At 40.5% G+C, this 285,121-nt stretch overlaps 10 protein-coding genes and 2 long non-coding RNA genes across 30 annotated transcripts; 7 read left to right on the plus strand and 5 right to left on the minus strand.

Annotated features, from left to right (window-relative positions):
* Positions 1–6,302: 6,302 nt before the first annotated feature.
* On the minus strand, positions 6,303–33,696 carry MEMO1 (mediator of cell motility 1). 2 transcript variants are annotated; one of them, XM_040551941.1, is made up of 9 exons: positions 33,514–33,696; positions 21,638–21,719; positions 19,600–19,668; positions 17,563–17,675; positions 16,111–16,222; positions 15,046–15,188; positions 13,800–13,876; positions 8,294–8,398; positions 6,303–6,992 (listed from the first exon to the last, which is right to left on the minus strand). In XM_040551941.1, the coding sequence occupies exons 1-9, from the start codon at positions 33,572–33,574 to the stop codon at positions 6,861–6,863; spliced, it is 894 nt and encodes a 297-aa protein (XP_040407875.1). In that variant the 5' UTR covers positions 33,575–33,696; the 3' UTR covers positions 6,303–6,860. The 2 variants fall into 2 exon arrangements, with proteins under 2 accessions (XP_040407875.1, XP_040407876.1); XM_040551942.1 differs by lacking the exons at positions 15,046–15,188; positions 21,638–21,719; positions 33,514–33,696.
* Positions 33,697–34,451: 755 nt separating this feature from the next.
* On the plus strand, positions 34,452–39,314 carry LOC121067431. Its single transcript, XR_005818286.1, has 2 exons — positions 34,452–37,159; positions 38,019–39,314. It is a non-coding gene; the product is annotated as an uncharacterized LOC121067431 (long non-coding RNA).
* A 1,383-nt stretch (positions 39,315–40,697) lies between these two features.
* DPY30 (dpy-30 histone methyltransferase complex regulatory subunit) lies at positions 40,698–44,748 on the minus strand. 6 transcript variants are annotated; one of them, XM_040551945.1, is made up of 5 exons: positions 44,640–44,748; positions 44,441–44,512; positions 44,311–44,358; positions 43,031–43,173; positions 40,698–40,990 (listed from the first exon to the last, which is right to left on the minus strand). In XM_040551945.1, exons 2-5 carry the CDS (start codon positions 44,474–44,476, stop codon positions 40,918–40,920), a joined length of 300 nt encoding a protein of 99 aa, XP_040407879.1. In that variant the 5' UTR covers positions 44,477–44,512; positions 44,640–44,748; the 3' UTR covers positions 40,698–40,917. The 6 variants fall into 6 exon arrangements, with proteins under 6 accessions (XP_040407879.1, XP_040407885.1, XP_040407884.1 ...); XM_040551951.1 differs by having other exon boundaries at positions 44,672–44,694; XM_040551950.1 differs by lacking the exon at positions 44,311–44,358.
* Positions 44,749–47,914: 3,166 nt separating this feature from the next.
* On the plus strand, positions 47,915–84,354 carry SPAST (spastin). Of its 5 annotated transcripts, none has more exons than XM_040551929.1 (17): positions 47,917–48,451; positions 51,928–52,014; positions 53,257–53,340; positions 58,514–58,609; positions 65,475–65,662; positions 66,455–66,588; positions 66,898–66,991; positions 69,886–69,960; positions 71,240–71,311; positions 71,836–71,911; positions 72,475–72,566; positions 73,240–73,319; positions 74,120–74,162; positions 74,824–74,903; positions 78,304–78,374; positions 79,240–79,280; positions 80,533–84,354. In XM_040551929.1, the coding sequence occupies exons 1-17, from the start codon at positions 48,016–48,018 to the stop codon at positions 80,653–80,655; spliced, it is 1,872 nt and encodes a 623-aa protein (XP_040407863.1). In that variant the 5' UTR covers positions 47,917–48,015; the 3' UTR covers positions 80,656–84,354. The 5 variants fall into 5 exon arrangements, with proteins under 5 accessions (XP_040407865.1, XP_040407866.1, XP_040407867.1 ...); XM_040551930.1 differs by having other exon boundaries at positions 51,931–52,014; XM_040551931.1 differs by lacking the exon at positions 58,514–58,609 and having other exon boundaries at positions 47,915–48,451.
* Positions 84,355–87,197: 2,843 nt separating this feature from the next.
* SLC30A6 (solute carrier family 30 member 6) lies at positions 87,198–102,471 on the plus strand. 3 transcript variants are annotated; one of them, XM_040551934.1, is made up of 14 exons: positions 87,198–87,330; positions 88,394–88,480; positions 90,088–90,172; positions 91,060–91,102; positions 93,541–93,606; positions 94,059–94,139; positions 95,313–95,348; positions 96,431–96,525; positions 97,380–97,428; positions 98,303–98,422; positions 98,719–98,821; positions 99,092–99,139; positions 99,728–99,796; positions 101,260–102,471. In XM_040551934.1, exons 1-14 carry the CDS (start codon positions 87,328–87,330, stop codon positions 101,755–101,757), a joined length of 1,383 nt encoding a protein of 460 aa, XP_040407868.1. In that variant the 5' UTR covers positions 87,198–87,327; the 3' UTR covers positions 101,758–102,471. The 3 variants fall into 3 exon arrangements, with proteins under 3 accessions (XP_040407868.1, XP_040407869.1, XP_040407870.1); XM_040551936.1 differs by lacking the exon at positions 87,198–87,330 and adding an exon at positions 87,580–87,777; XM_040551935.1 differs by lacking the exon at positions 94,059–94,139.
* Positions 102,472–106,130: 3,659 nt separating this feature from the next.
* QPCT (glutaminyl-peptide cyclotransferase) lies at positions 106,131–119,670 on the minus strand. Of its 2 annotated transcripts, none has more exons than XM_040551938.1 (7): positions 119,512–119,670; positions 115,593–115,739; positions 113,099–113,380; positions 110,568–110,744; positions 109,579–109,678; positions 108,981–109,097; positions 106,131–106,870 (listed from the first exon to the last, which is right to left on the minus strand). In XM_040551938.1, exons 1-7 carry the CDS (start codon positions 119,608–119,610, stop codon positions 106,722–106,724), a joined length of 1,071 nt encoding a protein of 356 aa, XP_040407872.1. In that variant the 5' UTR covers positions 119,611–119,670; the 3' UTR covers positions 106,131–106,721. The 2 variants fall into 2 exon arrangements, with proteins under 2 accessions (XP_040407872.1, XP_040407871.1); XM_040551937.1 differs by having other exon boundaries at positions 110,568–110,747; positions 119,512–119,664.
* PRKD3 (protein kinase D3) lies at positions 118,325–165,894 on the plus strand. Of its 5 annotated transcripts, none has more exons than XM_040551927.1 (21): positions 118,325–118,766; positions 120,911–121,016; positions 122,312–125,112; positions 127,813–128,856; positions 136,836–136,974; positions 138,647–138,778; positions 139,466–139,623; positions 141,519–141,708; positions 144,403–144,480; positions 146,269–146,452; positions 148,064–148,187; positions 150,920–150,997; positions 152,663–152,939; positions 155,669–155,721; positions 156,118–156,190; positions 159,099–159,205; positions 159,791–159,952; positions 160,424–160,522; positions 160,653–160,920; positions 161,791–161,876; positions 162,679–165,894. In XM_040551927.1, exons 4-21 carry the CDS (start codon positions 128,566–128,568, stop codon positions 162,850–162,852), a joined length of 2,673 nt encoding a protein of 890 aa, XP_040407861.1. In that variant the 5' UTR covers positions 118,325–118,766; positions 120,911–121,016; positions 122,312–125,112; positions 127,813–128,565; the 3' UTR covers positions 162,853–165,894. The 5 variants fall into 5 exon arrangements, with proteins under 5 accessions (XP_040407861.1, XP_040407860.1, XP_040407862.1 ...); XM_040551926.1 differs by having other exon boundaries at positions 118,419–118,766; positions 122,309–125,112; XM_040551923.1 differs by lacking the exons at positions 118,325–118,766; positions 120,911–121,016; positions 122,312–125,112 and adding exons at positions 125,795–125,897; positions 126,594–126,705.
* A 663-nt stretch (positions 165,895–166,557) lies between these two features.
* On the minus strand, positions 166,558–171,706 carry NDUFAF7 (NADH:ubiquinone oxidoreductase complex assembly factor 7). Its single transcript, XM_040551943.1, has 8 exons — positions 171,664–171,706; positions 171,250–171,360; positions 170,063–170,215; positions 169,497–169,555; positions 168,678–168,791; positions 167,676–167,819; positions 167,213–167,386; positions 166,558–166,846 (listed from the first exon to the last, which is right to left on the minus strand). Exons 3-8 carry the CDS (start codon positions 170,178–170,180, stop codon positions 166,634–166,636), a joined length of 822 nt encoding a protein of 273 aa, XP_040407877.1. The 5' UTR covers positions 170,181–170,215; positions 171,250–171,360; positions 171,664–171,706; the 3' UTR covers positions 166,558–166,633.
* On the plus strand, positions 171,662–187,162 carry CEBPZ (CCAAT enhancer binding protein zeta). Of its 2 annotated transcripts, XM_040551922.1 has the most exons (18): positions 171,662–171,737; positions 171,821–172,317; positions 172,425–173,941; positions 174,973–175,204; positions 175,724–175,898; positions 177,068–177,156; positions 177,683–177,736; positions 178,453–178,555; positions 179,230–179,298; positions 180,992–181,058; positions 182,164–182,264; positions 183,098–183,158; positions 184,205–184,416; positions 185,275–185,358; positions 185,859–185,920; positions 186,007–186,088; positions 186,859–186,959; positions 187,079–187,162. In XM_040551922.1, exons 2-18 carry the CDS (start codon positions 171,850–171,852, stop codon positions 187,082–187,084), a joined length of 3,483 nt encoding a protein of 1,160 aa, XP_040407856.1. In that variant the 5' UTR covers positions 171,662–171,737; positions 171,821–171,849; the 3' UTR covers positions 187,085–187,162. The 2 variants fall into 2 exon arrangements, with proteins under 2 accessions (XP_040407856.1, XP_040407855.1); XM_040551921.1 differs by lacking the exon at positions 187,079–187,162 and having other exon boundaries at positions 186,859–187,068.
* CEBPZOS (CEBPZ opposite strand) lies at positions 186,722–188,979 on the minus strand. The gene is made up of 4 exons (XM_040551944.1): positions 188,628–188,979; positions 187,423–187,467; positions 187,079–187,163; positions 186,722–186,959 (listed from the first exon to the last, which is right to left on the minus strand). The coding sequence occupies exons 1-3, from the start codon at positions 188,962–188,964 to the stop codon at positions 187,081–187,083; spliced, it is 465 nt and encodes a 154-aa protein (XP_040407878.1). The 5' UTR covers positions 188,965–188,979; the 3' UTR covers positions 186,722–186,959; positions 187,079–187,080.
* A 1,154-nt stretch (positions 188,980–190,133) lies between these two features.
* On the plus strand, positions 190,134–198,865 carry SULT6B1 (sulfotransferase family 6B member 1). The gene is made up of 7 exons (XM_040551940.1): positions 190,134–190,343; positions 193,048–193,160; positions 193,410–193,499; positions 194,490–194,616; positions 195,294–195,388; positions 195,675–195,831; positions 196,741–198,865. The coding sequence occupies exons 1-7, from the start codon at positions 190,142–190,144 to the stop codon at positions 196,869–196,871; spliced, it is 915 nt and encodes a 304-aa protein (XP_040407874.1). The 5' UTR covers positions 190,134–190,141; the 3' UTR covers positions 196,872–198,865.
* A 10,221-nt stretch (positions 198,866–209,086) lies between these two features.
* LOC121068158 lies at positions 209,087–241,722 on the plus strand. The gene is made up of 3 exons (XR_005818666.1): positions 209,087–209,131; positions 227,138–227,317; positions 233,794–241,722. It is a non-coding gene; the product is annotated as an uncharacterized LOC121068158 (long non-coding RNA).
* Positions 241,723–285,121: the final 43,399 nt, after the last annotated feature.

The raw sequence follows: 285,121 nt of genomic DNA on the forward strand, positions 1-285,121 counted from the left end.
CTTGCGGTGACAAGATGGCATCCTTAACAACTTACCCACAATGCCTCTTGCACTGGAGCTCACAGGAAGCCTGTGTGTTTCCTCATAAAACTCATAGGGTGAGGGTAGCTCTAACCTTTAGCAAACTCCCACCTAGCCCCTAACTGAAGAACAGTCTTGTTGAAATACCAGACAAACCAAAGCAGTTGTGCATGACTCGCTAAACACACGAGGGGCCATGGCCAGACACCCAGCCAAAGGTGCACCATCACTACACTTTGAACGATTGGTTATGAGCTTTGTCAATTAAAATATTTGTATGTAATTGATGCTGTTTCCATATGTTTATTGTGGTTTGGGACAGAGGTAACTCAGTAGGTAAAGATCTCAAAGGGCATTTTATTCCCCCCCCTTTTTTTTTTTAATACAGTATTGTAAAAGGACAGCTTAAAGATGGGCTTTTAGACGTAGACGTAGCCAGAAAGTTCAGGACAAACTAGAAAATGAAACACTGATATTTTACAAATAATAAACTGCTATTGACTAGCAAGGACAAAAAATATTGCAAACTTCTGTCAGGACATACATTAATTTCTCCACCAAAAGCCTCTACTCTTCCCCAGACACACAGAAGCCCAGGGAAGCACGACACTGACACCTAGTGTTAACCAGGCCTCCCCACCCCCATGTAAAATTTAATGTAATTTAATATTTGTTAACTGTCTTCTAAGAAAGGTACTGGGCACCCAACCTTCCCTTTGTGGTCAGCATCAGTTAGATAACTGAAGTGCTCAAGTGTAGGCCAAGCGCTATTATTTTCTGAGATTTCTCCCACACTATTGCATTAAACAAATAGCAGAAGCAAGGATGTTATTCTGCTGGTCAAAATGGACTGCTTCCTTCCAGCTGGGTCTCTGCAAGGTGATGGTTGGGCAATTTCTTGCATGCACCTGGAACTGCAAATTACTATAACATTCCTCAGAGGCAGGAATGGCAGCACAAGAGTTTCCATACACTGAGCCACCAAAGGCACAGGGCACTGCCCCAGGCACAACCCTCCTGGAGGCACAGAGGCAGGCAGCCCACAGGTCAGAGGGGTGGTGGCAGCCAGGAGAGGCCATAGCAGCACCAACCACCCATGTTCTTCTGCCTAAGGGCTGTGCGGTGTTGGGAACACAGCCCTGGGCCCCATAGGCCTTTAACAGACCCCATAGGCCTTTAACAAGACACTGCCTGCAGAACAGGCTTTGGTTAAGACTCCTGCTGAAGGTCACACAGCTCTATTGCAAGCGAAGGCAGGTTTCTGAAAGACTTGCTGACACCTTCACCTAGCAGAGAAGGCCTGGGCCTGGCCAGTGGATCACCCACCCACTTCCCATGCTCCTGGGCAGCTCCCGCTGCAGGCCTGGGGGAATGGCCTCCACCCCAGCCTTGTCCAGGCCCTCCGCAGGAGGTGAGCATGGTTGGAGTCATGCCTACCCCCAGCAAAATTCCGCTTACATATCTTTTTGATTTACATGTATACATACACACATTCTTTAAGTGAACACAAAAATACCCTTTCAAAAATACCCTTTAATTTTCCATAAAGTACGTTTGTGTCTGCTGCAATCCGTGTTATCCACTTTACTGGAATTCTTTTTCCACACAACCTCAGCGTTTTGGACAGTGGATGGGCTTGGAAATGCATGAGACACACGCAGGTGGTGCATTGTGTTGCTCTGCCTCCACAGTAAGTTTCCTGATGGACAAATGCTAAACACTACCAGCGCTAGGTGCTCATATGCAATAACCAAGATCATTTATTCCAGAACTGGGTGAAAGCAGTACTATCAGCTCTTAGCCCCCAAACTGACAGCATTTTTGCCAGTGCAGAAAGCATCATTTCTCCCTGAATGTATCATGACACCAACTGGCATTTCCCAGCCATCCATTTACAGCAGACATCTTACTGACAGGATTGTCTCCTTCAATCGTGATCATAAAGGGAAAAAAAATAAAGAAAAAATGTAGCATTAAAAAAGACACCGGAACTCAACAGCAATTCACCCCAGCTGAGCTTAGAGGCTTACCGTCCAGACCTTTGTAACAATTTCTGGAGATAAATGGAAAGTAATTGAGTCAGCAGTTGAGCATCAGCCAACACATCCCAGGGCCTGCCCTCACGGATGTGCCCCAGAGATCAGCAGAGAAAAAAAAAAAAGAATGCAATCTGAATTTTTTACCCAAGCAGAGACTTGATGCAAGAGTACTGTTTTGTCATTGCTTTACAATTTGCCACAGAGAAAATCCAAGAAGTTAAGGGTGGGAGAGTTCCTATTTTAATATTAACACTGTTATATTTCTCTTTTCATTTAGGTCTTTGCCATATGCAGAGCAGATACTGTACCAGTGAAGCCTGAAGTTGCACTGCTGGCTTTGCTCACAGATTTGTGGCCCTGGGTCTTTTTTTTTGCAGTGGGATTTAAATACAGGAAGTGAGATAGGGATTTTAATTTGTTTGAACAGAGTAATTATGTAATTTTGCTTTCACAAGCTTTGAAAAGTGTATATGGAATTGTTTGTTGGGAATATATATTTACCACCAATGGCAATGGCCAAAATGGTTATTTTCATCTCTTAGATCTACCATACACAGCCACATCAACTTAGAAACTTGGGTGTTGCGGGGTAACGTCCATCAGTCACCTTTGCACAAAGGCCCATGCACCTTTACTTACCTGTAATTTGAAGGTATCGGTGTAGGATTCTCACCTTTGAGCTTCAATTTGTTGAATCCAATGCTTCTTCTCCTCTTTGAAGCAGCACTGAAGGACTGCCCACCAGGGCAACAGGGTGGGCAATATTGCAGCACGCCTGCTGCTGCACAGGACAGTAAACCAGCTGATATTAAAGACAAACTGCAACCATTTTCTTCCCACCGAAGCCTATTCTCCTCATCTTTCTCTGCTCTCCTCAAAAAGATCAAAGTCTCTAAAAAAAAAAAAGCAAGCAAGCTAGCTGATAATTGCATCTAAATTTAGCAATATCACCACCATATCATTTTCATTCCTGGAGGTGGAACTAACAGGAGAGGGATCTCAAACCTTGCATCAGGGAGCACTCAGACTGAACAGGCACCCAGAAATGACAGGAAGAAGCAAATGCTAAGTTCACAGCTTATGCTGGAATAAGATAACCCCAAATGACACCAGGCATCTGGAAGTTGTCTGCAGTATGCAGAGACAAGTTGTTTCCAGAATTGGATAAAATCAAACTAGAGGAAACAAAAAAGAGACACCAAAACCCCACAACCTTGAAAGAAAAAAGTTCTAAGGAGTTAGAATAGAGGTAATAGATTTTGCATTACATTTTGCAGTACAAAAAGTCTACAGCCAGCTCATCACTACTGTCCAATTCCAAGCCACAGGGTTTTACAACCATCTATTGATTAGACTACCTGGCTGCACTGCACGCCCAAACCCAAAACATCTCACATCTTTGAGGTGCACTGAACTGGATCCCGAAATTCAGTTTTTCATCACAACAGAGATCTTCTCATAGGCTAGATTCAGGCTCAACTTCAGAAAGTTTCTCACAGAGGTAGGAAGGCAAAAGGTCACTAGACAAGCAACTTCAGCTATTTCACCATGAACATACTACTTTGGACAATTTTTTGAGAAAAGATCAGATGCTAGTTAGCACACTGAATTCAACCCGAGAAACTAACAACTGCAAATAATAATGTGATGTCATTGGAAAGCACAGCTTCCCTTCATGCAGGGGAGGATTTTTTTTTTTTTTTTTTAGAGAATAACAGGAGGGAACAAAGCCATTAAATGGGGGGGGGGGGGGGCGGGAACGGGGGAAGACAATCAATCCAGCACCAACCGCTGAAACAAAGTGCTGAAGTACTGTGGGGCTGCATGTGCAAACGTCAAACAAACGAGTCCCTGATGCCTTTACTGCCCATTGTGCCCATGCTGACACTTCCTCATGCTTCTGCTGAGCTAAAACCTAGGCCAGGGAAGCTGAAGAATTGTTTTAAAAACACCTTTTATAAAGACAAAATTAAAAAAAACACTCCAGGAAGCCCTTTTGTAAATAACATGAGAACAGGAAAAAAACATATTTTGATCAACATCTTCACATATTGAACATTTTTCTAAAATGCCAGAATTTGAAAACAATCACTCTCCTGGATGGATTCATCACACCACCAGCAGGGTCAATTCCCAGTAATCCTATGCACAGAAAAAGCCTCCACAGAAGTGAACAGAACTGTGAAGATTCACTGTTGTGTAAGGCAGATACTGTTCATTCCAAAAAGCTACATTCAAATGTGGATTTGAGTGAAAACAAAATCTGTAGTAAAGACAACAGTGGAAACTGGAGTCTTCAGTGGAAACTGGAGTCTTCAGTGAAGATCTTTTCAGAAGCTTGTTATTCTAAGTTGTTTCTCCTTCTGACATTTTAAACTGAGACACCTGGAAACTGAATGCTGAAGTCAACTCCCTCCAACCCCACCAAAGAGTCAAGATCCCCAAAACTGAGTTCTCTGAAACCAGATATATTCTGCTTTCAGAGTTTTTACCAAAAAAAAAATCCTGAAGTTTGAGCAGGTATCACAACACTTCAACTTTCTCGAGTGGGCTTCTGAACTGTCATTGCTGGTATTATTAGTAGGCACAGAAATTCCCATTTTAATTAGAAACTTTATTTTGAAATACGTTACACAGTTTACATGTGAAGTGCTTTCACTGTAAGATATTTCATAACATTGCACTGAGCGAAGTGGCTGACCGTTTTCCTTGAAGCTCTTCCAGTTATGTTTTGTTCTTATTAACAGGCTCTTAGAGAACTAAGATGCACCTTAGATATTCGTATTCAGAAGCTATTACTATGTTTACCTTAGGGAGAAAGCATACATTTAACTCTTCCAATTAACTGTGTGCTTCAGTAATAAAGTTAAGCATTCAGCATTAAGAGTGAAAGAAATCTGAGTCCTAATTAAACTTGTATCCACCAAAGATTAAAAAAAATAACTTTCATCACCAAATCATTGTTAATAAGGCACAGTCAGACGAGTATTAATAAAGACTGGCTACCAACTCAGTTTTACTTGCACAGCCTTCCTGCTGGTCTGTCAAAAACAATCTGAAAGTTGTTTTTCCTGTCTGCTGCTGGGAATTTTCGAGAACAAGACCGAGCAATAAGGCAAGTAAAAGAAAGAACATGCAAGGAAGTTTGGCATTCGTGATAGATTCTGAAGATCTGCCGAGTAGTTCATTCTGTAAGCAGTGTTCACCTCTTGCTATTAAAACGGTGGCCAACTGCGACAGGGAAGACAGAAGTGGTGTAAGCAGGCCCTCTTTGTAACAAAGGCTCTTGAAAGGACTGGTTTGGGGTTTTTTTGTTTTTAAACAGAAGAAAACCAAAATGTTGGGTATGCTTTCAGGTGAAGATGATGTATGCAGCAATTCCCACAGCTTTCAAAGATTATCTAAATTGAATTCTGAAATTCCCCTCTGCTACCCAGAAAAGCTGAATGTAACAGGAGGTTGCTTGACAACAGGTCAAATATCAGGGAATGAAATCTCCATTTAGATAATCAGCCAGTACTGCCATTCTATTCAGCATTTCTTATTACAATGAAAGGACGTTTTGGGAATGATAATAGCTCAGACAACCACACCACTATTTTGGCAGGAAGAAAGTTCAAGAACTCCTAAGATGAGATGATGTTTGAAGAACATGAAACAATTCAACCCCCAGTCAAAGAATTATAAACACAAAAAAGGGTGGGGAGGGGAGATTGGGGTACAGGGACAGGACCCAAGAGAGAAGCCTTACCTTCCCCTCTCAATTAAATCTTTAAGGACTAATTGCTTGAGCATAGCACTGTATGGCCTCTGTGGACTATGGATGCTTCATAGATACTCTTAAGAATCATCATTTCAAGCTGTTTGTTTTCAGTTTTAAGTCACTTCAAACAAAAATACTGCATCCATTCCCCTTCAATAACCAAACTGAGCATAAGAATCATTGAAAGCATTTGATACAAATGTGTATCACACACTAAAAGATATTTTATAGATAATACTGTAAACCAAAATTAAAATATACAAAAGAATTTTAAAAACCTTTTGCACAGCTGAACTCATAGTGCAGGTTTAAGATAAAAAATCTGTAAATGAAGTAGTCATAACAAATGTTGAATATCAAATACATTCTAAAGTATTTTACGGAATGGCTGAATTATCAAGCCTAAGAACTGAGGATAAAGGATGTTAATGACAAGCAGCCACATACAGAACACAAAGCAATAAGTTTAAATCAGACTATTTTGGTTTGTGTAGCCCTTTATTAGCAACTAAAATAGAAGATATCTGTTGTACATCACGGGTAGTAACTGACTATACTGGAGTTTTATTATATTCTAATACAGGATCATTTATAAATGCATTGTTTTCCTTTTTTCTTTTATTAAAAAGCTTCCACCCCTTTTTCCATTTACAACTTGCAAAACTATTCTGAAAGCTGAGTACATGTGCACAGGTCTGCAAAGAGTGCAAATTTAGGATATGGTAAATGCTTTACATGTTGCATTTGTAAGGACTGTCTGCCACCATACCTTCATAGCCATTACCTTTTCTAAAAAAAAAGAAAAAACAAACAACCCACAATGTTTTGATACCAGCCTTCCTTCCATTGTCCTAAACAAGAAAGCATTTTTAAATGAGTTGAAACTAAGGAAGGACTACACCTACTAGAAAAGAAGAAAGTTCTATTAGTTTGAGGTTTCAGTATACCCAAAGACCAGGGACTGTATCTTTGTAAGGGCTAGGCTGGGACCCCGTATACAGAGTGTGTGCAGGTGCCATCCCTGAGCATTCAGAGGTTCAGTGGACCATAAGTGCTCCAGCTGCATAACTCACTGAGCTGTCTTGCCAGTTTCGACACTGGCTTGACTGAGCATAATTCAAAAATGAAAAGCTCATATTCATTCCATTCTTCTGGAGCTCGTTGATAGCCTGAGGAGAGTTAAAAAAAAAAAAGGATCAGTGAAATAATTCATGACATTTTCTAGATCTCAGTCCTCCCACTGGCCCCCTGGGAGTTCTTGCACACTCCCTTAAGAAAACAAGAACCTCTGAGTAACTTGCGGAGCTAAACCATTTCTGTGCTGTTTCATCCACAGATGCTCCCCATACCACATTAGGTATATCTATGCAGCTATATTAAGCAATACTAAACAATTGTTCAAAACAGAACTAAAAGCATGCTTTCCAGAGGATCTATGGGGAATGCACATAGAAACAGATATAACCAGAACAAAATACCACTATTAACACTTCTTAGACAGCATTTTTTTCCATTAAGGAAAAAGAATGTATCAAGTATATTAAGTGTGAAAACTGAAAGAAGTGAACAGTTTAGCTGAGATTAATTGCAAAACTAATCATTATTTGAGGTTAAGAATTGGATATTTATGTAGAGTTAAGCCATAGTACTGAATTTTGCTACATGCATCCCCAATATTGATATTGCTCATATAAACTTTTATAGGCCTCACTTCAAAAGATTCATCTTGCTGTTCTTCACAGATTTCCACTGAACTAAGTTTTCCCCCATAAAAAGGTTAACATGCCTCATGTTTTAGACTTAAATTACATTAAAAATATAGTGGAGATTCACTCAAGCAATATGATAAATCTGCAGCACTCCATCAGTAAAGCAACTGTGACCCAATTTAAATAACTAAGTTAAGCCAGGTTTATGCCTGCACTGCGTCACCAAAGCAGAATACGGTAGCTAGAAAGTACCAGTTAATCTGAACTCTAATTGCCATAAATTTATGGGTTAACAGTGCACTGCACTCATACTTAGAGGCAATTTCTCATCATATTTGCAGAAACTCAAAAATGCTGTCACACATCACAAGGCATTCACGATGGCTAGCTAATAGCAATACTGAAAAAATATATACATGAAGTATGTTTCTAAGTATTGATTCATAGAAGTATGTACTTCTTCATGGAGATGGATTTTGTTTTAAGTGCCAAGAGAAAGTGAATTGACTATTTCACTGAAATTCAAAACAAACACGGTACCTCATCTCCCTCAGGCAACTGAAAACCTTTGCCCTTGTAAGAACATTTGTCTACGTGCAAGACAAGGAAATTAGAAACCAAACTGAGAACACTTGGGAAAAATAAATTAATTCAATACTTGCCACTTCAGGGCTAAGGAATACTCCAGCAATATTATATTTAAAACAAATGCAAACATTTTGCTAGAGGTTGTGCTTTGTAACGGCCCAAAAATTACTTACATTTAATAATACACCAATAGGATGTCTTCCACATATTGTATTATGGTATTTCTTCAAGTAATTGCTAAAAGATACAGGATCTAGTTGCTCTATAATGTTCATACCCTGGAAGAGAATTGATAGCCATGATTACTTCACACATTCCTAAGCAGGTGTTTATGCATCACCTACTTACGACAGAGTACTTGAGAAGTAAAACCCTCTATGTTCTAACAAGGGTATCAAGGGAATCTCAGCATGTGAGAGTCTAGCTTGTGGTCTTCTTGTTGCCACCTCCTAACAAGCAAAAAGTGCAGGAGCTCTTCCAAAGCTGTCAATGATCCAAAGATCTGTGAAGCTATCCTTGTAGATATCAACGAAGCTCATGTTGAAAAAGCTGCTCCCGCAGACTAGATGACCCCCACCTCCAAGGATGCCCTGCTTTCGTAGGATTTTGTACTGCAATAACAAGTTTACTAAAAGAGCAAAGTAGAAAGAAGCTTTCCTCCATCTCTTCTCCCTGTTAACAGCATTCATGACAGAGCACTTGCCTCAGACTTACGGATATCCAAACACCCTAGACAAATCATCAATATACACGTGCAATTCAAGCACATAGCAAGTGCAACGTACCCTAGACACATCAAGCATTCAAGGCAGTTGATCTGTGCACAGGCCAGTCATCTGCTCGGAGCATAAAAAGCAGATGAGGAACATCTCTAAACACAACGGTGCACAACAGAACCCTACGAGCCAGGAGACGATGCCTCCACATTACATGAGGCCATCACATCTAGACATGCTTTTTTTTCCATCTTAGTGAGACCCATGATCCCACACAGAGTTAGTTATACTGTCAAAGCCAACACTTGTATGCAAAATAAAGCTTTCCACGCATACAAACATTTGCATTCTCAAAAGGCAAAAAGAAACCTGCAACTGCAGATACAGACTATCCTTGCTCTATCCCCACCTAGCAAATCAAATACTATTAAAGTAGTTTAAAGCAGGTCTAACTTAATTATTGTCTGGGTTTCATCATGGCTTTGCTATTTTAGCTTTACTAGCCTCCATTCTCTGCTGTTTTTCCTTCCTCTGAAGATGATTAATTCCCTTCACCGGGTAAATGAGCCCCAGACACTTACTAATTCAGTACGACACATAGCTGTGCCTCTTGCATGTAGTTGAAGGAACAGAGGTTTTCCTCTGAGACTGGAAAAAAAACATACTTTGCATGGGAACAATAGGAAGTCTAATATTAGAAAGCAAGATCAGAGGGAATTTCTCCATAGGCTTCTTTCTCTGATTGTCCCAACCCCTTCCCCTGCTTTTAGGAAAGCGTAGGTGATAAAAGGAGAAATCATGATACAGGAAGCAGTCAGTCTGTCTGAAGTCTCCACCTCAGGACTGAAACCTCTCGAATACTCTGCAAGGGTGTCGGCTGATCTGGCAGATACACCAATTATTCAGACTGGATCACAGCTTAGCATGGAGGAGCTAGAGATTCCCGAGAGAGTCTGGGAGGATTAGATAACACCAACCATAACCACCACCTTTGTGTAGTTTTAACTAAAAACAGACATCGATGATTTCATAGAGAGATCGATTTTACGGAAAAAATAAACCAAGCTATGCTGACCAATTGCTGGCAAGAGTTCAGTTCTTCCAGGGTCGCGGAGCGGGTGTTTGGACCCCTGACTGGTAATTACAGCTGTTACTCACTCCAGACCTACAGAACCTGAACGAGTGCCAAAAAATACAGGTAGCTATTCTCTGACTAGCAGTGATTACACAGACATTATTGCCTTTCTAAGACATTTAAGAAGCATGTTTTTGAACCATACTTTTACTTGTAAACAGCACATGTCAATACACAGCTAGAGGAAGCAGAACCAAAATCTTATCTGCATTCTCAAGTGAGAGCAAACATGCATAAGGCACTTCGTCAGATACTGAACAGCTCGTAAGAACATATTTTATCCATTAGTAAACACTCCTGTGACTTTTAAAAAAAAAAAGAATGGTTGCTCAATTGAGGAGCTTATATTATAGCCGTATGTCACCAGAACACACTGTGCATATGCATTTGAGCATTTGCCTCAAGTGAATGGACATGGATTTATCAGAATGCCTTGTAAGCTTATTTCAATGCACAAATCAGCACTGCAAAACATTTAGAGCTACACAGTTCATCCCAGCAAATATCATCCGAACTCCATAGACCACAGATTTGAGAAAAGCCATAGGAAATTGGTATTATCCTGTCAGTATTCAGCTGTAAGGAATTACCATATATTTCCAATTTTAAAATTGTGGCAGAGCAGCAAAGATTCCCAAGGTTGTTTCTCAGTCTAAAATGATTTTGAGAACAAAGGAAATACTTCTGTCAGGTTGTGTTTTGTTTATTCCGGAAAGAAGTATGAAGCTAGTCAGAAATTACCAGCATTCAACGTAACTGTTCTGAATCACGTCCAGCTGTATTAAAATGCATGACAAAAAAAATCACATGATAAAGATGCAAACTATCACACAGTCCTGTAGCTTATCATATGGTTATTACGGCACCCCATAGCAATAGCATATCTCAGTTAACCAGACACTGTAAATGGAATCTGCAATATCCTAGCACACTGCATGTCATATAATTAAAAGCCTTTACAGTCTACAAAATGATCCCTACAGGACCAAGTATCTACCAGTTGACAAAAACTCAAAAGACAGCCCCCGCAGGCTATAAACCAGTCAAAGGATTGTAGAAGTTTAAGTTTGCAACCAGTTACCTCAGGTGCTTCTTCACACTTCAAAAGAAAAGCCAAAATACTAGTAGCACACTTCTGGAACTGGGAACAGACTTGGGTTCAGCACTAGTCAGTCCAACTCTCCTTGCACATATGAATCACTCGGACCAGGAGATAAACAAGCGAAAGGAAGATCACTGGCTGGACACAGTAAAGAATGGAAGGCTTGGCACCCAGTCAGAAAGTCATGGTCTTGTGTGATGCCCAAGCTAAAATTTCCTCCTGGGCTGGAGCACCGTGGAAGGCGCTAACGCACTGGAGTGACACCACAGAAACCTCCAGAGTTCAGCATTTCGTTGGAGCCACCTCAAAAGCCAGCCAGGCTGCGCACTGCTTCTGCACAGCTCTTTGCCTTATCCTCCCCCGTGTCCCTTCCCCTTTCAGTATTCAGGGAAAGAAAAACCTCCCACTGACTCGCGCGAGGTATAAGGTTTCACAACTAGATATAAAACAAGCAATCTGGCAGAGCAGATTGAAGTGCTCAGTCTGCATTTTCTGGCTAGCCATAATCAACGAATAATTACTCCTCAGCGATCTATTAGGGAATACTCCCCAGCTCTTCTTTAAGAAGTTGGCAGGTATCAGGCTGTGATTTACAAAGAGTATTGTGCATCAGCTGCCTCATTGCAGCTCTTCATTTGAGGATTCTTCCCCAAGGTCCCCCTATTAATCAGGGGGACGTGTACCCCTGGCAGCGGTCACACTGCAGGGTGCACTGAGGCACCTCCAGGGCAACAGCGTGGTCGCAGTAAGAGTTGCCATGGAGAAACTGATGTTTCCCCAGCAATATTTACTACTCCGTATATTTTATGCTTGAGTCTAAGGGCTCTAAATAAAATTACAGCAAATGAAATTTCTTACAGTGGTAACAGATTACTAAATCTTCAGTGCCCAGAATGTTTCGTGTTGCTTTAGTGCTGCTTATGCACAAGCTAGGAAAACCACACAAATGCACTTACGGCCTGATCTAACTAAGAGACTGTTGTCCCCTCATAACAGGATTTACATTACTTTCTCTTTGGAGAAGCCTGGTGGTTATAACAATACGAGCCTCTTTAGCATGCCATATCACATTACAAAAATTTAACATTCATCTAAGGAAACAGGAGGTAGCTGAGCAAGGCACATAACATTGAACGAACTCCTCTAAAATGCTGGCAGAACATTACAGGGAGATCTTTGTGGCATTGTGCCTGATGTCCCAATGATCACATAATACTGCTAGAAAGAAATTTCCAAAACCCACCACAAGCCTAGCCCGCTCTGCACGAAGTCCGGATGTGGAATCATATATTCACATATACATGATATTAGCCAACAGGAAAAAAAAGTATATTGCCATGCAGCACATTTAGTTTTCAAATTAAACTCAAGACTGAAAAAAAAAGTACTTTTAGAGTTAGTAAACCACGTACAGTAGGCATCATTTTCAGCAGTGTTACAAAAAGTGTCATTTCCTGTTGGCTGAGTAACTACAAACGGTAAGAATTAACACAAAGCAATGTATTCACCAAGAGTAATTAAATGCCAAAGTCCAGTCCTCCTACAAGCTTTCAGTGCAGAAATTAGCAAGGGGAAACCAATGTTTGCTAATGCACCTTAATCTGCTCTCCTACAAAACAAGCAGAGCTGCACATTCTGGGGCTCTGCAAAAACACTCGTCTTCATAACAAAGAGAAACCTCTCAACTGAGAATGGGAATTATTAAAAATGCCCTAAGTAGAACAAAGGCAAATTATTCTGTTTCCATTCCAGCAATGAGTGGTGAAAACCAAGGATGTTAATATGGATACAGAAAGCAAAAAATTCCAGAGATTTCTCCAACAGATTTATTATTTTATTCCTTCAAGACAAGTGGGGGAAGGGGAGGGGGAGGGCATGAAGAGGAGGAGATAACAAACAAACATGCCCTAAATAACAACAGCTGTCTCTTCCAAGAGATTTACAAAAGTTGCAGAAATTATCTGATATTTTTTAGTTGAATTTTAAAGCCATTTGTTTCCAGGAGAATTGCTTCTCTTCTGTAGCTTAAATATAGTTTTGAAAATTAACTATTGTTTTTTCATTTAAAAAAAAAAAATCCTTGGCTCCTGTGATTGATTGCAAAGAAAATGCAACAAAATTGGCATCATGCTCTTTTGTGTACTTAGCATTCCCTCCAGTCCTTTGCCAAACCTTGAACAAAGTAGAGTCTAGTACTTTTCCCCACCACCTACTACAGAGTAGAAGGGGGTAAGACTACACCCAAGGAAACAGGGACTTCCATTTTCCTAACTAGCACAACCCACTACAGCCCTTCCTCTTCAAAATGAACGATGCTGAAACCATTGACATGACGACGATGCTCTTTCAATATGCAGGTATCATAGCTATCAAGTCTGAACTACCACAATACTCAATTAATAATTTTCATTGCTTCCCATAAACATAAGAAGGTGCATGGACAGGAATTTAGTTACACTAGGGGATTTTAAGTAGGTGAACATGCATTTATTCTCAAGTGATGTTTACTAGATTATACCCACAATAGACTGTGCACACTCAGTAAAACAGAAGATATTGGCTAAAAACAACAGCTAAGTTCTTTTTCTGGTAAGCAAAGGAAAGGTACACATTTGATAAAAATCTCTAATCTGCAATACTTTGTTAGAGAAATTTCTAAAGTGTTCAAAGTAATGTAAAGTACAGGAGAAATTTGTTAGTTAGTTCCACCAAATCTGAAAACTTACCATTTTATCTAGGTGCTCAATGGATCTATAAATTTCTCCTTGGGATTCATCATAGTAACTGTAACGGAACCTCTGACCTTGAAACAAAAATCATGTATAAAATAAAAAAGGGAAAAATTGTAGCTAAAACACTCCCTAGTACTTACAAAGTAATTGAAACTATAACATCTGTAAGTAGTAATCCTCATTTATTTCACACGTCTTAGTTCCACTGAGGAAATTCTAGGGCAATGACCAAAGTAGCAGCCCAGAAGTGAAGTAAAAAAACTACATGGGAAGGGCAGCTGTACTTGAAAAGAAAAACCTACTATGTAGAACTGACACTGCAGTACCACTTATTAATTACCTGTTAATGCCTTGGACTCCAATTCTATAAATTAACAAGTAAAGCAGTATTTTTTTTTTTTACTATCCCTCTTTAGATAGAAGTCAACCCTGGAGTCAAGCTACTTGTGTTTGCACAACAATACCCACTGTAAATAAAGGTTAAAGGAAAAAGTTCATGATAATTCAATTAACAGTTCTGGATGGTTCATTAGCCACAACAGAGCGCAGGTCATTCTTATATAGCTCCAGCTATTCCACAGTTCAAAGATGAGTAAAATATGAACTTAATTACATAAGGTGACCAAAGATGACCATGAAAAAAAGAGAAGAAGGTCTGTTGTGTAATATCAAACATATGTCTCTGAAGAAGTTCCTTTTCCAGTTATTGTCACACTTAAAAGGAAAACAAAGCATTAAAGCAGAAGGACAGAAGTCAAGGCTTCTGGAAGTTCTGCCACCAAGATGAACTGGGATAACTCTGGTGAACTGGCATAAATACTCCATTTGCTATCTTACCCAGCAATAAAACATACAAAACTTATTTCCAGCAAAGGGGGATGTTGCCATGTCCAGTGACTTTTTACCTATTTAGCTTTGCAAATTCCATTGAGATGCTTAAGGGTAAAAAAAAAAAAAAAGGCAAGAAACTTCAGACATTTTATTGCAACAGTGAAGAGATGCTTATAAACCATACACCTTCACCACTTCTTTCCTCCACTATACTGAAAAGATGTTACATTATTTTTTATCTATTGTTCCAAATTTAAAGATATCCTTTTTTTTTTTTTAGCTTTACAAAGGTGCTTAAGTTTCAAAGATACATTTACAAGAAATTAAAATACTTTATACAAAAGACATTCTTTAAAAATAACTACAAAATATTCATCGTACTACTATAATGAAGAGATGTGAAACTTACCCCAATGGCAAAAGTCAGAAGAAACCACAAAGAGGTTACTAGGATCAGCTAGGTATTTACTGAAGAGTTTTCCAAATTCCTGCTCTTTTGTCTCACTCAGTGCTCCGACCAATACAGGAATAATAGTAAACTCATCCTTATGGCTTACAAGCAAAAGAAAAAAAGGTTGTAATTTAACTGGCATCTGAAGGTTTTTTTTAGGGTTTGCTAACAAATGGCAGAATGATTTAAAAGGTCACTACTGAACTAAAAATAGAGTTAATTTGATAAGATCATACTACGAAGTTGTTTTAAAGCCTAAAACTTCTTCAATTTCACAAAACAACTCCCTCCCCAAAACAGCATCTATTTTTGCTGCAAGGTGAAAACACCAGGTCAACAAAAAAAGAAAAGATGCAGTGAAACCAATTAATAAAGCATGAAATTCTCTCTCTGTAAGTGCTGCACAGATGTAGGGTACTTTTCCAGGAGCTATGAAAATGCTCAAGATGGCAGCCAGATATATATATTGATACTCCAGTGGAAATTTAAAATGCCATAGAAGAAAAGTAAAATAAGACAGGAAAAAAAAAGATTGACAAAAACCATTACTTTTAATAATCGTTTTTTTTTTTTTTTTTCCAAAGTACTCATCTGAAATAGCAGTTGTAGACAGACCCCTGATATCAATGTTCCAAACAAATTTAAACTTGCACAGGAAACACCCATTAGTATTTGAATTTTTCAGAAATGCCTTGCAAAAAGGAAAAAAATCAGCTATTCGGAAAGAGTCCTGTAAGAATGTCTAATACTAACTCTAATAAGTCAATATAAACTTATAAACTCTTTAGTAATGGGTGTTCCAATTTCATTATTCAGGAGTTTGTTCCACTCACAGTTTCTATTACTGCAACAAATGTTCACCTCTGAGCCTTCCTCCCCAAATTTTTTACTGGGGAATGAGGGACTGCAGTAAGAAAATCCCTATGAAGGGTATTATTTCTTCCTACTGTACCTTCAATGTTTCAACTGCATTTTAACGCACCTAATGCTCATTCTTGGACAAGTAGTAATTAGCCCTAGTACCTTTCCATGGCTTTAGCAGTATAAGGCAAATGCATTTCAATACTGTGTTCATCTTCATCTGTCTGTAGAGACATACGCTCAAACATTCCAGTCTTCCACAATTCTCCATAAACTGAAATGGATCAAAATAGTTATTTTTACCCCCAGACATAAAAAGCAAAATACAGCGCATCATTATCAAAACCAAGTCCATTAAATCAAATTACCTGCCTCCAAGAGTTGTCAAGATAAAGCACTTTTTTTTTTTAAATCAGTTTCAGATTAAAACTATGTTAAAATCAGAGACACAAACATAGCTTACTCAATTCACAAATAAGTGTGTTAAATCAGTGGCCTTGTTAGTATGCAGGAAGATTTTCAGTTATGATACAAAATCTAAACAACAAAATAAAACATTTGATGATACACATGCATCAGTCTAATCATTGAATTCTTATTTTCCCAAACTACGTCATAGTGTTTCAAGAAGAGTTGACCAGCTGAGTCATTACTGGACATATTGCTATTTAATCAAATTTACCATTAACTGAACTATGAGGTCTAGAGACAGCAAAAATTGACTAAGTAATTCGCACCTATAGGTTATCTTTTCTTCTCTTAAGTGCACTTGGTGAAATGCAAACAGAGTGATCTCTGCATTGGAGAACAGTCTACTTGATGAACAGTTTGATGTAGGGCTCTGCTTTGTTCTCCATTCCATGAAGAAGTTCTACAAAAACTGAAACATTTGTTACCTAAGGTAATTTCTGCAGGCACTGTGCAGAAAGCCTAAACTAGCTTGATTCATCACAGCCATAATGAAATAGCAACACAAATTTGGCTAATTAGCTCTTCTGAAAAAGCTAGTGTATTATTTAAGTATGCCTTGAAATACATGAATATTAAAACATCAAGATCATCTTCATTGCAGTTTTAAGCTTAGTCTGAAAGACTGGTGTTTCATGGACTAACGGTTTTAGTTCTCTAAGTACTCCACTACTTTTTACAAAAAGTCACGTGCAATAGTGCATCCAAATACAGCTACCTTGTTGTTCCATTATTAGAAATAAACTCAAGCCAACTCAAGTGCTATCTTCTTTGCAGACAATATTGTGCAGAATGGTTGAGCAGGTGTGTAGGGGGCTATTACTCAAATGTAACACTTTTTAATTTTGAGATCCCTTTTAAAGATCATTTGCCAACAGGCGCACACTCGTAACGGGAAAGATAAGCAGAGACTGATAGTTCTTTACATGCAGGAGCAAAAGACACATTCAGATTTTAATATAGCAATGCCTGCAACCACCAGGATCTTCCAGAAGTTAGCTTTCATTGGAGTAAAAAGTTTTACATTTGTATGCCACATAAAAGCAACGACGTGCCCAACAATGCGAGGGTCCTCAGCACTGCACTGCCACAGTTAGTACTAAAGCCTCAGCAGTCTACAACACGTAAGCTTTATTAGGCACTTACTCTTTTGGTCAATTCGGAGATCATACAGAGGTGTTCTATAAATGTCCACACTGGAAAGTGCACATCGGGAAAGGGGCACGTGATGGGAAGGCCCAAGAATGAAAATTTTTCGGCTACAACAATTAACAAAAAAGCCCAGAATTTAGACAACAGCAATTGCACGGAGACCTGGTTTAGAGCAAGAAATTTAAGAAAAACCCTGACGTACAAAGTGATAGTTTCGGCAATTACCTGGTGGTTAACGGTAGAGATTTTCTCTATTGTGCATGAAACCACGGATCAATCAATGACCCAGCCTTGCTCAGTATCTGAGAAATGATTTGAGATCAGTTCAATAATGCTTCACGTAGCCTTAAACCTCTTAAACAGGTTACGTATCAGAGGGCACTAATCCACTAGCCATTAAGTAGACTCATTTTAAGGCTGAATTGTAGCCCCTTACAATAGATTTTTGGTTTCTTGCCATGGACCATCTCAACCTCTAGTTATACATCACTGTCAACAACTACAGGCATGTACCCCCAAAATGAGGATTATAGATTTATCATCTTTATAGAGCCTTTCACTTATTTATTTGATTGGCTTAAATTAGAATTTGGTAAAACTTGAAGTAAGGCTATTCCCAAAGGCTGTATTTACCCAGCTGTTGCCTTAACAACAGGGATTTGGACCCACACTTTCATAGCATTAGCTGATACTGGAAGCTTTCACCCATCATCATCATATCATTTCATCAAGTCATCAGTTCACAGCTCTTGATCAGATGTTAGAGTTCTCCTGCCACAAGACTTTAGAAAATCTATAGGAAATGCAACTTCTTCCAAATCAAGATCCTAAGATGTTGTTTCTGTACTCAACTAAGGCGATGGGATACATTCAGAGATTTTTTTCCCCTTGCATGTGGAATGTTATAGCAATCGATATTAAAATACTAAAGCTGTTGACAGTGCTCATACAAACAAAAAATCCAAGTGTTCAAAACTTTGGCTGAAAGATTAATTATACTCTGCCAAATTCTAAACATTCAAAGCAATAAACCAGCAAGCGATCCAGAAAGTTCAGTCAACTCACTGTGTCACTGAACCTGGGGAATGCAACTCAGTCTGAAAGTTTTAGAGAAACCAGTTCTCTGTCACACTGTAAGTTATCTTCACTTTGTTTACAATAGCTTAGAATGTATACAAAACACTGTCTTTGGGGAGTATTACATGTTATCTCATAAACAACTGATAAACACAGCCAGTTTTTATGATAACACTGCCAAATACATACTCCAAGTAAATACTGGAGACATTTTTAAAAAATGTTGCAGTCCAAATATGTAAGAATTTTATTTCTTTCTAGAATAAATGACTTGGTATTTTCAGAGGCAGGCACAGGCTACAGTGGGTTTTTGTTTTGTTTTAATTTGGGGGTTTTATTTTTAAACTGTGGTGCTATTAGTAACAGAAGTCCATTTAAAATTATTACAAGTAACTTTCACCGACTTCAAATATTATATACACACAATGGTCACTTTTTCTCCACAGCAGAAGAGAATCCTGGTAGCATTCAGCCCATAATCCTGCACTGAAAAACCAATGCAGAATTTTGATCAAATATTTTTATACTTAAAAACAAACAAACCTCCCACAAAAAACATACAAACAAACCACAAAATAGAAACAAAGACACCCTGCAACCAGTTAAATAAAAAAGGCTCAGGCTTTTATAAAAGCAATGGAGCATCAAAGTAAATTGTGTGTTATTATTTTGTAAAAGAAGACCTTTAACCCCTCCCTTCCAAAGTAGTTGCCAACAATTCTCAAGAATTTTTGAAAATATCGCTTTACATTTTCTTCTTCAAAAATACTGCAAAATATTCTTCTTTTGTAAGATCTAATCAAACTGAGCATTTACAAGGTGAAAGAGTAATAGATATATAAAAGACTAAAAAGAGTAAAAAAAGAATTTAGTACTTCAAGGTGTAAAAAAAAAACAAAAAGAACTGCATTAAGAATCATCTTAAGCTTTCTAAAGAAAAACTGCAATACTCACGTAATATTAGGATCCACTTGTTTGTAAGCATGGGCTGCACAAGATCCACAATAGGTATATCCTGCATGGCTACAAATCAATATTTAATGTGTTAACATTTTGTACAACATATATAATGTTTAAACTATTATTAAATGTTAACGTCTTTATTCCCAAACAAGAATGATTGAAAAAGCAATTCATGGAAGAGCTGGAAAGCACTGCTGCAGTCCTGTACATGGGATATATTCGTTAAATAACGGGCAGTGATTAGTATGTCAGCTTCCTGATCGAAGTACCTTTCCTTAATTGTAAAGGATACTAGTGGGCAGACTACACAATCACATACTACCAGAAGCTCATAGCAATCCTAAGAGCGCAGCCATAAGACATGGTAACAGCAAGCTGTTGGAGAAAGCTCTCCTAACCACGCTCTGGTGACTGAATAAGGACAGTAGACGGGTCTGGCAAAAACACACTACGTGTTAAAACAAGTAAACGGAGTATAGAAATGTTCTGTCAACGAAGAGCACCTCAGCAACAGAATAAATGGGCACATAGGAAGGAGTCGAATGCAGCACTGCAGTTTTTACTGCAGAGAACAAGACACATGCTCTTATCATTTCCTATCATTCTCACCTAGAGACTTTGCCTCATGTTACTACTCTGTTCCAGAAACACCTGTAATTATTCTGACTACTTGTTTCAAAGACAACATCCAAAACTTAAGATCCATTTTAAGACTGTTAAAACCAGGAAAAAAAAAATCCGGCTGAGCTGCTAAAAGCATTAATTCCAGAGAACATCCACTGTCTGAGGTCCCAGGCCAGGTAGTAGAAAACAGCTCATGATTGCTCAGCAGCACCTTGCAACAGCCCAACTTGAGCTTTCCAGACAATGTTTTTAGAGAATGACACTGAAAATGATGTGTGCCACAAGTCCTGGGACATGTCAGATGTTTGAAGATGCACACTCCCCATTGGCATCACTGGAGGATTTTGTATTTGTATGTATGCGTGCACGTACATACACAGATGATACCTGGAGCAAGTCATCCTCAAAACTACTCCTGGATTTTACTTCAAAACAGTAGTATTGTACACACTAGGTACAAAAACAGCAACTGAGATCTAGTTAATCAGCAAGGCAAATTATTTGACAATGCCAACAGAGCCTTCTGAAAGGCACCCTCTGCTGCAAGCTTTTTAAGTCTTTCACAAAACATTACTAGCTCCATCCCACTTCACAAGAAAGGCATAGGTGAATGAAGCACTGTGGCAAGACCATAGAAAGATATCCAGCAGTTCTGGAAAAAGAACCCAAGTTACCTAACCCACAGCTGAAAGACCTCTTTACAGATATTTCTGCGACAAAGACTAAGGCAGACCTGGGACAATTCCTTCCACCAATTTGATAGTATTATGGAATACTTCTGCCATTATGTTAACACTGTGTTACGACAGGAAAAACAAGAAGTTAATTAAGGTACTTTTTCTAGCATTTCCTTCCTACTCATAATAAACTGGAATAACAAACATACTTTTCTTATACGTCTCAACTATTGTCATTAAATTTAATTCTATCTAAATAATTTAGATCGCCCCTGTTTCTCCTGTGGACCAAAAATAAACAAAAACTTAAAACACCGAAACACAAAAGCAAACCATTTTGGATTGCTGAATAATGTTTCACTACAGCTGATAAGCTTTGCAAAGTTGTCTTCTTTTTGTTGTTTTTTTTTTGTTTATTTTTTTAACATACATAACAGTTCTGTACTACAAGTGCATTGAAAGAGTTGTCATCTTAGGCTGCCATTCCACCTGTCTTAGTGGGCCACTAGGGAAACAGTATGTCTTCTAAGCACCTGTAAGAGGAAATTAATCATATACCAAAACGTGCACAGATGTATGCCACTTCCACTGCAGATTCAAAATATTTAGAAACCACACAACATTCCTTTCAGTTACAGGCAAGTCTTCACCCATTCTCAAAAATCACTCTGAATATGCAACTGTTTAACAACCCATACATATACACCAAAAATAAACTTCAAACTTACGGTGCAATAATGGCTCTAGCAGGTCTCTTTGTGGACTGTACTTGAGAAAGCCAGCCTTCTAGTTGTGCATTCAGCTGGGGTCCTATGAAGAGGCAAGGAAATACTGAAGCCATAAAAAAAAAAACTTCCAAAATTAACAAATACAGTCCAACAGATTTAAAGTCATCCTCAACTTCTAACTCCATATTTCAACCTTAAAAACAAAAAGAAAAGGGTAAAAACCAACACACACATAATGTTTAAGTTCACACTAGAAAAGCTTCAACCTGCTAGGCTTTGAAGATCATTTATTACCCATCCATAACAAACCCTCATTGTTTCTTACTCTCTGGAGAGATGAACGTCATTAGAAAGGGTGCCTACCGATCTCAAAAGGGAGGCTAACATTCCCAAAATTCAGAAGTAAAAAGTCAAGACAACGTTTGCCAAGAGAGGCCAATATGGAAAGATGTCATACTTTACATACTGTAACCTGGAAAACTGTAAATACACAGAAGACAGCTAAAGTGAGAAAATACCATGCTAATACTAATTCCATAACCACTTCTGATCACTCAACATATACTACAAGTACATATATTCCTGGAAACATTAGCTTGGGTAATCAGTCAACGCAGTATTCAACATTTTGTTTCCTAAATCCTGTACCTCAACAAATGGCAAGTGTCACTTGTTAGCTAACTGAATGGAGAATAAAAAGGCCTTCTAGAAATACAACATCAAAAGGCACATTCTTAGTATCTTTCATTACAAAGAAAACTTTTTGACATAAACTACTTCTGAAGAAGCAAGTCTGGTAGGTACAGCACAACTTTCTTTAATATGAAGAATACAAAAATCTCCAAGTAAAAATCATTAACCTGCTATTGTTATAGGTTATTATGAGCAAAGATGAAAAAAAAAGACACTTCTTTCAGTTCACTCTGTGCTTTTGGCAGAACTGTATGTCAGCAGAGTTTGTGTGTAATTCATGACACAGTAAGCTGCTTTTCTTCCACCGTGCACCACATACATCTTCCTTATGCAGGTGTAAGGCCACCAACTGCCAGGAAAAAAAAAATCAAATTAAATTCCTGAAACTATTTCACAGCCGTATTCCAAACTGACCAGATCTCCAGTTGACAGCTGTCTAAATAGCTGCCTATGGCTCCACAGAACTTAGCAAAGATGGCAGCTTCTGCAGAAGTCAGCCAGTCACTCCTCAGTGACGAAACTGAGAAGCTTCCTCTGGAAAGCTGAGAGATGAAGGGGAGAAAGAAATCAAAGCCACCTTTTTTTTTTTGTCTAGCAAATTTAAATTCAACCATTTCATGGGGAAGGGCGGGGCCTTCCTTTGTGGTTGCAAAGAATACACTTGCTTACAGGCAGAAGGTGAACACTTACATGTAGAAGGTGCAACGCTGTTCCCCTGTACCAACAATTGCTTCAAATGCCTCAGATGCTGCCTACAGCTTTAACATGCTGTAGTGGTTTTACCAGCTGGGCAGCCAAGCTCCACCACAACTGCTCTCTCACTCCCCCTCCTCAAAGGGAAACAGGGAGAAAATACAATGAAAAGGACTCAAGGATTGAGATAAGGACAGGGAGATCACTCAACAGTTATCATCATGGGCAACACTGACTCAGCATAGGGAAATTAATGTAGTTTATTACCTATTACTAACAAGCTAGAGCAGTGAGAAACTCTACCTAAAAACACTTTTCCCTCATTCACCCTCTTCTGTATCCTCCCCCTGAGCGGTGGAGGGAAATGGGGGCTGTGGTCAGTCCCTGATGCTTCATCTCTGCCGCTCCTTCATGGTCACTCCCTGCCCCTGCTCCAGGCGGGGTCCCTCCCACGGGATGCCGTCCTTCCCAAACTGAGCCTGCGGGGGCTGCCCACAGGCAGCAGCTCTTCAAGAGCTGCTCCCACACGGCTCCGTACCACGGGGTCCATCCCCCAGGAGCAAACTGCTCCAGCACAGGTCCCCCATGGCCGGCAACTCCCCCCAGACCCCCTGCTCCTGCGTGGGCTCCTCTCCACAGGCTGCAGCGTGGAGATCTGCTCCATGTGGGACCCATGGGCTGCAGGGGGACAGCCTGCTCCACCAGGGGCCTCTCCACAGGCCGCAGGGGAACCGCTGCTGCCTGCCTGGAGCACCTCCTGCCCTCCTGCTGCACTGACCATGGGGTCTGCAGGGCTGGTTTTCATCCTCACTCTCCCTGCTGCTGTTGTGCAGCAGGTTTTTTCCCCCCCTTTCCTAAATCTGCTCTCACAGAGGTGCGAACATCATTTATTGACTCGGCTCTGGCCAGCGGTGGGTCCCTTTTGGAGCTGGCCCCTATCTAACAGGGGGCACCTGCTGGACTCTTCTCACAGAAGCCACACCTACAGCCCTCTGCTACCAAAACTTTACCCTATAAACCCAATACACATGGCAAAAAAACCAGCATGGATTAGCCACTGTCACTGCTGTAATACAGTAACTTTGTGAAACAGTGAAAATGTAAAAAAAAACAACAAACAACACATCAATTTTGTTCTACTGCTCCTGTTGCTTGGGGAAATTACAAGCAGCAGAGACATGCAATGGAGATAAGGATAGTGACAACTTAGAAAATGGAAGCTGTTGGGGAAACTAATGAAAAATAGATCAATCTATTTCCATCTTCTTTCCAAGCTACTAGGGGACTAACAATGCAGTACTCTATTACAGAGTCATCACTATTGTTATACGTTTAACAGGGAAGACACTAATGACTTCGCAAAAAAAAATTTCTAATTCTCCCAAAATACATACAAGTACTTTCTGAAAAAAGCTCTTTAGGAGACAACTTTTCCAAACATCCGTTAACCAGAAACTTAAACTGCCCCATCTTCCCCCTTCTCCCTGAAAAAGGTCCAGTGGCAGCCCAAGAGCAGAAATGCCAGAACCTTTGGGACAGCACCAGACGGACCCGGGACTCTCCCTGAGCCAGGCAGTGTATGTGGCTTCCTCTGCTCCTTCTCGAGCAGCTATTTTTGATTAAGAAGGCAGTTAAGGCGATTTATCTTTAAGACAAATCAGGTAACACTGTGAACAGTTTAAAGACCACGTGCAGAACTTCTGGTAATTTTCTAAAATTCCTTATGTGTGTTCAAAGCAGGCCAAAGCTTGTGATGTTACAGCGTAGTAAGAACACGTAGGAGAGTATGATGCCCGGGCTTGCTTAGTCTGTGAGTACAGACAGACTGACAAACTAACATTTTTTTTCTAGAGGCAATAAAATAGCTAACAAATCTGTATAACCCAAGGGATGAAACTTCTGTCAGGATTTACTTAAAGACCAGGTAACAAATCTGCTTTCAGATTTCTTCCCCTTCACTGCAACTTTACGGTGCCTTTTTAGATCCTTAATGCAAGTTTCCATATGAGCAGATATGCTTTTTTCGTCCAGTGTTGTTAGTTCATTTTTTAGTTAGTAGAAATAAGTAATCAAATCTCTTTCTCCAAAGGACTAACACAGAGGCAGAACAGAGAGTACAAGATATCCATCTGACCTTTTAGCTAAACCCAACCCAACAACCCCCAGCACCCCAACAGACCTCACATTAACAGACAGGACCACAGCCTACCTGCAGCTTCCTGTTCTTACAAATACTTCAAGGGGGATATCCTAACACTGGCATTTTCTCATTACCAAATTACCTAGGGACAAAAAGCAACTGGTAGCATCAACCTGAAGTGTTTGGAGAGTTTTTACTTCTAACTTATCAAACATGACAGTGCTTAAGGCAAAAGTCAAAATATTTGAATTAAATATATACAATATAAACAAACCCACATTATCACAGTAGGTATGCTCTGCCATATGGAATTATATTAAAGGAGATGAATAGCTTCCTCATGAAGAGCACTAAGTTTTATTCACATGCAGGTTTCAGTTGAACTAGAATAAAGCCTTTGCAAATAGTCCCCGAGACAAGTGAAGTAGTTAGCTCCTAAGCTGACAAGCAGGGAGAAGGAAGAGTGCTGCCTACCTAACCTATCGCAGCAGTGGAACACAGGAGAGGTCCCTGCCTCTTTAGCAGTAGGTGGAAAGCCCAGCTTGAGGAAACCAGCAGACTGAGCAACACTTTTTTTTTTTTTTTAAAAGGTTAGTAGGATAGAAAGCCCTAGTGGATACTACTTCCACGTACAGTCAACTTTTAGGCATTGACATTTATACTGTAGCTTTAGCATTAATACTGTAATAGAAGACCTTCCATTGATGTATTTTGTTGCTTCATCTATCGTACAAGCTTCACTGAAACATAATATTATGACCTGATTTCAATCCTATGACATTAGGTATAAATACAGACTTGTAAACTAAAGAATGCTGAGATTATCTGTGGATATTTCGCATCCTGTTTTGTTTAGGAAACTGGCAGAAGTTATGCCAAATCAAGAATTATTGCAAGTACAGACCAAGTCTCCACCAGAGAAATTTATGGAGACAGTAACAGACAGATTTTGTTCAAATTTCCTGCCAAAAAGACATTGTTTTTACAATCAACATTGTCCACTACAGTAAGCAAGAAGGAATCCTTCCATGTTAAATACATGCCAGTGTTATCCAATGAATCAAAGACACCTGGCAGTCACACGCTTCGGTTCATCACCTCAATTTACAGCTGTCACAGTACACGCTTTGTGGGTTAAGCCAAACTAGAACATCTTCCCCACAGCCAAGCTCACCTTGTTGGATGAGACCGAAGCACTCATATGTCACGTGTCAATGCAGTACACTGGAAGCTTGGTAATGGTGGCTGTTGTGGCCAGAGCAATGCAAAACCTACCTGTCCAGCTTGACAGGCCAGATGTGGTGCTTGCTCTGAACCATCATTCTCAGTGAATGCTGCTTTTGTTGGACGAGCATAAAGCTCAACCAAAATTCTGAGCAGCAACCTGGGAAACCTGCTCAAATCTCTCTCAGTTGCATGTACACAGCACTTGCAGCAAGGCAAGCAGTGGTGGAGCACAACGACAGTAATGCTTTTTTTTTTTTTATGTTCTGTGCTTTATTTTCAGAAAATGGCGAATAACCAAAATGCAGACCCTGTCCCCAGCTTATACACTTTCAGCTGATCCTCATCTAATTATCTGCTACTCTACAGGAACCAACAGTTTTTTCTGCACTTTACTCCTTACATCTTTGCATCACCTTTACCCATAGATGAGAAAGTTTACGGCTTAAGTGTACTTTTAATAAATATCACAGCAGATATACTTGTTAAGTCTTTGATATTGTAAGGTGTTAGAAAAATCAAGGTAAGTAATAGCAAAACCTTGCAGGGCTAGCACACATCACTTTCATCACTGGAACTACGGGAACTCTGGTCTCCTCAACTTTGAATGGGAATAAATAACATTTAATTGACTTGGCAGGCAAACTCCAATCTGAAACATAACAGAAAGCTAACAAGTTTATCATCGTAGTTAAAACTGAAGAAAATACAATGGTGGTTTTACGGAACACAGGCCCCACTTGAAAAAAAACTTTTTTTTATAAACTGTTGCAGTTTCTAAACTGCAACGAAGGCCAAATCCTTGAATAAAGAGAGCGCAAGCTTTGTACGTACAATGACTAGGATTTGTCAGGAACAGAAAATGATTTTCAACGATTCATGTTGACGAGCACATTCTCTGCTGCTACCATATAGACTCTTCCAATACTGAATGCTGATGAAACAGCGCTATCAGCCTAAAAGCAAAGCAGAAGTTTACTTATGCAAACTACAGAACTGAAAAAGAAAACATTAAGATACAAATGAAGATTACACTCAGGCTACAGAAACTCCTATTATAAACATTGCAAGAAGAACATAAAACAGCAGGTAATGCTTGAACAAGGGAAAATAAAGCTGAAGCTGTAACAAAACATTGAAATCTGCTTTGGTGGCAGTTCCCACCAGCCTGTCCCAGTTTTCCTGTATTCCACTAGCTCTTCAATTTCCTTTGCTGAAAGTTATTGGGAAATAAATAGTCAAACGCTACCTCCATCCGTTATGAGCACTGGCCAACACGTACCTCCATAGCTTCATGAAATACCTTCCTACCTTCCCAGTTAGGCCATTCGGAGATCCAAACAAATGCCCTTCTGCTTTATAGCTCCATCAAAGTGATTTGGGCTCTGATGAGAAAACGCTTAGGTGCTAAATGTAATCTGAATGTGTGAAAGTATTCACCAGGTGATACTTGCAGGCCTAATTTAACACCACTGGGAGCACACCAAATGTAAAGCTCTTTTTCAATTTCAGTTGCACTGTAAAAATTGAATCCACATTCTTTACTTGGAGTGTCTTGGTTCCAAGTGTATTTAAGTGACTCATCCAGAAACAATAGCCCGGAAATTGTATTTTAATTTATTTTGGTATACTTTTGCAGTATACAATGTTGAATAATACAGTCTGCATATTAATGTTGTGTTCCTTGATCAATTTGTAAAAGATAAAGCAACGACGCACTTTCAACATGATTTCTAAAAAAAACAGAAGGCCAAATGAAGAAGAACATTATGCTTAGTATTTAACCTTGCAAAGCAAATAATTTATACATTTGCAAGACAGTGCAGTTAGTTGTTCACAGACTGCAAGGTAAGAACACTTGTGCTTGGCTGTATTTGAAATGCTCCAGTTAATATCACAACATTACGATTTTGTGATCAATGAATTAATGACCTTGCTCCTGCACAAAACTCCTTTCACTAATTCTCACAACAGGTCGCTACTCCCTCTTATTTCAGTGACCCTCATGTACATTTTGTATTTATTTTCCTGGATCCACTCATTCAAGACCATTCACAAACACCATGGCGATGAATTACTTCTACATTACGTTTATGAATGAGCCTTGATGAGTTATTCCAATTTGTGGGAATATGCCAGGGCTCCTGGCACACCAGAGGTAAGGACTTCCAAAAAACTTGTATGAAATAGCATCCATCTTCCTCAACGCCCTTCCTACATCTGTGTTCATAGTCCAACCCACAAGGCTGCTCACATTCTTTACTTCCAGCCACTTGTACGACTGCGGAGACTCAGATCCAACACGCTACAAAGGAGCGTCTCTGCGCTGAGCTGAGGTACGATGCCACAACTCTGAGGGTCAGCAAAAGACATCCCAGCAGCAGCGTGCACCCTGAAATTGTGGGCAGCATGCCTGGTGAGAAGATAGTGGCTGTACCGGAGCAGAAGGTATTGTATACCTATTGTATATTGCGTATTCTGTCTCCTTTGGGGCTCATCCGCCAGGGCAGCAGCAATGACTACCATGAGGTTTAACCTCTTCAAACTTCTGTGTGGAGACAGAACATCTGCTTGGCTCATCACACCAAATACTCTGGAAAACAGTAAATGCAACGGCCTTTCAAGCCAGCACAGCAATTACTATGACAACTGACGTTTGCATCGATAAGCATATGGAAATTGAGTTCCTCTGAGGTCAAAGGACTTGGCCCAGGCTACCAGAAAGCACACTTCTGACCACTAAGGTTTAGTCATGGAGACCAGAGAAATAAAGCATACCTAACGCAATGACAAACTCGCTTTACAGGGCCAATTTCAGCTCGTGTAGTACTGTTATTCACGCACTCAGTCGGATTTTGCTCGTGTGATTTGGAATTGCTTGCTAAAATCCTCGGTGTTTGCCTGTATCAGCATGCCACTGACGGGGGAAAGGCTGAGACAGGACTTACCCAACACTACTAAGGAGCGCTATAGCACTTGATCAGCGCCTCCAGGAGGCAGGCAAGGCAAGCCAGCTGCCAGAGAACAGAGCACATTAAATGCCGTAACGTGCGATATCTCACTTGCAATGGCATGCTGTGCACAGAGTAAGGAGAAAAGCTAGGTGGATACACACACGCTAATATTTATTCTTATTTCCTCAATGCGTGGACCGCTTCCACACAGAACTGGCTCAATGCTTACAGCGCCTACTCGCAGGAAGGAGTAAATCGTGAGAGAGCATTCACACCCTGTCCTGCAAATAGCCCGTATTCAGGACGGCATGCCATGCCTGTTATACTTTAGCTGCTCCTTTTGTATCTAGGAATGCATCTGTCCTGAATTTGAAGCCATGGAAAATTATACCATTTTTGTTTCATGTTGTCCTTAATCTTCTCCTTCCCCCTGCTGGTCAAAATCAATTTCTCAAGAGGTCTGGATGATAGGTGGTTGAATTAACCCAACAGGATTCTCTTCCAAAAATAAATCAGTGTAATATTTTTCACCACAGAGCAACGATATTTTAAGAAATAATCTACGTGAGATCAGTGCAACAGGTTGATCATTTCCAGGGTATGCCTCTCTCATTTTCGAGAGTGTTTTTAGCAGCTCCCATACACCAGGTTGCCATGCCAGAGAAGCAGTGGCCCGCCACATACCATTTGAAACCTTTTTTTAAAAGCAGACAAATGGCTCAAAGCCTGCAAGTGAGAAAATAGGTTATTTAGACCAGTAGCCTACTATCAGCAACAGTCATAACACTATTTCAGTTTGGAAGCTTACCTGTAGAGCTTCCCATTTTCACTGCTGCTGCTAAGGAGGAGGAGGAACAACGCGTCTAATTGTCTGACCAAGCTGACCTCCGCAGGTCCACATCTGAAGCCCATTAACATGTTACACAGACTGATGGGGAATGAACACGAACTTCCCCACACCAAGAGTTCTTTCTACAAGAGAAGGTCTGAAAAATTCAACCAAGACTACCAACATCCTCAACTGCAGAAACTTACAAAGCAAGTTTTCCTTTACAAGGTGTTATGGATGAAGAACACACGGGAAGCTAAGTGATACCATCACTACAAAGCCCGCCGCAACTTCATCAACAAATGGAAGTCAGTAATGTCTTCTACCTGGGCCGTCACTTTCCCTCGTGTAACAAAGTTGTTTACTTCCAGTAAGTCATGACACGCTAACATGTAGATGTGCCTGGGTGTGCATAATTACGCAGCCAGTCTCACTGGCTCTGAGAAGTTTATTAGCATCATATAATTAGGTGATGTATTCTCACTAGAGCACAGTGCATGTTTATGTTTTCCAATGCAGAACAGCTCAGCAGTGCCTATCCCATAGCTGGCGAAAATAGAAAGGGGAACGAGAGCCTCCTTTCAGCCAAAGCAATTGCTGCCCCACAAAAACGATCAGTCTCTAAAGACAAGGAACAGTATTTCTTGTAAACCCTTCTACAGACATGGCGTACAGCCTCCAAGAAAAGTAGTGGCTCCCTCTTACTCGGTTGTGGCTTCCCCTCTGATACTGCTCCCACTCCTGAAGCACATCCCCTGGAGCCAGGTAACCCAGTTCAACGATACCCTTTGGCCACGAAAGCTGTTTTTCATTTTCAATCTATCCTTCATCCTCCTCTCCCTCAGCTTCCAGGGTCCCCTCCTCAGCTGACTGAAGTCCTTCTTTCCCAGAGTGGACTTCCAGTCAGATCTTACAGATACAGTTGGTTGGGTTTTTGTTTCTTTTGTTTTTATAAGCATGGCAATGGTGCTCTACTTTTGCAGTAAAAACAAACAACAACAAAAAACCACCCCAGGACTCCAAGCATCACCCTGGACGTTTTGTTGAAGTTTCACCCTCGGGTACCAGGCACCTCTGGATGAGCTGCCATTTAACTGAGGTCATCCTCACACAGCCTCTTCAACATGCTTTCAGATGTAATGATTTTGAACACGTGCTTCAGGAGTCATGTTTCTCATTGCCCTTTTGGACAAGCAGAGAATGCTAATACAGTCATCTTAACTATGTAGTAGGATGAGGGTTTCCAGAGCATCTGCTTGTCCTGTGTAAGCAAGCTCAGCTCTATAGAAATAGAACAGTTTTCTGGAAACGGGAAGCTTAAATGCTAACGGGTTTATATATAAAACCCATAAATCACTTCTGGGCCTAGATGATAAGCACAAAGAGAGTAGGTAGGAAGACTTGACAAGATAGTCCCTGGAGAATCACAGGAACGCACCCAAGAACTATTACAGCTCCAACTCGAATCCCTGCCTCAGCTGCATCCTTGAAGCTACGTAGGTTGAAACCACATGGTAAAATTCAGACTTTCCTCAGACAGCAAAGTTGAAGAAACAAGCCCATGTTGGTCTAAAATACAGGATGCTACAGTATGTCTATGGTGAACACATACCCTCTTGGTCCTCATTTGTTCCCTCTTCAGTTTTTATGGACCCTCCCTAAACGTCACTCAAAAACGAGTCCACCAGCAGCAAAGAACGGGCAGTCCCTACCTCGCTGAACGGGGAGGACTCCTGCTCTCACATACCCCGTGTAAATGGCACGTGATAGCTCTACAGGAAGAGACATCATAAAGCTGTTTTCTCATTTAAGGAAAACCCTACACAGGAAAATAACACCTCCCAAAGCTCCAGCCTATGCAGCATTAACCACCCACCCCAACCACACGCACTCCAGCAGTTACCATTTACCTTTTACAAGTACAGTCACCATAACTAGTTACAACATGATTCAGTTTAATACAGTTTTTTTCCTGTTTTCCTGCATTGGAGGTGCCTGGGCAGCCACCCCACACCTCGACGAGCAATAACCAGAAGACAGCCCGAAAGCAACAGAGCAACATGCTTCTGGCTGTCCCATCACAGACAGGTCGTACTGGCCAAACAGGTCACACAGAGTTACCATGGGGCAGTCTCACAGAGCTATGCACTGAATTAGTATAGGGGAGGAAAAAAAAAAAAAAAAGAAAAAAAGCACAGTACCTATGCTTTGTAAACGAATTATGAAGAAACTAAAGATCTTGTTTTATTTGCCGTATCTTGGTACGAAGTCCAGTACCAAACAAACTACAAAAATGTATGTAAGGCCATTTAGCCGTTCCACTCTGCAAGGCAATTTTCTGCCATATTAATAAATGAAAATACAAATAGCACTAAGGAGCTTGAAAGTTCTACCACAAAGCCTTAACATTTTGATGTCCTTGCACACGCTTAAACGTACCTTTGACATGGTTTTGTTCACTCGCTGTAAAGAATATTGCCTACCTTTCTAGACAACTGGAAAAACCGTAATCACAAGCCCCTGGATGCAGATTTGAGACCAGCTGTGTAATGAGCACAACAGCTCTGTTTCGAATATTAAGCTCAGAAGGAAAACAGTCCCCCTCCATTGTTGTCTCAAGCCTGCATAGCCACCATTGGAAGCCCAGCTACTTATCTCGCTGTCTGCATCTTCCTGCAGTACCTTCCCCTGGGTATTCCTTTACTTCCCTTTCCATTTTTTGTTTGTTTTGCTTCATACCCCATTCATTAATTTGGGGAGGAAACAGAAAACTGCAACTGCTGCAGCCAAGCGCATGACTTTTCACATCTAGGTGTCAGTTTAGGATCCTGAAAGTACACATCTTTTTAACCATAGCTCTCTCCATTCTCCGAGCTCAAAGCGTTCTTTATGACAGCCTCTTGCTCACCAAAGTGTTTTGTATCGGTCCCTACTCCACAGGCCAGGGAAACACTGCCCCTCGCACACCGGTTTCACGACAGCTGTGGGAATATGAACGTGCATCCTACAGAGGAGGGTTCTGCCCCCAAAAGCAGCCAGGTTTACTCCCAAACACGCACGCCACGAAGCCATTATCCCCGGTTTCCATTTTCTTCAGGGAGCGCGCGGGGCTCCCCCCTCTAAAGCACCACCTTCCGCTCTTTCGCTGCCAGCATCTCCTCCCTAACCCTTCGGAGCCCGTCGCGCACAGCCGCCTTTACACCTCCTCGCTCCCTGGAAGAGAAAAAAAAAAAAAAAAAGCACGCAACCGACCACCCCCCCCCTCCCTCAGGCCGCCCATCACCCCGGCTCCCCCCGGAGCCTCCCCCCGGCCCGGTGCCGCCGCGCTGACTCACGGCGGTACCTGAGGCTGTGTACCAGCTGCCGGCGTGGCTGGCCTCCCGGCAGAGCACCCGGTTGGACATCTTGCTGCCGGAGCCGCCTATGGTGCTCGGGGGAGGCGCAGGGGGACGGGCCCGGCCGCGGCGGCGGCGGCGGCGGCGGCGCTGCTCCCCGTCCTCCCCCGGCGCGGCCCGGGCCCGGCGGGCGGAGGAGGCGCCCGGGGGCGGCGGCGGGAGGAGGAGGGGAGGGGGGGGGGGGAGGAGGAGGAGGAGGAGGAGGAGGAGGAGGAGGAGGAGGGGGGGGGGGGGGAGGCGGCGCGGGCCGGAGGCGCTGGGCCCGCGGGGGCCCGGGGGGGGCGCGGGGACAAAGCCCGGGGCCGCCGCCGCCGCCGCCAACTCCGCGCCTGGCGGGTGGGGGACGCGCAGCGAGGGAGGCCGCGGCCGCCGCTGGGTTTGGCCCCGCTCGGCTGCCGTGCGCTAGGGGCCGCGCGGGCGCCGCGCCCCCATTGGGCACCAAAGCAAAAGGCTCGCCGCCATTGGCCGCCGGCCCCCGGAGCGCCCGCCCAGCGCCGTGACGGGACCGGGATGGAGCGGCGGCACCGCGCGGGGGAGGGAGGAGGGAGGGGGGGAAGGAGGCGGGGCCCGGAAGGGAGAGCCGCTCTCGGATTGGCCGGCCGCGTTGCCGTGGTTGCCGCTTCTGCCCCGCTGATTGGCCGGGCCGTGTCTCCGTGCTGCAAGGGAAGATTACGGGCGGGGGTCAGATGAGGGGAGGCCGGGCGGGGGCTGAGGGGAAGCCCCGCCCCCTGCTCACCCCCCCCCGCGCTGTGCACGCGCGGCGGCCGTTACCGTTACCGTCGGCGTTACCGTTATAGTCACTGTCACCGTCGCCGTTACAGTCACTGTTGCCGTTACCGTTACCGATGTGCCCAAGCAGGACCCCCTGCCACTGTCCCTCCGTCCCCGCCACTGCCGTATATTGCCCATTACCGCCAGTGAACCCGGCACCGGGAGCGAGGCGGGGCCGGCCCCGGGCTGACCGGCGGGGCGGGCAGCGAGCTGCCGTCGTGCCCCGCGCGCCGCCCCCGGCCGGCCCGGCGGTGCCCGCAGCGCCTTTGTTCCGCGCTCGCCGGCATGCCTGGGCTGCCGGCTGCCCTGCCGGGGTGGCCCCGGCATCGCGGTGTCGCAGAGGTCCTCCTCTCGGGGTTTCCCTGCTGGCTGCCTTCATGGCTTCACCGCCAGGGACAGGCCATCGTTTCCCCAAAGACCGAAAAAATAACGTTTTTCTGGAAAACACTAGGCTGGAGCTCCCCGGTTTTGAGCTAACAGTCCCTTTCCTACCTGTTCTTATCCGTACATTTACATCTCTGCTACTATGGCAAGCAGCGAGGGCTGCGGGAGTACATTTGTGTAGAAGTCTCTGATGATTCTCAGCTTAATCCTTCCCCACCCTGTACATTTTTTATTAGCCCGGTGAATGGACTGCTGCCATGGAGACGTCAAGCTCAGCTCAAAATAGCTAATAAGGCAGAATTAGAAAGGGGAGCATGGCCGGTTCAAAAGGGGGGAAGGGAAAAGGCAATTTTAAGCACCGGCGGATGAGATGCGGCCAGGAGAGAGGGAAGGCACACGGGGAGAGATGAAGGGCTCAGCCACGAAGACGCTGAGACAGAATGATGCTTCCTGAGGGGGGAAATGTGGGGGCCAGCTCAGGCAACGTATCCTCCTTCTCTGCCATCCCATGTGCCATTTCATTTCCTTGAAAAGCCTTCCAACCAAGGTTATAAATGCATGCAAAATACAGAGCTTCTGTTATTTTTTTAAAAAGCAGAACAAAGGAAATGCGGGGACAAAGGCACCGTGTGCAGTACGTCCTGAAGATCAGAAAGGTTCGTGCTGCAGAGAAGTGCTTGATGTCATTTTCGTTAGGGAGGATCCACCCATGACACAGGCCTCCCAGTGCAACTGGGGGGCGATAACAACCGGTCTCCGATGAATAACGTTTGTGGGTTGTCGTGAGGAAATGGGGACTGAATATCCCAGCAAACGTTGAATGGTTTCAGTAGCCTTCACTGCTCTATCTGTCCTTTCATTATTCCGTTGTTATTTTAAAAATAGTGCTTTGAGAAAGGTTAATGTGAATTATAACCGCTGCCTAGACTAGAAGCATTATCCTGCCTGACTGCTTTAACATAAAACTATTTTGGCAGTTAAAATTCTCATTTTTATAAATGGGAGTTATTTCTCAAATCTTTTACACAAACTTCAGTACCGAGAATATTTCCTGACCTGACTACTAAAACCTCAATAAAGTAAACTAAATAATATAGTTTTTACTCTATGGGGGAAAAATAAGAGTTGTGATTATATACCTACAAAAAAGGCCGTGCCAGTGTATAATTCAAGTTTTCGATGCACTGTTGTCCCACAGTCCACCAAGAACAGTTTGAGGAGGCTGCTAGAAGGAATTCTATTTCAGAGGAATTAGAGGTTATTATTTTAATTATCTGGTATTTCTTTCTACCACTTACAGGAAGAGCTTCCATCTCCCTAAGCACTTCCTCTCCATTTAAAGATAAGAATTTCCAAGTGGTAATCTAGAGCACGTAATGAGTAAAAACATTGCTATCAGATTACAGTTTCTGTATAGTAAGAGGCAAGCACCAATGCCACATAATCAAGTGCCTTGTGTATTTCTAGACATTCAAATACACCCACGTGCACTCTTGAGAGACACCGTTAATGTAATCGCAGCAAGCAAATTATTTTCCTTTTCTTTACTGTAGGTCATAGATCATCTATCAGAGCTCTGCTGCCGTTTTCTGTGCCATTTTTACAGTCATATTACAATTTTGATAAGTAAACACCCTTCTCACAGCCTTCTGAGTTTGTTTTGGGTTACAAGCATACTAGTTTCTGTGACTTTTTTTCTGTTTTTACTGCATTTCTTTATGTAGTGTTTTTTGTTGTTGTTTATTTTCTTCTTCAGCTTGCCTTTTAAAATAATTCTTGATTTTACTGTTGTCCATCACCTTGGGATGGATTCCTTTTCTCCTTATGCTTTCTTTTTAAGTTTCCTTCTCCCTTACTTTTCTCATAAACTTTTACTTCCTTCAGTGTAGATGAGGTGTAGACTAGGATAAAATCTTTACATAACATGAACATAGTATCATTGTAGATGCAGAGGAATAAGTGCAGCTCAGTGTTAGCAGGTCAGAGAAAACAAAGGCTTTTTTACTAACACTTTGCTTGTGGCACATGCCACAAATGCTACAGTAGCCTGTTTTCTAGCGAATATTTGTCCTCCAGTACCAACTGGCCCTGTACATTCAAAACCCAGTGAAACTGGAGGATATCCTCCTCAATTTGTACCTTTGCCTGCCAAAGCTTGTCATCCATAGTACTACAGGAGGCATTTCCACTTTCCATTGGCAAGGCTGAAAGGAGGATTTTTTTTGTTCCATCATTCCCTATCACAGCTGGGCATAAGCAGCATTCAGTGGTTAGTGTTCCGATTTGTGGTTTCTTCTTCATGAACTTTTAATGATCACATCCTGATCATGAATTGTTTCTTTGTTTAACAGCTCGTAAAGAGGCAGAAACAGACAAGCAGGCAGCTCTTCAGGTAAAAAAAAAGGCAGCACTTGGCTTCCAGCTGCTCAGGACACAGAGGTACGGAAAATGGTCTAGCCACAGGCTGAGAAACTGGCCTCAGCTTTCAGAGAATGCTGTTGGAGCACGAGTTAGGTTGACAGACACTCCTGCTTTGTCTGCAATTATTTTGAGCGCCATTTGTAGGAGAGGTAACAGAAGCACTTGCCTGTTAGATCACTTTCAATCATTTTTCTCTGATGTGCAGGGAAGAGCTGACACAGTGCACAGGCAGATCCCTCAGGTCAGCATACCCTCTGAGCACAGACAACCGCCTCACATGTATTTCTGTTGGCAGCTTTTTCCTTACCTGGAAGAAAAGCCTGAAGGCAGTTGCTGCAAGAACAACTTGCCATTTAGAGTGCCCTTAGCATGCAGGGTTTCCTGGAGTAGCGTCCTGTGCCCAGCTTGGGTGGCAGGCACAACAGGTCTTCAGCTGGCCCAGCTTTCCATGTCTGTCGCTGTCCTGTTCCTTGCTCTCATTGTCCCGTTGCACATGCTTCATTTTGCATTCTTTCCTGTCATGCTTTTCACAAAGTTTACTTCCTGTCTCCCTTCTCAGGAACCTGTTCACTGTCATTGTTACTCTATTTTTTTTTCCTCTTTCCAAACTGTCATTTCCAGCTGTCATTCTCGAGGAACTCGAGGAACCTGCTGTTCCTAGCAGTCCTTCCTTCTAGTATTAAAAGCAGGCCCCCCAAACTTCATACCCCTTACAAGGGAAACATTACCATTTCCCATATAACACAATAGCATCTCAGCTCATGTAAGAGGGTAATATCCATCTTACAGATGCCTCCATGTACACCAGAGAAAAAGGTAGGCCATACGCTCTCCAGCAGGAACTTCACAACCATCCAATAGACTTTTATCATTTAAGGTTCCTCGCAGAAAACTGGTTTATCACACTCAACTGCAAAGCCAGCTCCAGGAAGAGAGACAAAAGCGCATTGGGAAGACGCGTATGGGACATTCCTGGTCAGTGTCACACTGGTACTGCTGTAAGCTTCCCTCTAGCTACTCACACACCATTTGTATTTTAAGTCCTTACTTAAAACTTTATTTGAATAGTGAACATTAGCAGAAACTGTGTTGATTCTCTTTCCATCACAGTAAAATGCCTCTTGCTGTAACATCTGGCATTCTGTACTTCTGCAATCTAGGCTACGTAGTCACTCTTAAAATGAATTTTGACTACATGAAATTGAACAGGGAACACAAGCTAAGGCTTGGCTAGGAATAATTTGTTACATAATTAGCACAGTGACAAGAGTAAATCAGAACCTGTATTCTATCAAGTATGGTAGGCATAGGGATTGTTCTCATGTTTCTTTTCCAACCTGCTGTTTTCAGTTGCTTGCATCCATCAGAATTTTTTCCAATTTTTCATTTGTTTGAAAGCGGTCCTTTTATTTCTAGAAAGTCTGATGGGGAGAGAGCCTTGGATGTTCTTTTGATCAAACTGTATTCACAATAGCTACAGAACTTCAGAAAATTAAATAGATAGCTCTAAAAGCTGTACTGATTTTGGATATAATAAGTTGGAGATGAAAAAATATTTGGCAAGTCAAACTGCATTTTTAGGTGACAACATGTTTCAGGATTCGAGAATGGAACCCTGCGATCAGTAAATCTTTTAACGTCATTACCTTGTGAGCCTGGCCTTTTCATTCTCTTGAGCTAGCCTAGATGGGAAAACAACAGCAGGTGACACACCAGACAGCAGGTACACCAACAGCAGGTGACAACAGCAGCGTACCCAACAGTGGTGGTGACAGCCAAGCAGCTGGTGCACTGCTGGCAGGAACAGCTCACCTGAAGACTTGGCACTAATGTTTAGAGATTTTAGGTCCATCCAAGAGCTCTACAGAAAGCCAGAGTGTTTTCAAGCTTTTGTACAACTGCCTGGAGGATATTAACGTAAGCTGAGAAATCTGGTTGTGTTCTGAATTCAGACAAGGCTGTATGTTCTAAGCAAATTGCTCTATCTGCGGAAGATTAATGATTGAGCTCCTCCTTTTTGTAAGGCCTTGCATAAATTCTCAACGTAGAAATTTGGGATCAGCATAGATTTTTTTTTTCAGATTTGACAAGTCTTACAGCCTTGAGATGTTGTTACCAACAGATCAAACTCTGGAATGCCACTTCAGCAATAAAAATAGCAGTATCAAGTCTTTATGGTGTCTCCTTGTCTTCACTTAAATGGTAGTATTCATTCCAGTAAGTCAAAACACTGTTAAAATCCTTTCTTTCAGTGTCTTTAAGTGTCAGTGTTTGATGGAGACTGTGTTCACCATAACACGATAGAATTAGTAACCTCGTTCACAGTTTCTATGTTTTCCAAAATAGGAATGGGTTTGGGTTTGCAGTTTTCCTTCCATTTTTTTGTTCCCCAATTTTACTCCTCTTGGACTACACTAATTCTGCAACTAATGCTGCAAATACAGTACACATCTGTAACTTGTCACAGGCCCGATATGAGTACTAAGCCTCTCCTTTGTGAATTTATGTACAGATTACTAAACAGATCATGCAGTCTTTAACCTTACACAGGGAAACCTCTAACTGTTGCAGCAATAATTTAATGTACAAGGTTTTATATACTTGCTACATTAAATCAATTAAGTAAGAAACACCGAATGGAGCTGGAAATGGTAAGATGTCAATGTTGAAGTTTATTTGAATAAAAAAATCAGGATGTTGATTACATAAGCAACTTATGGAAGCCAAATTTACCATTTTGGTGACTGTCAGACAAATTATGGTCATTGTGGTCTATTAAAAACTGGTCTATACTTAATCTGGATTCCAGTACCAAATGCTAATGAACATCAACTATACTCCTTGTTACCTATTTCAGAAAAAAAAAAAAAAAAGGAATTCTGAGGGCTGTGGCTAGTCCCTGCACACACATGCAAATAACCTAGTGAGCCTGTTTGCCAGCTACAACACTCCTATTTTCATAGTTTTGAGGCTATTTTTCCCACATTTTTTACTCTCTTAAGGTCTCAGATCTCCACTTCTATCTCAGAAAATATGTTAAGAATGGGAAACAAACCAAGCCGCAGTAGTAAACCTAAGGAAAAAAACCAACAACCCAGAAGATTCAGTATTTTACTGGGTTATATCAGGATTACGTCTGACAAAGAAAGAATGCACCAACTAGGATTAGCAGTACAGATAATTGAATTACAGAACCGTAAGTCCCTTCAGCCTTTTTTCTATATTTCAGTTAAATCCAGCACACCACACATGGGAGATCCATGACAAATGCTGAACAGCAAACCTCATTAATATAAGCATCTAAAATGATGGACACTGCAAGCGATCTGCAAGTTCTTTCTTCTCTATTTAATCAATCCATCTTCAAAATCACTTCTAAATATTTTTAATTAGTTTGCGTTCCGTTTAGGTACCTTGCATGGTAAGGGTGCTATATAAAACCAAATTAAGTTATAGACATGATCACCAGCATGATTCCCATAACCAATTGTTGCTTTTTGTTTCACGCATTTGGGTGATGTATGCCCCGGGAATTATTCAGCCGTTCATCCAGTAGTGCAGTTTCAGTACTTTATTTTCAAAGTCTTTTACTAGCTAGTTTAAAACAAGTGAACAAATGAAATGTAAAGTGTTCTTTATTAAATAACTCAGAAGTTAAAGCAAATTGCGCGATTAAAAAAGACAGTCACGCTTCTAAAGGATTTTTACAGCAGGAAATAAATTGCGACCAATAAGCATTTCAGTCTAGCAGCCAAAATGTCCTCACTTTAGTGGAGTTAATTTCGGTCCTCAAATTGTGACTTGTTTTTTAAAAGATACGCTGCTAGAAATTCAATAGGATTTGGCGGTCTGTAAAGAAAAGTAAAGAAGTAATTATTTTTTGTTATATGAAACTAGGTAGCTGAAGAACTAATTACCTTCTCTGAAAAGCAACGTAACTCCTCTCAAACACTTGGAAGCACTGACTCAGGGATGGCCCAACTACCTAGACAAACCCACTAAGTTTCCAGTTTACATCTGGTCAGTAAGTTTTTAAGAAGGAACTGCAGGTTCCTTATTAAATACTAGAAGTCCTCAACCTGAAGCAAAAAAGTTACGTAGCTTAATTATGTGATCTGTGAAGAATCACCTCCTTTTGTTCATTTTGGATTTGCTACCTGGTAGCTTAATCTGATTACCGTACAGAAGAGATTACAAAACAGTAATAATCCATTGCAATCCATCGCCTCCACACTATTCATGATTTAACAGATTCCTAACATATTGTCGCTCAGAAATCTCTTTTCCAGGTTACAGCACTGTCTGTCGAGCCACTCTGTATACAGATGGCATTCCATACTTCTCACCACCTTGTCACTCCTTTCTCTTACTTTTTCACACTGTACTAGAATACAGGAGAATTGGAATTACACGTAATATTCAAAATATAAGAAAGCTATATATTTAAATATCAACATGCTTGTTTGTACCCCTTCAAATTCTAAATCCTAGCATTCAGAATTCATTGATTGAGCAATGCACTGAAATTATTAACAGTTTAAAGATATTTTTCACAAGGGTAATGGTCACTTGATAAAGTTCACATGCAATGATTGACAAATTGATCAATTTAGAAATACAACAGAACAGCCTATTCTGTAAAAACTTTGCCAGCATCATTAGTAAATTTTGTCAGCCACTTTTTCAAGTTTTTACAAATGATCCTTTCCATGACTATAGTGCTGAGCTTTGTTCACCATGGAAATTCATCGTTTACTTCTACCCTAGTCTTGTATAGCACAGCGAGTTCCTCAACCATATAAAGGCTTTTCCTCATCCATATAAAGGCTTTTTCATTAATCCCACAACAATCTGCTCTCTTTAAGAGCCTTTCGTGACAGACTGTGTTAGAAGACTTCTGGAAATTTAAGCAGACTCTGTAATTTGGACTCCTGCTTACAAAGCAAAGGTGCCTTTGGCTCCTTCAGTGAACATCAAGAGACTCATAAAAGTCATGTTGATGCCTCCCAAATGGCATTCAGTCTGCAGCACAACTCCCACAGCTGGCAACTGAAGATGGGCATCCTGCCTCCAGGGCACGGTGTACCTTCCTCTTTTGCCTATTTAGCAGCCTGCACGATTAGTTCACAACTAATGCACAACTCCTTCTGAGGTTAAGATGCTGCTCACTGTTCTTCTGGCTATAGGTACAGTGAGGTGATTGTGGTCATCGCATCAGGTTTTGATGGTATTTCAGCAAAATGGAGAAATGGTTCCTATGCAGTGTGACTCACCAATAGTTCAGACAAATTCATTTGGATAAGGTGAACAACTGTTTGTTACTTTTGAAGAATTCACCTCTCCACTGACTGATGAGAGATTTGGGGCACCTTGCAGAAGAGCCTTTACTGAAAAGATTAATCATCAGTTTACTTCTTATTGTGTTACAGACACAGCAGGGTCAGCCTCATCCATTAAAGAGTGTTTTAAATCTTACTAAGATGCACGTCAGGCTTGATTTGTCTTTGTTTCTTTCTTTGAAATGGCAAACAGAACTCTATCATCACACACTATTGAAATCTTGTTCAAAACTAGAACAACTTCTTCCCTTGTTTTTGTAAGGTGAATTACGTGACAAGATTAATGAAAAATATTCTTTTCCCTCCAAAAACTTTGCAGTAGCACACCTCACTGGAAGATAAGAAATTCACTGAATTACTCTTATGTTAAGTGAGAAGCGCATCTTGCTGTGTTCGCTCACAGTATTTATGAACCTATTGTAAATAATCTCTTACAACCATGAAGCTAACAAGACCATGTCTGGTGTGCGAGATCAGAAAAAGTTACATGCTACCCACGCCTGAGACCTACTTTCTTCCTAAGAACAGAAGGAAGATTTCAGAATCTTACCTCTCTTTTGCAAGAACAGCAAGTCCCTGTAGCAAGATAGGTACAACTGTCTGATCCAAGTAGGCACGCGTGGGTAATGACTGGAGATCCACCTTCTGCTTTGATGTTTTTTCTGCGTTTATTTTCTCATTTTCTACTATCCTCTGAAGGAGTAAGAAGTAAATGAACGTTGGTAATAGTGGCAAGATCTACTTTGAAGCGCAAGTGCAAATAATACCCACTTCTCTGCAAGTTCACTTAAAATAATTTCTTTACATCTTTTAAGAAAACTTAAGCGTGCAGTTTTCTTTGGACAAACCTAAACCAGAGGAGCCTTCTGCTTAATTCTTACATTTTGAGAGAACAATGTTAGGAAGTCCTAAGTTTAATATAAGCAGTCCCAGTTGAATGATTCCTGCACGCATGCACTTCCAACGCAAATGCTAAAAGCATCAGAAATTTAGGGGAAGTCTGACAGAAGAGACTCTGCTCTATTGAAGTACAGATGGATACTTTAAGATACACAAAATGCTTCCAAGCCTTTTGGTCAAAAGCCACTGAATCATCTTAAAACTACTAACTGTAGCTAAAAAAAAAAAAAAAAGGATACCCTACCACTACCAGTGAACCAAATATATTCAACACAACAAACAGGGATCCACCAATATGTGACCAATGGATAGGGTTACAATTCGGTAATGGAAACTTAGGTATAAAGGCAAACAGTTTTCAGGGAGATCAGTAAAAAGGACATTTAAAAAGTTTCTGCATGACCTTAGCATACAATATGAGGTTATAACGGAGGAAGACAGAAGGCATTTCTCTAGTGAGCAGGAAACAAACATCACAGAGTAAATAAACATCTAACCCACGCCGTTACCAGGAGCAGCGAGACTGGATTGTTTCTACTCTCAGGATAAGTAATTAAAGCTAGCCTGAACTATTCTGATCCAATGTTCCTATTTACAAGAGTACTAAAGGAACTCCTCCCTTTGATAATTTCTTAGGAATGCCATCAACTCGTCCTATTCCCCTCCCTGTCATAAAAGTCTGTCTGGCTTTTTGTGGCATAACATGTTTATGGAACAGATAACCATCACAGGAGAGCTCCCAAAGAAATCTCATTAAAAGGTTCACGATTTGCCTCAGTAGCATTTACTACAAAGGAATCTGCAATCTCTCGGTGCAGTTTCCACCTCGCTTTCTTAGGAACATTATGCTTTAAGTTTAGCTTCAACATTTTCACTCGTGATCAGGATTATGATTTCTGCTGTACTTTAGAGCAACAAAATCGCCGTTACCTCTACGTTTTCAGTGAGTCCGTACTCAGAATGGGGGTTTTCTGGAACCTGTAACACAACACACGGTCAGCACGGCGCACACGCCGCTTTTACACACACAACAGGACGCACACCCCAAACAACACAATACCTGTGGCTGCCCCTCCATGATCTGCTCCGCCTCCATGACTGGAAACGTGGAAGCCGCTCGATACACGGGCACCTTGGGAGGCAACACAAGACCGGGCAGCGGGATGAGACGGGGACGGGAGCGCCGGCCGAGCGCTAAGGCGCGGCAGCGGAGAGCGGCCGCCTGTGCTCCCCCACCAACGGCCCCGTCCCGCTCTCACCGCCGGGCCCAGCGCCCCCCGCCCCAGCCCCCCGCGACTTGTTTTGGCCTCAGGGAAACGCTCGCTCCGGAGCCGCCGCCGCCCCCGCCACCACGCGCATGCGCAAGGCGCAGCCCTGCCCACCCCCAGCGGGCGCTGCGAGGGGCGTCGCCTTGGGCGGGGTCTTCTCCCCTCTCAGCCCTTCCATTGGTACTAACAAGGCGTATAACTAACAAGGTGGAGGAGGGACCTTCCCCGCGGCTCTCAAAGGAGTACCAGAGGAGTCGGGGAGGCTCCACGTTGTTGTTCACTTGTGCTCTAGTGTAACTGATTCTTAATGGTGATGAATTACAGAATCGTCTAGGTTGGAAGAGACCTCCATGATCACCGAGTCCAAGCTCTGACCTAACACTAACAAGTCCTCCACTAAACCATATCCCTAAGCTCTACCTCTAAACGTCTTTTAAAGACCTCCAGGGACGGTGACTCAACCACTTCCCTGGGCAGCCCATTCCAATGCCTCACAACCCTTTCAGTAAAGAAGTTCTTCCTAATATCCAACCTAAACCTCCCCTGGCACAACTTCAGCCCATTCCCCCTCGTCCTGTCACCAGGCACATGGGAGAGTAGCGCTGCTTGGGGTTGTTGTGCCCCAGGTGCAGGACCCAGCACTTGGCCTTGTTTGAAATGAAGCGCATTTATACCTCCGAGTTTAAAATGGCCAACGGTAACAGGGCTGACTGTTAGCAGAGCGAAAAGCAGGATCAACAAACGGGGTGTAAGTGGTCTCAGGTTTGACACTGCAGGGCTTGGACAGGCTCCAGACCAGCACGCTGTCTGTGTGCCGCTTTGGGAACCTAGTGCTGGCAACCGTACCTCATGTCGAGGAGGCTGGGTGGAAACACAGAAGGCACCATCCTGAGGTTGTTTTTCTGAAACCTAAAACAAAACAGGGATGCTTAAAAAAATTCGTCATGCAGAGGAGTGAGAGAGTAAGGGGTGAAGAGGTTGGAAGTTCTCTTCTATGAATTTTTCAATACGTTTTTTTAGTATGTCAATGCTCAAACTATATGTGGAGTGCCAGAATTTGTTGTAGCAATGGCTACCAAGAAAACCATTTCTTTTACCTCTAATCGCCCCCATTTATACATTCTCTGTTCTGTTAGGTTTTTGCTCTAATAAACGATAGTGAGAACAGGTTTCTAACCTCCTACGCAATGGTTTTCATGTCAGGGTAGCTGCACATTCTCTTTGCTACAACTGTGGTGATTGCTCCAATTCGTACATCTCGTGCTGAGGTACCACAGTCTCTCTCTCCTGTATTTTGTCCTCGCTCTGCAGGCTGAGGCCTCCTCCTTCAGGATGAAGTCATGTCAGATGGAAGAGCTGATCTAAGAGTTGCCCGCTCCCGAAAACAGGTCTCACTTCTTCCCCCACCCTTTTCTGGTGTTCATTAGGAGCTCTGCTAAGGTAGGTCAACTCAGTAAGCCAACAGAAAACCATCCATTGTTCTGATTTGAGTTGGCTTTTTATTGGTTGTTTGTTTAAGGCTTTTTTAAAACTGTATTAATTTTATGCTAGATTAGTAGTGTATTCACTGAAATTGTCCATGAACTTAAAGCCAACTTAAAATAGGAGGGTAGGGTGATCAAACTGACTCACAGATCACTCGAGTATTTAATATTCGTAGTAGCAAATTGGTTTTGTAGGTTCTCACTAAAAGCATTACCATTTGTTTGCAATTCCTGACATGTCTACTTCTTAAACTGTGTTTTGACTTAACAAATTATTCCCCTAACAGGTCCATTGTTTAGTAGTATATAATTCTATTACTATGACAAAGACAGATGCCTTACAAAAGTTACATGCTTTTTTTTTTTTTTTTTAATAACAGTACCTGAATAGATTGAGTAATCAGGGTTGTTTGAGACTTGTCCACAAACTCCTCCTGCCATTCCATCTGTCCTTTGATTTATTGGTAATATATTCCTTCACTTTCTCTTCTGTTATTTTGCACAGAATTGGGTGATAGAGGCTGTAGGTGGATAGTCTGTCACATGGCTTACGGCACTTCATGTTTTTGAATGCTACAGAATAATAACGCTGCTTGAAGTTTCAAGAAGCTTATTGGTATTCCAAAATTTGTTAAAATTTTTAGGAAATTCAGTTTGTTAATGAGTAGTGCAATGAATAAATTCAATTTGATAATCAGTAAAGAAGTGTCCTTTACTGTTTTATTTATTTATTTATTTATTTTGGTTTTTTTTTGAAGGAGAGGTGTACTAGGAGGATATAATAGTTACTGTTTGTGGTTATGGATAGATTGGAGAACACTTGTAACAAAGAGTGGTTGTTTTTTTTTTGATAGAAGCACATCTTTCTTGACAAATACAGAAAATAAAATACTTAGTGAACATTATTGTTTTTTTTTTTCACTGAGGTTTACTTCAAGTGTCATGAATATTTTGTTACATATGTTGTTGCATGTGTTAATTCTATATTTTATACGTTAACAGAACTAATACTGTTTTTTAAATATTAAATTTATTAAAATATTAAATAAAATTTATTTTTGTTTTTAAATATTTTTAATTTATAAATATTTTTATAAAAATAAATATATTTTTAAATAAAATTTAAAACATTAAATAAAAAAATTTAAAAAATAAAATATTAAAAAAATATTTTTAAAATAAAGCTACCCTCCTCATTTGAGAAAAACAATACACATTACCAGGAATATTTGTATGTGGCATCAGCAGACATGAAAGAAACATAGCTTAATAATAATTTAGCAAAAGAAGATTAACACATTTGGGACAGTAGTCGTTTGAATTTGGTGTGTCCCCTTAGTTATACCCTTCCCCTGCCCCTCCAATTCTGTGCTATAACCTGGGGCAGCTGATGCTCTGAACTAATTCCTATCTTTATAAGCCTTGGGGACAGGCTAGATTACTATGTACAGTTCTGGGGTGTGGAAGGACGGCCTTTGGTTACGCGAAGTCCGTGCCTCAGTGCTTTATCTGTGGGACTGCTGGGGCGGGACTGAGGCGCAGAGGGGTTTGTGGTGGCATCGAGTATGGCCGTAGCAAGAACACGAACAAAAATCTTGCTGGGGCGGCCGTGCCCGGGCCGACCCGTCCCAGCCTACAGCTCCCGTCAGGCCGCGCTCCGCTTCGCGCGGCCGCGCGCCGTCCCCGCGCCGCTAGGCATGCCGGGAGCTGTAGGCGCCCCGCGGCGCCATCCCCGCCTCCTATTGTGGCCCGGCCCGCGGCGCGCCGGCAAGGGCGGGGAGGGCGAAGGGGGGGGGTTGGGGCGGTCGTCGGGGCGTCGCCGCCGCCGCTGCCATGGCCGGTTGTTGTCAGTCGCTGGCAGCGGGGCATGGCGACGGCGGTGAATGAATTCCCCGGGCGGCCGAGGGAAGAAGAAGGGCTCAGCCGGCTGCGGCTCCGCGGCCTCCCCCTCCCCGCCGCCCGGGCCGGCTCCCCCCGTGCCGCCGGCGGGGGCGGCGGCGGCGGCGGCTGCGGCAGCAGCGGCGTCCCCGTCCCCGTCCCGGTCCCGGTCGCGGTCGCCGCACAAGCGGAACCTGTACTACTTCTCCTACCCGCTCGTCGCCGCCTTCGCCCTGCTGCGCTTCGTCGCCTGCCAGCTGGGGCTGCTCCTCGCCTGGCTCTGCGAGCGCCTCTCCCGCGGCGCCCTCATGGCCGCCAAGGGCGGCGGGGCCGCGGCCGGCGGGGCCGAGCCCGGCGGGGCGGCCGAGAGGGTGCGGGCCTGCCACAAGCGGGCCTTCGAGTGCATCTCCGTGGCGCTGCGCATCGACGAGGACGAGAGAGGTAAGGCGGGCCTCGGGCCTCCCCGGGGCGGCCTCCGGGCAGCGGCAGCAGCCCCTTCTTCGCCAGCCGCTGTGCTTGTAACCTTCCACGAGCGTCCTCTTACAGCCACCGTCACTGGACCGTGGATGTTCACTCTTAAATTAAATAGGAGTGAAGATGATGTGCCCGTTTTTTTTTTTCTTTTGTCCAAAGCGTTTCAAACCCCCCTAATAACAGTAGCAAACACAAGTGCGTTTACTTTAGCCATTCAGCCTAAATACAGCAGCACAGCATCCAAAAGGTGGCCTTGTGGGGCGTGCTGCGCCGGGTTTTTAAATTCTCTGGAAACATCAATAGGCCTTATTGTGCGCTTTCAGCTCAGCTTTAAGTGCGGTATCCCAGAGGAGGAGGTTAAAGTATTGCAATGGGCTTTCAATAAAAGGGACGTGCTGAACGCACCATAAAAGCGAGGTGTGTGTCTTGCTTTGCCTCGACAGTTTGGGAGTGGCAGTGGTAATCTCTGGGGGGAAAAAGAAAAAAGAGCGTCATGTGCATCGTGGTTAGTTGCCAAGAGATGCACGGTGTCAGAGCGTTGAGGCTTACAGGAGCAAAACGAGAAAAAAGGTGAGGTAGCTTAGTGCCCCAGCGTTGTCCGTAACTACTCTGTGCAAAGTAGCCAGGCATTCAATTGTCAGATACAAGCCACAGCAGCGCAGCAGGTAACATGGTGGTTTTAGGGGTAAACCTTCAGATCTTGATCCTTGTCGTAGATGTGCTTTATGGGTACTTTATATTTGTCACATATGAATTAGCTGTACAGCTCATGTATTTGTAAGAAAAAAAACTTTGCTGCTAGCACAAACAGTTGCAAAGCTGTTTTAATTCTGTAAATGCAATATTCATTTCATTGAGAAGGAGCTCACTTTGTTTTAATGCATAGATTTGTTACTTGCTTATCTGTTTTTATTGGCTGTCCCACCTGAATATGTGTATAGCTTTTAATTTATTTGTTAATTAAATAGATTTTCGTAACTTCCAACAGAAAATAATATATTAGGTATAGTATATGAAATCATTGGGATTTCTGGACTGCTTAATACCCTGTCAGTTACGTGGAGTTGTTGCTGTTCTGGAGGCTGTGTGTCCTTCAGTAGTTACCGCATCAGTTCTGATAACTTACACTCCTGAATTATTGGTAAAATTGTTATTCTTGCTTTGGTATCTTCAAAGTCAAGCTTCATACTCCATTTTCTTCTGGGCAACCATACCGAGGAGGCAGCTGTGCTGGGTTGACCCCAGCCAGCAGCTGAGCACCCGCAGAGCTGCTCACGTATTCCCCTCAGCAGGGTCAGAAGAGAGCAGGGAGAGCAAAAGTGAGAAAACTTGTGCGCTGGCGTGAGGGCAGTTGCACGAGTGAAGGAAAGGGGAGGAGGGAACAAGCGATGGAAAGGCAGTCACTTACCAAGTACCTGCATGCAGACCAATGCCTAGCCAGTTTCTGAGCAATGAAAGTTGGCCCCCCTACACATATACCAGCCCTGTTCTTCCCCTACCTGAGCTTTTATTTCTGAGCATGACATTATATCACACGGAATATCCCTGTGGCCAGTTTGGGTCAGTTATTCTGCTTCTGCGCTCCCAGGGGAGCAGAGTGAGGAAAAGAAATCCTTGAGGCTGCGCAAGTAGCATTCAGCAACAGCCAAAACATTGGAGCGTTGCCAGCGCTGGTTTGGTCACAAATCCAAAACAAAGCCCCGGACAGGCAGCTGTGAAGAAAACTAACTCCTTCCCGGCACATCGGGGACTTCTGAGGAACGCGACTTGTTTCATGTCTTCATCAGTGAGAGCTGGTAGATTGTTCCGTTTGGACTCAGAGCACGGCCTTTACAAGCTGCTCGGCTTGGCGTCTTGCTTTCAAAACTCCGGCTAGAAGGTGGAAGCGGGATTTTAATGATGTCCTGGGCACATTTGCAGCTGCTGTTTGGAACAGCAAAGCAATTCAGGCAATAGCAAAGGTGGCTGGAATCGCCTCCAGTTTGATTTCTAATGGCTTTAAGCAGCACTGAATTTACACTGCAGTTGAAACCGCTTCTGTAGGTGACTGGGGGAAACTTAAAAAAGGCTGCAGGGGTGATCAAAGTCACACAGCCTTTGCTATGTCATTTCAGTAGCGCTCTTTAACAGTCGGGATGTGTAACGCTGGTGGATAGAGGGCAAAAATAAAGCGATTCCCAAGGTGTGTGATGTACGCAGCTATAGGGAGGTGCTGCTGCTTCTGTGGCTTCTGTTAGAAGAGCAAAGTAAGGAATTACCTGCCGAGGGTAACTTGCCAAATGTTACTAAAAGATTTTTGCAGAGGAGGAGGAGAAAAACCTTAAGAGGCTTCTGGAAATGTATTTAAATATTTTCCTGGCACTGCAGTTTCATCAAAAATAGGTTTGGGACTGAAGTTATGAAAAGGTTTGAATGCAGAAGCAACACAATCTTTGGTACTTGGTATTCAGGAATATTTTTGTTATCTCTTCTGAAATGAGGGTAACCAAGACTTCATTCTATTTTTTTTTTTCCCCTAGCACTGGTAGCCTGTTAATGCTAGTCAGGTTTAAGTTGCAGTACCTCATGTGCTATATTCCTTCATGGAAAAGCACGCTTAGTTATGACGTTGCTAACTTAAAAGTGTATGTTTCAGCATGCAGTGAAATATCTCTTGAATACAGAGTATTTATAGAAAGGGAGGGATGTGGAGTACATCTGAGTATCTTTTCAATAGGTCACTTGATCTTAGGGTGCCGGGTGGTGCAGGTTAGGTGTGGGCGTGCTCATTGCTCTATTTGCTGTAATTTCCACGTAGGACACTATTGGTACACTGGCGTACTCTCAGCGCTACGTGTATTTTATTTCCTGGAGAAGCTGACATTCACCTGCAATACAGCAGTTCTGTGATAGGATGAACAAAGAAATATTGCCGTGGCAAATGAGCTGCTGTACAAAATTAACCAGAGGAAAGGTATCTCATTTCACTTGGGGAGTATCTCAGGCTCATTGGTTACCTTCCTGAATTTCCATGCTTCTAGTGTTATTTTGTTACTGAATATCATTGGAAGATTAAAAGTCATGTCTTGATTTGATGTTCCAGAAAGAAAAATAATGTTAATTTCACCGTTTCTGTTGTGAATATGTGTAGGATAGCTTTTTTGCCTCATTTTGTTTTAATTTTTTTTTTTAGGCGAGACGATCTCTTTTAAGGTAGATGGAGAAGGATTCCTAAATCAGGCAAAAGTGATTTGAGGCTGGTGTAATACCTGTTTGTAATAGAAAAGCTTATTTGAAACTACATAGCTACAAAGTTGACAGTGTCCCTTTAAATGTTTCTTTAAATCATAGAATTTTGTTCAAATATATCTTCCCTCACCTTACTTGTTTTACACAGCATTATATGGAACAATTCCTAAGCTTCGGTTCGCTACGCAAAATAATGGGTTCACTTCCTTTTTAAGCAGGACAAAAGGAACAAGCTGTTGAATGGTATAAGAAGGGAATTGAAGAACTGGAAAAAGGAATAGCTGTCTTAGTTGTTGGTCAAGGTAAGCCAGTTTTGGGTTTTGTGGGAAAGATTTGCATTATTGATTAATTCTGGTTTATGGCTTCCTCAAAGAGAGGAACCAATATTGCTAAATACGGTAGGTGCTAGGAACAGTCTGCTGAACGAATTCATACAGGTGTATTTCTTGTTTCAGCTGCAGGTGAACACTGGTCCATTTCTCTGTGCTACCTTAACATTCTGGTCTATAATGTATGGGACTCCTACTCCAAATATTCTTGGGTTGTACAAAGTCATAAGCAGTTTATGAAAATAAGTCTTAAGTAAAATACCTGATTTCTGAATATTTTGGCATTCCCATTATGAGTTTGGATTTGGTTTTCCAAAGCTGACAGTTGTGGATTAGTTCGTGTCTTCACTTATTGTCATTTGGAATGGCCTAATGTTGTATTTCTGGATAGCTTATGTCAAAATACCTGAATGCTTCCAACACAGAAAGAAAGTTTATGTATATGGAAACATTTTAAGCTGTAGTCTAGAAGCAGATATGCACCATGGAGAAATAGCTGTAGTGAAGGACTCAGTAAGAATCTCTGTCCTCAAAATAAGTATATTAAATAAAAAAAAAAAAAAAAGAAAAAAGAAAAGCAAAACAAAATGTAAGATTGCTTTGCCAGACTGCTGTTTTGTTTCTCAGGTATGTTTAGAAATGTTTGTGAACAGTATATGCTGACATTTTTCTTATCCAACAGCACCAGTGGCATTTGATACAACCTAAACTGCAAAATTGGGAGGGCTTGACTTGAACAGACATCACTTTTAAAGTGGTGATATCACTGCCTGTAATTCTATGCCTTTTGAAATGTAAAGGGACACGGTCAACTGATTTAAGTCTCTTAGTTTTGTCAAAATGAATTATTTTGAATTATACTTGCCTCTCAGTCACTTTTCAAGCTGTTTAAAAATCTAATTTATATGACTGCTGTTTAGAAAAATGTAGTGAAAAGGAGCATATATTAGGTCAGCATGAAGTATCAGAGAATAGGTTCCCACCTCTTTACAAGCGGTATTGTAAAAGAGACGGTGACAACTAACTTTAAAACTTTATTTAGTCAAACTAAATTTGATTAAATAAAAAGCTTCATTAGTTTTGCAGTGACGTTCCTTAGTGGAGGGGGTAGCTAAGGGGTGGGAGGAAGAAGAGGGATGGCTGGATGTCAGTATTGTAGCACTTTAAGAAGTTAATTTGCCAAATTGTGTTTTAACGTTGATTTTTCTTTGTAAGGTGATCAGTGTGAACGAGCTCGACGTCTGCAATCTAAAATGATGACAAATTTGGCAATGGCCAAGGATCGCTTGCAGCTTTTAGGTACCAGTTACAATTCATGACTTTGGAAAGTTTCTCATTACTTGCACAAGTTGATTTAATGCTTTCTTCTAAACTATGACTTGTGATTTTTAAAGTGAAGAAGTCATTCTCTGTGTAGGCTCTCTTAAGTTTGTTTTATAGTTAAGTGTAAGTAATATTTTTCAATGCTGTTGAGTTTTGAAATTTCCTTAGAAAATAGGTTTAAAAGTCACTGAGAAGTCTTTTTACCATAGCATGCTTGACTTGTAAACTGGGGGAGTGTTGTAGATGTTGGAGTTAATTTAGGATTTCTGTGTCAGAACTGTAGTAGAACTTGTGATACATTGCTGATCATGAGTGATAAGTGCACCTTCTGTAAGTGTAATGTCTTATTCCTGTTAGTTCTGCTGTCACTTACATAAAAAAAATCCTGATTATTGGTATGTAATATAATAATAATTCTTCAGCATTATGTAGGCCATAAGGTTGTGAAACCCTAATTCTTGTAACCTTTTTCTGGTAGCGTCCTATTTAATGTCTAGCAGGTAAAATTACTTCTTTTCAGAAGCATAATGTTGCATAGTTTAGACTTTATTGAAATTAAGTGGTGGATATAAGCTCTTAATGGCGAGAGTAAAACAGGCAGTGTTGGCAGTAACATCTTACAGTGCATGATAAACAGAGAAAAGCCCTCCCTTCAACCCGCAAATCCACAGCTTTGTGTGATGTATTCTCTACCTTGAGAATTTTGAAGATGCTTCCAGTTAAGTAAGTAGAGTGAAAATAAGGATATATATTGTTCTGTTAGGGAGAACTAAAAAAATACTGTTTAACTTGCACGTTTATAGCTTTGATCTTGCACGGTGGTGTTCTCAGTTCTACTAACGCCCTCTCCTAGCAGCATGTAGAGCTGTCAGGAAAACTAACTTTTTCTCTGCTTATACTTTGTGATTCTGTGCTTGTGAGTGGTGATTGTCGTGGTTGTCATAACATCCCTGCCAAAGCGGATTCTTCTGGTTTCTGTTGAGTTCCTGGTGTCCTTAGCTCTTTTTGTCAAGATACAGAGGGAATGTGGAATAAAGGAGGCTTGTCTGTAGAACCTTAGTATGTGCAGCAAATATACCCTTTTTTTTTTCTTTTTTTTCTTTTAAAGAATAGAGTAGTTAAGTTGGAAGGCACCTACAAAGATCATCATGTCCAACTGCCATTTTGCTTGTTAGGGTTAGGGCTGACTCCTAGAGGGTAACAAACTAAGCAACAAAAAAGTGAAAATGATTGCATACCAGCAGCCTTCAGTAAGGCAGGGCTTGTTGCTGACATCCTAATGGCAAGAAACTGTGATTTCTTTAATTTGCTGTTCTCTGAACCTTGAAGTAATAATGTGTCAAATTTTGTGGGTAGTGCTTCAGCCTGCCTTGAGTCATGGTAGTAGCACTTCTGAAGAAGAAGAGTTGCTCACTTGCTGTGTTCTGATTGAGAGGATAAAATGGGTAAACTTTGCAGATGAACTTGAAGTCAGTTGAGGTCAAGCTGGTATCCTCATCTTTACTACCATAATGTCTGATCACATGCTATTTGTATTCTTCATTCATGTGCAGGTTGAAAGGGAAACAGATAAAATAGGGTTTATTGCATAAGTTGGTGTCCAATATGATTTTTTTTTATTTTTTTACTTTTACATTATTTGAAGCTTAGTACTTTGTTCGGCTTAGGTTCTTGTTCAGTTTGCACAAAGAATCTGCCTCAAGCAACGTACATGAGAGCAAACCTTGGATAGGAAGGAGCAAGTGAAATCATCTGCCCTGTACGAAAGAAAAAGATGTTGTTTGGAGAGATTTTCCAATTAGCTTAAATCCCTACAGGCTTGATTGTTATAGATCTATTCGAGTTATACATGTTTGATTTTACATGTCATTTCACATGGAATTTGTGGAAATTTAAGGTGATCTAGATTTGAATTGCATGTACAATTCTAAACATAGCTCTGAGCTTGCTACTTAGAGTAACAAATTATCTGGAAGCTTTCCAGTGGCACCTAGAGATGCTTGTGTAATGGAGCTAAACCTGAGGCTCTTGAGGCTCTTAGGGTTCAGTGAGGTTATTTGTCCATGAACCCAGTTCTGAAGATCAAGGAGTAAACTTTTTTCTCTTGTTATGGGGAATTTCCCTGTTTCTTAAGGGGGAATGGAATAAGTCTTTTTTTGCATTAGCTAGAAGGATCAGACAGGTTTAAAGTAGACAATCATGTCAAATATATCATCCCGTTTGATAGACAAAGATGTGATTGCAGGTTGCTTAAATGAAATTCCATTCAGTCAAGCTGTGACATTGATAATATATAGGAAGTGAAAATTAAGTTGTATGGGTTATAAATGTCACTGAAAAGCGCTCAGTGTTTGTCTTTCAAAGTGTGTTGGATCATCAGCGTAAGTTTAACTTACATGACACCGCTGATGGTAATGGTGGTCTTGGCTTTCCTAATTTGATCCCTGTTTCATCTTGCTTGTTAATTACTGTCTGGTGTTCTGTTCACTGAAAGCTGAAGGTACTCCAGGAAGGCTTCAGTGAACCTCAGGGTGACTCAGTCACTTTGGCAGTTCAGTGGCAGTGGTGAGTTCTGCTGCCTGTCAGGGGGCTTCCAAATTCTACCGCATGGAATTGGTGGGGGCCCTGGTTTTGGAGAGGGGTTTGGTGCATGGTGTTTTAAGGGATGTTAGCTGTGCAGTAATTAAGATGAGTAGAGAAATCCTGCTCTGATAGCCTTCATAGATCTGATTGCTCCTGGATGGCTGATCACCCGTGTTAGAACTGTTATTTGTTTTCCACAGTCAATACACAAAACTCAGGGTTTTTTTGTTCCTAAAGACAGATAACCACAATGTCCAGCACAACACTACTCAGTTTTAAAGCTGTGTGCGTTTTGTACCATTTATGTTCTCCCATTTCAGAGAGATTTTCTCTGAGGGGACAGATTTTTGTCAGCGCAAGTACATTTCAGTGTATTACGTGTAGCTTCAGGTGTTCTGCTTGAAAGATCTGTGTGGCATGTAACTCCAGTATCTTTCACCAATATCCTGTTTGGTCATAATTCTGCCCAGGTATAGACATGAGCTTTAGTAGATGCCTTTTGGGGCTCTTCCAGCTTTTTGGAGGTGCTGTTTTTGCTTTGGGCTTGTGTTATGTGATAATGTTTTCTTTTACTAGAAACCAGTTACCTTGAACTCATTGCTAAACGTAACGTTGCATGAATAAGATGACAGCTGCAGTGGTGTTTATTTGCTACGATTATGCCAATGTTGTGTCATTAAGGAGAAATAATAAATGAGAGTCTGTAAATGGTTATCCTTTTTTTTCCCCCAATGTCTAGAGGCATAGGAAAAAAAAAGATTGAAATGGAAGGTGATAGTATCCTATTAATTCCCTGGAATAATATTTAATAGATCAATTTATTTATTGCAGAGGGCTCTGCAGCTACACTGCCTCTTAAGAGAAGTGATATAATTGCATTATGTCATTTTATGTGCAATAACAAAATTACGTGCTAATATGTAATGTGATGGGAGGACATTGTGAATTGAAAGAGGACAACTTTTGGATTACTTTGTTGTTGTTGTTGCAGTTTTGGAGTTCCTGACTATGTGCAACTATTTTGGATATAGCAATTGATAAGTGCAGTAAAACCCCAGTCTCAAATTGCATTTGAGATTGCATTGTAAATTGCATTGCAAATCTCAATTTGCATTGAAGCAAAATGGATCTCCTGAATTCCTGCCCAAGCCAATTGATTTTGTTATGTTTACTCACTAGAGCTTTTTTCATACTGTTGAGAAAATAAACCCTGGGTGCCTGTACTAATCTGAAGTTTGGGTTTTCATACTTGCCTGTGGTTGCTAACCTTTCACTCTAAACTACGTGTCATTCATTTTGGATGTTGTTATTTGGATATTATCTTTTGAACTACTGGATGTGAAGGTACGTCTTGGGAAAGCTGCAGTGTGAGTGATCTGCAAACAGGCAAAAGAAGAAAGAAATGAAACAGTCCGGGAAGAGAACTGTAATAGATGAAGAAGCAGATTTAAGGAAGTGGTTTTGCTTACTGGTTCTATGCTCGGCAAGCTCTGAATGGCAGTCCTCCCTCCAGTCAGGGCTTTTATGTTCTTGGGTGTGAACTTTTTCAGTAGAATTCAGCTTCTTCTGCAGTATGTTCTTTGATGTTGCCAGAGGACCTCCCTCCTCTACTTGGCCACCTGTTTTCCTGCACCTCGCTGACAAAGTGTGCCTTGCAACCTTACCAATGGTGTTTTGCTTTTACAAAAAGGGATGGGGTGGGTGCAAAATAAAGGTGGGAGATCTTGTAATGGAGCTCAAAAGTAAGGCCTAGGGTGGGTTGTGTTTTTTTTTTTTTTTTTTTTTCCAACTCTAGTGGTAAAAGCAGGATTGGTGAGCTACACGGAACAAATAGACCTGAGACTTAACTCTTGTTGCAGTGTGGTTTGCAGCCTCGTACCTCTTTGATTTATGCTTTGGCTAGTTTATCGTGAGTTAAGTTCATTTCTTTTTCCTGAATCTTTAGTCTTTTAAATCTTGTATTCAGATGTTTCTGAAGTTAATCCTCTTAGAGAGCACAGCTTGCATGACAATTTTATTGACTTACTTTTTCAATTATATTTCTAAATAGAAATCTTTAAAGACATCTTTATCTCGTCTATATGGTGTTTTTCTTGAACAAATGAGGTTTCTGTAAAATGTAGATTGGCTATTACTACCTCAGTGAAACATTTAATATGTAGAAAAATGACAGCTGCAAGGAGTCTTCAAAAGTAAGACTGTGGGGAGGACTTTGAGAAACAGGTTATCAATACGAATCTTAGTAAATGAAATTGAATTAATCCTGATCACAGCTTTTGGCAAGTAACTACAATCACTAAACTGGAAAGATTGTTTTAATGAACTCAGCCGTAAATGACTAGTTTTTAGGCAGTTTTTGGTCACGTACATGCTGACATAATTTTCTTGCAACTTTGCTAAACATGCAGAATAGGTAGAAATGCTCCTTTTAGCTTTAACCCTATATTGAGTATAACAAAGCGGAAGCTGACATTTGTGTGTTGGACATACATAAGTTTTCTTGGTTCATTTTTGGTTTTTGTTTGTTTATTTTGTCCTTTTTCCTCCCTTCCCCTCTGTTATGTAGAGAAGCTGCAGGCAGATTTGCAAATTTCCAAGCCGCAAATGGAAGTCTATAATGACAGTACTAACCTGGCATGCCGCAATGGACATCTCCAGTCAGGTGGGTTTGGTTTTACCAGCACCTAACTATTAAGGGGATGTTTTTCAGTTTCTGGTATACTACAAGGAAAAATATGCTATGCTGTGTGTTGGCCCCTCAAACTTTAAAAAAAAAAAAAGATGTTTAATATTTCTGTTTTTGTAAAGGCTTTACATAAAATACATCCCATCCTTTCTATGGCTTTGACAACACTGTTTTATTTTGTAGTATGAAGTTCTGTCTTAAAGTGACTGTACTTGTTTCCTATTCATTAAATCAAATATTAGAATCCAAAACTACTTACAAAGACCACGTTTTAGAAAATGATTTCTCATGTTATATACTTAAAGGAATTAAACCTGTTAGAAAGTGTCAAAAATCAATGTAGGACATATAGGCTATATAGTTTGCCTACATAAGCAGTTCTTCCTTTATGATATTGTGAGAGTGAACGTGCATTTGCATTAAGTTTCTTTACATTTCAGGGACTTTTAAGCTGGCAAAGTGATACGCAGTTAAAAACAAAGGGGAAAAATGCTTGTGCTAGAAGAATGTTTTTATCCTTTCCCAGAAGACTATACCAGGAATATTAAAATATCAGAAGTAAATCTCTGTTTGTCTGTGTACAAGGAGTGGAGTTACTGTGAAGTTTCTGAATTGTCTTCAAGGAATATTTTAAGCCAGCAGTAAGCTATTGTCACATCCATGATCTCAACTGATAATTTGTACAGTAGACCATAACATAATGAGATTAAGTACAATAGTGAGCTAAGAAGCAACAGAATTCACAAAGCTTGTCTATTGAGTGAAGAGTAGTATTCAGGTTTTAAAGTAATTAAACTTTAAGTGTTTAAACTTTAAGTGTTTAAAAGTTTAGTGTAAACCACATGCTTTTTTTTTATTATTTTCAGCACCATTCCTAGTTCTCAAGTCATCTCAGTGTTTGCTTTTATTCCTTCTGATGTATGAGGAGTTAAACTAGTGGAACTGTGTATGCAGTAATATAAAGGTGCTTAACAAAACATGGTATTTTTGTCAAAACGGCATTTGTAGAAAAGATGTAGCAAAAATGGTTCTTTGTTGTAAGTTTCTACGTAGACCCTACATAGACTGAACTTGAGAACACTTTAGTTTAAATGATCCGATACAACTCCTTTACTTTTACCAGATTGGCTAAAGATCAAATACATGCATACACACAAACGTTGATAACATGCTCCATCTGATTCAATATAAATAGCTTTTCTTAAAACTCATTCCTTCTGACTTTTTGTACCTTTTTCTCAACATCATCTCAGAACAGGATGCTGCAGAAGAAGGTCAGCCTGAACTTTCTTTCCTCTTAAAACTGTTCCTTCAGTTACTTCAATTTGTCAGGAAAAAGCATTAGTATCTGCTGGAAATGAAGAAACACTTCGCCTGCTGTTGGTTTTGGAAAAGCTACAGGCTGTGTCAGATGGGTGCTGCAGAGTCCCTCTTGTGGGAGTGTAGGCTAACTGAGAGTCCTCCATTTACTCAACTCAGTGGGAACTGAGAGGAGGCAGAATGAGTGAGGAGCAGGCCGTCAGGATTACATAGGTACCAAACATCTTTGATTAATTTCAGCAAGATGTCCACAGGCTTGTTCTGTGTCCATTTGCCATTTACCTTGCAAAAGCTAAACTTTGGTTTCATAACGTGTGGAAGTCCAGGTGTTTACCCAAAGTACTGAACTTTTCCTGCAGTTTTCAAATCCCTGCTAGGGCCGGAAAAGTCAGCCTACTAATTGTCCTGTGAATTCTTTTTAAGAGGTTCTTGCTGCATGCTCTCTCTCTCTGAGTCTTGTTCATGTTGGTGCTGTGCTTCTTGAAGTATTAGTTCTGCTTCAGTCTGTTAATTGTCTTGCCATTGTGCTTCGTTAATACATCTTGTACTAAGGATGGTGTTTTTCACACTGACAGCTGCACTTATTTAAAAGAATGCAAAATACACGATAAATCCTTAGAAAAACAAAAAATAAACTAGCAGGTCACTTGGGATTGGATTACTGAGAAAGCAGAGGTACTAAGACACAAGAGTCAGGTGTAAGCTTCATTTTTCTGTCTCTGTGAAGTATTACCTGTGCTATTGCCTAATAAAGCTGGGCTTTTGAGAAGTCTAGGATTTCATGAAGTATGACGTACAGTCATTTGGTTTTAATGTCAAGAAGGGGCCTTTTTGCAGAAGGATTGAAACATAAGAAATGTTTTCCTTCATTTGCTCTTAAAGCTGGGACTCCTTAAGGCATCTTTTTGCACCTTAATTCTGCCTGGTATTATAAGAATTGTGCACTGTAAATGTAAAAATATATTTCCAGAGTGTTAATGATTTGAGATTCTTGCTTCTTTCAAGATACTACTTCTATCAGCCTTCTAGATAAACATGCTTGATTCTAGCAAATATGACTGACTATCCCTGTCGTCTTCATTCACTGCTTTCTAACTTAACTGAACACTTAGAGATTCTTCTTGAAAATGTATGTTATGGGAGTTTTATAAAGCTACGTTATAGCCCTATCACCTGCCCTTCAGCTGCAGGAGACCATACAGTAGCTTGTCTTAAGAGTGTTAACAAGTAGCCTCAACCCAAAACTTTATCTTGGAATAAGTATTTACTTTTTAATATCCATCATTCTTGTTCTCATAGCTGTCCTGAATCAGATGTAAAACTATTTAGCTGGATCTCGTCAGACATGCTTTTTTTCCTTTGTGTTGTGGTTGTTTGTTTGTTTTTTAGTGTTGTTGTTTTTAAATGAGGTGCAAAACATTATACCAATCTTGCCAAAGGCAATACAAGATTGTTAGTGTTGGAGTAATTCCAGTATACCGCTTTACACTTCACCCATAAATCTCAGCATGATATGCAGTCAGCAAAGGCGTGATATTTCTCTTTCTTATCATAAAGTTCGTTTGGCACAAATAGCGAGTGTTTATCTTAGTTTTCACTTGGTAAGATTTGCTAGTATGTCTCTAATGGTGTGCATATATTGGCAACATTTTTTGAGTTGTTGCAAAAATTCAGCTCTTAATACTTACTTTTTTTAAGGAGTTTCCCAAAATAGGAAAACAAATAGCAATAAAATTGTTTTTAACACCATAACCTGGTAGTAGATGTTTGGCTGACACGGCTCTGTCAGTTCAGAAGGGAAGACAACTGTATCCCTGACTGGTGTAGTTACACTACCGTTCAAAAGATGGAACAGGTTCTTGTTAGCTGCTGAAGTTCTGTGAAGTGTTTTTTATTACTTGAATGTACCTACTTGAAAAATCTGAATGCAATCTTTGAAGAAATTATTATTTTGGGGGCTATTGTAAATGTCAATCCTGAATAATATTGTCTTGGAATTGCTGCATGTATTTTGCTATGCAATATTTGCAGAAAACATGTAGCTATACTTCTTATTTTTTTAATATATATATAACTACGTACATTTCTAGACTTGTTTTTTTCAACTTGGGGTCCACAGACCACAAAGGAAATTTTCCTAGTCACTTTGTATGATATCAATATATCAATGATATCAATAGCCATATGCAGGGAATTCCTGAGGAATCTTCCCTGATGATTTTTAAGGTATCACAGCTAAAGGCTGGAAACTGTTCTGCAGTGTTGGAATTGCTGCTGCTGCTCATTTTTATGTAAACTTTTTTTTTGATGTGATGTTTAAAGACTTATAAAACAGCAGAAACTTCTTTATTAGGGCAGGTGTTAATAGGTTTTAGATGCATAAAAGAAAATATAACTGGGTTGCTTTTAGAAATATAGAGCATGCTGTTATCTCTATCAAATAAATAAGCTACAGCTGCATGTTTCCCTGATTGTTTCTGTGTTTCCAGGTGTGTAGTATAACCAACCTTCTGTTAAAGTTGTTCAAATATATCCTTGCTTTGTCTTTAAAAACAGTTAAATGTAGTAAATGAATTTTAACGTTCCTTTCTGTAAGGGAGCTTGGAATTAGGCATGTATGTCTGCAGCTTATCACTATTTAACCAAAAGAAAACCTCACCAAACATTTTGTTCTTTGCTTGTTTGTGATTTGTGATGTATATATATTTGGATGGTGGATTAAAATTGCAGGGCTGTTTTCAGGATCAGATAGTTATTTCTGTATGATCTAGTGGCATTTGCTAGGAGTCTTAAAGTAAATTACTCTGTCCAATCAAGAATTGGAGAGTAAAAGTAAAATGTTCAAGCTCCGATTCCTCTCCCTTAAATATGTAAAGCAATAGTAGAATTGTTTAATGTTATAAATACACTTGAAATACAATGCTCTCTTTTTGTGATCTCTAGGGCCTTCTTTACAATTTTATATAAAACAGTGAAACATTTGGTGAAAGGCTGCTAGAGATACTACAAAGGTTTTATGGCCTCTTGCAGCATGTTTTTAGCTTTAAGAGTATGTAGCTGAAAAATAAAAAGAAATGTGTTGGTGGGCGGTTGGATTTGTTACAGCAGGAGACATTTTATGTAATGAAGCTGTAGGGGCCATCAGTCTGACAAGTGACATACATATATTATTAAACACTTCACACTTCATAAATCAGTAATCTTAGGTAGCTTTTCATTTTGAAAAATTTGATCACGCTTTTTTATTTACCCCTTCACTGAGAATTTGTTTATAAAGCAGAGTATGCCTACAGAGTCGAAACTGAACGCCTACATTCAAGTCCAGTTCTTCAGCATTTCTTTCTGTGTTCCCCTGTAGGATTGACCACAGAATATATGTGAGCTTAGTGGGTTTGATTCCTGCAGGTACAAGTAGAGTAAATAATCACTTGTTTTTAAACCTTTCACACTTCGCTTTTGGGGGGAAACAAATTATAATTTGCTTTGAAATTTTTCTTTTCCCTATTTTGTTCTTCCTGTGTTTCCAGCTTCCTGAATTACTCTTTATCTGTGCAATTTGTGTGATACTAAAAATGGCAATGTGTGCGTGTATTGTTCTTAATAGGTGGGGAAAGTTCTGGAAAAGGGTGATAATTGAGCAACATGTTAGGGTGAAGGAGTTAAGAGAGAAGTTACTTTAGCTTCTTGAAGCCTTCCCTTGTTGACTTCACACCAGCTGTGCAAATGAAACTTTAAAAAAGTGCCTTATTTTGATTAAATTGGACAAGTCAGAAGTAGCTAGGGTTTTTAATAGATTAATAAGCTGCGTTTTGAACTTGAGTTACTAAGCATGCCCAATTTGAAGAGCTTTTGACTTGGAAATTACTGTGCAGGAACGGCTAAGTGAATTTATCAGCTCCAGATCTGTGTGAGATTTGGTCAGGTAGCTGCTTTTTGGAAGAAGTATCTTACAGGTGTGATGTTAATAGTTAACTGTATTCTTCAAGTTCCCTTGTGTTTTGCGTATTGATGCATCTGCATTGTTGATGATAACCCCTGCAGAGTTTCTTTAACTCTCCAAAGGGGTAGATTTGTGACTGAGGGAATGCTTTAGAAGATTGTTAGCCAAATAATCCATCACATGGACAACTGCAGACTGTAAGGATTTGCTCGTGGTAGTATATGACTTTGTTTAAAGAGGCTGAAAACATGGTAATAATTAATTTGCCTTTCTACGGTAACTCTTTGAAGCATTCTTACTTGAATTTTAAGCAACTGTCAAAGTGGTATGGCTTTCTACCTTAAAGTATTTTTCACTAAACTGCAATTTTGTAAACTAAAAATCCTTCGTAGGTGTTAGTCACCTTAAAAATCAGAGTTCTTTGGCCAGTTGTTTAACAAGACCAATTGAGTTTCAGATTTTTAAAATTGCATGGAAGAAACTTTTACCTAAAGTCAGTCTTGAGCTTCCTTACTTCTGATGCCATATTTCTCTATCTAATCATAAGGTTCCTTAATCCTTTTTAAAGGATATAAAATAAGTCAGTGTTTACGGTTTTCGCTGCAGACAACAGTACTGTACTGTACAGAGTCAGTACTGTGTTCCCAGCACACAAAAAAGCAATCAGATGCTGCACTCAAATCATGAGCAATTAGCCTGACCAGCCAGCGTGCTTGCTTCTTACCTCTCAATGTTCTACACTTGCCGGTTCTGAGCCAATGGACCTTATTTAATCATGTATCCCATGTGGAGAATGTAGAAATCAGGCCATTTCATTTGCTCTAGACCAAAAATGGCCTTCCGTAGCTTGAGTGCCTGTGGCCAGTACACTAAATTACACGTCACCAGATGAAAGACCTTCCAGCTCCATCACAGAGGTTGGAGCAAGTGTGAATGGAACGAGTGATGTTTCAGTTCAGTGGTATAATATCATAAAACTTTATGCGAAGTATAGGAAGGGAAGCCGTCCATTCAAGTTTAGTTCTTGAGATTGCTGAAGTGAAGCAAAATTGTAAACAAAAGCTTTTAGTAGTTGTTTCCAGGTATAGCTATTTTAATTTTCCCAACTTCAAGTTCCACAGTAAAGCTTGTGTGTGTGGAAGGTGTTAGACAGTGTTAGCTAGTGCTTAAAGTAACTAGCCTGCTAACATCACTTAAGGAACAAATACTCTGAATCTCAAACAGCTTGAAATTTTCTGTTTTATTATAATAATTGTTTACAGAAATTCTGGGGAAGAAAAATCTTACGGCTGGTGTTCTAATGACTTCTGTCTTAAGAAATAGATGCTGTTCTTTCCTTGCTACGCAACTTGGGTGTCCCGAGGTTTTGTAAGCTGGATTTTGAGAGCTCCTAAAAACAAAACAAAACTTTAGGAGTAAGCTACAGTTAATATATCCTCGAAAGTACTAAACCTCTTTAATAACTTGTGTTATTCTGGTATGATACTGTACTATCTGTCAACAGCACTATCTTCAAGTTAGGATTGATGATGGAGGTACAAATGCTAAAAATGCTCTAACAACATTTGGTTTTCTTTATAGAAAGTGGAGCAGTTCCAAAAAAGAAGGATCCCTTAACACACACAAGTAATTCCCTTCCACGTTCAAAAACTGTTGCAAAAACTGGATCCACGGGCCTTTCAGGTCACCACAGAACACCTAGCTACAGTGGGATATCAACTGCTTCTGTGTCTAGACCAGCAGCGAACCCTACAACTTCAACTCACAAGGTATGGTGACAATAGATAGAGCGATATATATGGGGGAAGTCGATGTAAAATCAAGAAAAAAACCTGCATTTATTGCCTTTGTGGCAGCATTGTAGTGGTGTGATAGCAACAAGATCTTAAGGAAAAACAAATGACAAAAACCACCACATAAACTAAAACCCTAAATTTTTGGACAAGCCTCTTGAACTGGGCTGCACAGTGGATTTTAGAAATCAGGGGTATTGGGTGGCCAGATGGACAAGTAGAGTTGAGTTGTAATGACAGTAGAAGTGTTAATACTTTGATTTGAAAATTGCATGGGAAGCTGAGGAAAACTGAGCTGGGATAAAAATAAATGTTACTCTCAGTACGTAGAAGATGGAGGGGAGGGAAGAAGGAATCTCTTGGTCCAGAACTATAGATTTTTTCCCCACATGTTCCTTCTCCAAAACATTCATGCCTAGGTTGTACTGCAACCATATAGAAAAGTAAATTTTATTTAAATTATGGTTGAAATTCAGAAGTAAATTCTGTACTAGTAAGAGGAAAATGCTTTAGTTCTTTTGCCCTATTTGTTTCCTTTTCCTCCTTATTTTCCCACCCTGTCCTACCCCTACAGTAACGTAGAACAAAGAGTAGAATGTGCAGACAAGAACATAAATGTGGTTACATGTTATTGTTTCTATAACATGATGGCTTTTAAGTGGCCTGCTGTCAAAGTATTGCAGCAGTAGAAATTCTTGTTTGTAGATATTTAGCATCTGAAACAGTATGCTTAAAAAGTATTGTTTTTTTTATTTTTCGCCCCCCAAGGCTGTTCCTAAAAATAGCAGAGCAAATAAGCCTTCTACTCCTACCACTGCTGCTCGAAAAAAGAAAGATATGAAGATATTCAGAAATGTGGACAGTAATCTTGCCAATCTTATCCTGAATGAAATTGTTGATAGGTAAGTCTGAAGATCAGTAGTCTTTTCAGAGCAGAAAGCCAGTTTTTCATTCAACAAAATCTTGGTGCTCTTGAAATGAAAAATTGTACTTCTTGTTTGTTTTTGTTGATTTTTGTTTTGGTTTGTTACCTTGTAAAATGAATGAAAATTAACATATGAAATGCTTCTTTTTTGAAATGCATAACAGTATAAGTTGTAGATTTCCTCAAAACAGTTCTTTATAAATCGTCAAATACATTAAATTAGTCAGCTGCAGCTGAAAAAGAGTATCTCATTGTTAGACTAATCAGTATTCCATTTCTTTGTTAGTGGGCCAGCTGTCAAATTTGATGATATCGCAGGGCAGGATCTGGCTAAACAAGCCTTGCAAGAAATTGTTATCCTTCCTTCTCTTAGACCTGAGGTAAGCAACTTGGTATTGTTATCACTCTGGCAGAATCAATGAAATTTATTGTTTTAACACACAAAGTGGTGATTCTGTTACACTATCTTTGCTGGTTATGATTGTTATCTATAGTCAGTGTAGGAGAAAGTGACTGAGGCAGCAGCTTCAACACCCACCACTCAAAACAAACAAACAAACAACAACAAACAAAAAAACACCTGAAAATTGGTGAAGCTGACTGTTCCAGATAACTATAGCTGTGTGTGTGGAAATGTAGAGGACGAAGCCCAGAATTGGAAGAGTGAACCATAGGAGATTGCATAGGTAACTTACGTCATGGCATTATCTGATTTGGAAAATATTAATTTTTTTATTGTGGTCACTTCTCTGGATATTCTGAACAGCCTGTTCACAGCAGGAAAGGATGCAAGCAAATATAGCAGTGAACAAGTATATTGAGGTGTATAACATCTGAGGGCAGATTTGCTTTTGCCTTGGCTGAGTGGAAATTAGTTATTTAGGCTTTTGATTAATTTACTGTAGGTGGTACCCCCAATTACTTTGACTACTGGAATTGAGGTCTGGCCTATATTGCATTGGAATTCTGAGCTTTTTTTGTGTGAAGTTAGTCATTTTCTATAGTTGATGCACTTGCTAGAAACTCTTGCAGAGAGTGCATGCAGTGCTTTACTGCAGTGCTGATTATTCAAGTGAAATTGCCATTGTTTCTTTGTTTGTTTCTGGGGACTCTTTTGTGACATTGGCTGGTGACTGGAGTTGCTCTCTGGTCTTCCTGTTTCCTGTAATGCAGTTTCTGGATTTGAAGTGTGGTGGGGAAGAAACGTAAAGCTGGCATTGCATCAGAGGAATACCAGACCTGTGGGAAAAAAGCTTTGGCATTAAATATGCATGCTCAGGTGTTCCCACACAGAAGGCAAATGTCATTATACCGTCTCTGTTATTACAGTGCTTTAGTATGTAAAGTTGGTTGTTCAGTAATGCCAGTACAATGAGCTGGGTGGGAAGGACTTTGAAATGAGAGCCTTGGAATAGTTATGACTTTTTCAATAATAGTTGATGTTTTCAGTAAGATCTTTTACATGATACTGTAGTTAGCAGGGGATCTGATGTTGGTGTAGGTTGAGATATAACAAGGACAGAGAATCCTATGAATTCTTAAACTTTATTCCCTGGAGGAAAAAAGGCTTTTTTTTTTTTTCTTGTAAGTAAATATGGTAAATGTGGCAACTATAGGGGGGTTATTTAATCAATTAAATAGTACTTTAGTTTTAACCTCAACATTCTTGTTGAAACAAACCGATTAACAGTATTTTTGTAGGAGAGCAAAAGTTGAGGTGAATGAAAACACTGGCTAGAGATGTGATGGCAACCATTTCAGCGATAAGATGCCAATAAAACAGTAGCAATTAGTTCAGACCATATTTAATACTAGTCTATTAATAAAAACTTTAAAAGCTTGGTGTGTCTCAGTGATAAATAGCAGTTGTAGCTTAACTGTATAAGATAAAGGTGAGAGAGTTTTAAATTTGGTCTGGAATATCTGAAAAGGGTAGAACTCTGAAAGAACAATTCCTAATAAAAAGAGTGAGGCAGGGGGTGCATGTAGTGGCGTGCAGCATGGAAAGCAGAAGTACGGAGTCATCCAGATGAAAGTGCTCAATAAATTGGTGGTGCAGGCGGTATGTATTAGTTATCCAGCGTGTTCCTACGCCCTGTTTTTAGGGATCAAGCACAACAAGCGATGCTGTTTATAATGAAATAATAGAGAAAATCCACGTTGGTTGGCCATGTTATAGAAACACTACATTGTTAATGGAACCATTTCTGATGTTGAATAATGAGGAAAGGAGTGTCTGTTGCCAGTGGACTTCAGACATGGTGTATATATAAGTGCCTTCGTACTGTCCGTTCTCTTTGTTTATTGGAATTACTGGAAGCTAGAATGGAGGAGTGAGTGTGAGGCCAAAAATGGAACTCTGAAACCCTTGAAAGTGGTAAAACAGGCTACAGAAATAACCAGAAGAGATGCATTGTGTGAGAAAGTGTGTAATTGCTTTCTGTGATGGTAGGTATGATAGGTGCAATTTTGTAGCGTAGGAAAGATTAATCCAGTGCAAAGTGGGAGCGAGGAGATTATCAGTGGAATTTGGAGGGAGTAGGTGGTGGTGAAGTAATATTTTAAATACCTTCAGGTTAAGGCGTTGAGTCTTCAAGTTCTTCATTAAAAACAAAACAAAAAAAGATGAAGTGGTTCTTCTATATGGAGTTAATAGGAACACTGCTTTTACCCTCCTACTACACAACTGCACATGCACACTGCCTCACATTTTTACATGGAATTTGTTGCTTTAACTTGATAGGCTGGTCTTGAGGAATATATTACTGCCTTTTAAGCTCCTTTCACAGTGTGTCCATGCACAGAATGATCATGGTGTAATTTAACTGTTCTGTGAGAAATGATAGGTACCTGCATTAGGGCAAGTTAGTAATAAAATGTAGAAATTATCTAAAAATCCATACAGCTGTAGAACTGTTGCTATTGTTGCCAGTGTAAGCCATTACTTAATCTTTAGTCGCTTTCTTATAAAGGTATATCAGCATTTCTTAGTGTCATCCCCCACCCAAGATTGGATGCAACAATCATTACTGTTGTTAAAGCAGAATTGTGATTCTATGATTTAAGCTAATTGGAGACTGTTAACGTTGGTAATTTAGAATTTCCTTTGGTATTTAATAAAACTCAGTTTTTTTTCACAGTTTTACAAAAAATGTATTAAAAATTATCGTCATGAGTTCTCCATGTAGTGATCCAGCCAAGTGTGTATATATTTATGGTAAATTTCTAGCACTTCAGGTCTTCCAAGGTAATTTATGTTGATGTATTTTTCAAGTTATTTACAGGACTTAGAGCTCCTGCACGTGGATTGTTGCTGTTTGGCCCACCAGGAAATGGGAAGACAATGTTGGTGAGAAAACTACTGCATGCATGAGTTGGTGGGCTTAAAATGTAACCGTGTGGGGTGGCTTTCAGTTTTCCTGCACTTAAGTTTTTCCAAGTAACCTTTATGCTGCATAATTTTGAACTACTCTTAAAGTAGCATCTTTTATGGAAGAAGTTAGATAAATTGTGTTTTAACTGGGAAGCTTGTTGGTGTTACATCTGTACATTGCGCTGTGAATGCTGTTAGAACTTCTAGTGGAGCTCCTCCAACTGTGTGTGCGGAAGAAATGTAACATCTAAATTTCATTTTCAGAGAGAATGAAAGTAACATGGTTAATTGTTTATATAAAGCAGCACTTAAAAATAGCCTGCTCTCCACTAAAACAGTAGAAATGTGAGTATTTTTTGGAACTGGGGAGAGAGCATAGTAGCAAGAAAGGAGTTGTCTGCCTTCCACACCGCTGCGTGAAAAATGCAAGTACTGGAGAACTGCCTGGCTCCTTGTTTTACAGCCTGACGTGCAGGGTTGAGGGAGCTGGAGTGAAATGGCTGTGCAGCAGCCAGGGAACATTGTGTGTCCTGGTGCAGCTGAGCTGGGCGCATCCTTCCACATCACGTGGCGAGCTGCAGCTGCACACTGCCTTTGCTGAAGCTGGATCAGCTCTGAAGCACATGAGCAGGAATGCTGAGCGGCTCACTTAGGCTCTTCTGTTAGGTTTACCTATTGGAACACAATTGTTAATAAGTTCAAAACAAACAAGCAAAACCCACCACCCTCACCCCACCCCTGCCAAAAAATCCCTGTATAACCAGGGAATCATAACTTCTTGAGTATGGTGAAGCTGTCAGGGAAAAAGGTAATGCATTCTGGCTGAACTGATTCTTTTTCCTAGCTTTCCTCTGAAAGCAGTTTCCGTATAGATGGAATGATGAGGGAAAAAAAAAAAGGCGCCTTAATTCAACTGCTACCCTAAATTACCACCCTAAATGAGTTAAAACTGTTTTCAGTGCCTTCTCACGATACACTGAAAGAAGCTGGAGACTGGTATTCTTCAGTAAGCAAGTTGTAGTTGGCTGTGGAGATGTGATTAGAGAAGTGTAAGGGAGCCTGGAAAATTCTATAGTGGTTCAGCTGCTTATCTATTCCTATTTGTAAGTGGCCTGTACAGAAGTTCTGTGAAGCACCTACAACGTATTCCCTCTGAAGGAATAGGGGTTTTCAAACCACTATTAAGAATATCAGTGAGAGCTACAGAGGTATCTTCAATTTGATGTTTTAAAAAGTACTTTTTTTTATGTCCTAGGCCAAAGCTGTTGCTGCAGAATCCAATGCCACTTTCTTCAATATAAGTGCAGCAAGCCTAACTTCAAAATATGTAAGTAACGTCTGTAAATTATATTAATCTGAAAACACGTGCTATAGTTGGGGCTTAAGAAGGCCAGGATTTCTGACAAGTCTTTGATGAACTGGTTGCCTATAGTGAATATAAAGTCTTTAGAGAAATGACTTGTGAAGTAAAAATAGTGGTTTGTGCTTGTGATAACTCAGCATCAAAGGCTTTTTTTTGCAGTTCAGGATAATACTGGCTGTGATATGGAGGAGTGGTTGTTGTTTCTTTCTTCTCTTTTAAGAAAATAAAGGTCCAAGATCTCTCAGGATTTAGGTATGAAAACCGCTTGATGTCCCAATTGGAATCATAAGTGAAGTTGTGATATTTAAGACAAAAAAAAAAAAGTGTATATAACATAACACTCAGCTACTGGTAATCTAGCTGAGCATGTACCAATGGGTTAAGTGTGTTTGTTTTGTCAGCATTTTTTTCTGGAAGCCCTTGTGTTAGGGGTCTTGTAATAAACACTTTCTAAACTCCTTCCAAAAAACAGTTTATTGTTGTTTCAGGTGGGTGAAGGCGAGAAACTGGTGCGTGCCCTATTTGCAGTGGCAAGAGAACTTCAGCCTTCTATAATTTTTATTGGTAAGACCTTAAATGCTGTTGACCTTTGTGTACTTTCTTAAACATTTTGATGACTTAAGTTTGAATTACCAGGTAAACTACTTGGGGTAATTCTGCAGTGTAAAGGAAATGTCTTGGTTATGATCTGCTGGCTAATCAGTTCCAATAGAACATGTTAGATTGCTCCTATTTTAGTGCTGATAGGGAAAAAATAGCATCAAAAACACACAGCCTTTACTACCTTTACAGAACAAGATCATTTTAATGTTAAACTTCGAACACAAAAATAGGCTTTGCTTGTCCTGAGTTACAGTTTATTATCCAGCAGGATTTTTTTATCTGATCTGTGGTTTGTATTGCATATTTAAATGACAACACATAGCAGCGTGGTAAATCTAGTCAGAAAATTAGACAAGCTTTTAATGTCTGCTTATATATTAAAGATAGAAGATGTCTGTCTCCTACAGAAAAAAAGATTTGATCTTTCTTGCTGGAGCCCTATATTAGTAAAAGAACTTAAAGAGCTATGGAGATTTCAGTGTTGTATGCATAACTAAGATGTATTTCTTCTGTTGTTTTTTTAGATGAAGTTGATAGCCTTCTGTGTGAAAGACGAGAAGGTGAACATGATGCCAGTAGGCGTCTAAAAACAGAATTTTTAATAGAATTCGATGGCGTAAGTATCTAGTCCTAGCTATTGCTTGATTTAGCAGAATTGGGTAACGTAGTAGATGCCAGTACAGGTTGCAGATGAAGCACACCCCCTTGGTTGGCAAGTTTTTTTTTTTGCTGTTAATTTTTTGCCTGCGTACTACAATGTTCTGGGAAATTTAGTTTGAGTTGAAAGGTAGTAGACAGTAATCTGGAGCTGAAATAATGGGTTGAACAGAGAAAAGAGAAGAAAGGATAACAAATGGCAATAATAAAGGAGCTTTGAGAGCAAATGATTTTACAGAGCAAGAAGGACACTTGGGAGGGTTAGGCAGAGGTGGATCTTTGTTTGCAATGGCATGTTTCTTTTTGGCAAATAAAAGAGAATTAAATGAGTTTTAACTAGTATCCTTTTCTTTCTTAAGTCTCATACATGTGCACTTTGTTAAGGGGTAAGATGAGACTTAAGGGACAGTGATTTCAGACAGACTAGTTCAGATCATTGGTATACACAATTTTTTAATAAATTTTTACTTTTTAATTAGTATGACCTTAAAATACTCTTTATGTAAAAGCCAAGTTAACTGCCTTTAAAAACAAACAAACAGTAAAATCCCATCAGTGCACTGAATGCATAACAAGTCTCTATAACTATATGATGTGAACTGAAAGCCGTCTTGCCTTTCTACGTTATATAGGTGCAGTCTTCTGGAGAGGACAGAATACTTGTGATGGGAGCAACAAACAGGCCACAGGAGCTTGATGATGCTGTTCTCAGGTATCAAAATGTCTCTTCTCTTCTGTGAATACGATCATATGATGCTTATTTATGAACAGCAGGTTTTGATGTTTAGTGTCCTGGTTGTTTTAAGTTTTGGACTAATTAGGCAAAATTGTTTGGCAAAAGAAAATTATTTACCTTCTCAAAGAGGTGCTTGTCTCTTCTCTTTTGGGATACATCTGCGAAAATATGGCAGTCTTGCTGTTGTCTAACGCAGCAGTGCCTGTTGAGACCAAGTCAGCATTTTCTAACTGTCTTGTATCTTACATACTGCTTCTTTTATTTTTGGAACTTAATGACAGGCTGAAGGAAGAAATTTGATGAATGAAATCTAGTATTTCTTCCGTGCAAATATTGGACTTCTGATGTCACCTGTGGTTGAAGATCTTGCTGTAGATTTGCCTTAGGACTTTATTTTTTTGCTGCAAATTCTCATATTTGCTTCTCTCTTCATTCTTGATTGAGGAAAATAGGCATGGCACCACTGTCTGAACAAATGAATTGTATTTTTAATAATTCAAAAGACCTCCTGTGAGGAGATGCTTCATTTTTTTGCTGGTAGTCAGTGATATATTTACCTTTAGATTGTTTTGTCTTTGGAAGGAGTTTCATGACTTCAAGAAGAGTAAGGTGACACCAGCAGCTCATGCATGTTATTTGTTTGTTTTAATTTGTAGTTCCACTCTCTAGAATTAGATTATGTAAGTGAAATTGACATATCTATCAAACCAAATGCTAGGTCTGTATGCACCACAAAACTATACAAGTGTATGTGTCTTTTGTGTCTTTTTTCCTAGACGATTCACTAAACGGGTATATGTATCTTTACCAAATGAGGAAGTAAGTATTGGTTTCCATGTATTTTCTTCAATTTTAGATCAATTGTATTTGAAAGAAAAACAAAACAAACCCCAAAAAAGCATTTTGTAGATTATCCTTAACTTGCTCTAATGGATGATTGTTTTTTTTTTTTTATTTAGCTTCTGACCCAGCTTGGCCATATACACTGTTTTAATTCCGGCAACTACGTTAATCAGTTGCGTTTTTCTACCCTTGCTATTAGCAAATCTGGTAGTATCCTACTTAGCTAGTGCGGTGTTGCCTTACATACAGGCAGGCATTGACAAGTCTGAAATATGGCATGCAGGAGCAGGTTTGGTTGGCTAGAGAAGAGTGTTTACTGCAAAAGATGAAAGTACCTTTCTTAATATTTTTTAGTTGAACGGCAATTTAGGGCTTTTTGATGAGGATTAAAACATTATTATTATTTAGTGCCTTTTTAGGGCAAGCATGACCCTTGTTCTCATTATTAGCAAATCCCTATCTCTTCCTCTGGAGAGATTATCGTGTACAGTCTAATCCACAAAAGCTCTATAGGCAAGTTCAAACCAGTGAAGTGCAAAAGCTAAGCTGACAAACACATAGTTTTGTGTTGCAATTTTGTGTACCATGAAAATCAGTTTTACATATGATAAATCTATCTTTTTCGTTTTTTCTTCAGACAAGGTTGATTTTGCTAAGAAATCTTCTAAGCAAGCAAGGAAGTCCACTGACCCAAAAAGAGTTGGCACAACTAGCTAGGTAATAATTTTGTAACTATACTAAATGAATACTTATCTACTAAATTCGTTCAGACTGCTTTATTCATTCCAAATGTAACTGATGTTGATCATCCAAAAGTGATAAAACTTACTGTCAATGCATTAGATGTATTTTAGGAAGATTTCAGGCTGTAGGAAATTGTTTTCCACTTACGTACGTGCGTGCTTGTTTTTTCCCTGCACTACCTGGCTAGGCTTCTGTTGTTGAAACATGCTCATCTGTACTTCTCTTTCTGTGGAGATGAGAGGGAGACGCTTCTCTCCACTAATCCCCCAGGCAGTCCAGCTCTCCTCCATGATGGAAAAAGGCAATACCGGTTTTGCATTGCTTATGCATTTCAAAAGCAACTTCTCTTTGGTTGTCTGTTGCTGGGTTTATTAAAGATATTACCAACATAACAGAGCAAGCACTGGATAATTTTAGGTTCTTTTCAATTTCATTTATGGTTGGAAAAATGCAAGTTAAATGCCTTTCCTATGACAAACCTAAGTGTTTTGTTTTGTTTTTCATCATTAAGGTTGACACAGCAGTGCTGTTCTCCATCTTCAGAAGTAAATGTAATGGGTGTGAAGGAAGATAGACTAAAAGTATGTAAAGTGCCTTGAGCAGGAAGGAGTAAAAACTGAGTGTGAGTAGCCAAATATTCAAGTGGATGTACTTCAGTCTCTGTTTCTGTTTGTGGTAATACACAGGAGGCGAGTACACTCTTGGGTGTGGCATTGTCAGCCTCTTAATAATGTTACAGAAACTTGGCGTATAATCCACCTGAATAAGTGCTCTGTAATTCAAGGATGCTAGCTCAGGCCATACTTAGGCTGCAGTGATAACTGGCTGGAGGAAGAAGGCAGTGATTTGTATTCTAACTGCAAACTTACGCACCAAATTACAAATGCAACTTAAGTACACTTCTTTTGGACGTATTTAGACAGAAGACAAAAGTTGAGGGCCTTGTGTGTTCCATATGTCATCTTTTTTTTCCACTTCAGAAGAAACCGGAATTTAACCTCCTTTATGATTCTGTGAACTTCCTTCTCTCCTCTGCAATTCTTTGTAAACTATAACATTTAGTTATCTCCAGAAGACTTCTATGAAGTTTATCATAGAATATCCCAATTTGGAAGAGACCCACGAGGATCATTAAGTCCAACTTCTGACCCCACACAGGACCCCCTAAGAGTTAACCCAAATGTGAGTGCTGTCCAAACACTTCCTGAACTCCAACAGGCTCAGTGCTGTGACCGCTGTCCTGGGGAGCCTGTCCCAGCACCCGACCCCCCTCTGGGTGCAGAACCTTTCCCTAACACCCAGCCTGACCCTCCCCTGTCCCAGCTCCATGCAGTTCCCTCGGGTCCTGTCGCTGTCCCCGGAGAGCAGAGCTCAGTGCCTGCCCCTCCGCTCCCCTCGTGAGGGAGCTGCAGGCCACCATGAGGCCTCCCCTCAGCCTGCTCTGCTCTGGGCTGAGCAAACCAAGGGACCTCACTCATTCCTCAAATATCATGCCCTCCAGACCCTTCACCATCTTTTTTGTGCCCTTTGGGCACGTTCTAATTTCTTTATTTCCACATATTGTGGAGCCCAAAACTGTGCACAGTACTCTAGGTGAGGCCGCACCAGTGCAGAGTATAGTGGGACAATCACTTCTGTTGACTGGCTGGCTATACTGTGCTTATGCCCCAGGATACGGTTGGCCCTTTTGTCTTCCAGGGTACGCTGTTGATTTATATTAAGTTTACCATCAACAAAAAAAACTGGGTCCCTTTCTGCAGGCCTGCACTCCACTTGTCCCCCAGCCTATACATACATCTAGGATTGCATCATCCCAGATGCAGAATCCAGGATTTGCTACATTTTGTTAAAATTGATATGCTCTAATTTATGACGATGTCTCTATAAGGCCTTTCGACCCTCAAGGGAATCAACGGCTCCTCCTAATTTAGTATTGTCTGCAAACTTATTTAGTGCGTGTTCAACTCCTGTGCCCAGGAGTTATTGATTGAATAGTCCAAGTATTTTATTTTAAAAAATAAAAAATAAAAATTGTGAACTGGCCCTGAAATTGAGCCCCAGGGAACCCCACTAGTGACTGGCCGCCAACCTGATGGTACCACGTTTACTATAATTCTTGGAGCCCCACCTGTTGGCCAAGTGTTTGCCCATTGCATCATGTAGTTGTATAGCTGTGTAACAGATGTTTTGTCCAGAAGGATACTGTGAGAGACTATCAAAAACTTGCTTGCTAAAACCCACCCAAACCCTATTTGCTGCCTTTCCTCCCACCCCTAGGTGGGTAACTGTCATAAAAGGATATTAAGTTAAACATGAATTTCCTTTAAGGAACCCATGTTGGTTTTGACCTCTTGTTATAGCCAGTCGCTGCTATAAATTGTGTGTTTTTTCATTTTATTTTTTTTCTTTAGGTAACCCTTATTTCTTTTCACCTATATTAGCAGTATTTGTGGCTTCTCAGTTCAGTGGAGAGCTTTAATCTTTGAAGTATTTAAGGCTTCAACGTGGGAATCAGTTGACGAGTTAGGCTTAAGCTGTGAGAGAGACCTGTTTTCCTCTGTGTACACTGTAGGAGGCAGTTTCGGTTCTCTACTAAGATACAGACTGCCAATTCTGAGAATTGCTTGCCAAGTATATTGAGAATATAGTCTATCTGTTACTGAGTATTCAACAAGTATTCAACAATGGAAAAAGGTCTTCCACCAGAAATAATAATGCTGTTTGTACTGTAGTTTGCTAAGCAACAAGGTGCTGCTTTTAAGACTTGCAGTTACTCTGCTAAATTAATAGAATGTTCTTTTTCTCTGGCATCCACTAGTCAGCTCTTGCTGTTGCTTTCCATAAAAGGCATACTGTGAAATATCACTTTCAAACCCAAACACTGCTTTTACCCTTTGTATGGCTCCAGTGTCAACCGGAAGTTTTATTCAGAAAACCTGATCAAATCATAATAAATGTGTGGTATTGGATTCTCATTGTATTGATTTACAGGACAGTTAATTTTTGGTTTTATACTCATCTGCGGCAAATCACGACAAACTGGTGGTAGGACATTCTCGTACCAGAAGTAGTAACCATACTGGAGGTTAGTTTTCATCTGCACATCGTAGTTGGTTGCTCTTTTTGTTTTCCTTAACATATCATGCAGGACTTGAATATCTGTACCTAAATTTAATCTAGAAAAGACTTTTAAATATAGATCACCTAAGTTAAATGCACTTGTGGTTTATTAATGCGGTTTATTAAACTTGCAAAACCAACATTTAAATAGTATTTTTTTTCTGATTAAGTAACATCTTAACCACGTGTAATTAAAATGTTTAAGCATTTAAAGCATTTTTTTCCTTTCCCCGTACTTTTTGCTTTTACAAAGAATGACAGATGGATACTCTGGAAGTGATTTAACTGCATTAGCAAAGGATGCAGCGCTGGGTCCTATACGAGGTAAGCTGCATGGCTTTATATTTAGGCTTTGCAAAAACTCAGTGCCCTTGAAGACTTGGAAAATGTTTATTTAGAGTGGCTGGGTTAACAATGTGTGCATTAAGGTATGCGGGCTTTACTTTGCTGGCAAATCACTTCACAGGCAAGTCCATTTTGAGAAGAGACTGCATGATGTTTCTTCCACCTGTTCCTGGTTTCCAAATAAAACATTTTTTAAATGTTTTTGATGTCAACCTTGGCAATCCCACTTATGCCTTTTTTTTCTTGTGCCCTCGGAGCAAAAGGTGTGCTGTAATATGTTGATACCATAACAGTATTTCAAGTAGAGAACTGTAGAATGGTGAAGGATGCTAGAATGATTAGAACACCCCCAACCCCTGTACTGCATATGGCAAGATATAATCTCCCCCAACCCCTGTACTGCATATGGCAAGATATAATCTTATGTGCCCTGCCTGATTTTATTTCTATATGCTTGGCTAATGGTAGCTTTCTGTTTCCTGAGAATTATGCATGTTTTGGGGTTGGAGAGGGTTGTAGATTCCAGGAATAAAATGGTGGAGGGCAGCTGTTATATTTGGATGGTGTTCCCTGTACTTTCTGAGGAAGGAAAGTAGTTCTGCCCAACACCCTGTACTATGTCTACAATGAATCAGGGTGGGAGCAGCCTGGGTAGGAGTTGATAAATGGGGAGGAAGGAGAAGAGAAATATCACATACATTTCTGTACAGGAGGTTATGTTGAAACAGGGAGGTATAATTCTTAGCTGTGTTTTTTTTCAGGTTAAACTACTTTTATCACGCTTTACCTCTCAGAAGTGATGAGTTTTCCTATGAAACTCAATAGTCTTTCTTTATTTTTACAGAATTAAAACCAGAACAGGTGAAGAACATGTCTGCCAGTGAGGTATGCTATACTAGCAGTTCTGTTTTCCCTTTTGAATGGAACGTCAGCTCAGCAGGAATTTGTCATGTAGTCAGATACTGATTGAGAAGAAAACTCTGTGCTCAGATATCCGAGGCTCTTTGCATAGTTTTGGTTATCACACTTAGGAGTACCTCTTTCTGATAATAGACCTCTGCTATTCGTAGTTTCAGGTGACTGTCCTATCTTTCCCTCATACTGAATTGCAACTTCATGTTACCTATCAGATGATGTCAGAGGCCTGGCTTTCGTTTTCTTGGTGTTAATCCCCCAAAACCTTCCCGGAAATATTAGGTCAAATTATTATTTTTTTCCATCTTTACATAATACAAGTCATCTTAGGAAGAACCTCTGAACGATTTTAAAACAGATCTGTTTTTATCTATAAACATAAAGAAAAAAGAAGAGATTAGTCCTCTATATAAAATTTTCTTCTCAAAATGTATGTGGAAACCACAGTTATGTAGGGAAAACTATGAAAAACTTTATTTCCATGTTGCTTTCTATGTTTAGCCTTACAGCATGGCTAAGGCTACAAAGAGATGAAAGGATTTATTCCAGGAAGAGGACATCTATAGTCTCTTTTTTGTGAATGCAAGTTTCCCTCCCATAGTTTGGAAACTCCAGTCCCAACAAAACCTGGAGGATCTTCACCAGTTGTAATGTTAATACTCGTTTTTAATGATGAGACTGCTCTTCCATGCACTCCGCTCATCTCCCATCGTGTCTGGGCATAGCTTCATATGGGGCAATGTCTGCTCACAGTCAGTTTCTCAGCAAACTGAAAGGCATGTGTTGAATCAAAGAGGGTGAGATAAGCAGGTTTACTTGGCTGACCATGTACTATGGTCTGAATGCAGTTGTGGTAACGGGGGGAAATCTTCGGTGCTTTACTCTCCTGGTCTGCAGAGCTTTGCCACAAGCACTAAAAAGTCCCACATCCAACTACTCTTCGCTCAGTCCTGTGCCCTAATAGGCACTGGCTTGCACCACCTAGTGGAATAGGGAGTAGTAACACAGCCTCATAGACTTACGTTAACAGTCAGACATGACTACCAAATGTTACAATAAAACATTAAATGCTGATAATCTTAATTTACAAGAGACTCATGCGTCAGATCAGATGAAGCATCCCTAGAACATTCTTTGTTAAAAGTGAATACTGAATTACTTCTTGAATAAACTGAAGGGCATAAACCACTTGTGATCTGGAGGTCTTTCACTTTTCTTTTAGATGAGAAATATCAAATTATCAGATTTCACCGAGTCGTTGAAGAAGATAAAGCGCAGTTTGAGCCCTCAGACCCTGGAAGCATATATTCGCTGGAACAAGGACTTTGGAGATACCACAGTGTGAAACACTACTTGCTGTGAAACAAAGTGCTGCCTGAGGAGCAATTGGTACAGGCTACTGGAAAGCAAACAGTTTACAGGACTTTACAGATATTTAAGTATCTGCATTAAAACTTGAGAGTAAGAAGAAATTATACAATGTGAAATGTGTTCATCAAAGCCTCCTTACCATTTAGTGAGGATTTACACACTGTAAGTAAGAGCACAGTAGGACTTGGGATAAGATTCCTAGCAATCTGATCATAGTTTGAACAATAATTTATGTATTTTGTTTCAGCTAGAGGGCTCTGATGATATTTATCATTGGATGACCTTTTCCTCATGTTCTGTGTGTTATCTTTGTTTTTAATTTTGCCATGACACATTAATGTCTGGCTTTCTTCCTGACAACTACTAATTTATGGGTGGATTTTTGTAAACTTCGGCTGTTTTTGACTTTTTTTTTACCCTTAATGTGCCAAATAAAACAATTTCCCTATGCAAAGAGGAAGAACAGCACTGGGAGATTAAGATTATTAAAATGTAAAATGCAGCTGGTCTGTTATTATTTGTCTTTTTGTTTAGTTGTAATGTGACTGCATTGTTCACAGAACAGTTTTAAAAAAGACCTTTGACAGCAGAACAGCAAAAAAGCGTATAAAACCAGTTCAAACTGTTTTAAAAAAAAAAGACTAAATAAAAAATAGACTAAGACATTCATTTACTGGCAGTATTTTCTCTTAACGCATTTTGTAATGCTTCCATTGGTAGAATGTTAGCTTACGCTTATGGTGTACGACTTGAAGCCCAGCTGATGTCTGAGAGAGTAAGTGATGCTAATTGTCAAGTTTCAGAAACAGTGTGTTTCTACTTTGTATTTTGGTCTGGTCTGGTTATGATAATTGAAAGTAAAATTTCCATTGTGATAATTTTTTTAATCTACACATGTAAGCATTAAAACACAAGGCTACATGTTTAATACACGGCACACATTAATGTTTTTATAGCTTTCATATGTTTTGGATTATGTATTAAAGTATGAAACACTCGACTGATCTGCTTTTTTAAAAGAAACTGCATCTTTGTACAAATACTTGGTTTTTTATTATATAAATGACAAGCTTTTAGGAAAACACAAGTGATAGCCTTTAAATACTGTAATAAAGGAAAACATCCTTGCCTTTACTTCTAAAGGCCTGACATCTTGTTTACAAATTCTGCATCAATTAAACACTGAGATGTTTGTAAGGCAGAATACTAGTTCCTTGTTAGAACAGTTTTAAAATGAAAAAAAAAAAAACAGACAACTCTCCAAACTTAGTGATGTTACAAAGTTGCATATTGTTTACAGTTGTTTTAACTAAATTGATTTATTTATTTTGTTTGCTCTTTGTCTTAACAGGAAATTTTGTTCTTAGCTCTTCCTTATTTTTTTATTGGCAGGAGTAAGTCTTAAATATTTCTGGGACTACTCATCTGAAAAATTGACTATATATAATATATTTTATATATGTGAAAAAGACATAGGTGATGCAGTGCAAATATAGTAATACCAGCAGAGGACTCAGTGCTTACTGCGTGGTATTAGGTACAAAATAGCAGAAGCTGTATAAAACTTCTGAGACACACACATGTAATATGTTTGGGATTCTGTTTTTTGAACCAGAGATGCTTTTAACTTATTTGTTTTTAATATAAGAGAAGATTGTGTTACACTAGTATGCCTTTTGAAATAGTTTAACCAAACCAATTCTAGCCTTCTAAGGGTATGACTCTATAAAATGTATGTCTGGTGTAAATGAAATGTGATTTCTGTTCCCCTGATTCACCTTCCTGGAGAAGTAAGAAATGTTAAAAGATTTCAGTTTCTCAGATCTCATGTCTTGGTTGCTTTGCCTTAGTTCTGCCTTCAGTAGAGTATCTTTGTCTGAGATTCCTGGCTGATTTTATATGTATTTGTCATAGACTTCATAGTGCTAAATACAAATACTATTTTATTACCACCTGCCAAAAAGCTAAGCAAGGCCCCTAGTCTTCCCATTGATATAGTTTGTAAATTTTCATTGAGATCCTTTGCAAATGAGAACTTTTAAAACCAGAAGTGTTACCTTCAGTGTTCTTAAATATTCGTTATCAAACTCAATTTTCCTTCGTTTAATTTTGAGGAATATACTGGTATTGATTTCAAATATGTGTATTGGCATGCGATAGGTACCTGAAGAGTAGGGGGGGAACTTCCCATCTGCTAAAACACTAGCAGCATGCAGCAGGAAGGGTCGTAAGTCTGAGCTGCTACCTCAGAATGAAGAAAGACCGGCCCCCTTTCGCTCGTTTGTATGACCAGATCGGGTCAGGAGTGTCTGTGTGATGTCGTTACTGCTTTTTGGTACCTATCCTGCCCCGATTGTTTCCTGCATAATGACTGAACCTGAAGCTCTATGAATGACTTCTGTAACGCAGTAATAAGAACTTAATCTTGTTCTGCAACATCAGTTTGCCCCATAGCTTGTCCATGGCCAAGTGCCATTTGGTTCATAAATCGCGTTTACACTATTTTCTGAATAGTGTCTTTTAATAATAATTCTGTTCCCCTCAAGGTGTTACATCACATTTTCTGGTTTCTTGTGTTACGTATACTAATTCCCAGCACAGTGATTTTCATCTGCGTGTTAGATTAACCGTGTATAAAGGATCTAAAAACAAAACAAAAAGCAAAAAAATCCACAAATCTATGGTATTTTTATATAGAACTTCACAACCATATTTGCCATAAAATCAGATTATGTTCTAATACAGAATTTTGAATTAGCATAGGATTAGCAGGACAGCAGCTTGGATGTTTTTAACCTTTATAAAGGGTAGGATTGCATTAACTCTCTAAACTGTCTTTATTTTTTTATTTTTCTGAACCTGCCCATTGCTAATGAATGAGTGACTTGACCTACTTCTTTGAGATGATTAGGAAGCAGCTTGTCTGGCCCTCTGTATGTGCTTTACTGAAATTTAACAGTTACTGACTGGAGGGAAGAGGAAAAAAAAAAGTAGAACAAGCCCCTTATTTTTTGACAACCTTGCTTACACCTCTTTGCCTGTTATTAAGCAGGAAATGCCTGTCTTTTCCTTCTGCCTGTTGGTAACAGTGTCTGCTAAGGCAGGAGGTTACTGCTTCTGGTGGCAAAACAGTAGGAGGGGGTGAAAAAATTAAGCACTGTATGTATGCTCTTCCTTAAAATGAGAGTATCTCGTGTTATGATGTCCCATTTATTAATGTTGACTCTTGTGGAGAGTACATGAAACTTGTACTGGTTCTCTTCATGTGGCTAAGAAAATAGTATGGAACATTAAATATAAGCTGAAACCTTAAACTAGGATACTTATGCACATAGTCTCTTCTGTTCTCTTTCTTAGATTTATGGAGTTCAGTACATTAGGAAGAGGTTTCAGGGCAGAATGCCCATCTCTGACTACTTCAGAAAGTCAGTCACTAATATAGTTTTGTTGAATATGGCCCTGCAAATTGCTTTATGTAGATAACAAATGTGATAGCAACACTTGAAAACTGAGAAGAATGGAATCTCTGAACGGAGAAGGAAGTGCTTGTCACTGCACTAATTAGAGGCACTTGCTGATTTCACTGTTAGACTCTCTTGAATGTGATTAAAATGATGGTTTTTATGCATATGACTTCCTGTGACAATTAAACTTACCTTCTGGTGTAGAATAAGTTTTTGTTGTTGTTTGGTTTTTTTTTTTCTATTCTAAACAAGCAGGTTTTAGCACCGGTTGGCACTGCCACAGAGTACATTTTGTGAAATTTAAGTACAAGGCACCACTGGGAATACTGAAGCCAGATAAGTTGCCAAATTTAACTGAAATATCTGTTCTGCAACTGATATGGAAAGTACCATTCTACTTAGGACTTGCTTAATCATCTCTGGTGAAACTTCGTGCCCTAGATTCTTCTACTGCTCTCCTACCCAAGCCAGGGATAATGCGTAGTTGTGCCTAAGATAAGTTTAGCTTTTCTAATGCTTTAGTGATGCTTCTGCATGTGGCAGCTTCGGGAGATGGCAAGCACAGGCACTATTGTAGGTTACAGACCTTCATTCACTCATTCTGTAGCAGTCTTAGGCTCCTATATTTTTAGTATTGGGGTCCTCTACCAGCTATCAGAAATAGAATGAAATGTAGCAGGCAGGTAGTGCGTGCAAGAAGTTATCTTGGTCTTGGTGCTAATTAGAGGCAGTTGCTGATTTCACTGTTAGATTCTCCCAAGCTGCTGTTTGGTGTTGAAGGATGTTGCTTCATCTACTTGAATTTCTATGCTTGGAATAACTGTTGGTCATCCTAAGAGATGACCAGTAGATTTTTTTTTTTTTCCCCTTTGAAGACTGTAACTATCGTTCAACAGGACGTGGAAGTAAACCGTAGCTTCCTGCAAAGACAGGATCATCTAAAGTAAAAGGAAATGTTTATTACGTTCTTACTCCTTTTCTTGTAAATTAACTGTTTTGGTGAAAACTGTGTAATTTGTCAATAACTACCTCCTGAGTTCAGCAATAATTGGCAAGGTAGGCACTCTTCCGGGGTTAAATGTATTGGCTAAACCCTCTGGGTCAAATCAGAATGCTTCAGTTTCTTCTTTTGATTTGCAAATTCTTGACATGATATCTGGTGATCAGTTGTAAGATTTTTTGTCTTCATAAGAAGCACTTTTAAAAGTCCTGTTTCAGAGGAGTGGCTTTGGGAAAAGATCAACATTGTTTGTAGATGGTTAATACAGGTATATTCTTTTAGGATGCTAAAGGTGTAGCCTCTCAGATCTGCAGGATTTTTATTATTTTCTGCCGCTAGAATTGGGAAATACTCTATCTAATACTTGAATACCTATCAAAGGCACCGGGAACACAGAAACTTCTTGCCACGATTCATTTTTTTATTCATGTGAAAGGCTAGTTAGTGTTTTTCAGCAATCTTAATTAATCAGACAAAAACCAAGGTGGAGACAAAACAACTGCCCCCATTAAATACCATTGATGGACTCCAGTTTGGGATGGGGTTGACTCTTGTATTTTGTTGTTTTGAAGGACTTTTGCTTCAGAGAATGTTTTTGGAAATGTTAAACACCATTTTATTAATAAGTGATGTAAAAAAGCATGATGAGCAGTCACATAGCCTTAGCTTAACAATAAAATGTTGCATTTATCCTGTTCTTACTGTTTTCTTGTCTGTTTATCAGATAAATGTCCAAAACTAAGAGCCTTTTCATTAAACCTGAAGCCTGTTAAATTACTGCTGTTTTTTAAAAAATAAGGTGTTGTGTACCAGATGATGGAGCACTAAATACATCAATACGTCACTTAGTTTCTAAAGGATGTAAGTCAATTCTTAAAACTAAATGCAAACAAGTGCTACCTCTTAAATCTGTTGAGACTGAACACATGCTTCTCTTAGTCTTGCTAAATCAGAGTGGAAAACAGGAGCTTTCACATCAAAATTAGTAATTTTGTGTGTATGTTACAGATATTCAGATAGACTTTCCTTCTTTTAGAGAAGATGCTAAAGTAAACGTAGTGAAGAACCGTGAGGCTTAAACCAATATCCCTGTGCTTGCTACATTTGGATCTATGTGGATTATAGACTCGGTAGCATACCCTGATCTGAATGAAGTACGCTAGACTCCTTAGAAGATAAGTCTCTCATTACAGCCAAGCTAGTGTGAGACAGGACTCCATGCCTATCATCGGATGCAGGTATATTTCAGATGGAAATCTCTTTATGCATTTTAACGCCTTAGGGTTGCCAGAAACTGTTTTTCATTTTTCTCCACTCCTGCTATATTTCTGGAAATTTCCAAATAGTTTACAGACTAGTGAAATCCAGCCTCTTTCCTACAAGGGGTGCACATTACTCAGGGACAGGTAAGAGTTACACAACCTCCTCTAAGTCAGTTTTCTTTGTGTAATCGTAACAGAGAAGATCTAATGTGGTGGTGAAGGCAGAAAGATAGAATCTAACTAAAATCCATCTACCGCAGCCTGTGTAAGTGATTTATTGCAGGTGCTGTGGTGGGGCAAGAGGAAAAGAAGTTGAGAATTTCAGAAGGCTGCAAACAGAACGAGCAAAGTGTGTTGTTTTTACCAAATACTTTTTTTTTTCCAAATATATATTGTAATATGAATATGTTTTAATGTAACTTTATTTCCAAACTTCATTTTAGTAGTTTGTAAAAGGCCTTGAGCTTGCCTCATTGTAAGATAGCGTTGAAGGCTGTTAGGCGCAAATTAGTAGTGTCAGCTGTGCTGTAAACTGTGGTGTTTCTTCTGTGTATTATCTAAGTGCACTTCTTGCTTATTCTGGAGATAAATACCCTAACACGTTAATAAAACCGTGTGGTCACGTGTTACTAACGAAGTAACCCCCACCATGCGCTCAGGGAGCGCCCCGTACATCAAACGTGAGTGCCGCTTTTCTTGGTAAGCGTGACCGGGGGCTGCCACCGGGGCTCATCCCCCAGAGGGTGCCGCGCCGCGACCGTTAGCGGCCGTTAATGGCGGTTAGCGCCCGTCGGCCGCCTTGTGCGTCACGGCCGCTTCCGCGCAGGGCTCGGGGCTCGGCTCGTTGCCGGGACGACGGAGGGCCCCCCCCCGCCTCTTCCGGCCTCGCATGGCGCCTCTCTTCCGGCGCGGGGAGGACTATGGTGAGCCGACCCGGCCGGGAGGCGGGGGGCGGCGGGGCGCTGCCGGGCGGGGAGCTCGCCTCGGGGGCACGGAGGGGCTCGGAGCGGCCCGGAGGGGTCCGGAGTCCCCGCCGCCCGTCCCGCCCCCCGCCGGGCCCGCGGTGACGTGGCTGCCGGGGTCCGCCCCGCCGGCCCAGGGGGTTTTGGGGGGCTCTGAGGGCCGCCCCCGGCCCTCCCTGTGCCGCCGGGCTCAGGGGCCGGGGGGTCCCCGCGTGTTCGCAGCCTGCCGGCAGCGGCGGTGCTAGGCGAGGGGCAGGGCGCTGCTGGCACGGTGGTGCCTGCCTGGAAAGGTTTCCGGGGTGCTCCTCGTCCCGCGCGTCCCTGGTGAGGGAGCGGTCGCACCGCAGTGATTTGCTGGGAAGGAGAGCAGGGAGCTGGCCTTGTGTCCCAGGGGAAGCTGAGCTTGGGGTCTGTGGCACTGCTTGTTTAACTCGCAACGCCAGATGTGTGTTCGTCTGTGCGTGTCAAGAGAAGCGTGAAATCAAATTTCTGTCAATATGAGAGGGCACCTTACTGCGAGGGTGACAGAGCACTGGAACAGGTTGCCCAGAGAGGCTGTGGAGTCTCCTTCTCCGGAGATATCCAGAACCCGCCTGGATGCCGTCCTGCACAATGTGCTCTAGGTGACCTTGCTTGCAGGGGGTTGGACCAGGTGATCTTCAGAGGTCCCTGTCAACCTCAGCCATTGTGTGAAATACGGCTGTCTTGACAAGCGTGTGTGTCAGTTGATTGGGCCTGTTTAGGTGACCAGCCTGTTAGTACCTCTTTCTGTCTTGAAGTCCAGTCTGTGTTGAAGTGAAGCTTGATTCTAAGCCTTTCATCATTCTCTCGCAACATGTAAAACGTAAAAATATTCAAAAAGTATTGTTGAATTTCATGTTTAGAGGCTATGTCTAGTTAATTATATCAAAGTATCACAATAAGGTTTCTGTTATGAAAGTGGTTCATAAATGAAGGTTCCCCTTTCGCTACTTTAAACTATGGTTTAAGTAAAAAATTTGATTAAACTTCAATTTCTTTTAAGGGGACAATACATCTGTTCCGCAAATCACAGAGATCGTTGGTTGGAAAGTTAACGCATGAATTTAGGCTTGTTGCAGCAGATAGAAGGGTAAGTATTTTTTTTTTGAAAATGAATAATAAAAAATGTAGCTGTGATAAGTTAAAATACATTATTAACTTAAGTGTAGTTCAAGAAATCTGTTTTAAAAATTTTTAGCTGTACTTAAAAAAAAATGTATTTTTTTCATTTAGTTTGGAATAGGGCTTGTGCACCCAATATTAAGATTGGTAGAGATGTAATCCTGTCTGTTATAAATATGTTTGCAGGCCAAAATATATGGAATTGGCATTGTTATTAGTGCTGTGAATAGCGATGGTACTTTCTACTCTATTTTTAAATTCAGTTGCATTAGTTTTCATTGGATTTGTGGAAAGTTAACTGTTTTTTAACCAATATGGTGTGTGTTGTTATTTGGTTTGTGGTGCTTAATGCTTAATTTCAAATCAAAATGAAGTAATCCACAAATGCTATGGAACAGGTGTAATGTACTTGGCAGGTAAGCGTTTGTTTCATTTGCTGCAGGCAGGCTTGGAATTTACTCTTGTGGGTTTCTGAGACTAATGAATTTCTTGCTGTGATAGATACTGTGATAATAGCTTGCATTTCGTATTTATCAAGTTAGAAATACAGATTCTCCCTGGAATTGTTCAAGGCCAGGCTGGATGGGGCTCTGGGCAACGTGGTCTGGTGGGAGGTGTCCCTGCCCATGGCAGGAAGGTGGAACCAGGTGATCTTTAAGGTCCCTGCCAACCCAAACCGTTCTGTGATTTTGGAAAGCTATGAGAACTGCGTTTTGTTTTGAATGAGAGTGAAGAAGTCATGTGTTTCATTTGCTGTAACAAATTACTTGCCATTGGTGAATTGATGGATAAAATCTGACAAGACTTTTTAGTGTTCATTCATTTTTTTCTGTTATCATTTAAGTTCTGTTATTATTTTTGGAAAATTGACCTCAAGTTTCATATGTACCATTGGGACTTAACTTTTGCAAGAACAAGGCATTGGAAGTAACATGCCTTTCTGCTGGACAAAACCTTAAAATTAACTTTATGGGGTTCCATGTGTGTTTTTTGTGGCATTATATTCCTTGTAGTGAATTTGTAAGTGAAAGATTTTCTTACTATTAGCCTTAATACATCGTGTACTTTCTGTGACATTGGATTTCTGTGGGTTGTCCCTCTTAATTAATTTCCCCCAGAATTGTACTTATGTTTGATGTGTTCAGTAGAACTGTAAGCTGGAGATGCACAGATGTTTTCGGGACCTAAGTTCAAGCATAAAGAATGGAACCCACTTCAGTCTCTCGGCTGTTCCTTCAGGACTAAGGGCAGGAAATAGAAAGCTGTATAATTCTGTCTTCAAAACTCACATAGTGTGTGTGATAAGAAAATGCAAATATTCTATAGGTGTGATTTTTCAGACCAAAAAGCTATTACAAGCATAACACACAATGGTGTTTAAAAATGAGTTTTGGGACAATCTGTAAAATTAAAACAGAATATGAGATTGTTGCACATTCCTGGGAAGGAGGGATGGAGGGAGAAGACTGCTTGCATGTTCAAGTACTACAATATTGTTTTTTAAAACAAGATAGATTAAATTTTTGTTTTGTCCATTTTGGAAGATGTAAAGTATGTTTTTATTCTCATCAACAGTCCTGGAAGATCTTGCTGTTTGGTGCTATAAATTTAATATGTATTGGCTTCCTGCTCATGTGGTGCAGCTCTACGAACAGCATAGGTAGGTGGCTCTCTTGCACTGAAGTTGTGAAAAACTACCACGTTTCTTCACTCATGAAGTTCCAATGTACTGAAAAACTCTGCACATAGTGGAGTTACGTGACTGCACAGCCAGGTTTGGACAGGGCCTCCGTTTGATGTCCCACAGTCAGTTGAGAAGCATTTCTTGCAGACAGGTGTAAGTGGTTGAAAGATCTTCCAAGTGTGCGAGGTTTTCCAGACCTGCTCATATTTTTTTTTTCTATGTGGTGCCTTCTTTAAGATTGCAGGAAGTAGACTTCTAAACTAGTTCTCAAACCTGTTCCTTATATAAGTAGTACTAGTGATGTAGAGAGATCCTCACGTGCAGTTGAATGAAGGCATTTGTAGTGTGGCTAAAGTCTTCTTCAATTTCAGGAGCGTCTCTTTTTAATATTTTCTATTATGTCCTACTTTTGTAGAGGGGCTCCAAGATGCTCCCTATCATCAGTACTGAAAGTAGAATGTCTGATATTTTCACTTTGCGACATAGGTTGGAAAAGCAAAACAAGTAGAAATGCTGTTCAACCTACTTTTTCCTGCAATAATACGCGTAAGAGATTTGCTTTGGGAAGGGTGTGTTACTAGAAGGTCTCCTGACTTTTCTGATTTTAAATTCTTAGTTGCAACTATTTATTCTTGGTAGCTGAATACCTTATGTAGCTGGGCATTATTACATACTTTATTACAAGTAGAATTGCCATAATCAAACTGTTCATGAAGTGAAATATATTGTGTGTTCAGAACATTTATATTTACGTACACATACGAAAGACAGACTTGCAGGTGTAAAGATGCAGTAGAGGGACTTAACAGAAGAATGTAAGTGATTGAAAAATTGTATTAAGTTTTAATACTTGCTTTTTACAGCTTTAACTGCTTACACATACTTGACAATTTTCGATCTTTTCAGGTGAGTTTTTTTCCCATTTAATCTTACAGTTCATTTGTGCCTGTCTTTGTGTATTTCTATACATACCAAATTTATTTACAAACACATTCTGTTTAGAATCATCACTAGCTGGTTTAAATGTAGGTTGTGTGAGTATAAAACTGTACATCACAATAAGCAGATGATGAGAAACACCATAGCTGTATGGACAGTGATTAGTAACTAACCCGTTTGGTTGTGGATTTCTATATGCGGATACCTAACGACATGAATCAGAACCTAGCATCAATCTGTCATCTGGTGTTTCACTCAGAACATCTCCCTAGTGCCACAGTCATTGGTTCTGAAGTATCCCTTGATTTTAACTTCAGGAAACAAAATCTTTCTAGACAAATAGAATGCTATTTCTATTCCAGAATATGGCAAGAGATAGATCCCACGTTCTTCCAATAAGGTTGTTAAAATAAAATCTCTGTATAAGGAATGTCAGCTGCAGTCTGTTTAGACCAGTTTCTAAAGACTAATACTGTGATTTTCCTACCTGCTATTGAATGATACCTATAGCATTTTTTTTTTCTGTTCCCTAACAAAATGGTAAAGCTATTTTAAGTGTGAAAATTCTGGACACTTCTGATAATATTGGTAATAAGAAATTAAATACATTCAGTTCTCATCTCATGCTGGCTGGTAGCAGTGATTGGGAAATAAACTGCAAAAAACGCAGTCATTTTTTTAATGATTAAGCCATGTTATTTTCATTGCTAACTGATAGAAAAATATGGATCAGCTATCCACAGAGACTATTTTTCACACTAAATACCATAGTTTATCTGACTGATGGCGAAATAGTGAAACATTTGTCATTGTACTTCATATTTGTATAGAATACTATTTTTTATTTTTAGGAGAAGACGGTATAGCCCTAGCACTATGATATATTAGGTTAATAGGGAATAGACTAGAAGATTATTCTAACAGTAAACTCTTTCAAGAGTTTTAACTTGCTGTAAGGGTGAACAAAGCTCAGTTATTCTGCTGCAAAAACAGATTTCATGTTCTTTCATTTTTGTCATCTTACTGGAAATTTATGACAGTCTTACTGAGTATATGACTACTGTTTTGTATACGAGCAGTAGTAGTTCCTCTGCTTTTGCTTGTACTCCAAGCAGCTGTGGTTCAGATTGTGAGGGTGTGATTGTTCAGCAGCTATGGGGATGACTTCTTGATTCTGTCTGATTTAACATTGTCGTTAAGAAAGGGCTGCATAAAGTCACAGACTGTGCTGATTCCACATGAGTATCAATAAAAAAAAAATGGAGGGGTCAATAGTGGAAAAATAGGCAGAGGAAACAAGACTCATGCTTGAAGAATTCAGGCTAGTACCATGGGGATAAAAATAATTTGAATTTCAGACATTCAGCATGAGGGAGAAACTTGGAAAGAAAAAAGCAAGAGACCTGTAGCTGTCTGAGAATGGCCATTTAGATTAGCGCTGTGTGGAGACGAGTGCAGCCAAAAAAGTAAATCTGTTCTGGCTACACATGTAGATACATTATACTGTGGAAAAAAAAGGCAGTACTTTGCATAGCGCGAGACTTACTCTTGAGTGCTAAATCTAATTCATGATATATCCTTAAAAGAAGGGTTTAATGGAAAGTTTTCTTCTCTTCTTGAGTAAGTGACACAAATATGGCAGTCCTGTCGTCTTGCGTAACACGTTCCTTCTCGTTTTAATGGCCTTTGTCGGGTTACGTATTTCTAGGCAAGTTCATAAAGTACAAGTTAGTATTTACCGGTTGTGTACTTTGTTAATTTCATAGGCTTGTGCTGTGTACTCTTCATTAACGTGTGGTACCAAACAGTATGAAAAAGATTTTCTCACACCACCTTTCCCTATTAGTCAGATACAGTCCTGGCCTCCTGTTCTCCAGTTTCCTTTCAGAGGAATTCATGGAGTGCACGCAAAAAAAAAACCAAACACTACTTGGGCTGTTGTGTTTCAGGACTTCAGTGGCCTGCATTGCATTTGGGGTTATGGTAAACTTGAGTTAGGCTAAGTGATATTCTATGTGGAAGAAGGTTGGTGGTAGCCTTTGGAAGGCGTGCCGTTAAGTACAGCATTAGGCCATCTCCTGATATCAAGAATTAGAATGACTTACCATTTTGCTAAATTATTTGCTGCCTATTTTATGGGGACAGCTGAGATGTCATTGCAATCCCAGTTTCATTTCCAAACTCCATCATCTCTGGATTCATTGGAACCCGCATTGTGATAGTGGTGGAAGGGTTGAGTTCATCATAAGATGAACTTAAGAAGATTCGTTTATTCATTTCTGGTGGCTGAAGTGTGTTTGTACTAATTTATAGTAGCAAACTATAATCTAAAATATGAACAATTTTATAATTTGTAAAGGTAACAGTCGTTTATCTCAGTCTAATTCTCCCCTGTTTTGTTTCAGTTTGATAACATGTCTAATAAGCTATTGGGTAATGATGAAGAAGCCCAGTCCAGTCTATTCATTTGGGTAAGTACTAATAACAAGATTCAGTATTTGATAATACAGCATTTGATTCATTGTTGATCATCCTTGCCTGTATTCTGTAACAGCCATGACAAACAATAAGTATGTAATGAGCATAAATATTAAAGAGACCCAAGATTGGTTGTGTAAAGAACAGTTACAGAATAGTAAGAGATGAGGGCAGGAACAGCAAGAAGAATTAAGAATCCATAATTTTAAGCTGGAAGTTATGGTCTTTTCTCAGAACAAAGACTTGTTTCTGATAATTGGAATGTTGTTTTAAACGAAATTAAAAAGTTATGCCTACTCCATGACCTTTCAGTTTCTCCTCATCTATCTCCACTTGAAAGAATTAGTTTATAGTAGGTCTGTTCCCCTTGTTCTTGCACAGACCAGAATGCATGCGATGAATTGTTGAGCTTTCACTGTTTCTAAACTTAATTCTTAAATTTCAGGTTTGAGAGGTTTGAAGTTCTAGCTGTATTTGCTTCTACGGTTCTAGCACAACTTGGTGCTCTTTTTATACTGAAAGAAAGGTAGGGATCTGTACCTTTTTCTTGTATGAGAAGAAAGTCCATGTTGAGCAAAAGCAAATGCGTTCTACAAATGCTGTCTGTAGTGACATATTGTAGAAAAAAAAAATCAGATTTTTTTAAATCCTGCTGAACCTTACTGCTAATTTATATTGATTATACTCCATGGAGACCTTAAATAAAATAATAGGATTTGGTAAATGTAATTAAACAACTTCCAAGGCAAAGACTCCGTATTCTTAGGAATTGCTTTTCTTAACACTGTTAGGGACTTGATGTAACTGTTGACTTTTTAAGTTAACTGCTAAAGAAAAGTTTTTTTTCCTTCGGTTATATCATGAAGTAAAGCAATTTCATAATGTATTAGGGATCCAAATGTTTAATCAGCTTCAATAGTTCTCAACATTAGCTAAAGCATTAATTTAACCTACAAACTGTTCAAAATGTAGATGGTATTTCACCTTAAAAACTACTTAATTCTTTAATTTTTTTTGACATCTGGAATTTAAAACTGAGGCAGTTTACCTTCCCTTCTCCTCTTCATATTTTCTTTATAAAGGGATATGCTAACAACTTAGCAGCGTTACAATATAGGTAGATCTGTTGCACCACTGGAATGAATTTAATAATAATGAGCCTCCAGGCTTTCTAACATCAGTTTTAGGGAATTCCCAAAACTTGTGCTAGGTTTTTCTTTGTTATAGCAGCAGGTTATTTCTTATTTTACTAGTGCATAAATAAATAAATAAATAAAACACATTGTATCTCCACTACAGAATCCAACATCTGTTTTATTTGGCCTTGCTTAGCAAGAAGCTCCAAGTCAGGGATTTCAAACTTTCTTTGTTTTGCTTTCCAGGAGTGGCGGTGGCAGTAGCAGTATTTTCTGGCGTGTTCGTTTACAAGCATACTTTTACTGTGTAGGCAATACTTAAGATAGCTAGCACCTATGTGGCATGTATGGAAATGGTTGGAAAATCTAGATTATATATTCCTGCATCTTACCAACAGGTTAAACTAGTGTGCTTTTTTGAGTAATTATTTTTTCCAACACTGTATCCATCAGTTTTATTGATGAATGGCAGCTAATTAGCCATTTCAGAATACAAAAAGTATGCTTCAGGTGTCAAGGTTTTACTGTCTGAATGTAACTTGAATTTTCAATTGCTTTTGTAGTGCAGAACGATTTCTGGAACAGCCTGAGATACACACGTAAGAAATTTTTGACATGTACAATGATAGGCTTTTCAGTGTCCCTTTGTATATCTAATTCTTAATCTAGCATATGTTAATTATGACGAGTACATTCATCACCAAACTGGTTTTGGTACTTTACTATTTGTTTTGAACTATGTGCAAGCTATATTGGAAACAGTTTCTTTTAAGGTACAGTTTAAATGTAATCCATATCTTTTCATAAATAATGATTTAGATACATGTTGCTGCTTTTGATAATTTAATTATTCCTATGTTTTAATGTGGTTTCTTGAGGACATTAGGCATTTGTTATTAGTTTTTGTCTCCCTATAATTTGACATTTTGAAGATAGTAAGTTAATGTGATTTTTTTTTTTAACATTTGGAGGTTGAGTAGAGAAGAGAAAGCCGAGTTACTGCTCACTTTGTAGGAAAAACTGTGTGAGCTCAGCAGTTACCTTTTTACATAGAGTACAGTCTGGCTGACTGCCCTCTGAGCACATTCATAGTTTGGAAAGTGTTGTGGCCTCTGCTGCCTCTTGCTAACTCACAAATTAGGAGGCCTAGTATGTTGGGGGAAGGATACTGGGATCATTAGGGAACTGGACTTACTGCAAAGGTGATGACAACTGCAAAGAACATGGGGAAGGGAAGAGAAGGTGTTGATGTATGGTGAAGTTGTAATTCTCCTAGGAAAGGGTGGAGACATAAGGCATAATTCTATAGGAAACAAGGCTGAGGAGACGGTGTATTTATATCTTCAAAGGACAAATGTGTGTGTATACACCTGTGTGTGTACACAGATATATGCAATTAGGTAAGAACAGTTACTCAACGCTATGAAGATTGTGTTCAGCTTAATGTGGTAACGCAAGTATGATGTACAGTGTTTGGTGATCTCATATATCCCCCTAAAATGCTAATATGCTGCCAGGTATTAGACCTTGTGCTAATTTATCTTACCCTCATTTTCATGCTCAGTGAAAGATACCAAGCAAAGTATTTTGATATTGTTAGTATTAATTATAGTTTGATTTCACATATTGTAATGGTAATGTGAAATTAAGATGTATCTTTTTTTTTCTTTTCCTCCCTTAGGGGGCGACTGCTGGTTGGTACTTTCGTGGCTCTCTTTTTCAACTTATTTACAATGCTTTCCATTAGGAATAAGCCTTTTGCTTATGTCTCTGAAGGTATGTGATAAATTACTCTGTACTGAGAATTATGAAAAGGTTTTAATGTTCCTATTATAATCAACCTAAAACTAGTCTGATAACTTTCTTAACTAGCAGGTATAAATTGCTATAACCTCCATAAATACACCTTAATGCAATTTTGAATTGTTTTTCAAATTTCATCACTGGTTTGCTTACACGACTCAGAGTAGTATTTAATTAGTACTGATAAACCGAGTGATAAATGCTGCAGTACCCCTAATTTTCTGTCTTCTAAATTCAACCAGTGAAGGTCGTCTTTCAGATTTCAGATTTTAATTTAAGAACATTTTATTGATTTATTAATGGATTAAAAATAAATGAATGTAGTAATTCATCTTAATAGCCCTTTTACCTGGAACTTTTCACTGTGAAGTAGACTTGTTATCATTCTCACTAGCTGTTGGGGGATTGCTGAGCATTGTGAAAATGTGAGAGGTTCTCTTTTTTTTCCATGGTGTTCCACGTGTTTTGTCGTACTTAATGCTTCATTTCAGTGAATATAGTTTAGGTTACATTGTTTGTAGATATAATTACTGTATGTGTATTATATTTTACCTAATATAAAGATAGTTGTTGATTATAAACTGCAATTATGTTTGTATTTAATCAGTTCTTAATCAATAATTAATTGTTCAATAATCAGTTATTATATGAAACAGGCATTTTACTTACTGCCTGGAAAAGTCAGACTTTGCTTTATCTCATGCGACAGTGAATCTGTTAAGATAAATTTATTCGTTTATGGAGTCTTAAGTTATTCTCTTAAAATAAAACTTAATTTTGAAATGGATTGCTTTACTTTTAGTCATTTTATGAATTTTCTTTTGCAGCTGCCAGCACAAGTTGGCTTCAAGAGCATGTTGCAGATCTCAGTAGAAGGTAATTCTTTGTAATGTTTTTCAGAATTGTTAGCTTCTGGAAGGCAATGTTGTTTTTAATTGTGTATAATAACAGTTTTAAACACATTCTGAGACATGAACTGTTGTATTTTAGAGTTTTTAAAATAGCTTTGTCTATTGTAGATCTAGTGTATGGACTCCAGTCCAAACATCATCTCTCACATTACCTAGATGTGTCAGTTTAATAGAAATACATCTTTCTACATAACCTTCCTTTTGAATGCATTCAGTGCATTGCATGTAATCCTTGAATAAGGTGACAGAAACTAGCTTTGTTTGGTACAGACTTGAACTGCATTCTCAACATCTGTTATCTGTCTGATCAATATATCTTAGAGTAATTTATTTTTAGTTACTTGATGGGGTTGGCAAGCAACTGGGATAATTGCAGCTTAAATGTGATATGTGAAATAGGCTGCTTGCTGAAACATAGCTATGGAAGTTCCTCACCTGTCTATCAGGAAAGTGGAAAGTCTGTGTCTTCCAGGCACTGAATCAGTGTTTCTCATTCATCACCTGTTAACTCTGAGGCTGGACTGTTATCTGAATGCAAGATAACACCATTTGCAAAATATTTTTGTCAGATAACAGAAGTGTTTACTTTTAGCCAACACGTCCTTTTGAGTATTGATGCTGTCAGTATGAAAATAAGAATGTCAAACCATATTGTATAATGTTAAGTATAAGCAGAATTAGAAGGGCTTTTAGGGTCCTCAGAGCCATCATTTGCTGTGACTGCAAGGTGTATTTAATGTCAAATTCTGAACTAAAGAGTGTAACTCTTATGGGTTTTGAAGTACTGATGAACAACTAGCTGACCACTGCTTGCTTGCTTGTTTTTTTGTTTTTTACAGTATTTGTGGAATCATCCCAGGATTGAGCAGCATCTTTCTGCCGCGAATGAACCCTTTTGTCTTGATTGATATCGCTGGAGCTTTAGCTCTTTGCATTACGTATATGCTCATTGAAATCAAGTATGTATAGTTGTTTGATGAAGTTGCTTTTATATCCTCTCTGTGGGAAACTGCATTTTTTTTATCTGAAAGGAATGATCTCATCAAAAGCTGTACTATGTATGTTTGGGATTGCGACTATTTGAATGTATTTGGCATTTTTCAAAGATATGTAGTTCAGATGAAGGTTAGCGTATGTATTGTTCTCTATGTGTATATAATTTGAAAGAATTAAAAAAAAAAAAAAAAGAAAAATTCCTTATGCCTTTCAGTAACTTAAGTACCTGTTTTTCTGTATTGTTTTTCTTTCTCTCTAGCAATTACTATGCTGTAGACACAGCCTCAGCTATAGCAATTGCTTTGATGACTTTTGGTACCATGTATCCCATGAGTGTCTACAGTGGGAAAGTACTACTCCAGGTAAGGCAGTGTTGCAAAACAGTATTTTTTTGTTTGTTTCATTTTTGTTAAATGTCCTTATCTGTTCTAAGGATATGTATGGGAGATATTCTAAGGAGAATATATGGTAAAGGGCCAAAGGAAGGGCAGTAGAAGTAGGTATCATGAACTTACAAGAATGTTATTGTATGATGCCATTGGTCTTTAGGTAGAGGGGATTTAAAGGATCTCTTACTGAAACAGCACCAATTAATATTTATTGTAACTTTTTTCTTTTTTATTTGTTGAAAGACAACCCCACCTCATGTGTTTGGCCAGTTAGATAAACTTCTTAGAGAGGTAAGTTGGTGTATAATACATGACACAGCATTCACAGCCAATGTTAAATAAGCATTCAGAAATACAAAAAGATTTTGTGAGTGAGTAGTCCAAGAAAATCCATAAGGAATTTTTAATATTTTTTTTTTCTGCATGTAGAAAATGTGGAGCTTGTTATCTAAGATGAATAGTGTCACACAGGTGTCTGGAACACATCCATTAAAGCAGTGCAGGTTTTTGGTTGTGTTTTTTTGTTTTGAGTTTAAGAAGAGGTTTACCAACATGATTTGGGGGAAAAAAAGAAGTAAAGAGCACTTTCCATACAGCATGTGAAGTTGAGAAAATGTTGCAGTTAGACAGCGAGAGTTACCTAAACTTGAGTTACTTAAATCCACTTTTCTGATGGATTTGGATGTTTACAGATAGCACAAGTACAGTAGATAAACATCAGCGGCACCATCAACAGACTTGTTCCATTCTGCAGTCTGGAGGCTTTTGTTTCATTACTGAAAATGCTGTTATTCAGCTACATGAACAAGTATATCGCTAAAACAATTTGAAACATTAGTTCTAACTATTTTAATATTTTGTATATTTGTGGAAAATTAGGTTTCAACCTTGGATGGTGTCTTGGAAGTTCGAAATGAGCATTTCTGGACATTAGGTTTTGGCAATTTGGTAAGTTATGTCTTTATCGTCTTTTAAAAAAAGTGTTGGTTACTGCTTCTAGTTTTTTATTTAAATGAAGTAAGATATTTCTTTTTTATTAAAAAAAAAAAAAAATCCAGTCAATACTTAGTCCTGCCCTGTGACTTATTGCAAAACTTCTCTTCCTCCACCTTGTATTTTTTAAAGCTTTATTATTGGTTCTTACTATTCCTGTGTATTGCAGCTCTGAATCAGAGCATGTATTTTGCAACTTTAGAATTTCTCTTGTATTTTGGCAATGAAGAAAACCCCACACATTAGTGAAGCATTTTTCAAAACATGCACTAGTTTAAATCCTCTCTGAGGGGAGAAGAAAACTGTAAACCTTCAGGTGCAAAAGGTCTGCAATAGAATCATATTTTCAGCATTTCTGGGGAACAGGGGGGAAAAAAAGAAGCCAACTACAGCAGTATATTGATATTCTACTGAAAGAAATGGAGGCTTTTTTGTCATATGGAATGGTAACACAGAACTCGGTCATTCCTGAGTTGATGCAGGTATGTTGTGACAGCCAGAAAATTACGACTGTTAGAATTCTTTCACTACGCTACTTTTTGGGGGTGGGGAAAGAAGAAAAGTGGAGGGACTCTTTTGTCACGCTACTGTGCAAATTGCCTTCAGTTTATTATTTTGTCGCTTGAAATACTGGATCACAGCATTTCTGGGTTGATCAGACCTTTGCATGTATGTTTACCTGTCAGCATCCAGACTGTATTAGCAACTTCCAGAGACTTGGATATGCTGTCAGCTGCCCAGTCTGATGTAAAAATGCCCTATATAGCACAAGCTGTGAACCACATTCTTTATTCGATACAAAATGAAATAGGAAGCAAGGGGTTCGGTTTTGTGCCCTGTTCTATTCTGCAGCAGTAGTTTGAGGTGAAGGAGATGATGTTATTGAGAGGTAGGTAGGGGCAGCCTACCCTACAATTTCCTAGCATTTTCCTCAGGAGAAGCTCTTAGTCTGTTTTGTAAGGGGCAGTGCCTCTGTTCTTGCTAATGGTCCCGATTTGAGTGCATCTCCCATGCATGTTGTCTTCTGTCTGCTCCAGCAGCACAGTGATTACGCGTTCTCCTGAATTTGGAATGTGGAGTTTGTCTGCACTTTTTTCTTCTTTTGGACCTTGTTTTAACCAGTTGTTGCCTTTTGTTTTCCTGCCATTGCATGTTGTATTTTATAGTTTGGTTTCAGGACTCTAACTTTTCATGAATGATGATCTTGATGTGTTTGTAAGAGGTTAACACATTAGCAAAGATAAAAATCTGCCCTGATTTTGGAATTATTTAATATGCATTCCAGTTTAGTCAGTAGTCTCCACTGAGAAAGGTCTTTGCATAGTTCTCTGCAGGACGACTTACCTCTTCTTGAATGCATGTGGAGAAGCTTCGCTGAAGTGACAGTTAACAGCCAACTTATTTTTATCGTTTTCTAGGCTGGATCAGTACATGTCCGAATTCGGAGAGATGCAAATGAACAAATGGTACTTGCCCATGTCACTAACCGATTATACGCGTTGGTCTCTACCTTGACTGTTCAGATTTTCAAAGATGACTGGATCAGACCTACCTTATCATCTGTGCCTATTGCAAACAATATGCTGAACCTTTCAGATCATCATATTATTTCAATGCCATCTTTGAAAGCTGCTGACAACTTGAACCCTATTACATCTACTCCAGCTAAGCCCAGCAGCCCACCACCAGAATTTTCTTTCAATACGCCAGGCAAAAATGTGAATCCAGTTATCCTTTTAAACACTCAGACGAGGCCCTATGGATTGGGCCTTAATCACGGATCCACACCCTACAGCAGTGTACTCAATCAAGGATTTGGAATACCAGGAATGGGAGCACAGCAAGGATTCAGAACTGGTTTTACAAATGTCCCAAGCAGATATGGAACAAACACTCGTGGTCAACCTCGACCATAATAAACACCATTATTTATTGTACTTAAGGGTATTGACTTAATTCTTTTATTACCCAATTTTTATAAACATTTGGAATGTCAGAACATTCTAAATGGCTGGGAACAAGTGCATTGTTCATATTCATGAAATGGTTAAATTGCTTTTTTTTTTTTTCCTTTGCATCAGCAATAGCCTGTGCAATGCCACAAATGTTTTCCAGACTTACAATACTTTACAGGTAGCTTTTATAGTGTGTCTACTTTTATTCAGCTTTTAATTCACTTTCCTTTTTTTCCCCGATAAAGTATTAAGGTATAGCACAGCTCTGTAAGAGAGTAAAATTGTGACCAGGTAATGTTTTTTCTTATGAGAACTGCTTACTGGATGTTGAATGGCTGAGAGAGTAAGAAATTGCAGAAGTGCAGTACTCAGTTTTTAAGGATGTTTTGATTGCTGTATTAAGTCTTCTTTTGGCAAAGTCACAATTACTTTTCCCAGGGCTGCAAAAATCCATCAATATTCATATTGTGACCATTGTGAAGACAATCTGGTACTTCAGATTCTAATTAACTTTATGAGACAATGTTTTTACATTTTTTGTTGATGCCTTTATGGAAATTCCGATGGTTCAGCAACCATTCTAGTTGTAAGTATTCCATATTCATCTCTGATATTTCTTTTTGATCTAATTGCAAAATTACTTAGCAATATAGTGGGAAATAAAGGATTTCAAACTTAAGATTTTACAAGCACCTCTTTTTTACAATTAACCCTACTTAAGATACAGAACAGATAACCTGTTTTGTTTCTGAAGCCAGTATTTCAATTTTCAGTATGGAAAGTATTCTTCAATTTGATTGTGACTTTGTATTTTTCCTCTTTGTATTTTTCCTGTAGTTTCAGGAGAAAAAAATTACCTACTTATATGCCTGGTTTATATCCAGCGTACTGTCAGTGATCACTGACAGTTCTTACTGTCAGTGCTAGAGTGCTTAACCTTTGGGGCACCCTGTGAATAGGACTCCCTAACTTGTCTCTGCCTTTGCATTATTGTTCTACCATGCATCTAGAAGGCCATGTTTCTTCACAGCCTTTCTCAAAGAGCTCTTAGCCCGGGTTGCTTTTTCTTCACTGCTCCGGTGGTAACAGGGAAAGGCCTTTCAGAAATACTTCATGTTTTTTCTGTCCTCCCCTGTAATATGTATCTTTTAATTCCCTAGTCAGTACCTTCTCTGCACTTTCTTCTGCATCTCTTGGCTGTTCAGGAATGGGTTGCCCGTTCCTATTGTTTCACTTGCAACTCAGGGTGCTCTGTATTGGCTTCCACCGTGTTGATGTATATACGAAGTTAGTCTCTCCATTTGTCCAAGGTAGTTAGAGAGCTGCATTATCTCAGGGACTCCAAGTGTATTAATGTTACCTGAAGATAATGGGTTTAATAGTGATTTTTTTTTCTCCTGTAAAGTGAGATGAGAAGAAGGAGCCGTCATTTGAATTTTCAACATCTGTAGCCCCTTCATGTTGGCTGAGAATTTTTTTTTCTTTCTTTCCTCATCCACTGCGTGTGTGTCTCACTCTGACACATGGGGAAGGTTGTCATTCTTGCAAGCAAATCAAGGTGACGTTCTGCGTGATGGTACCTCGCTGGGATTTTGTAGGCTGAGGGTAGTGTCCAGTCTGCCACTGGTATACAGTACATGGAAGTTATAAGTAGGGAATCTAGTTCTGTACTTCATTGGCAGCAACAATAATAGTTTCGCTGCTGTGTTAGAGTATGTAAGACCTGGAAAACTTCCACTGAAAAACGACAGTGATCTGAGGTCAGCGTTCACTCAGTGACCACCTTTGTTTCATTGCTCTGTCTTTATGTGTAGCCTCTTGGATGTGCCATTGCTGTGTGGAAATTCACTGAAGTACAGAACATTTGAACAGTTTCTGTGTATCTCGTGGGTGCTGAACTAGGCTGCACTCTCTGCAACATCTGCAACACCTTAGAGCCAGCAGAATGTTTACAATTACTACTCTCATGTGGCCTCTTTGAGAATTGTTCCTTACTCCAGTTTCATAACCAAACACTTTCCCTTTTTGTGATATTTCAAATATATTGTATTATATTGATTGCATGCCTACTTGTTTTTAATTGAAAATTAAAGCTTCATTTTATTAAAAAAATATAAAAAATGAAGCTGATCTGTGATTTAAAATACGAAGGGAGAATGGAATTCCAGAATTCTGAGTGCAATATGATCACTTTTACAAAATTATTTTTGGAGTGATTGTTTACTATATATATATATATATGTGTGTGTGTGTATCATATATGCAGATGATAAAGGTTCTTTTAGAGATTAGAACAGCTTTTTAGCTGCTTTATTGAAATGAATATATTCAGAATATTTGTTAAATCAGCACAGAGTAAAATGTCTCCTTTTATATGAGGAAAATAAAATCAGTGTCATCCTTGAATGACGAGGAAAAAAGTGGTAATTTGTGTGCAAAATGTTGTAGTTATCTTTTTATATATAGATACGGTTTAAATGATGCTCTCAGGTGATACTTCAATCTCAATGAGCAGCTGTGTGAAACTAAGTGTTTTGCTGGGTCTGCTACCAATGTAGATTGGGTCCTTCAAAAAGCATATTTTGCCTTTTATGATTGTATTTTGCTGCTGGGCGTCACAATCAAAATGTTTATTTGAAACATGGTGAATAAGAATTGCTAATTTATATTGTCTTCATTCCTGGTGATAGGAAAGCTGCCCCAGCTAGAGGAGAAAGAGGACTGGTACTCGCTGTTACTTCTGCCTGCCAGAGGATTCAGCATTGTTACTCCCTTAACCTGTTCCAACTGTGTTTGCGTAGGATCGCTTCACTTGTAGGTAAATGCATCAAGTGTTAGAGAATGAGGGCTGCACACTTCTACTTAAGTTTCTTGTGACAAACTGCGTTGTCTTGATACAAAAGGAGCTAGAGTTTGTACTACAATGTACATAACTAATGTATGGTGTTTTTTTTTTCCAGCTTTACCTACTGAGTAATGGCTCTTGAGTTCATTCTGTTCTGTTCCCTTCCCCCAGGTAATAACCACATGCACCTTTAGGAGGACTGTGACAGGCCAGCGACAGCCTCTTAAGGGCTGGTGAATTGATTTTTTTTCTATTACTTTTTTTTTACTTGACTGAGATGTGACAAATCCTGCTGATTTGCGTAACTTTAAGATTACCTGAAATCCCTCTAGTGATTTCTGTCTCCTGCTGCCACCATCCAACAGGGAAGATGATTTTTAACATAAAGCCTGTCTGAATTCTGAACTGATTATCTGTACTCTGCACGCCCAGATCCTGCAGATGCACTTAGTGATACACACTGTTGAAACTGAAAGTGGAAGAGGTACCAGTCCTATTCTTGTCACTTGTCTTTCCTGGGTATTTTACCAAATGTATGGACTCCTTCCTACCTGCTTTTTCTATTTTGGCTTAGTAGCAGTGAGGACCTGTCTTGTATCATGTCTTTACTGATAATAACTTCAGGTTCTTGTGCATTTGGGGGCTTAGGTTTGTAGTCACATGGGTACTGGGCTGATGTACATTTTACATTCAGCAGTTGTAAATGCAGTTTAAATTTTTGAAATGAATGATCATTTAAATTGCTAAGATGATGACCCTTCCCTCTTCTAAAAATTATAGCTCTGTGTCTCTTTAACGAAACCCTTCCTAGGGCTCAAATGTAGTTGAGAGGGCCCTCTTCCTGTCCAAAAAACCAAAAAGGTAAAAGAAAAATGCCACCTTTTTTTTTTTTTTTTTGAGAACCACCAAATATTACAGCAACCTGTATCTCATTTCTTTGAACTGAGTTAACAACTCAGGAGTATCGCATGCTCAGGCAGTTAGAAGTTTCTGACAAAATTGGCATGCTGGACAGTTGGTTTAAATTACATGGTTCAATTATGGTTTCAACTAACTGTTGAGTTTAAAAATTTAGGCTTTCCCCAGTTACGACAACCCTCTGATCCCATGTTTCATAATGACGCTTATTTTAGGTTAACATTCAAATACTTGAAGAACCAGTGTGGCAGCGCACATTGCACGTGCCTAATGAATTTTGCCAAGTTTGAAGTGCCATAAGAGTTCGTGTCTAAAAAGAAAATTAGCCACACAAACTTGATTAATATTTCTGTATATAGCCATTTTGCTATCTTTTTCTTCATCTACAGGAACTCAGTGACTTACACTGCTCAGAGTATTCAAACTACAGAGATAGTAATTTAGAATGTTATTCTCACAGGCCGAAGTAGAGGAGAATAAGATAGCAAAGCGTTCAAATAGTTTTGATGTAGTTACACAAATGTACAGTAATATTTATCTGAAAAGAAACACATCTGACCAATTTTTAGAATTTGTTTTCTACTTCAGAAGTTTTATGCACAATAGAAACATTTTTCACAAATGGTAAAATGGGAAAACAAAATGCATTTTTGTTTCATCTTGAGCAACAAAAACAAATCAGTTTCATTTTCAGGCTGTCATGTAATATTACAATTTAACAAATTTGTATCGTATTGTTTTAATGTGATTTTTCCCTCTTTTAACAAAGCGTTATAAATTTCTCTTGCTGAAGACTGCAGAAGTTGGTTGCACTTTTTTTTTTTTTAAGTAGCTACACATGTCTGGAGGCATTTCCTACTGGGATCTTAATATGCGACATAAAAACAGTGATAACAATGTGGGAAAATTCTGGGGTTTTGTTTATTCAGAGGTAAGACATGGAAAGATCAAATTCTTTCCAGGCTGAAACTAGTTCTTTTTTAATGCTATCTTTTATTTGTTTATATGGAACATTGAGCCAGGAACAACTGAATCAGTAATCAGTCTAGCAGAAAATATCACCATATTTTCCTTCGCTTTAGTGTTCTCTGATGTAATTAAATGGCAAAAGTGAAGGTGGGCAAACAGCATTTAAAATGGAGCACGATTTGTTGCCAGTGTCTCATTGCAGGTTTAGGTATTCTAGTACAAACACTTGCAGGATTTTGCTGAGATTGTCGATAGTGGTTTTGTCAAGGTTTTCTTCAGTGTCTTCCATGGTATGCCATACTTGAGGAAAAGGAGATGGAATCAGATGGAGGACTGGAACCCCTATGAGGAAAATAGTGATATTTGGAGAAAAAATAGTGCACGAGTTCTGTTAATCAAATTGGTACATCACCAGTTAATGATATTCAGGTAACTACTCAATACGCTTATCTTAGAGAGGAACATGTGTTATGGCAGTTTCCTTTTACAGTCTCTTTTTTGAACCCTGTGACTGACTGCAGCATATCTGTTTGATTGTGTGCTTCCTAAAATCGGTACTACCCTCCTTTCCCTCAAGTACTTTTTCTCCTTTTTTAAGGCACGTGTAGCTAATAGTTTTACTGTTGTGACACCTGCCCTGTTGTTTGATATATTTTTTTAAAAATTCCATGCATTGTAGTTGCTAATACTGTGTTTAGTAGCTAGAGAAGGGCAAAGAAACCATTGCAGCTCCACAAACCCAAACTGATTAGCATGTTCTCATGCCAATGTTAGGTTTGAGCACTTTCTTGAAGCAGTTTTTAGTCTTCTCCCTAAGTGGTAAAATCAGTATTACTGTGTTTTTCTTCTAGAAAGTAGAAGCACTATTATCCTCAGATAAAAGAACTTAAACTTTAAAGGATCTGTAGTACTGTATATACATATAAAAAGTCACTGATACATTGACACGTGATGCAATTTTTCTGTAAAAGGAATTAAATCAGTCTTCTGTTTCCTGATCCTTCTTTGGGGGCAGTGGCGGAGCATTGTTTGTCTCCAGCCTCTTTCCTGTTTTATTGCTTTTCCTCTCTAGTTTTTCAGCCAAATACCACAGAGGAATATTTTATTCACTAGGCATTGTTTATGTTATTAGAAAAGGTTTTGAGGTGTAGTCCCTTATCAGCTTCCCTCGTGTAGTTTTTTTGATATCCCTGTACGTGCATGTCTGAGCTGTGTAGATTTCATTGGACCCGGGCCCTGCCTTGCTGTGAAAAATGAAAGATTGATGGAGCTGAAGAGACGATGAGCAGGACAGTGAGTGAGGTGTGACTGCTCTTGTGCCTGCTTCCAGAGCTGCATGCACGTTTTGCATTACTCAGTAGTTAGAGAGCATAAGCAACGGTAAAATTAAGGACTGGATAGGAAGGGACCTCCCTCCTTTCCTAGGTAGATACACTCTGCGCTGAACTCATGTCACACTCCTTCTTGCTTAACCCTTCTCTAGCAATATGACTCCTGTAGTCCTTGCTGTGTGTTGGGAAATTTCAACTAGAAGAATGTACTAGTTATATCCAGTACCCTTCTTTGGCCCACATTAGTTTTGAAGTTGCTGTACTGAGTGCTTGAATAGGGGAGATCAAATCCATGTCCTGCACTTGGCGAAGTGCTTCAGTCATTGACCTGTAGCGGTGCAGCACCAGTATAACTGCTTTCCCTTTCTTTGCATCCCAAGAGAAAAGAATGAACGTAGAGTCAGAGGGCAGTAGTGTAGGTGTCTGCCAGGAGAGATGCTCAGGTAGGAAATTCCACTTTCAGGTACGTGCCTAATGCCAGGAGGGATTTCAGACATATTGTGGCCTTTGCTCTTCCTGCTGACTGCTATATGCGCTTTTCCCACCCCTCAAGCTTTCACGTTTTCAATTCTTTTTCAGGATTTCAAGTTGTGAAATCTCAGTTTGCTATAGGAATGAGGATGTCTGATCTGAATATATGAGTTTTTGCAGGAGTCAGTGCCTTCAGATTTAAACAGGTAATTGTGATCGTTAATGTAAATTTGACAAAAGGTCTTTAGAGATTTTTGTAGTCTTTGAAGTAGTGAAGTGTCTCACTATTTCTAGAAACAGTAACTAGCTGTAACTGGCCAGTAACTGGCATAATGTAGCGTGCAGTGATATCCCATTGGGTCAGAGTTACCCATTTTTGTAGGATGCTGTACTGGTGACAGAAATTGCCGTTATTTGTGTGCCCGTGGAGCTGTGCTCATGGAAAATGATGAAGGGCATGTTTTATCTCTGCTTTTGCTCTGCTATGTTTTTCAAAGCTGTGACTGTTGACCCTCATAATGTTGGATTTGGAAGCTTCAACCTGGGGCACGTAAGCTTGAAAAACAGGTTCATGTGCACTTGCTTATTTACTAAATGGAGCATTTGTTACTGAAGTTATATTTTTAAAGTGGTGTTAGAGCTGCCAGTACCTCTTAATAAAAATGGAACGTGGTCATCTTCAACCAAGCCTCGATGTAAATTATTCTGGAAGTACTGCCTCTCAACAAGGTGATTCTTCAACAGATTCATGCCGTGTAGCTTTTCCTCTGAAATTCACAATGAAAGTGGCTGTTAATGTTTCTGGACAATGTGAGGCATATTAGCACATGGGGATTATTTTTCCTCTCACATGGAAGCTTTTTCCATCAAAGAAGAAAAAGGAGTTGGGGACTGTCTTTTGCATTTGTTCAGTATTTAGAAGACCTCAAGACTGGTGGTGTTACCATCATTTTACAGAAGTGAGAACTGAAACAGAAGTGAAGCAGTTTCCAAGAGTCACAAAGCAATAAGAAGTAGAATCTGTTTCATGGCTTCCAAGTGTCTGTGAGTCTTACTCAGATATTTATTAATTAAACCTGCATGAAGATTTCAGTATTTAAGATGCACCAAATTTAACATTTACATTATTAAATATTATAACTGTAAACCAAAAACATACTTTAAAAATCTAATTTACATGGCTTCATTCCTTACGAAAATACAGGCTAAGTTTTCAGATTTGTCAAGAGCCCATGCCCCTCTCCTTACCAATTGCTTGAAGCCTCTGAAACCATCGGATAGTGTTTGGAAAATAATTGGGAAAGACTGGGTTTGGTGCACCAATTAAATCCAGTAGTACAAGTAGGTCCTACAGAGGAAAGAAACTTTAATACAGAATTCTTTACATCGCTCCACCACCCGCAGCATTAGTGAAACCTCGTGGTTCCTGTACTGGTCATGACCAGGTCCTTGGCTCTTGCCCAAGATCTGGCTTTTCTACCATGGTGCCTGAGAAGAACTCGTTAGCAGAAGCTGACTCAAAACTAATGCATCCTTCTGTCTTTCCAAGGAGGAAAAAGGGAAAAAAAGGAAGAGCGTTTCTCTGTTCCTCATTCTGAAACAGGCTGTGCTGCTTTCTTTGCAGTTTGTGTGTTTCATCCCTTTAAAAGAAAAGCTATGGTAGGGGGGGAGAAAAAAAGAGGAAATTGCTTCTTCCCTGGAGAACAACAAAGTCTGTCAAGGGAAAGACATTTTATGAGTCACGAGATACAGTGACAGAAGTGTCTCAGCAATGAGTTGGGAAACCAGAAGGCAGCAGGGAGAGGGGAAGAGACAACAAAATGTAGGAATCAAAAGGCAACACAGAGAGCTTATTGTAGCTTAGCGCTGGGCGGTCTGAAACCAAGGATGAACTTGGGGAGATTTTTCAAAGGCTCTTAAGTTCTGTGCTCTTTCCTAATCACTTTGAATGATCTCTGTTGAAGGAGATGGGTATCCTAGCTTATATTCTGATAAACCTGTGCATTTTGATTTTTCTAAAGCTGCTCCTTATACTTGCATGGAGAAGGTCTAAGTGGATCCACTGGAAAAAGTCTTGCCATTTCTGTATTTTGTCGTCTCCTAAATTTCCCACAAGTTTACTTCTATTAATTTTGGTGAGGTTCATGGTTTCTTAGGAGTTAGGCCAGTTATTTCCAAATTAAATATTAAAGAATTGGAACTTACTATTACTCATTATGTAGGTGTAGGGCACTTACCATGCCCTGGAGCTGATTTGTGGTTGTTGAACCAGGTGGATGTGGAGTAGATACCATCTTCTGAGCCAAGTGTTGGGACCCATAGAGGGAATCTGAAGGGGACCACTGGACAAAAGCTTCTTCACCATCAAAAAAAATAAGCTGAAGTGAAAGGTCTGGTCTTGATGTTGAGCTGCTCTGCTGGAAGAAGTTAAAAGTAACATAACTGATTCTGGCTAGAGCATTACGTAAAGGACAAATGCTGTAGTCATAAAAGCTGCATCGGTGCAGGTATATTCTCAGGGCACCCTATGCAAAGCCTCCTATGGCTGTTAATGTCAAACACGTTATAGTGTGGTAGTGATCAATCATTATTATTTATCCAGCACAGTGACATGTCTCCAGCCTGGTGTGATGTTTGGTTCTGGTTAAAAGTTTAATTTCTGACTTCAGTGGACGTGAGCTGAGTATGTTGAGACAGGTTTGCAAAACCAGGTAGCCAAAACCCCATTTCAGATAACGGGGGAGACATGTCAGCAACAACACCTGCTGTGAGTGCTAATATTACATGACTGTGCCACAAAGGAATAATATTTCTGCTGTAGTTATGCATCAGTGGAGGTGAATTACGTAAAGTTTGTTTCACTGAAGGACAAAGAGCAGTCAGTCGTGAAAAGAATGATCATTTCTTCTCCTTCAGGGGGACTTGCAACCATCTAGGTAACTTGACCCTAAAACCAAAGCACAGACAGTGGAGTGGATACACCCTTCCTCTTCAGCAACCAAAAATAGCATAGTAATGGAAACTGTTGAGAATATATATGATTATTTAGGGTGTGAAATTTCTTCTCGATGTAAGAGCCTTTTTTCTCTCTATTTACTAACTGAAGCCTTGTTTGCTCTGGCAGCGTTTCTTACTAATCAACAGCATGGCTAAACCCAGTTCAGTTCCAGTACATGAACAGTTTCAGGAACTGTAGTCTTGGCAGTTGCCATGAATATTTTAATCCCTCTATGAATTAATTTTACTTCAAGTGAAACTGCATGATGTGGTTAAAAAGGTGGGGTTGCTGGCAACCGTCGTGTCCTGTATGGGCTACACCTCCCAGCTCGCTGGAGCTGATCCAATACAAACAATAGAGGAAAACCTCTGTAAAGTGTCGCTCACGTAGGCAAGATGATTATTGATTATGCTTATAGTAATGTATGGATTTTTCTAATGGCAATGCCTTCTTGCTGCCCTTTGTCCTTTGCACTGGACGGAGCACCTTTGATACCAGTTGTTTTGCGTTACATTTTGGAGCAAACTGCATTAATGCCATTTGAATTTTAGAAAGCAGTAGTTTTAATTACTACTGTTCAGCACTTTGCCAGGTCTGGATAATGTAAAGAGGTTTTTTTGCCCTTTAATTTTAAATTTACTCTATATAATTGGAGAAACATCAGGGTAAAGATCATGGTTTCAAGTCCAAGTATAAATAGATTTGGCTGAAAACATAACAAGGTCTGTTATGCTGCTTTGAGCAGAGCGAAAAGGTCATAGCTAATGTATTAAGCAGATGGATCCCAAAGTGTATTTTGTTACAGGAGTGTACAAACGATAGCCTGTGTGAAGTAATTAGATTGCCTTTTTGTCAAGTGCTGTCATCTTACGTGATTAAACAATCATGAAACGATGTATTAGTTGCCAAAAAATCCAGTCCTTAAATCAGTGTACAGGTTGTTCCATAAATAAAAAGCAGGCAAATTTATGCTAAATGAAGCCTCTTCTAAATGGAAGCTTGGGTGCGTGTTACAGGAGTGCTTCATTCTGTGACTAAAAACCTTGGCATATTCTTAATCTTTCAGTTCTTAAATATTCTAATGTCGGAAGGTACCAAATCAGTTTCTGGAAACAAATGAAGACAGGTAACCGTAATACTTGAGCTGAGTGTATTCCAATGCTTCGTAAAGCATTTGAGAAAATTTTTCCTGTGAAAGCTCTGTTGGTGTTTGGGAATTATTCTTCTGTAAATAGTAAGTACGGAACCACTAGATGGCACTCATGAGTGTGTGAAATAGCTTGTAGAGCTCGTAGGATCAACACGTTCTTGTGCTCAGCAATGGCAGAGCTTTGAAGCAAATTTTCCTACAGTAGGAGACTGATAACATGATATTGTCACTTGCATTGTTAAATGCAAGATTCCGAAAGAAATAAAGCCTTAGTACTGGATATGACAGGAACTTCTTCAGTAAGAGTCTGTTGCTTTTCATGTACAAAGTAGGATTATATCTAAGTCTATGAAACTTGCATTATTCACTTATAAATTGTTTTTATATAGTATATATTAGATAACTTTCAGATAGTCACACTTTCCATATCAAGTTTTAGTGTGCCAATTTACTCTACAGTAGTAGTAGCTACAGCTCTCTGGTTCCTCGTGAAGCCCATGGGAGTTTTACTATAGGCACAGTGGTCAGAGAATCAGACGCAGGCTGAAGGAGAGAACATGGAAAGGCCCTCAGGTCTATTGCTATTGCAAAAACAAATGAAAATGAAACAGTCAAACTACCTTGATTGCCTGAAGCTTGTTATCCAGGGCCCGTGCCAGCTCCAATATCATAGCACAAGGCACGGCTGAATCAGTTGCTCCTACAAACACCCTCCCGTGCCATTGTGGTGCAAAGAATTTTGAGTCGTAGTGGCAAGCGAGTACCAGATGGCGTTTTGCAGAGGGCTTGAGAGTACTGATAATATTTGAAAAGGTTTGATATCCATACGGCGTGTATCTCTGAAATGTATCTTCTTCAATTTCCCAACCAGCCTGTAACCTTTGAAGGCGATGCTTGATGTGCTGCAATTAGGAAAAAAAAAAAAGTATACCAGATGAGTATCACTTGCTTAAAAAAGATGTTGCAGACAAATTATCAGTAGCTAATTAATCACAGTGGCACTTAAGTTTATTTCTGTAAGCTCTGATAGGTAAATTGTATAGAAGAAAAATTCATGTCACCGTGTGAAATAAGCACCATCTTTGCTACCTTAGCCTACCCTCTGACTGGCTCGCTTGCTTTTCATCTCTCCATTTTGTCTCTTGTATTTCGAATCTGAGAGTTTCGAATGATTGCTCATCCATGTGACATGTTGAGATCTCCATCTCTGAAGACTCCAAGCCAGTCTTTTCCAGGTATAACCAGGATAGATTTAATGTTTGTCTACTCAGATCTAAACTCACTTCTGTCCTTAAGTGTCAAATATGGCTGCAGAGAACTTGTGGCTATTTTGACAATTACTATGTATAGATACATAGCAGTATAAATAAAACGATGGTTTAATTTTTTTAACTTCTATGAGAAATCTGCCATTCAAGTGCCCTAGGTTGTTTACAAGGCTATGAAAGGCAGTCTGGTCCTTGTAAACTAAGGAATGAATGAAGCATTTCATACGTTTGAAAATGAAATCCTTGATAAAAATGAAGACAGTAAATCTGTATGAGAGATCGCTCATTTTAGGTAACTTCCTACCTTAAGAGAATACCTCTAACTACGCCAGCTATACTTAGTACAGACTTCTGGCTAACTCTTACTAGAGGGCCATCTCTGTTGAGCAACTTATTTTTATGGGTCCCCAGAGTGCTTCTTCAAGGCAGATTCCTCTCTCTCTAAATAAACATTCACAAAAGCCTCTAAGGGGAAAAAAGAAAATAGACTTTGAAGACTTGTCCTGTTCTTAGTGAAGTCAGTGGGAACGCTGCCATAAATTTTGTGCTGGAACAAACTTCCATTTTGCTTGTGGTCACCTTCCAGAAGCTTTTATGGCATTGTATGGTCTATCCACTATCTGTAGGCAGAGCAAAGGACTTCTGTTATGGATTAAGAGGAATATGTAAGCCTGGGTGAAGTTCCCAGTGTGCTCTATCTGTGAGTGGAACTAGCCCTCTCCGTTAAAGGAATCTGATACTTTTTCTGCGTCTTCACAAAGAAATGTCACCCATTGCATATCCTGTTGTGTTTTTTCCTTGGTGGAGGTCTAATTTAGTATATGTTGTTCCCTTGTAAGAAGGTGATTGTTTTTTTTGAACATGATTTTTGGTTTTCTAGCCTAGGCATTGCTGTTTTTTTGTTTTGTTTTGTTTTTCTTACTTTTTCCCCTTTTATTTGGCTGCCTTCCAGGGTATCACTAAGGAAACCACAGAACTAAATCTATAGACACACAAAGCATTAAAAAGCTGCTTTTTTCCAGTCTACCAGTTGCAGAGTGGCAAATGAACTTATTGTAGTTAGGGCTGTCTTGGAGCTGTTGAGTCACTGCTTCAAGGGTAAATGAAGGCTAGTGAGATGTTGCAAGCACTTCCAAGTAAACTCAGCTGTGCCAGTGTCTTAGTCTCCTGACTGACTGATGTAATTCAGAGTGGGCAGGGTACACAGGAGGGCTTGGTGGTGTTAAATCCTTGTGGCTCAAACACAACGTGCTGGAGATCTTATCAGCTTGGGGCCAGGTGCAGTGTATCTGTGTTAGCCCAATATTAACACGCAGCTGTTCTTGGGCCAGCGGGGCTAGTGCTCTGGATTGTCACGTTGACCATTGAGGCTGCCTGCCAGCGTGGGCTTCTCTGATCCCTTTTAGTCCTTTTTGTTTTTTTACATCCATCCAAGGCAACATTACAGGGGAGTGTAACAGCACAGCACTGCTCCAGAAGAAGAGAGTTGTGTGGGGAAGTCATTTAATTCATCCCCATGCAGGGTGTTCGAACCAGTGGCCAAAATCCTGCTCACATAAGGGAAAGGAAACGCATTGTGTTGTACTTTGGTTACCAAACCAGGGGCAAGCTTTTAAATTTAAAATAACATATTTAACATAAAGTTAAAACCAGATTTTCTTTCGCTTTGTGATGCAGCCCTAGGAAGTAATGATAGCTGAAGTGCGAGCTGTATCTTGTAGGCACTGCACAGTCTAGCCTAGAACAATGATAAGGTGCATCCTGTGTCCCTTACGTGGTCACTGAAGGCGCTATCTGAATATAAAGAATAGGTGTTCGTAGAGGTTTTCAGAACCTGTTGTCTTACCTGCCGTACGGCATAGTTTCCTGGTGATCCTGAGTATCTTTCTATCAGGATGGGGCGCAAATCATTTTCCCACATTTCAGAAACATCGGTGTTTTCTGCAACTTTTTGAATAGCATCAGAATATAAAATTCTTGGCTGGTGAGAATACTGTGGAAGGGAGAAGGAGGAAAGATTGCTGTAACTGTTACGAGACTTTTAAAATCATTTTTCTTCTAAATTACATCAAATAATACTTTAGTGTATAGGGCTTTTTCATTTTCTGACAATAAAGTTATTTAAGAAAAAGCTTTTCTGACAAGGAAAAAAAGGACTTTTTTTCTTTTAAGTTCTGTGGCTTTTCTATCTTTGGTTTCCATGTAAAATATACTAGTATTAAAAACACAGGAGAAATTTTTACCTACTAGCCATACAAATTCAACCCCTAGCTGGGTTCTCTTTTCTGGTATCTTAATTCTGTGTATTCTACAGTCATGCCCTCAACCATGTTACCTTCAAATAAGGTTTCCTTTGTGACAGACGTGACGAGCTTTATTTTAGTAGCAATAATATTTAGCTTTATGGCCCGTCTACATTATGGGGTGCATTACTGCTAAGAAATGCATAAGCTACTTTAGTCCCAGAAAGAGTGAAGCTGTGTCTTTGTGGCCTCTGCCCACAGTGGTGGTACTGGTGTGACTACACAGCACAGTGCAGCTCCTTCAGAGCTAGCCTGGGCGTGCATCAGCTTTCTTAGCCTCATGGTAACCTCTGAAGTGGCAGCTTGTCCCCTGTGACAACAGGTGGTAGTGCTACCTCCTCAATACTGTATTCTTTTCTGTTGCCTAAGGGTGGACCTTTAGAGCTATCTGAGGTAACCCTAGAATACTTGAGACATCCTCGTGGGGCTGGCAGGTGCAGCAAGGATGTGGGAGAGCCTTGTGATGTCCTGGAGTGATAGCTGAATGCCAGGTGGGAGACCCAACGACATCCCAAACGCCCCTTTGGTTGCTTGATTTGAACCTACCCAGTCTCTAGCATTTGTCTTCTCAGGAGATTCCTGAGCCACTCCTGTTCTTAGTGGTTCATATTTTAGGCTCTATCATATGATAGGAGTATCCTATCCATTCCTCATTTCTGTCCTAGGGACTTCCTTCTAGTCCTCTCACCCAGCGGAAGGTCCTAGTCTGGTTGTTCGTTCTTTGTTCAGAACTGCCGTACGTGGTTATCAGACTTGCTGTCCTTCAGTGTACCCTGTCTACCTCATCCTTTTTGAAAAGAGGAAAGGGAGAGAAATGGGAGCGTGAGAGCACCATAGCTTATAGTGCAGGATAACAGTATTTTCTACTTCGTTCCTTTCATGTCTTACAAATGCTTAACATTTGAGTTGCTTTGGGGCTGCTGTTGCATTGAGTTGATATTTTCATAGGTGCCAGCACTGAATATCTTAACAAAAGATGATGTAAAAAAGAAAATTCCCTCTCCTTTCTCACTTATGTGCATCATTTCACAGTGGTCTGGAATGACTGCTGAAACTCATTTATTACCTGGTCAGCAAGTGTACTGACCTTGAAATCTTCTGCAGTTCTGTATAATAACCTTTTATCTTAATTACCCTGACAGATAAATATTGTCTTTAAAAAATGTTGTTTTTGGGTCTCACTATTGGTAATTTTTCTACTTCATTTGTCTATGCTGGGCAAAGCAGGCACCAACACAGATATTTTCTAGGTTTCACTGTAAACATTTAATACAACCCTTCTCTCTTTTCCTGGCTGTTATCTATGTGAGGCACTTTCCACCTCGATTCACTGGTGAAATCAAGTAGGGGGGGGACACACAAGGATATTGAGTCCTACAATGCCAATTTCAATATAGTGTTCAAGTTAAAAACTGGATTTTAAGGCTATAAGGACACTACATTTTAGGATTTGCAGTTAACATTTTTAACGTTAACAGATTTAGAAATGGGCTAAGAAGATAACATTTCATCGGATATACTTCTACAAGTTTTCCAGTTGTAGAAGATGCATAAAATGTTTCCATTTCTGAAAGACTAAAAGTTTAATATAGCAGAATTTAAACCAATGTATAAAAGGCACAGATGAGAAAGTGACAGAACTGTTCTGTTTAGGAGAGAGAAAATCTACAACTACAGACTTCAGAAGTGTAGAAGGACAAAATAATGATGGATGTTCTGAAAATATTCCTTAATTTGAATAAGTGAAGGGCTTGACGAGAATGCTGAATCATGTCTAGCCTGTAGCGCAGTAGAGCATGCCTGCTGGTTGTGGCCATGGAATCACTTTGCAAAGAAACATTATTATTTAAGTACAAATGTATGAAAACACTTCAGAAGAGAAGAAACAATTTGCATTCCTTGTAATGGAAATATGCTCAAATTTGGGAATCAAAAGGAATTGCAAAGGTGGTCACAGAATAAAAGCATAACAGAATGAGATCCATAAGTGGCTCATTCCTTAGGGTTGCTTGATCCATAATTCCTCCATGGCCATGGCACTGAGGCAGAGCAATGTGTTTATGGCATGGTTACTATTAAACCTTTTGTACTAAGCAGAATAAAACTGCAAGATTTCTACTTCTTCTAGCAGCCCATGCTTGTCTTGCTGATTTTGATATGTTTCTGCTCAACGACAATGGAAGTTTGTTTCTAAGAGCTTGTAAGTTTAGACCCAGTTCCTCCTCCTCAGTGAGCTACAGCAGCAGGAGGGAATGGTCGGTATGCTCTTAAGACTTTCAACTTCTGTCTCATACTTGCCTTTAGGGAGAAGGAGAAAAAGTTGTCAAGGGACAAGAATTTGATGAGAAAGAGGAAGTGGTTCTTGGTTAGTGTCTGCAAGGGCAGAGGAGTTCAGCTGCTATGGTTCTGCGGTTAGATGGCATTACATCATTAGCAAGCAGATTGTCTGGTTGGAAAGGAATGAGGTAAAGAGTGCATTTGTGTGGGTTAAGGGGACTGAAGAAAGAAGTACCAGGGCTATGTGTATATATATATTCTTGTCTATATTATAGGCATATAGATTCTATATATGAGGCAGATGTTATATATAGAGATAACATGACTAGAAGAGAATGACAAAGTTTCTCTTGATTTCTTTTTTTTTTCTTCAAAAAAAACACCCACCAACCCTTCATTGAATGGCATCATGGAGAAAACGGATCGACGACTAAGCGGAGGTGAGTGGAAATGTATGAAGGAAGTTTCCTTTCACCCGTTTGTCCTGGCCTCCGATTTAGGGGTGAAGGTAACACTGCGTTGGGGTGGTAGAGCTGTGCCAGTTGTGGGTGACTGCTGGGTTCAGCTCTTCTACAGCCACTTGAGGATGGGCCCTAAAGGAGGGTTTTCTATTTCGGAATTGGCGAACATTTCAATTAAATGATATCCACCATTCTATGGTCTGCTGTGTACCTCGTGATTTAGTTCATTAAGATCTATGCCAGTGTTTCATAATCAGGCACTAAGCGTTGTCACATGGAGAACGAAGTAGAGGTTTTACTGCTGTTGATTGTTCCTTTAGCGTTATATTGAGATTGGTTTTCTCACTGGTTCAGGCACCGCTGTAGATAGATGCATGAGAGCCCGCCGTGGCCCCACGCGATGCTACCCTCCTGTCTCCTCGCAAACCAGTTAGCGGGAGCTATCAGCACCCTCCCTGCTCCTTTCTCCTCCCCAACAGGGTATGGCTGCAGGACGGGCCCCCCGTTTCCCGGCGGCCGAGCCGCCCTGACCGTGTGGGGCCGGCTCCCCAGGTGCTGCCCCTCAGCCTCCCGCCCAGCCGCCCCCTGCCCCCGGCGGCGGCCATGAGCGGGGGCGGCCGGACGCCATCTCCCCTCACACCTGCGCCCGCCCTGCCCGCCCCGGCGGCGGGACCTCTGCGGGGGGTCCCTGGCTGAGGGGAGGGGAGGCAGAGGTTAAACCCACCTTGAGCAGCGTCCAGCCCGCGCCGCTCTCCCGCCCCTGCGCCGGGGGAAGCCAGGAGGCGGCGGCGGCCAGGCAGAGCGCCCCGGCCAGCCCCGCCATCCCGCTCCTGCCGTCCGGGTCGGAGGAGAAGGGGCAGTGCTGCGGCGGGCGGGGAGGGGACGGAGGAAAGGGGAGGAGGAGGAGGAGGAAGGAGGGTGCCCACGGCGGGAGGAGCCGTCCCCGGGGGTGCCCGGCTGGGTTGGTGGGGAGGGGGCTGCTGCGAACGGGGCTCTGGGGAGCGCTGGGCTGGGGGCTCTGTGGGGCGGCGTTAGGAGCCCCGCGCCGTCCTGCGGTGGTGGTGGGCCGCTGGGGACAGGTCTGCCGCTGCGAGGTGTTGCCGGCTGTAGCTGCTTGTAGCTGTCCTCATGATGCTTTCTGGGCCTACGGTGACAGCTCCTGCTACCAGAATTTGTGCCGAGTGATGTCTAGTAAGAGGCCAGTTAAAATGGTTGAAGCCAACTGAAAGGCTTCTGAGCATATCAGCCCTGTAGGTCGGACAGTATCACCAGCCTCGCTTTGTGCTCTCATGCAAAACATCTGATGTTTTCATCACAGATATTCCAGTTAAAATCCACAACTTTCACACTTTTATTAATGTTCATACTTAATGCTCAAACGAATTGAATGAAAAGAAAGTCAAAATGAAGGCAGAAATGAAGGAGGGAGCAGGACTACTCATCCTGCTGCTCTTCAGCATCATACTGAGGAGCCCCATCCTGAAAACTACAGCTTTGCAAGCATCCGAAGTGCCTGTGAGGCTGCTTTTAGAGAACTAGAGCCATTTGTTGATTTGCAGTTCCTGACCCCAATTCCACAGGTTTCCTAGCAAAGCCAACGGATCCACGGCCCAGCATACCGATGGACTCGCTGGTGATGATAGTTCTACTGCTGATTCAACGTCCTTGTAAGCTGATACTAAGAATTTGGCTGTAACCAAATTTATATCAGTGGCGTTCAATTTTCACACAAGTCCAAATGCAAAACCAAGTCATCGCTGAGTAGGAGAAATGTGCGATCACTGAGATCACCACAAAAGACCAGCGTGGGCTACAAACACTATCAACAGACCCTTAAGCAAAAGCCCCATCACGTCAGCAGAGACCAGTCATGGGAAGTTGCTCTCCATCCACCTACCAAGACGACAGTGACCCTAACAGGACTGTATAACAGAACAACAGCCTGTTCCCTTCAGTCCTAGCTCTTGTGGTTGACTACACAACCCTGATGCTGGACAAAATTTCTGGCTGATGTGCCAGAGTTCTCATACAATTTAGCAGGAAAAAAAATACAATGTATGCAGCAGAAATTTGCGAAGAATATAAGCTTGATTCAGGACTAGCTAATACCGTCTTCCCCCCAGGGGACCACTGAGGGCTACAATTCCTTCGCAGAGTACAAGTACGGCAAGTGTAGAGTCGGCGTAAGAGGGCATTGATCACACCTCCGTAGAAAATGCAGATAAAACGGTAAGTACCGGAGCAGATATGTAAAGGTAGTGAAAAGGATGTTTTTAAGCTTTTTTTCCCCTTCCCCCAACCCATTAGTTCAAACAGTGTCATGCTTGCTGTTGGCCCTTTGGTAGGAACAGGTTGTTTGCTTTTTGTTAAAGTATTAGTGGAATTGGTCAAGGTCATTAACCTGGGAATTTAAGCACAAAAGCTAAGAAGAAATGGGGACGGTGCTCCCTGATTCCGCTTCCCAGTGAACTGAAATCTGGCCGTTAGCCTTTCTAAAAGTAAACCAACTCAGTTCTGTGTCAAGCACAGGTTGGCTCATGTGAGTGAATTCTGGTGCCTGCCCAGGGAAACAGGAACATTAGAAACCCGGCAGGGGAATCAGTAAAGTTGAATCTGAATGCAGCGTGCGATGGAGACCTTTTGGGGGATTTTTAGACAAAAACTGCGTCTGGCTTCACAAAAGACAATATACAGAAAATTAGAAATGGAAGCTGATGCCTTGACTTTCAGCTTTGAATTTATTTATTTTTTTAATCTCGCTATAAATATACAAATATATCTGGATTAAAATGAGTCTGGACCTATTATGAATGTGTTGTACATGTTTTATTTTCACTGTAGATGAATGCTTTGTATCGAGATTGAAATGTCAAAGCTGATTAACATCTGTAATTGCCACAGAGAGCATAACAACACTGAAACACAGTTTTCTTCCCTTAATTGAACTTGCCATACTAAGATTTACTTCAGCAAAGCAGTTATGTCTGTTCTTAAATCGGTCCCTACCCAGCCAAACAACACAACATGTTTAACTTCAGGATAGATTTTGGTCCGTATTACTTTCAAAATTTGGAAGGGAGACCTCCCTCCCTTTCCCATTCATAACTTCCCCCAAGAGTTCTCTGACTAATGATATGCAGAAGAACAAGGAGGCAAAAATAGTAATAAATTGAAACGAAGCATAAATCAGAGCAGTACACAGCTGAAAAGGGAAATATGTAACTATTTAAAAAATAATACACCAAGTTAAAAGATGGAACCAAAGGTGATGAACATTTTGTTTTCCAGTGATTTATAAAGGAAAAATGCATTGTTTAGTCCTACTCCGTGCTACCAAATTGAAGAGACGTCAGCAGATTGCTCAGCGGTTAGCTGTTCTATGTATCTAGTCAGTTTATTAGCTTGAAAAGCAAATAGATGTAACAAGGTATCATTTAGAGGAAAAACAAATAGGTTATTTGAAGAAAGCCATATGTTATCTGTGAAAATGCAACCTGTGTTGCTTCTCCCCTGTGGCCCAGCAGATGCAGCAGTGAGAGAAGCGCGCAGGGAATGGCACTGCCAAGGGTTGCAGGCTCCACACATTCCCATCTCCGCGAGCCGGTGGAACTCCTGCACCTTCTGCCTCTTCAGAGACATTTTGGACGCTCGGCTCTTGCAGCTAATGGGCCCAGGGCAGGGAGAGGAGCGAGCGTGCTTTGTTGTGTGTTCAGACTCGCTAACAGGAGGTGGTTTTGTGCCCGAGCTGTGGCTGGTTTCCCCACAGTGGCACGGCAGCGGGTAGGTTATGCAGGCTGGGATTTCCAGAGTCTGCAGCCTGGCTGCTGCGTGTTCAGAAACAAGTGGGTGGCTCCTAGAAGCCGGAGCAGAAAGGCGGCAGGGCTGGTGTTCAGATGGAAGCACGCAAGCCTGGAGGTGCACCCTGTGCTCGTGTGCATCCCGTGGACCTGAAGCACCACTATTCATCCAAGTCAGCCCACCCGCTGCTGATTTCTGTAGGTTTTGGAACAGGGCCTCTTTGAGGCTGTGAAAGCCCTGGGTTTGGCGCTTCAGACTTAAGAGAGCCTGTTTCCGTGGGTGTATTTGCAGGCAATGTTTTAGTAAACTGAGTGTGGGGGTGAGCCCTAAACACTTATTTAGGGAAATAACTTTATGTTTGTCTCATAATTGTTAGAGGAGGATGATACGATTTGAGTGAGGCTACCCACCTGGTAGGAGTAAGGATTCGTGAGACCATTCTTTAAACTTGTGGTGGGTACGTGAACTCCCAAAGGTCAATTATATATAATTAATAATATAAATATATACTTTTCAGTGGATTTATGCCAGGGTAAATTTGATTCCATGTGTTTTTAAGCCTGTACTAAACTTTCCACTGCTTTTTTGGAGGTAGATTTTAGGACAAAGTCAGCTAAGGGCTCAAACCGAGACGATGAGGTAATTACACAGAGGCATCCACATTGCAGGATTTTATCCAAACCAAACCTGAACTCCTAATTCTTGTTCAGTTCTCCTACAATGGGGGTGAGGAAAGGAGACCATGAACTGAAAAAAAAAAAAAAAGGATGGAGGAAAAAAAAGCCTTTTAACTGTTTGTTCAAATAGATATTAGTTCCTCTTTCTGCAAGCATTTCTTGCAGAACGTGCAGATTGTGAATGGGCACATTCGCTAAGCAAGAGCAGCGTCAAAAGCAGTGAAAAATAATCATGGCAGTATACGCTTACGGTATTTCTCAGACAAATGCACTAGTCAACTCTCCTAGGACATTGCCTTCTTTGTAACCCAGTCAGATGATATGCAAATGTTCCAAACACCAGGCTGGTGAATAGAAACGAATATATTAAGTTTCCGTTTACAGACACAGAACATCCAAATGCTATAGGCAGTGATTTCAAACTGGGAAAAACTGGATGGGCTTTTAGAGTTATAAAACAGTCGTTCCAAATGCCCCTTTTCTATATGACAAGTACTGGTCTGTCTAGGATGAAAAGCAGGGTTTTTAACAGCACATAACAGTAGAAGCTATGTGTATTTCCTGCTATCATGTGGCTGTAAGAGGTAGCAATTTGTGAAGCGCAGCTGGCTTCAGCAGGGAAAGCTCTGAGCAGTGAAAACAAGCTCACCATCTGAGAGAGGGATGGGGGCTGTGAAGCGGATGCAGAACATTGATGAAACCCACAGGAAATCACTAATTATGAGAGTCACAGCAATTATAAAATGGGGCGCTTACGCTGTCCATTGGCAGTCGGGGCTATGCTGTCGTAAGGCTGTGCTACGCGGTCGCAGACTCAGTTGGGCATATACACAGATGTCTGTGCTTCTCTATAGTTAGATGCTGAAATGCAGAGCTGCTTTTGGGTGTGTGTTTTTACTCAGAGCTCTGCACGAAGAGAACATTTTGGGATGCTTCAGGAGCATCCATTAGTATAAAGTACGAGCGTGTCAATGCTTATAGCTGTTTGCTTTGTTTTGGCTGATGTTTTTCTGTGTTCTAGAATAAATTGATTTTAACTAATCCGTCTTCTGTTCTAATTTATGAAAAAGCAGCTCTGCTGGCTTAGAGCAGCAAATTAAATGGCACCAACCCTATTGGATGATATAAAGCTGAGCTCCTCTACAAAGAAGTATAATCGTTGCCCAGTGTCTGTGGTAATACCTAATATCCATCTGGTATTGCCTGCAGTTGGCTATTTTTAGGGCTGTTACTTCGATTGTGAGAAGCCTGCTGCACTTTAAAAGCTCTAGAGTACGACTCCTTGCTGTGCTAAACATCAGAAATCATGTTTATGGAGGCAAGCTCTGTGTTTATAGTGTTGGTGTGTGGGAGTCCCACTTCAGGAGGAAAAAGGAAACGAAGATTGCTCAGTTATCTTGTGCAGAGCTTTGGCAAGAACATCCTCTATTCATGGAATAGCCTTCATTAAAAAGTCCCAGGGTGTTTTTAGCATTCAAAACCAGTTAAAAGCAGAATCAACTATTAACTGCTGCAGTTTGGGTTTAAAGTAGTTCCAGATTTCAACAAGAAGCTTCAGGCTAATTATTTATCAAATAAGCTGTCTCCAGCGAGAACACAGACGTTGTTATAGACCCTACCAGCTGCTCTGTAGAAGGGGTTGATGCAAACTAGGGTGAAGTAAGCGGAAAGACTCCACCGGGCCTCAGTGGGTTTTAGGTCAGGCCCCAGGAGCGCGAGATGAAGGAAACGAACAGCGTGCGTTACACAGAGCACCGCGAATGACAAAGCACTAATCCTGCCCCATCTCTGAGCCGAGGACACGAATCCTTTGAATTTCTGTCGACGGTTCCCTTCGTCCACGTGGTCTGGTAAGTCATTTCAACCCCAGCGACTGCTCCTGACGGGGGGTGCGGCGTTAAGAACAGGCTGGACGCCCGTTCACGGGGGAGGATGGCGGGTGGTCTTCAACGGGGGGCTTCGGGCTGGGGGGGGCTCCGCACCGCTTTATGCGGTGTTCGTGCTGAGCGGGCAGAGCTCTGCCCACGGTGCACGAGCTGCCCGGTGCCGGGAGGCAGGAGCGGGGCACTCGGAGCCTTGGGGCCGGGGGCGAGGCCGCGGCGGCGGCCGGCGGGGCGCTGTGGCGGGGCAGGCCGAGCGTTTCCTGGGCAGGGCCGAAGGGCCGCCACCCACGCCCCGCCGAGGTGAGCCCGGAGCGGCCGGGAGGGGGCCGAGGGGCGGCCGCGGGGCCCCGCGGGGCGGGCGGGGGAGCTGGCGGCGGCGGCGGCGGCGGGAGGGGCCCGCGGAGGCGGCGATGCGGAGCGCCCCCCCCCCCGCCGCCGCCCCGCTAGCGGTTACGGGGCAGCGGCCGCCACGGGCGAGAAAAGTAACGGAAACTCTGGCGGGGCCCCGCGCGCATGCTCCGCGCTCCTGCTCGGCGAGGGGCGCGCCGGGCCTCGTAGTTCGCCTCCCCGCCGAGCCCCGCGTCGGAGAGGGGCGGCGGGACTACGGCTCCCGGCAGCCCCCGCGCCGCTAGCCGCGTCCCCCGGGCGGCTCCTGGCGTGTGCGGGGAGAGCCGCGGGGCCGCGCGGCGGGTGAGATGCGCGCGAGGCAGCGGCGGCCCCGGGGGCAGCCGGCGGCGGGCGGGGCCGCGCAGGTGAGGGCGGGGGCGCGGGGGGCGCGCGGCGCGGCCGTTAGGGCCCGGGGGGCGGCGGCGGGGCCGGGAAGCGGGCCGGGAAGGGCGGCGGCGGAAAGGTCCTGCCGCGGGGGGGGCGCCGCCACCCTGCCTCCGGGAGCGAGGGAGGGAAACGGCCGAGGAAAAGGGGGGAAATGGGCATCTGCCGGCGGGGCTGCGGGGCTGAGGAGGGAGCCTGAGCGCTGCCCGTATTCTTCCTGTTTGCGCGTGGCCTTCGTCTGCACCGCGCTGAGTGCCGCCTTCGAGGCACAAGGTGCCTCTGCAGGTGTCTGTGCCGGCGGGCCAGAGACTCTTGCGTATTTGTAGGCGTTGCTCTGTAGGTACCGGTGCTGAGGGTCCAGAAGGTAGCGGTTTGTTCTCTCCTCTGGAGCCCCTGCCAGGAGTTTTTGTCAGAATCAAGACCTTGTTTCCTTCCTTGCAGTCCTGTAACCCCGCTTCTTTACCTTCCTCATAGGATGCAACGGCAGAGAGCTTTTGAGCTACGGTGCTGGTAAACCTGAGGTGTGCCTAGTCTATTAACCGGACTCCTTAACTGATTGCCAGCCATATTTCTAGTAAAGATAGCTTATACTGCATGTGACAAACTGGCATTCCTTTTCTAAAATATCTTTCCTTTTAATCCTAGTAATACTTTCTCTGTTTTTTTCTGTACGTAAGGGAATGAAAAATGTCCAAGCTTATTGATGTCGGCATCCCATGTGGTTCCGCGCTCCTTTAACCAACATAGCGACACGTAGTATCGGTGTGCTCAGACTGCTTCCTTATACAGGTAGCTCTTTCGGTGGAAGGCGTTGCATGGGGCATCTGAAAATGTCTATTTTCTAGCATTTCCGATGCATTTGGCCAGAATAAAATTAATAAGCATGATTCACAGTTCTGGTGCTATCCAAAATGGTAATCAACCTATTTTGACTCAGCTCTGTAGAAATAAATGAGAACAGACAGTGGTTTAAAATAAGTAACATGAGTTAGCTGTAAAGGGTAAACATAATGGGATGCTTTGATGTATTTAGACTGTTGATCCTATAACTAAAAACCATTGCCAAAGTTACGAAGTGCGAGTCTGACTTCCTTCATTCTATACTACCAGAGATGACTTGGGTCTGGATAGAGCTGCTCGGTACTGTTTGGAAACTCTCCGTAGTTGGAGTGGACAATGTGCTTGAGCATTTGTCTTTCCTTCCAAATGCTTGAAATACTGAATCAGATAGTGCACCAGCTTGTAACAAGTAGTTTGAATCTCTGCTCATGAAACTCAAAAAAAAATAATCCAGAATGCAGTAATGAAATGATTTATTTTAAAAGGTTGTGGCAGGCTTTCTTTTTTATCAGATGCGTAAGCACTAAATTATTTTTTTCCAAAGGAACTGATGCTCTATTGTATGCTGTCTATTTTCGTCCAGTTAAGAGTTTGTGCAGGATGTTTTTAAGTTGCTTTGAATAAAATGTATCCTGAGTACATTCTATATAGAAGGTTTTTGAGTCTTGGCATTACGTTTTTTGGAAGTTTCAGTGTATTTAATAAAATTCCTTCTCTACCCGCCAGCTTTTCAGCCTACACCTGCAGAGCAGACCTATGGTCTATTCCCTTCTTTTTTATTTTTATTTTTTTTCCTGTTATCAACTGAAGAGCTTTGCTTTGCTAAATTACTGATAATTTAAAGTTATGTTCATGTATTGGCCAGCGTTAGGTCTGATTTGCATATCGTACAGTAGGAAAACACTTAAATTCAAGTTATACTTATAAAATGTTACCAATTTACCCCATATTTGAGTGCAAGGAATTGGTGATCCTGCTGCTTCAGAGGAACGTTTATGGCCTCGCTGTGCAACTCCTTGCATTTCACATGAAATAACTGTATCTCTTTCCCTACAGGCAGAGTACAACGTTTCAAAATGCTGGAGGTTATCTGGGTGAACCTAGAGATTATGTTTAATGCGATCGCGTCTTCAGAAATTCTGCTCCTGCGTTTCATGAGCTGAACTATTTCACAAAGATGAAATCAGATACCTTCGCGGATCTCCAGGTTAACAATGTCCTGTGAATTCAGAGATTTTCTGAAGGAGGAGTAGATTCATCATATACATGGACTTCGTTTGTTGCCCAAGGATACAGTTTTCCCTTTTTTCATTCTGAAAAGCTGTCTACATGAAGATGAGTTTGCATCCAAGATACAGTCTGGGGAATTAGGTGAAAAAGGACACTGTTAATGAGTTTACCAACATTTATTTCCATTGGTGTTTCCAGATTTTTTTTGGTTGTTGTTTTTAATACAGAAATGAAGGACAAGTATAAAACAGCAGAGCTGATGTATTTCTCTGAGGCCTTTATGTAAGCCTCTGTTGTCTGGACCTGGTGCTAAAGGAAAAGCAATCTGCTTTTGATCAGCTGATTGTGACTGTGGAACAGAACCTTTAATTTAAAGTAACTTCCAGCTGAAATTATTTTACTCTCTGGCTTGCACAGAATGAAAGGGAAAATTAACATGTTTTACTGGTCAGGGGCTTTTTACTGAACTAAGAAAGGGAAAGTTAGGTTTTCCTAACTTCTAATTTAAAACCAAGAACTGACAACATTTTTCTTAGAATTTGACTACTAGGCAGATCTCGACAGTTTAAAGCAAGTCAGATGTCAGCAAACGACTCTTCTCCCCCATCCTTACAGAAGTTTTCCCCACCCACATGTCATGCTGCTGCACAACAAACCCCAACGTTGTCTTCAAGTCCCCAGTCGGGGCTCTCCAGTCGGCTCTCCAATGGCAGTTTCAGCACGCAGAGCCTCACAAACTCCAGGGGCTCTGTGCACGGGGTCTCATTCCTTCTGCAGATCGGTCTCACTCGAGAGACTGTCACCATTGAAGCTCAGGACCTGTCCCTCTCTGCTGTTAAAGACCTCGTGTGCTCTATAGTTTACCAGAAGGTATGGAATGACAGCACCGTGTTCTGCTGTTGGCGGTGTTTTATTTTTTTTTCGAACAAACTGCTAGGAGTACCAAGGTGTAATTGGAATGTGCTGAGAAGTTTGGTACAGGGACAGAGATCCATGGCAGGTGTTTGCGGTTACACACAAATTTAGCTGACTCCCGAGACAGAAGCTTTTACTTTAAAAGGAATAAACCCTCCTGTTACCTTCTTGCTTGTGAAATCTAATAAAAGAAGGTGTAGTAGTAAACTTCTTGCAAGGATTAGTTTTCACAATATGGCAAGTGTTTTTTCTTTTCCATGATTGTCACCGGTGTCTTGGGTTTTTCCTTGCTTCAGTTTGTGCTTACTACTGCTGCCAGCGGATGGTCCTGGTACAGTATAGCCAGCTGTAACCTAAGGACCAATTGTGGCTACAGAAGTACACTGCAAGCCTGCGGACTTGCATGATGCTAGCTTTTACTTTTGTTTCTACTTAATAATTAAAAAAAACCCACTAAACAGCTAATGTTGTATGATTTTTTTTCCATATATGGAGCACATGCTCTCCTCTTTTATGAGAGGACTATTATCAGCGTCATTTCTTTGTTCTAAGACAGTTGACCAAAACGTATAAACGTCTTAGGGTACTTTTAAGATGTATCTTGATCAGGCTGTTGCAGTGTTTTGACTCTCTGGGGAGGAAATGCCATCTATCATGTTGTTTTTATATCCAAGTTTTATCCGTATATTTACGTTAGGCTAGGTACTACTAACCAGCCTGAAAAGTAGTTAACGGTGTTTAATGTAAATAAGAAATAATTACTCTTTTCCCTCAAGGAAGTCGAAGGTAGATAATTTCGTCGGGAATTGCTTTCTTCATGTCTTTCATTGTAGTGGTTGGTATTTTTTGTTAATTAGTTTTATTAGATGGTTCTTTTTCACTTAATAGCTTGAGAGAAAGTAAATGCAAATGTTATATAAACTCTCCTTTGCATATGCTTGCATATCTTTTTCCCCATCTCACAACTTATTGTGTCTTCCATATGTTTACAAATTAGTTGGCAAGCAAGCTGATTTCATAATAGCTTTATGGGCTACCACAATGTACTTCAGCGTGTTAGTTCCTTTCTAAACAGACAAATTATTTGGGTCAACCTTTTTTTTTTTTCATACCATGTGTGTTAGGTGTACTTTTTTGCAGCCATTTTAGGGGCCGCTTTTTCTTTCTGTATCAACTTCTTCTCTTTGCATCTGCATATTTCCTGTCTTCTATCTTGAAAGATGAAAACAAATATATTCACACTTATTTCTGTTTTCCCTTTCTATTGTCTAAGCAGACTCAGCTAAAAGTTTAGCTCAAGTTCTTGTTATAGCTTAAGAAACTTCCTACATGCTGAGCCTAACCTACTGCAAAAGGATTTCAGGATCACAGTTTACCTCTTTCCATCTGGCTTTGATTCAGTGCACGTTCTCCTGCAGCTGATGCTACCAGAAAATGACTGTATAATGAGCGCATGCTTGCCTGCAGCAAACTGATCAGGAAATGTGCGTGGGGTAACAACCTTATGTGTAGCGGGTTCATCTTTCATGAGGAGCTCTGCAGCCAGTGCACAAGTGGCAATATCCTCCCTGTATTTGATAGTAATGTGCCCTGCCTGGATTTTGTTCTTTGATCTGGTGGCTGTTGCAAGCATCTAAAATAAATTAATATTAATATATAAACCTCATATTTATGTAAGAAGTTGTAAACCATGTTCTTTTATGTACTGCCATGCATATGGCTGCCTATTTTTTCCAGTTGCAAGCTTGAAGCTGTTGGGCATGCCTTTAGAATTTGGCAGCATTAAAGCTTCCCTTTTCTCTGGCATTCTGCGGCTGGCTCAGACTGTCTTCTCTTGACCAGTTCCTGGTTGTCAGCTTTAGGAAACTATAGGGTTTGTTCTTGTTAGCGGTATCTATATATTGTTGCACTTCTTTAATGAAAAAGGAGGTATATTTTTTATACTTGGAATTGTTCATAGCTTGTCTTCTTATTTGAATGCTATCTTAACTCTACTAGAATTAAGTGGAATTTTTCTTACTTATTTCTAATAGTGCTTTCAAATCGTATTTCAGACTTGTATGTCTCTTTATACCTTGAACAAAAATGTTTGAGGGAGATGTGACCATCCTCAGTTGCTTGGGAGCTTGAATTATGTGCCTAGCATTATTTGAGGCTACAACTACAATATCAAAAATGTTGATTAGGACTTGCAGCTGATCTCTGAGCGGGCTATTTTGACCTTTGTAAAAGTAATTACAGCATCCTCAGAAGTCTTCAGAAAAATGACTTATGCCTTTTCTTTCTTTTTTTTTTTTTTTTTCCCAGGGGAAATTAATCAACTGGGGAAAAAAATCTTGCAAAAGCCTGTGTCGGGGAGCAGTTGAGTTAGGAAATAAGTACTGTGTCTACCTAATGCCTTTTCATAGCATTTATTGTTAGGAAATCAGTACTGCGTTTACTTAATGCCTTTTCCTAGCATTTATTGTCAGTCTTTCTGTAGTACTGATGATCAGTGGTGCTTCCTGTTTCAGATGCTGCTGTTCAGTGCAGCTTGTTCAGGTTTTGCAGAAGGGTATTTAAAAGTAGCATCAGCAGAACTGAAACTAAAGAAGCAGCAGACACATATGCAGGGAGAGGGAGATGGGTAATGCAAACGTTTGATGTGTCTCTCAACTTTGTTAAAAATGTTCTAAACATCAGGAGAGGAGCAAAAAAGACTTTTTCAAGTTTAAAGTTAAATTTGGGGAGGGCTGTGTGAATGGTATTGTGTATTAGAATGCCTAAAAGAAGTCTTCAGGGAAAAAAGTCAACTGTAAACTTGGTAGGGATGCTTGTGAAGATTCTTCTGTCTAGTCTTGATCTCTTTTCTCTGTTCATTCCTTACCTAGATTGCTGCAAGTTGAAGCATCAGGCATACAGTCCTCAGGGAGAGTCTGCAAAGGAAGCAAAGCAAGAACAGATGGGAAGAGAGCGTGTGTTTAGATGCAGACAAATGTGTCTTTAGCATAAGTTGTAGATGGACAGTGTATGTCGTGCACAGTGATCAGATATTAGAGAGACAAGTTCTTAATCTTGTCTTTACATACTGTTTCTTTGTTCTAGACAAGTAGAACATGGGCCTTACTAGTTTAAGACTAGAAAAACCACTACATGCGGTGATGCCCTGCTGTCTGCAAACAGAATTATGTAGGACAGCATATGGTGCTAAAAGTGCTTTATTCTAGCTCATTTCTTTTGTCCTGCTTGAAGTAATAGCTACAAATGAAAGACATTTGATTGTTCTGTGTTATTACTTGTACAGCATCAGTATCTGCAGGATATCTTGTGACCTTTTTCTTAAACTTGTGCATCTTTACTTTCATGACTCTGAAACTTCCCTTTTTCACTTTTCTTTCCATGTTGTTTTTTCGTCATCTTCCTCTCTATATGCAGAGTCTTTAAGGTGTCATTGTTTACCTTAAATCTCTCCTCTCAACAATATTTATGCTTTCTTACTAATATTAATTCCCTGATTGTTTCCTGCATTCTGTTGCTTTGACTTGCCTGAATTCCGTCCTTAATCTGTTAATAGCTACTTAGGCAGGTGCCTAACGTGTACTCATATTTATTTCTTCCACCTCTGAATTGTGTAAGGTGTTGAGAATGCAGTTGCTGCAAGTATAGTTGTGTTCAAAAGGAGTTAAATTTTGCATATTACACCTGCTTGTGACTCTTTCTACTGTTTCTATGGTTTCAGACTTTAGTTGCTTTTATAAATGTCATAGTTCTGGTACACAGTGTTCCCTGGTCAATAATTTGAATGATCTGTATTGAATATGATCCTGGCAGTATGTTCGTACTTTTTTGATAGCTCTGCCTATCATTCTAATTAGAGTGGTTGGGATTTAATTTCTGATAACTGGAACATGACTGAAGTCCTTGGGTTCTTCAGAAAACGAGCCAGTTTTCTGTGAAGATGAAGTATACTTGAAGGAGGCAAGCAAAAACTGGAGAGATGTGTCCAACCGTTTTGCTTTGATAATGAAATAAGCCTGACAGGAAAAACACAAATAATGCTGTAGACTCTTCTAACCGAGTGACGGTTAATTGTATACTTGTATTATTGATATACCTAAGAACTTCGGTTTTAGTGGGGCCGAACGACAGTAGTTCGGATAGGTGGCTCTTCTGTAATGGCTGCTGAAGAGGGGAAAAAAAGAGTGTTCATTTTAGAATACTAAAAATTATGTTGTGAAAAGACCAAAACATGTGGTATGAGTATGAGCTGTTTTCTGAAGGTTTGGACACTGTCGTAGTAATGGGGAACTCTCTAACCTGTTTGTGGCAGAGGCGTTGACTTGGAGCTAAATGTGATTTCTAAACTGCTAACAGATGTTATATTAATAAAATACTGAGAAGTAAAAGAATCCTATTACAAGGATCATATTACAATTGATCTGTATTACTACGAGAGTTGCAGAGATCCGTTTTTTAGTAATTTGGTGTAATAGGTATCAGTACTTTAACCTTTTTTTCCCCCCAGGTTAAGCTTGTATTATTAGTTCATGGTGCTTATTTTTGAATGGGTCTAAAATTAATCCAAATCTTGCTTCGTAATCAGGCTGCGCTTGAATGTTTTTTTTCCCTGTTGGTCTGCCTTCTTGACTTGCCATCTGCTTTCTCTGTACGAGCTAAACAAGTCAGCAGTGTAATAGAGCTGGGGCACGAGAAGCCAACAGGCCTTGAGGAAAATGGGAGCTGGGGGAGTACAGGGGCACGGAGATGGTATGTGCAGGGCAGGTGAGCATCTGCGGCGTGGTAATAGGTTTGTGTGCTGGAAAACCTAGCCAAGCAGTAGTCCAAGTATGTCTGTATTGAGGCATCTGGCGAGGGAAAGATCTCCTACAACATGGCTGGAGCTCAGTTCTCTGTGCGATAATGTGATTTGGCCCATGACTTGAAAGAGTGGGAGTGGATAGCTGCATAGGGATGCGGGAGAAGAGATGGGAGTGATTTCAGTGAAGGAAGAGACTTTCCAAGGTAATGGGTGTTTTTGCACCATTAGACTTTGGGATTAACTTCCAGCGGTTTGAAGCATTTGTTTTGAGTTATGACGGGTCATGAGATATTGGACCTTGAAACAATATCCGCCTACGCTTTTCCCTAGTGTGAATTTTTGGCGACTGGTCCAGAACTTTGTAAAGTAAGTCCTGGAACTTGAACTAGAAGGATCTTTCGGTTACTGCCAAGCTAGAAAGAAACCCCAGTTGTGTTTTGCTCCAGCAATACTGGCCGCTGGATGTTGCATTCTGAGGAAAAAGAACGGTGTACCGGTGCGCATCAGGGAAAAGCAGGCATGTGGTAATACTTTGAGCACTCTAGATAAGCCAGTTTTTTTCCTCGATATAACTGTAGTAATGCAGTAGTAGTGTTACTTGTGCTAGCACCACCCCAGTACAAGGATTACGTGTGTTCTTTATGTGAGTTAATAATGGTGTACCAGAGATGAATTTGGCACAATCCATCGCATACGTAGACTTCCCGCAAGTGATTTCCTGTAGTTAGATGCTCTTTTGGAACTGTTAACACTGGGAACAGTCTCCTTTTTGCTTTTAGGAAACAAAGTGGTATGGGGATTTAGCAGTTTATGTGTTCTGAGTGACTGCGCAGATAGTTTGGGCTTTTAGGCAGGAAAGTAATAGCTATATAATCCAGTAAGATAAAACAAGCTTTAAAAAATTCCACTTTGAATTTTGTTTTCAAGTTTACATTAGGAGCTCTTAACACTTCAAAGGAGCTGGATAGTGTATCTCCTTAACAGCTTCATGTAGCCTAGCATAAGGACAGCTATAAAAGCTCTACTTCACTGCAGTACAAGAGAGAAAAACCTGGTGGTGTACAATGTGAGCATAGTTTAAGCTTTGCCTAAGAATCCCGTTACAAGGTACCGCCTGAAGCAAACAAACAACCACCACAACCAAAACCGTGTGTCAATCACCAAGGTTATTGCTGGCCAGCACTCCACATGTATCCTTCTGGCGAAGGTGCTGTTGAGGAGGGTTGCGTTCCCGGCCGTGGCGTGGGGCGGAGGAGCCAGCAAGAAATTAAGGAATATTTTTATCGGAAGAAGGAGACTTAAACCTGTGAAGTATCACAGGGGCTATTTAAAATCTGTGATTTGTAGGTGGTGTTGTGAACCGAGTACAAAGAGGCAATAGTTCATACTATTTCTCTGAGTCATCAGTTAGTTGTCCGTCCTGGCAGCTGCAGTTAACTACCAGCATCAGTAAGGAGTGGTTATCTGCAGGCAGATAGCATATTCTTGTTGACTTTCTCTCCCTTTTGTTGGGATTAAGTTATTCAGCAACATAATGCAATAGATATGCTATAATTAGACGTTATCTTGAGGATTAAATGAATTGTAGCATTGATGTGATAGCTTTCTCTTGTTGATACTATCATTAAGTCTGATACCCAGCTAAACAGCATGTATAGGATCAAGGAATAAAACCTCACAGCACATATTCAAAAACTGTAAATACATCTTGCTTTCTTGTTAATTGAGGCACAGAGCCCTTTTTACTCATTTACTGGAGATCCAGATTAACATTTTTTTTTCCTGTTAATGGGGCTGGAGGAAAATCTGTAGTGATTTAGTGTAAGGGGCCATTGGAGCCCATGCAGCAGTTGGAGAGTGAGCAAGTCCTTTACTTTCTTGTAAGAAATGGAAAACAGCCCCTCAAGGGCTCTGCATCCCACAGAACACTGTTGTGAATATTTGATGTAAATGTGCAGGGCGTGCACACCAAAACAGAGAAGGCCAAATTAATGTTTTGGATAAAATTGCTACCGGAAAGAGGAAATTATTTTCTCTCTGAGTGGGAAGGGAGTGTGAAAACAATGGCCATGACGGATACCTTCATTACGTCTTTGATTTGGTAGAAATGAGTCTTTTGACTACTTTAGCTAAGGACAATTGACATACCACAGGCTTCAAGCAGTTTAGACCCTCTTACTTACGACGCCAGTCCTAAATTACCAAGCTGTAGTCTGTTTATTACCTAATCAATTGAAAATTTGTTGTGTGCTATTCTATATTTTTTCCGCACATTCTTCCTGTCTTCTGTCAAGCCCTTCTGTGTGTTTATTCACGCCTCGAGTTTGAGTTCTGGTCCAAACAAAAGGCCAGAGAAGCTGGTTGATGGCTGTTCATTGCTCTCACGCTTCTATTCCTGCTCTTTTTCTCTGTGAACTGTCTGTTAACTTTTAAACTTCGCAGTTTAATATATATTAATCACATTCGACAACGTTATAAAGAGTGGAGAAAATACAGAATAAGAGTCATTTTAGTGGAATGTCATGGAAATATGGCATGTTATGTAGCATATCTATTCCCTGTATGAATTGGGAATATTACCTTCTGCCCTTGGAATGAACTGAGTTCTCCTTTTCTTGCATCTGCAAATCTAAACTGTTGTGGAACATCAGCACAGAGCCTCTTTGGCTTGTCCCTCAATGGAAGAGTGGCAGGTGCTGCAGGAGCATCTGGAGCTGACTGCCTGGCTGATCACAGTGTCTGTGAAATAAGGGTTGCAGGTGGTGATAAGCTGACTTAGAGAGATCTGCGTCGGCTTTCAGGTGCCAGACTGATTACGTATGTCTGAGAGATAAAAAGCCCAAGCATTTTTCCATTTCAGGCTTGCAGAAGTGTCACTGTTGGTTAGCAAAGAGGGAGGGAGGCAGGGAAAAAGTTGTTATCAGTGGGTTTTGTTGTTTTATTTTTTTTTATCGTTTAATGCTGCATTTCGGTTCAGAAAATGCCTCAGTTCCTCAAAAATGTCAAGCAGATAATATTTTTTCCCCCGTGGAACACTTAAAACACTCAAGTTCTGTAGCTGTTATTAAAAAAAAAATCATTTTGTGGATAGGATTAACAAAGCATGTGTTAATTTAGATTTTGCTTTCTATTGCAGTTCCCAGAGTGTGGTTTCTTTGGCATGTATGACAAAATTCTCCTCTTCCGGCATGACCTGAACTCAGATAATATTTTGCAACGGATTACATCAGCAGAAGAGATACATGAGGGAGATCTGGTTGAGGTTGTTCTCTCTGGTAGGTATTGTTAACAGTGGAACAGCACTTACTTCAGTTGCTTAAAAGAAAACAGGGTTTTATGGAATATTAGTATCATGCATGCCTTGAGCTCTTTTGGCTAAGCAGTCTCACACAGGGTCACCGTTTTGGGGTAGAGATTTCCAAGAAAATCGACACAGTACTGATGCTTCAGTACTGAGTTTTGTTATTGTTTTCATGTTTTAATCTTCTTCAGATTTATTAATTATTGAAATTGAAATGCAGGTACGATTCAGGATTTGCTTTTCCAACCATGTTCTTGGTCTTCTTTTGCTTAGATTTGTCATCATTCCGTAGCTTTTGCATTGACAGTTCATATCACTAAAATGTTTCATACAAATATAGTTGCTGAATCATACCTATAGGGACAGTCTTAATGGTTTTCGTATTGTTTGAAAACAATTTCTTTTAAACGATAAAGTCTCTAGCACTGGCGGTATTAACCTGTAGTTCTCTTCAGTAACATCAATGAAGCAAACCCTGACAGACTTGGGTTGTATGTGTATCGGAAATACCTTGTTGAAGTCAACCAGAAGTCAGATGCAGACTGGTAGCTAGTTAAGCTACAAATGACAGCTGGACTAGTATTGAGCGGTGCTTTCAGGCTTTGAAGATGAAGTGCCAGACTGAGGCTGTGCTCTAGAAAGAGATGTCTTGGCTGTCATGGGGTTAGATTTGTTACTTGGGTCGATAAAGAATGACTTCCAGAGTTAGAAGGCTGAGTTCCTTGGCTGCATTTCAGGGCCTAGGCATGTTTAGCGTGTTTAGTAATTGATCGTCTTGGTTTGAGCTTTTCATTGCTTCTGGTTAGTGGCACATTGGGAAAACTTGTGTGTGTTTCTTCTTGACAGTCTGACAGTTTCCTTGTAAACAGAGACAGATCACCAGAAATTGAGGCATTTTGAGGACATAAATCTCTTTCAATAGGGTTTTTAAAACTGAGACATGGGAATCTGAGTATGAAGCATTAGTGTATATTTTAGTCAAAGAATAAAAGACATCGGGGTAAGGTAATGTTAGCATAAATTCCATTTTTTTTTTATGTTACAAAGAAACAGGACAAAAACAGTACAACGGGACAAAATATATTTGTGTTTGTTTAAGAAAAAGAACAGGACTAGTGAAGTTTCCAGTGTTCCACAGACACTATCCGCAGTTCTGTTTTGACACACATCAAGTTCATTCTAATAAACTTTTATTGAAAAAATCCTTTACAAGATGAAAGAACCTGTGGAACTATCCTTTGTTTGAAAATGATGTAGGTTACAAAACAACTTGAAAATTAAGTTGTTTCATCGATTGTTTACCTTTAACAAAGCTTGTTGTATTTTTCCTTCTTGACTTACTGAGGTTTTCAACATGAAAGGAAAAAAAACAACCTGATGATTGCAGATTTTATTGTGACTCATACTGTTGATTGGTTGTGGCCGTTAGCCTGCAAAGTCCACAGGATTTTTTTCCTCAATAAAAAAGCTTACTGAAAACTATGTAATCTTCTGAATGCATTTTTAAATGGTATACAGTATAATGCTGATGTCTAAATGGCTTATTAGTGTTCTTTGAATCTGCCATTTAAAAAACAATCTATTCTTTTCATAAATCCTTGTTGATCTTATGGCAAGAACCGTAACTTACTGCAATATTTTAAAAGCTTTGGCTACAGTTGAAGATTTCCAGATTCGTCCTCATGCACTTTATGTGCATTCCTACAAGGCTCCTACTTTTTGCGACTACTGCGGAGAGATGCTTTGGGGTTTGGTACGACAAGGGCTGAAATGTGAAGGTAAGTCTGATTTTTGCTGTATTTTTGTTATGTATATTTGTAACATGCAGAGGAAGAAATTGCATCTTGTTCAATATGGAAACAGGTAGCATTGGAAATCTTCCTGCCTCAGGAAACCTGAGTTCTGATCTTGGCTTTAACACATGTTGTGTGACACTGGGCAAACAAACGGTTTAACAACTGTTCTTGTCTCACTTTGAAATAATAGCTAGCTGACAAATGCGTGTTCCTTGCACAAGGAGCATGTACTTTGGAGAGACTCCTGAAGGGGAATCCCATTGCTTATGGCCTTCGTCCAGCTGGCTGCAGAGTGTTCTGCAGCCTGCTGACAGGTACCAACCCTGCCTGCTCGCTGGCTGCTCCTTGGCTCCTCTGCTCCATAGCGAGGGAGTGGTGAAAGCCTCCTGCTGGGAGAAGAAGTGAGGAGGGAGATCAGCTGCCTCAGAGTCTTGTACCTTGTTTCTAGAGCTGGGCTTACCGGAAAACAGTATTCAAGCATGCTGTGCAAAAACTGCTGTTTCTGTGAATTGCATCAGGAACACTAAAATAAGAGAATTTAACAGAACAATCTGTTTCTGTCTTCACCATTCTTTTGGGTCTACTTTTAAAGATCCCCTTTATCAAAAACAGTTTGTTACTATTTTTGTTACTTTTTAAAATTTTTGTCTGTAAAAACGTCTCTTTCAGGTTGCGGGTTAAACTACCATAAGCGATGTGCCTTCAAGATTCCAAATAACTGTAGTGGAGTGAGGAAGAGGCGTCTGTCTAATGTGTCTTTACCAGGAGCAGGGCTTTCAGTTCCAAGGCCAGCACAAGCTGAATACACAGCCTCTGCCTCTGAAGAAGTACGTAATGTGAAAGGGGAAACCATTTCTGGCTTTAAACCTTTTAACATCTGGGGAACTAGTTGATGTTTTAAGTGGTTGAAAATGAGTAGGAGAGAGTTGAGCTTGACCGTTATGATTGGTTTTAGTTAATTTTTAAATCTCTGGTGAGTCTTAGACTGTGACATTTACAGATAATGCTATTACTGTGAGAAATGAAACTGGAAGGAAGTGATAACTTATGTATAATTTTGTCATTAGTCTGTCACTTGTGGTTATGTGAACTATGAGAACCTTGATTTTGGGAGTGATAAAATACCTTGCCTTCATTGTAATACAAGTTCATTCTGTAATTATTGTATCATTGTAGAATAGTTGTTTGGCTAGCTCAGTACAAACTGTTAGTTTTTATGTTGGGAGAGTAGAGAATGTTCCTGATATGCTGTTAAACTTTTCACAGAGATAATCTGAAAAACCAGCCCGTATCTAGGAGGGTGCAGGAGATGCAGGGCTTGTGGTAAAACCATCATCTGTAACAATTCTTTGTTATAATGGGTGCTATGATTGCTGAGACATTACTGGATATACTCATAAGACAGGGAGGACATGGGGGAATGGTTTTAAATGAAAAGAGGGGAGATTTAGATTAGAGGTTAGGATGAAATTCTTCACTCAGAGGGTGATGAGGCACTTGAACAGGTTGCCCAGGGAAGCTGTGGATGTCCCATCCCTGGAGGTGTTCAAGACCAGGTTGGATGAGGCCCTGGGCAACCTGATCTAGTGGGTGACGTCTGTGCCCATGGCAGGGGGTTGGAACTGGGTGATCTTTAAGGTCCCTTCCAACCCGAGCTGTTCTGTGATTCTATGACAGGACAGATGGTTATTGGATCCACTTTCATTGCAGCTTTTACCAAGGGGTAAAAAGAGTGCTTTTGACACTTAGTCTTTCCCACTTATCTAAGTTTCTATTACTTTACAGTATAACTATTATGTTCTTGTCGTAGTTTAAAATATAATTTATTTAGGTTGTCTAGTTCAAGAACGTATTTTTTTTATTTAGCTCTGAGCTAAGAAGTCTAATTTTGAGTCATAAAATATATTGATTCTGCTGTTTATGACTATTGGTAAGATTTTTTTCAGTGAACATAAAATAGTATTTCTCCTCTCATGGAATTTCCTAGTGTTTGACTTCTGCATACCTATTTAGTACCTTTTCAATAACTTTCTTTGCTATCTGGCTTCTAATATTGGCTTAGATTATCGGTAATATATTATGGTAATTACTGTTAATTTTCCAGCAATCTTACTTCATGTGTAGGGCCACATTTTCCTCTACATTTTTTTTGTAGATCTAGATAACTATAAGTTTATCCTGCTTGAAAGTTCAGTAAGATATTGAGTATTTGTTTGTTTGACTTTCCAAAATATTTTTAAAAATTTTTTAAATATTTTTACCTAACTTAATAAGCTATCCAGGCACGAAGTACTTTGCTTTTGAAAACTGGTAATGTGAGGTAATTGTAGTTTTCTAGTTTGCCTACCTCCAGAGTTTTCCATTTAATCCCCGATTTGGGGGTCTGTATATGCTATCTGTGAACGTCGCCAGGTTGCTCTAATAAAAAAAAAAAAAGTCATAAGAATGAATTTTGGCCTTGTTTGTTGGCATTTTAGGTCCTGTGGAAATATAGATTCATGCATACTTTCCTGAACTCTGCAAGGCTTTTCTGTCTGGTGTTTTTTTTTTTAATTTTATTTTATCAAAACGTCCTCTTAAAGCTTCTTGGCCAGGTTTTGCTTTCTTATCTGGTCACTTTCTGTGCCAACTCTTTGTCCCACCCGCACCTCACTTTCCCCCCTGCTTCCCCTCTGAAGTGAAACTCTGTTGATGCAAGTCCTGCATACCTTCTTTATTCTAGCGCTGCTGCCCAGAACCTAGTAAAAGGATTCCCTCTTGGAGTGGCCGTCCCATCTGGATGGAAAAGATGGTGCTTTGCAGAGTGAAGGTTCCTCACACCTTTGCTGTTCACTCTTATACTCGTCCCACCATATGCCAGTATTGCAAACGGCTCCTCAAGGGCCTTTTTCGCCAAGGAATGCAGTGTAAAGGTAAACGTTTAATTTTCTGCTACAGCAATGAATTTCAGTAAAGGTCTTTTATTTATAACTTATTTAAACATACGTTTTGATTGCTAGAAGCTTGTATACTGCAAAATAAAGCAGTATACATATTTGAAAATTGCATGTTTTTGAGAGTGTTACAGCACTCCTCCTTTTCATTTGAGTAGACTGCACATTCTATTTTCATTTTTATGAAACATGAGATCTAATCACATATAGACACTAATTTTAGGATAATTCTGAACTATTAATGAAAACAGGAAATCCTTTTCTTTGTTAAATCTTTGTCTTCTAGACTCATCAATAAAGACTTCAGAAGTTTTCACAATATTGTTCTCATACAGGTTAATGATTATTATATTTTGGAAAATTTCATAAAGATAGGTACCTTTCCTGAATTAGCTTAGGTTCCATCAGTTGTATATTTTTTGTTTAGCATATGTAAAGATGCATGGCTTCAACTCTTAGACTCTTCCATGAAGTTCCCAGGACGTAATTAAGGCACTGCGATTTTGTTTTGGCTCTTCATTACTGGATTGTACAGATCTGTTAGCTTTGCAGGAAGGAAAACTAGTGAAGAATCCTAAATATTAATATGGGAAGGACTTTTAATTTCTCATGTGAGTTTGTCAAATGTGAGTACCAGAGGCTAACATATTGAAAGAGGTCACTTAGAGCGAAAACTGTAATCTTATAGCTGTGTTAACTTTCTGTTGATTAAATATACTGCTGTTTTATATATGAAAGAGTAGTTTTATTTCCGTTTTCGTTTTTATTAATTTGCAGGTCTTTTAGCCTACTTGAAGTATGCATCCCTAACTGTTTGATTTTTTTTAATTGCTCTATCTCTTAGACACATGTAATAATGAAGCCTGTAAAAGATGTTTTGCAGTTTTAACTTTTAAATGCTAGTGACCATACACAGTTGTTGTGATTGTATATACAGCTATGAACAACTGGGGTTACTACTTTTCAGTAAAGTGAATGACACTGGATAGAAAACTGTTAATATATAGAAAACAAGCCTAGAAAAATACTAAGCTTACACACAGAACAGAAATAAGTATATTAATAGGCATTAATTTATGCAGTCGTATCCTATACATACTTTTAATATATTGGTAAATCATGTCAATCAAAATATTTTCATACTGCTTTCTCATACAGATTCTTAATGTTTCCCACTGACTTCCTTGCTAAGATTCCGAAAGCCTGGGGTCTTGCAGCAGTCTCCTGTTCTGGAGTGTCTCTAAGAGCCCTGCATTTCTTAAATTCATCGAGGCTTGTACTTAGACTGTGAGATGATCTTTGGGATGCTAATGCTATATTTATATTAAATTAAATGTGCCCAGGAACATTCCTGGACACTGAGGTCAACTAGGACAAAATGATCTTTACTCACGCCCAAGTTATCTTAGCCTCCCAACCCTGAGTGGCTGTGTGTGGACGGCTTGTTGGGAACAATGTCATGGGATGCTCTAATTTATGAACTAGGTCTGGGAACTGTTTGGGGTTGTGCTAGTGCCGTAGGCTAAAAGCATTTAAGGGATTGTGGCTGTTTACTAGACTAGAGTTGCGCTGCAGAATTTTTCTGGACATTAAGAGTAAGTCAATCCTAATAAGTTAGTTTTTCTAGTTTCCTGGGAGGATCTGAAATTTCTCCGTTTCTTCCAGCCTGCTTCAGACTGGTGAAGTAACCGTATTCGATAATATGGACTGAAGACATTGCTACAGAAAGGATGATTTATTAGTCTTCTAGAGTGCTTCCTCTTAGGCACTCAGAAGCTAAACGAGGTTGCAGCTGGCCCCAGGGTTTGGCTACTCAGCTACTAAAACAGGAAGGATAATGTCTTTCTTATTTGGGCTTACAGGGAAAGCATGATGAACTTTCTCTGGATAGAAGAAATGGGCTAAATTATTGCTTTGAAAACAGCTGTGGGGACGCTAGGGAGCTTTAAAATTCATAATATGGATACACAGTTGAAAATTACAGTGATGCTGCTAGTAAAGGAAATTCCTGTAATGCTACTAACGTGTGCTGGACTGTTGAGTAGGCAGCATCTGATACCTCAAATGCAGAAATGGCACACATCCAAGTTATATTCCATCTCCACATCAGGCCAGATCTGGACATACAGTATTCTGTCAGCCCTGTGTCCAAGGAGATTTGGGCAGGCAGAAATGGAGCTTTATTGATGTCTGGCCAAATCTGTAGCCTGAATGATAGGGGAACTGAACTTTGGGATTTACTGCAAAGCATACTTGCTCCACAGTATAGGAGTGTGATCCTAGGGGCTATGGTGGCTGCAAGTCTTAAGCAGCAGGTGAGGAAACATGATAGAGATGAGACATTTAAAACAAGTAGCAATGGAAAAATAGGGTGTGGAACAGATGAGAGGATGGGAAAAATTACATCATAATGGAAAAAAATGACTAGAGGGAAAGCTATAGAAGTAAAATCTTTTGTACTGGGAAGGGAAGTGCTGACATAATAAACAGTGGTTGGACAAATCATGAGACATCAGGACAAGATCATAAATTCTGGAAGTGATCTCATCAGTACTGTCTTCTGTTATGTGCATCTGGAGTGAAGCTTGTGAAGGAAGTAGTGATTGTATGTTAGTGTCTGCTTGAAGAGGAGTAAAATCCTGGTATCTTGGGCTTATTTATCTTCTATTTTAGATTGCAGATTCAATTGTCACAAACGTTGTGCATCTAAAGTGCCTAAAGACTGTCTTGGAGAGGTGACTTTCAATGGAGGTAAGATGAGAAACATGCTTTCAAACACTGACAGGTCTTTGGAGGCTTAACAATATGCATCAGCTTTTGACGCCCTCGTTTTTGAATATTTTGCATGCTTTTATTTTACCTTCCCAATTTTTTCACCTGAGATTGTTGACAATTAAAAGATTCACTGTAAAACTTATTTTGGTGGCTTTAATTTCACTTGATCAGTCTTGGCAAGTACAGTATGCTTTGCTTGACTGTGATTGTTCATAGAAAATGAAAAATTGAGAAACTTTCTTAATGTCCAAAAATTAACACTTGTTATTCATCTTCTCATTGTTCACTGGAAACTGTTCATTGCAAACTGTGCCAGTGCTCAGTCACCTGCACAGTAAAAAAAAAAAAAAAAAAAAAGTGTTCCCTGATGTTCATATAGAGCCTCCTGTGTTCCATTTTTTGTGTGCCCATTGCCTTTTGTCCTGTCCTTGGGCACCACTGAAAGGAGCCTGGCTCTGACCTTTGCGCTCTCCCTTCAGGTATTCCTGTGCATTGATGAGATCCCCCTGAGCCTCCCTTTCTCCACAGTGAACAGGCCCAGCTCTCTCAGCCTCTCCTCATAGGAGAGACGTTAACATACTGGAGAGAGCCCAGCAAAGTGGGGAAGAAATTTTGTTGATTTCCTTTTCTTCTTCAAAACCTACATAGACATGGTCCTGGTGACCCTTCTTGAGCAGAAAGGTTGGACCAGATGAGCTCCAGAGGTCTCTCACAATTTCAACCATTGTGGGATTGTGCTGCCCAAAATCTTGGGACTTGCAATTTTTATTTTTAGGGGGAATAAAATTGGTAACATCCAGCAGATCACACCAAACTACAGAGCCTGATTCAGAGGCCTTGGCAGCAGCCCTGTTTGCCATTGGGTCCACTGTAATTGCACAGCATGTCCCGTCGTCAGTGTTTGCCTTTTCCAGCTTCAGGGCTCTTGCCTGGGTCTTGAGACTGGTGGCCATATACTGTTATGTTGAACTTGTTGCAGCAGCCTGTTTTCACCACGCTTGTGGTGCTAAGGTGTTAGGGCGTGTAATTTGGGAACTACGGTTTCAGACAATTTTTTCTATTGTGGACTAAAGTCTGGGTTATTTTTTAATTTTTTCTTCTACTGTTAAATTGGGCTCTCAGACAAAAAACAAACAAAAAATAACAGAAAAACACAGACACAAACAAAAACAACAGGGGGCTGCGGATGAAAGTATTTATATCTTTTGATTCTGTTTTCAACTGTGGAAGTTGTAGAGCTTTAGGTAATTTTAAACTGCCAGCAGAGAGTTGGATGTGAACAAGACCTGTTCTGCTTTTCTCTTCTACAGTACCACAGCACCCTCTTCTCTTTCTTTTGTTGTTATGGGCTGCAAGGGCAGCAAGAGTAGAGTTTCTGTTGATGAAGAATTTGATCTGCATAGGCATTAGTTGCCTGGATCGTCTTTAGCCATGAAGAGGTCACTTTGTACCAATCACTTGTGGAACAGAATTACTTAGTGAGATGTGGATGTAGACATTAACATTTTCACTAAGATTCTTTCAATATGGCTGTTGTTTTGGTTGGCTTTCTCTTGCCCTGATATTAAGCAAAAGCAAATTGACAACGTTCATTATCATTTACATACAGAACATACAACGTTCTGTATCATTTAGCAAAAACTTGAGGATTTTGTATATTCATATTGCACTATTATGTTTACTTGCATAAATAGGAACTGGAGAAGATGATTTTTTTTTTAATTGTACATTTGAAATAATATCTGAATCCTGTATTGCTTCTAGAACCTGCTAGCCCAGGCCAGGATTTGGACATGCCAATGGAGGTTGATAGCAGTGAAATGAACAGTGATGGTAGTCGGGGTCTTGATGATACTGAGGAGCCCTCTCCTCCAGAGGACAAAATCTTCTTTATGGATCCATCTGACCTCGATGGAGACAAAGATGAGGAAGCTGTCAAAACCATCAGGTAAGTCATAAAGTGGATTTCAGTGCTCTGGATGCACTTTCCTCAATATTCAAAGTAAAACTTTGAATAAAACATTTCCGAGTAGTCCAGCTGTACTGCTTAATGTTTTTTTTTTTTTTTTTTTAACTTGAAACTGCTTTGTAAAGTTATCCTGTCCCAAGTAAATCTGAAAAATAAATAAAATAATGTAGTCTTTTCTAACTGAGAAAGTACCATACTATGACTGATATTCAAGAAATAAGCCAGATTATTAAAGCATGGTAAAAATGTATGCCTTAGACTAACTCATGTCTTAAGGCTAAGACATGACTAAGATCTTCATGACTTCAGCCTAGGGGAGTCTAGAGACACCTTCCCCAGATCGGGTTGCTCAAAGCCCTGTCCAGCCTGCCTGTGAACACTACCAGTGATAGTTCCTTTGATCAAGTTTGGCCTCTTTACTTTCTGTATTCTCATAAAATCATAGAACAGCTCAGGTTGGAAGAGACCTTGAAAGATCATCAGGTCCAACCTCTTTTTTTTTTTTGGGGGGTGGGAAAAGAGAACCTAGGTGAGATTATCTAGCACCCTATCCAATCGCATTTTGAAAACCTCCAGTGATGTGGATTCTATCAAGTCACTGGGAAACTTCTTATTCTGAATAGCGTCATCCTGATTTTCTTAAGTCATTCTTAAAAACTGAAGAGTGGTTGTAGTACGCCAAACAAAGGTCATTTTAGCCCAGTGTCTCATAGCAAATACATAAGGAGAGTATAAGAACAGGAAGCGCATATAATGATACCTTTCCAGTTTTCAGTGATTTATAGCTCAAGGACTTCCTGAGTTGAAAGTAGCATCTTTTTTTGTGTTCCACCTCTAGGTAAGATTTTTCCATGTAATTCTAACTGCATCTGAAGCAATTCAAGTTTTCAGCATGTTCAGCATCTTGTGGCATCCACTTGTACTGTATAACTGTGTGCCATCTTAAAGCATTCTTATGTTTTGGTTTGGAATTTGTCTTACGGTTTTGTGTGATTGCAAAGCTTTCTGCTAGCACCACATGTAGGAGCTGTGGTGCTAAGCAAGCAATGTGGTGGTACGTTCCACTCTGAATGCTATCAAAACCTGTTGTTTAACTAATGACTCAAAGTGTTAGGCTGTCATATACTTGTCTGCAGGAAAGTTAATGAACATTGATAAAATTTTCTAGTATGATTTGAATTAATGCACTTCTGTTTGTTTTCATAAAGAGAAACTGTATTTTATTAGTGTAATATTATGAAATAATATAGTTGATGTAGGCAAGAGAAAGTAATAACAGTGCCAATGTTAATCATTTTTATGTTGGGCTAAGAATGAAGTGGTCAGTTAATTGTTTTGAGAGGATGATTTCTGTGGTCATCCGTATTCCACTGTGCTTCTTTTTGTCTTTCTGTAATGTCACTTAAGTACCGCAATACTTGCATTTGGACAGCCAGTGGGAGCTCAGATTTCATATCAATTTCATCTATCAATGAAATAAGTTGGGAAGAGAAGGTGCCTGTTTTATACATTTAGCCAATAGTTCAAGTACCGTTATAATTGCAGTACTGTTGTATTTTAATTTAAATATTAACTCTTCTATCTTTTTAGTCCCTCAACAAGCAATAATATTCCTCTCATGAGGGTTGTACAGTCCATCAAGCATACAAAGAGGAAGAGCAGTACAATGGTGAAGGAAGGATGGATGGTCCACTATACTAGTAGAGACAATCTGGTCAGTGACTTTGATTCTTCATATATTAACTTAAATTATTTCTCTAAACCAGTGTATTTTATTTATCTAGATATACTGATTTGCAGTATCATCTGACATAATTTAGCAATTATGGTCATTATAAAGAATTCTGGTGCACCTGTAGTTTATTCACAATCCTTCATGTGGTGATTCAGAAGTACTTTACATTTTAGAAAGAGAAGCATCTCTGAACTGTCTCAAATGAATAGCGTCTTTAAGATTTCAGCTTTCCCAAAACTGGAATAATTTGTTTACTTACATCTTCTTTCTGTTTGGAAGTTTTTTCAATTATATGAAAAGGTGAAAATTGTTATAAAATGACGAGTACTGAAACAGTTAACCGTATTCTAATGATCAAGGTATTGAGTAAATGTAATACGTGGATATGGAAGCCCTTCATTCCTCTAGCATTAATTCTATTTAAAAGTAAGCATTATTGAACACCATTTCCTCCCCCACACTGCTATTTCTCTTCATGTCAAATCTGTGGCTTGGCTGCATACCCTTGGGTATGCAAGCACCTTCCACAAGGACTGTGTTGGTTTGCAGCGCTACCAGTAATGATGTCTTACTTAAACCTTCTTAGTCAAGTTCCTTGTTTTTGTGTATTAAGGAGGAAGATGAGGAAGAGTAGCTGGTTGTCTAATAGGAGAGAGTCAATCTATTCATCTCAGTAGTTGAAAGAAAAATACGAAGTCAAGAAGTTCCCAGAGCTCATGACACCCAGTTTGTCACATTGAAACTGTTCATGAAAAGGAGCATCAACACCCTTGTATTCTTTGTCTCCGTGCAGGAGTCTGACAGAAGGGGACCTCAGGAATTTAGAGAGGCAAGGTTTATTTCAGTTATGTTGAAATCACGCTTAAAGGTGTGATACTAGTCAGCTCAGTATTTTTACTCGTTTTGGTTGTCAACTAAACAGACCACCACAAGTGGTCTGTCGAAAGCTGCCTTACAAACCAAGTCTTTAAAGTACAGTTTTCTAATAACCAGATGTATTTATCACAAATCAAAGTAAATATCTACCATATTTCAGCCCAGCCTCCTTAATAAGCGTAATTGTCAGCTGGCTATGAAATTAGGGCCAGGTAGTAGACAGAAGATGATTAGCTCTAGCAGTGTTCAGGGTAGACGTGATATTCAGATCTGATTTCATCTTTCAGTACAGTCAGTACATTTTTTCCATGGATTCAATGATCAGATTGTACACCTTACCTTAGTTTGATATTTTTCATCTGTCAATTTGGCTGCAACCTAGATGATATCTACCAAAAAGGTGGTGCAAATGAAATAGAGTATTCTGTTCCAAAGCAAGGTACCTTCAGCCAAGCAAGATTTGAGAGAGCTTCCTAATGGGAGGAAGCTTTGTATTAAGCATTACAACATCAGCTATTTTCATTGATCACTCTGCTCTCAGCAATGTTAGACTATTTCTTATTCCTGAAATGACTTTAGCTTTCCATCGGTTCCAAAGATGTTCATTTTACCAGCAATATCCGTATACTTCCTGCTGACCCTGGATAACAATGTATTTCGCACTTTATAAGGAGATGTTTCCATGTCATCATCTGTATTTTTGTTTTCCTCACTCTGAGCCCTTCCTTTCTCAGTATGCAGTATAAGCATATTTTGTATCCCTGAGTACTTACCAACCTGTTCCATAAACGTTCTTCTCCCCAGGTCTTCCCTGACTAATGTTTCAGAAAAAAAAAACATATATGTCAAAAGAATGGGTTTGCCCTTACGCTTTCACCCAGCTTCCCATTCAGTGCTGGCTTGGAATTCCATTGGGTTCTGTTCATCTCCAAGTTTTCTTGGCTGAACTCCTACAGGTGCTGTTAGCTTCACCATGATTTAAGCTCTGCATTTGGTATTAATGAGGGTATTAAGTTTCTAAATGTTGTAATCGTAGGCCAGAGCTAGGGGTCTTTGATTTTTCTTGCAGAAAAAAGTGTTTTTAACTATATAAGCATGGTGCAAGCAAAGTAAGTTAGATCCATATGGCCATATTAGCTTTCACATGCTTTTCTGTTTTGAGGAATGTTCCTGTGCTTAAGGTTATTGGACAGTTATGTGCATCAAATTAAGCATATTGCTTTTTTTGTGGAAAAGGTACTTCTCGTTGGTGGAGACTTCTTAAAAAATGGCTATTTTAGTCTGTCTTGATTTTTATTTTATTTTTTCCCCCAAGATATTTTGTCCACCTGAGTCTTGTAATCTTTCTTGCCACTGTGCACTTTTGACCTTCTAGAATTTTGTGTTGACAAAACGATTAAGGACTTAGTAGGCTTGCTCAGTCCTTAAACCCATGAGATGATGTTGTGAGGGCGTGGAAGGAGAAAGCATGGCTCCCATAATTGTTACTAAATGAAAATAATTCAGGTTTTGTGAGTACATATACCTGGAGTGAAACCTGTATAGGTAGGTGTTTCCTGTAGGAGATAACAACTGTTGTCACTACTGTCACAGTAAGGTATGTTATATTTTTTCTGGTTTGTGGAAATATTTCTGTGAGTCTCTTCTTGAGTTTTAAAAAATAATCATAAAAAAAACTGCATTTCCAAAGTATTTTTCATGTATCTAGCCTAAGATGCAACTGTAGATTAACTGTACTTGATTATCGTAGTTGTTTAAAGCATTTCTAATTTAAATAATTGGATAAATGAAGTCCTGCCAGTGATTTATTCCTTTTTGTACTGTGCGTTTTGTAGAGAAAAAGACATTACTGGAGACTGGACAGCAAGTGCCTCACCCTGTTTCAAAATGAATCTGGAACAAAATATTACAAGGTACTTAATGATGAGTAATAACTGTTGCACTTGATTTACTCCAGGTGCTTTATGGACTTGAAATATGTCCTAGTGAATAGTATAATAAGTATTATCTCAATTTTCCTCATCTTTTTTTTTAATCAAAACTATGACAGGTCAAATTTTGGCCAAAGCTTGTAAGTGGGAAGCACCAAGACTAACTCTCTGAAGCTGCTTGCAGCTCCTGTTTTAATCCTCTTGAGTATGTCTCTTCTTATGTTTTACATGTTCTGTTCTCCTGAATTGCCTTGCATATTGAGCTTTCTTCACAATTACTAGGCAACGTGTTTGGCAGTGAGTCTACTTAAAGGCTAGGATTTTTGCATTCTGTAAGAAGTGTGTGAAAGTTTGCATGCTTAAATATTTTATTTCCTGGTTCCTAAAATGAAATTCCCAACTGTACAACTGAAAGTTACAAGTAAGATTTAGAGGAAAATTTGCTGTGCAGCCTGGCATAAATGAAGCTGAGCAATGAGTATGTTATATTGCTAATATATTAATGTGTTCAGTGGTGGAATATTCAGAAAATGTCTTGAAATGTATAAACAGGATTTTTCCCTTTCTTATCTTACACCTTTAGGTGGGGGTCCAAATCTTCCAGCTTCTTCCCTTATAACATCTCTAAGATCAAGCCTTTTCTCTGTACGCCCAGCTAAACTTGCCCAGATCCTTTTCATCCCTATCTTGACCAATGCAGTCTCTTCTTCTCAGACCTCCCTGATACTTGTATTGCCCTGTGCGTTCAAAACACAGCTGGTAAAATATGTTCCTTGCTTGTTGCTCCGTCCTGTCTCTGCTTTTAGTCCTTTGACTTGCCCCTTTGCCCCTCTTTTTTACTGCTTGAATATCAGGTTATTTGTCTTTGCTGTTAGAAAAATTCAGTTCTTACCTCTATGTTTATTTGCTCTTCATCTGAATCAGCTGCTGTCTTTTAACCCCATAATGCCAGCCTGGTGTTCACCTGCTTGTTCACTACTTTTGCAAGTGACGTGCACCTGTACGCCTTTCCAAACATGTGGAATGTCCTCCTCCAACTAGTGTCAACTTAAAACCGTTTTTTCCTGCAGATCTGTTCTCTGTACTGCTTCATACCATGATCTTAAGCTGGCGAGGTAGAGGAGCTGAGAGAAGTTAAGATCTATATGGAATGGAATCTTTACCCAAAATGATTCAGATACATGAAGCAGTGCTTTTTGGCTAGCTTACATAACCACATCCTCTTCCTAATGTTGTCTTGTTTCACTTTTTTCCCTGTCATGTTCTTCTCTAGCTAAGCTGTATAAACTATAGGGGGTGGGAAATAGTCACTCTGTAGTTGCGCATCGCTCATATGCCAGGGGTGGAGTGTGTCATGCTGAATATAAATGCAGGTTATAAAGAGAATGGTGACTGTATGGAAGGAACTGTGGTGGGGCTGACAGTCTCTCTAGGCATGTATACAGGAATTCGGAAAGCTCTGGGTGGGTAGTGGTTGTCCACAGTTTGACATTAGTTACAAAGCTTGTGTTTTGTTTTTTTTTTTGGTTTTGGCATTTTCATGCATGTGCTTTGATTTGTCTGCAAATACTTTAAGTTCTGAACATCAGTGTATTTAAGTATTATATGCATTTTCATTTTTTTTTAATCTTTAATATTTTTCTTCAGGAGATTCCACTTTCAGAAATTCTCCAGGTGACTCAGCCTCGAGATTTTTCAAACGTGGTGCAGGGCAGCAACCCATACTGTTTTGAGATCATCACTGACACGATGGTGTACTTTGTTGGCGAAAACAATGGCAGCAGTCATCACAGTCCTGTTCTTGCTGCCACCGGAGTTGGACTTGACGTAGCTCAGGGCTGGGAGAAAGCCATTCGTCAGGCTTTGATGCCAGTCACTCCTCAAGCTAGCGTTTGCGCTGCTGCAGGACAAGGAAAAGATCACAGTAAGCAGGCAGACAAGGCACTATTACTCATATTCTGAAGCTGTGAATTACAGATTCCTTTTCAGAAAAGTACTTACGAAGAATGGAATATTTTTGTCTATTCTCTGCTGAATTGGGTCCATAATCTTCCACCAGTTTCTAAGAAGTGACACTCAAGTTTGCGGAGGGTATATGGGCAAATCTCTTACCTGTTGTAGCAGCGAGTAGTAGTTAAGAATTGGATTTCTCCTGTGAATGCACATTACAAAACCTTTATCACAGGAGCATTGAGAGCTCACACCTAGTTGCTGGTTGTAAAAAGAGAGTATAGTTTAGATATTTCTAATATAAACTTCCATACATATATTTATTTCAGATTACATATATGTATAAATTGGATGCTATTTGATATTGTCACCTATATTTAAAAAATAAAATTGCAAAATGTCTGTAGCTAAGGAGAAGGAAAGGAGTTAGTGCTGAACTGTAAATACTGCGAATGATGGAAAGAACTTATGCTGAGCTGTGGGTACTAGTTTAAAAAAAAAAAATCTTCATATTGTGCCCATGCTACCCTTTTTCTCTGGCGCAGGATCATATTCATTATCAAGGCTCCATGAAGCACACACTGTGCTCTTTCTCTTCAGACATCTCCTTGTTCCGTGCAACAACATTCATGCACGTTCTGTACAGGCATTTATGCTTTCATTCCTTAGTTTCCTTTCATCTTCCACCTACTCCTTAATCTCCTTTTGGTGATATATTTTTTTTTTTTTTTCTGGAGATCCTGAGATTAGTTTTGCTGTCTCTGGTATCTCATTCTGCATCAGCAACAGTTAAGAGCATGTAAATGCTAATCTTAGGTAAAGGCACTTTTTAAAACACAACCATGGTCTGCAGTGGTAAACTATGAAATGGTAGTCCTGGTATTTCTATTTAATTATTGTGAAGAAACATTTGTAAGAAGGTATCTCAGACAGTCCATGGACTTATGTGAAATGCCACTTCTGATAAGAAAATATTACTTTCAAACACACATATACCTGTTCTTTAAAACCTAAAGCCTACTGTTGATGAGAGACTTGCAAACACAGTTGCAATTTGTAGTGTCAAAATATCCACGAGGCATGAGATAGTATAAATTGACTATGTTCTAGCCAGCAAGTAATTAGTAATGAGGATACTCTTCCAGTCTGACCCATTAGAAAGAATCCTTTCTGACCCTTTACCTGGTGTTTGGGATAGGATGTTGCTTTATAGTATGTTTCTGAGCTGAAATGGGAGCAGGGAGATTAAAGGCAGAGGAACAGTTCAGTCAGCTATTACGTGGTATAAATTTCATGCTGAATTCTGGCATTACTGTTTTCTTCAGAAATGTCAGCATTTCAGTCCTTACTCATGTGCATTTTGGACACTTTGAAAAACTAGCTTGGAGTAAATTAATCTCTACTGAAAGTGAGGAAGCAGGTATTTTGTGTTCTGTAACCGTTTGTGCAGAAGGGTTCAGTGTGTTCTCTTAAACAGTTTCAAGAACCCTATCTTCATTTTTTTCTAGTTGACTTGTTTCAACCTTGCTGCAATTTGACCTTAGTAACTTTTTAGTATGCCTTCATTTTTTTTGTTTCTTTGTTTTCCCTTGTGCTCTGTGTTATTACAATACAGACTTGACCATCTTCAAATAGAGGGCAGTAATCACTAGACATATGCACAGCTGTAATTCCAATCAGTATTTCAGATGCAGTGTTCAGAGTGCCTTTGAGAACTACTATTTGTTGCTGTCTTAAGTCTGTAAATTCCTTCTTTGAGATAAGGTACAGGTGACAAAAATCAGATACATTTTTTTTGTTCTCTGAAATAGTGTTTCTAAAGCACAAAGCTCTTCTTAGGGTGATAAAGATTCTTTTCAAAGTACTAGTAAATCTGTAGTATTCTGTATTCACCTCATATGTGAAGTTGTGCTTTTTTTTTTTTTTAAATTAACATTATAAGTAGTAGGCATCCATTTTCTGAGATGCTTGACCTCTATCTTGAAGTCAAAGGAAAAAGGTTCTTTCTGCCTTCATGCATCTCTTCTTGTCTGTGCATCCTAATGTTATTCCTGGAATGAAAATTTTGTCAACATCAGTTGCAGGCTGAAAAGAAATTGTACATCTTTTTCTGATGCTTTTACTTGCAAAGTATATTTCCAAGATATTCCCAGGATTGAAAGGCTTCTGTAGTTTATCCATGAAATACTTTGCTTACATTGTGGGTTTTACTGTTTTTTTTCCTAAATTATCAAGTCTTCTGTTACTTGCTTTGCTTGATTTATTTCCTTTTCTTATACATTAATTCTTAAAGCTACAGAAAATCTGTAAGCACATTTATTTGACTACAAAGGATCTACTTGGTCCTCTTACTTGTATTTGTCTGTATTACTACCAAAATTCTTAGTAGTTTATTGGATTCTGATATGATTGCCACATCACTATTGCTTTTGATTCTTCAGCTCTGTATTTTGGACACACTCATACTGTTTTTATAATCATTGATATGACAGAAATGAACAGTTAATCCCAGGTAAACTCCCAGGGTTGTTCATCCAATCAGTGTGTGAAATTTGAGTTTCCAAGTATGATGTTTTTGCAAAACATCAGTAAAAATCCTTTCAGTATGACTGGGTTAGAAGGCAGTAAAGGTCTTTTTTTTTTTTTCCTTCTTACTATCAAAAGCCTAACTTTTCTTATTTTGTTATATCTTTTTTATTACAGAAGAGTTATCCCTAAGCATCTCTGTTTCAAATTGCCAGGTCCAGGAGAATGTGGTGAGTCATATGCATTCTAATAATAATGTTCATTTACCTGGGTATTTTAAAGTAATTGATAATAGTATCTGAAGGAGGAAGCAACACCACAGGGTATTACAGCTACAGAAGTCTGTATTATATACCTAATGCGAAGTAATCTACTTACCTAGCACAGCTGGTTGGTTGTAATATATGTCCCTGTATACAATGTGGTTAAATGGAACCACTCCAGGAAAGTTTCTTCATCTTTCCACTCTATTCGGGGTAATGATGGTTTTTTTACGTAATTTGATGTAAATTACGTAATTTGATGTAAAACTTAAGAACAGCTTAGCCAGTACTAAGTAATATGCTCGTGAATGCTTTGATTATGCCTGATTTCTTCTTTTGTGATTTCTTCTTTTCATGCCTTAGGATATCAGCTCTGTGTACCAAATATTTGCTGATGAAGTGCTGGGTTCTGGTCAGTTTGGTATAGTATATGGAGGTAAATTATATTCCATTTCATTATGCGTTTACTTAAGGTAGAGTGACTGCTTGATATAATTTTCATATTTGCTTAGCTGTATCTAGAATGTCTAGGTGAAGTTTATCTTGTTAAAAGTTTTGTTTGTGTTACTGTGGTTTAGTCTTTGAGGTTTTATTTATAGTATTTGTTACTTTTTTTTTTGTATTAAGAGTTTTGTATTGCATCAAAGTCAGTTTAGGATTTTTGTGTTTTGACCACATTTAAAACAAAGCAATCTTAAGTCTGAATTCAGCCTATGTTGGCTATATTATACCGTGTAAGAAGTCATGTATTTAAAGAGGCTGTTGAGTATACCTATTATTTTTATAGATATCTGAGAAAAGTAGAGGAAAGCCATTAGAAAAACATGCTTTAGTTTGTGCTTTTCACAGTACTTTATGCAGACAGTTTTATACAAATTTTTGTCAGCAGGAAAAAATAGAGGAATTCTTTGTCAAGAGTGCTCAGCTTTAGACTTTTTATGTAGTTTTATCACTTTTTTATTTAAAACCTTCCATTGCAACATATAATGTGCTTACAGTGTATAAGCATGACAAGAAGAAATATAAGAAATACGTTGTGTGAACTCTATTTCTTTTTTTTTTTTTTATAAATACCATATATTGCATCTCTAGTGTTGAGAAAACCACAAACCATAAATCTGTAGAGGAATAAAAAAGGACAACTAATGATTTAAAAGTGGGAACCTTTCTGTTTCTATCATGTTGTCTTTCTAGTCAGGAAATATTGTGGCTATGATTTTTCTGTGAGACAATATTGTAGTTAAATACTTTTTTCTATTAGTGTAGTACTGTTTGATGGAAATGCAATTTGAGGGTCTAGTTTACATCATTCTTGAGAGGCCATGTTCCCCCTGCGCCCCACCTTGGATTTCCTAAAACACATTGTGAATTGATTTATGCTTCTTTTCTTGTGAATAGAATGTACATAAATGCAGAGAGTAGTTTAATGCTTTCCTTTTACCTCTATATATACTTCCTAAACTGCATTTTAGATAAACCTCATCTTGGTGTTTTGCATGATTCAATGAAATGACATACATAAATACTTATATAAAAAGCTTTTATCATATTCAATCTTTTTCACTAAATGGTGTCTCAAAACATACAGGACGTGCACACAGTTTCTTAAGATACAATCACAAGCTGAAAGAGCAAGAAAAGGGAATATAATCTTTTTTTTTTTCTTTTGGCTCTCCACAGCGCTTAACTGTTGCTGCTGTTTGGGGAGACTGTATCTGGTAACTTTGCATTGTCTTCTCCCCACCTTTATAGAATTACTGAAATAATAATAACAAAATCTGTCATTGAAAGGAATACAAAGGTAACATTAAGTTGCTTCCATTGTTGCTTTCCCCCTCAACCCCATCCTCTTCTGGACAAACATTGCACTTTTACAAACTGTAAGTCAAAAAAATATAGGATGCTAATATACAACTGGTGTTTCTTCCTGTGAGAATAGTTTCCCTCTGCTTTTTCTATTTAAGTTCATTTTGAAAGGTCTGAAAAATAGAGACTTACAGGGGGGAAAAATTCTTGGCAGTTTTTAACTGATGTTAAACTCCCGCCTGAAAGGTAGTTTGACATCAGAAAAGGAATTTTCAGGCTGCCTTTCTGTTAATCTTTCTTCATGTTCTTTTAGCTTCCGTAGCTAACTATGTTGTTAGTTTAGTGTTTTTGTTTTATGTTCTCTTGCAACCTTGTGTTTGTCTTCTGATGGTATTTCTGCTATTTCTGTTTGGTAACCTTGTTAACCCTTCTGGTCCTTGAGTGATGTCTCCATTACTGCCTCACTTGCTCCAGTGGAGATAAGCCTGATTTTAAGCCTTTACTCATGATGACCTTTAAGGTAGGAACATGAGCTGCTCCATGCAGCAGCCTTCAGGAGCAGCTCCTCTGCCCTGCCTAAGCCCTGGCCACCAGTACTGACTGCAGAGCAGCAGGTGAGGCCTGTCAGGGTCAGTGGTGAGGCATCACCAGGCTCTCCAAAGCCCTGCCCCTGGCTGTGATGGTAGAATCAATCCCCTGTACTGCCTTGTGCTGTAGCTGTGTGCATCATCGCTTCTGAAATGGCCTCCAGACCTTTCACTGCGCAGATAACTGCTTTCTTTTTCCTTGGTACAGGTTCACTTTATCTGTATTAGTGTAGTATTAAATTATCAAGGTCTTTCAGTGTGTGTTCCCATTAACCTCTCTGATTTGAATGTGAGAGAAAACAGTTTTAGTAGTTATGGGGAAGCTGAGTGAGCATTTACAGCTACCCAGATAGCCCTTGAAACATCATGTGTATTGCAGGATGTTTCTTATTTAGCTGATGCAGGCTGCAGCAGGGATACTATCGGCATTATCAGCGCTTTATTTAAACTATAAACTTCCAGAGCTTTTTGGTGACAACAGACCACCTCCTGGGTGTTAACCTTTTCTTCTTCATGGCACATAATTACCCCCAGTTCCTGCAGAATATTAGGTATAACTTCTGTGCACATGGAGCCCATAAAGGTATTTACTGAAACCACCAGAGAAGACTTTTTTTTTTTTACACAGAAGAGAGAAAAAATTCTCACGTAGGTAGCACTTCATAATGTATGAGTCCCTTGCACATGCAAAACCTCCAACTAATACATCTAACGTCAATGTGTATATCTGAGAGCAGCACTGTAACCAGTTTAAATTTATCTACAGCCCTCCTATTGAGGTTGATCACTCCTGGTTACTCACATACCAGCTGCAGTTTTAAATACAAATATAGTGATATTGTACATTTGTACAAAATAGACCTGTTTCTCCAGAAAGAAATTTTTGCTGTAATGTTTTATAGCTGTGAATTGTTTCTGCCTTTTGATGTCTGACATTGACTTTCTGTTCAGGAAAACATAGGAAGACTGGAAGAGATGTAGCTATCAAGGTCATTGACAAGATGAGGTTTCCAACTAAGCAGGAAAGTCAGCTTCGTAATGAAGTAGCCATTCTCCAGGTACCAAGATATTTTTGTATCGTTTTGGAGTTCGGGTCAAATTAGCTATTCCTAAGATTTTGTAATGCATGTAGGCGCTCTAAATTGATACCTAAATCTGTATATGTGATTTCTGAGTCTTTTTGTAAGAGAGAATCTTATTATTGGGGGAACTCCTGACCGTTTGGTAGTGTTGATAAGTGGGCGTTGGTATCTACTGCATATGGGGAATCCACTGAAGCCATGTACTTCGTCTCCATGTTGTCTCCTTCAGGCAACAGGAAAATGTTTGTCTTTTTGCTAACGGCCACTCAGTCTAAGTGGTGTTTTCGCATGTCCTGCAGTCAAACTACAGAGAGTATCAACTTTAAAAATTAATCATTATAGATAATTTGTGTTAAAATAAATTAGTCTTAGTAGTGATAGGTGGCATGTTTCATGGGACGACGTGTATGTTTCAAGCTCATTTCTTGCCTCTGACATTTTGTTTTTCATTTCTAACTATTCACTTAGCTACTTCTTGATCTGTGGTACGTTATTTCTGTGTATTTCAGAATATTTCATGCTGTCATATTTTAGTTCTGTACCTCTACTACTTTGTTTTAGAATTTGCATCACCCTGGGATCGTGAACCTGGAATGTATGTTTGAAACCCCAGAACGGGTCTTTGTTGTGATGGAAAAGCTGCATGGTGATATGCTAGAGATGATTCTTTCCAGTGAGAAAAGTCGACTTCCAGAACGAATAACTAAGTTCATGGTCACTCAGGTTGGCATTCAGTCTTTTTTCCTTGAGAGGAAAGGCTAGATTTGTCTTTTAAATTATGTGAGAATGGAGTTTGGAGAAGGCATTTTTGTGTAGTTATGTAAGAGATAGTACAGGGGGGCTGTATATCTAACAGCAGTTGAATAAATGTGGAAAGAACTTTGAATGCTATTTTTTTGTCCTTCTTTCCTAAGGCTTAACATTGTGGGTATCCAAAGATGCACATCAAAACTCAAAATATTCAAAAAGATAGATAGGGATGGGAAAAATAAATTTTAAAAGAAAATCAAAATGTTTCAGTGGGTTAAACCACAACACAAAACCATCAGTTCCATGTTTTTTTCCACATCAGTTTCAGCCTATTGATTGGAAAAAAATAGTACTTGCACAGTCTTCAAGAATTAACCCGTATATACTATGTTGATACAAATTACTGTATTGCTCTATTTTGAAAATATTCTTTCCTTTTCGAAGATACTTGTTGCTTTGAGGAATTTACACTTCAAGAATATTGTGCACTGTGATTTAAAACCAGAAAATGTACTACTAGCATCAGCAGAGCCATTCCCTCAAGTAAGCGAAGATTAAAAAAATACTTGTTTCCTGACTTTTTTTTGGGGGAGAGGGAGGATGTGATGGGAGTAGAAGTACACTTCAGAGATCAGCCAGAGATTTCTCAGTTTAAAATATACTTCTTTTGCAGGTAAAGCTGTGTGATTTTGGCTTTGCACGTATCATTGGTGAAAAATCTTTCAGGCGCTCTGTGGTGGGGACACCTGCGTATCTTGCCCCTGAAGTGCTCAGGAGTAAAGGTTACAACCGCTCTCTGGACATGTGGTCGGTTGGAGTAATTGTCTATGTGAGCCTTAGTGGTACATTCCCATTTAATGAAGATGAGGATATAAATGATCAGATTCAAAATGCAGCATTTATGTACCCACCAAATCCTTGGAAGGAAATTTCTAGTGAAGGTAAAGAAATGAACTTTATTATATATTTATGTGTAGACAATGCATTCAAATGCTTGAACCACAAGATTTACTGAGACAGGAGTGCAAAAATTATTAATAGTTTGGTTTTTGCTGGCTATGCCAGAATGGCTAAATATAAGCTGGCATACACTTCTGAAAGATAAAATGTCAAATACCATGTTTTAGATCATCTTCAGAGAAGGAGCCAACAGATTTAGCAAGAAAAAATGATGTAATAACTTAATAGCATGCATGGAGAGTTGGATCAATAACCCAAAACCCCCTAGAAATCCCAATGGAAAGTTTAATCTTGCATGAGTCTTTGGTGAATACCTAAAACATACTTTATCTAAACTAATATATAATTACAGAAATTGTTCAAAGTTGAATCTGGAGTTTTAGTATTGTACATTAGTAAGCAAAGCAAAACCTGGATCTAAATGTCAGATCTGAACAATCTAGAAGTTTACAAAGTTGGTCTTCAGACCTCTCTAATACCAATTTTGCTGTTATTAATGTATATATGATTAACACAGGTAGATGTGAAAATGACACATCATTATACAAATAGTGGAAGTACCTACATAATTTTGGAACGTAGGATTATGCTCAAGCTTTGTTTAGACACTTCTGAAAAGCTTTCAATGTTTCCATCAAAGGGGGAAAAATGCCAACAACAAAAAACGGCTTACCCCATTCCTTTTTTTGTGGTCTCATTTAACATAAGCAAAGGTAAAAATAAAATTCAGGAGCTTGATTTGTTTTAAGAGTTCAGTAGGACACGCACACTTCACTTTCACTGCAACATGTGAATGATGATAGATGTGATTAGTATTTAAACAATGTAATTGTTCTGTTCCTCTTTGACAGCCATTGATTTAATAAACAATTTGCTTCAAGTGAAGATGAGGAAACGTTTCAGTGTTGACAAATCCCTTAGTCACCCGTGGTTACAGGTAAAATGATTTGCCTTTTTCTCTATGCTTATAGTGGGTGAATAACGATTTTTGGATTAAATCCTTCAAGTGCTTATCAAAACTATTTCTACTAATGCCTGTTAACAAACAACTATGGAGGCTTGAGTATTTCTGTTTTTAGCTTAGTATTTTCTGTGCTCCAGGATTGTGCCCATTTCTTAATGGCTTTGTTTTCAGGGAAAACTGTTCACCCTTCCTTGCCCTCCCTCCCCTTTCCTTGTTATTCCCTGCCTGATGCTAACAGACACTTTTCACTTTTCTGCTGCTTCTGAACGCAGACAGTGAGGAATGCACGGAGCCCCACTGAAAACAGGATAGAGAAAAACATTGTTCCATGCTGAAGGAAATTCACAAGCTAGTGTGTGCTATAGTTTGTAGTCATTTTAGTAGGGAGAATTGAAATAGAATGTATTAAATAACTTGAAATACATTAAACAATTTAAAAAGATATTAAGGGGAAAATCTAATTAATGTTGAGTACAAACGGTACTGGAAATAGTGTCACTTCATATATGTGTATGTATACCATTAGTTTTATTTTAAAACTCACGTATCAGTCTTGCTACAAAGAGTTTTCAGAATTTCTAGTCTTATGGCCTTGGACACTAGACAATTTCATTTTGAACTCTTTTTTGACATGCTCTTTTTATTTAAACAGATCCTGTTGGCTGTATCTTGTGGTTATTTATATTAAATTCTGCAGTTAGTCTCTGTACTTTTATCTTTGGGAAAATAGGGCTTCCGTTTCTTAAACTGCTTCCTTGAATCTTTTACTCCTTAGGATTATCAGACTTGGCTTGACCTCAGAGAATTTGAAACACGCATCGGAGAGCGTTACATTACCCATGAGAGTGATGATGCACGCTGGAAAGAACATGCGTATGAACACAACCTTGAGTACCCCCAGCATTTTATTATGGCTCCTAATCCAGATGACATGGAAGAAGACCCTTGATTTATTCATTTTGCTAAATTCCAGCACAGATGGACACTCCAGACAGAAACTGAAGATAAGTTTTGGAACAACTGTCGCTCTTTCTGAATGTTGTACACATAGCTCAGTGTACAAAGCCTCAGAGGATCCTGCATTGACGTGGGGATAGACTGTCGCCCAACAAGCTTTTCTCCATCTCTGACTTAAACTCTGAGTAGTTATTGGACAGTGGGATAAGCCCCGTTGGGTAACATTACACCAAGTTGTATGGCTACAAAGCCATTTCCGAAGTGGAATGTGTACAGATTGAATGGTTTGCGTGTTTTTCCTCTTTTTTTTTTTTTGTAGCCTACACAATAAGAATTTTGTAATGGTTTCCTAATCCCTATTTAGTAGGCCATAGAGGACTGTTTTCTGTTACTTAGATACATCTCCCACTTCTTAGACTGTGCATTGTGAAAAGAGGTTGTAAAAGGAAATTGGTGCAGAATACCTTGGCTAATAGCAGAACATGGTGGTTTGGGGTTGAATATGGCTTCAGAGATGAAGGAGTAATTTGCTGCTGTTAAGACAGTCATGTATGTCTGTCTTTGCCCTAACTGAACTTTTTCCAGATACCAAAAAAAAAAAGAAAATCCTGTAACTTCTTACATTCCTCTTGAAATGCTGACTGACAATCTAAAGAGACGACAATCAAAGCTGTGCTAGTCCTTTATTTTGTCTGTTAAAACAGAGCAATAAGCCACAACAGTGTGTTGCTGTGCAAGGCTGGCACATGTCATAGATGCACACCAAAGGCATTTTGCCTTAAAACCACACAAGCAGTGCAGAGAGAGCACAAGACTTGATGTAGCGTATCCTTTCACTCTGGAAAAAGTTTCTAGCAGAAGGATGTGGAAAAATAGGGAAAAATACATGCAGCTTTCTTCTATTGTTTTTCAATAACTAAATTTAAAATTTTTCTAGTATTTTTCTAATTTTTTTTTAAGGTTCCCTGGATTTGCATCAGGAGTAGTTTGTAGCCTGCTAGCTTGTATCTTAATTCTGTTCAAAACCCAGGTGTGACAAAATTACCTGTTGCTTCTGCCAGGGCAGCTGGACTGTAAGAGAAAGGGCTCTGCCTTCCAACCTTTACCTGCAGCCCCTCCTATCCTCTTCACCGCGCTCAGCATTGTTGTTCTGAGCTGAATGAAGAATCCAAAACCAACTTCTAATTCAGTTTTTTTTGCAGATGCCTCACTTGATGGATTCCCAACCACTTACTGGACTTTGTGGCACAATTGAGAGGAAGCAGCAATATTCTTTGGAAATGATTCCTTAGGAGGAGAGTATAACAGTTAAAATTCATCGTATTTCAAGGAGGTTTGAAGCTTTGGATGATAAGCAGATAGAAGAGGTTTTTGTTTTTTTTCCCCATCGTATTTAAAAGTGGGAAAAAATGAAATATTTTGTGTGGGAACAACTATCTGTGCTGCTGGAAGGTGCTGGATGGCTGTACATATCCCTGATGTGCCAAGCTGCTTAACGGGTGCTTGGTTTAAAATACTTTTTAAAATACTGATACAGACTTGAACTGCAAAGGCAGTAGGAGACCTTGGGGTAGCTCCTTTCTCTCCTAACATTTTTTTTGTGCGTGTAGATGAGTATTTTTCCCCCCTACTGTTGTTCAGGCAAGGAAATAGGTGAGCAGATGTCTTCTAAGCTGTTAGATACCCATAACATTTTAGAGTTCTTCTGGGGCTGGCAGCTGCTTGCAGTGTCAGTGAACTGGCAGTAAAGTCAGCGGCAGCTGCAGAAGTACGTACCTGTGGGCAGGTTTGCGTCTTGAACCTACCGTTCCTTTTCTGCTTGCCCTTAATCTAACTGCTACTGCGTTTTGTATGTATCTGAGTTGATTAAAGCTGAAGCCTGGTTTCCCTGTTAGGATATACCGAACTTTGCACACAACTTCTGGTGCAGCCTGCATAGCAGTTTCCTACAGCCACCCGTGGGCAGTGTGTTCCCACCCTTCCTGCTGTCCCACCCTCTCTCCTAGTGCGTGTTTTTCTCAGGTTTGTGCAGGGGACTTGCCTGATGGCAGTCTGGTCCGTGCCACTCCTGCACTGGGGAGTCATGCTTCCCCTTTCACGCTGTCAGAGCAATATAAAGGAATTCAAAAGGGGCAGAATTTGTCCCTTAACCTTGCTATTGCGTTAAGGTGAAGCTTTGGGACTGATTCTTCTCAGAGAGGCACTATTTTCTTAATCTGTGGAGACAGAACAATCATCTATGAAGTTGGTAGTCTAGTATTGGCCCAGTTGGCAAGGGAAGCAGTGTTTTTTTCCTAACTTTTACCACCCAAGTGACCAAATTTCAGTGAAGCCATTGCGATCTTCCATCCCAACTGTAATAGCATAGATACAGTTTGGTTTTAAGCTTCAGATTTTGAACTTGAGCTGTCACTTCAGGTTTTCTTTCCTTATTTTTTTTTTAAGGGAGGAGAAAAGCCAGCTCAGTTGCTTGAAAAGCACAATGCAGAAGAAGGGGTACAATTAAAAAATAAATAAATAAATAAAAGGCCTGGCTGATGTCTCTCCCCATGAAGTCTGCTCTGTGCTCCAAGAAGTTATATGCGCTATTTATTCTTAAGTTGTATTTAAAAAAAAAAAAACACAAAAAAAACCTGTTAGCCTTTGGAGTGGATTGCCTGACAGTATATGCAGATATGCAGACTTATGGGGCCAGACAATAGAAGCCACAAGCTATAGTAGTACAAGAACCACAAAAAATCAGATACCCATTAGAAGTAAACTTTCTTCACTGATGAATAAAAATAGCTGACTTTTTTATTCCCTTTTTTCTACCTTTACTGCAAACTTTGACAGCAGTAGGTTATAGTGTTTAATATCCTTATCCCTAGATGAATTAAGTTGCGTTCATTCAATAGTGCTATGATGATGCTAGAAAAAAGCTCATGTAAAATTTTATAGCCTCAAAAGGACACTGTCAAGTACTTTTATATTTTTATACATCCCGTTGTTTGTAAATATCCTCTGATAAGCTTGAAAATAAAATTTATTTCCCTATCACATTTGTTCTCTTTATTTACATGAACTCCCTCTCCTATCAAATGTTCTTAAAGTCAATATTTCTTCATACTTGTTTGGGGATCTGTCTGGCATGAGGTGTATACCCTGCTATGGGAATTCTGTTAGGTGCTTTCTAACAAAACTGTTTATGCATGCTTCTTATTACCCTTCTATTTATTAAGAAAAGCATCTTCGGTTGCATCAAGGCATGTTGTTTTGAGGAAGTACCTCACCTGAATACAGTTGAAGTCTCAAATCACATTTGTCACTGACAAATTTTAACTTGAGTCCATCAGTGAATACCTCACTTAGCTCTACAGTGAGATCCATGAAATGTTCATTCTCCCCTCTGTGCACACTGATTTCCACATGTGGAGTTTTTGATTTCTACATGCACTGCTTTAATTAGGTCAGTGTCTAGCTATGCTTTGGCATCAGCTGTATCCTGAAAGCATGCTCTACCAAAATGCCCCTAGGCCCTGAAGCATAGTGATTTCCCTATCAGATTTGTGAAAGATCGGTGTAGGAAAACTGCCTGGAGAAAGTGTGACATTTCACATGCTTTCAGTTCAAAGATAACTCGAAATGCTTAGTTCCGTACCGATTATATTATTGCAAAAGCTTTAATATGTGAAACGAAAAAATGCACAGGATTTGATTTCTTTTACTGTTTTTATTTAATAGGTTGTTACTGGAAGCTGCCACTATTAGACATTTTGGTATTGCAATTGAAATTACTTCAGTAAGAGCTCACCAAATCCAGCAACAGGTGGGAGGGGGGACTTGGATTGCAGATTATGTTCCTTGTGAGGGTGTGTAAGTCTGTAATGAGGCAGCAAGGCAAAAAAATGAAAACGGTCTCCCATTTTCTTAGGGTTCATCAACATATCATAGCTGTGGAGTAACTGCTCCCGAGTTGCTGAGTCGCGTGAATTCTGCAAGAGCACCTAAAACACAAAGGTAGGTTGTAGCCCTTCCTGCTTTCCTACAAATTCCCTCGTACCTGCACTCTCTCATTGAATGCTTTCTTTTATGCTAGTATAGCAGTACTCGAGTGTTCAGTAAAACTCGTGAGCTTGCTGGCAGAACTCACGCATTAATGTATGTAGCCAAGTTTTGCATTAAATACTCCTAAACATAGTATGATAAATTCATATTAAGGGATCCAGAGTAACTTAGGGCTAGGAGAAGCAACTCTTTCTTGGACCTACAAGTAGTTTTAAACAGAAATCTGATTTTAAAAGAAGCTCTCTGCTTAAGAGCATTGCTTGTGGATTACGAGTGTGTTATATGCCTGTAAACGCTATTTGTACCTGCATTCGGAGGTCAACACCCATGTTCTTTAAAAACTCCCGTTGTTTTATGGGGCCCAACGTGGCTATTTTTCCCTGTGCCATCTTTCGAAGATAGCTGAAATCAACATCTGCTGTTAGGTCTGCTGTACCTGGAGCTTTCAGCACATCGTGGAGTTTGTGATTCCGGAAACCCTGAAAAATTGGAAGATTACACTCAGCTGTACTCCTATCTACCGAAGCCAGGTCTAGTAGAGCTGTAAATGCAGCAAGGGCTCAAGTTATCCCTCCCATATGATAGAAACCCCAGCGGGTACTGATTAAATGAGAATTCCCATTACTCACTTTCATGGTTGCAGCGTAATACTGTTTTTTTGTGATTATGTCCACCCAAGACCTTTCTTGTACAGGAACTTAACCATCCAAGTGAGAAAGAGAAGATAACTGAGTGTTTTAGCACAGTACTTCAGGGAAAATGCTTTACCCGGAAAGTGTCAGTTTTGGTTCCGTCGTGACCATAATCAGCAATCAGTGCGGCCCCACCATCCTTTTCGATGCGACAGGCAAGCCTCTGAATGAGGACACCGGCCTCGGGACATACTTCCACGTGATCTCTCGTTTCTTCAGGCTAGTGCAGAGTTCAAACATCAAAACACCTGTATTAGCAAACAGGTACAGGGCAAGAACTTTTCACACTTGACTTCTTGGAACTGTTGTCATTATTTGGGCATGGAGGTCCAGGGGTATACTCCAGGCTACCTATTGCTCGAGCTAGTTTTTGCTAATGGCCACTTCCCATTAGTGCTTTCAGAGTTCTCTCTTTCCTTCATCTCTTGTACAGCCCAGAGTCAACTGGAATGAGTTTTTATAATAAGTGAGAATACCTGCATTGGGTGAAACTTCATTACTGAAAGAATTTAATTTCATTAATGAAAATTTATGAAATTTCATTAATTTCATTAATGAAAGAATTAAAATAGCACTTCTTCCATGCACACACTTCAAAAAAGCCTTTCTGCGTAAAATCTTGTAGGTGGTTTAAATCTTTATTACTTCATTTTGTAAATTTAAGAATCCAGTGAACTTTAGAAGAAAAAGCAAGTCTTAGACACTTGCCATTACAGATCAGTATAGCACGCGTACTCAGTGACTGTGTACGCAGCAGGTTCAGAACCTGGCTTAGGCAGAGCCGGTATTGAGATGGTGAGGTGACAACTGCAGCACAGAACTCTTTGCTGATTGCTGCCTCTCTAAAGTGTCTGCTTAAGCCCTGATTTCGGTAAATTTGATGTACAAGTTTATTTTCATGCTATATATTCACAGCACACAAGGTTGAATTGCTGACGGAAGTTTTGTAAAATACAAACTAACCGTTTACTCGTTAATAGATGGAAAGGCCTCCTCTTTCTGTCCAAGTAACTGACAGGTAGTACGTGACTTGAAAGAGTAATGATCAAATTATGACTACTGACAGGTATAATCTTACCTGAATAAAGTTTTCTGTTGCAGGGGTACTGGATGGTGACAGGACAAACCGCAGCTGGTCAGGAGCCTCTGGATCTATATCAACCAACACCTCACGCCAGCCTTTCTCTGTTCTCTGTTTAATAAGCCCAGAGTACTCATTTTACACTCTTAGTAGGTACACAGAATCTTATTTGATTGGACTAACGTGCCAAGCATTTTCTCAAGTTTTAAGCACATAATGTGCTATTAACAATTATTCATTACTATTTAATTCCAGAAACTGCCTTAGAAATGCTTGCGGTAGAAATGGGTCTGAAGATTTATTAAGTACAGATTTAATTAAACCGAATAAATGATGCTGTTGAGAAGAATGCTGCCTCTTCTACTGACAGTGCACTGGTTAACTTATCAAAATAATTCTATCAGTAACTTTTCATAAAGTAATTATGAAATTGAAGTTGAAAGGTTCTTTTGAACCATATCTAGACTTCATTTTGCTATTCACATTGCTGTTCAAATCAAAGCCATCCAGTGCATTGTCTTTGTTAGCAGTGATACATAGAATAATGTTGAAATTGGAGCCTTATTAATGTAGTGTAAGGAAATAGAAAAAAAAAGTTTACTTATGTAAGTAAAAACAAGTCTTTAGGTTTCTAAAAGGTTTTTGTATTCCAGAACAATTCACATAAGGCTTGGTTCAGTTCTGATTTGTCCAAGCTTAGTTAGAAACATTTTATCACCACAGTCCATGCATGTGTTCCTTTTGGCACCATAATTCTGTTCTTCTGCAAAGGCCTTTAAGTTGATGGTCACATTTACGATATTCCTCTTGCTGTACCTGAAACTTATGTACTGGCAGGGCATCCAGAAACTCATGTGCTAAGTAAAAGCTGTAACCTGTGGGAAGGTTAAAATAAATGCATTACCTTACCAATGCTTTCATACCAGTTTCCAGTTGAAAATTAAAATTTTTTTTATAAATTGTAGTGCGTTAAGCTGTTAATGTCTTTGGGAAATTACTATTATTCCCAGCTTGGAGACATTAAAGGGAGCACTTGAGGTGCTAGCTACAGCTTCCAGTGCATGATTTTTTTAGATCTGTGTCTCAACATTAGCTCCTCAGTCATTATTTAGACAAAACCACTGAATGGTTTCCCATGCAAAGAAAAAAAAAAAAATCAAACTACATGAAATTGGGTAGCTATCCCAAAATGAAGTTACGATTCTCAGTTACGAGAATCAGAGTCAAGATCCCATCTTAGACTCATACATGAAGTAGGAGCTAATATGTAAAACTACTTTTCTACACATTATGAAGGCTGGCTGGTGTGACATCCCCAGTTATCAAACACTGCAAATGGAGGGAGGACACTACTGCTGTAACAAGATGTTCAAGCTCCTTACCTTGTGGTACATCTTGAATGCCTCTGTACCAGTAAATTGGAATTCCAGTCTTGCTGATGCCTTTCATGTAAGCAGCTTCGTCCTCAGAGTTTGACTGTACCTTCCCTCCTGTCAGCATCTGTGCTTGGCTCTCACTGAGTTTGGGACTCACTTCTACCAGGTGAATAGACACATCACATTTACTAAGTAAAGAGGCAAGCTGGTTGAAGACCTACAAAGGCAGATGAGTTCTATTAGGTACAGTCACAGGCTGCATGTATGTCTCAAATTAACCCTTAATCACATTATATTGATGATAGAAGAATGTTAGCTCTCATCAGTAAAATAGTCTCAGTAGAAAGGACTGTGTTTTGCTCTTCCACAAGGAAAATGGAAATTTGTTAATTTTAATAAAAGCGGCTATGCTTCTAATAAAAGTTGGAGAACTATAACATGCATTATATAGCAATAAGGACATGAAATGCTAGTTAGTAGCTTGAAAGTGAGTAGCTCCTCTAATAGCTGCAGAGGAGCTAACAGGGAGAAAAATGGTTCAGTTTGTTTATGCTGTTTAAACAAAACCTGCTCACTATTGCTTATTTCACTATGGTTATTGGGGCTTTTTCATTAGCATACATAAATAAAACAAAGCTTCTGAAGTACTAAATCCTATTAGCAGTTTGGTTTTTGAATGAGTAGTATTTTAATTACCAGGGAACCCTGCACAAGTGATAGAGCAGGAAGGGTTAACTCAGAAGCAGTAAGCCCCTGGAAGCCTCAGAGAAGCTGAATGCAACTTCACTCCTGCGCTCATGTCCTCCCTGCTCCGCGCTGTTGCTTGCACCAAGGCCTCCCAATTAGGCCCAGCAGCACCCTCCTAAATGGTGTTCCAGTTTGGAAAAGATCTTTCCATAAATAATCTGTGCTGGAATATTCCTGCCCTTTCTATCAAGGGGTGACTGCAGCGTTACACATGTGCCTGTGCAGCGTGCACACGCCAGCCCCGTTCTACCACCAGCAAGAAACGCGGTCTCTTCACCGAGCAGCAGCGCTGTGCATGTATTTTAATGGGATTCCCCGCTGCAAATCCAACAACTGGGTTACTAGGGAACGTTAAACCCCCATAGCAAAACCTTATTTCTTCAGCTTTCAGCGTAGCTACGGAACAAAGCCAGAAAGGAGAGCAGTTAAGATTCATTTCCACCTACCCGCAGTATGTCCTCAGTGAGAGCGCCCGTCCCCGGGCCCAGCTCCACCAGCTGGAACGCTGCGGGCTTGCCGGCGGCCATCCACTCGCTGAGGTACCATATCCCTACCAACTGACACACAGACACGGCGCGACTGCGGGAGCTGCGGGAAGCTGCGTACCCGGGCGGCGTTTTCTCTCAGAAACGTAAGGCTGCGAGAGCCGTTACAGCACCCGACTCGGCCCTCTCGCCTTTCGGCGTAAAGGGAGCGACCGCTTGCGGCGAGCCCAGCAGCAGCCCTGCACCAGGTGGAGAGGCGCAAGGCCGTTTATTTCTGACTGAAGCCGCAGCCCGCCTGTGCCCGACCCGTTCCCGCTGAGGCCACGCTGACACCGGGCTCCCCCCGCGCACGGCCGGGTGCCGGCGGCCGCTCACCTCGCCCAGCACCTGGCTGACCTCGGGCGCCGTCACGAAGTCCCTGCCGACGCCGCCGCGCCGCGTGTAGTAGCCCTGCGGGGGAAGGCGGTGAGCGCCGCGGGGCCGGGGCCGGGGCCGCCCGCCGGGTCGCTCGCGGAGCCCCGGCCCCGCCGCACCTGGCCGGGGTTGGTGAGCGCCTCCCGCATGTACTCGGCCACCGTCAGCGGCCCGGTGGCCCGCAGCTTGAGCAGCAGGTGCCGCAGCACGCCGCCGCCCGAGCACGGCCGCGCCGCCGGGGCCGTGCCCGAGCCCAAGCCCGGGGGAAGGAGCGCTGCCGTGCCGCCACGGCTCCGGGGCAGCTGCCGGCGGCCGCCGAGCCCCAGAGCCGCAGCCAGGAGCGGGCGGCTCCGCGACGCCCGCACCATGGCGGGGCGCGACCGCACCCGGCTCGGTTCGGCCCCGCGTCGCGCCGGAAGGAGGCGCCGCGCGTGCGCCGGGCAGGGGGCGTCCGGCGAGGCGGCCATGGCGGAGCTGAGGGGCCGGCGGTGGCCGGGCACGGGGCAGGCGGGCGGCGGGGCCGAGTGGAGCGAGGAGGAGGAGGACGGGGACGGGGACGGAGGCGGCGGGGATGGCTTCACGCTGGACGAGGTGCTGCGGCTCGGCGGCACCAAGGTGAGGGGGGCGGCGGGGAGCGGGAGCACGTGGCGGCCGTTGGGGAGCGGCCCCCGGTAACTAACGGGCGGCCCTGAGGTAACGGGCGGCCCCTCGTGTCCCCGCAGCAAGACTTCCTCATGCTGTGCGCCCTGGACGAGGAGGAGGAGATGGTGGACGGCGGCAGGAAGGGCGCCATCGACGACCTGGAGGAAGGGGAGCTGGAGGCCTTCGTCAGCTCCCTGGGGCTCGGCAGGTACGCGGAGAGCTGCCTGCAGGAGGAGGACGAGGAGCAGGAGGATGGCGGCGGGGAGAAGGGGAAGCCCGCCAAGAAGGAGAAAGGCAAGAAGGAGAGTGCCCCTTCTTCGTTAGGAGGGAAAAAGGAAAAAAAAGGCAAAGAACAAGTGAGCGGTAAGAAGGAGAGCAAGAAGAAGCAAGCAGGTGGGGGTCCAGACCAGCAGCTCTCGGTACAGAAAGAGAGGCCGGAGGAGGATTTTGAGTTTCGTGCCAGGCAAGTGATACTGATCAAGCCAGGGGGCAAGTGGTATGACCTAGAATACACCAGCGAGTTCTCCTCTGAGCCACAGGACCAGACGCTTCTGTCTAAGTATAAGGCCTTGGCCCAAAAGCTGTACCAGCACGAAACAGACCTGTACAAGAAAAAGACAGACTATCAGAAGGGGGCCTCTTCGGCGTGGATGAAAACTGTGGTGTCATCGGGTACCTTAGCTGACAGGATGGCAGCCATGACCCTGCTCATTCAGGACAGTGCTGTCCACAGCCTGCAGTTTGTTGAGAACTTGGTAAACCTCGTAAAGAAAAAGGGTGGCAGGCAGCAGAGCCTCATGGCTTTGGATACTTTCAGGGAGCTTCTCCTTTCAGATCTCTTACCAGACACTCGAAAACTGTGGTCTTTCTCGCAGCGTCCATTTAACAACATAGAGAAGATGTCAAGTGGCAACAGGGATTCGAGAGACAGGAGACTGATACTCTGGTACTTTGAGCATCAGCTGAAACTGCAGGTGGCAGAATTTGTGCAAACCTTAGAAACCCTGACTCACGATTCTGTGACAGCAACCAAAGCGCGAGCGCTGGCAGCTGCCCATGAGCTGCTCTGCAACAAGCCCGAGCAGGAGAAATTTCTGCTCGTTCAGCTGGTAAATAAACTGGGAGACCCGCAGAACAAAATAGCCACCAAAGCCTCGTATCTCTTAGAGACGTTGCTTTACAAGCATCCAAATATGAAAGGGGTGGTGTGCAATGAGATGGAGAGGCTTTTGTACCGGTCAAACATCAGCGCGAAAACTCAGTACTATGCCATGTGCTTTCTGAATCAGGTAGTCCTCAGTCACGAAGAAACACCGCTGGCTAACAAGCTGATAGCTTTGTATTTCTGCTTCTTTCGGAACTGCATTAAGAAAAAAGATGTTGAATCCAAAATGCTCAGCGCTCTTCTTAGCGGGGTGAACAGAGCTTACCCTTACGCTGAGACTGGCGATGAGAAAGTGAAGGAGCAAATGAACACCTTGTTTAAAGTTCTGCATCTCGTCAACTTCAGTACCAGTGTCCAGGCCCTGATGCTGCTGTTTCAGGTCATGGACTCTCAGCAGACTGTGTCGGACAGGTACTACACAGCGCTATACAGGTGAGCGGCACGTTTGGATTTTCGGTCTAAATTTAATTTTATGAAGGAGTCGCTGTTGATTCAAATTGATTTTAACTTGTAGAAATGTGTACTTTGCTTTTAAGATCTTGCAAGTTTTGTGTCTCGCTGGCTAGACGTTTCTGATGTTTTCTGTGAGCTAGAAGAAAATATATGGGATTTCTTTTACTTAATATGGGGATAAAACATGGCAGTGGTAGTTCCTGAGAACATGCCTTAAGGATTTTATGCTTTGTGCTGTTTTCTGGTAGTATGCTTTAATTCCAGATATATTTTGAAACTAAATGATAATTGCTTCTTCTAAAATCACTTGTACAGGTAGTGTGTTTTAGACATGTAACAGCCTACAATCCCGTTTTTTCATGAAAATCCTTTTTTCGTGAAAAAAGGCAATGTCAGCAAAATCCTTAGGTGATTTAATTTGTTAAGTTGGGAAACCTTGTGCTGTAAAACATCTCTTTTTTCCGTCCTGGCTGATTTTTTAGACTCTTCATAGGATCCATGCAGGCTTCTGTTTGATTGCTGCTGATTTTAGAAAGGGAACTGAGGTTCTCCCAGGACATGCAATGCATTTAGGGGCCTTCCTGCGCCAGGTAGCCTGGAAAAAAGTAGAATAGGAAATACACTTGCTAACACAGATATCTGGACTCATTGTGAAGCTTGCTAATTGCTAACCATTTTCTTTCTACTTTTTGAACATCTGAATAGAGAGATTACTTTCTCACTTTGTACATCTTCAGTTTTTAAACTTTTCTGTTGAGCTCAGTTTCTCTAGTATTTTTTTTTCATTTACTGATAGCTTGATTTGTAATATACGATATACTGAAGATTAAAAATATTACACAGACATTGACGTTTCGGGCTTGGTCATAATGGTTTGGAGTATTGGCGAGCAAGCTGGAAGTGGTCTTCTAGATACCGGTCTGAAAAACGTACCTAATTGTTGTTGACAGCAATTGCTATTCTGTGTGCATCGTGACAATTAACAATATTTTCTCCTGTGTTTTCTACAGGAAGCTTCTAGATCCTGGTTTAGCAACCTGCTCAAAGCCATCCATGTTTCTTAACCTTGTCTATAAGTCTCTGAAGGCAGATGTAGTATTACGGCGGGTGAAGGCCTTTGTGAAGAGGTTACTTCAAGTCGCTAGCGGGCAAACGCCACCCTTCATTTGTGGAACCCTCTACCTTCTGTCTGAGCTTCTGAAAGTAAAACCAGGGCTAAGGGTCCAGTTACAGGATCACGTGGTACAGCATGATTTCTTTATTTCATTGGGTTTTTACTAAGGGCTAGTTTCATGAACGCCTTTCCCTAACCTGTTTCCCTTTACAAGTAATTCCTCCTATACGGGAAGGACTGCCTTTCTAAACAGAATTTTTATGAGAGTTTACTAACATTTGGTTACATTATGGGAGAACGTACTTGAACAACCATAATTACATTAAGAATCTGTATAAATGTAAGCATTCTAGCAAGTCTTATGTCCCTCTTTTATGGAGAGAGGATTATCTTGCTAAATGCTGTATAAGCAAGCAGGTAAACATTCCTGCCCCAAAAGCTTTTTCAAAACGTGTCCTTCTTTCTGACTGTAGAGTTCAATTGTAAGTCTTGTAAGTATGAAGGCCAAAAGTCTGTATTGCTGAAATACTGGCCATCGTTTGTCTATGTTTTTGTGAGCAGCTGCTTTAGAAATACATGCATCTTTCTAACATATCAGAGTAAAATTGGAAAAGAGAAGGTGTTCGCAAACTTTTTTTTTTGTTTAGGAGTCTGATGAAGAAGAGTGCTTTAAGGATCAAGAAGAGGCTGAAGAGAATGAGGAAAAATTTGTGGATGCAGACAAAGAAGTAGAAAGGGAAGAGAAGAGTACAGCAGAAAATTCTGTTAAACCAGACAGTTCGAGTTCATCAGCCTCATGGGTGCATCACGTGAATATGAGAGGTAAATTAGCAAGAAACTATAATGCGTGCAAGTCCTAACTTCAGTAACAGTAACATGTTGATCAAGAGTTTTTTTGTAAAATTGATTTAAACATTGTTTTAATTTTTCAAATTTAAGTTTGATTCAAAGCAATCAGAACCATTTTTCTGTTTTTTCAAAGAGACTATATTAATCTCCTAGCTATTTTCTCTTTATGTAGTTCAGTGTGCTTGTGCCTAAGTAGTAAACAGGTTGGGGATTTCTTACTTCCAAATTGAAACACCTCCAGAGCGACGTAGGCAGTGTTACGATGTGTAACTGCACGTTCACTTGAAGCTTGCTAAAGCAAGTTGTCTAGCTCTGAGCCTGCTTCTAGCTTTTTTCTTTCCTGATGACCTTTTCATAGCAACGTAGAACCATCTAGGTTGGAAAGGCCCCTCGACACATCAAGTCCAACCATCAACCTGACCTACCGAGTCCCATCACCAAGGCGTGTTCCTTAGTGCCACGTCTCTCAAATACTTCCAGGGGTGAGGACTCCACCACCTTTCTGGGCAGCCCTTCCAATGCTTGACCATCCTCACTGTGAAGAAATTCTTCCTAATATCCAATTTAAATCTCCTCTGGTACAACTTAAGGCCATTTCCTCACATCCCATCACTTGTCACCTGAGAAAAGAGACCAACACCCTTCTTGTTGCAGGCTCCTTTCAGGCAGTTGCAGAGGGCGACGAGGTCTCCCCTCAGCCGCCTCCTCTCCAGACTGAACAGCCCCAGCTCCCTCAGCCGCTCCTCATAACACTTGTTTTTCGGTTCCTTTATCAGCTTTGTTGCTCTTCTCTCCACATGCTCAAGCAACTCAATATTCTTATAGTGAGGGGCCCAAAACTGACCACAGTGTTCAAGATGCAGTCTTACCGGTGCTGTGTACAAGGGAACAATCACTTCCCTTTTGGAGCAGAGCAGGGCTTTTCAGGTGATTCCTTGGAAGCAAATCCTTTGAACTCTCCTGTGTGCCTGATGATACTCCGGGCTGCTGAATATAATCCTTTCTTGCTACCGTACAAATCTGTGGCCTGTCCAGCTAAGAATGATGGGCACCATTGCTGTTTTGGTGAAATGAAAATAATACTCTCATAAAGTTGCTTGAGGAAATTTAAAAGTCTTTTTTTCATCTCCTCTACCCCCCAGGCAGGAAGAATGGGGTTTCATATGATCCTTTGCACCGAAGTCCTCTCTACTGTGGTGCTGAAAGTACAAGCCTTTGGGAACTGAAGAAGGTAAAGCATTCTCGTGTTGCTACTTAATGTGTTTCTTAGTATGGCTCTTGTTTCAAGAGAAGAAAATTAACTTGGTTATTTTTGCAGTAGCTACCTGGGTAATGTGACAGAAAGGTTAAAGGACACATTGTTTGGCTCTAACTTGTATATGCTACATTCAGTGCTGATATGCCAGAGGAGGGAATAGTAACTTTTAGGTGGAGATTTGAACTGTAATAATTTCTTTTTTTGATTTTTGCATCTTAGTTTTTATTAACAAAACTTTCTAGCATTGCATTAAATAAATTTATAGTTGATCCTCATCGTATTTAGTTAATATAAGTAAAAGGTTAGAACTTGATGTTTCTCAGTTGTTCAAGGGCAGAGCACATCAGCACTGTGCTACTTCATGCAAGTCTGTGTTATTTGGTGAGTTGCAGAGTGGTCTTAAAACATAGTGTTAGTGTCATGAGTCTGATATGACAGCATGAATGATGATTGCATTTATTTTTGGACTAGAAATAAACACGTGATTTGTGTTTTTCAGCTTTCCGAACACTTCCATCCATCTGTGGCTCTGTTTGCAAAAACAATTCTAGAAGTAAGTCTTCTCATCAGTCTGTAGCTTTGAACTTTGATTTTTTTGTTAGCTGTCTTTTACCGTTTAAAAAAAAACACATCATAAAGCCTCCTTGCACTCTGCAGGTAATTAGAAGTTCTGCAACACTGGGAGTAGCATACACTTGAATACAAAGCTTTTCATGGAATCAAAGCCTTCTATCTAAAGCAGGCTGCTCACAGAAGTAATCAGCTTGGTCAAAACATGGTATCACATGATTGTTAAAGCTGTTTTAGAGTTTTGGTCTATCTGTTTAAAGTTTTTTTTTTTAAATGTGGGGAGCTCTGCTCTTGAATAAAATCCTTTTTTTTTTAATCCTGCTGAATTGTGCACAATGCCTACTTAAAATTTTTATTTTCATTTGAATATATGATATTTAAATTACGTTGAGTACTGGCTTCCTGGCTGCAAGCTGTAAATCTTTTTGTCAATAAAAATGTTTTATCTATTAGTACAGTACATTGCAAGGTAGTTCATCACTGAAACAAAGCGAGAGATGCTTTTTGTAGAAAATAGTGCAGTTCCAAAAAAAATAAACATGTAAAGGCTGTAACCTGTCAGGCTTATATGATGAAATATCCCCAAAGTCCTCGTCTTTCAAATTGTGATTTAGTGATTTTGGTCTGTTTGAGTCCTCTAACTATGTTTTGTTGCTGTCTTTTGAAAATGAAGACTGTAACGATTTTTTCTTCTTTCAGGGAAATCACATTCAGTACTCCGGTGACCCTTTGCAGGATTTCACATTAATGAGATTCTTGGATCGCTTTGTGTACAGAAATCCCAAACTCCATAAAGGCAAAGGTAAGAATTTCTCTGTACATATCAGCATTTAATCTTGATTATTGATGATGAAACTGTTCTGTCAGACGGTCGAGTGACAATTTGTGCTTGTCAAGAATTTGGAGTGCACGTGGTGCAACAGAGGAATGGCATCAGTCTTCAGGGCTGCATGGGAGGTGTCTGCACCTTAGCTGCCAGTCACATACTGCTGCCTCTCGTATCCACAGATGCAGAAACTGTGAAACTGTCAGGAAGAAACAAAGTAATAGGGGTGTGTAAAGGCTAATTATATGTTGGTTGAGGTTGGAAGGGATCTGTGGAGGCCATCTGGTCCTTCTTTATAACTTCCCTTCAGATATTTGTGTGCATGGATGAGATTACCCCAGGGCCTTTTCAGGGCCAAACAGTCCCAGCTCTCTCGGCGTTTCTTCACAGGAGAGATGCTCCAGTCCCTTCACCATCTTTGTGGGTGTTCGCTGGCCTCCCTCAGTACACCCATGTCTCTCTTGTCCTGGGCAGCCCAGACTGGATGCAGCACTCCAGGCGTGGCTTTGCCAGGACTGAGTAGAGGAAAAGGATCCCATCCCTTGACATGTTTGTTGGCATATCAGTCACTGTTCCCAGCTTTGTATCAATTGTAATGAAGTGGTTTTTTTTTTTTTGTTTGTTTGTTTGTTTTTTTTGTTGTGTTACAGAGAACACCAGCAGTGTGGTAATGCAGCGGAAGAAGAAGCAGTTTATGACAGATAGGCAAAGTCTTGCAGGTAAGCCAGCCACTTACCATTTCAGATTATGAATAAGAAATCCTAATTTTATAGTTAAGAAATTCTTGACTGATTGTTGTGGGCATCCATCCTCTGTGCTGTCCATACCACTTCTGTTAGCAATAAAAGAACAGATAGCAAGTTCTGTCCATCAAGAGTGCAGTGGTGGTATCGGTATCTGATGTTCAGGATCAGGTCTAAACTTCATGTAAGGGTGCATGAAGTCTCCACAGCTGAATCTTTGGATCCATTAAATCATTTTGAGACAAAGGGTATAGAAGAAGTCAGTTACTTCAGTCATTATCCTCGAGTAGGAAAGCAGTTTTTCTTCTACTGTACTTCTCCTTGGCTTTACACATCAAAGCTTGCTAATACCTTTCGTTTTCCTGTGTTTTTTCCTTTAGTTGTCAGTTACTTTCTATCAATGTAATTCCTTTTCCTTAGGCATCGTTAAGGTCATACTCTCTGCTTAGCCATTAAAAAACGTGTAACAGCAATGGACAAAGCTACTGCAAACAGTGTGCCTTGTCTGTAGTGCTATTCTTGCTATCACCTGCATATGCTTTCTGTATCTTCCCTCATGCTAGACTACCCTTCTCTGCATACCCTTGTATGAGAAAAGATAATACACTCACTGCGTAGAGAGTAGATTTGCAGTCTTATGTTAAAAATTGAGAATATTGTGCTTATAGCTAGCAACAACATTGGGGAAGAATGCTAAAAACTTTAGAGTTTGTTCCAGGTTATGGCATTTCTAGTTAGAAGAGCAATCTGTTAGGGTACTAACTTCAGAGATAGACATATTTATAAAATACTAAGGTTTCTGCTCACAAACATGCCATTTTTATGTCTGGCATCCTAGTTTTACAAACACTGCTTTTTAATTTTTTTAAAAATACATAAGATAATGTAAAAATCTTTAAAATGTGAGCTTATCTAGTAGTAGTTAATGCAGTAGTAGTATGTAGTTAGTTTTTTTTTTGTTTCCAAATTATTGTGTAACCACATTCTGCTTAATAAAAGTGCCTTAAAATATAAGAAAATGGATTTATAAAATGATGTAAATCACAATAACCTCTTTCCTTAAATGATATGGATTCTTTCATGCGATGCCACAGCTGCAGCTATTGCTAGGATTAGTGTAAGGTATCTCTGGCAGTGTTATTTTGGTTAGCGTCTTCCTGCCTCCCGAAAGAGGCTGGGTTTTGTCTAGACCCACTTTTTACAGTAATTAAGAACAACTAGTTAAAAATCAGGGTAAAAATTCAGTGAAAGTTGCTGCTTGAGGACAGCAGGAGGTACCATCTTCTGTGCTGGAATCTGTAACATTTTCAGAGATGCGCTTCCTGTCACTTCAGGTCTGTTGTGTTGTGCAGAGGTTTTACTGCTACGGAGTAGCTGATGTATCCAGAATGATGCATGGTTTTAGGGCTATCAAAGCTTAAGGTAAGAAGCTTTACCTACAGTGCATTTGAGGATACAGTTTGTTTATTGCATTCTTTAGTTTATTTGAGTTGAAGGAATTAACTGACCATTTAGCACAGGTTTGAAGTGGTTTTGTGGTGAGGTCGCTTTATGTAGCAGATGACACTGGATATCAGCGTACTTCTGTCTGTGGAATGCAGTTTCACCTTTCAAATGAATAACAATCATTTCAACTTGAAGTAAAATCAGTTCTTTTTGGCCTTTGCAGTCAACAGTAAGGAATTCCTTGCCAGAGATGAAAGCAAAATCCCAGTGGATGAAGTGTTCTTTCACAGGTAATGAAATATTTGTGAACATTCATTATAAGTGGTGTTTGTGAGTGCAGCGTCTTCAAAAAAAACTGCTTTTCATAAGTATTCTCTAGTGTTCCAAGTGTTTGAAAATTCTGATTAATTTGAATAACTTGTGATGGTAGCACTTTCCTTAGAGCATAATTTAAAAATGTGGCAAAAGGAAAGAATATCACTTATGAATGAAAGCAACCAGTGCTTGTAGTCTACACATCAAATAAGTTGACATTATAATAAATAGACCTAAAACACCGGGTGATGGTGAATGTCTTGCGAGTTGTAATTCTTATGCATCAGAAGTAGATTTTAAAAAAATGGAACATACATTGTTTGTATTACTAATATCAAAGCTTATTAAAATGGAACAGTGTGAAAAAAGTCAGAGGAGCTACTGTTCTGCATTTTTTTAATCATTCTTTCTATATGGTTGGTTTTCCTTTCAGATTATTGTGTAAAAATGCAGCTGTAATACTTCAATTTAAGTGTTACACATTTGGCAAAAAATAGTTCGTATTAAATCAAAATATTGGTTACCTGTGAGTATCTCCTTGGGAGATCAGTCTTTGAATTTACTTTGTCTTTTATAAAGTCCTTTGACCGTGTGTATGATTAAAATTGCCTTCTGTGTTTTGGTGGGATTTTGTATTCTTTAATAGTAAACAAAGGAGTGAAAGTGGTTTAAAGTAGCTGAAGGTTTAGGTAAAACTAAACACAAAGGGCTGTGGGGGAAAATTTAACAGAACTTAATGGGTGAATCGCTTTTTTATTTTTTAAATTAGATTCAAGTTGAACTTATCCATATAAAGCAGATTTTCCCATCTTCCTTTTGCCCTTTTATAAATTCACTGTGTTCAAAATGATTTCTATCACCTCTGACTGTAAAATTCCTTTGTTTTAAACTTTACGGTAGTGGCTTACAGTTTAAAAAAAAAATACAAATCTCTGTTTTGGGATGTGTTTGAAAGAGTTAACGTAGACTTTTCAGCTGGGGAAATACGCACAAAACAATCTTCTGGGTTATTTCTTTTTAAAACTTGTCATAAAGATCATCACTTGTGCCTTTGTGTTTGAGAGCAATGTATTATTTCAGATTTTATACGAAGTTTGACAATAAGAGAGAGAAACAAAAGTGTCAAGATGATGAAGAAAGTGTGGAAGATGTAGATGATGATGAGTTCGAAAGAGCGTTGGGTAAGGTTACGTTTTTCCTTGAAGTAACTGTCCCAGTATTTTGTGCTTATACAAATTATTAATGTATCCTTCAATAGTTTATGTTGTATAAAAGAACCAAATACAGTAATATGAAAGTAGAAGAAAAATATCTTTTCAATTCCCATTCTATGCTACTATAGTCAGCAGGTCATACTGTCCCCTCACATAAGATAAGCCAGATAGATGGCCGTCTTGTGAAAGGTTTCTCTCTCACTACTCTAGTAGTGTTCAGCTTGTTCAGCTCAGGTTGGAAGTTTTCAGACTTTGAATATAAACTCGTAAATAGCAGTTCGTGCCTTTTTGTTCTTTTCCTAATGTAGCCTAAGCATTAAATAACATTTATAATTTTGTGTAATGTTTTTATAGAATTCAGAGCTCCCATAGTGGGTGGGGGTATTCCTTAGTGACACGATTAATATGGTCTTAGTTATGACAAGAAGCTGTCACTAATTGTGTTTATCTTATAATTCCTAGTATTTCTGATACATCAACTGTCTCTGAGAATTTTTGACATTAAATTGAGATGCTTAAATTAAAGATAGTCTAATGTTAGATTTTACTCTTTGAAGAACAGTTCTATTTTTTCAGATTTCGTTTTTACCACTTTTTTTTTTTAATAGAGCAATTTATTCCTAAGTGAGTCTGATGATAGGAGCTTTTGCTCCCTGAAATCAGGGCCCTTTGTTATTGAAGCAGATGTTATTAACTATTCAGGAAAATGACACCTGAAATAATGTATTTCGCATCAACTTCATTTTTTTTTTTATTTCTTTTAGTAAAAAGTTTTGTTTTCTTTGAATTTCCCCCCCCAGATGCATTTGAAGCTGATGATAGTGCCGTTGATGTTAGGCAGGATGACCTTGATTTTGCTGGGTAAGACCTTGAGACGGTTCTTTCATCTCTTGTTTTAATACCCATATAGAGTTTTACTCTGAGGAATTGGATAGAGCTTTTTCAGAAAGTCTGGGTGTATCACTTTGGGGAAAAAAAAAAAAAGGCAATAGCAGTTGAACTCTGGGTAATCCTGCTTTTCTGCATCCCTCAGAATGGGGCATCGTGATCCTGTGGTGCTTACAGTACGTTGGCTTGAAGCGTGAGACCTGTAGTATTTATCTGTACAATATGGTGACCTAGTAAGGAAAGTGCAGTCTTGGTTTTCGTCATCTCAGGTTTCTGTTTGAGAATTACCAAGTACAAAAGTAAGCAGAATGAGGCATAATGGTACTGCTGTAAGGATTGGTTGTAACTGGACCTAACTCAGTGGTAAACTTTGTGGGATCCAGAATCACACAGCTCAGTTTTCAGGAAGTCAGGAGTTACATTACTGATTAAGTAGCCTCTTCTTTACTTAAAGCATCTGCAATGCAACTTTAAAATCAGCACAGAAACGTTTTTTTAAGAGTTGAAAGAAGAATTAAAGCTTAAACTCCTACTAAAGGTTGAACATTTTTGTGATCCAGACTAGTATGTGTATTAAAAAAAAAAAAAAGACACAAAACAACCAAGCACCTAGTGTCTGAAGAGCAATGTTTACTTTCTGGGAAAAAAAGAAAACAGGTGTTATCCTCATTTAGGGATACCAGCATGTGATGTGTTTTTTACAGAGAAGGCTTTTTGAAAAGGAGCAGAAACACATAGGGAGAAAATACTAAAGCTGACATTTGTGTTTATTTTGGAATAGGATTTTCTCCAGACCTTAAAATGGCTTAGTTTTTAACAGTTCCATATGCTGATGTTGAAAACATACCTGAGTGCATAACACGTTCACTAGCTCTCATCCTACATTTACTACTATGATGCAGTGCAGTTGCAGTGATGTTTAAGTTGTCTAACAGAGTGTTTGCAGGTAGATAAATGTTACGTGGATGCAAACAGGATTTTGCCAGATGATTTGCTAAGACCGTTATGTATTTTTTTAGTAACATAAAAAAGAAAACCATAGGCAGTAAGAAAAGCAAAAGAACTGAGGATTCCGGTGCTGATTGGGATGATTCTGATGATGAAGATGAATTCAGTGATCTGGATGATGAGGAGGTCTCCTTAGGAAGCATGGAGGAAGAAGACTTCGAGGAGGATATGGACGAAGAGGGGGGTGTATTTATGGATGTGTCTGATGATGATAACGACCTAGGTAAAGTAACATTTAGTATCAAAATCAAGAAGAAAAAGCTTTTAAAAGTATATTACCTGATATGTAATTACATAGCTAAATTTAGTTACCTATGTGGGAGGTTTGGCTTTTACGTAAAGAAGTGACCAGTCCTTCTCTGGACAGTGAAGTCTTAAGAGAAATGACATTTCTTGCCACAGTCTCCTAGGTGAAAGTGGGCATTAGGCATCTGGGTTTAAAAATTTGTTTTCTTCATTCTGAAAAATTTGGCAGAACAAATGTAGCTTTATAAATAAATAGCTGTATGCAATATGCAAATGTATTAAAATATTGCAAAGACAAAAATAAAAAAAAATCTATTATCTCTGTAATAGTTGGTGCATCAACTGATTGGTGCACCTTTATGGTTTTATTATCTTCTCAACTGAAAAACAGCTTACTCAGAATGCGGTTTATGTGGCTGGAAAAGCACAGATTAATGGAGTATTTCAACTGATGACTTAAGGTCACAGGAAGATGATTGAAGGTAGAGCCAGTAAACTATTCATACAGGTGTTCACACCTTAATCTTTCATGAGATTATTTCATTAAGCTTACCAAGCAGACATTCAAAGTTTACATAATGTGTTAGCCTTCATATTATCTTAGTATCATACTTCATTAATATTTGTGCTGTGGAAAAAAGTTATGAGGAATGACACACCACTGAACAATTTTTAATTAAGTGATAATTGTGTCCACTCTGTCTTAAACTTATTTTTGAAATAAAGACTCGTACTATTTAGACAAATAGGTCTAAATAGATATTTTATTGGCTGGTGTGCTTTAAATATCATGCATAAAGTATGAGAATACAGATTTTTTTTTTTTTCCCGACAGACCTTAACAATGACAGTCAATCGAAGCCTGTCAGTAAAAAGACCAAGAGAAAGAAAGAGATGAATTCTGTGGGATCGCTTGAAGGTAAGGAAGCACTGCTGTTATTTCCATTTGAGAAGGCTTAATGCAAATATACGGTCTGAAAGCTTTGGCATCAGAGGAGTTTAATACAGTAGATTATCTACACTTTGGATCTGGTTTCAGATTTGAATAAACTGTAGATGAAAACAAATTTTTTCCTTTGTCCTCCAACCAGGGTGGCCTAATTCAGAATGACAATCTGCTCTTGAAGGACTGGGGATCAAAGGAGTTATATTTGAAGGAGGGATGGAATTGTTCTGGCAGTTACTCTAGCTTGTGGGGGTGCATTTGTTACTAACACACATTGCATAGATTTGTGCTATTTAGTTCTGTTTGGAAACTTTTTTCTCCTTTTTAGGGGTGGTGAGTAAAGGTTTCTAACACAGGTCTTTCAGGTGGTCTTATTAAACAATAGTAATAATTAAAAAATTTACAACATTTTGTTTTAGTATCATAGTGAATTTGAAATTCTGTCTTGTAAGAATCATACTTTTTGTTTGAAGGATCCAGCCGAGGAAAGAAGAGGAAACTCACAGATGCCAATATGCTGGCATCCGCAGAGGAGGCAAGTTTGATGAGTGCTTAAAAAAGTGATCAGGTGTTTTACATAATTTCTTTATACTAAAATATATATTTTATATCTTTTTAAAGTTTGGCTGTCTGCTAGATGAAAATGCTGGGTCCAAGTTTGACAATATTGGATTGAACGCCATGGCTAACAGAGATAATGCAAGTAAGTACATGCTGTGAAGAGCAGATAGCTGTAAAGAAGCTGTTACTTCTTTTCAGATTCTGTACTTAAAAAGATACACTTTAACTGGGATACATACAATGTCAGAGAGCACACAATACGGACAGCAGCTCAGGATCAGTAAGACATGACTTAGTACTGAGCATCTCTCTTAACTGAAGAAAACTAATATTAACTGTGACTGCTGGAGTGAGTAAAGCTTCAGAAACGAGAAGCAGGCTATCGTGCTCCTTTTACACTGTAAATAAGAAGTGGCAATATGCTGTTACTCAGGCTTTTATGTGAATTTTGCTCTGATAAAGAGTATTCTGGATCCTTGTCAAGGGAAGACATGGCACAGATATCTTTATCTGTTGGAAATATTTCCTTGCTAGATTGGTGAAGAAAAAGTAACTTCCTGGAAATAACTTCAATACAAATTAAATATGTAGTTCTTTGTGTACTTACCTTTACAAGTCTTTCTGGTGTCACCTGAAAAAGTTTTAACAGCAGCATTCAAGCATTGCATTCTTCCACAGGAACATTAATAAAATACAAATCAATGGCAAGGGTGGTCTTAAACTTGGAGATTTTGAGATGGTACATATTGTGAAGTGGGAAAAAAATTCTCAAGTGTCAAATCCAGAAATTTGCACTTTATTAACATGTATAGATATAGTAGTCAAGTTTTAAGTTCTTCGTGATTTATCCATATTCCACATAATGTACAGAAGTATCCATCAGCTTCTCACTTCTCACCTTCCCTCTTACAGATGTCAAACAGATCAAGTGGGAAGTAGAGCGTGACAGGTGGCTCCACAACAGAGATGTGAAAAGCATCATCAAAAGGAAGAAACAGTTCAGGCACAAAGGACTGAAAAAGAAGTACAAAGGCAAGAAATCAAAAAGATGAGCTAAACACCTTAATGTGGACATTTTTACAATAGCTGTTGTAAAATAATTATATTTTCTTAATCCACCTGTCTTTCTTACTTTTAGTTTTTGTTGCTTAACCATGCCATTTGGTCATTCTCCTTTATGCCATGAATTCCAGACCACTCATTAGATTTGTAATAAACTGAAAAATAAGAAAATATTTGTTAGCTGTAAATTAGACCTGTGTAAAAGTGAGCCACTTTATGGCTAGTTTGGTTGGATGTATAGTCTTCCACTGAGGACTCTATCCAACCATCTGACACTCCAGCCACACCTATACGTTACAATAAACACTTCTGCAATCTCTCCTGGGGTAGTTTTAAGCAGTAAGAAACTGTTTTATACATGAGACGCAACAGAAGCTTGAGCCATCTTTTCGAAGCTAACAACTACAAACCTACCTTCCAGAATTGATGGAAACCTCTTCTGCATTGTGTATCTGAAATCTGACAAGAAAGATAAATCGGTTACTTTACACAGCATATTTCAAGACAAATAATTAAATGCACTATTTTTCTAATTACTTTTTTTTCTACGTTTGTCCTAGCCCTTTGTTATAGCTGCCCTTAAGTAATGTGATCTGATTTTTTTTATTGTATCACAACTGTATTCAGGTTTCTCCTGTGTGTTTTCTAAGCTTACTTGTAATAGCGTCAACCAAATACGGGCTAGACTTGAAGATGAAGGATGCTCACAGCAGATGCTCAAAGGAATACCAGGATCCTTAGTTTCCCTACATGGCCTTAGGGCCATTCCACTGAATCCTCCTGCAGGCAGCCACACCAACCCAACAGAAAACCATGAAATGACAGCTTTATGCCATGTGAATGATTTACAGCAGATCAGAGACAGGTTGTGTAAATGTATTTGCATTAGCACAAAGTGCTGAAAGCCTCGTTCTGTGTGCAGTCGGCTATTGGATGAGCTCAGCACACCTTGCAGAACTACACCATAAAGAAAAAGTAGAAGGACATGTCAGAACTGGGATGGACTAGTAAAAAGGGGGAGAAATGAGAAGCCGTGGAAGCTGAGACCAACAGGAACTTGTCTAAGCCCACTTGGCAGCTGGCAGGGGCGGGCTGGTGCCCTCCAGCCCCAGCGGTGGCTGCCTTTCCCTGCAGGGCCGCAGGCCGGCCCGGCTGGCACCGTGCCCTGAGCGGCCCCAGGGCAGAAGGCGGCCGCTGCAGGGCGGATCACCTCAGCCGGGGGCTGGCTTATTTCTGCGTTACCCAAGCGCCCCGTCAGAAGCCTCAGAGGCTTCCAGGGGCCCCGGCCGCCTTACGACTTGCCGGCTGGGTCAGTTCTTCACACGGACGATGTCAGACCCCGGCGCCGACTGAGCCGAGAGCGAGCCCGGGGATCCCCCGGGGCTGCACGGCCGACACGGGAGCGACCGGCGCCCGCCTCCCCTGACGGCCGCCCCTCCTCCTTCAGCCCTTACCTGAGGCAGTGCTCTCGCTACGAACACGCGCAGCGTTCAACCTTACTCCCGCACCGGTTAACCTCTACTATTTTCTTCAAAAACTAAAAAAACCCGCAGTTGGAACAAGCCCGGCGCTGCCGCGCCGCGCTCCCGAGCCCCGAGCTGCCCCCCGGCCCGCCGCACCTTGGCTGATGTCCATGGCGCGGTAGAGCAGGAGGACGCCGCCCAGCGCGGCCGCCTCCAGCACCACCAGCCCCGCCAGCAGCCGCCGCCTCATGGCCTCCCGGCCGCCATCAACGGCCGCGCACGCCCTTCGCCGCCGCGCTCCTCCCCTCGGGGGCGGTCGCGTAATGGCGGCCGCGTCGACCGACCTTAACGGCCGTGGCAACCTGGCACAGCGGGGAGGCGACGCGAAGGCGTCTGTGCGGCTCGCCGGGCTTCGGCAGGGCTGCAGAGCGGTGCCGAACCGTGCCGGGCCGTGCCTATGCGTGGCAAACCATGCTGGGCTGTTCTGAGCCATGCCGAGCCTACTTGTGCTTTGTCAAGACATGCCATGCCCAGCTGTGCCAATATGTGCCAAACCATGCTGAGCCGTGCCAAACCATGCCAAGCGGAGCCAAACCGTGCCAAACTGTGCTGAGCTGTGCTGAGCCATACCGAGCCAAACCATGCTGAGCCGTGCCATGCGGAGCCATGCTAAGCTGTGCTGAGCCATGCCGAGCCACAGTGAGCTGTCCCATGCCTAGCCATGCCAAACTGTGCCAAGATGTGCCGAACTGATCTGAGCCATGCCGAGTTGTGTTGTGTCGAGCTGTGCCAGTCTGAGCTGTGTCAAAGGCCTTGCTGAAGTCTAGGTAGACTACATCAACAGGCTTTCCCTCATCCACCAGTCGGGTCACCCAGTCATAGAAGGAGATGAGGTTGGTCAGGCAGGACTTGCCTTTCACGAACCCAGTGGTCCCACATACATTGTGAGATTGCATTCAAGATGACCTGTTCCATCAGTTTTCCTGGCACTGAGGTCAGGCTGACAGGTCTGTAGATCCCTGGTTCCTCCTTACAACCCTTCTTACAGATGGGTGTCACATTAGCAAGTCTCCAGTCATCCAGGACCTCTCTGGATGACCATGACCACTGATAGATGATGGAGAGCGGCCCAGCAATCACATCTACCAAAATGGCAGCATCACTTCCCTCTCGGTATTGTTCTTTTTGTTCTGTGGTTTTGATTTCATTGTTTTCTGTTTCTTGCTTCATGGTATGGGGATGAGTTTATTGCCAAAATCTCTTGGGACTTTCGTTACTAAGGACTTTCCTTTCCTGTGAGGCGCTTTTTTCCTATTAATGTTATTTATGATTAGTTTTAATACCTTGCTGCTATTACAGGGCAATTCTTTTCCAATTCTGTTCTCCATGGTGGCCAGGCTTGCTAGTATTACTTGCTCACAGTGGGATTTAGTGCTAAAGTAATTCCTTCTCTGTAGATGATAAATGGGCAAGATCAACCCAGTTTCTGTTTCCAGAAAGGTGGGAAGGGGACGAGAAAGAAATGTATCAAATTCTAAGGGTTTTTCAGGAGGGGAGGCAGAGGCAGAAATAATGCCAAGTATTTCTACTCCACCCCTTAAAAATGCCTATTTAAAGGCACTTAACTGCATTAGACCAGCAGTTTCAATCCTCAGTAAAAGGTGGTAAGCATGGCTGAGGAAAGGAAAGTCTTTGTTGATGAAATAAATAAAGCACTGGCCAAGTCCGAAGGCCTTGCCCTGAAGGATCTGCTGTTCTTCTACCGGGGGACTCCTTATCCCGTGACAGTGTGCAGTGCAGAGACCTTCCAAGCCCTGGAGAACCTGGAAGCCAGAAGGGACGATATGGTGCTGGTGTCTTACCCCAAATGCGGTGAATACGTTATAAATTGCTCGCTGTAGTCTGTCATACTGTAATTAGCTGACACGATAAGGAGGAAAATAACCAACAGAGGATGGTTTTACATTGTGTGGGGATATTGGGCATTTCTAGTACAACCAGAGGCAGCAGGTTTTTGTGCTCATTGTCTCTGTTATGTAGTCTGGTCCACTGTTTTTTAATATGGTTTATGTTTCTGAAAAGATAAAATGTTTTAGCATTCAGAACTACTTTTGGCTGAAGAAGTGGGAATATAGTACGTAGTTATTATGTATCAGTGGGGCAAGATACCTCTGCCAGTGTGATAAACTGCATTCTGAAAAGTGTGTTAGTAATGTAATGCAGTGTAATGTACAAAAGCAGTAAAGTTACGCATTAGACTCCTTATAAGAAGTAGAAAGCAGCAGGGCATGGCATCTTGCAAAATTCAAGCAGCTTCTTAGCATTATCATTATATTCAGTATCACTATTGGTTTTTGTTTTGTGATTGCAAATGATAGACTGTGACATGATAGACTGTGACGTGGTGGAATTTGAAATCTTGTAGTCAGAGGTCTGCAGAAAGGATGAAAGGTGCAATACGAGCTTTGGAGGGAAAAAAAAACACAACAAAAACAACAACCAACCAACCAGCTGATTTTGATCAGTGTTATAAATGTCTTGTGTGAGATGGTTGCTTATACGAAAGGGATGGGTTTTGTCAATCTAGGAAATCCTTTCCAAGTGTTTCTGCCTTGAGACCCAAGCAGCAGAAGCTTAGGGTTGTCAGAGAAAATGTGGGTCCAGGAAAGGATTTCAGTGGAATAGCATGGTAGCTGATGCACTCAAGTTGGTCTCTAATCAGGAGGCCCTTAACCAAGGTCTCATCCAGCAAGGTGAAGAGCACATACTGTTCCTGTGGTTTTGGCTTGGTAAGTTCTGATCTGGAAAGAAACTGTTATGTATTTAGGGGCTTAAGAAGTAAGCTTGTAGTGTTTAGGGTAAATATATGGCAGCTGTGAGACAAAACACTGAGCCAAGAGAAAGAGAGGGCAAATACAAAAGAAGGGAGCTGACAAAATGTGAAATATGTATCTTTGTTGTAAGAGACCTTTATTTCTACTGGTTTTGAGTCCAGGGTTTTTGCTGGACTGTATAAAGACAGGCCATTGACAGAGCTTGGCACCACAGCTTTGTCTCTCAGAGCTTTAACAGTGTCCTCGTTCCTTTTAATTATTAAGGAGCATGAAGGTTAAATTACAGTGAAGTCTCACTGTATGAAATGTTTCTCCCAACTCAGGTGTGTGCAGTGGAGAGGAAAGCGCTGACTGATGCAGAGAGATATTGATGAGGTGGGGCTGCAGGCTGACGGAGCTCCTGGATGCCGTACTTCCCAGGGACAGGTCGTGCATTGAGAAGCCAAGATGGGATTTAGAGACTAAGAATTTTAGGTTTATCAGCTGTAGCTTTTGTTTAAAATAAAATCAGTGTTTATGCACGTGCAGTTAATACTGGGCAGATGGAGACATGGATTTAGAGACTTCTAATGCTTTTGGCATTGGTCTTTATGTAAATGGGAGATTGATATAAATTATATACATCACAAAATGTCTTATATATAAATCTTATGTTATTTGGTGGTATATAAATATATTCAGATGTATTATAACACATTGCATGGTGTGTACACATTGCATACACATTATTGTATGAATAGGACACAGTCCTGAGCCACTTTATGTAACATAGGGTGAAAGACCTCCTTTCTGAGAATAACTTTCAGCTGAAAGCATGAGGTTAACGCTGTTTGCATCCTGTGTTCCCTGTTAGTGCCTCTGGCAGCTGCGTTCACAGGGGACTTGCAGCATGCCAGAGGCTGAGGCAGCTCCGCAGCTCCATCCCTGTGGCCCCAGCGGGAAGCCTTCCAAGTGCCTCTGCAAGGACGTGGGGACGGTGCCGCAGGCTTGGTGAACATGCCATTCCCTCGCTCTGTCCCGCCACCAGTCAGTGGGGCATCTACAGGGCGAGGTCCCTGGGAAACTGAGGAAAGCAGGCAGCACGAAGCAGCCGCAGGAGAGCATGGAGCTGGCCGTGGAGGTGTGCTGCCCCAGCACAGCTGGTGCCCGGACAGCCACATGTGGGGAGGCTTCACCACGAGATCCTTCGCATAGGGTCTGGTGGGTGGCAGCTCCTCTAGCATTCTTCTGGAGCGCACTTTATGGAGACAGCAACAGGCACAACTGGGGACGAGCACTGGTGGTGGCATTGCATTGATGACTGTTTCATCCTTGACCCGGTGCAAGGAAGGAGGGGCAGACACTTCTCCACCGCAGAATGAGCGAAACTCCTTGCTCATTCCTTCCTTCTCCTGTCAAGACCCTTCCCAAGTGTTTCTCTGTAAAAGTCAGGAAAGCTCCCTTTATTGTCTGTCACAGATTGTTTTATGACTATATTAAAAAGATACTGAGTGCATCATTAAGTCTGTTCTACCCCCAGTGCTTTCCACATATCAATCGTAAGTGAGCCAGGAAGGTCACAGCTAAGAAGCCATTGAGGATCTCATTAACTGAAAACATTATTTTGTTTATAATCATTTGAGAGCTTTAGTATTATCTGTAATTTGATGACTGTCTATTATGCTGAATCAAGCCATGTAATGAGAAGGCTTTGGGATCTTATATAAACCTCTTTATTTTGTTCTCTGGGTTTCTTGGTCCAGGTGTGAACTGGCTTATCCAGATTTTAAATGACTTGATATTCACCACTGTCCAGAGTAAAACTGTAAGCACAGAACTACCATTTATTGAATGTGGAGATCCAGATAAATATCAGGTTAGTGAAAAGAACCTACTGAACCACTTAAAGTCTGTTGTTTTCTTTCTCTCCTGCACCCCCGCATGCAAGTTATTAAAATGAAGTCATGCAGCAAGTAAAGATATTTCTCCCAAGAGGGGAAAAAGGATAATCTTAGATGACTAATGCCTTTTGATTAGGTTCTGCTCACACTGGAAACTCTCACAGATCATTGCTGCACTCATGTAATAAGCCTGTTCTCACTTATTGTTCTGTTTATTTCTAAAGAGGATGAAGCAGATTCCATCCCCAAGGATTCTGGCAACGCATCTGAATTATGATTGCCTCCCCAAGTCTATTTTCAAGAACAAAGCCAAGGTGGGCTTTTTTTTTTTTTTTTTTTTTTTTCCCCTCTCTCTGCAAGAACAAGCTGAATTTTTCTGACAGTACCAACACGCAAGAATAATTCTCAGGCTGCATCCTTTTCTTGCACCCACGCAGGTGGCATTGAGGAAAAGCGACTTGGAGACAATGGGAATCTCATGAGGCCTGGGCTGGCTTAGCACCTGCTGTAATACAGTAACCCTAGGGGTGCATAAACAAGAACAGTTCTAGAGGCTGTTAGAGTGCTCAAAAAATGGCAGGGGTGTCATGCTTTTCTTTTTTATGCTACTCTTTTCTGTGTACAACAATGGTTGTGGATGGGAATGAAAGTGGCAGCAGTAACTCTGGGACATTCACTGTCTCCATGCAGAGAGCCACACTGTTAAAACTTCAGTATTTCTGGTTCTCAGTCACCGAACAATGGCAGGTACATAGCATTTAGGAGAGGTACCACAGAGGAAGGGAGGAGTTGGTTAAGGAATAAGGGTTTTATCCTTGTTCCATTAATATTTTCTCCTGGTTAATGTATAACAAGTTTTCAGAAGTGTTTACACTTCTCTAAGGATTGCTGTCTCTTAGGATTTCAAGTACATTATTGCCATGCTTTGAAAAATGGGATATAAGTGTAGCAGCTGTGGTTTCCTGAAGGAGAATCAAACAGTTTTTTGTAGCAAGGGGCTGGCAAATGTTTCCTTGCTATTTCCCAGGTCTTAGGTAGTTATGGGGTAGTATTCTCTGACAACATTACATTTTTTCCAGTTGTTCCTTTCTACAATTGCTCCGTAACATAAGCAAATCTTAAAAGTGATAAGTGGTCTTTATTATGACCACATTATACATTTGTTCTCAATGCCTTACCTAATAGTGAAAATATTTTGTAGCCCCCAGTAAGTTATTGATTGCAGAATGTTTGGTTATACTTTCATTTTGGTTGCCAGAGGAAATATGTCACCTAAAACTGTTGACCTCTTTCTCCTACTCCAGATACTAGTGTTGTTTCGAAACCCTAAAGATACAGCTGTTTCATTTTTCCATTTCCACAACAATGTGCCAAGCGTCCCCAGTTACAGCTCCTGGGATGAGTTCTTCTGCGAGTTCATGAATGGAAAAGGTATTGCTATAGTTACTGAATGTAGCTGAAGAAGTAACAGAAGAAAATATTTAAAAACAACTAAATGGGGCCAGTGGGAAAACAGCTGTCTCATAATTAGCTTACTGGTGGCCATACCCCATGATAAAGGAGGCAGCTGAATGCCAGAATGGGGAGAAAGTCCAAAATATGCTTTGTTTCTGGGCATTTTGCTCTTCCATGCAAGTGTGTGGGAATCACCTGGCAGCTTGATAATGGTATTGGGCTGAAATTATGTCACTAAGTGATGGAGGAAATGCTACAGATCTGAAATAGTAATGAAATGACAGTTTGTTGTCTTTACTGTTTCCAGGCATGAGCCAAACACCTCATAAGCAACTCAACTTTTAGATTTCGACTGATGTCTAACTTTGGCTTTTAAGAGTTATCTTTAATGACAATATAGAAATGGAGGGGAAGCACAGAGGAAATTCATATATCTGTGCAGAAGCCACTTACATTTACATTACACTTACAAAAGTCCCGTGGAAGTCTCCATCATTCTGTTGTACAGCATGGTACCACTGAAAAGACAGGCTGTTCTGTTTGTTTGTGTAGATGTAACTGATGGGTAACAGAAGGTGGTTCTTCAGTTAGAGAGAAATAAGTACACAGTAATAAAAGAAGGTCACACTGATGCTTTTTTTGCTTCTTCACAGTTGGCTGGGGATCTTATTTTGACCATGCAGTCACCTGGAACAAACACATTGAAGACAAGAATACCATGATCATAACATATGAAGACCTGAAAGAGGTAAAGCAGCCACTGTGTACCGACAGGCAAAACATATCTGGGTCTGTTCCCTGAAAATTGCTGAAATTAAAAGCAGAAAGCACAGGTTCCTGAAAGAGCAACATCAAGTATCTATTTAGGAACAAGTTGATTCTGGATATATGAAAGCAGAGCTCCAATGTAATGTAGAAGACATACTGTGAAGGAAGATATTGTTTGTAGATGATAGCTATACACACCCCAAGTGGGTAGCTCCTTTGTCAGAGGAAGCAAATTATATAACCCCCTTTCACTGCATTGTTTTCAGAATCTGACTTCTGGTGTAAAGCAGATAGCTGAATTCTTTGGATTCTCCCCAGTGGCAGAGCAGATCCAGTCCATTGCAGACAGGGCCACTTTCCAGGCAATGAAGGACAAAGCTCAGGAAACTCATGGTGCTGTTGGCTCAGTTCTTTTCCGCAAAGGTAAATTTGTTTACAGCAAACAAACAGCATATTTTGCAAGGTTGGTGAATGGTAGCAATACATTTTGGGCAGATGGGAGTTTGGATCAGTAGATGCTTAATCTTTGTGCATAATTTTCAGGGCTAGAAGTTAAGGAACACTGACTGTACTTCAGGATGCTATCACTTGATTTCACCACAAGGGCCAAAATCATTCAGTAAAGCCCTGTATAATGTGATTAGCAGAAGTGCCCTACAGGTAGCACAACCTCCAGTCATGGTATGCAGTAAACACCAACTAAAGCAAAGAAGAGTCATATTTTGGCTTCTGTGAGTACTGGGGGTATCCTGGACAAAGTGCCTCCACAGATTTTTCTTGGATTTTCTAAATAACCATTGGGATTGCCTAGGAACCTCGCTCAGCACGATGAATCCAGACACTGCACAGGTTGAGCTGTGTCTTTTAGCCATGAATCAGGCTAGAGATGCAGACCCAGAAAAACTCAGGCCATGGACTCTCCAAAACTAGATCAGAAGTAGACTGCAGCTTAGGGCAGTGTCTGGTTACAGCGCACAAAGCTCTTGCTGTTAAAAATGACATCTTTGAACATTCAGAGTTCTTTTCACAACTGCTGGTTGTGTTGGTAGTACTCTGCAGCTGCACAAAACACAAAGCAGACCAGTAGCTTCCTACGTCCCCTTTATGTTCACATTCTGTTGAGGACATCAAAAGTAAAGCAGAGGAATATGTTCTTGGGTCAGAGATTTTTTTTTTAATTTAATTTTTGTTGTTTTTGTTGTTGTTGTTCTTAAAAGAAAAAAGTGGATTATCCTGAAAGAAGATGACACAGGATTTTTTTTTTTTTGTTTGAAATCATACTCCTTGGTCCTTACAGTCAAGGGTATTGTTTTACTTTTCTTTATGTTCCAGGTGTTGTTGGAGACTGGAAAAATCTTTTCACTGAAGCTCAGAACAAGGAAATGGATGCCAAATTCAAAGTGTGCTTAGAAGGAACCAAGCTGGGAGCAAAGTTAAAATATGATGTGTACTGCAAGTCCTGAGCTTCCTCTATAGAATAATCTTGTGTCCAGACAGTTTTTCATTCACTTTTATGAAATCAAAGAGAAATCAGAACAATACTTGATTTGAAACTTTTGAGTATCTGTGCAATTGCAAGCCTGTTTGTGCTGTCTTAACTTGCACAAGCAATCCTCACTCATACAGTTAGTATATTGACTATACCAGATTCTCTTAAATGTCCTGTGGTTCTTTGGCTTCACTTGTTTTTTAAAACTGATTTTTGCCATGATTTCATGTTACCTAGTAGAATCCTGCGTGAAATATATATGTAGTATTTGAACATGCTGAAATCACTGGAAATGTATTCAGTATGTTGCAAGTGATTTTCCAAGAGATTTTTTAAAATAATAGTGAAATGTCTTCTTGATTTTTAGATTTGGAAACTCATAACATTTCAATTTAAAGTGAAATTTCAAAAAGTTTTGTTGGGTTTTGCCACTTTCTGTGTGTAGATAAATATGAGAAAAAAAACTAAAGGAACTCAGGGAGAAACTTTCTCCCCCTTTCACCACAAATATTTTTGTTTCTTTTGGTAGTGTGAGATCTCATCCTGAGCAACTGAAGGAATTGGGAACTTGCACATGGAGGTTGGAGTCCGCCTTCTGGTGGTGGCTTGCTTTGCTGCTCACCCAAGGGAGAAATTGGAAACACATTGAGAATATCTGATTTTGTACATGTGATTGTCAGGAGGACTCTGGAGCACTCCAGAGCACTCACCCTGCTTTGGATGTTGAGGAGGTGAATGAAAAAGTTCCTGCCTGGTAGGAATGTGACTTCTTCACAGTATCAAGGCAGGAGGGTCGGTAACCATTTGGTTCACTTGGTTGGAAGAAGGGTCTTTTTAGATATGAGAAAAGGAAGTGTGCTACTTGCATAACTTTGGAAATACTTTGTGTAATTGTGTAGGTTTGCCTGGGTTACTTTATGCCTGTAGATGTGAATTTGCTTTTGAAATCAACAGCTGTAATAACAACCATTTAAAATCAGTAAACCAAAACTGGGGTACCGGTGAGGATTGCAGAGCGAAATAGAACATATCAAACCAGAATGAAGTGGGTTAATACCAAACAAGCAAAAGTTCAAAGTTGATGAAGCTTCCCAAACAAATCCAAGGTTCCATGTAAGTCCTTTGTAGATGCTGGGGAAAAAAAAAAAAAGCGGCTGTATTTCTCATGTATTTGCCTGAGGTGTAATAGGCCCTGCTGGAGTAGTAGGTTAGTGTCATTGCTAAGCAGTTAACAGAAAGAAGTTCAAAGGGTTTTGGTTGAGGATAATGTTGAAAAAGAAGCACCAATCCCTAGTAAAGTAGGTTGCCTGAACTACTAGATCAGTAACAGCCAGCCTATCTGCTTAAACTGCCATCTTTCTCTATTTAAGATTTTAATGAAGTATCCCAGGGCAGCTCAAGAGGAAATCCCATCTCAAGATGCTAAATAGACTACTCTTAAATTATTACACTTTTGGACCAGCAAGGTTATTTAAGCTAAGGTCACTTAGCCATCTGAGGGAATGTTTTATAGATGGCATTCTTATGTTCTTTCAGTCTGATTTGCAGACTCTTCTCAGTATGTATTCACATATTCATTAATTACCATCTCTTAAAAGAGCATTAAAGAACATTGAGTATAAGACTAGTGAGTGTGAGGGGCAGCTAATTTGTTTGCAGCTTTCTGTGTGTTTTAGGTTCTGTTCTGTTAAAAATGATGTGGTAGGAAGACACAGAAGAAAGCTAAATGTCATTGGAGAAAGGGAAAATTTATACCTCCCTCAAACACATTCAGGATGGAAAAGCACAGAAACATTTTCGGATGGTGGTATTGAAGGTCAAATTCAGTGGCCCAGAGTGTTTATAGCTTTTAACAGCAGCTAAACAAAAAAATCAAACCCAACAGCAAAATTAAACTCCATTTTGTGGAAAATCACTAGGCACACATATATTCTTTCAGCCATACATATAGACAGCAATTTTGGTTTTATATTTTCCATTTATATTTTTTATTTTATAAATGTTTTCCCTTTTATACTTTTTATTATGGTACTCAGCAGTAAAACTTTAAGTGGTATTTTTGACAAACAGCATTTAAAAATATGTCGGATCATCTACCTTTTAAAGAAGAGATTTTTTTCACTCCCTAACTACAGTTTTTGATTTTTTTTCTGTATTGGTGACCTTTTTCACACTTACTATTTTTTAGCAGTTGTAAGTATTTATGATATCTATATTATGGTAACTGCTAAATGCTAATCTGTTAGTACTTTTGTCACCTCCATTTCCCATATGAGCTGCTCGATAACAATCATAAAGCAGGAGAGTATATTAAAATGATATTGAAAAAGAGAAATTGGAGGTCTTCTTGGAAAAGAGAAGCATAAACGTATCTTTTGCATGCAAGAGATGGCTCCCTTGTGTGTGTTCAGGGTGTCAATAACCCAGCCAAAAAGAAAAAGAATTTTGGTACTGAATTATAATAAAGATAAAATGGGATCAAAGCAGACAGAACTGAGCTCAATTTTCTCATTTACAAAATGCATGCATTTTATATTGCAGCATTATACAGTACATTAATTGGAAAGATAATTAATGTTGAATTACAGTAGAAGTGCTCTAAAAGTACAAGGCACATATGACCTCCACAGGAACATCAAATAATTCTTTTCGGAGGGTAGGCTGGTTATTAGAGTGGATGCCAAATGGATTTATAATGAAGGGGGATGTGAGACAGTCATACCAATCTTTTTATAATAGCAAATGCCTGGACTTGTATTCTAATGTTGTTTCTTTAGGAAAAGCCCTAACACTGACCTGAATTTTGTCTGAAAGATCACCTTTGGTGGGGATTAGCACCTTCTGTTCTGCTCTTAACACACTGCAGAGCTTGGCAACATACACTGATGGTGTTGAAATGAGACTGATCAGTGGTTGTTCTGAATGTTGATATTGTCAGGATTGATGCAAAGGAGAGAAATAGAAAACAACATTATGAATGCAAGCATACTGTATCAGTGCTATGTCTAGCACATTGCTAAGGCACTCTGGTAAAATGTTATTTACCTTGTTTTTGGTAAAAGGATGCAGTTGTCACGACTTGCTGTCACACTTGGGATGATATGACATAATTGCTGATAAAATAGTGTATAGATGTTTAGTATTGGCACAGTTTAAGTTATAGCCTGTTACTTCAGTCAGCCATAACCTGTTTGTTTTGACCATGTTAGAAAGGTTCTTGATGTGGTCCTTGGACTGGAGACCAGCTGTTGGGAGAGCAACACCTGGCCTGGGTGTCCTAGGCTGGAATGATGGCAGAGGTATCGCCCACTGGTATTGCCATATGGTGAGGGGGCAGCTGTCTGGCTGTGGCACAGCTGCCCATGAACGCATCAAGGTGTGCCCCAGTTACCCCTTCTCTTTCATGTGGCTCTTCTGCTCCTTGCCACAGCCACTGAAGACCAGATCTTGTGGGTCCAAGTTAAATGGTGGAGTGGGTGATGAAGTGACGGTATGGATCCTTTGCTCTCCCTCCTTTCCTTACAAAGCTGTTCAGATGCTAGAAGAACAGCACAGTAGGGAGGTCAGGGCAAGGGCCCACCATCCTGTGTGTTTGGTCTTCTCATGCCAGGTGTTTGGCACCACCACCCAGCTTCGCAGCCAGGTGAGAGGCAGCTGGTGTTGGGAGTAGCCTGAGTACTAACTTCCCTGCTCCCAGCTTCACAGAAATGTAACCATTAGAAATGTGTAGGTGTTGTGCTTAAGTCTTACAATACTCAGTTTGCGTCTGAATGGAATGTTTTTCATAAGAACATTTGGCTTCTGCAAAACCTTTAGAAGCCTGAGGAAGATAGAAAATTATTCTTTGACTTTGCCCAAAATATGAAGCAGTCAGGAACTGAAAGGAGGCTGTGAAACTAATATCTTGGGAGGGTTGTGTACTTGTGAATAGTATAAGCTTACTGACATATGCATGTTGGTCTCCTGTGATTTCCCTGCTGTTTTGCATTTACAAGCCAATGAAGCTGTTTTCATTACTACAACAGTCATTAGCGTTCCCCCAGCAGGTAAATAAGTCATAGTTTCATTATTGTGTATTTCTGTTATATCCATAGGCAAAATATTTATATCCGGAGGAAAAAATTAAATATGAGATAATCTTAGACATTGACCATGTCCCCCCAAAAGTAAAATAAAAAGCCCACCAACCGACAACAAAAGAGAAACTACCAAAACCAGCCAACCCCCAAAATGGGACACCTACAACCGTCCTTCTTCATGTCTTTTGTCAAGGCACAGAGAGTGTCTGGAACAGTTTCTGCAGATTTCCAGACCGCTCTTTGCTTTTGTTCTTTGCGTATTTCTGCTGTGTACAATCTTCTTTTTTTCAATGCAGTCCATCCTCTTTTTTCCTGATGGCATGGAATTATTTTTGTTTTCAGACTGTTACTTGTTCAGAGAACTGTTTCCTTTTCTTCTTTATATATATATATATATATATATATATATATATATATATATTTGTTTTTCCTTTTCTGGTGAGCCACTGGGTTTGTCTTCCCTTGTAACTTGCAAGCTCCTGCGGCTTTGGTATCAGACGCAGGGGCAGCCAGTTATGCATCACTGTGGAAACTTCACCGAAATGTTACCGTACCGACAGCATCCAAATAGCCACCTCACACGGTGAGGCTGTAAGGAGGTGCCCTGGCCCAGGCAGCTGGGGTGTCGCTTGGTGAAGTCTGCCTCCGCTAAGGTAGCATTGAACAGTCGCCTAGAAGGGGTTTAAGAGGAGGGGAAGTTAACTGGAGTAGAAAAAGAGTAGTGGTGGAGATTGGGTTTCCCTGCACCTAACCTGCCCTGAAGTGGGGTGGGGGGCTAAGCACCCAGCAGTGCCACCTCTGACCTGAGCCCTGAAGCCCTCACTGCCCCAAGGGAAGGTTGTGGAGGGAAAAAAACATTCACTTCTCCTCAGGAAAAGTGGAAAAGTGGGGCCTTTTGTGGGGAAGGAGTGGAGGACAGCAGCCAGAGCCCAGGTGTGCACAGGGCAAGGGTGGAGCTGAGGACTGGCAACAGGAAGGGTAATGCCAGCAGTGTGTGTGGCCTGTGGAGAAATTGTTCAAGTTTTCTCTTCTGGGCTGACAGTACATGGTCTACTCTTAAAGGTGAGATAAATTGTTCTTCTCTGTCTAAAAATATGTTCAGCTCTGAGCCCATAGTGGGGCAAATATATGAGGGAATTGGTTCCCCTCTTGGTGAGTGAGGCCTGTTGCGCAGGCTCTGGTGTGAATGGTCACGGGATGGTAGTGGTGGGGGTGGACCTGGCCCCCCACCTGCAGCTCTGCAGTCTGTATGTGTGCCATGGGTGTCTTCCCCACACTGCCAGAGGTCACCACGCAGGGCAAAAAGCCTTTCAAAAGTCACCTGTAAAGTGATGCCAGTGAGAAATGCGTGCACGTTACATAACGTCAGCAGAGAAACGAATGTGTACACGTGTTGTGGTTTGTTCAGTCTTCCTGTTGTCATTCCATGGAGAGTAATGCTCAGGGTGGAGGGGTAAACAAGGCAATAAACAATCTTCTGCAGTTATCAAGTGTGAGTTTCTCTGTAGCATTTAATTGCTTTTGCAAGCCATTTTATGCCTCTCTGGCCCCTGTGCCCTGGCTATTGCCATTTTAAATAAGCAATCTGAAGGACAGGAGACAGAGTGTGCATTTTCTACGTGAGTGATTTCAAAGTTTCAGTGCAGTGTGGGATGGGTCCTCTAGGGCTCTTTCTCGTTGCATTTTTCACTGACAATGTTTTAAATAGTTTACAGAATAGGGCCATACAAGTGCTTTGTCCACAAATGAATTGTGTGCTGAAAGCCCAAGGGCAAAGGAAGAGATGAAAAATGCATTAATATAGAAAGACAACTATGTAATGCAGTAGAATAGATATCATTATTAACTATTGTAAATACAAAGCTATTTGCCAGCATGACAGACTTTCCAGAATAGCAATAATGGAAGCAATGGTAGTTTGTTTCAGAAGGAAAACTGTTCAAAGTTCAAAGTTGTCAAAACCATTGAGAATAAAAGGAAGAAAAGAGACGGTGTTAACTAGGGTACAGTGATGCTGTTGCAGCCTTTTCGTAGTACAAAAGTGAAGATAAATGCTGATCTACCAAAGAAAAAAGGATATCAAAAGAATCAATATGGCAAATTGCATTCATTGAGTAAGGAACAGTTCAGCTGGAAAAAAAAAGAGAGAAATCAAATGAAACATGGCATCCGATTGCAAAAGAATGAACATAAATACAGAATGAATTGAAACAAAGCAAAACAGAAAAGTTAGGCTGAAATCCCTTTGGGCCAATTGAGCTCCTCTTGTCTACCTGCCCACGGATTAAATTTGCATGAAATTTACATTCATTTACATAAATGTGCATGAGGTTCGGTTTTATGATACAGCGGCTTCCAGCACATCTCCCTCAGTGTGTGGGGGGGACAAGGACACAAGTGCTAATGAATTCTTCTGTCTGTACACAGCCGTACCCTGCTCTTTGCCTCTGTAGCCCACATGTGGCAGCACATCTCTTTGCTGGTGGGTCCTCTGTATGTCACACGGCCACCCTGCTGTCTCCTGAGACAGTGCCAGGCTTTGCTTCCTGGGCATGGGAGCTAATGAGATGCTACAGCAGGTGAGCTTAAAGAGAGGAAAGGAGCTTAAAAGAGCTTTTTCCTCTCTGAAAATTAGGTAATAACTTTTTACACCTGGTGATTACAGCCGTGTAGAAGTGTCACTTTTTTTTTTTTTTTTTTTTTTTTTTGTATCTCTGGAGCCTAAAGGGATGCCAGAGCTCAAGAAGTGCTTTCAGGCTATGTGTTCCCACTTCCCATCTGTGCCTACCTCTAGGAAGCAGGAAGGTGGTTTTGCAGATATGCTAAATTCTGCAGTCTTTTCCAAAAGTTAGCTGAAGGTGATGTTCTCCCTCTGCCACTCCCCTTCAGTGTGCTGGATACTGTGAACCTTGTTCTTGGGTGCTTTACCTCTCGTTTGCTGCTCAGGGGACTCCAGCTTGCCAAGCTGGGCTGTTTGGCTTGTAGATCGACTGTTCTGGATTTTCAGTTGCTCACCTTGAGGAATCTACGGAGGGGTGTGTGGTTTATTTACATCCTTGGTCAGGACAAACAGCTCTGTAACCTTACAAAGGCAAGAAGTTCTCATGCGTTTGCTGTGGGGTGCTATAGGTATGGCCCCCACAATGAAGCTGTCTTGACTGACTCGTGGAATGGCGAGAGCATATTGGCTTGCACCAAAAAGTTAGCATGTTATTCTGCGGGCTCTGGAGGGAGTACACCATCTCTGTCTTCTTGTTGCCACTTTCCCATGAAGTCACAGGCTTTCCACGTTGCGTCTGTTTTCACTGAAATGCCCACATTGACTAAATTTCTCCGTGTTCGTGGAAGAATAAGCCTTTGGGCTCTTCACGCTGCCTAGCAAGGGGTAAGCTATGTGGCAGGCTGGTGTCCTGGCAGGACATCTGTTTGGGGGCATTTAGGAGGTGTCGGGCAGCAGAGAGCCACTGCTGACACTGCAGCGTGACCTGGAGGACAGCTGGAGCCCGCAGCGTGGGTACACGGGGCTCAAGCACCCCAGCCTCCAGCCACGCCGCCAAGCACCACGTCAGTGTATCTCAGGGGGGAATGTGGTGGTATGCACATGATGCCATGGGGCTGCTCCTGGGCGATCCACTGGGCACACAACAGAAGCAAAGTGGAAAACTAGTCTGCTTTTTGGGGTAGTCCAGAAGATGGTGGCTGTTATTTGCATATTTAAATATTGATACGTGCAGCCACTAATCTCTTTAATGGGAAATCTGAGTCTAATTTGATTGCATCCTGGGGTGGCTCTATATAAATCACTTCCTTTTAGAAACGGTTGTTTAGGATCAAATGAAATATTGTATTGCTGAGTTTCGCAGACTTTTGCTAACTTATATGAACATAATAGTTAGTTGGCATTTAATTATGCATGTGCCTAATCCAAAGCAATACAGGGTTTTTGTATGGATAATTGGTAAGTTGTCATGTAGGTGGTTTCTCTAAATGGCTTCATAGCATTTAGAGAACAAAAGAAATTGCACATAAATAATAGGCTATTAGAAATAAATTGGTACACATTCATGGCATCAGAAATGGACAATTCAGCTCACAATGGAGTTCTTCAGAAAACTACAGCTACGGTATTTGCATAAAATAACATCTGAAATTTACAGTTGACTTTGTTTCCCATTTACAATGCCTTATGTAATTACTACAGCAGTCTTCTTGTGAAGAAATCCATTATAATTTGAATTGTATTCATTCTGATGCTGTGAATAATTGTTGACGTATTCAGTAAAATGAGTTTGTTTTCTTGGCCCCTTAAATGTGAGTGAGTCATCCTAAGGGGACACATGCTCAACATCTAAGGCCGGGGAACTATAGGCCTGTTATCGGGGAACTATAGGCCTGTTAGTTTGACCTCAGTGCCAGGGAAGCTCATGGAGCAGATTATCTTGAATATCGTCACGAGGCACTTGAAGGGCAACCAGGCGATCAGGCCCAGTCAGCATGGGTTTATGAAAGGCAGGTCCTGCTTGACAAACCTGATCTCCTTCTATGACCAAGTGACGCGCCTGGTGGATGAGGGGAAGGCTGTGGATGTGATCTACCTTGACTTCAGTAAGGCTTTTGACACTGTCTCCCACAACATTCTCCTCAAGAAACTGGCTACTCGCGGCTTGGACTGGCGTACGCTTCGTTGGGTTAAAAACTGGCTGGATGGCCGGGCCCAAAGAGTTGTGGTGAATGGAGTCAAATCCAGTTGGAGGCCAGTTACTAGTGGAGTCCCCCAGGGCTCAGTGCTGGGGCCGGTCCTCTTTAATATCTTTATCGATGACCTGGACGAGGGGATCGAGCGCACCCTCAGTAAGTTTGCAGATGACACCAAGTTAGGTGCGTGTGTCGATCTGCTCGAGGGCAGGAAGGCTCTGCAGGAGGATCTGGATAGGCTGGAGCAATGGGCTGAGGCCAACTGTATGAAGTTCAACAAGGCCAAGTGCCGGGTCCTGCACCTGGGGCGCAACAACCCCAAGCAGCGCTACAGGCTGGGAGATGAGTGGTTGGAAAGCTGCCTGGCCGAGAAGGACCTGGGAGTACTGGTTGATAGTCGGCTGAATATGAGCCAGCAGTGTGCTCAGGTGGCCAAGAAGGCCAACAGCATCCTGGCCTGTATAAGAAGCAGCGTGGCCAGCAGGTCTAGGGAGGTGATTGTCCCCCTGTACTCGGCTCTGGTGAGGCCGCACCTCGAGTACTGTGTTCAGTTTTGGGCCCCTCGCTACAAGAAGGACATGGAGGTGCTCGAGCGAGTCCAGAGAAGGGCGACCAAGCTGGTGAGGGGTCTGGAGAACAAGTCTTACGAGGAGCGGCTGAGGGAGCTGGGGTTGTTCAGCCTGGAGAAGAGGAGGCTCAGGGGAGACCTCATCGCTCTCTATAGGTACCTTAAAGGAGGCTGTAGAGAGGTGGGGGTTGGTCTGTTCTCCCACGTGCCCGGTGACAGGACGAGGGGGAATGGGCTAAAGTTGCGCCAGGGAAGGTTTAGGTTGGATATTAGGAAGAACTTCTTTACTGAAAGGGTTGTTAGGCATTGGAATGGACTGCCCAGGGAAGTGGTTGAGTCGCCATCCCTGGAGGTCTTTAAAAGATGTTTAGATGTAGTCCTTAGTGATATGGTTTAGTGGAGGTCTTGTTAGTGTTAGGACAGAGGTTGGACTAGATGATCTTGGAGGTCTCTTCCAACCTAGACGACTCTGTGATTCTGTGATTCTATGATGCATTTATTCAGAGTAATTCTCACTGCATCCTCTCAAGTTTTGGAACTCCCGTATGGTCACATCAAAGTAGTATCCTTGGCCACAGCAGCTCTAATGCCAGGTCATGTGCAGAATAGAGGGGCATGGTCAGCAGCCACTTCACGTCCTCCAGAGCACAGAAAGCAGACCAAACAGAATCATCTCCTTGCTGTGATCTTTGGAGCCATCTTTTTCTGTTTCATCCTATAAAGTTGTTTGCATGAGAACGGCATAAAATTAATCCTCTAATTAGCAGCTAATTTGGGAATGAGGAGAAAGTTTAGACCTGTATTTTCCTTTGGAGATTCTCAGATGGGAAACAGCTGCTGTGGGGGTATCAGCATCCCTCTGTAGGGGATGAGTTGGACCTTTAAGTGCTCTCCCTCGTGCACTGGAGTGTGCTCCCTGTCCCTTCCTATCGAGGGGAGCAGGTAGGGAATTCGTGTTACTCTCCAGTTTTGTGCTGTAGGAAGCAGATCATTGAGGGGCTGGCACTGCTTTATCATCAGGTATTAATTTCGTTCTATCCATCTGATTACAAAGTTCAGTCCTAAATAATATATGAAAAGACCTATCAAATGCCCTTCAGCAAAACATGACATGGTCGTGCCCTGTAAGCATCAGGTTGCTGTTTGTATTGTGACAAGCCATTTCTCTGTACAGAGAGAAAGCAAAAAGCCTGACAGGTTTTCACACTGTTACAGGACAGAGACGCTGAATCAGGGGAAATCCCGAGGGCTGATAAAGTACCTTTAGTTGTTCATAATTTTGTCACTTCTCACCTGAGTGCAATAGTCCTGGGAATGAAACCATTGGCATTTAGGTATTGTCAATGGTTACAGGGTACGAGGGAAGTACTGGACTTCTCATTTGTTCTTTACAGTTGCTTTGCCTAAAATACAGACTCAGGTTCCCAGGGGATTTAGATGGTGCCCTGAAGCCAGACATTTTGTCATCCCCACCCCTGCTCCCCACCCCACAAAACCAAAAATGAAGCAGGGGCTTCACCTTTCTGCTTGTTTAGCTGGAGCAATGATGCCGGTGTCCCTCTCTTTCCTTTTAGGGGCAACCTTGGGGGAGATCTTACTTCTAAGTGTAATTCCTTCTTCAGACAGAGGGGTCAAAGCTGCATCTCCCAAGACAGAATGCAAGTGCCAAGTTGCAGGCTCCTGTGATATAAAGGGACCTCAGTGACCTCTTGTACTTAGCTTAAAACAATTGAAATAAATTGGGTAAGACAGCAGGAACATGACATTGACTGGGCCAATTTACATGCTGCTGGGAGATGGGAGGTGAGGGGCAGGAACTTTAGGAGAGGAGAGGGAAATTACTGTCTCTTGGATTGTGCATAGTACATTAGTCGCTGAACTTTGCATTGTGCTGTGCCTGGTGTGGAGAGCAATCCTATGAGTGTGCCTCGGGCAGGCGGGCAAGCTCAGAGGTCTTCAGGGGGGCTGAGGAATGTCCACGTGCTAATTTTGGCAGGTTTAGACACAGGAGGATGAAAATGTATGGGCATGAAAACCATATGATCTTCTGGCTAAATGGAAATTTATATTCTTAGAGTAAATCTTATCTGGACGAGCTCATCTCTCACTCTCTCCTAGAGAGGCTGGACTTGAGAGCAGTACCCTGTCGCTGTCACCTTGATGTCCCTCAGGACCAGCAACAGGACAGCTGGGAAATAAACGGTAAAGAAGAGAGGCTGGATCAGCTTGGAAAAGAAAGGTTTCTGGCGAATGAACAGTGGGAAAATCTAGCTGAGGGTTGCTAAAAAAAAAATTCTGTACAACCCAATGTTCTGCTTGCACCTTTTTGTCCATCTGTCCTCCTGGAGCTTTCAGCTTTCATAGACGTTTATCTATGCTGTATCCTACCCACATCTGAAACAAAACATTCTGGCACGTGTGTAGCATTACTACTGCTTTGTCCCACGGGCTCTGTCAGCTTGGATACACCTAAAGCAGCACAGAAAATATAGGAAAAGAGGTCATTTGTTTGCTAGCACCTAGAAGGAGAACGTGTGGGTAATCTCTAGTTCGCAGCATAATTTCTAGCGTGTGCTATCTCTGCAAGGTGTTTTGGACAGAGGAGCGAGCTCCAAGACGTGCCAGCATTACGTGGAAATCCTGGCATCCATCATCTCTGGCAACACCAATACCCGAGTTCTCAATTTCTAGACTCTTTTTGTTCCTACTGTTATTTCTGGGGAACGCATTCAATGCTACAAGCCCTCCTTGCCTCTGATTACTAGGGAACACCTGCTGAAGATGCAATCTACAGCTGTTAAGGATTTGTTAGTCACCTTAAACAGGCTGCTTAGGAAGGGATAACTAGGGGAAGCAGCAAGATGGAGGAGGAGAAGAAGAAGGAGATAGCAGGTAAGAGAACAAAATTGGGTGGGTAGTCAGTGTCTGTGAGTTAAAAATATACTTAAAAAAAAAAAAAAGTCAGGAGTATCAGCACTTTATAACTAATTCATTCACACTACAGAAGACTTTCACCCTAGCCAGATGTTGTGCCAAGACTGTATGTATTCAGGGCACATCTATGTACTAGTGTAGTTACTGCTATTTTTACACAGAAGTACATTAAGAAACAATTTGTGCAGGATTATTACTCTTGTAAACTTCTTTTTATCAGTCCTACTAATCCCCAAACAAAAGCTGGAACTGCTGTAGTTACTGTTTATTGACCAGCTGAATAACAGTCTATCTCCAGCATTGAGGTTACTGATTTTTTGGCTTTAGTACTAATGAAATTTGACAATGTTTTAGCTGTAGGGGGATTTTAAGATTTATAATGGTGTTGAAAGATTGGTACTAAGAATTAGCTAATTATATTACACAACTTTCTGTTATGGATTCATTTGAAATTCTGCATGCATAAAAGGAAGCACTCTGAACTCGAGTTTGCCCCCAGTGTTCGTTTTGAATCAAAAGTAACTGATCTTTATTTTCTCCTGATAAATGCTGCTATTGATTTCTCTAGTACCTAAAGTCCCACTTTAAGAAAAAGCACTTAAACACTTGTTTAAATCAATCCCTATTCAGAAAAGCATGTGAGAGCAGGCTTAGTTTAAGGTCCTCTGTGGACCACATGGAGTTTCCTGCATTATAAGAGTGCTTATGTTTTTATGAGAGTGTTTAGTCCATTAGGCATGGTGTCAATTATCCTTCATCCACCACTCTCCTTGGTCTCAGATATTATGATAAAAGTACTCCCTCCAGATGGGTTTGTGGTTCAAAGGTGGGTTAACCCCCAAGGCCTCTGGGAGACTGATGTTTGGACTGCCCTCCTAGAAGATAAGAGTGCCTCTTCCCCTTCTCACCTTCTTTACTCTGGCTCCCTTGTTCTAGACAGAGGGCTGCAGCTGTTCTGGTGATCCTGGTTGGAAGTGGTCACAGTGGTTCCTGGCCCAGTGATGGCATTGCAGAGCAGGATGAAGGCCAAAGGTTTGTTGCCCAGGAATGGCCTCTTGTGTCTCACAACACCATGTAAAAATGCTGTATGTTCTGCACACAAGGCATTACTGATTTGAGGTCACACCATTAGATTTCAAAACCATTTTCTGTCTGTGATTTAACATTACCTGAATTGTAATGCACCAGATTCCTATTTAGAAAAGGAGTTTGGATGCTGAATTTCCGAAGATGTGGCTATATTTATATCTGGGAATTGGTCTGTCCTGTTTTAGAGAGCGTGACCAGCTGAAAAATGTAGATCCAGAGTTTTAACCACACTGTCTCTAATGAAGTGTGTTTGTCATTAGGTTTCAGGTTTGGGCCCCAGGTCCTCAAGAGCAACTGACAGTGCATGGTATTGCTAGACTGATCGCTTCTCTTATCTGATAAACATGGAGACATTTAGTAAAATAACGTCTATCTTTATATAAGCATTTTTCATATGGGGCATTGCAGAACATTAATGGGAGTAACTGGAGGGTGGAGGTAAATCCAAGGTTTACAGACTGATGTGCATCCACAGCAGAAGAGTGTTTGGTACAGGGGGTATCAGCTTTCTTCTAAGACCTTCAGGTGAAACTACAGCGTAACTAAAAAGAGGCAAAGGAGATTGTTAATTCATTCCTCCTCCCGTTACTGGATTATTATAAAACATTGCCCACCAGCCTTTTATGTGAAATGCCAAGATCCACCTTCTGCAAGGTTTTCTGCGCTTACATACGTGCCACAGTGGGAAGCAAAAACTCATGCCCTGCATTCTCATATCTGCATTAGCTGCTCATAGAATAAGTTTGACTTGTACTGAATTTTATCTATTTATTTACTGAAGGCCCTACACAGCACATGGTATATTTCAGGCTGAAATTTGGGACCAAACTCTCATCTGACTGCAGATCTAATCAAGAAACTGTCTTTTTACATCCCTGGAGCTCTAACACTGTGTGAGACTTAATGTTCATGAGGACAGAAGCTTCTATTTCTGTTCTTTATCTTCAAAAGATATCTGTTCTTTTGCTATTTAAGAAACATAGGAATTGCCTCTGCAGGACTACGCCTGGGGTTGGGTTACCCTAAGATTTGGGCAATTTATAGAACCTGCAGGAGAGAGTTTGTTCTGATTAAAAGTTTGTCTAACTCCTAACGATATAATAGCTAAAGATTGGTTTTATGTCACTAAAACAATCCAGATATTGTTATGTTTGTATAGTTCAAATTGTCCTTAGGGCAAGTATAGGTGGGCTTCACTTTGGATTGCTTATGTGAATGCTTCGTAGGTCTGTGAAAGTATTTGCTGTTCCTGTGACTTAAGAGATCAACTATTGCTCAGGGCTCAAATGTGGTTTTGTGTATACAGCCTTTGTGTGTGCTGATAAAGGTCAAGGATTACAAAAAGCTGTTTTTAACACGTGTATAGGATGATATATATTTTTTTCAGACAAGATAAAGATCCCAAGAACAGTTAATTTGCTGCTGCAGTGTAAAAGCCTTGGTGACCTTTTGAAATTGAGTGTAACTGAATTCCAGTCTTCATTGAAACTTCCAAATACCTCAGTGCTTTGTGAGGTGCTCTTGCCTTCTGGCATTACGTGATATATTAAAAAATATAAAGTATTTTGGTTATGTATTTAAAAACATCTGTGACAAAATGTGGAATATAGGAATATATATTTCTATGGATTTTTTTTTTTTTTGTGGTATACTGTGAACTCTCTGAGAGTGGTTATGCCAGGCTGCAAGCTTCCTTTTGGTTGCAGGGTCAGCCCTTGCCTTTTTCCCCTCTGTTTACCTCCACTGTGGGCTCTAATTTGATGGCATGGCTGTACAAGGCTGCCAGTATAAAGGCTGTCAAAATCTGAGTTGTTTCTCTGTATGTGTTGTGCTGAGCAAGATAAAGTGGGTGGTGTGTATCCTGTATCAGTGAATTACAGGATCGAGTTATCACAGTTGTCTGCCGCTCAAAAAATGAGTGACACCTCTATATGTGGTACAGTGAAAAGGTGTAGGAAGCTGAATTGGAATATTTTCCTTCTTAAATCCTCAAAGCTGCTCAAAGATTAGGGATTCATATCGAAGTCCACCACTTCTAGGTAGTCTGTAGGAACCCATTAACATAAAAGACGGGTTTTTGTTTTCAGGGTACCCTACCACGAGGAGCCACAGAACCCTCTTGTGGGCCCTTGTCACGTTGTTGTTGGCCTCATGACTTTGTCAAGCTGTGTCCTTGATTCAAGTAGCTTGTAATGCTTCTTATGTATGCTTTCTTGAACGTTTCTTGTGGACGCGTTCACACTCTGCCAGCGTTCTGTGGCCACCATACAGTGTGTGGCACTGCTGGAGGTCTTAAAATTTGTGCCTGCCCCTCTCACTGATGCTGCTGCCTTGTGGGCACTCCTTGCGGCTCTGCCATCTTCTCCGAATAAGAGCAAATGGACTAGATCTTCAATACTAATATTGTAAGATGCCCACAACAGAAAATGCACTACAAATCTCCTCTCCTTTCTCCCATATCTATTTTTTTTTCATAGCTACATGGTTTTATTTAGAAACTTTAAGTAATGCTGGTATTGGAAATGCTTTTGGTTTAGATCATGAGAGGTATCAGTGGTGCTTGTTCAGCCAGCTGTCCTGCACTAGGACTTTAGCAGGCCACTGGGGTGGAGCGTAGCAGATTCAGGGCCAGTTCCGTAACCTCCCACCATGTTATTTTTGAGACAAAACAATAAAAGGCAGTCTTAGGCCTCTGCAGAGATCCCAGATAATGTCTTTTGCAAATAAAAATGATATGCCTGTATTTGCAGCTATCTTAACTTTCCAAATTTGTGTACTTGTAATCGCAGTAGAATATTCTAGCTGGATTCTTGCTAGAAAGCAGGAGTTTCGCACACACCTATGTCTATCTATATATCCTAAGGAGATATGAAGATAACAGATATTTTATATATACCCCCTTTTAAATTCCCTGTTGTGTGTGGGATCTATGACTTCGTGTCATACAAAAAGTGACGTTATCTGAACTTGTATCCAATGGCTTTTCTTTTCCTTTCCAAGTTACGTCAAGGCCAGTGTCTTACTTTATCTTATAAAAAGTTTAAGAAGTCATCTTTTTGGGTAAATTGGTTCACCCCTCTTGTGAGTAATAAACGAGAAAGATGGACTAGAGGCTATACTTCCACTGCACTGATGTCTGTGGCTAAAATGGAAGTTGATGGATGGCAATGAAAATATCTGCTTTGAGTTGTTTCTATAGCAACCCTTCATCAAATTGAAGTCACTGCTCTTTTCTCAGAAAGAAACCTTAGCATTGTATCATGGCCACAGCCTTGCACTTGATGCTGAGTTCAATAAAAAAAAAAGGTAAATTGATGAAGTAGGATCCACCAACTAAAGTTAGGTGGGTCTCCTTGGGAATATTGCATCAAGAAGTGCTCAGGGCTACTACAGACTTCAGATGTGGAATCTGTCTTTAGTAAGACATTTATTTTGCTATTTGTTTAAATTAGTAGCAAAGTATGAAGTAGACTCTGAAAACTGTCTTTTAACAGTCTTTTTTCTCCTGTGTGTTAAAATCTATCTAAAACACTAGGATCTAAGTCTCATTTTACTCGAGTCTTTATTCTTTTGATTAATATAAGTCACATGTGCTTTGTCCATAGCTACCATGTGATTCTGAGCCACCTTTCTTTATTATTTCTTTGCTTTGATGTTTTGAGATGCCTGCAAGCTGTTATGGCTAATTTGCCCATGGAGAAGGTTTATGAAGAAACTGAGTAGAGGCAGGTCCTAGGGAAAGTTATGCACACTCTCAGCCAACGTTAGAAAAGTTTATTCCCTTTTGGAGGTGTATATTGTGTGTAATTATGCTTCACGTATAACTTTCAGTAGATCTCACAGACGGCAGAGACATTGCATCCCTTTTAAACCTTTGGTATAGTAACCTTAATATGGGCCATTACTCTTCTGAATTCCCCAGCAGATGTTCAGGTTGATGAATGCCTCAAAAGGCTTTTTTTTATTTTTATTTTTAATTATAATTACTGACATGCCAGCATTTGTTCCATGATTGAGAAAATTGATGGATGCTTAACAGATCAATGTGAGCAGGTTTCATCCTTGCAAATTAGCATGGGTAAACCATAATTGTCATTTGCTTTTTTTTCCCCTTGGACAACCAAGCAATCCAACTAATAGCAGAGGATACCCTCTAGGATACAGGTGGTGCTGCCTTTGGAGGGCTTTTTGACTTGCGTGTGGGTAGCCTTTCTTCACAGATACACCTGCTCAGGAGAGCTACCAGGCTTGCCTTCTCTTCCTTGCAAAGAGTAAGTTTAATGTCTATTTATCTCAGGAAGGCCTGCTTTCCCTGCACTAGTGCTAGCTATAGACCTGGGTTAAGTGCAAAGAGTTCCAGTACAGGAGGCAATTGGTCTGGGTTAGGAGATGAGCCAAGAGAAGTGGATTTGAACAATATATATAGTAATTCTGACTTTATGTGACCTTAAGCAAATTGTTTCTTCTTTTGCACTTTAATTTTCTCTGAGCTGCAGGCGGACTGTTTCTTGTTCAGAGGCACTTAGCCCAACAGGTCCAGCTTTATTCAAGCTTTTATCCTCTAGCCAAAGCCTCTACATAGGCTTCTGGAAGCTCATCTAACTCATTGGGTAAGCTAATCTGTGGCTCCTGAGCTGCTTCTGTCAAGCCAGGGCAGCTCTGTCTTGTTAAACACTGTATGCCTGCAGGGTTTCAGGTTTGATCCAAAACCCTATGGGTCTCTTTTCACTAATTCCACTGGGCTTTGGATCAGGAATTTAATGCTTTGTGGGATGTTTTCAGCGCGGGAAGCATGCATTCATTCCTGGCGTTTCAGCGCACTTTCAAGCTTCTGACTGATTGCTATTTACAAGCTTTGCATTCTAATGATTTATAAATTTGTAAAATGCAAGTAGAATTATTTAGGTTTCCTGGGGATGCAATTCTAGACACACCTGGTCTAATTAGAGGTTTAATTTCTCTCCCGAGTTAAAGACTAAATCCTTTTAACTCTCTGGGGAGACAGAGAACAAAAATGGTTGTGAAGTATTGAGCAGAGCCAACAACAGAAAGAAAAAGGTATCGTAGGATGGCCATTAAAATCTGCAAAACACTGCCATGGATACAGAGTAAGATGGCTCAGAGGTTCTATATCAATCTGTCTCCATAGCAGGCTTGTTAGAGGAGGAGAAATAATTTTGAGGCATGCAGTTTTGCAGACTTAGCTGTAGATTAATAACTTCTGCATGTGACTTGTTTTGTTTTCCTGTTGCCAGAGGGTTGTTCCAGTTCCATCTTGCTCTGAGTGATCCAACTGCAACTCTTGACCATAGTTACTGTGTTAGTGGTCCCGTGGGTTTAGGAACCTCCCTTACAGCTCAAGGCTCTTTGTGTGGAGACACAGTAGGGACAAGGCCAGGTGTAGGTCAGATTTTGTGCTTGAGGTTGCACTTGGGATAAATTCAGGTCCTTCAATCCTAAATTATGACCCCAAAACACTTGTATAACTAGTGCTTAAACCCTGGAGGCTCCTAACCTGCACAGGGGCATTCCTGCTTGACTGAAGTTTCCCTAGTGTCAGCACTGTCCCTCTGCGCATGCCAGTAATTATCCTTGCCTTGACAAGTGAAGCAACTTGGCTTTTAAATAATGTCTGAACCCTTTTCAGGCTCAGAAATCAAGTTGTTCTGCCTCTGGCTTGCGGGCTGCTTGATTCTGTTAAGTGCTCATGGAGTGGGCCTGTGGTAGCAGTTACCCTACAAAATGCAATTTTATGTCATTGAGTTCTTTTTACTCAGAGATTAGAGGAGGGTAATATTGCTACCGAATCTGGTATATTAAAGTTCTGTCCTGAGAGTGTTTGATTGTGGTCTAGTGGTAAGATAGGTAGCTGGGAGGAGGCAGGTTTGGTTCTCTTTATCTTCTAGTTGCAGTTTATTCAGTGTTGAAACCAAAATATGGACTTGGTTTGTCTGAAAAATCAGCTTAAAAGAAAGAGGCCACTCAGCCACAAGAACTGAAAAGGTAGTAAATTGTGAGTAAAGTGCAGCTGAAAACCAATTCTACTTTCTGTGTTCAGAAACAGTAAGCCATAAGCAATATAGTCAATCTTTGTATATTTTGGATTAAGCCCTTAGCGAATAGCACTTACTAGTGTTCTGAAGCTTTCTCTTATGGTACCAAAATGCACAAGAAAGTTGAACTCGAATGCTACCGATAAAACAGTATTCAGTGGAGCAGAAAACCAAAAGGAAGGGGTATGAAGTTTGGTTCTAAATTAACTTCTTTCTTCAGATCAGTGAAACAGACAGTACACTCTCACCAGCTCATAGTCTGTGTTTGGTTAAAATTATTCTCAAGAAGTTTTTTATATTTACAGTGGAGGGAGAGAGTAACCTAAGTATCCGCAGCTGTTGCTGTGCTATCTTCAGAGTACTTGACTTTGTGAGTCTTCTCAGGTGATAATTATAGGTTTTTCAGTACTTTTTTGTTGAAAAGGCAGACAGATGAGCATTTTCCTTCTGCAGATTTTTATTTTTATTTTACTTTTGCTCTGTATTTATTTCTGAAGAACACTTACGCTCTCGCTAAAGTGCTCAAATTATGGGGAGGAAGGATAGCAAATTAGAAGCTTGCATGGAAGGAGCTGTATGCACACATAACTGACCCTCTAAATGGATTTTCTGCCGAGTGCTTACGAAAAGCTCATTAGTTATTCTTGACATATTGGTGTGATGAGCTTCCTCAAAAGGATGAAAAATTAGACCTCATCGCCTGGGGAAGACATGGGAGAGTGCTAAATGCTGACAGTAATTGCCTTGTCAAATAGTCAAGAATAATAAGACATCAGGTAAACAACTTTTCATTGTTTCATCTATATTATTGTAATATTACTCTCACTTGCTGCCTTTGTTTTTGAGGCTTTTCATTTTGATGGCTCACGCTTGATGCTACCGGTTCTGTTGGTGATTTGGCCTTTTTAGTTCTGACTTCCCATATATTTTAAGCCATGTCTAATGGTCAAGAGTAAAACCTTACTACCTAACTTTCTCTCACTTGAATTTTTGAATTACATTACATCTTCAGCAGTGCTTTGTGGTGGCTTCCACTCAATCTGGTCTTCCATCAGTTCTATTCAACATTTTAGTTAAGGCAGTATATTACTTTGGTGGACTTGCAGAGCACCAGTGCATTGGCCATATTCTGCTGCCATTAAAGCCAATTATGAAATTCCAGAAATTTGTTTGACTCTTGGTGAGATCTTCCAAAACCTTGGTACACCTAAAGCACAAAATAGAACCTGGCATCTTTAGGCAGCGTTTAGTGGTATGTAGCAAGTGGAAAAGAATCACCAGGGTAACAACCCCTATGAAGAATTTTCTGCAGGGATTAATATTTTCTAGCCATCATGCATCTCTGAAACTGACTTCTACTTCTGATGGTAAGTCGGTTTTGAGAGAAGTGTAATTTTTTTTTTTCTTTACTCCTTTAAAGAAACTGCTGTATGCCAGCAATCTAGGGTTTGGCAGAGGGGCAGTACGTAGGTCAGTGACTCCTTTTATTTTCTCCCTGTGAAGCTACTTGTGCTTGCTGTCTGCCCAGGCACGGCAGAGGTTTAGATTAGCAGTAAATTTTTGGAGAGGCCCATCTGGGGTCTCCCAAACTCCCACCGTCTGAGTCAGACGCAGTCAGACTTGCAGGGTAAATATTGTCATTATATGCCTCAAGATATCCTGCGACTTGGATACACAGCCAGTACGGCACGAATATTGCCACTCAGGCTTCCCAGTGCTGGCACTGCTGGATATTTCCAAGCTCTCTGCTATGAGTGGATTCTGGTGTGCTTTTATACTTAAAAGCTTTTCCCTGGCTATTTTTTCTCCACTTGTTTTTTTTTTTTTTTTTTCTGGGGGGGTGGGGGCTGGGGTGGGTATTGATGCTCACTGTCGTCTCTGCCCACGTCTCAGGTATCTGTATTATTCTGGTCACAGAAAAATGCTCTTTAGCCAAAGTTATTAATGATTAGAAATGATTATTTGCTGAGTTTTCAAATCTGAATATGGAAGGAGTGTTTGAAAATCTTCAGTTTTCTGGTAGTTTCACTTTTGACTTCCAGGTAATGTTGCCTATTATCCCTCTCTTTACAGAACACCATTATCTTAAGTAGAATAATCCAAGTCTGTTTACATCAGCAGACTGGGAGCCAGCATTTGGCTTGTATCTATTTGCTCTGAACATCTGTATCTGCCATATATATAAGAGGTATCCCTCCAACGCTGCCTGGTACAAATTGATTTGACTTTTGTCAGCCGGGGCAGGGTTGCGGGTGTGAGGTTGGCAGGTGAATCCGAACGGGGCCAGGAGGCTTGAACAGTACCAGGTGGGTGCCCTCGTGTGTTATATCTAAAGATGATCACTAGATGGCAACGTTACATAGCTGAAAGGCACCGTACCATCTTGTTTCAAACGGAATTGTTTTCCTTGTTGCTGTCATCAGCGGATGGAATGGTCTTTTTCACTCAGGTTATTCAGCCAGGGTGGAAGATTTCCATCAGCCTGCTGCACCTTACACAGCCGATCGCAGAAATTGGGTAACTGTTTAGGGACCTCCTGTTGGGCTTTCTCAGGTAGTTTAAGGACGGGCTGTTCTGCACCAACAAAAATCAGTGGCAAGTTCTGCTGTACTTACTGCTCCTCAGGCAATGGTCTGCGTTTTGAATAAAGATCCTTTTAGATTGCTATTTAAGTAAGACTATTCCTGCTTTGTTTTGTAGTTAAAATACGCGTTTGAAGTTGTAATGACACCTGACAGCCCTAAGCTTGGTTCGAGACAGTTTCCTTACACACTGCCGCAGTTTTGTCCACTCTGGTGGTAGAACAAAGTGTGATTTTTTTTTTTTTATGTGACCTTTTCAGAGCAGAGTGCTTTCTAGGTTCTGTACAAGTAAACAAACTGAACCTGAGCATTGCACGCTTCAGACTCAAACTCTTATGTGATAATGCAATGTACTTATTCTAAGCGTCAGAGTAAACAAGCCTTGTGCCAGAAGCAGAGTGATGTGGATTCCCTGGAAGGTGTGGGTTGGAGGGATTAGAGACCGAGTGTGCACCGAGATCTTTGTCGTGGAGTTCTGGGAGCTTTGGGTCAGAGGTTCCTGAGCATCACAGGTTGTGCCAAAACGGAACTCACTGGGGCCAAAAGTCCCTCCCTGAGTTTTCCCTCCCTGATGTTTCTCAGGGTAGTGGGTATCTTCAGCTCCTGCCTTGGCTGTTTCCAGAGATGAGGACACTGAATCTCTTTGAAGTGTAAAAATATAGTAGTAGAGGGATAGATTTCTTAATTATAACAGATCAAAACAAGATTAATCATTTGTGGGTTAAAGAAAGATATTCCTTTAAATACAGTATGAAGGTTGAAGGCTCACCAGTAGCAAATGAACATTGTAAAATGGTGATTTCAGTAAATTTCATGAGGACAGTGACTCCAAAGACATGGAGCCATTTGTTCCAGATTCACCATATTGCACAAGAATTTCTTTTGCAAGTTGGAAATTACGGACAGGGAGAAGACCATGTGTATACATCAGGATATAAGTAACCATGAGATCCTGGTGTCAAAAGTAAGTGTAGTATGTTTCTGATAAGGTATTTCCACTAGAGACAGAAGAGGGTTAATGCTCTGTGGATGGTCATCTCTGATGCTGTATACACTTCTGGTCACCCTGTCTTTAAGTAAGATTAACTTGGGCTAAACCAGGTGTTAATACAGCCCCAGGACGTACAAGAAGAGACTAAGACAACTTTCCTTGTTTAACCAGAAAAATGAAACTGAGCGTTTAGGGAGACAGTGGGCAGGGGGAGAAGGGAAGAGAGAAGCTAAAGGGTCATTTTAGTAAAAGAGCAAATTGGATATGAATTAGGCATACATTCTGGCTAGGAAATGTTATTCCCTACTGAAGCAGGGAGGTCTAAATGAACTTCTGAGACACAGTGCGGGCCAGAGAAACCTTACTGATGTTCTTCTTCAGTAGGTTATATGGCCTGGTTGAGTGTTGAGGACTGATCTTGTCACCTCTTTTCATTCCTCAAACATATGAAACTGAAATATTTGGTGTTCTAGTGAATTATCATGCAACTGAGGACTGTACTGTGGCTCTATGTGAGTCTACTTTGGAAGGGATTGCATGCTGGGTAGCTCAAAGGGTTGCTGCGCTTGAGACACTTGCAGTTTGCAGGGTTGCTGTGGGAATGTTTAGTAATAGTACTATCAGCTGACTCTTGATATGGGGATTTCAGAAACTGAACGCTACCTATATCTTGATTCTCCTACTGGACTTAATCTCTCATCACATCTCTGCCAAGCTGAAAAGCTCTGCCAGCAGTATTATTATTATTATTATTATTATTTTTAGAAGTTAATGTTAAAAGGTGGAGATTTAAAATCTCCATTCATTTTCATGCTGCTCCTGTGGTCTGGTTTCTGCAGACAGAAACCGGTCTGAAAGTTGCAGGATGGAATAAAGAGTGCCAAGACTATTGTATCTCCTACACAGATCTTCAGGTATGTGCGGCAGCCCTCCACGTGTTTCCTCTTCACTTCTACACCTGAGAAGACAAGGTATGGTCTTGTCCATGGTCTGTGTAACACAAGATGATAACGTCAAATGGCTGCTGCTGTGTTACCTTTCCAGTGCTCTCATCCTCAGCTCCACAGAGAAGGAGGGGAGACATTCTGCAGTTTGAATCTTTGTAGTGTAACTAATGTAGGCAGTGGAAATTCCAGGCACGTTGACGCATGACTTCGCTTTCTTTTGTCTTTTCATGGAAATCCGTGCAGAACGCACGATTTTGCAGAGACATCCACAAGGAGGAGCCCCGCACTTACTAAAGCTCCAGCTCTGTCCTGTTTCACTGCTGCATCCACCGAGGGCAGCCTTGTCCTGAAGCGTAATTAGTTCTGAGGAAGAATTTTATCAGCCTAGTCTTTGGGGAGCAGTAGCATGTAAACACTTATTAAAATGTTATTTTGGGGTCATAATTCTGTCATGAGTCAAACTTGACAGATGCAGATAGAAGAAGAGGTTATCTGTCCACAGGGACTGTTTGAGTTTCCTTCTGAAGATTTGCATCAAATGATGCATTTCCCTTCGGTCTGTGAGATCGTAGGAGGAGAGAGGACATTTTCATATATTAAGAGAGTGCATTGCCTTTTAGAGTGAGAAGGATGTAGACAGCATAGATTCTTATAAGCAAGATTTTCCTTCTGGTAGCTTCAGAAAGAAACGTAATAGTCGTTAATTGACACAGACATCAGGTCTCTTTTTCTTTCTTCTTTTGTTTATTTTTATTTATTTTTCCTTCCCTCCTTGAAAACTGCCACTCGGGGCTTTTAATTTAAGGTATTAGAAGGGACAAAGGAAATAAGTTTTCAGCTTTGTGATCTTCCAAAGGATCTCTATGGATTGTAATTAGATAGATTGCTTCATCCCTGGAGGCCTTCAAAAACCGTGTAGATGTGGAACTTAGTGACATGGTTTAGCGGTGGACTTGGCAGTGCTACATTAAAGGTTGGACCAGATGGTCTTAGAGGTATTTTCCAACCTGAATGATTCTGCGATCTCTGTGTTGTGGTTTCCTTTTGGTAGAAAGAGGACCACAATTGTCCTTGCTTTCTGCTCCAAGGATGAGTTTTCAGTGGAAAGGTCCCTCGTGTACTGCCTCATGTGAGAAGGGCATGGTTATCTATGGGTTATGTGGGAGAATACCGTAGGATGCATTGGCCATCCTTCAGTTTTGTGGCTGGGGAATGACTCCACTTGTACTACAGACACAAACCTACTGTGGCGAAGGCAGATAGGTGGTGGCTTTGGGGCTCTCTGCCACTGATTCTGGATGCAGTGAAGGGGATGCTGCGTGACACCGTTCTGTTACCCGTTGCTGAGCATGTACTTCCTTGGGCAGTGTTGCATGGGAAAGTGGCAGGGTTAGAACCGTGTAGCTTCCTGCCTTCCTCTGTCCTCTCACTGAACTCTTATTCTGGGGCAGCCCTAATAGCCACGTTTTGATTTTGCTTATATAGGTTTTAAAACAGTGTGCCTGCGCTGGCAGCAGTGATGCTTCTCCTAATTTGGAGGGATGGCTGAGCTGACTCCAGGAGATCCTGATGTTCAGAGGACCTGCTGGTATCAGTGTTGTCATTCCTGGACACGGGTGCCTGCCTCTGAGGGAAGGCTATGCAACTGTTCATCACCGCGGAGTGAACACATACAGTTTCTAGCGCTTTCATTTATACCTACTTAAAACCGTGTTCTGTTCCTTAGTGCTCATTAGCAGTGATAACATCATCTGATTGTCCCAGCATGATCTGGTCTTTTGTGATTGATTAAATGCAGAGGTAAATCTGAGACATTAAATTGGCTGCAGAAGTGGTTTCTTGCAAGTGGACCATGGAAAGTAGGAATAATTGCTATTCTTCAGTAAACCACAGGGGTCTTTGTCCTCTCTCTCGATAGAGGTTTAGATGTGTTGTGGCATTTTGTTTTCTCCATGGCTCTGTAATGAAGAAGGATTAGTTTGTGATTATGGAAAGGAGCAGCACGTGGGTAGGTGTCAAGAGATTTGTGTTGTGCCTTGGCTGCTTCTATCAGACTCCCTGCTTGTGTCGAGGTAAGCATCTTTGCCTCAGCGCTCAATATATAAAATGAAGCTAATGTGACTTTGCAGTTGCCTAGGGACATCAAGAGGTTCAGTACAATGTTAAAAGATGATAATGACCACCAGCAAGGAACCTCTGGAGAGGGATTATACCGAACAGTTTGTTCAGCTCGGTAGGAGAGGAAAAAACAAAACAAACCAACATGGGAGTCCCTCTATATCCTTAAAGTCAGTCAGGAGTTGTGGAGCTCATGCCTCAGGGATTATGGAGGGTTTTGAGTGCTGAAGAAATGCAGGGCCAGGTTTTTGAAGGCTGTTTCCCTTTGCACATCTAGGTTGCCCAGGAGCTAGATGCAGAGAACAGGCTCTTTACCTGTAGAGTCTTGACCCAAAAATCAGTCTTCCAGTTCCCCTCAAGAGTTTATAGAAGAAAAGCCTGCCTGGGACTTACTTGAGAGAGCACCTACTGGGTGTTTCTGTTGAATTTAGGGGAATCTTGGTAACTAAGCGGAATGGAAAAGGAATGGCTTGGAGACTATGGAAAGCTCTTCTAAGGATAAATAAAGAACTTCAGCTGTTGTATTTTTCATTAATGTCATTGTTTTGTAATTGGTGGAAGAAGGCCAGCTTGTGAGGGCTAGGTCTTTGTCCCCCTTCTCCCTGCCAGGTCCCCTGTGATCATCTGAGCCATTATGCGCATGCAGCATTTGGGCTATACTCTAATGCGTAGGAGCATGTGGAAGTGAGATTAAATTCCCTCTTCCCTTCCCTCTCTCCGATGTCTGACTTCTGACAATACTGGTATTTCCTTCAAGGCCTGATTCCGCTTTGCACAGGCGTCCGAAATGCCTGTCTGCTGTGCTGTGCAAGGTAAACAGGTGTGGGTCCTCCGGTCCCGAAGCCTTTTCCAGATTGTAGTGCTTGTGCTCTTTGCAAGTACAATTCACTTCAGTTCCTTCTGGAAAAACTCAGTAGGATAAGATAGTGTCTTGTAGTGTTTAGTTGTATTTCCTTAGTGACATCCCTGCCATGTAGTCCAGTTGAATAACAAAACCAGGTTTGTGGTTTTGTCTTGAACAGCAATAAAATGAACTCAAGCTGTCTGTGTACTGCTGTGTCAATTGGTAGTCTCCCTGCTTGCTCCAGAATCAGATTTTTTCTCTTTTCCGGCTATTGGTGGTGCTGATGCATGGAAGAAATGCAACAGCTTGCATTTTGTAAGCAACGTTGATAGTGTGGAGCGGAGACTAATAGAAATATTGCTATTCAAATACACAATAAATTAGGCAATGCTGACATGGATGTGATAAGATACAAATAGGTAGCGTTGCGTTGTTATGCTTACTAGGGCAGTTTCTCCAGAAGCATAATCAAGTAGCTGATTCTCATGCTATTTCACTCTTCTTTCTCTCCCTCCTGTGTACTTTTGTCTTCTCTCCAACTTAATTTTTGTGTGTGCTTCCTCCTGCTACGTCAGCCTTAAATTCTAAAGAGCAGCATTTTGAGGAGGGGTTACTTCTTTTGAAAGAAGGAATAACAGTAGAAATTGGACATGGCTTCTTTTTCCAAACGCAGTCCCAAAGGAGCCATGCTGACTTACACCTGCTAAGCACCCACAGCTGAAAGTCCACCTGAGCTACTTCTGCAGACAATTCTCCCTTGGAAGATGCTTGACATGAAGCATGTTAGTGGAATGGGAGATTATGGACAGCAAAGTACTCTTGGGAGAGATTTGTTTGAAACCTGTTTATTTTCAAGGTGCTTTTGAAGCATGTGCTTCTTTCCAGCTGGGGCAGGGAGATGGGACGGAGGGATGAAGCTCAAGCTGTCCTTCAGCCAGCACACCTCTGCCAGCCGGCAGCTGCCATCTGCTCGGGAGGCAGCAAGGGCATAAAACACTCTTTGCTTCTGGGTGGAGTTGTATGGGGAAGGCTCATCTTGTATCCATGTGCTTCTTGAGCCCGGTATGCCATCACAGGAGAACAAGGAAGCACAGCTGAGAGCATAATGCCAGAGTTGTTAGGAATCCACTCTAATCCTTGAAGCTGAGAGAGAAAAAAGGCAGTGTGCTTCTGTTTCATTACAGGCTTCTGACTCCATAAGACTCTATCGTTTATTGCTTGGTGTGAATGTTAGGGTTTTAGTATGGTGGAGGACAGCCATCTGTGGCTATGGCTTTGCCTAATTGTAAGTGACACTCACTCTCACCCCTTGCTTGCTTTAAAAAAAAAAAAAAAAAGAAAGGTTACAATTTAGAGCCCGAGATTTTTTTTTTCCCCTCTTTTAGGAGCAGTCATGTCTCCCCTCTAAGGAAACACCTGGAAAATCAACATTTTATGGTGTGCCAAATAAGTTCCTTTGAAGCGGCAAGGTGAGGCAGGTTGTTAAGTCAGAGGCTTGCAGAGGATTTCTTCAGCTCAGTGAAATACCTGCATGGCCAGCAACAACCCCTTCCCTCTGCAGGTAGCTCTGAAGGCAAGATGAACATTTTGTTTTGTATTGATCACTTCTCCCCACCCACAAGACTTATTCTGGACTGATTTACAAGCCTGAATACCAGCAATAAAATAAAGCCTTGAAAGGGATAATAGTGGAAAAAAGATTCATCACTGTATGTGGAGACTGTGGGCCAAATTTAGCTGTGGTGTTACTATTCTGGAATTTTATCTGCAAACACGGGGAGTGATCTTGTGTGTATCTCTGCATATCCTTGTATATCTCGTTTCTGTCTGGTCTTAAGAGATATCTGCCCTCTAAATGTGTTTACATCAGCTCAGGTGTCAACTCTTTAAGGAAGGTTTGGGATTGGGAAATGATGTAAAACCTCAGATCTTGTGTTGATGGACTCCCCAAGAGATTTTACCACATCTTTGATATTCATGGCTCTTACACAGGAACCATGAACAGAAAAAAAATAAAAAAGATAACTGGAAAAGTTGCATGTTGTGCTAACTTTCCAGAACATTGTCTTGAATAATTACAGTTGATATTTAACTGGAACACAAACTATTCCCATGAGCTTTTGTATCCCAAAGTGGGAGCTGAGAGAGAGAGAGAGAGAGAGAGGCTGGAGCAAGAGGCCACAACATCTCCAGAGCTCCTGTCACCTCATTTGCTCTTTGATTTATGATTTAAATGAATAAACAAAATCAAACGTTCTTGACAAGAAATATGATTTGTATTAAAGAGGTCATTAAGCAAGGCAGCTGCCTATTACTGAAGTCCAGCTAATGATTCCGTATGAGGATCTGCCACGCTGTTCTTCCAGTGCTATTACCATTTTGCATATTTTAAAAGGCAAGATGCCATGCTGATTATGTCCGTTCGGCTTCGTCTTTTACTTGTTAAGAGTGACCTAGTGTGCTGAGTAAGAAAATGTGTTGCTCAGTAAGCATGCCGTCTTCCAGTGCCCTTCTGATACTTTAGGCTGGAATTGGAGGTGTTAAATTCTTGGCTTTGATGGGGCCCATAAGCTCCTATGTTGAATGAAAGTCTCCCAAATCAGGCAGTCATTTGAAATCCCACAGCAGTGAAACTTAATATCCAGGTTGTCAGGCTAAATGTGCAAATTTTTTTTAAATATAAAAATGATTCTGATCTGTTAAGCTGGCTCTTGAGTTACAAAGTAACGGTAGACTATTTTTTTTGAGCTGTAATTTCTTTAAATGCAGAGCTTAAGCCTAAAATCAGCAGCCTCCCTGGGAGGTGTTTGGGAGTGCATGGATTAGACAGATTTAACTGGTGTGTTTTTATGTGTCAGCGTGTTGTTGGGCAAGTCCTTTTCTTAGGACCTCTCCCTCCAAATGGAGCCTGGTACTGATGGAATGCTTGCTTGCACAGTGTCCAAGCGTGGTGGTTGTTTTAGAATTAGTCCCTGCTCCATCAGAAGTACTGGGGAAGGTCCCTGGGGTTTATCACTGTTCAGGATAGTAACTGGGTGTTCTCAGTCTGGGATTTCCCTGGTACATTACCTCTGCAGCAACTGAGGCTTCAGAAGGAGCAAACACCACCAACATTCACAGGGACGTCCTTGAATGGCTGTTGTCGTCGCTTTTGGTCTCTGAGCTGTTTTATAGGATCCTCAGCCCTCAGTTTTGAACCTGATCTCCCAGCATGATACAGGGCAGCTCATAGGGGTTAAACTGCAAAGGAACGTGTCTAATGTAAATTAACCAGAGACGGGGAGAAAGTTCTGTCCTCATTTTACAGCATCTCATGGGATTCTTCTTATCTTTATTGTAGGTAGAAGGAAAAGCCCTGTAGGATTTGAAGTGTGACATGTGTCAGCTCTCTTCTAATGAAGAGTCCAAGAAGATGGTTGCTTTCTGCTCTTGAAACCATGGCAGAAATAAGCCTGAGGAACAACAATAACTTGTTTTATCACTGTTCTGTACTGTTTCACAGCCACCCACAGAGAAACTGGTAAGCAGTGTCTCTTGATCCTGTGAGATGGATGGGCTCATGGCAAGACCTTAGTTAACAGATTTCAAATTCAGTGTCAGTATTTGCCTCTGGGTTTGAGCTATTTACAATGGGTTTTGGCTTGAAGTACAAACTGATGGTTGTAGGGAAATGTGGTGTTTTTGCTGTTGAAAGGAAGTATACATGGAGACTGCACGAAATAGGTGTGCTCTTCTAGCCACCTAAGCAAGCGGACTGAACAGTCCAGTTGCTGTGTATTCAAACGTAGGACATCTAGCACAGTCACAATGGCAGAATGTTTTCTGGGGAAGCTGTGCTTTATGGTATTTGAATATGGTATTTTAACTTCCACAGAAGATTAGAGGAAAGCTGTAAGTCTTGCAACCCTCAGTATCTTTCTTCAAATTGAAGAAGCTAATCTATTTTAATCTCACTACCTCCCTCACAGCCCTACTAATTCAAGTAGTTTGCATGCATCCTCAAAAGGTGAGAAGGTATATTTGGTAGAATGAATTCTTATTTTTTGTTTTTCTTTGCATTTCCAGGTGTTTTTATTTTTGGTAGTCATTGGATCATTACCTGCTTATCTTGCTTTGTTGCATAAGAAAGTATGTACTGCATCTGAAATCTGTGCAAAGTGCTATAGTATACCACCAATAGCCTGAAAATTTTCATTTTTAAAGGCTGAATCTTGCTGCTAACCCCATGTTTATGAATACCTCATGTTTGCCAGTATTCTTCTCTCTGGTTCCTGAAAATTGCTGTAGAGCTGATAAAGCTGTCAGAAACATGCTTTGGGTTCATTTTCTGTTAAAAAGAAAGTTGCACAAGAAAAAGGCACAACAGAAATAGATCAGCTCTGCACCTGCAAAGAGGCTGGTACTCTGATCAGGCTGAAAATTGTATGAGATGTGGCCTTATTGTGCTAGGGATAAAACCTGGCCTCTTGGTTCTGCTCTCGTAATATTTCACGTACATCTTCAAGGCATAAAGGAGTCCTCCTCACAATGAACGTAATGGTTCATCCTGCAAAATGCTTTTTCTCCTGGTGTCTGGTACTTTGTCATCCAGGAAGAGATTCAAGCAACTTTAGTGATGACTGGTGTGATGGGAAGGACGGTGGTTTTCAGTTCCTGTGTGGTTAGTGGCCGTGCTCTGGTTTGTGATGGACTTTGTATCAGATAGGACTTGAATATGCAATGAATATAAGTAAGGATGTTGGCATTTCAAATCTTCTTATGAATACTTTTCTTTTGTAATGCAACATTTCTGGAAAGGAGTAATCTGCAGGAGCAGAGAGATAAAGGGGAAGTAATAGGCTGTGTGAAGGAGGATTCTACTCAGAAATCTGTGGCATCTGTAAAGGCAAGAGTTTAGAAGAAGCTAAGTCAGCTGCTTTGTAACGTTCTCCCTTCTGTGTATTTACCGTCTCAGTTCTAAAGCACGCGACTGTGATGTCTTAATTCCTGCTGTAAGCACTATGTAAGTTTGCTCGAGTGCCCAAGTTTTGTGTGAATGACCAAGCAGCACATTCTGTCTCCACAGGGCATATTTTTAGTGCAGGTTTGGGGAAACAAGGTGCAATTAGAACTAACCCATTAACTATAATAGCTCTTTATATACCATGCTGACTGCAGACCCCTGTGGGGGTCAAGGCATTGCCAATTAGCCTACATCTGTCCAGCAGCAAGGTTCTCTTTGATCTCTTAAGTCTAATCTAATTTTATTTGTAAGTAAAGCTGGAAAGCATGGTCTCAAAGAGATAAATGAAAATGTTACGAAATGGCCCTTACATGGCCCTGAATTTGGTAGTGTAATTGTTGGAGGATATATTTTTGTTTATATTGCGTTTTCTGCAATAAAGTGACTTTGGCTTTGTCAGCCAAGGTGGCATAACTCAAGAGCTGTTGGGTGCTAACAACTCTCTCAAGTAATAAAAGAAATGTGTTATGAAAGGGTGCATGTGTTATGACTCGGGGACAGGCGTTTTGTATGGTAATGTCACAGTCTCTTATTCGTGGCCAGACTAGTAAGGATGTTGATGGAATAAAACAAAGGGTAGATCCTTCAGACTGAGCCAGAAAAACTGCTGTGCTGCCTGATGAAGACAGTAGGCAAACTCAGCACGCCTTAATCCTGGTCACTTAGCAGGCAGGTATTTATGTCTGCAAGTTGATTTATCTTTTGGAGAAAGTTCTTGCATTATCAACATCACAGAGTACCTAAATAATATTATTTAAAGATTACCTGGTGGAGAGAGTTTTCATTTCCTTCAGTTTTTCCCTGAGCATTAGGCAATCTGCTGTTAACATAGCATGTCTGGTAGGGAAGCTATCCTCCGTGGATATATGGAGGGTGAACTGTTCGGCTGGACTCAAAGAGCAGTAAAACGAAGCAAACGCTCTGAAACTCGTCATCGTTAGGGACCTGCATAAAAGTAAATTCATTTTTCCTGTGGTTCTCATGCAAAAGACTGTTGAGGAAGGACTATTGCTTAGTGAGTTCCACACCAAGAAATGGGTCAGAAGATTGTTGTTATTATTTATTATGTTTACAGAATAAGGGAATACCTGCACAGTAAGCCATATAATCTTACAATATTACTGGATTGATTTGTGTTGATGAAAACTGTCTCTCTGATCAAATGGAATTAAAAACCAGACCAAAAAAAATGGCTGATATAATAATGTTTTAAGAGATGACAAGCAGATGATGTTCATTTCCCCATATTTGTCTATTGTGAGGCAGCTTTTTTTTTCTGCCTAACAAAATAGATTGTAGGGAATGATTTTCCCTGTATGTGGATCCCTGAATTTTTCTGACTAACGTATTATTGTCCTCTATGGACTGGAACTGTGAGTACACTGAGATTATAAGAAGCACTAGGGTAGTAGGATGAATATAGTCCTGGATTAGTTTCACCCACTTTCTTCTTTTTCCCTGCCCTCCTTACTCATTTTATACACTCTGGCTGGTATTATAGTCATGTCTTCTACTCCAAAGCCTTCACTTCAGTTAGCAGCCTCTCCACTGTTACCATAGATTCCTGTTAACCTTTGTTTCTATTTACAGTGTGAATACACGTCCATCATTACATTGTCGACCATGACATGCTCAGTAACACAATAAATTGTCTGGGGAACTAGTCAGCTTCTAAGAAGAAATGTGCTGTGGCTGCTAATGGCTCCAAGGAAAAGGAGTTTCATGAAGAGTGAAAACTCTGGTGAAGGACACAGCAGCCAGCACAGCGCATTGGGAAAACAGCCTGCAAGGGACAAGAAAAATGACAGAAATGGGAGACTTTTCTTCCCCTCTTGCTGATTGAGTGAAGGTAACAAGGTGTAATGTAGAAACAAGGTGTTGAGGTACTCATCGATTCGTGGAGCTGGTTGATGGAGCAGTTGATCAGAAAGCACACGAGAGGCGTGGCTATGCTAGGCTTGGTGCCCAGCGGTGTGTGGGTCCTGAATCCTACAGACGCTAATCAGGACTATAGCGTACTTTGGCTCAACATCTTTGTTAGAGCAAGGGAGGATTAAAAAAAACCTCATTACAGCTGTTCTCAAAATGGAGTAGGATAACCACATAAAAACAAGGGACCATGTTACCACCATGCTGTCATGAAGACTTAGGAGGTTCCACCTATTAGAACGGACTGCAAAGAAGTCATTTTGGTTTCTTTTGCTCCCCAAAGGCTAAGGGATTACCAAAAGCAAGAAGAAGCTGTCCAGAAGCTGAAGTTATGTTAGATCAAAAAATTACTCAAGCTCTGGCAGGTTATGTATGAGAAGTCAATGAAGGTTTTGTCCAAGTTTTGTTTTTGTTCTGTCAACTATCACAAGAGATCGAAGTTTCAATAATTAGCAAGTTTCTTCAAATATATCAGAAGCATGAAGCCTGCCAAAAAATGTGAGGTACAAGAGGAATACTTAAAAATAAGACCATTGCAAGGAAATTTAATGAATTCCTTGTGCTGTTCTCCATGGAATAACCTGGGGAGATTTCCCATGCCAGAACCCTTCTCGTTGGGTACTTTTGACAGCGTGTGACCCCTAGCTGCAAGCTGCCTCTGTTGCTGAGAACCAGGAGGTGATAAATGTTTTGACCAAATTTAAGAGGATTTCAGAGCGGCTTGGGAATTCTAGGCCTGTAAGTCTGATAGACTTATATGGAAAACAGTAGAAGCTATAATTAAAAAAAAAAAAAAAAAAAGGAATTAGAGTCTGTCTGGATAAGTGTTGTGTACTTGGGATGAGTTAAGGTGCACATCTGCATTTGCACAAAAATGCAAATGCGTTACTGTCCTTTGTAGGAGTCAACAGGCTTTTAGATAAAGGTTATCTGTGCGGTACAGTTGTCTTTGTCAGAAACATTTCAAAAAATCACCTTCCTCGTTAGAGGATTTTAAGGAAGCTAAGCAGCTGTGACACCAGAGGGTCCATTCTGGTATGGATAGATAATTGGCTGGAGGTTGGAAAACAAGATCAACGGTCAGTTCTTGCAGCGGAAGGAGATCAGAGGAACATGTGCTGGGACTGTGCTATTAGCTCTGCTCGTAAGTGACTCGGAGCAGCTGCTGCTGCTGGTACTGAGTTAGCATGGTAAGGGCAGCCAGGATGAAGGCTAGCTGGAAAACTGCAGGAAGACCTCATAAGTCACAGTATCTGGGTAATAAAATGTCAGATGAAAATCTATGTTGGCAATGATAAAGTGGTCTGTGCGGGGAGCAAAGAATCCACCCATTTTTAACTGTTTAATTCTTTTTTTAATTGGTTGCTTTTTTTCTTCATTTCTTATTTTTTATTAAAAAAATAAATGCTGAGCTCATCCTGGAAAGTGGGATCTCTGGAGTGAGAACTTGAGGCTTTAGTGGATAATTCTGTGAAAAGGTCAATTCACTCACTGTTGGTAGAGAAACAAATCAAATATTGGGGCTTATAAGGAAAGGAATACGGAACAAAACATGTCATTATGCGTAAATGTTTTTGTGCATCTTGAGTAACATGTGAAACTCTTGTCTCCTTATTTCAAAATTAATGTAGTAGAGCTGGGAAGGCTTTGAAGGATGGCAAGAATGATAAAAGGCATGAAAATCTTTTGTAGGAGGCTATGACAAAGTGAATTAGGACTCTTTGGTTTGGAAAGAGACAGCTGAGGTGTGTCTGATATACGTGGCATACAGGGAGCTGAATGTTCACTTTGAATATTCGCTGTGTCTTCCAATTCAAGAACTGGTGGGCATCAAATGAAACTAATGGGATTCTGGCTTAAACAAAAAGAAAGCTGGTTCCTCAAGTGAAGGGTAGAGGACATGTGGAACTTCCTGTAAAAGGACAGTGGGGTTTATAGTAGCTTGAGATCCAAGGACAACCCCTCTTGAGGAAAGAGAAACTTGGTTGAAGGGTTACTACAGAAACCCCCGCACCTCAGGAGGTCCCTGAGCTGAAGCAATTGGCGTTGGGAGAACCTCGGGGGATGCTGTGCTTGCTTGGTACTTGATTTTCTGTAAGTATGAGTTTATGGCTTCTGCTGAAGACAGGTTATGGTACAGGGAGTTGGACTCCTGCTACCATCCAGTACAGCCCCTCTTTTGTGATGGAGCAGGGCAGGGCCTCAGGTTCAATCAGGAATGTGATCGGACCCCAGCCTTCTGCCCGGGGAGCTGCAGCAGCTCTGGTGGCTGTTGTACAAAGCGCAGAAGACCAAGGGGCTCTGTAGTGCCCAGCCCCTTGGCTGGCCTTTTGCCCCAGGGCAGGATGGACGCAAGCTGTGAGTGAGTAGTTCAGCAACTGCTTCTGACAGATGTTCGGGACTACACATAGCATGGCTACTGGAACAGCAGCTTATGTGGGCTTGGCTGGTGGGTTTTTGATCCTGTTGCTCTATACTGAGTATGTTGGGACTTGGGGGATTCCTTGCAACATGTCCCCTGGTCTCCACGTAGAACAATGGTATTCAGTTTGCTGCATAATGCTTTTGCAAGATTTCTTTCAGTGTTACTGAACACAGTGTGTGTTTTTTTCCCCTGCTATTTATTTTTATGTACATCTTCCCGAGCCTCGTCCAATCTCCCTGTAGTGAAGGTGAGTCTTTCCTCTGACCTCTCCAGCTTTGGAGCCAGGCCAAGAGTGTGCGCTCCTTGCTGGGCTCTGCTTTGCTTTCTGGTAACTGTGGAGAGGCAAGTCCTGGAGAGCCAATTTAGCACAGCCTACACCTGAAAGTTGTGATAGCTGAATGTGGTGGAGATGCAGAAAGCTGCACAGAGGGGGAAATGTGTTTTTATATTTTTTCCTGTAAATTGTTGGACTTGGTGTATATTTCTATCTCTGACTTCTGGGCAGGGATCCTGGAAAAGAACACAGTAAAGTGTATGGTCATCTAATTTTTTTCCTCTTACAAAGAAAAAGAAGTACAGAGCTTGTACCTATTAGGAATGAAGTAGCAGCATGTTTTTGTTTTCAACCGCTTTCTTTTAGATAAGAGGGAGCCGCAGTGGTACGTGTGGGGTGTTCAGCCTGGAGCTGGATCTGTGCTGGAGCACCACAGACTGGGATAATCCAGCGTCTGACCGGGGACACTGCTGCGCCACGCGACCTGCTAGCAGCTGCGCTAGGGACCCGCAGGGCTCCAGTTTGCCATACTTCTTCACTGGCAGCAGGGAGAGGTACACTTCTGTTTCTGTATGACAGGAGACTGAGGTAATTTTGTGTCCGCTTTTTAAAATTTTGGACAAAATGGCATCCGGAAGGAGGGCATCGAGACAGTGTCCTGTGCTGTAGCATCACTGATCATTCTGGGAAACATCTGGTAACTGCATTTCGTGGCAGGTTGAGGTCAGGCTGCTGCCTAGCTCTGAGCTATTTCCTTTAATGTAGCTCTAGTCTGCGGCCAGTCTGTCTCACTGCCTTCACACCAGTTTGTGCTGGCCTGTGCTTGCCCAACACCAGCTGCAGTGCGACTGAGCGGGGCTGGTGAGATGCCCTGTGGTGGTGGCTCGCTGCCCCGTCCTTGTGGCAAGCAGGGATCTGCAAGCCTTGTGGCTCTTTCTGCTGAGATACTCAAAGCTTAGGATACTGGGTTAGGGCTACAGTGAGAGCGATGGGGTAGTGATCTCTGAGTTGCATGCTTTCAGGAAAACACAGTTTTCTGTCTTTTAGCTGGGCACTTTTAAAAATGATGGTGATTTATTTAAATATACTTGTCTGACCTGCTCTCGCTGTCCCTTGAGTACTGGTGCTCAGACACCCAGAACTGCCAACTATTTGTCTGCTCTATCGTGACTGTCTGCACTTTCTACAAAAGGGCACTGAAGCACAGCTGATGTGAGAGGGTGCTCTGAGCCGAGTTTATGCCCCTATCTTTTGTTATCAGCCCGACAGCCAGTTCCTCATCCCGGAAAGCTACAGCTGGATCTGTGCAGTGCAGTCACCGGGGGCTTGCCTGTGCAGCATTCATTCAGAAGCGGATGCTGGCAGGCCTCAGTAACAAACCCACATCTGTATTCCTGGTCTCGAGCGGAGCCGCAGGTGTGACTGACTGCAGGGAAACTGAGAGGAAGCCACCCAGTCTTCATGGCCAACAAAAACACCAAAAATCTAGGAAAGCATTCTGTGTCACCAGCACAGAGTCAGAGGGCACAAATTAGGGAATCCCAAAAATGGGTAAAACGGCAAATAAAACAATTACAGCAGGAAGAAGGAAAGTAATAAGGCTGGGCAGGAAAGCCAGATGTGTGGATGGAGTTACCTGCAAGATGGATTTTAGAGGCTGGGAGTAGGCATGACTTTTTGGAAGTCTTGTCTTTGGACTTCATCTCTTCTTCAGATTTCTCTTGTGGCTGTATGTTTTCCGTGGTTTCAGCTGAGGAATGGATTTTTTGACCTGCTAGTTCATGTGCCTTCCTGTCTGGGCTGCTCTACCTGGAATCTGCAGACGATTTTGCTGCCCGCGTGGGAGGCTCTGGCTGCTGAGCAGGCTGCCTGCAACTCTATTCCTTCTTTCAGGGTGCACCAAAATATTAAATATCATTAAAAAAAAAGTGTCTGCATCTCAAGCCCTTGATACTGGCCAGCTTGCTTTTTACTCGTGTGTCCTGCTGCTCAGTATGGCCCTGACTGGTGTTTTGCCAGCTCGTGTCCTTATGAGTGAATATTCCTTTCCTACGCTGATCTGAAACAGCATGTTTCTGTACAACAGAGCCCATTTGTTGAACCACCTAATAGGAACTAAATGTTACCAGATTCCTGTGCTAATGAGAAGCTTCTAGGTCTCAGTACTGGCAATAAAGAGAAGGAAACCCTTACGGACCTTTCCTGCTCAGCGGAAGGAGCACTGCACTGGGCTCGGTGGCCACTCCTGCTCTGTGGTCTCGTGGGGCCTCCAGGGGGGCTTGAGGCCAGGCTCGCTGACCTGTTGGGGAGTGGGCAGGCTGCTTTATGGCAACTCGGGTAGTGTTACGTGGACGGGAAGCTGATGGATGTCTGCCTGTGCAGTGGAGGGCACCGAGATATACACTCGTTGTTCACATTAATGCTCTATTGCTCTGCTTTGGCCGCAAATCACTGTGAGAGCAGGGAGGATACCTCGCCGCTAATATTGACCCATCCCTCTACAGTGGTCTTGAGACTCTGTACCTGGGGGGAGATAATGTTTTTAGGCAGCTTTAGTGCCTGGTTTCAGTGCAGACACTGTCTGTGCCAGACTCACTAAAGCCCTAGGTCCCCTGGAGGACCTGGGGATGAAGGCAGGCTGCGTGCCAGGCAGGGGCTTGTAGGCACCTCTTCCTTTTGTGCTGTCCTGGGGTGCTGCAGAGGCAAAAGCAGCGTGTGCTTGCTCTCTCTTTCCCTGCGGGGCTGCAAGGCACGGACTGAGAAAAGACAAAACACATCCAGGATACATCTTTAACTTTGTATATTCTGCCAGCGTATGAGCCAGCACAATTCATACTTAGTGGACTTGAGCATCGGAGCAGTTATTTACGGTCAGCTTACCGTTGTGCTTACGGTAAATAACCACCAGCCTGCAGTGCGATTCCCTCCTGTGGTGCCTCTGGAGCCGCTCTGAGCTGCACCATCCTTTGTTAAGGATGCAACACGGCACTAAAACAAGTAAATATAAATTGTTGTTTCAGTCAGCTTTTTGATGGCTTTGTGCAGAAAATGGGAGCGGGTGTGCTCTCCACAGGTGTCTGTGGAGACGGTTAGAGGAAGCGTGTGGAAGAAACAGACTGATAAAAGATCAGGAACAATATCAGCTGATAACAAAAATCTCTCTTCTGCGATATAACATAGGAAATGCATCTGAGAAATATTTTGGAAAGTGTTTTAAAGTATTCATTATGTTTCCCAAGATAGACTGAGGAGAAATAGAATTATTTTTGATGAAACAAATTGATCTCTCATCGCTAGACATTTTCTTCCTCTGGAAACTGATGAATTTAACATCACGTTAGCTTTTGCAAATGTCACATGAAATAGATGAGGAAAGCAACTTGGGAGAAAAGCTGTAATCAATCACAAGGTGCCACAGTTCTCCCTTCTCTGTTGATCATCTTCCCAGAAAGCAATTTGAGGAGGGAAAGATTACAAGTATAAAGAAAATAAAAACAAATACCCCTCCCCTTTGTGAAGGCAGATTAAGTGAGTCAACAGCCATCTTCCTCTTGCAGAAGAAAACCCAGAGGCTGCAGGGTGGTCCAAGTTTTACTAAAAACACCTCTTAACTTATTTGAATACAAACAGAAATGATAGTGCTGTATAAATGTCCCGTTCTGTGAGCTGTTAGTTGAGCTTCTAAAGCAAAAAAGAAGTAATTGGGAAAGGAGCAAAACGAGAGGGTGCCGCGAAAAGAACCCAAAATTTAAGATAATGCTGTGAGGTCAGACTAGATGATCATAATAGCCTTAAAACCAACGGAAATCTTTTATACTACCAAATTGTGCTCTCACTTTTTCCAGGAATGGCTCCATTGACTCTCGGGATTTGTACCTTAGTTACGTGCAGTTCTTCAGTTTGTTATTCTCCTGTCATTTCTATTAAACCGTTGCTGCCTTTTCACGTCATTCACACAGGTGGTCCCCTTCTCTCCACACTTCACAGCTGCCTGCTGAAGGCTAGGGCTTTCAAGGTGCTCGCAGCAGACACTGGAAGCACAGATGTGCCACCTCCCTGCCCTTTCGCAGACTCTGTGCTTTGTGCTCTGCTCTGAAGGCATGCTGGAGGAGAAATAATGCTTCTGTGCTGCAGATGGCCTTATTTTAGACGTAGCCTATGGTGAGCTTTTCAGCTTGACATTTCAAGAATGAAACAAGCTTCTGCTTAAAGATTTGGGCAAGTATTTCCTGTAGACTTGCACTCTGTAGTGGTTGATGTGACTATAGCAGCTTGTTTTCACTTGCCCAGGTGTGAAGTGGGTCAGTATCTAAAGGAGTAGCACTGTTTCAAAATTTCAGTGACTTGAATTTTGCAGTCAGAAGTCATGTGCCAAATGCCATGAGAATGAAGGGAAAGGTCTTTAAGATCTTGCCTTCAAGAGTAAAGAAGAAAGATTTCTTATCCTCTTGGTGGTTAAAATTTCACACTTTAGGTTGTGTGTTTCAGAGACTCTCCAGGGAAAAAAAAAACAAACATAACAACAAATCATTCATATGTGACCTTTGAGTATCAGCGGTGGCGTGGATGGGTGGGGGTTAAAGAAAGAAAGAAATCACGTGAGGCTAGTTGTGCTTGCTGCTCTGTACCCTTAGCAGGTAACTCTGCTCCCACATCTGACCCAGGTGGCAGGTCAGCAGGGTGCCTGTGAGAGCACTACCTCTGGGTTGGCCCCGGGGTGCCCGTTTTCCTCATCCAGTGCTGCCACAGCTGTGCGTGGAACTGGCCTCAGAGCCTCGAGCTTTGATAGCTCTTGTTTCCATGGGAAGGATGCTTTGTGAGCTTCTTTCCATTTCCCATCTCTTCTTCAGCTGCAGACCCCTGGGCCTACAGAAGCCTCCTGTGGGATGGAGGGATGGGAAAGGCGCTGTGTCGAAGAGAGCAGCCTTCTGTATCTGCATGCAAACTGAGCTGTTGACTTGGCCATCAGTGTGGTTCAGTAGATGATCTTTTCCCTGTGTTTCTGCATCAAGCATTAGAGCTGATGTAATATGTCTTTGCTTTAAACATACCAGAGTGCTGGGTCATTAAAGAAGTCAGAAAACATCTGTAAGAAAGGAAAATTCCAGTGAGTGTTATTTTCTTAGCTCTGGCTGCTGACAGTGTTGTTGGGGGCTTGGTCTGTGTTTGGCTGTCGCTTGCAATGTGCTCAAATGTGTAAGGATCTTCATGTTCTGTAATGATCCGAGACCTTCTGTATCACTCTCCACTGATCTGAAAAATAAGCAATTTCAGAGGAGTTGTCATCAAAGCTGGAAAAAGCTTCTGAACAGTGGAGTTTCTTTTTTTTTTTTTTTTAAATCCTACATAACCCCTGTGTCTGAAGCGCTGGGAGAGCGTGAGTTCAGTAGGCAACTTCAAACGATATCTCACCATGGCGTTGAGCTCTTCTACTGTGACCTTTCTTTTGAAAAAAGTTTTTCTTTTATTTTCTGGTTCAGATCACAATGTAGGCCTATGGAAGTGCCAAGGATAACGGTCAGCAAGGCTTCTAAACCTTAGATTCATAGAAAGAGTAGGAGTGCAGGAATTTGGCTGAAGCTGGAAGACGAGAAATAAAATGGAGATGTGGATAAGCCATTTTCACCAGAAACTATGAAACAATCTTAGTTTTCATGACAAATCTTTAACCGCTCTTGCCTTTGTAAGCCTGGCAAGAAGGACAGCCAGAAAGCACATACCAGAGATTACACGTTTTTTTTTTTCTCCTGTATATTCTTCAGTAAATTACAAGAAACAAACAATATTAGGAAGAGTTTAAAACTTTGTATACACTTGACATCAAGATAACACTTCATCTATAGGCTTTGGATGTTGATGAGGACTGGTCCAGGAAGCTGTCCTGGATCAGCATGGTCCAGGAAACCAACTGTTTCATAAGATGGATCTATAAGGTGTAAAGGCAGACATATTCTGGCTGTAAATTAAAGACGTGAAGGATGTTCTCTGGGCATACAGAGAAGTGGCTACTGTTCATGTGTAGGTACGTTGTGTGTGTGTGTGTGTGTGATAGCTCCAGTGCCAGATGAGTGGCAGCACCTGCAGGACATCAGTCTTTGCGTTAGTCACCATTAGTGCTTTTTGTGAGTCTGTTGCATTGGACTTGCTGCAGTGTTGACGCTTCTGGCTGGGAGCAAGCCCTCAGTAGGTGTCTCTGCATGGGGCAAGGCAGCTGCAGCTCCATCCTCCCAGATACAGCCAGGTACACATGCAAGGGTGAGTACCTATTCTTGTGTGTAGAGATATAAATACGTACGCACATGGCTGGCCCCACAGATCAGCACAGCCAGGAAAACACAGCGCTCATGCAAAAGTAAATGGCATCAGGGGTCCGGTTTTGTTCCCCTCTGGCTAATCAGGATGGAAATCCCTTAGGGGAAAGTGTATATATATACGTATGTATGTGTATATAGAATATGGCTCCTTCCAGCAGCTGGTTTTAGACTCGCTGTGCCCAGGAGGTAGCCCCTGGCCCCCAGGTCTCCCAGCTGCTGGCAGCTGGCACGCCAGCCCCACTCCAGGTGCTGGTAGACAGACCCCCGAGCACAAATAGGCGCAGACACACAGCAAGGATGCTCTGTACACTCTACCTATTAGCCAGCCATGGGATTCTTTAGTCTTCCATTGCCTCATGCACGGTGGCACACATGGTTGAATGGGTCTCTCAGATGAGCCCAGGCCTCATGGTCTCTCCAGTGATTTCTCAGTTCCTCCAGTAGCCAGCACTCAGATCCTGTGCTCTTTCCAGACTTGTGGCTATTTTGTTTTCTGGCTCCCAGGCCTCTTACCCTTCTCAGCAGCTAGTTCAACTTGATACTTCTAGCAATTACATCCTGACGTATGTACAGCCTGATGCGTGCACACTCTGTCCAGTCTTTCCAGTCCCTGGTAACATGGACACAGGGGGGTCTATGACTTGTGGGCTCTGCTCCAGTTGCAGGCTCTTAGACAACTCATGCACTCCTGTCTCTCCAGTTGCTGGTACTGTAGGTGCACTTGGACTTGGTTTGAAATCAATAAATACATTTTAAAACTCAGAAGACTGGACTGATAGAGCAGATGCTGAGAAAAAGAGAATTATTTCTGGAAGGAGTCAGTCACTGAAACAGTTAAAAAGCTGTATCATAAGCTGTTCTCTGATCTTATATAATGGCTGGCATAGCTTCCTCCTAGCTTGTATTCCTGTTTGCAGTAACTTGTGCAGCTACAGCTGAGATTTTCTTTTATCACTTTAGAAACTTTATATTCCCATACAGAGTAATTTATTTGTATAAATATTCTACCTGACTGATGTTTCAATGACATTCATGTACTTCCACTAACCTACTGGTTTAGTCTCTGCATGTTTCTTGACCTTTTTCCTCCTCGTTATCTGTTTTTCTCTTCTGTATGTTCTAGTATTTATCTGCCTCTTTGAGGAGTCTCAGGCATGAATAGCACTCTTTCTTCAGATGCTTATTTCCATGATCCCTTTTGTTCATATCTGTGCCTCTCCTCTTCCTTTGTTGAAGTTCTGTGATATCCAAATGTCTCAGCATCTCCAAACCTGTTACCCATATTCCCCTCTAAATAACAGCTTACTGCTTCAAAAAGGGTACTTTGATATGACTTTTCCTGCTGTTATCCTATTCTAATTACTTTCTCTACAGGCTTTTTTCTTCCGCCTGGAAAGTCTCCCTCTCTTGTTCTCAGTGTCACTGTGATCTGCTTGCCTGCTGGACCATCCTCTGACTGCACTAGCAAGGTAGTGATACCTACTCAGAAGTGTGTGACAAACATATGTATACACATATACACATACTCAAAGTGTGTGACATACATACGTATGTATCCACATATACACGTACATGCGTAGCATTACGTACACAGAACTGCTTCCTATGAGCTGTTCATCTTCTCTGAGCATCTGCTACACATCTTTTTCCACTGAAGCCTTGTTAGCTCTAGTCCCTCAAGTTCCTTTCCAGTTTCCCTGATTCTGATTTTCTCTTTGAGTTTCCAGTCTTCCTGCTTTTCCTTTTCACACCTTCATTCTGAGTTCCTCTGTCTTGACGCGCATCTCCTTATCTCTTGCTGTCCAATCCAGGTTCTGGAGATCCTGTTAGCTTTCCAGTTTCTGCCTAATGCTGTATGTATTTTCTTTTTTTAATTGATGATACTGTCTTACTATACCCATGATGTTACCTGAGAAGACTTTGATGGTTGTTTGTCTGCTCTCCCTTTTTGTGCACATACTGCCAATAAAATGACTTTAACTCTCTCTGCTCTTTAACACACTGACTCTACTGTTATCAAATAATCTCAGCAGTGTAGCAACAAGAGCCTGTCTCTTATTTGGGGCTTCAGCAACTGGGAACTGCCTTTCTATAGCTCTAGCTCATTTGATTGTGCTTCATCTTGATTATCTTTTCCTTCTTACCTCCTTTCTCATCTTAGCCTATGATCTATCTTAGTTTATGATCTTCTCTAACCAGTTTTTAATCTTGTAAATCCATTTGAGATTAAAACTGTTAGATTGTACTTACAACCCTCTTTAAATATATTACTATATAACATCTGAAACATCTTTATTCCTGTAAAACAGCAAAGTACAGCATAAACACATGCTCTCTATCCAAGCATCCTATATGTGCAGTCACCTCCAGAGGGAAATGCTATGACTGTCAAACAGCCTGCAAGTACCCTGCACAAAATAACAGTATACATGAGTGCAATGTATAATAGTAATACCCCTTTGACAAGGGAGAGGGAATTTTGGTGGAAAGTATATAACTATGTACAGTGGAGCTGCAAAATTCCTCCAAAGTGCCAAGATGTACAATAGTGACCCTGTCTGTGCCTATTATGAGTACTGGGGGGATAAGACCTTTGAACTCTAAGATGAGAAAAATTGATCTGATGAAAAGTTGAATGTAGGTTTATAAGACAGTTCTTGAATTAAATTAGATGCAGAACATAAAGCTAGACTTTAATGATGCTTCTTCATGTGCTAATCAGTCCCACACTGGTCGTCTGATGATACTGATGAGAGCTGAAAAACAGAGGAATTGAAGAGTAATTTAGAAGAACAAAAGCATTAAAGGAGGAAACCACGTATCACTGAAGTTTTAGATGAAGTTTTAGACCCTGGTCCTTCAAAGTGTTACTCATATAACTACAGTGAGTTACTTCAGCAACACTGAAGTTACTCATGATGCTAAAAATTAAGCATGTGTGAAAACCTTTGTGTGTCCAGGGCTGATTAAAATAGGGTGTGAAGATCTAGTTTTAGGACAGAACAAAGAAAGAGTAAAGGGCAGTCAGACATCCTGGAATATTTTATAGATAGATAGATTCTACACCTCTGTCCTTATCACAAAACTTGTGGTTTAGGATCTCATTAACCAATATTGAAAGTCTTTCTACAAACACAGTGCTGCTGGGTTCCACCCTGATGAGTTTTACATTTTGAATAAACACAGTAGACAGAAGGTGGATGATGGAGCATGGTAAATTAACTAAGCTTTAAACCGCAGGACCTGCAGAGCATTTGCCCCCCACTTGAAGACATGCTGCTGGTTCTGTAATGCTCAACAGGGACTTAACCTCTGCTGTCACGAAAGGTCCTTGGATACCTTGGCAAGATAAACTTGAAAGAGTAGGAAAGAAGCAGAGGCAAGGAGTTTCAACAGATCAGTACCAAAGCCAGAACACAGGTTCCAATGCTCAGGTCCTAATAATTAAATCACGTTGGTTCTCTGTAAGTATAAAAACACCACACAGAGGAACGCAGTAATTTTTGGCTTTTGAAAACTATGGGGCTCTCTCATACCTTAGTAAATGCTTCTCTGGGATGATGCTACTCAATTTTGTTCTGGATGTTTCTGTTTTGCAGAAGGAAAGACTTCTAATTCAGAAAGGTCCACTATGTGCTTTTCACTTCTTTAAAGCAGTTGCTACTGTGTTCTTGTTTATTTAAAAGTGAAGTGAATATTTCTTCTTAAAAACAAGCTATTGACAGTCCAGGGGAAATTTTATACCATCCAAATTCATGTATTTGGAGAACAAAATACTTGAAAATCTGTGCAAGTGTAGCGAACAGCTAAGACAGACAGTAGCACAGGGTTGCAAAAAATTCACGGAAAGGGATCTGAACTGTAAGCACTTGATAAACAATGAATGAAGTGAGACACAGTAAATACAAACAGCACCTGGAGGACTGCATACTTAACGAATCACAAGAAGGAAAACAGACAAGATGATGAATTTTAATAGCATTCTCAGATTACTGGATGTTTTCCCCCCATATTTTGATTCTTATGCTTTCGTGTTGCAAATTATATCTGAGCTGAGAATACTCAGATTTTGTAGGATTACACTCCTCCAGGTATGCATTTAGGATTCCACTGATAAGGCTCTTATTTAAAGCAATAATGACCTGAAATCCTGAGCTATTTAATAGGCTCATTTCTTACTGAACCAAATAGAAATTGCAAGTTTTCAGCACCTGTTTGTGCAGCAAATCCTAAGATTATACTTGGCTTACTTTGGTCCTAGCATGGAAAAATCCCCAGAGAAATTGACTGTTTGAGAATGGATGGCTGAGACAGGCTGTTAAGAAAGAAATGCAAAAGGCCAAACACAAAACTGGCACACATTTAAGGGCTCAAATGAAAAGGAGAAATGAGAACTGGTGGAGAAGGAATTTAAATTATTCCAAGTATGATAAAAGTGTGAATCTGAAAAAGTGGAAAAGATGAGGGAATGGTCAGACTCAGAGGCTTGGAGAAGAGTTTAAGAAGCAAAGAGGTTATGAGAACAGAAAAGCTTGTAGGGACAGAGGCTGTAGCTCAGCTCAGATAGTGTGAATACTTATCCTTAGATATCCTTAGAATTTACTGAGTCAGGAAAACAAATAACCTGTGCTACCAAAGAAGAGGGAGGGGAAAGGAATTTTAGTGCTAAAAATTGTTTGTCTGTCAATCAACTGAGTTTGTTGAGTGTGGAGGCAACATAATTGACATCATCAGTTGCAGGAGTAACCTAAGCCAAACTTTTTTTTTTGCGTGCTGGCCACTGCCTTGAGTTGCACCAGAGAGAGCCTTGTGGATTTGACGTGTGCTTTAGGCATGATTTATGAAGGTAGGTGTTTAGAAATGTTTTAATAATGACTGTTTCTCTGGTCACCAACAGTCAGGAAAGTCTCTCAGGTAAAAAGCCATGAGGAGCTGTGCCAGAAAGGCCTGCTCTCTCTGCAGGGTGTTGATTTTTGTAGTTTAGGCAAGGGAACAAAGACATTCATTGGTACACTTGGATTTACAAGCCCTAACATTGCTGAATACGAAGGGAAGTCTGCAGAAATCTCTGGTAGATAGGCTTATACTTCTCTAGATAAACTGTCTAATGGAGATGCTTTCATGCTGTGCATCTAAAGGCTGCTTTAATATTAGCAAGGCAGGAAATAATCTTCTTGCCCACAGTATAACACTTGCATCTGCTGCAGCACAGGCATGGTTGATATAAGAAAATACCTTCTTCAAAAGAAAGAAGATTGAGCTTACAACTAATTATCTTATTTACATTTAAAATATAATGCTGGCCGAACTGTTTTCCATTTCTCATCAGGAAAAAAAAAAGCCAAAAACCAGAACCCTAGTAGTTTTCATTCTCAGACCGATTTCCCTTTTCCCAATTTCTCTGGTGGACTGAGGCAAAATGTTTAGGTTTTGGGCTACTGGAAACAAAAGCAGCTTTGTTTTCTGACAATAAGTTGAACTTCTGCATGGATCAGTTTACTGGAAATATTTTTTTACCCTCCTTATTACAGAAGTCTCAATGCTGCAAAGCATCCCAATATTTTCTGGCCATCTCTGATCAAAGTTTCTGCCTGTGCAAACAGAGAATGTAGTACCTCAGCCTGCATTTCCCTCACAGGAGGGAGAAGCTTGGGTAATGATGGTGTTTTCCTGCTTTCATAGAGTCCTAAAAGTCTTTAGCCGAGCTCTCATCAGGTGTAAACTTTGTGGATTCAGCCTGTTGTGTGTCTAACCAAAAGAAACACATTGATGGAAAATCATGCACTGCTGCTTTAAAAAAAAATCCTGGCACATTATTGAATCAAAAACAGCATTTTGACATTTCTAGACTTTTTGTTTTGTTTCTAACTTGAAGTTTCCTTTTTTTCATGTGTCTGAACTTTCCCCATGGCTCCTCATTACGTTTTCTGGTAGCAGTGCCTACTTGTTAAAGTCTGAGCTTTATCCCTGTTGCAGAGTTATGGAAAGCACTCACCTTCTGGCTAGAAAACAGTGCGAGTCTTGTATATTTAATCAAACAGGGAGCAGGCTGAGGCTGTAATAACTTGCCACCTACGCTGTTCTGTTAACATCTGAGGATTTTCCGTTTTGTGAATGTACAGTTGTCTTCAGAGCTGACCAAGAGTACTATAAACATATGATGCACAACAGTCACACAGAGTAGCTTATCTTGATGTTAGAACAAAATGGTGAAGTACATCTGCTCGTAGGTTAAAGATGTACCCATTTAAAATTTCCAGGCTCACGGTTAGCAAGGTGCTCTCTCCATATACTCCAAAATGGTTTAATTTAGAACTGACTTTCTATTCGGTTTTCATGCTGCCATCGCTTTATCAGAAAATCTCTGTCCCAAGTGCCTAATCTCTCAAGGTTTTCAGATGGCTTCGGGCATTGAAAATTGTGAGCCTGTCTCAGTGGTACTCAGAATTTTTTCAAATTAGACACTGGATGGACATATAAAATGGACATTGATGCACCTGTATTCCCCTTGAAGAACGCCAAATTTCAGGAATTTGGGATACTTACATTCAGCATATTAAGTCCACTGCCAAGAGTCACATGTGGAAGTGTCGTCTGCTTTTAAAAGCAGACTGAAAAATCATCAAATTATTTACAGGCGTAACAGATAAGCCTTGTAATTGCTGCAAATGTGTTCATCAGCACTACCCTTGACATGCATAAGACAGTCAGTGGTTAAAATTATTTGGAAAATGTGGGAAAGCATCTGGGAGACATCTGCTAGATTCAGATCTGTTTGTGGTGGCATGGGTTTGCAAGAGTTTTAGGGAAATACGTGTTGAATTCTTCAAGAGTGTAGTTGGGGGTGGGAGGAACAGGAGGGTTACCCCTCCCCTTAGTGCACCAAGGAATGTCCAATACTGTCATGCTGTCTATGAGAAATCTAAAAAGTGGAGCTGACTGTGAGGAAAACATTTAGTGGGAGCATTGCACATGATAATCTTCCTGGCTACTCTGTTCACAAGAATAATAATCCCATATAGTTGGTAGCGTTCCTACAGGCCATCCTGGAAAAAAAACAAACAAAGAAACAAACAACAACAACAAAACCACTCATACATTTGAGTGATATACTTTCTACAGGCACCTGGGTAAGATAGATTCAGTAAAGCAAACAAAGGGCAAAAGTGACCAAATGTGGAGCTGAGAAGGTCCCCCTCAACTAAATGCTTTGTAAACTTATAGGGCAAGTTTGTTGTTTCACAATAAACATTTTTTGGCAACAGAAACACAAGAGTCAGTGCAAAAGAACTGATAGACTGGGGAAACCACTGTTTACCTAGAAAGCTCAGGCTGGCCAAAGCAGTGGAAGTGAACTCTGTGGGCTGTAGCCTCTGTACTTGTATTCTGGAGCTGCTTTTATCTGAAAATGTCATTTTTGATAAATAGTGCCTATTGTATATTGGGAACAATCATGATAGTTGGGGAAATCGAAGACAGTGAGCATTGGAGAGGAAAAAAAGAATATTGAAAAGAAACTTTAATTATGTTGGATTCAGTTTTTGGGATGGAAAATAGTGGCATTATCCATCAGATAGTCGACCATCCATCATTCCTGTTCATCCACCCTCACCACTGGAACATTTGAAATGCATGGTCAAAGTGCCAAAGAGGCACAGTTACAAATATCCCTTGGAACGTTTAGGAAATGAAGAAAGTGGGTTATATATCTTTAACTCACTTCTAAGAGCAGCTAAAACAAATGGCTTCTTATTAGATCCAGTTAGTATTGTACTGCTACTTTTAAGTTGCCCAAACTTTGTGTCTTGAGGTATAGCTAGACTTTCACTTTAGGTAGAGGAATGCTATGTAATGGAAGATTTAGACCTTTAGAGGCTTTAGATGTTATTCATTGGCCCTGGGTCTGGAAACATGCCCAACACTGCTCTGTGATTTAGCGTTAATTACAAATTTTTAAATAGCCACGTTTTAGCTTGAGGTTGGTGGGAGTTAAGACAGTTTCCAATTTGAGAATGCATTCCTAGTCTTTTGTATTTAATTATTTTTGTCCAAAACCAAGATGATTTGTCATCATGAATATATGGGAATTAGATACTTCTTTGCAGAGGATAACCTTAGCCAATGGTAGACCCCCTCCTTCCCCTGAAAAGAATTTAGTAGCCATTAGGATACAAATTTCATGCGCTGTGCACTGATGAACACAAGAAACATCTGTAGACACTATTGAGTATTAAAAACAGAGAATACTGATTATCCTAGGAATATTCAGATTTGAATTACTAATCTGCCCATTGAGGATGTGGGTGGAAGAAAAAGCCATTTCTTACAAAATGCAGAATATCCTGGATCTGTGTCTAAAAGGTTTTATCAAACTATTAGAAATGTGTAAGCTTGGTAAAAATAACCGAATGGTCAGCCCAGTTTAAACACAGCTCTAGTGAATAATTAAAAACATAGCTCTAAACTGTAGCGTTTTTAATGAAAATAAAATATAGAAGGCACAATGCTTCTACTGTGGATATCCTGATAGTTGCTGTTCTGTAAAACTGTCATACAGGAGCAGAAATGAAAAACGAGAGAGGGATTGAGTGGCACAAACAACCCACTTAGAACTCACCTGGTTAATAACCTTGAAAAAGTTGTCAGAAGCAAAATCGAGATTCAATTATATTTAATGAGTAAGGAATGACTATAGACATTCATTGTTCTTTGGGTCTGGAGAACGGGATGATTTGTTGACTGTGAAAATAAATAATTTCGTGATTAGAACAGATATTACCCACAATACAATCTGAGCAGTGCAAATCTATTAGCACATTTTCCTTTTGTCGCTGAAGTGTTGTGAGCAGTACCTAAGTGTTTGGATGTCAGTCCTGGGACTGCGACAAAGCGTTGGTGTTTTAGCCTTGAGTAAGTCCTTCTGTAAATGTTAATGTTTCCCTGAGTGATGGAAAAGAACATTAATGCTTATTTATTTACTTATTATGAGTGAACAGACTGTTTGGTGCCCTAAAAACCTTGAAGGTCACTTAAAGCTAGGTCAGATGCAAGTTAATCATAAATGCACAGCCTTGTTCAATTTTACAGTGGTACTGTTATTTTTTGGAATCATCCTTGAAAGGGCATCTGCTGCAGTCATGTAGCATCTGGTATTAGTCTGATCATCTTGGTCTCAGCCATGCTAGTTTAGCCTTTCTTGTCAGGCAGAAGGTAACAATAATCTTATATGGCTTTCTTGATCTTTGATTCTGTGTTCCTACTACCCTATGGTTTGTAAATCTGAGGAACTGTTCAACACTGAAGTTGATACACCGGTCATGATTTCACACCAAATGCCCTGCATATAATATACTAATTTTGAGTCCAAAGTTGCATTCTTCTGGTAAAGGTACTGGCAAATAGAGACTTCTGGAGTTTTATTCCAGTTAGACTACTACATTCCATATTCAAAAATATATAGCAACCAGTGTTCACTAAATATCAGATGTTAAAGAAATTGATTTAATTTGATTCTTTGGCAGGGAAATCTCACAATTACTGCTACTTGTTAATACCTTTAAGGCCCTTATTTTGTTAGATAAAGCAGGGAGAGATGAAACAACTCATACAGGTCTTAAGAAAGCTGGAAATGGAACGGATTAGAACTCAGGTCTTTACAGGTCTCTCTTTGATGTGTCCTGCTTTTGCAGTCTCAGATAAACAAAAACAATTATATCAACAGTATGGGAAATTAGTACTACTGTCTGCTCACTTTCCAAATAACAATATCATAAAATCACAGAATCATAGAATATCCCAAGTTGGCAGGGACCCACAAGGATCACTGAATCCAACTCCTGGCTCCACACAAGACCACCCAAAAATCAGACCCTGTGTCTGAGAGCGTTGTCCAAACACTTCTTGAACTCCAGCAGGCTGGGTGCTGTGACCGCTGTCCTGGGGAGCCTGTCCCAGAGCCCGACCACCCTCTGGGTGCAGAACCTTTCCCTAACACCCAGCCTGACCCTCCCCTGTCCCAGCTCCATGCCGTTCCCTTGGGTCCTGTGGCTGTCCCCAGAGAGCAGAGCTCAGCGCCTGCCCCTCCGCTCCCCTCGTGAGGGAGCTGCAGGCTGCCATGAGGCCTCCCCTCAGCCTGCTTTGCTCTGGGCTGAACAAACCAAGGGACCTCAGCTGCTCCCCATACCTGTTGCCCTGTGGACCCTTCACTATCTTTGTAGCCCTCCTTTGGACATTCTCTAATAATTTTATGTCCTTCCTATATTGTGGTGCCCAAAACTGCACACAGGACTTGAGGTGAGGCTGCACCAGCACAGAGGAGAGTGGAGCAATCCCTTCCCTCGATCAGCTAGCAGTGCTGTGCCTGATACATCCCAGGGTACGGTTGGCCCTATTGGCTGTCAGGGCACCCTATTGACTCATATTCAACTTGCCATTGACCAAAACATCCAGATCCGTTTCCGTGGGGCTGCTCTCCAGTCTCTCATCCCCCAGTCTGTATGTATAGCCATGGCTGCTCTGTCCCAGGTGCAGAATCTGGCACTTGTGCTTGTTAAACTTCATACAATTGGTGATTGCCTGGTCTGTCAAGATCCCTCTGAGTCCTCTCTGCCCTCCAGGAAGTCAACAGTTCCTCCTAATTTAGTATAATCTGCAAACTTACTTAGTGTGCATTTGAGTCCTGCGTCCAGATCGTTTATAAAAATATTAAAGAGAACTGTTCCTAAAATGGAGCCATGGGGAATCCTACTAGTGACTGGTCAACAGCCTGATGTAACCCCATTCACTACAATCCTTTGAGTCTGACTCAGCCGGTTGTGTACCCATTGTGTTTTGTGTTTGGCTGTATGCTGGACATTCCATTTGAAAAAAAGATGAGAGGGTCATTTAGAACAAGCTTGGTCACCCAATCACCATTAAAATATTGGTGTTAGAAAGAGGCTGCTTTCGTTCACATTGTTATTTTCTCCCAAGCAACATGCTACCTTGCTTCCCTAGGAGAGTCAGTGCATATTTAAAGCTTTTTACACTGCTGTTTCAGTTAATGACCTCTGCACTTCATCACAGTATTTCTCAGAGAGGTCACAACTAAAGACAAGGTAGTTTGTTGTGTTTTGCAGGAGTAGTGGAAGGGCAAGAAAAAACAAATGGGTACATTGACAGCATTAGTGCCTCCATTTCAAGTACAAATTGCTTATAATCCATCTGTGCCTCTTGTGTCAACGAATAATTTGTTCCAGAAGTAGAAGTTTAAGGACCTGATACTGGGAGGTACAGGTACAGAAAGACAAAATTTTAATAATTTTAATAATTTTAATTATAATATATTAATAATTTTAATAACTTAAATTTTAATCTTAAGAAAGATAAAATTTTAGTGGAAATGGAAATGTGACTGAAGTCTTGGTGAGCCTTTCATTTTTTCATTTTCTCCTGGTGATATTGGAAGACTTGACTTTATGATGTAGTTTTCACCATTGGCAGTGGCATATAGCAAAATGTTTGAATTAATGCCTATAAAAGCCATCCAGTGACATAATGCCACTTAGGAAATATCCTTGGTTTAATTGTTAGCTTAAAATATTTTTGTCTATGCTGAGATGATAAATTTGTCTTCATAAATTTACAGGGTTGAGTTTCACCCAGAGACTACTCATTTTTTAAGCTAAATCTAGGTGCATGATGAATTGGATTAAATTTGGCATAAGAAAATCTAGATCACATTTAGAGGGAAAATAGACTAATATAACAGTTTTGCTTGGAAGTTGCCTACAGAGATTGTATAGTCTGACTTCTTGCTCAAAAGAAGGCTAATTTCAGAATTTAAACCAGGTGTTTTCTGGTCGAGTTTTGGAAATCTTGAATGGCTGGAGATTCCACAACCTTTCTGGGAAGCATGTTCAAGTGTGCAGCCGCTCCTGTGGTGGAGAATTTTTGCCTTTGTCAAACCAGAATTTCCCTTGTTGCAACTAATGATCATTGTCTCTTGTTCTTTCATTGTATGTCTCTGATGAAACTCTGTCTTTTCTGTAACAATTTTCCAGAAGCCTGCTAACAGCTTCCCTTTATATGCCATGTGTGTCCAATCCCACAGCCTTCTTGCTGGCCCTGTTCTGGACTCATTTCAGTTTGTTGACATCTCTCTCGTACTGAGGAGCCCCAAAATGGACACAGTATGCCAAAGATGGTCTGAGTGCTGAGTAGAGCTGAATAGCCATTTCCTTTGACCTTCAGGCTACTCTCTTACTAATGCAACCCAGGACATGGTTAGTCTTTTTGCTGCAAAGGTGCACTGCTGACTCATGGTCAACTTGTTCAAAAGGACTCACAGATCTTTTCTACAGAGCTCCTTCTCCACATATCAGTTCCCAGATCGTACTGCTACATTATGTTTTTCCGTCCCAGATACAGGACTTTGCATTTCTGATTGCTGAACTCTGAGTTTTTTGTCAGCCCATTTTTCCAGCTTGTTGAAGTCACTCCTTCTGAGTGGAGTCCTTCCCTCTGTCTTATCAACCACTCCATCCAGTTTAGTATCATTCACAAACTTCCTGAGAGTGCATTCTGTCCCATCATCCAGGCTGTTGATAAAGATATTAATTGATATTGCCTGTTGTGTTAATCCCCAAGAGTACTGCTCATAACCTGCCTTAAACCTTTAACTATTGGCTTCTACCACTTGAGTGTGGTAGTCTGTCTTGCATTCTTCTCATCCAGGTCATATCTCCCCAGATTGGTTATGAGGATTCTTTGGGAATCTCTAACAACAAAAGTCTTTATAAAGTCAGTGGTTAATCTCCCCTTGTCCACGGAGCCAGTCATTTACAGAAGACAATCAGTTTGGTCAAAGTCCATGCTGGCTGTTCCCAATCACCTTGTTGTTCATGTGCTTCCATAAGGACTTGCTCCAAAATTTTCCTAGGAACTAAGGTGAGGCTGGCCAGCCTGTAGTTCTCCAGATCATCTTTCTTTTTCGAAGTTGATAATTTCTTTTTTTTATATTATTTTATTTTTCTGTCCCTTATTTAGATATGACTTTCCTCATGACAAGATCTCCTGGGAAAGATATCAATAGTATACAATTGATATCAAAGACATTTTGTTTGTGTGATATAGTGGTAGTGTAAGCTACAGCACTGAGATGCGGTATTGAGACCTTACCTTGGAGTAATGCTTGATTTGAACTTCATTAGACTCCTTATTTAGATGATGCCACTGGTCAAGACCAAGAAACCATCTTCTCATAACAGTCCAAAGAAAACAAATCCACAGAGAAACTGAGAAATCTTGAAATTCTTGAGAATGTATGTTGTGGCAATGTTACTTGTCTTTTCATCTTTTCATTCCTTAGAAGTAAAATAGTTATTCTTTGATTCAGTTCACAAATCATTTAACCTCTGGTTCCAAACATTTAATTTTATTCTCTGCCAAAGTGTTGATAATCTCATTTTAATTACTTTTATCTCTGTACGGTTTACTTTTTTTTATAAATATTTTCCAGTTTGTAGTTCTCTTGTCTACTGTGAACCCTTGACTTCATGGTGACAGCTACTATCATTACATTGGAGGTTTAAACCAATAATGATAAAATACTAGCCTTACAGGGCCTGCCAGAGCTAAGTCTAATTACATCATTAAAATTGCTGACTGTTGCTAGGAGATTACAGACAAATATTTTCCAATATAGCATTTGAAGAGCTTAGCTCTAAGTAAGAGCTTCCCATTTTATAGCTAACAAAGGCAGAGTGCCTTGCAATCTTTATGAACTGTCCAGCGATATAATAAGTAAAAAATAGAAATGGCAAAACCAAAAACATCTTGCAACCCCGTCTTGTTTAAACATCAAATCTACCTTTTTTAAGAACCTGTGAGGCTTCCTTTCATAGCAGCAAACTCCTCATCGCTTCCAGTCATGTCAATGGAAATTTGGCTCAGTTATCTTTTAGTACATATTAACAAATTCTCAGTATAGCATTTGCATCTAAAAGGTTTCTGATGGATTAGGTTGGACTCATTAGAAGGTAATCAGGTTTGTAGCTCTTCTTTTTAAACACTGGCACCATGTTTTTTCTCCTTTCTTCATGCTCCTGTCTTCCTTAGTGCCACATGAATTTTCATCATGTTCTAATTTTTGATCATCACAGAGTACCCTAAGGCAAATATCAACCAAAGTGTAGGTACTATAGATAATGTACCAGAACCTGACAATTAAAAACCTTACGGTTTCTTAAATGAAATGGTACAGAAGGAAGTAACTTTGGAAAGTACAGTTAGTGCACCTGGATCCCCTGAGAACAGGAAAAGAAGTGATCAAAGAGAGAGTTCGAGAGCCCTGTGAGGGTTTTGGCAGCGGACTGAGAAATGGTGAGGTAGATGGATGAGAGAAAATGTGAATAGAAAGTAGCTGAGAGTCAGGTCAAGTGGGATGGATAAAAAACCAAGAGATGAAAAGGGAGCAGGCAGTAACCTAAAGTTCCCACTGGAGATGTGTTTGGAACTGTCCTACCGCTGTGTCCCTTCACTGTCTGAGTCAGAGAGACAAGAGTCACAGTACAGATTTTTCTATTGTAACCGCAAAGCCTCCTGGTCTCAATCACTTCTTCCTTCCAGCTGTAAGAAAAGCTCCAGTCTCAGCAGACATGCATGATGATTATTGACTGAGCTTGTTGCTTGGAATACCTACATTTCTTTACATTAATCTCATAATGTATAGAATGATGTATTGCTAGAAAATTTGTTTTCTTACATGAAATCTTTCTTTTTGTTGCCTCATTGGGCAAAAATGGTAAAAAAAAATGAGATGAAAAGTGCTATGTGCTCTTCTGGGAGGACAGACATTTCCTAGCTTGTTTCTCACAGTGAGCTGTGGTAGCCCAGCAGACTGTGATACTGGTGGGAAAGCTAGCCAAGCAAACTGGAGCCCAGGAAAGCTGTCAGGCTAAAAGTGGTAGGTTGCCAGGCTGTAGGAATAGGAAGGCTGAGGGTTTGCAGGCGGACTATCAGGCTGCTTTCCCTGTCTGCCTGCAAACATTATCAGCTACACTGATGTGTCCTTGCAGAGCTTTTTGGTTCTGTAAAACCACATTTCCTAAAAGCAAAACATTGTCAGAAAGATTTCTACGAGCTCCATATGTGCCAAGGGATGATTGTTCAGCCAGAGAGAAATCACACAGCTGTTTTTCTGTTTGGACTCTGGTGCTTGTTCTGCAACAGAGAAATAAGACGATGTGTCATGTTGCAGTTAGCATAAGTTAGACCTGGTTAGCATAGCTGTTAGCTGTTAACTTCAAATGACTTTTCAGTGGAGTAGGAGTATACAAAATACGATCAACCTCTTGTTCCAAACAACAGAATGGGCCTTGAAAAGTTTCTCAAGGAAATAGATAGCCAAACCATGCAAACCACCCATTGATCATCAGGAAGTGTAAAAGCATCCAGCAGGATCCTGAACAAGGAAATTTTTAGCACCAACAATGGAGACAGAAAATCAGAAAATGACAGCGCAGTTTGAACAGACCAGTCACCAAAGAGATATTATTTACCCAGTCATATAACTAGGAAAACTAAAAAAATAAAATAAAATTTGGGAGACTCTGGGGTTAGAGACTTCAAAAGGAAACCAGGAAAAAGGAAAACCTGAGAGACTCCATAGGGACTTCACAGTCCTGAATCAGCATATGGGACCATATCTTCAAAACCTGGGGAACCCAGGGAACTGAAAAGACCCCAGGAGATGCCATGAGACTGCCTGGCACAGCACAGCTGGAACAGCTATGCTGAGCAACCCCACTTTTTTGCTGGACCACATCATTTCTTCTGCTGGAGAGGAAGGTTGTGTAAGGAACTGTGATACCAACTTACCCACTTTCCTCCCTCATTGCACCTTCTTTTTCCATGGCACAGGGAGGTCTTCTAATTGGTTAGCTGCATATGTCTAAGATTAAAGAGCTTTAGTATCTGAAGCTGTTTAGTCTCCACAACGTCAATTGGTCTTGAGCCATTACAAGTGAATAAAGTATTACCCACATAGCATGTAGGTAAAGCAAAGGGACTATAATTTTATGAGAAAATAACAGATCATTCAACATGTCAGTCGCTGGCACACAGCAAGTCCTTACACCAGCATGGGAACTTGCGTAGATCCTGTTAGGTAGGAGAGAGTTTGAACAAAAACGTTCTTGCAGAGTCCCTTCGTGTTATATGACTGAGGGCTGTTTCCAGTCTGTACTCCAAACAAATGTTTCTTCACACGTTCTACTGCTTAGTGCATTTAAGGACTGTGTATCCCTCATCCTCTACTTTGTAGAACAGGCCAGTGAGTATCTCATCGCCGGTAATACCTGACAGATGTCTGAACTTTGCTAGCGCAATAAAACCAGAAATATGCATAATGGACTTGTGGACTGCCCCCTCTCAATTGCAGCTATGAGATACTCTATAAAAGGCCCAGCTGCCAGTCTGCCAGAGAAGAAAAGCTATAGCTTGGAGTACAACTTGAGTACACTTGAGTTTCCAATGTACTTGAGTACATTGGAAAAATGCTACCACAATTGATTCCCTCGCTAGCCTATAACTAGATTCCCGGATGTACTGCAAGAAAACCCGGACTAGAATTGTAACCAGAAGAGTAGGTTATTGGGAGGGAAGCCAAGGGGTGCATAGCCAGGGACAGGAAAGTCTATTTTTTGTGTTATTTGCTGTGTTTTACAGTCCTATATATCACAGCATTAAAAAAAATGGGAAGGAAGACTCAGTTGACTGACTAGCAACATTCAAATTTTAAATGGCATGAAAACATCCCCAACCAAGTTGAAAAAAAAATATATATTTAAAGTGAGGTTTCAGAACTGTCTTATATAGAAGCAAAGGAAAGAATGACAAGGCTCATTTTTTCTCTTTGTGGTTCATCATTAAGATATAGACAGTTCCTGCAAACATTGAAACGAAGGGAACGCTGACCGCATTCAGCAAAGGGGCAAGCTTGAATTGAACCTTAAGTCCTAGAACCTGAAAGCATGAGAGAATTTTACTTCAAAATCCAGACTAATCTAGCCATGTAGTTTGGATTTATAGCTAATTGAAGCAATAAGTAATCAGGTCCTTGGCACACTGTGCAAGAGAAAGATGATGTTAAAGCCACTATGATAAATTGTAAGAAAAGATGTCTGAATCTTGTGATATGCAGCTTTAACCTTCAAAACATTAGCACAGCTACTATTGTAAAGACAGACATTTTCTTTTTCAGAATGGACACAACAGAAAGGTTAAAGGTGGGGAAAGCTTCCTCCTACTCTTACAAAAATTGTAAAAACACAACAGAGTTTAGCACATTGCTCAAAGAGATTTGACATTGGTGGCAAACAGTGAATGAGCTCAGAGGGACGTGGGGAGGGATTCACCTGAACAGGCTGAAATTTTATGTGACTTTCCGCAGTGGAGTACTTCTGTAGGAAGAGGAGAGGAAGAAACATTTCCTTAGAGCTGCGTTGCTGCCAGAAGGTATTCTTAGCTGGGACTGTTCCTTATTGGGATGCCCTGTTCCTATTTACATCCTTTATGCAGGAATAAAATGACATGTTCTCAGATTTAAGGAAGTGTCATTGTGTATGTTACTTGTCTGTAGATTCACATAAGGAGCTAATTTGGTCAAGCCTTGGAAAGCATTTGGATAACAGCAAAGACTCAAAAGAAAAACCTGTGATAGAGATCTGTCTGTGAATGTGACTGAAGTATTATTTGCAGCAGCTCACATTCCCTTTGGTATTTGTTCAGAGTGCTGTGGCAGGTCTTCTCAGTGTTTGGAATTGGATTAGTACCTTAGCACTACAGTACTCAAAAACAGACGAGTCAAGTCCGAAGGGGATGAAAGTCAGACAAACTGTGATTTGGGTCAAAACAACGATGAGCAAAGCCTAATTTCCCCCCCAGGTTTACACACATGGTTTCCAACCAACAGAGGTTAGGAGTCGAGATCTGGTATGAACCAAACAGGATAAAGTTTCCGTTTGATTTCACCTGAGTCGGTGGCGTAATCTATGTGCTGAGAATTGTTATTCTGGAAGGGCACAAGGACACTGTTGTTGTGTTGGGGTTGATTTTTTTTTTTTTCAAATTCATGCTTTGTGCTCAGAGCAGATCATTTGAGTCATTTGAGCATCTGCATGCCTCTCTGTCCTGGATGGGGCAGACATTTGGCTATTGCTGTAATAGCATACCTGTTCTTCAATGAAAGTGTTTCCTTTGATTTGTGGTGCAGCAAATATCTTAATAATGTCTTGCTCAGAACTGGTATCTCCTTGTAAATGTGCGTCCCTTCTAAACCTAATGGATATTTCAAATCAGTGAGTACTAACATAGTTTGACAAAATAAACTGAGTATCATATTAAAAAAATGTTTGTGACTAGAAAGGACATTATAACATTAGTCACCTTCTACCTTCTGATGTTTTAGTGTCACTTTCAAAGACAGATAATGAGGAATGGGAGAAAATAACATATTGCTGCCAACAGACTTCAGTGGTTATCCGATCCCAATATTAACAACTGTAATCAGAACGTTTGTATCAGTATTTTTCCACAGCTCCGTTGGTGGTAAGGCAGCCATGGCATTGCCAGTTCTTTTTTTTATAGTGACAACTGCAGCTAGATGCAGCTTCTCAAATCCTCCTGTGGAACATTGAGTTGTTAAAGATGACTTTAAAGATGACTGATGTACCCAGGAACTGCACTCTGTATCCTTCATAATAGTTTTGTTCTTTTCAGCAGTAACATGTTATAGGAAACTGAAGCTGGAATTTTTCTGGATTTGCATCTCACAATTATAAGCTCTGTTTGAGGGGTCATATAAAATCTTCCCCATGGTAATTTGTTAGATTCTGATTTAAAATAGTACCTAATGATTCTTCTTTTTTTCTGGATATTTATCAGTTTTCTTTGTACCTAGTTACCTGTTTTCACAAACTTGCAAGGATTTATTTGTCTTTGATACATCACTGCTGGTCTCAAACATACGTGAAAAAGCCTGTGTCCTTGTAAGGCCTCCCCCCTTGGCTCTCTAGCTTCCATCTTCTGTTTTATAGAGAATATGGCAAATGTTTATCCCTCCCTCCCTCCCTCCCTCCCTTCCTTCCTTCCTTCCTTCCTTCCTTCCTTCCTCCCCCCCCCCCCCCCCCCCCCCTTTTTTTTTTCTTTTGAAGAGAAAAAGAATTACAGGAAATTTGCTGCTCAATAATTATTGGTAATTTTAACTTGGGACCAACCTGAATTTCCCAGTGTGGTTAAAAGTATATAGTCATTATAAAGTATGAAGGACGGTCTTCAGGATGTATAGTCTGCAAGTCTGTAAATGGCCATATGGGATGGCTATGGCAGCAGCAAGCCAGAAAGCTTCCAGGCTATCTACAGAGAGAGGTGAGCCCACCAAGCAGATAAGGAGCACCTTCCTACTGCAAGGCTCTGTGTGCCCCAGCTCTTGAAAGATGGTGCCTATTGTAACGCCAAAGCAATAATGAAATAGTAAGTTTATTATCCTACTCTCTCAGCTGTTACATAACCACTTGCTAAGCAGTCATATACTTAGGAACCAAATAGGCAAACTGATTTTGTAGAAGGTAATTAAAATTAAAACCTAAACTTCTAACTGTATTTTCCTGACAGTCTCTAGTCCATGGATGTGATTAATCAGGATTTGGTAGCATGTTGAATAGTCTTCATTTCTTGCTGTATATCTTGTTTGGGGATCATTATGTATCCCCTGCTACCAGCAGATAACCTGGATTTCCTGCATTAGTCAGGGAGAAACACTCTGATCTGCCTTATCAGATAGCTTGGAGGGAGGGTAAGGTTTTTGCTTTTCTGTTTTTGCTTTCCTGGCAGTCTTGAGAGGCAACATGAACTTTGATTCTACTTCTTAAAGGAATCAAAGTTTATGTATTCTCACAAGTAAGATACATGTTGATTCTTAAGACCATGATGGTTACTTCTTTCTATTTTGTGTTTTTACTACATCTGTTGGACTCTTTTATCTTGTATCCACTTGTGCTTCTGTTTCAGAATAGGTTATCTATAATGTAATAACATTTAGCTTTTTAATTCCCTTTTATATACAGTCATTTGGGAAGCATCTCCTGTTATACTTTGGGAAGTATGTGCTGTGTAAGTTTGTAGGAAGCCTTCTTCCCAGCAGTCACTACACTTTCTTCCAAAGTTTAATTAAAGTGTTTGATCTTCTGTGTATGGTGTTTCACTTCCCCAGAAAAAGTTTCAGATTCTGCAAGGGTGAATTGTGATCCATTATTGGATACTAAGTCTTCTGGGCTCCACTCTGCAGGAAACTGTGGACAGGAAAGTAATTACAGTAGCAGGTGTGACTTGTGACGTAAATGCTGTTTCTGGCCATTTATTGAAGCAATCTCTCAGGATGATGGCAAAGCAGAAGTTGGTGGTGCATGAACAAATAGGTCTTTTGTAGCAAACCTTTCCCACAATTAATCAAGTAAAGGGACAGGCTGCTATGGTAATGCATAAGTCACTGCTCCCTTGCTTGGCTCTTTGCCCTTTACAGATTTGCCCTTTACAGTCGCTTTTTTGTTCTGACAATCCATTGATGTGAATCATAACCCAGATGTATAAATGACCGTAGTACTTTTGTAAATTCTCTGGAATAAGAAATTGCTGACCAACTTGCATCACAGCTTTCTGGTGGGGAAGGATTATACTGCAGTTGAAACAGCAGGTAGAGCTGGACAACGGGGACTGGAATTAGCAGGTCTTGTGGTCAAGATGCTGTGTCATTTTTGTTGTACTGGACACATTAAGCAAGGAGTACTGAACGGCTCTTTCACAGGTGCCAATTAATGTGCAACCATGTCTGTATCTATGTCTATGAAGGCAAAGCACATGTGATAAACACTGAGTAATAACATTTCTAGTTCTAGGTCTGTACTCCATATTCACAGAATCACAGGATGGTTTGGGTTGGAAGGGACTTTAAAGCCCCCCTGGTTCCACCCCCCTGCCGTGGGCAGGGAGACCTCCCACCAGACCAGGTTGCCCAAAGCCCCATCCAGCCTGGCCTTGAGCACTTCCAGGGATAGGGCATCCACAGCTTCTCTGGGCAGCTTGTGCCAGTGCCTCACCACCCTCTTGAGTGGAGAATTTCTTCCTTATATCTAATCTAAATCTACCTTTTTTTTTTTTTTTTTTGGTTTAAAACCATTACTCCTTGCATTACTGTGCTATTGAATTACTGTAATTATTGGAATATTGTATGTACATATAAACTTGTGGACTACAGGATGATTTGCATTAGTATTGGTTTGAATCCATGTTTAGTGCCTTAATACAGCACTAAACCCTAAATCTGTAATCCTAAATTAAGTTCTCTTTCGGAGCTATGTGGAAACATATGTTTTTCTTCCATAATTCAGTACTTTCCCTCATTTTCAAATGGTCTAGGCACAAATGCAATGGTCTTCTCAGCAGCGTGCCATAGGTTTTTGCAAGTCTGAGTCCAGAGCCATAATTGGAGGCAGTGACAGACACAGTGGTGCGTAGCATGGGGTAGAATGATACAAATACCTGGCTGTTGGCAAATCAGCATTTTACTGCTTCAGATCTTTGGAGTTTTGCTCTGAATGATTGTGCAACAGATGCGCAGCGAAGAGGAAACATACCACATTGTAGAAATTAGGCCAGAACATATTTGTGACGCTTCTGTAATCACATTTACTTGTTCTGAATTTTCAGTCCTGTTGGAGACATTATGCACCAAGAGAAGGCCATTCTGCCAGCACAAAGTGGTGATTGGCAAAGTTCAGTTCCCACCTTGCTGTGCCACTGCGCTGTGCACATTGCTCTGCAGTGCATTGCTAAGGCTGTACTACAGGCCTTGAGGAACCTTTCCCGATAAAATGCCGTGATTTTGATATTGGGCTTTACACTGATTATTGAGAAACATGACTGTCATTCTTTAAAAAGCTCTGGGCACAGAAGAAAGTCTGTACCATATACTCATTTAAAATGGAGAAATCCATCAAGTGCGCTAAATGCCGTGTAGTTCAGGATGCCCTTGCATGCCATTATGTAGCCATACATGACATAAGGGGTAAATGACATCTTTGTGCATCCTGGAGATATATGAATTCTGTTTTTTATAGAAACGTGTGAAGGGCAGTTGCTTGGCTTTGCTTGGCTTCCTTAAAACATGAAAAGATGAACAATTTTTGGCTTCTGAAATGCAACGCAGACAGGTTTCTTACATGTGTCTGTGTTGCATGTACATACACAATATTATTCATAGCATACTTTTATGCACAATACAGAATTCAGCAATTGTGCTGTCTGGGTCAAAAGCCATGTTCATGTATAGTAAATCAAGCACAGAAATTGGTTCCCCAGATCACTCACTGCATTTAAGTGAGGGTCAGCAAGTGACAAACCTCTAGAGCAGTGCTGGTGAACCCAGGTAACACAGAGCCACTATCGTACATTATTAATCACCTCTGTCTGTCCTCCCGACATAGCAGAAGTATCACTAAGTTACTAATACAATGTGCATTGGAATATTTATGTACGAAGTTAAGAGTCATGCTTGGAGCAGTAATTGTATTTATCTGTTTCCTAGAGGAAGCAACACAGCATGCACCAGAAAACATTCATTTTTTTTTTTCTGCAGCATTTATGGCAGAATTTCTTTGCAGGACATCCACAGTCATATGCAATGTGTCATGCAGATCAGAGCAGTAAACTGGTTTTCCTTGTAAGTGATGCATTTTGCAGAGCTCGTGTTTTGATGTTTGTGGTGTTGGAATTTTCCATAGGCTGTGTTTTCCACCCTGGCTTCTGTCTGGCTGCCCAGCTTGAGCAATGCCTCATATTCCTTTCCCTTCTGCTGTTGCTGACTCAGCCTGACTAGCAATGATTTTGGTCTTCTGTGACTAAGCAGTTTTAAATGTAAATTGTAATTTGAAGTTAAATTTTAAAGCATTTCATTTTCTATGTTGCCAACCTTGTATATGACAGTGATGTTGGCAAAACAGCAGTGCCTTGTTTTTCTAATTTACTCAGTTTCTCCCTTGGCGGATTAAATGTATAGTGCCCAGCTATAATATTTATCTTGCAAATGAAATGTCCTTGAATGTACATGTATGTATCATAGGCAAGAGAAAATGCATACAATGTATATTAAGCTTTGGTTTCCAAACAGTCTAGGCAGAGCATGTTTTCTTTCCTCAGAGAGATGATTATCACTAAATTTAAGTACATAGCTTTGCACAGATTTCATCTGAAGCAGTAGAAAGAAATTGCAGATTCTCTGAATTTGCAGATCTGACCCAGACAAATGCACAGGCAGAGCAAAGCAGGTACACCTGAGCTGTACACAAAGATGGTCTGCACAGCTCTCCATTTCTGCTTCCCTTCTCAAATCTGAGCAGTGCCCCTTAACGCTTTGCTAGGTCTGAAGTATCTCAGAATACCTGGAATTACCTGGAGTACTTTGCTGCTTCAAGGCAAAGATAAACGGAAAGATCACTTTTGGAGATAAACTAAATTGACAATGGTTTAATCTCTGAAATAAAAGCAAGTGAGAGAGGAGATACCAATGCAAAGAAATGTGTTCATACCTAAGTAAATAGGGACTTCTTGATTAATAGGCTTTTGATTTGGAAAAAAGATCGCTGCTTCCTCAGTTAGTTTAGAGACAGTCAGCAACCTGCATCTAAAATGCTTCACAAATGTGTTAGAAGATCCATTTCTACTCTGTGAGCAACTCTCCATTGCATGAAGATGATGGATACCTTCATTTTACAGAGCGTGTACAAAGAAAGAAATTACTATGGATGACTCGCTTGAACATTGCTTCTTGTAATGAATGTTAATTTACTAAGATTGGAAAACAAAAACTGCTACAGCTCATTCTGACGAAAAATAAACTTGCTAGTCTGCAGAACTGTATCAATCACAATTCTTTATTCTTCTACTCAGTAAAAAACAAAATATGAAAGCACAGCAGAATTTCTTGGATCATATTCCCATGTTCAAATATGTTGATGTTGGAATTAAATCCTTTTGAAAGCTTCCCGCTTACCCTCCCTGCACCCAAAAAAAAAAAAAAAAAGCTTTTTAAATTTTGTATTGCTGACTTGCATTTTCTTGTGGCGCTCTTGAACTTTCTGATTTTTATTTGTGCTTTGAAGCAGCAATACAGAGAAGCAGAATAGCCATGTTTACATCTATGCGTACACCACAGAACTAATTTTCCCCCTTATCCGTGGGATTCTGTCATCTTCTGAAATGTGAAAGACATTCACGAAATGAGTTTTCTGGCAAGTGGTGTAATGCCGTCCAATCTCCAATACAATATATATACCTGACAGGATTCCAATAAAATCAATCTACATTTTAATAAAATCAATCAACTACAATTTCCAAATGCATTTATAGATTTCTCAGTTGCTATATGCAGTAGTGGGTCTGAAAGACACTGCAACACATTGAAAGCTAAGGTCTCTTTTGTGTGAAGAATGTATGTACAGAGTTGGGCAGAAAAAAATACTGCATTCATGAAATATATAGCAGCTTACAGTAAAATAATCACCATTTCAAAAAATAAATAAAAAAAATCAGGGGGCAGAATCCTGATTGTTTTGAAGTTGATTTGCCAAACTGTCAGAGTTCAAACTAAGGCAATGCCTCCAGGTATTAAAATGCCAACAAAGCAGAAAACATGCAGGGAGGGCAATTAATGTTCTTTAGTTTTACAGTGCCAATTATTACTATTAATGCAAAATCCAGTTTGCACTTTGATCACTGTTTATGGTCAAATTTTGGCCTCATGGCAATGCAGTATGCAAGGGCAGTTGTTTGTTGCCTCACAATCTAGGAATGAAATTTCCTGCCTCCTCCTCCTTCCCAGGAGTACTTTGCCGAAGGAGTAATGACATGAAAATCAGTAGGATTTCTCACCGAGGCAGTGCTCAACATGAGCAGTGTTGGCAGAGCTGAACTAAATTAAATTGACGTCCTCATTTTTCTACCCGTTTCCTCTCACAGTGTTGTTCCACTGACACACTAATAGTATCAAACCTGCATGACTGCTACAAATTCTAGTTCTGATATTGTTGGGAGGATGAAAAAAATATTTTTAAAACCCACAGAGTCTTTTTGCCATTCCTTAAGAAGCAAGAATTAAGCAAATAGATTTTCAAAAAGGAAAAATCTATTGCCACATCATAAAACAATGAAGAAAGGAGATGTAGGACTACAATATATCTGTCAGAACACCAGTTATTTTATTATTCTGTGAGTTCTTCATCCTTACCATTACTCCCATTCCTGCTAATATGATAATATGAACACCATCCTGCACAGCAGTAATGACAAACCATGTGAAATTTCTGTACAGTTCCAAGGTGATTTTGGTGGTGATTATGAGTTGGTTGTCATCTTGGGCATGAAGATGATTTAGGAAGAACTGAGTCTAATCTGCGTCATGCTACCTACCTAGTACTCCTTCCCTGGCGCTAGGCAGTAATAGGATGTGCTAGCACAACTGTGTGTATTTATTGCCTTTCTAATTACAAAATCACTAAACGATGCATGAGAAAACTCACCTTTCTGGTGTTCCAGTAGAAGCAAGCTCCATATTGCCCAGGTTTAATGGGTAAATGCTGTCCATTTGGATTTGTCCTCAACTACATGTATCTGATGGGAAGTGTTTGCAGGACTGAGCTCTTACTTTTATCTACCCTGCTTTAGTGTGCTTAAAGTATCATGAAGAAATTGCCTGAATGCTGCTGTCTGTCTCTTAGGACATAGCTACTGGACCAGATTTTTACAATACAAATTAGTGGAAATGTGCAGAGAGACGAGCATTGCTGGATTAGATGGAAGCCATCAACACTTTTGATCTGGCTGAAATCTGTTCCCTTAATGTTTAAACTTGACAGTATCAAACCCACTGCAAGATCTGACAGGTTGTACTTCTGGAAGGGCACAGACACGTCAGCTTTGCTCCAGTGCCTGTACATTTGGGGATCCTAACCAGGAGCCAAGCAAAACACTGCTTAACGCTTTTTATTGCCAACATCAAAGTTAACACCCCTAGAAAGTCAAGTCTGTTAGCAATTTGTTGTCTTTAGCAAACAGCCTCCTTTGTGTTGCTGGACAGAATATATATTTTGAGACCTATATTTTACATAATTTTAGAAACCACATTTAGTGCTTTGTTTCACATTGCGCATACTGCACTGGGGGGTTTATTCTGTTGATTAAACTTTTACTCATTTACATTTATATCACTTCTGCAGTAATAGCTTTATCATGGTTATGTTATTACTATTATAATTTTACCGTAGGTTAAAAAAAAATCTCCTCTGTGCTCTTTTCTACCGAAGAAATCCAATGATCATAGCTTTATATTCTCTACAGCAGTTAATACAAAGGTAGTTCCTATTTTCCAGTTAATACTGACTGGGATAGCTCCTTCTGAGTCAAAACCAAACCACCTCATGGATCGTCCTGCCCATTATTAATTTTTCAATGCCAAGAGGCAGAACTCCCAAATAAATGGGGCACTTAGCATGCTGATTTTTCTGCCTGCAGTATACAGAGCATTAATAAAATCAGCACTTTCTACCACGAAGAGTTTGGCCTTGCTGCCATACCTGAAAAGGGGCTGTTCTTGTTTAGAAATGAATGAAGGGCTGAAGACAGGAGAGCAGTGTGCCGCATGGCATGGGCAGGCTGATTTCCCATTAATCACATCAGAAGGCCAGTGGTTCCTGGCTTCTTTGTTAGGCTCTGGACATCCTCCGTGCACACATCAGGTGTTCATCTGATCTTGATGGAGTTAAGTTTTCTTTTTCTAAATAAACCTTAACAAATAAGAAAGCTCTAGTCCCACAACAATGCCATGGTTTGGAATACACATTGTAAGTCAGAGCTGCTCACTGAGCCCTTCACAGCTGGTGATGAAGAACATCAGCCTCTCTTCTTCGTCCTGGCTTTAAGATTACTGGTTAATTAGTTACGTACCTACCCATGCAGGCCTGAATATTTCACCTTGGGAGTGATCATTCTTACTCCTATTGGCTTTTTCCAGTGGCTTCAGATACAGGCTCTAATTCATTAAATTGTCAAATCAACAAGAAAAAGGTTTAGTATTCATGTGCTAATTGACAGCAAAATTTTACCAAAAAGCAGCGAAAATTGAATGAGTGGGTCTTACAAAAAGAATAGCTGAGTAACTGCTAAATGTGGCTAATCTGAAAACAGGCTGAAACAAGTGAAAATAATTGCCGAATAACAGCTTCTTTTAGAAGCTCATTAACTAATGTTAAATTAATTTGGAACTCCCTAATAAAGCAAGATAGGCAAGCCATGTAATTAATGAGGTCTCATTCTGATCTTATTTGCCTCTTTGAAAATAAAGGTGCTCCCTCTACTGAAACCAATCATATGGTAATAGCCACATTAGGAACTTTTACCCTTGCAGGTGAAATCCTTCTCTATCAACTGCTGAAAATCAGTGGAACTACTCCTGAGTGAACAAACATTGAATATGTTCAGAGGTCAGTGATCTTGGTCAATATGTTACTACACGTTTGCAGGTACTAAATTTTACTGGCACATTGCCTGTGCAGAATCTTTTATTTTTTATTTTTATTTTTATTTTTATTTTTTTTGCAGCTTGGTCTTCACAGTTATGTAAGAAATCATTAGAACTCAGCTGGTGGAAAGATGATATAAAGTCTAATCCACTCATCAGTTCCAGAGAGGGACAATGCTGAGCACATGCAGCTGGTGAGAGGGTTTGGCTACTAAGTATTATGGGATCAGAGGCTAGCAGTGAAAACTTGCTAAGCTCCTGTGAGCTCCACAACTAGAAAACAACAAGAACACAGTGATTTAATTTGTATAAAATGCCACAAGAAGGTGATGGAGTTAACCCCTGTTTATGTCACCCGAGTCAAAAAGATTTATGGTTAAAATAATATTAACCATTACAGAATTGATGAAGCATTGATCATATAAAGAAGATAATTTAGAATCATCTGACAGGCTATGCTCCTGTTAAACCATTTCTAACATTTGTTGTATCTATTGCTGGGTAAATATTTACCCTTAAGAGGTGATGATACAGCAAACTATGTAAGTTTAGAAGTAGGTCTTAACCAATTCTTACCATTATTATTATTTTTAACTGCCTCTTTCTTACCACCTTACCATTCTGCACCACTTTAGATGGAAAGTACCTGCAGGGAATTTTCACCTTGTTTTGAAGAACAATGTTGCACTATCAGAAAATAGAAAACATCAGGAAATGAAGTGCAGCAACATTTAATTTTGAACAGAAGCGATGACCAAAATACCTCTTTTTTTTTTTTTGTCAAGGTTTTGAAGTAAAAAACAACCAAGCCTAGCTATTCTTGAGTAAGTCAGTGTTTGGCGTTAGAAAACCTAGCAGGTAGAATTCAATGTCTCAGAGAGGTAAGAAACAGATCCATTTTCTAAGGAGTGACTTTATCTGAGCCAAATTTATGATATTCTGCTAGTAAGTAATTTTGTGTGCAGGTCTGCTGCATCTGCAGCTCCTATGTAAGCCTTGTACTCGCCTTCTGTGACAGCAGACCCCAGAGTACACCTCCTCGCAGGCTTGCTCTTGCTTAGCATATTTTTGCAGTAGTGAATCCATTAAATGCAAGAATGGAAGCAGTCTGCAGAGCACTCCTTGACAGAAGTAATCCAGAAAGATTATGTTACTTCCTCTGGTGGCTGCTTATCTTTTGCTTTCATCTGTTGATCCAGACTCTGATCTTTGATGAGGGTAGTGTATGGCATTCAGAGACATCAGCTGCAGGACACTTGGTCTGTGAATTTGTAATGGTCTCCTGTTTTCTCTCTTTCAAGAGAGAGAGAGTGAGTGAGAGGTGCACCCTCACAGGCAGTCTTTCTCTGGTAATTATCCACCTTCCACTCCCCTCCATCTTACTTCATTTTGCCCTGTCCTCGAGCAGAACTAAATCAATACGTAGAGCTGAAGTTTATTAATTCACCACAGTATAATTCTCTAACTGTAATATCCTACCCTTTCTTAGGTATAATTTCACAGCACAGTACTGTAGAAGGTCTTACCCTATTGAGACCTTATTATAGTTCAATCAACTTTAGAAATCCATCTGTCCTATAAAATATAATAAACATTGTTAAAACTGAACTACAGTAAAAATCAACATGCAAAATACTTATTCAACCGTTATGAATAAAAAGATTTTTTTTTATTCCTTAATCAAGTTAATTTACTTTGTAATTAACTTGTTAATAACAAAATCCAGTCACTTTTACTGAGTATTTTTAAGGAAACCTATTAAAACACAGCTGCATACATTGCTCTTAAAAGTTTAGGATTTTATATTACACTAAAACCAAGCACAAACTTCAGAGGTGGAAGTTTAACTAACTACATGTCTAATGGTATTACGCATGTGCTGGTACTACTGAAGAAATGAAAAATAATAGAGTGATAGCTCATTAATCAGTGATTTCTAGGAAGCTATAATTTTATAACCAAGAAGTTGTAATAGGAACCAGAAGCATGTTGGTGGTCTATTAATAATAAAGTTCAATATTATACCTTATTGATGTATAATCTTTTCAAGTTTTATGACAAGAAATGCCAGGCATTTATTTTAATCCAGAAATTGCAGCGGAGCCACACATTCTTACAAACTGTGTCAGAGTATCTCAGGGAAATGTCTGCTTTTGCAGTTTAAAAATGGGTGTCGTGGTTTACGCAGAATAGACTGCAGGCTTTCCTTTTGTGCTGCTAGTATCTTGTCCAAAAAACCCCACAAGCCTCTTTTGGCATTAGAACAATTCAGTAGGACTCCAAGGGCCTGGTGTAGCAAAAACATATTGCACTGCTCCGTTGCTTCTCACTCAGCAGTGTTAGGTGAGGCACTTCTAGTATGTGACATGGTGCCTCTCCCACAGCAATGCAGTATTTTGTTGTTCACTAACGTTCAGGTAGTGCGGTTTGCACATTCCAAGAAATAATTCTCTAAAATTCAGCCCTGCTTGACATTGTCCAGTGAAATTTGTTCCCAGACAGTCTTAAGCACTATTTGATTTTGGAATTGGTATGGGCATGCCACAGTGCAACATAGTTCTAACTATACCTGTAAAGATTTTATGTGCTTATGATGCCAATATTATGATAAAATTAAAAAAAAAAAGGCCTAATATAGTTCTAATTATACCTGCAAAGATTTTATGTGCTTATGATGACTATATTATTATAGAACTAAAAAACCAAACAAACCCAAATGATGACTATATTATTATAGAACTAAAAAACCAAACAAACCCAAAACAACAACAACAAAACAACAAAGACTTACAGTGAGTTAAATACCTTTTTTTTTTTTTTTTAGAGGAAAAAGAGACAGTAATTTTGAATTAAAATATGTTTGAAGGGCACAGCATGTGAAATAGTGCTTCACTGAAGAATTGTTTCCAAAGTCACAGCTTGTTTTATAATGAAACACCTGCAAGAAAGATACGTTTAATCTTTCTGCTTTTCTCTTCTGTAAAGATAAGAAGAAAGTTTTTAATTTTCCCAATTATACATTTCAAAGTTTATACAATCCAAGAGAATAATGTATTTTGCTTCTTTTTAATAATCTAAAACTAATACTGACTGATATACAAGTTAAGTGTTTGGAATAAAAATGCATTGTTTCACATGGAGTAATACATTACACTAAAATTAGATTATTTTTCTTCTTCTATATTTATAGAATAGAAAAAAATGCACCTAGCTACCCTCAATTTCAGGCTTTTTTAATGCTAATGTAAAAGCTGTGTATGACATTACTCTTATAATCATAAAAAGAGAAGCTATTAAAATGAAATTAGAAATGCTGATGAATAGTATTTGGATAAAATGAGAAACTCTACTAATGGATTTTTGTACAATTTTAATGAATTAAACATTTTATAAGGAGCCAGTTCTTTTATAAAAGTCAAAAGTTGAAGTAAGACAGAATTACCTTCGTATGCTTGATTTTAAATACTGAATAATGGAATGCATACATATTGTATTTGGTATATTAAAAGAAGTATCATTATCAACAGAGAATGGGATTTCATATGTCATTAAAAGGCTAAAAGGGAAATTGTCAAAACTTTGATTTTAAACATGACGATGAAATGATATTGTGATGCTGTAGAGACTCAAACTCATTTAAGAAAAGCAAAGCAATGAATAAATGCCTTGACCAATAAATGAATACAGGTTACTGGAAAATTAGGAAGTGAACTTTAGATATAGATTAACTATTATAAAATGTAATGCAATTTTATGGACAAACATTATTTTCTTCAATATTGGCTAGCAATGTATAGATTTTTTTTTTCCGTTACAAAGACTCTATCAAATTCGTGATATATATGCAAATATAATCCTTCAGGAATGTTAGGAACCAACAAATTGACGGATGCCTTAGAGAACTCATTTTGGAAGCCAGGTCATCCACAGTCTTACTGGAATGGCAGGCTGATCTACCACTACAGCCTACCAGAAATGTCTGGTTATTAACAGACAGGTGGACTCACAACTCAAAATCTCCAAAAAGAAAAGTATTTACACAGTATCTCCTTATTGCCACAGCTCAAGATACTGCATAAGAAGTGTCTTAAATCTTAGGGTGCTTGAAATGCTAAAGTGTGTGTAGATACTACCTGAACAGTGTGAAAGGTACAAGCTTGGAGAAAGCAGGAGAGAGGGACAGTTACCCTGTCTTCACTGGTAAATCAGTAGCTGTCAGTGAAGAAGGCAGGAAAATTGGTAAATTCTCCCAGCATGATCATCAATTTCAGAAAACTTCCATAGACTTGGGAAAAATACTGATGATCTATTGGTCCTTAAGTAAGGAATTATATTGACCATTTACAAAAAACGCACAAAAACAAAGTTCTGTAATGAGTAATAAATATGCTCTTGATGTCTGTGTTTACTTTGATCATCTCAACAGACAGGAAGAGTTGATGGAATTCTGAATGGAATGAATGCTGGGTGTTCCAAGAACTGAGCAATCGTCACAATTTTTTTAGGAAGACAAGGTGTGCAGTGCCACAGCAAATCAAAGCATTTGTAAAAAGCACTTGGAATAAGGAATAAACAAACTACTAGCTACTGTACTGTCTTTACAGGTGGACCAATGAAATGCACACGTCACTGGCTATCAGTTTTTTTCATCATGGGCTTTCGTGTCTTAATTTACATTACATATGTATGTGTTATCCCGATGTGCGTTGAAAATTTTTGTAGGCTAAATACATCTAAATAATCTTCTCCAGCAACTGTCATTTAATGGTATATTCTGACAGGTACCTCTGCTTGAGATTCATACTTTCATAAATGCAGAGCTAGAAGGTAAAACTGACTTTTGATCATGCTATGACTTTTGTTCATCCTATGATGAAGTTAATTGTATTACTAGTATTTCTGTCATCGATTAAGCCATTGTTATCACCATAGGAGATAATCTGTCATAATAAAATTTAGCATGCCCCATATAAGGGCTGAAGCTAGGATGAAATGCAATTGAAGATGTGTATTGTGTCTGGTACCAACTGTGCATGCAAAGGAACCTCTCGCACTTCGTGAGGTTTTTATGGGAGTGTTAGGCTGTATCCTGTGCACATGACTGAAGAGAGGGACTTTACCATTTTTGCCTGCTCAAATACTGTGCATTTATTCTTCAGAACTGGAGCACAACAATAGCTAAGCACTTAGTATTTTGTCTAAGAGGTTTGGATGAGTAGTATATGCACTGAATACTTCTGAAAAGGTGATTTTGCATCACCTTCCACATACAAATTATTCTGTCCTTTGATTTGTACTTTGTTTTTAGATAAAATAAACCTCTTTCAAATGAAAGTCTTACGCACAAATCAGAATCAGTTCAGTTTGAATAAGAAGCAGGAGCTCCCCAGTATTTTTTTCGTGTTTTTTTTTTTTTTTTTTTTTTTTTTTATCACCCATAAGGTTCAGAATATAAACAGTTAGTATTAGGGATTCTCTCCCGTACTTACTGAGTGTGCAATGGGAAAAGAGGCTTTGTGACTGGGAACAGGACCGTGTTAAGAGCCATGTTGGGCTTCTAGCTTTATATTAATTTCCTTTGTAGTCCCTATCTGACTTTCTTGCCACTCTGTGTTTCCTGATTATACTTCATTCCTGCCACTCTTTTTTCCACCCCCCTACTGAAATGGTAAGCTCTTTTGTCCTCTTACAATATGCCTGTCCAATGTGTAGGATATTGAGCTGTCAGGAAGAGCAGCATGATCGTATTTTTACTGAGCTCATTGGAACTGTTGTGCTAAGTATGTATTTATTTGCTGTGCTGAGTCGGGACTTTATAACGTTGTTCATTACAGGGGGCCTTCTCTTGTTCCCACTGAACCATTATCTTTATTCATAGTTTTGAAGGCTTGACCACTGTAAAAATCTAATCTGACCTCCTGCAAAATGAAGGGCATGTTATTTCATCCATACAGACAATAACATGTTTTTGAAAGGCATCCAAACTTGATGTAAAGACTTTAAATGATGGAAGAATCTGCAGTATATCTGAGTTAATGATGTTTTGTTAATAACCTGTTAAAATTATTTGTTGCTTCTGCGTGCTGCTATGCCTTTCTGTGAAAGATTAAAGCAAGCCCTGTTTTCAATGGCTCTGTTCTAAAACTTCTCTCTGTGTAAATGCTGTCTCCAGGTAAGACTGTGATCTCATCTTGTTTTTACATCTCAGGGGAAAATGAAACAGTCAAAGCTTCTGTCAGTCACTCATTTTTCAAATAAGGTTTTACATTTTTTGAATCATTCTTTTGTGTCTTACCAGTGTCCAAGACTCTTTCTCAACCTCTACCTTAAAAAATTGGGCATCCACACCAGACATAATGTCTCAACAGCTCATGGGTGCTTGATTGAGGTAGCAAGAATAATGCTGTAATTGATCTGATAAAAGTTTAGGCTTAAGAATCACAAATCTTAAAATATTCAACTGTACATGACTTTCCCAGTGTGCACTTCATGCCATTGTTTCCGATGTTGCTAATATCTTTTTTTTTACTGTATTACATTTTTTATCATTTTTGCTGATCATCTGTAGATGTCATAGTGAGGACTTTCCAGAGCATTCTAGCATCTGCCTTGCTGGACAACCAAAGTGATTTGTATGTAGTATAACTGTTAAAAACATCAAATAGCTTAGCAACTCCACTGGAGAACTAATTTCTTATTGAAAGAGAAGACAGAAAGAAAGGAAAAACATACCAGGAGGACAAACGTAATAAAAGAAAAAGGGTGAGGAGATAAGATGAAGCATATCAAAAAGAGATGAATTCCTCTTTAGCTACAAAAAAAATTTTCCTCTATCCTCCCTCCTTATTTTACTACCTCCTCAATTTATTCCTCATTTCTCTTCTACCCTGTCACCTTTATTTTTTTCTCCATGTTGCCTTATCAATTGGAATTCTCAGTGCAGAAACATTAAATCTTTCTAGCATTTAAGAAGTGTAATGCTATTTTAAAACCTCTGTAAGTAAATTGCACTGCTTCCCCCACACCTCTAGCTACCTGCGCTTCTGACTTTCTTTATCGAAGCTGATACCTTTTGGAAAGTATTCAGGAGCAATGAATAACTGGAGGTACTTCTGCCAATCGCTGTTTAACTTAGTAGGAAAGTAGGTGAAGAAAAACATTAGAAACAGTATTAGGAGAAAAGTTTAAAGGCTAAACCTCAGACATCAGCCTGCAGAAAAGCAGCTCCTGAGTTTTACACTATGCTAAGCAGTGAGGATAAGAGCTTTTCACAAGTATTTAAGGTTAGGTACTGTTGGAGACAAACAGAAATGTCTATCGATTCCAAGGTAACAATTATGCTGTCCCATGAAAGCATGCTATGAAAAGACATACTGCATTTGTTTCTTCTGTTGGCTGCTGTTTAAAATCATGCATTGGTTTCAACCTCTGCCCGAATGCTGACCAGGACATGGATCCAGGCCAGTAGGGTCCTACGCCTACCTTCCTCACCAGTGCCAGCAAATACAGAAGTTTTACCTGAAATCTTGCTAGATTTGATCCCAGATTTGTGACTGTAATCACAATGTCCACTGACAAGCTATTAAAAAAATCCTTTTTGAACTTTTTAAAGATCTGTCTCAAGATTGCAAGCCAAAGTATTCAACTAGCCACCTGATAAAAGCAGACATCATGGTGAAGTAGGTAGGTACAGATGAGTAAATATTGACTGCAAAATATACTGCCTAAGGACTATGTTCTGACACATTTACTCATGTTAATGCAAGAGTGTTTTTCTGACCGAGGAAGGCCAATGAAACCAGGAGGTTTACTCAAGATGTAAGGCACTATTTGAAGTTAGTAATCCAGGACTGGATCTTGTGAACAACTTGGTTTTCTCTCAACTGCTATTTTTACTGTCATAACTATTATTTTCACGGAGCTATCGGTTATAAGTGAGATGAAATCCAGCTCTCCTACTTCCTAATATACTATGAAAATTATTTCCTTTAATATAGTAGCATGTGAAAAGAAAACCCAACAAGTTTTAATTAGATTGTATTCCACTGTTTTACAAGGCATTAATATTCCTGGAATTAGAAGTCAGCAAGAAGAGCAGTTATTTTGCAGGGAACAGAAAAAAGCTATTTGTGCCCTGAGTGCCTTCGTTAATATAAATCAGAAACATGAACAGTGAACAAACACTACCAGACTACTTCTCTGTGTAAAAAAAAACAAACAAAAAAATCCCACAATACTACTCTGCATGAATTTTATATACATTTATATATTAGCTACTACTATGCAAGTACTGCTTTCGTAAATGTTTTACTGTAATAGGATTTTGAAGATAGAGAACTTCTTCTCAAAGAGGATTTATGGCTGTCTCTCCAGAGTTACTAGATAGATTTTGAATGCTCACTGTAAGAAACAATTTGATTTCCTCCCTAAAGCAATGCACTAAATTATCACAAAACACTTGGTTACATTGATTTTGAACTTATTTTAAAGAAGCACTTAGCTGTACTCTGGCTATTGAGTTTCTGAGAGTAGTACGCCAGTGAGAGAATCCAAAGGATATCTCATGAGCACATGAAATTAGCTTACTTTGTGACAGCAATTGAAACATCATACAACAACAAGGCATAATATAGATAAATAGAGATAAGTGGAAAAGAACATCAGGAACTAGCATAAATCATGCAAAGGCATTCCTCTCTGTGAAGTGTTTTTCACCTGACTTCCATTATGAAAACAGTCCTCTCAAACACAGATTTATTCCTTAGTTCTATATGCATTTCTTCTGATGGTTTCCTGCTTTTTCCCCACTAGCCTTTCCTACCTGCCTAAAAGTCCTTTTTTTATTTTATTTTATTTTATTTTATTTTATTTTATTTTATTTTATTTTATTTTATTTTATTTTATTTTATTTTTCCTAGTTATTTTTTGCATGCCTCTGCGTCAGAGTCAGTTGTGGGGAGGGACAACCATGGTAGTTGCCAGGAGTCCACGAAGAGAAAGTAAGAAGTGGTTCAAGTCATCTTCTCTGTGAAAGTTGCTAAAGCTAGCAGTTGTCAGGGTTTTCCTGGACACGTCATCTTCCAGTCAGAAACTATGCACAGGTGGACTTTGAGGATATTTTAGATTAATATAAGATTTGAGAACGTCTTCCAGTCTGGCCAAGTCCTGCACCTGTGTGCTGCACTTCCAGAAATGACCAGAGTGTGTGTGCATGTGTGTGTGCATGTTACACACTGCAGCCACTCAGTGCTCACACGTTTGTGCACGGACTGGTTGGCTTGCTGTGGTTGTCCTGACGTTGTTTAGGGAGCGCTGTGCTTACTGCATGTGTGCTGCCCACATGTTCTCAGCTTTTCAGTAAATTCATTGCCTCTGTTCATGTTCCGTTTCCCTTTTGGGGAACACATTGGATTTATTGCATGAATGCAGAACATGTTCTGTATCTGAAATTGCCTGGGAATATGAGATTTGTTGTGCTCAAAGCATGCAGCACATGCACAAATACTTCTGACTGGGAATTATGGATGAAAGTGTGCAAACCCAATCAGGATCCCCTCTTTCTGCCATGGTGTCTTGTAAATCTGGGAGTTGCTTGCCACATTGCCTGAAACCACTCCCTTTGTCTTTCAGGTTTTCCAGTAAGTTCAGTGTTTTTGGCTTTGCTTTTAGCAATTCAGGTTGCTAAGTAATGGCAATGCAGTTATCTATTGCCCAGCTACTTAGAGGAAGGCTCTGGATAGCTGACTCCCTAGTAAGTAAGCTCAAAGAACTTGACATTCCTTGCTTAATATGTTCAGAAGTAGCAATAATACCCTGTGATTGGAGTTGTCTTTAAAGAGCAGTTATGAGAACAGTTTGATAAAGACCAGAAATACGCTGGATATTCATGGGTAACATCTCTCTCTCAGAAATAAGCTTTGATTTCTGAATACAGGGTGAAGAGGAAAAGTGATAAATGGAACAGATAATTTTGTTTGCTGCTAATAATTTATCAGCTCTAATCAGGGTGAAACCTATCCATTAAAATGTATGCGGAAATGTGATGATAGTATTAGGAGTGCCTCATTATTGTTAATTCATTTAGTACTCAGTGTAATAGCACTAATCATAATTAACTCCTCTGGTATTAATGTGGTTGTCAAACAATATGTACAGTATTTGCATGAGAATTCCACTCTAGATTCCCATTAATTAAAACACTATAAAAATGTCAGCTCCTTAATTTGCCTTATGTTAAGTACTATGAGGCTTCCAAATTTTGCCTATTAGAATTTATCAAAATGCTGCTTCTACACTAATTTTAGCCAGAAATAATAGTTTGTAACCATCTATTTATCAGCTTATTACGTTAATATTTAAAGCTGTTTCGTTTTTCAGGGGATTGCATTTGTTAATGGACAGAGGAGGAACAGTAGCTTAATATACCAATGTTGGAGGTTTTATTAGGCCAAATCTCCTTTATTTTCTGAATAGATTTTTCAACATAGCTCATAACAAAATGTCTGGTGTTAGGGCTTCCCCTAGCAAGTCTGGCACCTTCCTGAGCCCAGGGGACTGGCAGTGGGGGCTCCGGGCATCGGGCACCTCCCTGGGGACAGGGACAGGCCAAGGCTGAGACGTGTGCTTGTGGGGGACAGGGTGGACAGGCCAAGGTTGAGACGTGTGCTTGTGGGGGACAGGGTGGACCAGGCCTGGTGAGGGAAAGCGGGGTCAGTCACAGCCCTGGGATGGCTGGGCAAGGCCGTGGTGAAGGGGTGGGGCTGAGGCCAAGGCTAGGCTTGGATGTCGGCCTTCAGGCCAGGGTCTAAGTGTGGGGCAGTGGGGCCTCCTGCTGGCACCCCATGGCTGTGGCACAGCGGGAGCTGTAGCAGCCATGGGGCTGAGAGCTGGAGGCTCCATTTAAAAGCAGATCCCGTGGGCCAGGGGTCTCCCTGCAGCGCTGTCTGGAGCCTCTCCAGGATCACTAGGAAGAATGGGCAGCCCTTGGCTGTGCTGCCTAGGGGTTGGCCCTGAGCTCTGGCAGCCCAGCTTCCAGGAGGGGACAGGTCTCAGGCACTGACCCAGGTGTTTTTGGAAGTGAAGAACAAAGGCAGCTTATTCATGGCTGTTGCACCAGTGGCTTTAGTGCTCTGTATAATTACACCTCTGCAGAAAGTTATTATGAGCTCTGTGAAGGTCTTTTCACTGCCTCCTGGTTTCTCCTAAGCCCATGCCTTGCTGTATTGCTTTAGCGAATCCTTTAGCTGGCTTGTGGAAATCTTCCTTTGGAGCAATGGCACTGAGAAATTGTTGATATGACATTTGGGCATAGGCTTCAGCCTTTTATATGTGAAAACTGATGGCTACAAGATTAAAATTATGCTGTTCACAGGTTCATATATGCTCTGGATTTGGTGACAGCAGTGTGGAAGGGGAGTGGTTATGTGCTTTTTGTGTTCTCATCAGTGTACATCAGACCTGATCAGCTGCGGGCAGCCTGTGGGACTGGCACAACATGCTTCTTAGGAAGTCTGCTAGGTGTAGAAAGGAGCCCTGCTCCTGCTCCTTTCTGTGGGAGTTGTTTCTGTTGAACGGAATGAAGCACAGTGTTAGTCACTGACTTTGGCTATGGCAGCACGAGCAAGGGACACATGGGGAGAAGTGGCCCAAGAGTTGTAGCAGTTTGGTATCTAAAGAATCTATCTATATTGTGCATTGCCTCACGTGTTAGAAGCCTCGAGCCAGCTGGAGGCTTGCCCTGTTACAGGATTCACTTCTCATGCGATACTGGGTGGTATTCACACTGCCTGCTCTCAGGCAACCAGATTTGCACAACTGACCAGTTAGTCTCCTTGTACTTGTATTTGTAGCTCCTTGTACAACTGAAGTAGAGAGACAGGTTCTCTGAAGGGTGACTAAGTGATGCAGGTTGTCCCCGTGTCTTGAAGTCATCCTTGGTGATATCAAAATCCTTGATGTGATTCCCTCTCTGGAGTAATCCAGCTTCTACTCACTCTACAGGGACTTTACCTGAAGGAAATACCTTAAGTTACATGGTGTGAATGTGGTGTTAGTAACAATGGTCTCGTTGGCACAACACAGGGAAGGCTGTGCAAGTATGATCTTGGTGTGGCACATGTGAACTTAGTTTGTGGGCAGCTAAAGGAGATGATATAAGAGGCAATGTTAATGTTCCTACAGTTCAAGCCTATTTATTTTCTATATATTCATTCTATATTTTGTTTTCTATTCATTCAGTCTATATATTCATTGATATTATTAGCATTCAAGACATTAAAAAAATCATTACGTGGATCCTAGTTCCTCAGCCCAAATACAAGAGTGTCTTAAAAAAAACAAGGATTTTAATTGTTTTTCCTTCTCTTTGCAATTTAGTTCTTCAGAATATGCTGTCTCTGCCGCCCTCAGATATGAAAGCTAGAGGTTTCCAAGTTATCAGATGAATCCTGAGACTGAAAATAAAGCACCAAACAGCCTGTGGCCACACAGTAAGCTACTTCATGGCAGGATTATAATATAAAGTTCAGAGTGAGAGATTTAAACCTGATGTGGTAAAGAAGCAGTTGTTAAAGCTGGAGTTGCATCTTGAGTGATGACTTAAAGGATTAGCGTGCAGTACATGGTTTGAGCTGGTATTGTTGATCCAGGAGTTTGTAGCTCTGTAAAGTACCAGAGGAGTTACTTCTCTATAGTTTCCTAATCTACAAATGTTCTGTGGTGTTTTAATAGTTTTGATACTTACTGCTATAGAAGCACATAAGTTGAATGTATATTGTAGAAGCTCTTTGTTTTCAGACTGAACAATTCAGGATCTGCCAACCATCACAGGGTTAATTAAAATTCATGTTTCTTTTATTTTCATGCTGCCTCATTTATATTCAGGGCATGTCCTGAGCAGGTTTATTTTGATAGATTGTTATCCACAATAAATTGAAATACCTTTCACAGTGCTTTCTGTAAGATAGGAAAAAATTACTCGAGTTATATTCGTAAATCCTAGGTGAGTATGCCAATAGATTGATTTGTGCTGTAGGTTTCCACCTTAATTTAAACATGCTGAAATGAGCCTGAAGCTTAATCGTTTTTATCAGCTCTCTAAGAAAATATTGGAAATTATTAATTGACCATGCATATTAAAATATTTATACAGCAGTAAATCATCATTCTTATCACTGACACACACTACGGTCCAAGATCCATCTGTCAGTTCAGGCATCTGTTATTCTCTTTTGTTTTCTTCTACCACAGGGCAGTTTGTGACATGATTGTGTTATGTCTGTGGTATAGTATTATATAATGAATACACTTTTGATGCCAGCACTATTAACGTAGCTGTATATTTGTGTTGACATTTGTGTCAGACCAAGGGGCTGAATGGATGGCAGGTCCCACAGCCAGGTCCCAAATTTTGTACTATGAATGATGAAAAAGAGGGTCTATGGACCTTTTCCAAGTAAGTGTGATTTTTCTGAATGTAAAGGAATGCACAGGGAAAGATCTTGTTCTCACTCATATGTCCACAGTATTTCTATGCAATTAGGATTTAATTTGTGGTATTTTTCCTTAAGAAGTTGCAGTTTGCAAAGGCAAATGATATTAAGGTAGGTAAAGGAAAAAAGTGTGGCCAGAACTTACATATATGTTTAAATATATAAAATCTCCTTTCTTTCTTTATACCTAAATATAAGATGCATTTTTGCATGCATTGAGGGTATTTGTTTTAGGGGAGCATCTTCTGGTAATAGAAAATATAAGGACCAACTGTACCTCACAGCCCTTTTCCTATGAGTACTTGGTGTTGCTGTGGCAGAAATATAATCTGTCACTAGCATCTGAATTCCAAGCTAAAGATGGTAAAATGTTTTCTTCCACTAGAGCAAAAAGCTGTTCAGGGACTGACAGCAGTCCGATCTGATTCGGGTCATCTGAGGTATGAACCGTCTCCTGGAAGATCTCTTCTCCCTCTGCAGGCTACCAGAGTGCCCAAACAGCTACCGTAACATGGAGGTATTTAAGTGTCTGAGTAAGGTGACAAAGGAGTGGGCCTACATCTCCAGAACATAACAATAGCTTTTTAAAGACTTGTAAAAAATGTTAAAGCTTTTGAGGGAAAGGTCATTTTCCAGTGGCTGGTGAGCTAGATAAGGAGTCAGGTCTAGACCTGGCTGGCCCTGTTACTCCCTTGCTGGGTGAACTTTGAACAGCTTTTTATTTCCATCAGGTCTTCCTCCAGAAGTCTTCCTCCTTCCTGTATCACCTCTGTACAACATCTAGCACAATGGGATTCTAAGCATAGTGAGAGTGTTTGTACACTGTTATAGAAACACTAATAATTTCACATTTAGAATTCCCTTTCTTTGCAAAAGTGTTGCGTTTTGAAGTTGTCTTAGCAGCGTGTGATCTCATCTGCCTTCTCACTGCACCGGGAGAGGCAAAGTCATGCAATTCTTACGCAGTCCCATGTGAAGGAGGAACTTGTAACACATCAGCTTGAGAGTGCTGAAATGCTGGACAACTTTGCAAGAATCCAGACAGAAAAATTATGTATTTTGAATTCTTCCTACTGTTTTTAATGGCAGCCAACTCATATTCATTTGTGAAAAGTCTGTTTTCTAACTTGGCATAATGCTGATGATTGGCAGAGATGAGGAAGGCTTCTTGCTTAAAATGTGTGTCAAGGAGGAAGAGACCCTTCAATATCCTGTGCCAAACAGAAATTTTCCTATTTTGAGGGAGGGGAATGTGAGACATGAAAGCTTGGTTTGTATTCAAAAAGCAACTCTCTGAGTGTGACATGTTTTTATATTTTGTGCTCTGATGTCTTTTCTGAGTTCCTATCTGCTTAGAGCCATTGCTGAGAAAACAAAATATTGCTGCTGCAGAGCTTATGTAATGGCAGAAGGGCAGAAGACACAGCACTTTGCTTTTTGCAGTGTCAGTACAGCTGCAACCAAGCCCAGAGCCTTTTTCTGTTTGTGTTGAGAAGTGAAAAAAATACAGTTAATGAAACTTGTTTTCTCTTCTATTTTCTCTTGCCCCAGTAATGAAATAATCTTGGCTGCCTGGCAGGTCCCTACTTGTCTTTTTGAATTCCACAGTGATCAGATCTCATGGGGAAGACCCTTACAGAGAGCTGCATAACAAACTGAGATGCTGTATTTCCTTTCTGATGCTATGTGCAATTTTGAAGAGGTGCCACCAAGGGTGGCAGGTCAAGCTCACTTCTATACGTTTTTCCCATTTACAAACTTTATGCAGACTTTATGTACTTGTTGTATTGTGCTTTCAGACTCAAAGAAGAGTTTGTGAGACTTATGGTTTATTTATTTCTCTCCTATCAGCAGGTCTAAAGGATCTGTAACCTCTGTCCATCGGCCTTGCCTATATCCATATACTGCCATAAGTAAGTGGCTAAATCTTGTAAGAGTTTTTTGCAATTAAAAATTGCTTTGCTTTTGCAGTGTGTCCCATTTATCAATGCACCATTATAAAAACTGGGAGTAAGCAGTTTTGTTTTCCTTATTATAACTATGATGTTTAGTTTTTTATTTATTTATTTATTTATTTATTTTTAACATAATGTAGCAGTGTAGCAGAGCACTGTTTAGATGTGGACCTGATATAGTTTACTGGTTGAGAATCTATCTCCTGTATTTCGTGAAATGTTGAAAGATGAATGTGCTGGTTTCCTCTGACAGTCTTTTCAGACTCAAAAAATTTATGATGTGATCTAAGTCTTATGTACTGCTCTTGTTATCAGCTTTTAAAGGTATTTGTGTCTATCTGCCTGGACATTTACTTTGCTGAATTTTGTATGACCAATTCTTTGTACGAGTGCAGTGATACTGGGAGATATCACTTGAATCTTTCATCGTACAGCTGTCAAAAGAAATATAATGATAATATCAAGTATTGGGAGCCTGTTATTCTTTTAAGTACTCCAGAGAGCTGAAACTCGGGGTTGGGCTGTCTGTCTTCTCACTACCCTTTCTTTTCTGAGATAATCAGATCTTAATGGGGGATCATATTTCTGATGATATGTTTCTGGTGTACCTCAGTTCATGAGGTGGGCTGCAATGGCTCTTCCAGGCCCCTTTCCGATGTGGTCCACTTCCACAGGTGTCTTCTGCTGAGCTCCATGTGTCACAGCCCTGCTTTGCCATTCTGCTGTGAGAAGGCAGGAACATTGCTGGAGATAGGGGCAGAGACACCATGAAGAGTGTCTTTGTAAACCAACAGAGTAGCTGTTTTACTTGTTCATGTGTAAGTCATTTATGACCTGTTGCATAGTTGGGTCCTCTCTGCAACTTGAAGAAGTTCCTGGCACAGAACTGCATGCTGGGATTTGCACCACCGTGTGAGGCACTAGTGAAATTCTCCTGTAATGTAGTTAATGTAGTGACAGAGTTGGCCACCCACATCCAACAGCGTGTACAGAACGAGAGATTTTAAGAGAAACAGAGGTCTGCAGCAGTGCTTCACAAGCAGAGGATCCAAAATCTTGCCTTGCCTGGAAAATGCAAACTGGGAGGTGATAGGGTAACAATTCATAACTATGTTAGCAGACATTACAACACTTCTCTCTATCCTCTATTTAATCTCAAAAACACTATTGGCGCTAATAGAAAGGGAGACTCTTTCTAACCTACAAAGCAGTGAGTTTCTGGGACGTTTTCCCCATGCATTGGGGAAAAAAATGGAAAATACTTTGAGATGGATGTCAATAGATTTGGTATGTACAATAGCAGAAGACTAGACAGTAACTCAGGAGGTCCTTTCCAGTGCTGTATTTCTGTGGACAGCTTAATCCTCTTCTGTGTAAATCACTCAGTACTTGCCACCCCAGGAGGAAGGTTATGAAGCAGCATCTCTTCCTGAGCTCTGAATTTCTTAATCCTCTGCTCAGCTCCATACCATGATAGCTGTTTGCCTAATGCTTTGTTTATTTTTGCGAGCAAATTGGCTGGGAGGAGAAGGAGAAGGAAAGGAGCAGGAGGAATCTGATCTGGCCCCGTTTACTTGTCATTACAACTGCTCACACTGTTTTGACTTCCAATAATGAAATGCTATTTTAAAGTCCATCTTTGCAGATAAAATTGATTTTCACCTACATTTCTTGGTTGTCAGTAAAACCTGGAATTATTATTTTTTTTAATGTTGCTGTCCCTTTCTGTCCTTCCCTCTCTCCAGTTCTGAATATCAAAGTGCAAAAAAAAAACAAAACACAAAAAACCAGAATGCCCCAACTCCTTAAACTATATATTGATGACACAAGTAAAGGGTACTTTGTTAATTTGGGGATATTTTGGGTAAAGAAACCACTTTTTTGAGAAAAGTAAATGAAGATCTGTTTCTTCTCAAAACTTGCAGAACAATTATCTGATTTCTGAAGAGTTGTAAAATCTGTACTTCACTGAGACAGGTTGCATCCTTTACACAATTGCTGACGTTGGCTGTACAGAAAAGTCGATAGCATCCTATAGAAAAGCAGGCAGTTCATCCCTTTTCCACAACAAGAAGACCAAGGGAACGTGTAAGTGTTTCGAGCAGTTTATCATGTGCAAATAAGAAGACTGCCTTCTCTACAGACCTGGTTCTGTAGGCTAGGGACCACAACTTGGAAGCCTTCATCTGCTGACATACTCTTGGGAAAATTTGAGAACCTAGATGAAATCCTGATCATATTGAAATCAGTGAGAAGTTTTGGCATCAATATCAATGAGGCTAAAATTTTATCCCTTTTATTTTACAATTGTTCAGTGATCATAAAGTG

Source organism: Cygnus olor, chromosome 3 (assembly GCF_009769625.2).
Source record: "Cygnus olor isolate bCygOlo1 chromosome 3, bCygOlo1.pri.v2, whole genome shotgun sequence".
Lineage (NCBI taxonomy): Eukaryota > Metazoa > Chordata > Aves > Anseriformes > Anatidae > Cygnus > Cygnus olor.

Excerpts from the sequence above, each read along its gene's own strand:
- SULT6B1 (XM_040551940.1), top strand. The coding sequence starts at position 190,142 with ATGGCTGAGGAAAGGAAAGTCTTTGTTGATGAAATAAATAAAGCACTG. Across the intron at positions 195,389-195,674 it reads CATATGAAGACCTGAAAGAG|AATCTGACTTCTGGTGTAAA; the intron begins GTAAAGCAGCCA and ends CATTGTTTTCAG. Across the intron at positions 195,832-196,740 it reads CTCAGTTCTTTTCCGCAAAG|GTGTTGTTGGAGACTGGAAA; the intron begins GTAAATTTGTTT and ends TTTATGTTCCAG.
- CEBPZ (XM_040551921.1), top strand. The coding sequence starts at position 171,850 with ATGTACTCGGCCACCGTCAGCGGCCCGGTGGCCCGCAGCTTGAGCAGC. Across the intron at positions 177,157-177,682 it reads GCCTTTGGGAACTGAAGAAG|CTTTCCGAACACTTCCATCC; the intron begins GTAAAGCATTCT and ends TGTGTTTTTCAG. Across the intron at positions 184,417-185,274 it reads TGATGATGATAACGACCTAG|ACCTTAACAATGACAGTCAA; the intron begins GTAAAGTAACAT and ends TTTTCCCGACAG.
- CEBPZOS (XM_040551944.1), bottom strand. The coding sequence starts at position 188,964 with ATGGCTCAGAACAGCCCAGCATGGTTTGCCACGCATAGGCACGGCCCG. Across the intron at positions 187,468-188,627 it reads CGCCATGGACATCAGCCAAG|ATTTCAGATACACAATGCAG; the intron begins GTGCGGCGGGCC and ends CTTTCTTGTCAG. Across the intron at positions 187,164-187,422 it reads GTTTCCATCAATTCTGGAAG|TTTATTACAAATCTAATGAG; the intron begins GTAGGTTTGTAG and ends CTTATTTTTCAG.
- DPY30 (XM_040551945.1), bottom strand. The coding sequence starts at position 44,476 with ATGGAGGCGGAGCAGATCATGGAGGGGCAGCCACAG. Across the intron at positions 43,174-44,310 it reads GACTCACTGAAAACGTAGAG|AGGATAGTAGAAAATGAGAA; the intron begins GTAACGGCGATT and ends TTACTCCTTCAG. Across the intron at positions 40,991-43,030 it reads GCTGTTCTTGCAAAAGAGAG|ACCGCCAAATCCTATTGAAT; the intron begins GTAAGATTCTGA and ends TTTTCTTTACAG.
- PRKD3 (XM_040551927.1), top strand. The coding sequence starts at position 128,566 with ATGTCAGCAAACGACTCTTCTCCCCCATCCTTACAGAAGTTTTCCCCA. Across the intron at positions 155,722-156,117 it reads GCCAGGTCCAGGAGAATGTG|GATATCAGCTCTGTGTACCA; the intron begins GTGAGTCATATG and ends TTCATGCCTTAG. Across the intron at positions 160,921-161,790 it reads GAAGGAAATTTCTAGTGAAG|CCATTGATTTAATAAACAAT; the intron begins GTAAAGAAATGA and ends CCTCTTTGACAG.
- QPCT (XM_040551937.1), bottom strand. The coding sequence starts at position 119,610 with ATGGCGGGGCTGGCCGGGGCGCTCTGCCTGGCCGCCGCCGCCTCCTGG. Across the intron at positions 110,748-113,098 it reads ACAAGCTTCAGGCAATCAAG|CAGAGCAGCTCAACATCAAG; the intron begins GTAGTTTGACTG and ends AACTTCTTCCAG. Across the intron at positions 109,098-109,578 it reads TCAGAGGCTTCAAGCAATTG|AGGAAAAGCTACACGGCATG; the intron begins GTAAGGAGAGGG and ends TGTGAATTTCAG.
- NDUFAF7 (XM_040551943.1), bottom strand. The coding sequence starts at position 170,180 with ATGCTGACAGGAGGGAAGGTACAGTCAAACTCTGAGGACGAAGCTGCT. Across the intron at positions 169,556-170,062 it reads CATTCAAGATGTACCACAAG|GTTACAGCTTTTACTTAGCA; the intron begins GTAAGGAGCTTG and ends ACCTTCCCACAG. Across the intron at positions 168,792-169,496 it reads TGCCAGTACATAAGTTTCAG|AGAACAGAGAAAGGCTGGCG; the intron begins GTACAGCAAGAG and ends CTTATTAAACAG.
- MEMO1 (XM_040551941.1), bottom strand. The coding sequence starts at position 33,574 with ATGTCCAACCGGGTGCTCTGCCGGGAGGCCAGCCACGCCGGCAGCTGG. Across the intron at positions 19,669-21,637 it reads GCTAGAGCCATTATTGCACC|CCATGCAGGATATACCTATT; the intron begins GTAAGTTTGAAG and ends ATTGATTTGTAG. Across the intron at positions 13,877-15,045 it reads TTCTGACTTTTGCCATTGGG|GTCAGAGGTTCCGTTACAGT; the intron begins GTAAGTTTCACA and ends TTTTGTTTCAAG.
- SPAST (XM_040551929.1), top strand. The coding sequence starts at position 48,016 with ATGAATTCCCCGGGCGGCCGAGGGAAGAAGAAGGGCTCAGCCGGCTGC. Across the intron at positions 73,320-74,119 it reads CTTGATGATGCTGTTCTCAG|ACGATTCACTAAACGGGTAT; the intron begins GTATCAAAATGT and ends CTTTTTTCCTAG. Across the intron at positions 74,904-78,303 it reads GAGTTGGCACAACTAGCTAG|AATGACAGATGGATACTCTG; the intron begins GTAATAATTTTG and ends GCTTTTACAAAG.
- SLC30A6 (XM_040551934.1), top strand. Across the intron at positions 88,481-90,087 it reads TTGTTGCAGCAGATAGAAGG|TCCTGGAAGATCTTGCTGTT; the intron begins GTAAGTATTTTT and ends TCTCATCAACAG. Across the intron at positions 90,173-91,059 it reads CAGCTCTACGAACAGCATAG|CTTTAACTGCTTACACATAC; the intron begins GTAGGTGGCTCT and ends TGCTTTTTACAG.